The sequence below is a fragment of the Camelus dromedarius genome, chromosome X (genome assembly GCF_036321535.1).
Source record: "Camelus dromedarius isolate mCamDro1 chromosome X, mCamDro1.pat, whole genome shotgun sequence".
NCBI lineage: Eukaryota > Metazoa > Chordata > Mammalia > Artiodactyla > Camelidae > Camelus > Camelus dromedarius.
Window position 1 is genome coordinate 28,717,789 of NC_087472.1, and position 288,358 is coordinate 29,006,146.

A 288,358-nucleotide genomic window follows, 5' to 3' on the forward strand; every position below is an offset into this window, starting at 1 on the left:
TTACTGTGATCTGGAACCAACAGCATCTCAGAGATATGCCTGTAGTACATTTATGCATATTTTGAATTCTTAGAAATCATAACAGAAGAATAATTTTATGGAGGAGCAGGCAACTTTCCAGAGAAGATTTCTTTATTAACACAAATGTAATATGTCAAAGTGATATATTTTGGGGTACCAAATCCTGAACTCCATCAACTTTTTCACTGTGTATTTTTGGCTGCATATATTTCATAACCTCTTCATATGTCAATAGTTTAATAGGATTTTGCTATAGAATCTTTTGGACGATAAGCTAGTCTGCTTCTATTATGATTGATGAAAAAGTTACATTCCCATGACTTCTTTATTTTATAACTTTCACACTATCTGTTTTGCTATGCCCAAAACACATCAGACCCCTTCCTATTTTAGGACCCTTGCTTTTGTTCTTTCTTCTGCTTTATAATGCTCTTCCCCAGGGTATCCTCAGGGATCACTCCCTCATCTCCATCAGGTCTTTGCTCAAATATTACTTTTTCAGTGAGGCCTTCACTGACCTTATAGCTTAACCCCATTTAAAATTGCACCCCTTTGCCATAACCCTCTATATTCCTCTTTATTTTTTCTTCATAGTGCTCACACTTTACATCATATAACATACTTATAACTTAGATAAATATATGTCTCCCCTGAATAGAATTTAAGCTGTATGAGTACAGAGATTTTTTTTTTGGCCTGTTTTGTTCACACTTCATCCCCAGTACCTAAAGAAATGCCTGGCAAATAGTAGTTGTTCAGCAAATATTAGTTGAATAAAATAATAAATGAATGAATGACTAGTGAGTGAAGGACAAATGTGAAGTTTTTTTTAAGCTGATTGCATTCAGATGTGTCCTGAAAAGTGGAAAATAACCACTTTCCCTCAAGTACCAGAAGTTCATAGAGGAAACTGATGGACAGAGAAAGCGAGGTGGTAGGGCAGCTCACACCTGAAGCACTTGGGCTCCTCAGCGGCGGGTCTGTCCGTCTCAGCGGAACCGCGAGTCCTCAGGCCAGCTGTGCCAAAAACACTGTTTAAATGCAGTCTTACTGTTGTGTATGAAGTCAGGTAACTTATGTAAACTCTGTCGAGTATGAAGTTGTGTTACTTCATAAAACACAAAACTGCAATGTTTGTGAGAACTTAATTGTTAACATACAAATCCCACACACTGTTTCAGGCCCATTACAAGGTGGATTTGATTATATAAAAAAAGGGCTTATAATATTAAATTTGAATTATTCCTTGTTACTTCCAGTTTTTCCTATGGTCTCATATGGAAGATGCTGGAACAATTACACAGTCTGTTGTAAACAACTCTTATTTACCAGGGAAAGCCTTAAAGTCGTTTGAAGATAATTCAGACAAACTCTTCCAATACCCTTAGTTCAGTTAATAAAGGGAATAGCAAACATGTTGTTAATCATGTTAAATATATTTTAATAATACTATTTTGAACTGGCAACTTTGCCAGTTCAAGAGGTTGATAAAAATTTATGACTGCTATTTTAAAAAATTATTTGTGTTCAAAATTTATGACTGTGCAGTCCTGCGCTTATCTCCTTTGTTTATTTCATTTTTCCAGCAGTACTCAAAGTGGGTTGTGTTTATTGTGTTTATGTAAAGAGACATCAATATATTTCCCATAACTGCTCTCATTTTATTTATAATAATACAAAATATGATAAAATATATAATGTTTTTCCCCCAATGGTATTAAAACTTGACTGGCATGAATATATTTGTGATATAATTCATTTGCAAACTGTGCTATTTAATAACTTATAATTTTAATCATTTCAACTTCCGTAGCTTATTTCTAATAGACTATTTGTACAGTTTTAATAAAAACTACCTTGGACTTCTTGTTCAGAATTGCAATTATATCCCACATCTTTAACACTCCTTCTTTCCCAGTTTTTGTTAAGGTAATTCAAGGAATACAATAATTTAAGTAAACTCTGGATCAGTGCTAGAAGTAGGGAAGTTGCCAGCAACTAGAGCAACTAGCTCAAATTTCTAAAGGATATATAAAAGATGCGACCAAAATATAGGGATTTTGCCATTACTTTGATATCCAAAGTATGCAAAGAAAAAAATCTCCAAAGGAGGTAATTCCAGGGCTAAGAAAAGAACTATACGAGCTAACTGGTTGGGGAGGGTAGATAGCAAACCTGCCAGCATCAGCGTCACAAGGAATTGACCACATTCTTTAAGACTTAACCTTTCAGAAGACAGTCTTGCTTGCAGTCTAAGGGGTTTTAAGAAGTTGGTCATGTAAGTCATTCCTCCTAGAAAGAAATGAGACTGACGCACTGTCACTAGTGTTCCTAGAGCATAATACTAGACGTCTCTGTCCATTCAATCCCAAGAGATGATTCATACAGGTTGTAAACAAGGGCAGGAAATGGACACATATATTTATCTACAAAATTCTTACATATTTCATTTTTCGGAAAGTGTATATACATACAGCTGTTAAATGTTTCTGTTATAGAGTAGGAGAAAGAAATCTGTCTTTCAGTGCCTTGAATGGAGATGAAATGTAAAATGTAAAGCTTGAATTTCATTATTGTTAATTAATATTACTCAGGAAAGGTTATAAAAGTAGAGATCCAGACACTTTTCCCCTTCTAAGCAGTTACCAGTATATGACTATGAAGATTGACTTTGGGCTTGGCTTTCTCTTTCTCCATTTCTTCAATTTGGAACAGATAAAAAATTACTATGACTCTCTGAAGAAAAGAAAGAAAGAAAAAAGGAAAAAAAGGAAGGAAGGAAGGAAGGAAGAAACCTCACTAACAGCTAAAAAGCACTGAAAGTAATATCTGACCATTAATATTATGTTAGGTAAAAAAATAAAGGTGATATATAAAAATACTGATACTTCTCTGTTTCTTGCTGTTTTGAGATTTTTATCTCATTCATTTTATAAATAGTCAATGAATTAGATGGAGGGAAACACAGAGAAAGAGGCACTACAGATTTTGACAAGACACTAAACTACAGGAATGCATAATAACTAAAGCAGGATCCTTAATTACAGTGGGTTCCTAAATGAGACCCAGCATGACAGTTAAATAGGAAGTGTAGTGCTATGGTCATCATATATGGCTGGGCAGATTTCGTGAGGTGCTATACACTTACACTGCCACAGTCATGCAACTCCTTGGCTTTGGCTGATGTCCCAAGTAATTTAGGGCTCTCCCAGCTAATCCAGTCAAATTAAATTACAGAATCTTTATTTTGTTATAATATGTTATATGCATTCTAGAAAAATAAATCTCACATACTACACAATATTTCACTAAAAATAACAAGACTTATTGGAAAATAAGTTTGAAGTGGCTGCTTTGAAACATATGCAACTTTGTAACTAGTGCACTAACAAAACCAGTAACAATTGTAACCAAAATAGCGGTCCAGTTAAAGTGTTCAGGAGGATATTTCATCCATAAAATGAAAACAATTTGAGATCAGAAATATTAATATTCAGATTAAAAAAATTAAAATATGTACTCAGTTAATAAAATATTGGGTATCTTAGAACATGAAATCAGTAAATCAAAGTCCAGTTTAAGAAATTATGCTAGCATTTAGAAAAAAGGGGTGTATAAGTGAATATCATAAATAGAAGAATGAGACATGAAAAAATGATACAAAATATCTAACGTGTATATCATAGGATCCATAAAACATAAAGCATAAACAGAGTACATGGCTCAGAAGGAACAATAAGAAATAATAGAAAAAATTTTCCTATAGCTATAGAAAGGGTTTGCAAACTGGAAAAGCCTATGAAATACCAGACGAAATTAATGAAAAGAGATCTGCATGTATATACAGTATCGAATTTTAAGAATGAAGTGAAATTCTATAAACATTAAGAAAATAACATTTCAGGAAATTTGGGTAGCAGATATGTGGCTTTGAGGGGAGAATATTTTTACCCAAGAATTCTATGACCAACTAAGCTATCATTTTTTTGCAAGTGTAACAAAGAGATATTCTCAGATTTACAAAAACTCAGAAAGTATACTGATAACTACTCTTCCTGGAAAAATATTGTATAAAAAATTTTTGAAAATTGAAAATGGAAATTAATCAAGAACTTAAGAAATAGGGACAAGCTATTAGAGCAATGGCACTGATCACTGAAACCAGTAAGCTTTGAAATTAATGGATAGTATATAAAGGTTATGAAATTGATTTTAAAAACTCTTCAACATAGAATCTAAATAATGTACAAAATAAATCAATAATGTGAATATCAAGTCTCTAAGATTGTTAACAAAAGCTAGGCAGAAGGAAAATATAAATGAAGACCTAAAAATATAGCCCATATCTCATGTTACATGTGGGAAGGGAATAAATATTTTTATATTTGTGTTGGTTGGTAGGGAAATCTAAATTCAAAATGTTTTTTATAAAATTAAAATAACTACTAGGACATTAAATCAATTCATGTAAATACTGGAAAAGAGCTGGTGAAATGTAGTCAATATAACAAAGAAATATAATTTGTCAAATATGGAAGTAGCAAGTTGCCTAAAATGATAAAAAAGTTACTTAGAAAATAAAAACAAAACAAAAACAAATTTTTAAAAAAGGGGAGGATGGGGGTATAGCTCAGTGGTAGAATATGTACTTGGTGTGCAGAAGGACCTAGGTTCAATCCTCAGTGCCTCTGTTAGGGGAAAAAAATTTAAAAAAAGAAAGAAAGAAAGAAAATTACTTAAAAAGCATAAATATACTTAATTAGAGCTAAGAATAGGGACACAATCACTGATAAAAATTAAAAGTAAGATGAAATTAATTATTTGAAATCAAAATTGCTTGGAGAAGAGATAGAGAATAAGAAGAGATAAATCAGTATGGAAGAAATTGAGAAAGTTGTCAATGAGATTTTCCTTTAACTCCAAAGAAAATCCCTAGGGCAAGGTTTTGTAGCACCAGGGCCCAGGGTTCATAGGCGGAGTCTTCCTGAGGTTCAAGGAAAGCTCAAACTTTGTTATTCAGATTCAAACTATCTTAGAGATATGGTTCAGGAAAAAGACTTCCAAACTCATTTTATGAAATACTGTTAATCAACATTGAAAAGGTTGATAAAAATGTAAAAAGCTAACTATATCATTTCTTTGTCTCTGACCCCTCTGACATGGCTAAATCACCCACTTTAATAGTCTCACGACAACACATACGCACACGCACACACACACTATATACATGTATATATGTATATGTATGCATGTATATGTTATATAAATATATATATAAACAGCTCTGTTGAATTTTCATTATATACCCTAAAATTCATCATTCACCTGTTTTAAGTGTGCAATTTAATTTTAGGATGTTTCATTTGCCCCAGTAAGATCTCCCCTACCTATTTATAGTTAGTCCACATTCCCACCCTCAGCCCCAGACAAACGCTAATATACTTTCTATGGATTTGCCAATTCTAGACATTTCATATAAACATAATCACATTTATGAAATGTGTAAAGTGAAAATATTGACTTCTTCCATTCCACATAATGTTTTCAAGGTTCATTCATTTGTGGTATCTATAAGTACTTCATTTTTTTAATTGCCAAATCATATTCTATTTTATGAATCTACCACAATTTCTGTATTCATCAGTTGATGGACATCTGGTTTGTTTCTACTTTTTGGTTATTATGAATAATGTTGCTATGTACAAGTTTTTGTGTAGATGCATGTTTTCAATTCTCTTGAGTATATACCTATGGATAGAATTGTTGGATCATATGGTAACTCCATATTTAATCTTTTGAGGACCTGTCAAACTGCCCTTGGCAAAGTTTCATTTCAATTATTGCACTTTTTACAACTATTGAATTTCTATTTTGTTCTTGTTTATAATTTCTATCTCTTTATTGATATTCTCTCTTTAGTAAGATATTGTTGCCATACTTTCTTTAATTCTTACACATAGTTTAATAGCAGCTTTGAAGTCTGTCTCTGCTGAGTTTAACACCTGGACCCCATCAGAATCAAATCCTATAGCCTGCCTATTTTTCCTGAAGATAGGTCATACTGTTTTGTTCCTTTGCGTGTCTAACTTTTTTTACTGGAAAGCTGAATATTTTAGATCATACGTGGTAGCAAGTCTGAATTATGATTACCCACTAGGGCTTTTTTTTTTTTTTTTTTTTTTTGTCTTTGTTTCTTTCTTAATGGCTTGTTGAAACTAGTTCTGCAAAATCTATTTCCCCCACAGTGTGCGGACCTCTGATGATACAACTTTATTTTTTCTCCTTGTCTTTATTTTTAAGTCTGGCTTCTTAGAAGTAACCCTAAGGTTAACACTGCTTAATGTTCTGCTAGGGATTTGTCATAATTGGTCCTTAAGTCCCATTAGACAGTAGAACTTCCATCCTTTGCAGACAGATCTGTGTGTGGCTTGGGGAAGCTTTTCAGTTCTGTCCCATCTTGAGTCAGAGACCAGTAGCACTCAAATGCCTGCTGTCTTCCCTCCTGCGTGGGTACGGCCTAGCTCATGCACACAGCCTCTGGACCTCCAGCAATGAGTATAATGTTAACAAGGCCCTTTTTGGTTGTCTCTTTTTCTGATTCTGTCTGTTAAACTTCCCTCTGGTTTTGTTGCTACTAGATTCTTTTTTTGCTACTAGTTTCATTGAGCTATCAGCCTTCTCTGGACTGCTGATCACAAACAAAGGAAAGACTTATGTGTAAACCCAGTGACTTGAACTAGTAAGTAATAAGTAATATGCTATTTTCTATTCCTCTTCACTCACTTACGGGAAAATAGTATTTATTTGTGGGGCAGAAGATCTGTTAATTGAATTGTAACAGAGAAATGAGCCAAGATCTTCCAAAATTGAACCCAGAGGTGTTTTCTATAACAGAATGAAGGACCCAGTATTTTTCCCTTAAGGCAATATCTCTTTAGAACAGCTTCTGGCCTATGGTACCATTTTTGGAAGACCAGGAGGAGGGACCGAGAAGGTACATAGATTAATGTGTGTGCTCCTCAGCTATTTTTAGTAGAGGTACTTTCAAGGCCCTTGGCTCCCACTCTACTTGTTACAGATGATATACTCCTGAGGTGCCACTTCTGAATTAGGGCACCAGGACCAGGCAGCATCTGGGTGGTTTAGATTATTCCAAAACTCCAGTAGGCTAGAGCACAGCAATGGTAGTGTAAAAAAGTCACAGTGTTCTGGAGAAAATGTTTCAGTTTTAGAACATTTCTGTCATTCTATCATCCCCCAACTTCCCTCCTGCCTGTTTGCAGTAAATCTCTATTCCTACGATCAGTCCCAGACATGTAGATCATACCTCAATAAAACTGTGTGAAAAATGATCCCCCCAAAATCATATCATGTATTGCTTCTTGCAATGTTAATTGTATTATTTTGTTAAAAAATAAAATATTTATAAAACTGAAAAATCATGATACAGATACAAAAGAGGAGAGGAGTGATTATTAGAGGAAAAGTGCTTCATGGTGAGGTCCTGAGACACTTGAAACTGGTTTACTGAGAACCCACACCCTTGACACTTAAAGACTGGCAAAACTCTCCTTAAAACCATACAGTGAAGATGTTAAATTATATTTGCACCTGGGAGCAGCTTTCACGTAAGTTATTGCCAGTTGTGTTAACAAGTACCCTAGTATGTTTTGGAATTGAGTGTCTCCCCTGCTTTTTTTTTCCTTTGAGCCTTTGTGTTGACTGCCTCTGTTAGCTTCTTGTACACAGAAAGAATACTCCAGCTGGAAGGAGTTAAGCTTGGTTTTTGCATGAAAAAACATATAAGTGATTTCTGAATTAAACATTTAAATAAGGTTTTAGCCTTTTAGCTTAGTAAAATTAAACTAATTGCTATGACCTGAATGTTTGTGTCCCCCACCCCAAATTCATACATTCAAATTCTTTTTTTTTTTTTTTTAACATTATTCATACATTCAAATTCTAATGTTTAATGTGACATATTAGGATGTGGGCCTTTGGAAAATGCTTAGGCCTGAGGGTGGAGCCCTCATGAATGGGGTTAATGGCCTTATATAAGAAGCTCCAGGAAGTTCCTTTGCCCCTTCTACCATGTGACGATATGGCAGGACATAGGCAGTCTGCAACCCAGGAGAGAGCCTTCACCAGAATGTAGCCATGTTCTTGGACTTCCCAGTCTGTGATCTTGGACTTCCCACTGTCCAGAACTGTGAGAAATACACTTCTGTTGTTTATAAGCCATGCAGTGTGTGGTATTTTGTTATAGCTGCCTGAATGGGCCAAGACATTAATCTTAGGGAAAATCCCCCGTTGAAACATTAGTTGTATTTTCTTTGATGTTAGAGTATCATCGGCAGCATGGTCTTCATCATCACCATTTTATTGTGCTTCAAGCACCCCTTTCATCTTCAGCATAAACAAATCCCTTCTGAAAGGGAGGATTTGTCACTATGAATCTCATGTTAGTTGCCGTTTGTTCAATCCTTGTCCCTCTTTCCAACCTATTCAGGGAAAGGCTCTCTCATAATAAGGATTCACAGTGGCCTATACGTGACCATCCTTATTAATTTTAGTGGCACGAGTGAATGAATTTTAAAAAGGCTGTTCCTTTCTTCCACTTATCCACCTCTTTACCCCATTTTGAAGTGGTAATACTTGGAAATACGCACTCTGATATGGGTTATGCTTTCTGCCCTGGGGAAGCCAGTTTGCCTATGGGACACTAAGGAGTCATATGGTATATTGGGAACAGCATGGGCTTAGAGACCAGATAGTTCCACCTCTGACCTTTCAGCTGTGTGATTTAGGTGAAGACCCTTTACCTCTCTGACCTCAGTTTCTGCAATAGCAAAGTGGAGATTTTTAAATGTACCAACCACCTATCTACACAAAACAAAGCATGTTTGTATTTGGCACACCATCAGTGCTCAATAAATGATAATTATAATAAAATTAATAATATCAAGATAGTGTGTGGAGAGTAGGCCAGTTGAAGCTGCTTTGGGTGTAAGATTTTAAGACAGAGAGGTAAACAAGAATCAAGCATAAATTTTCTCCTGTATCTTCCGGTCCAGCTCATCAGGGTCTTAACAGAAAGAGAATTATTCAGAATAAAATAGAAATAATTAGTGCTAGAGCTTGAGCTTAAATGTAAGGTTAGAAGTAAGTTTAGAGTTAGCCCTAAGGGAGGGTTAAAAACAGGGGAAGCTTTGGAGTTAATGATGAGGGTGAGGTTAGCAGTTTGAGTAAGGTTAGAGTTTGCAGAAAGGCAGGATCATGGTTAGAGGTAATTTAGAAACAAGAGTTAGGGTTGGAATTAATCATAAAGTTGAGGGCAGGAAAGGATTACATACAGAGATAGTTTAGAGGATAAAGTTAAGAATAATGTTATAGATAAGACATGAGGATATGGATAGAGTTAAGATTAAATAGAAAGTCAAAGGTAGGTTTAGCTTTAGTGGAAGAAATAAGTTCACAAAATTCCCTTACTTCTGCTACATGGAAGCACGGGTAGAGATGGAGCCTCTATCACCAATTTTTCCTAAAGTAACTGAGAAGAGGTTTCCTGGCAACCCACATCAGACATGGAGTGTGAGCACAAAATGTACATTTGTGTTGTTAAGCCTTTGAGACTTTAGGCTTGGTTTTTACTGCAGAATAGCCTGGACTATCCAGATGGATTCAGAAATCTAAGAATCTTAGTAAGCTGTTGAGAACACCCTTAATAACAAGAGAAACTACATATAAAAACATATTTCCTTTCACCTCAATTTGCCTTAATTTTGGCCTAAGTGATGCCAGCCAGGTTCTTTCATGTTGTTTATATAGGTGCTGAGCTAGGTGGTGAATCTTTTCTAGCCAATAAATACACCATCTGTTATAGATGCTATGCTGCCCCGACAAGACCCCACCTTCAGGGCTGAAGGGTTTATTCCCCAGGTGATGGGAGATTGTGGACTTGACAGCTTTCAGCTATAAGCTCTCTTTGCGAGTTGCCTCTGTTGAAGTGAATGATCTGGCACATGGTCATACATCTCTCCTGGGGACAGTGGAGGTATAGAGGAGTGGCCCTGTTCCTCCAACTTGGGACAAAATCTGAAGGGGTATCTTAGATTCAAAGCTTTCCAGGGGAGTCAGCTAAGTGTGATCTAACACCTCTTAGTTGTCTGTGCCCTGGTGTTGTCGTCTTTGAGGACATGCAGAATGAGTCAGGAAGGGTGATACTTTCTGGTTGCATGTGTATTTATGAACTTATTTTACAGAATTCAATTTAATTTTTAAAGAAAATGAGGTGAAGTGGTATCTCTTCCCCTCCAAAGGTGCAGGGGGAATGAGTTCTATTGTAACTACATCACAGCCCAACCTTTCCCTCTGCCCAGTCGTCCTTTCTTCCCTTTCCCTGTGCAGATGGATCCTAAGATCACTTCCTAATAGATATCCTATGCACTTATTTCCACCTCAGAATTTAGATCCTAGGGGACCCATCCTATCTCTTAGAGCTAATTATGTTTATAAGTGTGCTACAGGTCACATAATATTTGAGAAGCACTCTGATGTCACCTACTCCTGTTGGCATTGCCTATAAAAAATACCTCTTTCTAATATAGTCAGCTCCTTGGGTGATATGTTAACATACCTCTAGGAAGACTATACAAGGAGAAATAGGGCCTCGACCATGGAGATTGCATTGGCTTAAGTGGAAGCTAAGGAACCATTTAGAAACTGTGTTTCTGCATTAAGCAGACACTTACTGCTGCTTGATGGCAAGAAGCATCTTTCTCTCTTCAGACCACGAAGACCTTCCAGTGCTGTGATATGGGAGCACTCCAGTCTTCCTCTGCCCACCTTCCTTTGCACTGTAGTAACAAGTCCAGTTCTGTGCCATCAGAAACTTCAACTTCTCTCCATTGCCTTCTTGTTGGGGAAGAGTAGCCCCTAGTGTCAGTGGTACAAGATATTTCTGGCCACTGGCAGCAGTGACCCTGCTGTTTCAGTGGCAGTTCAACCTTTATCCCTTGACCCGCTCCTAGGAATCAACCTAGTCATACTTACAAAGGAATGAGGTTTTCCTGCTTTTGTCTCAGGGAACCGAACTCTTGCCAGTAGGCTCACCCAGCATCAGGAAGGGATATATGTCGAAAGAAAAGGCCAATGTTCTTTGGCTCCAGGTGAGGAGGAACAGAGAGGCATAGTATGGTGATCCTGACGATTGTACAGGTATCTAAAGCCATTTGGGATGGAGGTAAGTTAAGGTGTAAAGTCACACTGTATGACTGAAGAGTGGGGAGTTGTAAGACCCATTTTGGCAACAGGAACAGCTAATACAGTGCCCACAAATACTGAGGCTCAATACATATCTGTTGAAAGTAGAGTGGCCACTAACAACTGGGGATAAAGCTATCAACAGGATTAACACGGTCCTCCCTGTTCTTGGCTTGCTTCGAGTCTGGTGGGAATAAGATAGCAATGATAGCTATAGCAAGGGGAGCGCCTGGGCCACCCCAGGCCCCTGCTCAGGCTAAGGAAGGTAGGATAATTTGAGACTGCAGTTATTCTGCTCATGAGGAATCGGTGATGTTGCTGTTAATGTTACTTTTGTTGTTTACACCTCTTTTAAAATGTTTTTTTATTCTAATTTTTTTTTAGTGGGGGAGAGGTAATTAGGTTTACTTATTTATCTATTTTTAGAGGCAGTACTGGGGATTGAGCCTAGGACCTTGTGTATGCTAAGCATGTGCTCTGTCAGTTGAGCTATACCCTCCCCCCTACACCTCTTGTCTTTCCTCTGGTGTCATAGTCTTTGAGTACATGCAGAATTAATCAGAAGAGTGATACATTTACGGTTGTGTCTGTGAATTTATTTTACAGGTTCCAATTTAGTTCTATAAGAAAATTAACGGAAGTGATATATTTTCCTCTCAAAAAAAAATGTCAGGGGAAAAAAAGACACGTGACATATTAGGCAACATTTAATAAATTTAATAAATTAATAGGAAGTATCACAAAAATCTGGAATGGATAACATACAGGAACCGGGAATAAGACAACACTTTGCAACCGCTCACAAAAGTACCACTTGATGAAGGAAGATTTACAGGAAATAATATAAGGCAGTCTGTTGCACGTGTCTTAAACAGATATACATATATAATAGTACATCAAAATGATTTATTTGACAATAAATTCACCACATTTACACTTGTCACATGGACTTTAAAACATTTATAAAAGTTTGTAGATTTAACATTGAACTGTAAGATTGATATCCAAATGAGATACTTGTTTCATACCAAACTGCACAGAACTTACGAATAGCACACAATTTGAGGAAAATTACTGTGTTGGGTACTATTAAGTACTACTACTGATGACATAAGAATTATTAACAAATGTGCTATAAGCTATTATCATTCAACTTATTGCTAGTGCTTTTGAAAATCTGTGGTTTATATTTTATTTCTTTGTAAAACATGTGCTATGAGCTTGCCCTGATACTTCAGAAAAGAAATCAGATGTTTCCAGTTTTCTCTAATACTCACAATTCTTCAGATCTGAATGCATGGTCTTTTTAAAGACTGCTGAAGGATTTCAGTCCTTCTTAGATCACCTACTCTGCCTTACATTAATACAAATCGATGGATTTATGCAACATACATGGCATACATGCAGGATGCCATCTGTATGCGCAGAAGGCATGCTCAGTGCATGCTGTGTTTCTTCAGACATTTTCATTTCGCTAAGAATTAGATCATTTCATTCAATTTCACATAATTGTTTTAACATGCAGTTCATCTGAGCTAATAGGCAGGTAGACTTTACTTTCATGTTATATTTGGGCATGCTCAAGCAATTGACTGGCATTTGGCAGTGTTGCAAATCACGTAGGGACTGTATGAGTTTCCTCAAATACAGCAGCTCTCCCACTGCCTTTGTGGCAGACTGTTGGATTTATCTATGCTGTGTGTTGAGGACACACACCAGGGGTTTTTAGAAATTCAGATTCTGCCTCCACCAATTTCAAGATACTGAGAGGCACACTCTAAGATGCGTAAGTAACTGTCAGGTGTAAGGAACAGCATTATGCATTCTTCGGAAATTGATTCACAGTTGTGTGAAATGGACACACATGGAAATACAATTACTGGGAACACGTGTATACTCTGCACACAGCATAGACTTAATGGTCTGACTTTAGCAATGTTTGAAAACCTTTCACGGTTAACAAACTAGTAAAATGGTACTGAATTCTTAGAGAGCAGCAGGCCTACGAATGAAACGATGGCCAACACTTATTACACAACACTATATTTTAACAAAGATTGAAACTTCTGGTACATAATTGCAGTACAGTAAAGAGCTTGCCACTTTCACAAATTAGCCGCAGCCTTTCCCTGCACTAGAGAGTTTGGAAGGATCTGAAAATGAGATAAATTTTCTTTAAAATCCAAATGGAAACTCTGTATTTCTGTTTTTCCCAGAGTTCAGTAAAAGCTTCTTTTTAATTACCTTTTTTTTTTTTTTCACATTCTAAGGGCCCAGTTCTGTAGTCCTTAATCAAGTAAAACTTTCAAAGTTTTGATCATCTATACTTCCAACACAAGTTTTACTCAAAAATGGACTGCTAAATTAGGTCCTATAGATAGAGGTACCATAATTAAGAAAATAATTTCATAAGGCTCACATGCTAATTTCACTTTGTGTGTAGCACACGAATTTCCAGGATTCTGAGATCAAAACCCAATTGATGTTGACTCCTGGATTGGGAAATAACTCTGGGATCTCGTTTCCCAGGTGAATCATGGAATTAGGTATTTACTAAGGACCAGAATGAAAACACTAATTCCAGTTTGCTTGTCATTATAATCAGAATTTGAATATTGTTCTTAAGAAGTGAAAAGGTATTATTGGTGTATATATCTCGTATCAGCCTTCCACTTCTGTAGTCCTGGTTAACTAGCTGCTATGTTAGAATACCACTATGTTTGGGGACAGACATTGCAGTAAAATATCACCACAACATTGTGACAATGTCAAAATTTCCCCTACATGTGACAACAAGGCTAAGTTCCGCCTTTAACTCACTAATAGGTGTGATAGAGTATCAGCAGGCAGAACCTATCTTACTGTATTTATGTGTGTAGATGAGCAGAGCAAGATTTTAAAGTGCATATTTACTGTTAACCTGGAAAAAAGATTTCACCGAATTTGTTCAATTTTGGTGTGGTTGAAATATAACCACTGTCACGTGCATCATTCTGGTCTCCTGCAAATGCCTCCTGAGATGAACATCAACATTTCCTTATGCATAAAAGAAAAAGAGAGAGAGAGAATGAGAAAGAAAGAGAGGGAGGGAAGGTGGGAGGAAGGAAGGAAGGGGAAAAAAATCAACATTTTTGCATCAAACAATCAAAATAAGTTATTCTCAATCTCTTATAAACAGTAAATATAGAACTCTAAATCTCACCATTGTAAGCATGATTGTAAAGTACAGGATTGCAAAGCTATATATAAAAACACTTTTTTCAGACTGCAATATTTACATTAGTTATGACCGACAGAAGAATTATAGAGCAATTTCCTACATTGGTAGCTTCGCTGTAGGAAAAGACTGTGCTGCTCTTTCTTACACACTACTAATCCTTTCACTGACCACATTGGAGGGATTAACTGGGAGCTCCAAATTCTCAACTTGCATCTCTATACCGGGCTCTTTGTCATCAGCTTTCTTAATCACCGGTTCGTTGGTGTGCCGGTAAATGTTAACGTTAAGCTCCCTCCCAGACAAAGCAGTGGCAGCAACTCTCGGGATCTGTCTGACCGGAGGCTTTTTTTCTGCCTTATAATTGCAGCGCAAATAGTTGGAGAAAGCCCTTCGGTAAACTTTGTTGAAAAGAGTGTACACCAGAGGATTAATTCCTGAACAAACATAGCCAATCCAAACAAACACATTCAGAAGCTTTTCCATGAGCTTTTGATTACAAGCCTTCTCACAAAGAACCGACAGAATATTAGTAATAAAGAACGGGCACCACATGATCAGAAACACAAAGAAAACGATGCCAAGGACTTTCGAGGCTTTCCGTTCGTTGTTGATAGCCTGCATGGTGCCCCTAGGCCGTCTCTCTTTCTTCTTTCTTCGGCGTGGGTTCAAATCCTGATTAGGGTTTGCAGAGTTCTCCTCGTCTGCGGCATTCCTCTTGCAGCACTTCAGGAAATCCAGGCTTATTCCCGGCGGTTCCTCGGTGTGGCCGTGCAGTAGCATCAGAGCTTGTCGGCGAAGGACGTGGATCGTCAGACAGTACGTAATCACCATGATCGTCAGCGGTATGAAGAAAGCTACGAAGGACCCGATAAGAACGAAATTTGGGTCATTCAGCACGCAGGTGGTGTTGTTGACGAACACCTTGTCCTCATCTCTCAGTCCAATCACTGGGATAGGAACTGACACACCTACAAAAAAGAAGTTAGGACGTGGTTACAGCATATTGAAAAGTTGGACAGATTTGTGCAATGACGTACATTCTGTTGCATTTCACGGAAGAAAACTTAGATCTGATGTTTGTTGAAAGCTATTCACAGCATAAATTGACAATTACATGAAAAGTGTAGCAGTACGATATCAGAAAATGATAGCTTTTTTTCAAGTTAGGAATGCCTTCTCTCCAAACTTCTGTAGAAGTATGGAATTATCATTATTGAGATAAGCAATTGCAGATATGGTTGTTCATAAGAGTGATTTGTGTCTTTTCTATTTTATTTCCAATTCTAGAACTGTCCTGGCTCATAGAAGGCACTCAATAAACATTTGTTGAATAAATGAATAAATTTACATCTGTACTCAATGACATCAATAAATCCATTGTTCATTTTTAGCATCTTCCAAATGCAATAAAAATGATATATCATCTAAAAGAGTAATAATAGCAAATCGAGGTTGAGATGAATTTTTAGGTGAAGACATCTGTTTCCACTCCCTCCTTTCCTGAGGAAAATGGTCCAGAATCGGAACTTTTGTCTGTCAGGCTTTTGGAGACAGGATCTGAGCGCTCTGGAGTTACTGGAGATGGAGAGGATAGTATGGCCCCCAAATGTGCTACATGGTTAGGTCTGACCCCAGTGCAGACATAAACTCTATGCAGAAACTGACTCTGGGCATAAGCAAGAAAGACAGAAATACAGAGTTGGAAGATAGAGTCTCCCATTTCTGTGTGGAATTTTGAACACTTTAGTTTTTTAAGACTACTGAGAGGTGGTAATCTAGGTAAGCATCTCCAAAAATAAAGAAGCTCACAGGCAGAAAATATCAACTAGGAGTTGGGAGCAGAAGGTGATCCTGAGCATAAGTAAGAAACCTGAACATTTTTGGAAATCATGATGGTAGATCTTGAAGATGTCCTACATCAATAAGTAGGGATAACATTGTGAGTGAAAATTAAATTTTAATGTTAATTTACCCTCTTTTGTGGCACAGGAAGTTGAAGCCTGGGAAAATTCAGGCTGCACTTTAGGATTCTATCAGAGATTATCATGAGGAATCCTGGGCTGGTGGCTATCTATCTACCTTATGAACTGTGAGAGGGGATAGAAGTGCCCTCTCAATGATCACTGCTGGCTTTAGGGAACACATAGGGAACAGTAATAAAGTTGAAACTGAAAATCCCTACAAGTTGTCTTAACACCCTCTGTCCGGTATGAAGTGTCTGCCTGGATGACCAAGAGGGAAAAAATGGTCAATATTTCTTTGCTAAAAGCTCACTGAAGATGTTGATTGGTATTTAATTTCTGGGAAGACATGAGGAACCAAAAACGCCTGGAAAGTGATCTCTAAGCTTTCTTCCTCGGATCCTGAATTTCTGAAATGACGGGTCTTTTTCTAACGAAAGACGCAGAGTGATGGTACAAGAAGCAGCGACAGGTGTGACTAGACTTCTTAGGATATTGGTACATGCCTGCTACTCTGAACCTAGCTAGGCATGCCACTCAAGCGAGCGAGAAAGGCTGTGAAGATTAGGAGAAACTGCAAACAGAAAGTATCCTCAGGGGGTAGGATAAAGCTCAGCGGTAGAGCACATGCTTAGTCAAGCACAGGATCCTGGGTTCAATTCCCAGTACCTCAACTAAAAATAAATAAACCTAATTGCCTCCCCCTCCAAAAAAAAAAAAAAAAAAAAAAAAAAAAAAAGAGTATCCTCAGGTAATACAGTGCAGGATCCTGGTGAACAGACCTTTGAACCCCAGATGGGAAGAGTGGCAAGTATCAGAAGGTATTATACACCAAGTTTGATGAAACGCTTGGAGGAATGTCAACAGGCATTTGGAATACAGAGTACAGCAGAACCACACAGTTACATTTCTTAAGAGTTATAAAAAGGGAGGTAAGGATGCTGCCAGCTTGTATTGCTAGAATCTTTATTCCAAAATTCATAAATGTGAGAGAATATCTAGAAAGAGTGTAGATCAAGCTTGCCTCAAGGAAGTCAGTATTGGTTTATCCTTCATGAAACGCTTTGGTGAAGGATTAGGCTGTAGGAAGGTTTCTGAAATTAAGGCAGCTAATATGGGATTAAGAAAAGAGGGAAAGGTTTCTTAAAAACAAGTCATTTACAAGAGAAAAAATTAGAGAACCTAAGATTAAGAGAGACTTAAAAGACCTATCAAGCAATTATAATATGTGGACTTTCTTGGGATCTTGATGCTAACAAACAAATTTTTAAAAATATTCATGACACAGGTGAAAATTCTAAACAATGACTGGCCTTTTGATGATATTAAATAATTATTATTCATTAATTTTTAAAGTGATGTTGATACTGTGATTATGTACAAAAATAGTTCTTATATTTTGAGATGTACATACTGAAATATCTATGGATGAAGTATTATGATTCTTTTTCTTTTTTGTGGGGGGAGGTAATTAGATTTATTTATTTATTTGTTTATGCTTTATTTAAATGTTGGTACTGGTAATTGAACCCAGGACCTTGTGCATGTTAAGGACATACTCTACCACTGAGCTATACCCTCCCCCAAGTATTATGATTCTGAGGTTTATTTCAAAATAACATGTGAGGGAGAAGTGGATGGAAGTATGGATGAAACGAGATACTCCATAAATTGATAAATTGTGGAGCTCGATAATGAGTACATGGGTCTTTATTACATAATTCTATCTAATTTTACAATCTTTGAAAGTTTCTATAACAAGAGATTAATATTTGAAAAATTGAAGAAGTTAAAAGGAGACATAGAGGTCCTTTCTGAAACAAAGAAATGGCTTTTAGACCTAAGATTATAAAAGTCTCCAAGATTTAGTACAACTGCTAACCTTGGAGGTGATTACTTCTAGAGCAAAAGTCTTGGTCTCCTTAGTGGAAACACTCATCACTTTGGTATAAATGTTGAGAGAAAGGCCATTTTCTGACAAAATGCTGGTAGAAAACTGCTATACTTTCTTAGGCTCCTACAGCAAGATCGGAGAATGGGCGTAGGGGAACAGCTCCCCTTCCAAAATTCCCTTCTTTCCTGCCCTCCAGCAATGTGGGAACTAGAGCCTGAGGCTAGAAACATGGTCTGGGGAACGTGCAATTCATTTGCATGAATTCTGACAAGGGTAGACATATCTACACTCAAGAAACAAGTGCTGGAGAGGAGATTCAATTCCCCAAGGAAATGCTGCACAGTCTTTTAGGCATTCCTAGGATATCTGAAGTTTCCTAGGGAAGGCCTCACATGCTGATCTTTAGGTCAGTGGGAGTCAGCATTTCTCAGACCCCAACTCTGGGTTGGTATTAGCTTACTTCTGTTAAAAGATTTATTCACTTTCCTAAGGGATTCTTGAGACTAAAAGTAGGCCTTGTCAAGGGACAAAAAGAGAGGCTAGCAGAGTGATCCCAGATGAGCTGAAGGTGTTACTGGATGTGAGAGGCCAGTTTTACCCCTGGCATCTATTTATATAATTTTATGTACATTGAGGGCAGAGTGATTCTAAAGCTGCCTTTTATTGAGGCTCTCTTATGTGCCAGGCGCTGAACTGTGCATATGACCGACATTACAGATATAAAATGTATTATCTCAATTTGATTAAAAACCCTACTACAGATAATATTTGGTGAAGTAGCTTAACGACTTTACCAAATCTAGATCATCATTAGTTTTGTTTTTGTTTTTTTAGAGACCATGAATGCAGTCAACAAAACAAGAAACTCAAGCTCTGACAATATCTGAAAATTATATATAAACAATAGCAACAACTAAAGCAGCATTAATAACAATATCTATTACACAGATTATCTTATTCAATACTTCAAAAAAATTAAAAGTATATGTCAGCAGTTCTCAAAGTATGGCTCAGGGACCCTGGGGGGCCTCTGAGACTCTTTCAGCGAGGTTGCTGTTTCCCTTTTCCAACTATTTGTCTTTAAAATTGCATCTTGTTTATAAACGTCAACCCAAATGACAGACCACAAGAGGTTGAATGCAGGTATACATATGAGAATCCAACTATCTTTCCATAAAATGAAACATTAAAGAGATTTTCAAAACTGTAAAACAATGCCTGTCTTCTCTCTTAATTATTTTTGGAAAACGCAATTTTTATAAAAATATGTTACTCATGTTAATATTAAATGGGTTCATGATTGTTATTTAAAATGAACTGATTCATAAATATTTTAAACATTTCTCAGTTTTAATTTCTAATACAATAAATATCGATAGATATAATCCACATAAACAAAAGCTCTTTGAGGTCTTTAATTATTTTGAAGCGCATAATGGGGTCCTGACACAAAAGAGTTTGAGAACTGCTGTTCTATGTTAATGGATGAAGTTGTTTAAGCCCTGGAGAGGTAAATTCAGCAAATGTATGTAAAATCTTTCTCAGTATTTTAAATGTGCTAACTAGTGGAAATTCAGGCGATGTTATGTTGGGAAAACACAAACAATATCAATAATAGCAACTTAATACATGCATTATCTCACTCATTCTCATACAAATTATGAAAGGCACACGTTATTTGGTGAAGTTAACTTCAGAAGTTAAGTTAGTTTAGCAAGTATAATGGAGCAATCTTTGATACTTTTAAACCTTTTGATTTGGCCAAGGAGAGAAAGTGGAAATGAACTACCATAGAAAATACCAGGTATAAATAACAACAATTGTAATAATAATAATTACTTTTTACTGAGTGTCAAGTGTTTTATGTACTTTCATATATTATCCAATCCAGACAAAAAATACATAAAGAATTATTAACTAGAATCACTTAAGCTTTCTGAAATTAACCTCAGTAAATCTATATCATCTTCTTTAGAATTGTAGAAATAACAAAGATAAGTTATAATTCATGTTCTGCTGAAAAATATCGGATACTACTTCAACCAATAAACAGTCAAATATTTTGCATGCATTATCTCATTAAGTTCTCAAAAAGCTCTGTAAGGGTGATTATTATTTATTAAGGTTACTTAAACTCAGAGAGAAAAACTACGTTCAATAAACATAGAGAGTCTTAGCATTTTAAAAGCATTGAATTCAGTAACACCTTTTTATTAAAAATATGTGTTACTATGACTGCTACGACAGCTAACTATCATTCATTGAGTGCTTACTGACTTTGGTACTTTATCTGCAGTATGTACTTCACATGCACTATCTTATTATAACTTCATAAAAGCCATAACTCGGTGCAGCTGTTGAACTTCAGATAAGGCAAATACGTTCCGGGAATGAATAAAGATGTTCACATTATTCCTTGAAGCCTTGAATTCAAGCAACACAGATCAGTTCTCTTCAAACAATCAGATAATAATGCAATATGCCAATTATTTGTAGATGTACATTTCTTTTAGATTTTAACATCTTGGAAAGTGTGATGCATCTTAAAGCTGATAGTATCTCAACAATCAGTGTTGGTCAGACAGCAGTTATTACATAGTTGCCATTGTTAGTGCATGTGTGAACCTGGGCTGAAAAACTCCTTTTGACATCTTCTGGCAAAATCAAAATTATCAGCGGCAAAATTTGCAAAGTGGGTATCAGTAGAATGGTAATAATTCACTGTGAGCAAAAAATTACATCATAACAGGTAAAGGGGGGGAACGTTCTACAGAAGGCATCCTTAACAGCATCAAATGTCACAGAGAGGTCTAGAATTTGAAATATTTCCTCTGTCTTTGAAAATGAGGCAGTCACTGGTGATTATAAAGAACAATTATAGAGGGGGGAGGGCATAGCTCAAGTGGTAGAGCGCTCACTTAGCATACACAAGGCCCTGAGTTCAATCCCCAGTACCGCCTCTAAAAACAAATAAATAAATAAGTAACCTAATTACCTCCCCCACAAAAAAATTTAAAAAAAAAAGAAAGTAAGATGAATTAACACTTCATTAAAAAAATAAATAAAGAACAATTATAGTGGAGTAGTCAAGATAGGAAACAAATTGCTGAGAGATGAATAATAAATGACATTATGATAGAGGAGAGAGATTATAAAATACATTTCCTGGAACAAACAGATTGACCAACATCAAAATGAAAACACAGATTAAGGCAATTTTTACTGAACTGCAGGGCTATCTCAGAGGTATCAATTTCATGAGTTTTTCACGGAGAGGAATTTTTTCAAAGACACCTAGGAGGACCACATGATGTCAAGTTGACACAAGCAGTCCCTTGCCTCACAGAGTAATAAGTAAGATCTTTAAACGTGGGAATTGACAGTAGAAGATGAAGGAACTATTTTCAGAGAACATGGAAGACAAAACAAATAGAAGCAGCACCATCTCTGTTCTCAGGTGTGTAACTGAGAGGTGGAGAGAGAATCATTTTGCATCCTTTGGCAAACAAATCAGTATGGGATTGGGACAGTGAGAATTTTAAGGAATTTGGAATCAGGTTGAGAGTCAACTTTGAATTTAGAGGCCTTTTTAACTTTGGGAAGAGTAGGAACATAAGCATGCATGAATGAAGGATACAGAGTAAGGAAAAGTTCTTAAATGACTGTGAGGGAAGTTGAACTAAGAGAAGTAAGTTCTTTGTAAGCAGGAAAGCTTGAGAAGACAGTGCATGAGGTGACAAGAGGAATGCCCGGGGTTTATAAGAGAAACTTGGATAAGAATTTGTGGAGAGGTGACTGCTAAAAAGAAATAGCAAGCCCCACATGGAGTCATCTGCCCTCATGACAGCAAACCAAGACTTAACTGCTTTCCTGATAGGCAATAGTGAGGTAATCTGCATTGTAAGTCCCCTCCCATCACCTTTCCCCCAAGAGAAGATGACCTGACCTGAAACAATTAGTTATTTTCTTTTGCTGATAACTTCTTTGCACTGCTCTCTTTTCACCTATAAAAACGTTCCATTTTGTACAATCCCCTGGAGTGCCTGTCTATTTACTAGATGGGATGCTACCTAATTCATGAATCACTGAGTAAAGCCAATTAGATCTTCAAATTTACTCAGTTGAATTTTGATTTTTAACAGTGGGGGAGGTCCAATATAATATGGCTGGGAGCTTGAGAAAGTGAAATTTGAGGTAACACTGAAATATGGCAACATTACTACTGAAGGGTAGCAGAATATGTCACCCCAAATTATGCCTCTTTGGTATAAGGATTATTTTGAGTTGATTAATTTGAGAAATGGCAGACACAAGAGAAGCTCTGAGACAGAGGAAGGGAAATTTGCATTTACAAAGGAAATCTCCATTTGTAAATATCTCTCTCTCTGTAGCAGGAAGAGAAGGATGACTAATTCACAAGAGAATCATATCAATAGAGAAGGCATCCATGTAAATTTGCATAACAAATCTTAGCTTTGTTTACCTAGCTTGTCCTGGTAACCTCTCATAACTGGCTTCAGCCCACCCAGCATCTTTGTCTTTAGCTGAAGATGATATTTAAGGTGGTGGCTTGTGCCATCTGGGGGAGTTACTTAGTATTTCTGGGTATCTCCCATGTTTAGGTAATATATACATGTTAGCAAACTTGATTGTTTTCTTTTGTTAAACTGTCTTTTATTACAGGAGTCTACGCCAAGAACTCAGAAGGGTAGAGAAAAAATGATTTTTCCTTCCCTACATTACTCACAAGCCAATGAAGACTGAGGAAACTAAGATTATACTTAAGGTGTAATAATATGCTTACACATTAAAGATGAAAGCTAGTAGAGTGGAAGAGCTTAAAGATATAGAAAAGAAAGCTTAAGATGATAGATGAAGGTCCCTGTGGAGGCAAAGTTGGAAAGAATTGGAAGAATTACACCAAAACTAAAGAATAGCTGTTAACTTTAGAGTTTCAGTTGCTAATAATTGTGAATGAAAAATACTGCAAATCATATCACTAAACAAAGGATGCTGAAGCCATCAAGTCATTAGCCGCTGCCGCCACCCCCTACAGTGAAGACAAACCTGCAGCCCAGTCTCTGCAGCCACTCACAATGGTGCACCCTGAGGGGACTCAGTATAAGAAAGGACAGGATACTGGCCCTAGACAGCTAGGTGCTTGTCAAAGGAATGAATTCAATGAGATGTTTTCTCCCTCCCATACATAGAAAAGCGCTAAATTCTTTAACTTGAGATGTCTGATTTTCTTCAGTTAACAAGTAGTCTTTTATTGTTCCAACTACCTGGTCTTTGTTGTAAAGCTCCTATAAATCCTGGCTCTTCCCCTACCTCTTTGGAGCAGTCCCTCAGAGCGATCTGGGAGGCTGTCATCCTGGCTCGAGTCCTCCCGCCAAATAAAACAGCTCTCAACTTTTAGGCTGTGCATTTATTTTAGTTGACATAATTCTCATCAACCTTTGGTAATGTTAGTCTTTTCAATTTTAGGCATTCTAATGGGTGAGAAGTTGTTTCTCATAGTGATCTTAAAATTGCATGGCCCTCATGACACTGAGCATTGTTTTGTGATCTTATTGCCATTTAGGTATATTCTTTTATAAAGTGTTCAAGATTTTGCCCATTTTTAATTGAGTTGTTTGTCTAATTATTTAATTGTAAAACTTCTTTACATATTCTTGATACAAATTTTTTTGTCAAAAATATTTGCTGTGAGTCTGTGGCTTTTTTTTTTTTTTCATTTCTTAACAGTGTCATTCAAAGAGCAGTTTCTAATTATAATGAAGTTCAATTTTCAACTTTTACTTTGATTGTTAATATATTTTGTTTCTTATTTTAAAAATACTGTCCTATGCCAAGGTTATATAGATATTCTTAAATAATTTATATATAATGATTTTAGCTTTAGATTTTATATTTAGGTCTGATCTATTTAATTTAGTTTATAGTGAAAGGTAGGGGTCAAGATTAATATATGTTCATATCAATGTGTATGTAAGTCTCAAAACATTTGGTGGAAAAACTATTTTCCCCATTTAATTATCTTGGCATATTTTTAAAAACTCAACTGATTATATGTGTATGAGTGTATTTCTAAATTACTTTTTAAAAAACTGCATTGATTCATTTCTTTATTCTTTTATCAGTAACCACTCTCTTGATTACTTTAGCTTTATAATAAGTCTTGAAATCAGATAGTGTAGGTGCTTCTACTTTATTTTTCTTTTTCAAAATTATTTTGACTATCTTAGATGCTTTGCATTTCCCCATAAATTTTTGAATCAGCTTGTCAATTTGTGCAAAAAATGGATGTGATTATTTTTGAAGTTGCTATGATTCTATAGTTTAATTTGGGTAACATTTAGAACACATAATATATCTCCATTTAATTAGTTCACCTTAATTTCTCTATGCAATATTTTGAAGTTTGAAGTAGTGCAGAGGATTTTCATATGTTTTTCTTTTTTTTTTTTCTTTACGAATTTGCATGTCATCCTTGTGCAGGGGCCATGCTAATCTTTGTATCGTTCCAATTTTAGTATATGTGCTGCCAAAGTGAGCATGATTTTCACATGTTTTTAGAAGTACTATTTTTTTTATGATATTATAGATGTAAACTATAACATTTTCCAAACTTTTCTAGTATATGGAAATACAATTTATTTTTGTGTAGTATATTGATCTGGTATCTTGCTACGTTGCTACATTTACTTATTGATAGTAGTTTTCTTTTTGTAGATCCCTTAAGAGTTTCCACATAGAAAATTATCTTCAAGTAAAAAAGTTTTAACTTTTTTTTTCAATCTTTGTTATCTTTATTATTTATATTTATCTTATTTAACTGTCTGTGAACTAAAGTGAATCAAATTGAAAGAAACAGAAAATTGAAATTGTTCTTCATTTATCAAAGTAATTGAATTAATATTTAAAAATTTCTCCAAAACCAAACTGACATTCACATCGCTTCATTGGTGAATTCGGTCAAACATTTAAGAGAGAAACATCAAATTTACACAAATGGTTTCAGATAATGGAAAAGAAACACTCAACTAATTTTATGAGGCCAACATAATCCTGATATGAAAACCTGATAAAGACTTTACCAGATAGGACATTTATAGAAAAATGTCATTTATGTATATATGCAGAATTCCTCAATAATATATTAGCAATCTCTAAATCTGGATATAAACTCTGCCTCAGTTCTTGATTGATCTTTAAGCTACATAGGCGCAGAAGAAATATTGGAGGAATACACTAAAAAAGAAGCGGCTGGAAACCAAGAAAACTGAGCAGAGGCATTAGATGCTGCATAATGTGGGGGACACAGATTTTATAGTTTGAGTCCAGAAAGGTAACTGCTTACTAGAAAACAAAAATAATTATCATCATAAGAGAAAACAAACTCCAGAATATCACAAAGTATAACAATCTCCTGTTTGAAATCAAAAGTTATTAGTTATCTAAAGAAATAGAAAGGTGGCACTCATAATCAGTGAAGAGAAATCAATATAAATAAACTATATTTATTGGTCACAGATACTGGATTTAAAGGGCCAGATCTCAAATCTTAAAATTTCTTATCACAAGAAAACAAATTGTATAACTATGTATCATGACTGATGTTAACTTATTGTGCTGATAATTTGACAATATATACAAATGTCAAATCATCACGTTGTATATCTAAACTAATATAATGTTATATGCCAATTATACTCCAATTTTAAAAATTTTAAAAAGACCAGATCTCAAAGCAGGTATTTAAAATGTTCATTGATTAGAGAAAAAAATATTAAAGGTTGGAGCGATAACGACATGAATGGAGAAATGGCAACTGTAAAAAGACCAAGTGGAAATTATAATGTTTATAAAACTCAGGAACCAAAACAACAACAAAAAGTCACTGAATAGCAAAACTGCAGATTTCCAAGGCCAGAAGAATCATTGAGCAGAAAATAAAAAGATAAAAAATAATTACGAAAGTCAGAGATTTATGAGATAATATCAAGTGGTTCAACATACAAGCGCATCTCCTTTTATTGTGCTTTGCTTTATTGCACCTAGCAGATGTTTTGTTTTTTATAAATTGAAGGTTGTGGTGACCTTGTGTCAAGCAAGTCTATTGGTGCCATTTTTCCAACAGTGTTTGCTCACTTTGTGTCTCAGTGTCATATTTTGGTAATTTTCACAATATTTCAAACTTTTTGTTATATTTGTCGTAGTGATCTATAATCAATGATCTTTCATGTTACTATTGTAATTGTTTTGAGGCATCACAAACCATGCTCACATAAGAAGATAAATTTAATTGATTGTTGAAATGAACAGAGACACCACTATTGGCATATTACTGCTGAGAATACTGGGCACTAATTGCCTTTGCCCTGGCCTATAAGATTGTGGTTCCACAGCAGGAGAGGCAAGCCAAGAAGATTTGATGCTGTTGCCCATCCCTATCCAACAGCGTGGAGCTTCTAAAGTGGGAGGATTGCTCATAGAGAAGCATACACCATTGTCTCTACCTCTACACAGGTCATGGCCCAGAGATTTTGCCTGGGAGAGAGCAGAGTAACTGGAAAAGAGGCAGTCGGGAGGACCCTGCTTAGAGTCAGAACAAATCTCAAACACTGACCTCAGAACTACTACAGCAAAGGAGCCTAAACTTGATTGGATTAGTCCTTAGAGCAATTTGGGCTCCATGACCTTGTTGAAAGTAATATGGAAATCAGCAATTAGAGGAGCTTAACATCTGGATATGGCTAAAGGAAAGAGACAGTCAAAGAGATGCTTGCCAAAACCATTGTCACACAGGGTGACTTTGGACATACCAAAGGCCAAGTGTCCCTGAGAAGTAACATAAGAAGCTAAACACTGCAGGGGGAGAATAGACATCACTAAAGTAATCCAACCAATCACTACATAAATTAAAAAGTCAATAACAATACAAGCCCTGGAGGTGGGGACAGGTACTGAGAGTTACTACAATATATTATCTAAAATGTCTAGTTTCCAACAACAAAAATATCACAAGACCTGAAAAGAAACAAGAAAGCATGACCTACATACTAGAATAAAGGCAGGCTAAAGAAAGTATTTTTGAGAGCAAAAAAGATGTACAATTTAACAAAGATTTCAAAACAGCTATTATAAATAAATTTAAGGGATTAAGGAATACTTTTTAGAAAATCATGATCAAGAAAGAAAAGGGAGATACAGTAACAATGTATCATCAAGTAGAGAATACAACAGAGATAGAAAATTAGTCACAAAAAGAAGCAAGTGGAAATTCTGGATTTGAAAATTATAATAACTCAAATGTAAAAATCACTCAAAGGTCTCAACAGTAGATTTGAACTGACAGAAGAAAGAATTAGTGAACTTTGAGATATAATGATTATAATGATAAAAAGTATGCAAGGAAAAGAACCAATAGGAAACAGTGAAGAAAAATAAACTTGGTGTCAGACAATTGTGGGATATTATTAAATACTCTGAAATAAATACAGTGGAAATACCAGACTGATTGAAGAGAGAGAGAGATTTAGAGAAGTAATGGTTGACGTCTTCTGCAGGGGGAAATGATGAACAGTGAGTGAATGTACCCAGATACTGTAGTTGTGCCAGATGTGGCTGGAGAAACCTGTTTTTTTCCAGCAGCACCCACAGTGAGGCGGGGCCTCCATGACTGGTGGGAGGAAACTGGGAAAGAAGCAAATAAAAATTCCAAAGGGCATTAAAGGAATTGCACAGGACATCTACCCATAAGCCTCTGGGAGTCTACCCATAACCACACCAGGGAATCACCTACTGGGCCTGTGGGCATCCCCAATAACCTGAGTGCTAAATCCACAAGCTTACCCACTGTGGCCAACTCCTTGTGTGTGTGCCCATGTGCAGTGGTGAGGGCGAACTCTGGTAGACAGGAAACAAGCTCAGAAATCAGGTCAGGATCTGTGGGTAAGGTAGAAATCACAAACTTGAGCTATAGTGCCACCTTCTGGAAAACAAAAGAGAGGTTTCCAGTAGCAAGTCTGCTGAGTTGTAAGAACCAGGGAAGACAAAAGCTTAAGAATTCTGGCACAAGAGGGAGCAAGAAGACTGTGTCTTCATAAAAAGGCAAAGAAAACCTCAGATAATAACACCATTGAATAGAACACTCCATCTGAAGGCATCTAGCAAAGATTTAAGAAGGTGTCTGTTACCTCAAATGTGAAAACAGCAATGCAAAACTACAAGAAACAGGAAAAAAACCAAGGAAATACATCTTTACACACAAAAAAATTCCCCAATAACTGAGGTCTAAGGCAAGGAAGTTTGTTATATAGTTGATAAAAATTCAAAATAGCTGTTTTGAATAAATTCAACTAATTACAAGAAAGCTCAGAAAGACAATTCAACAAAATCTTGAAAAAATAAATGATCAAAATGAGATTTTAACAAAGAGAATTTTTTTTTTAATCTGGAATTAAAGAACCCAATGAGTGAAATGAAGAAAGCAGTAGAGAGCATCTACAGTAGAGCAGAGTGAATGGAAGACAAATACATGAATTAGAGGAGAATTTTGAAATATCCCAGTAACAGGAACAGAAAAACAAAGAAAAAAATGAAAAAGTGTGAAGAAAGATTACATGATCTATAGTATTCAATCAAAAGTACAAATATTAGAATAATCAGGGTTCCACAAGGAGAAAAGAGGGAGAAGGGAGCAGAAAATTAAAGAAATAATAACTGGGAACTTCCCAATCCTGGACATTCAAGTTCATGAAGTGAATACATCGCCTTATTTTCTCAATACAAAAGTACGTTCTTTAGGACATTACAATGAAACTGTAAAAAATCAAAGATAAAGAATTCTAAAAGCAACCAGAGAAGGAAGGATTGTAACCTACAGAAGACCCCCTCATGAGGCTATTAGCAGATTTCTCAGCAGAAACCCTGCATACCAAGAGAGAGTAGAAAGACATTTCAAAGCATTGAAAGAGAAAAATTGCCAGCCAAAGATACTCTATACAACAAACTTATTCTTCAGATATGAAGGAGAAATACTTTCTTAGATGCTGAAAGAAGTTCTTCAAATGAAAATGAAACGATGCTAATCAGTGACATGAAACTGTATGAACGTATGCAACACATTAGTAAAGATAAATATATAGGCAAAATTAGAAAACTCTAAATCTGTAATGAGACAGTGGATTAACCACTTTACTATAGTATTAAAGTCAAAGGAAAAGAGTATTAAAAATAATTACAGCCACTATAATGTGTTAACAAATACACAATATAGAAAGGTAAATAATGACATCAAAAACATAAAATGGGAGGAGTAAAAGGATGAAGCTATTGTAGATCATCAAAGTTAGATTGCTATCAGCTTCAAATGGACAGTTTTATCTATGAAACATTGTAAGTCTCATGGTAGCCACAAGACAAAAATCTAGAAAAGATGGAGAAAAATGAAGGAGAAACAGAGCATACCACTATGGAAAATGACCAATTTACAAAGACAGGCAGAAACAGAGGGAAAAAGCAACAATGGAAATGCAAAACAACCAGAAAACCACATAAGATGACATTATTAAGTCTCATATATCAATAATTAATCTATATGTAAATGGATTGAATTCATCCATCAAAAGGTACAGAATGGCTAGATGAAAATAAAACAAGACATATGTGTGTAAAGTAAGTGACTCACTTCAGCTTTAAGGACACTCATAGACTCAAAGTGAAGAAATGTAAACAGATATTCCATGCAAGTGGAAACCAAAAGAAAGTGGGGATAGCTATACTTATATCAGACAAAATAGACGTTAAGCCAAAAATGATAACAAGAGACAAAGAAGGTCATATATATACTTATAACATCAGAAGCCCTAAAGATATTAAGAAAATACTAACAGGTGTAAAGTGAGAAATAGCCAATGATACAATAAAAGTAAGATACTTCAATACCCCATTTTCAGCAATGATTAGATCATCAGAAAATCTACAAGGAAATGATACACCTGAATCATACATTAGCCAAATAAACCTAATAGACATTTACAGAACATTCTTTCCAACAGAAACAGAATACGCGTTCTCCCAAGAACACATGGAACATTCTCCAGGATATATCATATGATAGGTTACAAAATAAGTCTTAGCAAATTTAAGAAGATTAAGATCATACCAAGTATCATTTGTGACCACAATGGTATGAAACCAGAAATCAACAAAAAGAGGAAAGTTGGAAAATCTACAAATATGTGGAAATTAAACAACACATTTCAGAACAACCAATGGATTAAAGAAGAAATCAAAAGGAGTATTAAAAAAAATCTCAAAACAGATAAAAGTGGAAACATAGTATCCTAAAATTTATAAGATGCTACAAAAGTAGTTCTGAGAGGAAAATTTATAGCAATAAATTCTTAGTGGTGAAAGACCCATTCCCTTCCCCCTAAGATCAGAAATAAGACAAGGCTGTCCATTCTGGCCACTTCTATTCATTGTTGCACTAGAGTTTCTAGAGAGGGCTATTAGTCAAGAAGATAAAATAAAAGACATCTACTTTGGAAATGAAGAACTATCTTTGTGTGCAGATGGCATGATCTTATATAAAGGAAATCCCAAAGAATACACTAAAAATTAATAAGTAGAACTAATTAATGACTCAGGAAGACCACATGATACAAGATCAATATAAAAAATTTAATTATATTTCTATACACAAGCAATCAGCAATCCAATAAATGAAATTAAGAAAACGATGCAATTTATGATTGATAGCACTGAAAAGAATAAAGTACTTAGGAATAAATTTAACAAAAGGAATCCAAAACTTTTAAATTGAAGAGTACAAAAATTGTTGAAAGAAAGTAAAGAATTTAAATGAATGGAAAAAAGCTCATCTCTATGGATCAGAATATTTAAGATCGTTAAGGTGCCAATACTCCCCAAAGTGATCTAAAGAGTCAACACAAACCCTGTCCACATCCCGGCTGACTTCTTTGTGGAAATTGATAAGCCAATTATAAAATTCGCATGGACTTGCAAAGGACCAGAATAGCCAAAATAATCTTGAAACAGAAAAACGAATTATAACTTACACTTCCTGATTTTAAAACTTACTACAAAACAATGGTAATCAAGACCATGTGGTCCTGACATAAGAATAAACATATAGATCAGCAGAATAGAATTGAAAGTCCATAAGTAAACCTATGTATCTATAATCACCTAATTTTCAACCAAGGTGCCAGGACCATTGCTATGGTCTGAATGATTGTGTCCCTCTCAAAATTCATATGTTGAAATACCAAACCCCAAATCCCAACGTACTATTAGGAAGTGGCCTTTAGGAAGTTATTAAGTCATGAACGTGGAGTGCTCATGAATGGGATTACAGCTGTATAAAAGAGATTGGAGAAAGCTCCCTTGCCTTTCTTTCATGTGAGGTTATAGTGAAAAAGTGGGCATCTAGGAAGTGGGGCTCCACCAGACAGTGCCATAATCTTGGACTTCCTAACCTCCAGAATTGTGAAAAACAAACATTTGCTGTTTATAAGCCCCCCCACTTATGGTATTTTGTTATAGTAGCCTAAAAAAGACTAAGACAACCATTCAATTGGGAAAAGTATAGTCTTTTTAAATGGTGCTGGAATAACTGGATATCAAAATACAAAAGAAGGAAGTTGGACCCTTACTTTTCATCATTTACAAAAATTAACTCAAAATGGATCAAGGATCTAAATGTAAGAGCTAAAAAATATACAACTTTTAGAAGAAAACAGAGATACACCCTTATAATTCTAGATTTGACAATGTTCAATTAAATATGACACTAAGAGCAGAAGCAACAAAAGAAAAATAGATAAATTGAACTTTATCAAAATTAAAAAATTTTGTACTGCAATTGATGCCATCAAGAAAGTGAAAGGACAACTCACACAATGGTAGAAAATACTTACAAGTCATATGCCTTATATATATGTTTTTAATCCAGAATATACAAAAATGCTTACAACTCAATAGTAGTAAAATCATCTATATTTGCAATAAGTAGTTAGGGGAATACACAAAACAAAAAGATGTAAAATATGATGCCAAAAACAGTAATTGTGGAGGAGGGGCATAAAGATGCAAGGCTGTTGCATCTTTATATATATATATATATATATATATATACACAGAGAGAGAGAGAATTCCATCCAAAAGTAGCAGAATGAATATTCTTTTCAAGTGTACATGGAACATTCTCCAGGATAGATCATATGCTAGGCTACAAAGAAGTCTCAATAAACTTAAGAAAATTGAAATCATATCAAGCATCTTATCTGACCACAATGTTATGAGACTAGAAATCAACTACAAGAAATAAAACTGCAAAAAACACAAACACATGGAAGCTAAACAATGTGCTACTAAACAACCAATGAGTTACTAAAGAAATAAAAAATAAAAATAAAAAATACCTAGAGACAAATGAAAACAAAAACATAACTATCCAAAATCTATGGGATCCAGCAAAAGCAGTTCTCAGAGGGAAGTTTATAGCAATACAAACCTACCTCAGGAAATTAAAAAAAATCTCAAATAGACGAGATAATCTTACATCTAAAGCAGCGAGAAAGAGAAATACAAACAAAACCCAGTTAGTAGAGGAAAGAAATAAAGATCAGAGCAGAAATAAATGAAATAAAGACTGAAAAAAATAGAACAGATTAATCAAACTAAGTGCTGATTCCTTAAAAGGACAAACAAAAGTGATAAACCTTTAGCCAGACTCATCAAGAAAAAAAAAAAAAGCCTATATCAATAAAATCAGAAATGAAAAAGAAGTCACAGAGATACAAAGATCTTAAGAGATTACTACAAACAACTATATGCCAATAGAATGGACAATCTAGAAAAAATGGACAAATTCTTAGAAATGAACAATTTCCCAAGATTGAACCAGGAAGAAATAGAAGAGTTAACACCTATCCTTCTAAAACTATTCCAACAAATTGCAGAGGAAAGTATACTTCCAAATTCATTCTCTAAGCATCACCCAGATACAAAAACCAGACAAAGACCACAAAAAAAAAGAAAATTACAGGCCAATAGCATTGATAAACATAGATGCAAAAATCCTCAACAAAATATTAGCACATTGAATCCAACAATATTTTCAAAAGATCATGCACCATGATCAAGTGGGATTTATCCCAGGAAAGCAAGGATGGTTCCATATCCACAAATCAATCTATGTGATATGCCACATTAACAAACTGAAGAGTAAAAATCTTATGGTCCTCTAAATAGATGCAGAAAAAGTTTTTGACAAAATTCAACATCCCTTTATGATAAAAACTCTCCAGAAATTGAGTTATAGAGGAAACATAAGTCAACATACTAAGGACCATATATGATAATCCCACAGCTAAAATCATAATCAACAGTGAACAGTCAAAAGAATTTCCTTTAAAATCAGGTACAAGACAAGGATGCTCAATCTTGTCACTTTTATTCTACATAGTATTGAATGCCCTAAGCACAGCAATCAGACAAGAAAAAGAAATCAAAGATATCTAAATTAGAATGGAAAAAGTAAAACTGTCACTGTTTGAAGATGAGATGGTACTATACATAGAAAATCCTAAAGATGCCACCAATTAGTAGAGCTCATCAGTGGCAATGGTTAAGTTGCAGAATACAAAATTAATATAGAGAAATCTGTTACATTTCAGTACGCTAAGAGCAAACTGTCAGAAAGAGAAATTAAGAAAGCAATCCCATTTATAATAGCATCAAAAGAATAAAATACTTGGAAGTCTAACTAAGGATATAGAAGATTTGTATTTGGAAAACTATGAGACAGTGATTAACGAAATTGAAGAGGACAGAAACAGATGAAAAGTATACCATGTTCATGGACTGGAAGAATTAATATTGTTAAAATGACCATACTACCCAAGGCAATCTACAAATTCAATGCAATCTCTATCAAATTACCAATGGCATTTTTCACAAAACTAGAATAAATGATTTTAAAATTTCTATGGAAACACAAAAGACCCCAAATAGCCAAAACAATCTTGAAAAAGAAGAGCAAAGCTGGAAGTATCAAGCTCCCTGATTTCTAAGTGCACTACAAAGCTACAGTAATCAAAACAGTATGGTACTGACCCCAAACAGACATAGAGATCAATGGAACAGAATACAGAGCCTAATAAGAAACTATCATATTTATGGTCAGTTAATCTGTAACATATTAGGCAAGGATATGCAATGGGAAAAAGACAATCTTTTCAATAAATGGTATTAGGAAAACTAGACAGCTACATATAAGAGTGAAATTTGACATTTTCTCACACCTTGGATTAAAGTGGATTAAATACCTAAATGTAAGTTCTGAAAACATAAAACTCCTAGAGAGCATAGTTAGAATACTCTTTGACATATATTGTACCAATTTTTGGATCTGTCTCATAAGGCAAAAGAAACAAGAGCTAAAGAAACATGGCACTTAATTAAACTTAAGACCTTTTTCACAGCCCAGCACACTTTTCATTGACAAAGTGAAAGGCAACCTAATGGTAGAAAATATTTCCAAATGATATGATTGATAAGGGCTTAAGATCAAAAATATATAAACATGCATACAATTTAGTATTGAAAAGAAAACAACCCAATTAAAAAATAGAAGACTTGAGTAAACATTTTTCCAAGGAAGACTTACAGGTGGCCAACAGTCACATGAAAAGATGTTCAACATTGCTAATCATCAGGGAAATGCAAATCAAAACCACAATGTGATATTACCTCACACCTTTCCAAATGGTTATTGTCAAATAGGCCACAAATTACAAATTTTGGAGAGTATATGGAGAAACGGGAACCTATGTACATTGTTGGTGGGAATGCAAATTGGTACAGTTATTGTGGAAAACAATATGGAGGTTCCCCCCAAAACTAAAAATAGGACTACCATGTGATCAAAAATCCATTGCTGGGTACTTACCTGAAGAAAATGAAAACATAAATTTCAAAAGATAGGTGCACACCAATGTTCTTAACAGCATTATGTACAATAGCTAAGATATGGAAGCAACCTAAGTGTCCATCAACAGATGAATGGATAAAGAAGATGTCACTCACACACACACACACACACACACACACACACACATGCATACATATGCAAAAGAATATTACTCATCCATAAAAAAGAATGAATTTTTGCCATTTATAACAATATGGATGGACCTGGATGGTATTATGCTTAGGGAAGTAATTTGACAGAGAAAGAGAAATACCGTACGCTATCATCTATATGTGGTATCTAAAAAATAAAACAAACAAATGAATATAACAGAACAAAAAGAGACTCACACACAGATATAGAGAACAAACCAATGGTTACCAGTAGAGAGAGGGAAGTGGGGAGGGGCAACCCAGGGGTAGAGGACTGAGAGGTGAAATCTACTGTGTATAAAATAAATAAGCTAAAAGGATATATTTTAGAGCACAGGGAATACAGTCAATATTTTCTAATAATTTTAAATGGAGTATAATCTATAAAAAATTTGAATCACTCTGTTGTACATTTGAAACTAATATTATAAATCAACTATATCACAATAAAAATAAATACATAAATAAACACAGTATGACATAACTGCAGTTGTTGAATCTGTGGATGCAGAACCATAGGTATGGAGTGTCAATTGTAAAGTTATACATGGGTTGACTCTGCAGTGTTTGGTGCCTCTAAACCCTATGATGTTCAAAGGTCATCTATACTAACAAACTGAATTCAACTGCACATTAAAAGGAAAATCCACCATGATTAAGCGGGATGCAAAGTTGGTTGAAAATACACAAAGTAATAAGTGTGATATACCATATTAATATAATGAAAGATAATAATTATATGATCTCCATAGACATAAAAACAATCTTTTTACAAAATTCAAAATTCTTTCATGATAAAACTCTCAACAAATTGTGTATAGAAGAAATGTATCTCAACATAACAAAGTCCATATATGACAAGTCTAGAGCTAACATAATACTTAATGGTGAAAGGTTTAAATATTTTCCTGTAAGGTCAGGAATAAGTCAAAGTTGCCCACTCTCACTACTCATATTCAACATAGTGCTGGGAGCCCTAGCCAGAGCAATTAGACAAGTAAAAGAAAGAAAAGGCATCCAAATTGAAAAAGAAGAAGTAAAATTGTCTCTGTTTACAGATGCAGATTGTATACATAAAAAATTCTAAAGACTACCAAAAAACTATTAGAACAAATAAATTAATTTAATAATGTTTCAGGATACAATATCAATGTAGAGAAATCAGTTGCATTTCTCTACACTAAGAACAATCTACTTGAAAAAGAAATAAAGAAAACAATGCCATTTATAATAATATCAAAACAATAAAATACTTAAAAATACATTTAGTTAAGTTGGTGAAAGATCTGTACCCTGAAAGCTCCAAAACTTTGGTGAAAGAAATTGAAGACAGAAGTAAATGAAAAGATATCCCATGTTCATGAATCAGAAGCATTATTTTTGTTAAAATGCTCATGCTACTCTCATTCATCTATATATTCAATATAATCTCTAACAAAATTTCAATGACATTTTTCACAAAAATGGAAAAAAACAATCCTAAAATTTGTAAGGAACCACAAAAGGCCCCAAATAGCCAAAGCCATCTTGAGAAAGAAAAACAAAGTTGGAGGCATCTTGCTTACTGGTTTCAAACTGTACTACAAATCTATAATAATCAAAACAGTATGGTACTGGCTTAAAAACAGACACATATACTAATGGAACAGAATCAAGAGCTCAGAAATAAACTCATGCACATAAACAACTAATATTTGACAAGAGAGCCAACATAGTCTCTTAAAAAAGTGATGTTGGGGAAACTGGATATTCATATGCAGGAGAATAAATTTGTATCCTTGTCTTATACCACTTACACAAATTAACTTGAAATGGATTAAAGACTTAAATGTAAGACCTAAACTTGTAAGATTCACTGAGGAAAATGTTGGGAAAATACTCAACGTTGCTCTTGGCAAAGATTTTTTGGATATGACCACAAAAGCACAAACAACAAAAACAGAAATAAATAAGTAGGACTATCTACATCAAGCTAAAAAAGCTTCTGGGCAGCAAAGGAAACAATCCACAGGGTAAAAAGACAATCTATAAGGTGGGAAAAAATATTTGTAAACTGTATAGCTGATAAAGGTTAATATCCAAAATATATAAGGAATTCATACAAATCAACAGCAAAAAAACCAATAACCCTCAATAAAAAAAAATGTTAAAAAAACCCCAATAACCCAGTTAAAAAATGGGTTAAGAAAGATGTTATCATGGGGAAAACTGGGGACAGAGTAAATATGATCTCTCCATCTTGTTTCCTAGAATCCCATGTGAATCTACAATTATTTCAAAATAAAAAAACTTACTTAAAATGTTTTAAAAATGGGTAGAGGACTTGAACAGACATTTTTCCAAAGAAGACACATAAATGTACTTTTTCAGGTACATGAAGAAGTGATCAACATCACTAATCATCAGAGAAATGCAGATCAAAACTACAATGAGATATCACCTCACTCCTGTTCAAATGGCTATTGTTAAAAAAAAAAAAAAAAGAGAGAGAGAGAGAGAAATATCAAGTGTTGGTGAAGATGTTTAAAAAAAGAAACCTGGCTGCACTGTTGTGGGAATGTAAGTTGGTGCAGCCACTATGGAAAATAGTCTGGAGAGTTAAATTAAAAATGGAATAACCACATGATCCAGCAATCCCACTTTTGAGTATGTATCCAAAGGAAATCACTATTTTGAAGATACTTGCACTCTTATGATCATTGCAGTATTATTCATAGTAGCTAAGCTGTGGAAACAACCTAAGTGTTTTTTGGTGGATGAATGGATAAAGATGATGTGATATATATAATGGAATATTATTCAGCATTTAAGAAGAAGGAAATACTGTCATTTGTAACAACAGGGATGAACCTTGAGGGCATTAAACTAACTGAAATAAGTCAGATAGAGAAATACAAATACTGTATGACCTCACTTATATCTAAAAAAAGCAAAAGTCATAGAAACAAAGAATACACTGGCGGTTTCCAGAAGCCAGGGAGTGGGGAAATTGGGAGATGTTGGTCAAAGGGTATAAACTTCCAGTTATAAAGTGATAAGTTCTGAGATCTAATGCACACCATGGTGGCCATAGTTAACAATACTTACTGTATATTTGAAAGTTGCTAACAGAGTAAATCATATTCTCACTACACATACATACAAAAAGTAGCTATGTGAGGTGATGGATGAAAAAATAATAAAGATAAAGAGCACTTGAACAACACTATCAACCAACATGTACTATTGATATGTTGGGAATAATCCAAAGATTGCAGAATACATTTTTTCCAAAGTCAAACAGAACATTTAGCAATGTAAGCCATACTGTTCACTTTAACAACAATCAATTATTTTTATGAGTTAAAATAATGTAAAATATGTTTCTGATGATAATGTCATAAAATTAAAATCTGTATCAGGAATATTGTTTTTTTCCTACTAGCTTTTATGAATTATCAGTTGATTAATTTTTCTAGATTTATTGACATAATTTATATATGACACTTTGTAACTTTAAGGTGTTCAACATGATAATTGATATATGTTTATATTGTGAAATAATTACCATAATAAGGTTAGTTAACACATCCATCACTTCTTAGTAAGAAAATCAAAAAGAATTTACAATAAAGTTACCATAAACATTAAACTTTGAAATATAAAATCAATTGTATTTGTGTGCAATAGGAATGAACAATTTGATACTGAAATTTAAAAAGAAACTAAGGATAAAAATCAGGGAAATATGTTTTTTTAAATATGTGCAATGCTACATATGCTGTGTGCCACAAAACAATGCTAACAGACATTAAATATACTATGTTCAGGGATTGGATCAGATTATTCAACACTGTTAAGATGTCAACTGTCCTCACATTGATTCACAGATTTAATGCAATCTCAATGGAAACTCCACTGTATTTTTTGGTAGAAATTTACTATGTAATTCTATGATTTATATGGAAATGCTAAGGACCTACAATATCTAAAATTGTTTTGAAAAGAAGAATAAATTGAGTGAATTCATATTATATAATTTCAACACTTACTATAGCTACATTAGTTAAGACACTATGAAACTAGCATAAATATAAACATATTGATTACTTGAGCAGAATAGATAGTCCATAAATAGACTAAAACACATATAATCTAGTTGATTTTTGACACAGGTGATATAACAATTCAATAGAGGAAGAATAATCTTTTTAATAAATTGTGCTGAAAAATGAACCTCATCACTTGTCTCACACTGTATACAATTTTAAACTTTAAATGAGAATAGATGAAAAAATCCTAACTAAAATACTATCCAAAAAATTCAATAATATAGAAAAAAAGAAAGACTCCTTTACTAAGTGGGATTTATTCTAGGAATTACAATTTAAAAATTTATATAATTTACCATGGTAACAGGAAAAGGGAAAAAATAAATCCCATAATCATCCCAATGGTAGATGCATAAAAGAATTTGATAAAATTCACATCTGTTTATGATAAAAGTCTCAGCAAATTAGAATAAAAGGGAAAATAGCAATCCAAAATGACCCTGGTTAAAGGGGAAGAGTGAGGCAACATGCAAAATCAAGATGATTAGGAAATCAAACAAGTCATGAAACAAGGCACAGAGAAAATGATAGAAAAGCAATATTTGAAGAAATACTCTGAGTAATTGAACGTGGAGATTTGGAGACGAATCTTTAGTTCTTATTGTCATGTGTGAACCCACCTCACTTAGAGAAGTGAAGATGTGTCTTGGATATGGTAAGAACCATCTCTTCCACAGAGATAGGAGAGAAGGAGGTATGGATGCATGAATGATTAACAACAAAGGCTTAAACTAAGAAAGCAACTGAGGGAATGAAAAAACTAGAATGTGAGAAATATTAAGAACAGGTTGTGTTGATTGGCTATGAGGGAGAAAGAGAGACTCTAAAATGATTCTCAGGTTTTTTTGGTGGTATATGGGAGATGCTGTTGCTTTGAGAACACACTTGAGAAACAAAAATGTAGGAAGAGGGGAAAATGGAGATGGGAGAAAGATGATGAGTACAATCTTGGTGAGATGTCAGTTGAAATATAAATCCAACATTCATCTCTAGACTTCTATACAGCTTAAACTAGAGATAGACAGATAATCTAGATAGAAATAGAAATATTTATTTGAGAGTCATCAGTAGATAGATTTTAAGTTATTTCTGTGGATGAAGTAAGCTAGGAAAACTGTATAAGCAATTAGAAAGGACAGAATGCTGAGAAGAGCGAGGGTAAAGCAAAAAATGAAGAAATTGAATAAGAGCAGACAGAAAGATGGAAGAAGAGAAAACCAAATAAAAATAATGTCATAGCATGCAAAGGAAGAGACAATTATGAGGAAAACATCTTTCACTCTCAAATGCCACAGAGGGAGCTAGAGTTGGAAACATAGCTCTTAAAATTTGGTCCATGGATACCTGGGTGTCTCTAAGACAATTTCAATGGTTTCATGAGTTCAAAACTACTTCTATAATAATATTAATGTTTTATTTGCTGTTTTTACTTTACATGGTGCAAAGTAATGGTGAGTAAAACCGCGGGTTCCTTAGCATAAATCAAGCTAATGACGACAAATTGTACAAGTTGTCCTTGTACTGTTTACCGCCACACATTTTCAAGGGAAAAAAAGGTCAATTTTAATTAAGAATGTCCTTGAAGAAGCAGTTAAAAATATTAATTTAATTAAAATTTGACCCTTTCAATAATCTGTGTGATGAATGGGAGTATACATTGAGCACTTCTGACATAGGATGGTTGCTTTGCGGAAAAGCACTTATGTAATTGTTAGAGTGGGAAGATGAACTAGCCATATTTTTCATGGAATAACATTTATATTTGAAGAATGACTGTCAGACACACTAGGGTTATTCATACTTGGATAAGTGGCACATTTTTTCCCAGAGATGGATGAGTTGAATCTGTCACGTTGAGGGAAAAACAGATGGTATTTGCTGCTAATGATAAAATTTTAGCTTTCAGGTGACTATTAGAATTTTGGGAAACTTGTATCTGCCTTGGAAAGCTTGATACTTTCCCTATATTTAGAGACTTTTCTGATAAGATTGGTAAGGATTATTAGGTATTGTACTAACATTTGAAAAATTTGCACAACTCAGTGAACCAATATTTTCCAAAATACCTATGCTTGATGTTACAAAATAAAACATGGATAAAGTATAAGCAAACGTTCTTTGGAGTCTTCAATAATGTTTAAGTGTGTAAAGGGATCCTGAGACCAAATAGTTTGATAACTGACAAATTAAACAATTAAGAAGTCACTAATGGGAGTGTGTGTGGCTCAGTGGTAAAGCACATGCTTAGCATGCACAAGGTCCTGGGTTCAATCCCCACTACTGCCATTAAAAAAAAAGATAATAACAATAGTAATTAATAAATAAATCTTAATTACCCCTTCAAAAAGTTACTAACGAATTTGCAGAGAACAGTTGCAGTAGAGTGGTAAAGCTACAAAATTGATTTTTTTGAGATGAATTATAAATGGTAACAAGGAAGACATGAGTGATGATGTAATAATCTTGGCTGTAAGGTCTGGGAGACAGAGTGGCCATAATGTAATTTAATATACATATTAGGAAAAGTATTTTTTAAAAATTCAGTTGTTTATTTATTCCTATATTAATTTATAAATTTAGAGACCTCTATCAAAATATAAACAGGCTTTTTAAATGGGCATAGAAAGTTGATGTTAAAGCACAGAGGGAAAATTAAACATTCCAGAACATCTAGACAAGCTGTGAAAAATGTTATGAGTGGGGATTAACCGTATCAGGTGACAAAATTTATTATAAACCTTTCATAATTAAAACAGTGTGGAATTAGCACATAAATAGACACACTATTAGAATAGAATGTGACCTTCAGAGGTAAGCCCAGATAGATAAGAAAATTTAATATGCTATAAAGATGGCATCATATATCACAGAGTAGACTGGCTTTTCAAATAAAAAGCATGAGACAAATGAATGATTATATGGAGGAATATAAAATTAAATGCATATCTCACCACGTATAAAAAGAAATGCCAAATGGATCAGAGGCCTAAATGTAAAAACTGAGAAAAATGTGAGTGATTTATTGTCTAATCTGAGTATAGCGAGATAATTGATAACTACTACTCAACATGGAAAGGAAATTTGCGTGATAAAATGAACTGCAAAATAACAACAAAAACAACAACAAAAATAATAATTTTGTATGGCAAAAGCACCATAAGCTACAGCAAATAGCAAACACAGAAAATATTTTCATTTATAGCATGTAAAATATGTATTATCTGTGATGTATAAAGAGCTATTAAAATTGAGAAAAAAATAAAAACACAGAAAAACAAGCAAAAGACACATTCACTTTGTGAAAACCTGATTTAGCAATGGCACTTAACCACATTAAAACAAGCTCAACTTCAGTCATAACAAAGTAGATGCAAATTAAAACTACACTTAGATAACATTTCTACTTTTTGGATTGGCAAAATTTTAGTTTGAAAATACACTTCAGCAAGGTTCTGGGGAAATCAGCTCTCTTGCAGTCCTGGTGGAAATGAAAAATTGTTCAGCCCTTACCTAAATGTATCTGTATACATTTATCCCATGATAAATCAATTCTACATCTAGGAATTTTTGCTGAAATTAAACTTCCAAAAATATGAAACACACACACAGAGTGAGAGAGAAAAAATGGTATGCACATGATTGTTTCTGGTGGAATTATTGGCAATCACAAAATATTAGAAACAACTTAAATGCTCATACTACACAAGAAATTAATTAAATTATGATATATCTATAAAATGCAGTACTTGTGGTTATAAAGAAATAAAAGGAATTTGGCTTTTAAATGGAATGGTTAAATCCTTTACATGATACTTGGGTTTACATCTACTATCTTACTGTGAATTGATAGTGGTTCCCAGGACATATTACCAAGTGAAAAACAGCAAAGTGTTAACATGTATATAATAGTTTATCTTTTATCTACAAAAGGAGAAACAAGAACATATATAGTTTTTTGCAAAAATAAACTCTGAAGTATATTCTAGAAATTAGTAAATGGGTTAACCACGGGAGAGAAGAATGACCTCTCTGAGTATACTGTTTGCATACTTTTGACTTTTGCAACATCATATTGAGGTTTTACAGATTAAAAAAATAAAGGCAACAAGGTAGGGCAAATCAACACTGAATGCGTACCAAAACCAAAAAATCCCTAACTATGAAGAATTGGTAACAGAAGCACACAGAGGACAAAATTCAAACTAAATCTAATATTTTGGACAAAATGCTTTGACTATATATCCTCAGTGGGAAACACTCTAAAGACAAAAAATTTGCAGTACAATTTAAAGCACAGCATTTTATTTGTTGAATGGTATGAGGATAACAATTCTGAAATGAATTATTGTATTGTAGCCTTTAGAAAATGTAAATAATAAATAAATATATTGATGCTTTTGAGGACCAGGTGAGAAAAATGAGGAGTAACAAGGAATTGGGAAGGTGGCAGAAGAATCCTTGTTACTGGATTGGGAGTAAAGGCATAGGTCTACTGGAGTAATGATATTCTAGTAGCAATGAGTATACCAAGAGTCCATATCTTGATTTATAAAACATCTGACCACTAAAAAAAACAAGGGTTCCTCGTATGAAATAACTGATTTCAGAACTTGGACATAGAAAATAGAAGGTAAATCTGGCATAATTAATGCCAGAAAGTAAGAAAGTGCTCAAAGTACTGATGGAACATATCAAAAAAAGCTCTAATTGGACAAATCTGGGACAATTTGAGCACCAAGATGATTAACAATAGTAATGAACTACGTTACATTGATTACCAAAGTATTCAGAAGTCTTTACCAATATGAATAAATAAATAACAAAGTGAGAGGGAAAACACTTCTTTACCATATAATGCCAAATAATAAAGGAAGAAAGAATAATAAAGTGAGAAAAATTATCAGTCTACAATCACATCATAATAAATGGTTCAAAGAAGAGTCATCAGTGGGTCCTAAATCCATTCAGTCAAAGTTTGTTGAAAATAATTTCTTAATCTCCAAATGTATGTAGATTTTCTGGTTACCTTTTGGAAAACATTTCTATCTCATTTGAATTTGAATCACTTTATGATTCTAACACTTGAAATTTATTGAGATTTATGGCCAAATATATGGTCAATTTTGATAAATATTTCTTATATGCATTTTTCACTTATCAGTAAGTTCAGCTTTTTTCATTGTCCTCATATAATTACTGAAAAAGGTATGCTAAACTCTTATACCATAATTACAGATTTGTCCATCTATCCTACAATTCTATCCATTTTTGATTTAGTAATGTTGAGGTCATATTATTATATACATACACATTCATTATGCTGAATCTTCCAAATGAATTAAATCATTCATCATTATTAAAATAATCATTTTTTCTGACAAATCTATCCTGACAGATTATTAATTTAGCTACACGATCTTTCTGTTGGTTAGTGTTTGTGTGGAATACCCTTTTTTATCCCTTACTTTCCTTATGATTTATATATGTCTCTTATAAACACATAGTTGGATTATTTTTTCAAATCTTGCCTGACAGTCTTAGAATATTTAGTTCCATTTATAATTAATACAATTATGGATATATTTGGTTTTAATTCTGCCATCTTAGTGTGTGCTTCTTTATTTTCTCACCTGATTTGTGTTCCTTTTTTTTTAATCTTTCATTGCCTCCTTTTGGATTTATTACTCTGTAATATTCTTCTGCAAATTTGGAAATTAAACGTTTCTTTTCTATCAGTGATTACCATTGAATGTCCAAGTTATAATTTATTCATCAAAGCTTAATACTAGATATCATTTTTATTTTTCCCCTGGACAATGAAAAAAGTTTACTTTCAACCCTCTGTACTTACATGCTATTATTTTGTGCATTTTAGTTCCATTAAGATACCAAGCTCCACGAAACATTGTCATTGTTGTTTTACACAATGTTTATTTATATTTAACCACACATTTGCCATTTTCATTACACTTAAGTGCTTCCTGCATCTCTAACCTTCCACCTGTGGCCATTTTCTTTGAAGAACCCCCTTTAGTATTTCCTTAAGTACGGGTCTGCATTTGTCATATTCTCTTAGTTTTTCCTTGTTTGACAGTGCCTTTATTTCACTGTTATTCTTGAGGCATACTTTTGCGAAATATATGATTCTAGCTTAGCATTCACTTTTAATCAGCACATTGACACTATCATTTTAGTATCTTGTAGCTTTCATTGTTGTTGTTGAGAAGGCATTCATCCATCTTATTGTTGCTGTGCTGAAATGAACTTGATCTAGTTTTTTCTTTAAGGTTGATATATTTTTCTCTTTTTCTGCAATATCACTATGATGGATCTAAATGTTGATTGCTTTTTATTCATTCTGTTTGGGACTTCTTGAGCTCTTTAAAAGTGAGAATCAGTATCTTCCATAAATTTGAAAAGTCATTATTTCTTCAAATATTGCTCTTCTGCCGTTCTTTTCCCACCTTGTGGGACTCTTTTCACTGTACACTGTATGTCTATTGTCTTCTTGTTCTCTCTGTTCTATCCTTCCAATTTTCCTTGCTTCATTGGTCACAGTTTCTCCTAACTAACCTCCAGTAATGCTCTCTTCAGCCATGTCTAATCTGTCTTTGAGTTCTTAGGTTTCCATGTATGCTCAAGCTCCAGATTTCCTCGTTGTTTCTCATATTTTAAATATCAGCCTTTATAGTTTGCAGTTTCTTGCTGAAATATTTAAGTTCAGCTTGTAATTTTCATGTACATGCTACAAATAGTTGTTTAAAGTCTATGTCTGGTAATTCAACTATCTTGAGTGCCTATAGGTTCATCTACATTATCTTTTATTGTGTTATATCTGGTTCACATTGTCTTGTTTCTTTATGTGTCTTTTTATCATTGTATTTCAGTTACTAGAATTGAATATTATTGAAAGAAATGATTTGAAGCTTAGGATATTGATTTTTTGTTTTTGCTTATACAAAAAAATTTAGAAAAGCGAAGAATATGAAATCATCATAATCCAATTTTGAGACTTGTTTTTTTTTTTTTTTTTTGATTGCCTAGGTGACTTGAACCAGGCCTGAACTACATGTCAAGGGTGGTTTATCCTGGTCCATTCTTATTTCTAGTGTACAGGTCTTTGGGACCCAAAAATAAGTTCAAGTTGATTGACCCATGAGACTAAAGTGAGCTTCTCAGCCTGTCATCACATCTTCAGGTTTGCAAATGCATCATTAACAAATGTGACCCAAAAGTCATAATCATTTTTCCTGAATTTCTGTCTTTTTATGGACCTCTCACTATCTTATTAGCTTCTTAATGCTTATGGTATTTTTCCATATTTTTGTCATCTTTAGCATGAATCAGTGCAAGTTACTCAAATTGTCATTATTAGAAGCTGATGCCTCTAATATTCTGATTTAATTCAGCTGTGTATTTCCTTTGTAAGCACCATAAGAGCTGGCATATTTGTAGAAAAGCTCTTCAAGATTTAGGGGGTAAAAGCTGGGAGCTCTTGAGTGTGTAGGTCAAATTTTGTTTGTAGATTCAGTTTTTTTATTTGCTGGGAGAAGTATCATTGCTTTTTATCCAAAGGTTTGTTTGTGTGTATATTCACCTGCAATAAAACAATCTTAAAACTTAAATAAATAAACCCAGAGTCAAAATCTATAGATTATATCAGTAAAATTTTGAGATCTTGATCTTCAAAAATTTACCAGAATCTTTTACAGAATGTAACTTTGAAGAGAAATTATTCAATGAGACACTAAATGTAAGTTCTAACTAGAAGAGAGAGAGGAAAAAAAGGAAAAATGAATTGTAAAAGGCCTGATATTATAATTAGTTCAATTTTTTAACTTTAAATTAGCATTATTAAGGCATGAATATCTTAAATATAAGCAATAAGATGATCACTTCTCTCCTTTCAATCCTCCCCAAATCTTTAAAGAAAAAAAATTTTTTTTTCTTTTTGTATAACCAGAATCCAAGAAGATAGTTAAAAACAGAGGTGAAATCGTATATTTTAGGTTGATTAACAGCATAAATTTAGACATCTTTACTTCGTAAGGATTTGTATGGCACTATTAATTTTTCCACTGAAGAAGACATAGAATTAGAATTAAAAAGATTAATATTCTGGAATAGATTGATATTTTCTAAGATTTAAATATTATTGTTTAAAAAGTTAGATATCAACATATATCTTTGTCATCTTCAAATTGTTTTAAATATCTCAAAAGTTATGTGTCTGTGTTGCAGAATTCATTGGCATTTTGATGCATAAAATAATTTAGCAGCATAAATGGAAACTTTATATTTGCATATTTATATACATTACGTTTCTTTCATTATTGTTAACCTAAATATCAGATAAATAGGTTAAGAATAATTATTAACTAGAAGAATCCCGATTAAACGCAAATGTTACCAGTCGACGTCTGTACGTTGTTCACAGTACATAATCCGAAAGTATTGAGCATAGCCGCTGCAATTCTAATGGCCAAGAAAGTTAATTACCTAAAGAAATTGCCCAAACAATAGCAATCTTCATGATGGCCTTAGTCCGTGAATTGAAACGGCTATGCTCAATAGGATTACGTATTGCTACATACCGATCCAGCGAGATAGCGCAGAGGTGCATGATGGACGCTGTAGAAAATAAAACATCTAAAGAAATCCAGACGGGGCACAAATATCTAGGTAGTGGCCAGACATAATCTGAAAGAGAACAGAGAGAAGACAAGAGCATGTTATGCAAATTATACTGACTAGTTTTAAATTTAATTTACTTGTTTGTTCGTCTCATAATCCAAGCTTTTAAATTAAAGAAAGTGAAATTTGGTAAACATTGTTTTCCATAGTAATGATGACAATGATGCATTCAGTGTTACATATACTACATTTTATTGAAGTAAAATTTACATATCATAAAATTAATCACTTTAAAGGGTACAATCCAGAGGCATTTAGTACATTCACAGTATTATGAAATCACCTCTTTCTAGTTCCAAAACATTTCCTCATTGCAAAAGGAAACTGCTACATATTAAGCATTCACTCTCCATGTGCCCCCATCCTCCCACCCCCCAACTCCATCCCCCAGCCCCTGGCACCAGACAATTTCTAATCTGCTTTTTGTCTCGATGAATTTAGCTAATCTGGATATTTCACATAAGTGGAATTGTCCAATAAGTATGTCTGGCTTCTTTCACTTAGCATAGCATTTTGACGTTCATCTATTTTGTAGCTTCTATCAGTACTTCATTTTTTTTTTTTAATGATGCTCTTATAAGTTGAGATTTTTTTTTGATGCTCTTGTAAATGGAGTCGTTTTCTTTATTTCCTTTATGGATTGCTCATTACTCATGTATAGAACTGTAATTTTCATGTATTAATCTTATATCCTGCAACTTTGCTGAATTCATTTATTAGATCTATTTGTTTTCCTGTGTGTGTAAGTTCTTCAGGATATTCCATATGTAAGATCATGTCATCTGCGAAGAGAGGTAATTTTACTTTTTCTGTTCCAATTTTCTTCTGCCTTTTATTTTCTTTCTTGCTTAATTGCTTTAGATAAAATTTCCAGTGCAATGTTGAATGGAAGTAGTAAAAGTAGACATCCTATCTTCTTCCTGATCTTGAAGAGATATCTTTCTTTCATTATCGAGTAGCCCAATATTTCTTTAAGTGTTCTTTCTTCCCTCTTTTTCCTTCTCTTCTCCTTATGGCACTCCCATTATGCATGTGTTAATAAACCTGAGAGTGTCTTATGTATCTCTCAGGTGTGTTCATTTTTCTTCATGTTTTTCTCTTTCTGCTCCTCATACTAGATAATCTCAAATGACCTATCTTCAAGTTCTCTAATTATTCCTTCTTTCTCCTCAGTTCTGCAGTGGAATAGTCTAGCAAATTTTTCATTTCAATTTTTGTACTTTTCAGTCTCTGAATTTCTATTTGATTTATTTTTATGATTTATATTCCTTTTTGCTATTCTTTATTTGTTGAGACTGTGTTCATCTGGTTTCTTTTCGTTCTTTGTCCATGGTTTCCTTTGGCTATTTGAGCATACATGAGAGAATTGATTTAAAGTCTTTGTCTAATAAGTCTAGTGTCTAAGCTTCCTCAGGATCATTTTCTATTACTTTATTTTTTTCCTGTGAATGGGCCATGTTTTCTAGTTTCTTTACATTCCTCTTACTTTTGATGATAATTAAATATTTTGAATATTATAATGTGGCAATTCAGGAAATTAGATTTTGCTCCTTTCTGGGGTTAGCTGTTACTACTTTTTGTGAGTTAATTTTGTTTGCTTGTTTACTAAACTACTTTTGTAAATTCTATTTTCTTTGTCCCATGTGGCCACTGATATCAGTGTTCTCTCAGCTTAGTGGTATCTAGTGTTTTGATGGAGGTTTCTTAAACGTCTATAGGCAAGGGAAAAAAAATACTCCTTTAGTCTACAGATTGGCTCTGTTTGGGAGCCCTCCTTCAGTGATTAGTGAGGCTGTTTATAACTTGGTGTTAGCCTTCAATTTAGGCATGCACTGAGACTCAGAGGCTGAAGGTCAGCTCACAGATAAAAAAATAATGTCTTTTCATGCTTTTTATAAGCAAGCCTTAAAAATAAAGGCTTATTTCCCAACATATCTCCTTTCCCAGCCTCTTCCTTCCCAGATCATTCAGCCTGTCTCTTGCTTGTCTAGTTTGTTTTTTCTTGTCCTAGTCTGCTCAAGATCATCCTTACACTCTTAAATTTTTCTAGCAAACCCCACCCAGAACATCACTCCAGCTCTAGGGATGCTTTAGTCAGCCAAAACAAAGGTAAGTCCTTGTGCCTGTACTTCAGGGATTCACCAAATAAGTCTAAAATGATAAGCACAATTCTTTGAGAATGAGATCTATACTATTCCCTTCTGGCACTAACAACCTATACTAGGAGTACAGGCTGTCATACTATAATCAATTGCTGATCTGGAGGTGAGGATATGGTAGGCAGACACCTTAAAACTTTCTTACTGCAAAGCATCTGCTGCTTCCTTCACCAAGCCTTCCCTTATTTGTTTTAGATTTTTTGCCTAGACTTCAGAGTTCTGTAAAAGTTGAGTGTGGACATTTGTTGCTCTTGTGGAAGGACAGAGCACTAGTGCTCTCTCTCACATAAATTATTTATTCCTTAATTTACCTTATGTTATTAATTTCCTTACTATGTGCTAAACATTTTGTTAGGTTCCAGAAGAAAGAGTAGTAAGTGGCAAAAACTCTGTTGTTCCTACGCTTCTAGCTACCAGCCAAATTCCTGCTTTCATTTTGATGATGATCTTTGGTGTGGCATTATGTCTGACTCTGGTTTGGTGTAAGGATTGACAGAATACTCTAATGAAGTTCTTTTTAGTATTGGTGTTCTTAATAAAAGAGTTGAGATCCAAATGGTGTTCCATAGTGCAAAGTTTTCACTTTGGAGACTCATTACAGGTGCAAAGTTCCTGTCATGACATTGGCATCCAGGATCTAGCAACTGAATTCAAAAAGTAACCCTTTTTAATCTCCTCTTTGCTGAATTGTTTTATGATGTGTTGTATACTAGTCTGTTGGAGTGGTTAGTGAGAACTATTTTAGATACTGGGCTCTGCTCCTATGTAACCTTGGTAGGTATTACTTCTTTATAGAATAACCAATGTAGAATACTATTTTCTTGGAGAAGTTAGAGAAAACAAGTAGATATATGACTGTGGAAATATTTGGGATGATGATCAGCACCCTTCCTTTTAACAGTTTTGATTTTTTTAGGAAAAAGCTGAAGGATACGTGAATATTTAGACTGATGAACTGGGGCTTCACGATCTAAAAGGCTTTCTTGATAATGAGGCAGTACTGATCAAAACACGCTTCTTTTAAGGTGAACATTATTGCTAATTAGTAAGAGATCTTGTACAATTTATTATTCTTTCATTTTTGGGTCCTATCCCTTCAGTAACACTCTTGTTTTGGTTGCCTGGATCCTCAACATTTATCAGGACATAATGTATCCTTAGATGTCTATCCCAAGGCAGTCAAATTTTCATTTTTTCATTTTTATAGCTCGTTCTGCTTTAATCTATATTACTTATTTATGCATGTTTGGATGATGGAATTTTCTTAGACAAACAATTAGAATTTATATTTATACTGCTTGTTATTTATTGAGTTTCATGAATCCATAAATATATGACTTTCACTAAATTTGAGGAATTTTCAGCCCTTTTCTTTTTTTTCAAATAGTTTTGGCTCCATTCTTCCTTTTTTACCCTCTGGATTTCCAGCTGGATGTGTGTTAGAATGTTTGATATTGTTTTCATAGATTCCTGAGAATGAATTCCTTTTCTTCTAAATATATTTTTCTCTTTGATCTTGATTTTGGATGATTTCTATTCATCTATCTTCTAGTGCACTGGCTATTTTCTCCGTTATCTTCATTATACTGTTTAATCTATCCAGATAGTTTTTAAAATTTCATGTATTGTTTTTCAGCTCTCAAATTTCCATTCAGTTATTTTTGTTGTTTTTATTTATCTTCTGAGGTTTCCTATTTTCAATCATTTTGAGCATATTTTCCTTTATGTCACTGAAGATAAATATAATAGCAGCAATAAACTCTTTGTGAATTTCAGTATCTGGGTGTTCTCTGTTGGGATAGGTCTCTGTTGAAAGGTTTGTGTGTGTGTGTGTGTGTGCACGCACACATGTATGTGAATGGATTATGTCTTTCTGTTTCTTCTTATACTGAGAAATTTTACATTATAACCTAAATATTGTGAATGTTATATTGTTGAAATGTTGGGTTCTGTAATATTTCTCTGAAGAGTGTCGGTGTTTTTGTTTTTCCTGGTCATTAGCTTGTTTGGACTCAAACTACAATCTCTGTCTCTTGGGCTACCCCTCAAAAATCAATTCAGGTCATTTATCTTTTCTTGGGTTGCTTGAAGTATGCCCTAGACATTCCGGGTTCAGAGGTCAGCTAGAGATTTAAGCAGAGTTTATCATTCCTCAGAGAAGAATTTGTGATTCCTTCTAACTCTCCCATTTTCTAGATGCTCCCTCAACTTCCAGTTTTGAGATTTCCTCAAACTCTGTATTCAGTTTCTTTGGGCTATAAAAACTGCAGATTTTTTTTTTTTTGGAGGTTTAGCCACTTCATCTGGCAGATAGACTGCATCTTCCTCTTAGGATACAAGTCATGAAATTTGGAAACTCAACCAGTGTTACTCCCTTCTCCCAAGTCTTGAGACTTTCTGGAATCTTTCTGTTTTAGGTTTTTCTCCAGTACATTCAGATAGTTGTTCTTGTATTCTGTTTAGAGTTAATAGTTTTTATCTGCAGGAAAGTCAGTTCAGCAGAAGCTTACTTGGCAATACCAGAGGTGTAACTAGCAACCACTAGAGTTCAAAGAGTGCAACAAAGAAATTAAAGACATGATTAAAAATTCTTTTAAACAAAAATGTTTATGATTGTTCATTTCTGTTCATTGTTTTCTTGTAATCTTCTCAGATTGGATCCACCATGGAAGTTGATTGTGTTGGGGTTTGGGGTATTCTTGACCCGTTTCACATGCTGAAATTACTTTTCCAGTTGTGTTTCAAATGTACAAGTATCACTATGCCATTATGTGGTGAATTTTGTTGCCATAACAACTGGAATATAAGATTCATTGGGTCAGTAATTGTTATTTGTTTTATTTTTCTAGTATTTCATCCATAATGCTTAGATCAATGTGTGGCACAAAGTAGGCACTGATAAATATTTGTTAAATGTATAAAAGAATATTCCCCTTACCTCAACAGATCATAACCTCACCCATCCTAGACTCAGCTTCACCATATGCCAATACATATTCTCATTAAGGTACATATCCACTCTGCAAAGTCACTGCACTATCTGGTCAGTTCTCAGCAGTCATATGCTTAATAATAATAAAAATGGCAAAAGCTATTCTGCAGTACCTTTCATGTACCAAGCGCAGTGTAAAGCACTTCTTTTTTAGTTTTATTCCATGCAAAAAATTTTCTGCAATGTCACTTCTATTATGCTACAGTGTGAGGAAAATGTGTCTCAAAGTTTCAGCCTTATTCAAGTCTACAGTGTGAGTAAAGAAATTTGTTCCAAGCCTGACATTTTTTCTGAACACTAAGGTACCTCGTATCACCATACACTATTTCTTATTAAATAATAAATACAATTGCTTCTGCAATAGAGGACAATATTCCTTGTACAGGTTTTTCAAGAAGTCTACTTCTAAACATTCAAGACCACAAAATCCAAAGTCAATGAACAAGCACCTAAAGTAAAAACTATCCCAAAGATAGCAATATCGGAATGAATGAGATCATTAATTTCTAGATTAACTTCATAATAATTCAAAATTCTCCAAATTTTGTAAGCTAAGTTTTCTCAAACTTGGCCGATCATAATTATCCACTGAGATTCCTATTAAAAATATTCTCTCCTGGGTTTCACCACAGATCTATTAATTAAAAATATTTAGGATTTCAGCGAAATTTTAATGTATTCATATTTTTATTTTAAAGAAGGCAAATGGATTTTTCAAGTTATCTGAATGGAAATAAAGTATATTTTCTTCAGATAAATTTATGTGATCAGGCACATTTCATACAGGAATTATGTAAAAAGTTTAGTGTAAATTGCACAGCAAAGAGGCCAAATAGCATAATTGCCATGAGGGAGGTCACCTAGTTGAATGAGATTAAATCTTATTTTCAGAGGCAAAAGTTGTATAGTGTTTCATAAGACATTTTCCTGCATTCATTCATTCAAAGGTTACATAAGTCGCAGTAACTCCAAAAAACACAGGCATTCCCACTAATATTGCAATAATGACAAATATTTAATAACAGACATTGTAAAATTTCAGTTCATTTGTGCAAATGAAAAATAAAAGGGCTTTATTTCTAAGAAATAATGGAGACAACCTTTGCCTGGTAGATACTCAATAAGTATTTGTTAAATGTGGAAAGGAATATCTCCACCCTGCAGATCATAACCCTATCACAGAGAAAGAATAATTTTCCAGTATTCTGATAATATAACTAAGAGATGTGGAAATGTTGGATTGTGAAGTAATCCAAAAGCTGGAATGGAAATAAGAAGTTATCATTGATGTCTTTAAGTTAAAATATCTGAAAAGATAAACAATAATAAAAAATTTAAGTTTCCCCAATTCATTTCATAAAATAATACACCATCAATATCAAAATCTACAAAATACTGAAAAAAATGATACTAGAGACAAATAGCATTCATTGATATAGGTACAAAATTACAAAACAAAATATTAACAAATAGAATTCAGTAAAGCATAAAATAAATAATACATCAAGGGAAAACTAAAATTATTCCAGGAATGCAAGGGTAATTCAGCATTATAAAAAAATCTGCCAATATAATCCCTTATATTAACATTTGCAAATAAGTTTTATGACATTTAATAGATTTTAAAGAATAACTTGATACAATGCAGAAGCCATTTCTAACTAAAACTGTAATTAATTATATAAAGATAAAAGGAATCCCCTTAAATTTGATAACTTACAAAAAACAACAGCAGGTATAAACAGTAATGCATCAAATACATTTAAATTACATTAAATTAAAAAATTGGACAAGACAGAAATGTACAAAGACTTCAAAGCAGCTACTATAAAGATACTTAAGGAAGGAAAGGTGGACTTTCTTGAAATTTACAGAAAGGGGACTTCTCAAATAAGTAAAACTTATAAAAAGAATCAAATGAAGAGTTTAAAGCTGAAAAAAAAAATCTGAAAACAAATCACTGACTGGGCTCAATTGAAGAATGGATATGACAGATGAAGAGTCATTAAAATTGAATGGAGATCAATAGAAACTATCCAAACTGAGTAAGAATGAGAAAAAAATTAAAAATGAAAAAATATTGTGGAGACCTATGGGACAATATGTGTATGTCTAACATTTGTGCCATTGGAATCTGAGGAGAGGAGAGGTTGACACAGAAAAAAAATATTTGAAGAAACAATAGACTAAAATATCCCATAGTTGATGAAAAAAAATTACAGATTTAAGAAGTTCTGCAAAACCTAAACGGTTAAACTCAGGAAAAAGAAAATCATGCCTAGATACACATAATCTGGTGAAATCAAAAGAAAAAGAAAAAAATCTTGAAGCAGCCGAGAAAAATGACCCTTTCATCAAAGGCCAGAAAGTATAATCACAATCCAGAATTCTATATCCAAAGAAAATACCTTAAGAAAATGAATGTGAAATAAAGAGATTTTCATATGAGGGGAAATTAAAAAACCGATTGCCAGGAGACTTACTCTAAAATTTCTAAAGGATGTTCTTCAGAAAGAAATAAATTATACTAGAATAAAACATGTAAACTTCAGGAATGAGTGAGGAACAACAGAAATGATACACAATCTGAGAAAATATAATAGATTATTTTTTCTTTTCCTAAGTCTTTAAAATACATGTGACTGTCAAAACAAAAATTTTGACATTATCTGAGTTGGTTCTCAATGTACATAAATGTACTCTATATTACATTTAAAACAAAAGAGGGAAGGGGAAAGGGACATATATGGTTGTAAGGTTTTTATATTCACTTGAAGTGATAAAACAATTATAAGGAAATTGTGACAGACTGGGTATGTATATTTTCATCTAAGAAGCAATCACTAAAAAAACTGTACAAAGAAATACATTAAAATTCAATAGGTCAATAAAAATGGAATACTAAAATAAAACACAGAAAACCCCAAATAATTCAAAAATAGGGGAAAAAAAGAATGAAAAAGAGAAGGGAAAAATAGAAAACAAAATAATAGACATAATTCCAAAAAAATCAATAATTGCATTAAATGTAAATAGTATGAAGTGTAATTTGTACAATTTAAAGAAATAGCCATGTTGGATTAAAAAGAAAAACAAAAATAAGCAAGAATCAATTATATAGTGTCCTACAAGTTTAAATATAATGTAAATAGATATGTAGTAAAAGAATGGAAAAAGATTAACTGTGCAAACACTAATCAAAAGAATGCTGGAGTTGCTATGTTAATATTAGACAAAGTAAATTTCAGATCAAAGACTATTACTAAGGATAACATAGATAACACAGGCCATTATATATATATATATATATATATATATATATATATATATATATATATAAAATGATAAAGGTGTCAATTCCTCAAGAGACTATGACAATACTAAACATTTATGCACCTAATAAGAACTTCAAATTTCATGAAGCAAAAAAAGGGACAGAAAAGAAATAATTCAAAGGTATAATCATTACATACACATACACACACACAAACACATATATATACACAATGGACTATTTCATCTTTAAAAGAATGAAATTATGATACATGCTACAACATGGAAACGAAGACATTAAGCTTAGTGAAATAAGCCAGACACAAAAGGATGATTCCACTTATATGAGGTTCCTAAAATAGTGAAATTCACAGAGACAGAAAGTAGAATGGTGGTTACCAGGGGCTGGGGAACGGGACCACGAGGAGTTATTGTTTAATGGGTACAGAATTTCAGTTTGGAATGATAAATTCTAGGGATGGATAGTGGTGATGACTTCACAACGGTGTGAATATACTTAATGTTACTGAACTGTATACTTAAAAATGGTTAAAATGATAAATTTTATGTTATGTATATTTTACCAAAAAAAAAGAAAAAGGAATTAGTTAGCACTTTTCCAACCTCCTTAGAAGCCTTTCCAAGTGCTCTGACCCAACTGTAAATCATTCTTTCCCTAAAATTAACCACGGTCCTGACATTCACAGAAACCAGTAATTTAACATTTCTTTATAGCTCTATCAATAAAGTGTGCATTCCCTAGGGGGAAAAAAGTACAATTTCAATTACACTTTGAGAATTCAATATCCTTTCCTCTGTAATTGACATAACAAGTAGACAGAATATTATGAATGATATGAAAGAATTGAAGAGCGCTAGCATCAAACTACATCAAATTGACATTTACAAAACACTCCACCCAACAATAGAAGTATACACATTCTTTTAAAGAGCTTATGGAAAATAGACTAGGAAGCATCATATCCTGAGCCATAAATTAACTCTTAAGAAATTAAAATGATTGATATCATACAATGTATATTCTCTGTCCATGAGAGAATTAACCTAGAAACCAATCCCAAAAAGATACCTTGAAAAAGTCAAAGTATTTGGAAATTAAACAACACAGTTGTACATAATCCATGTTTCAAAAAGGAAGACAAATTAGAAAATAAGTTGAACTAAATGGAAATTAAAATAAAACATCAAAATTTGTGTGATGACATTAAAGCAGTACTCAGATGGAAATTTCTAAAATTAATGCTTTATTTTAGAAAAGAAAAAAATCTCAAATCAAATTCAGTGAAGTGAAATGTTGGTTATTTGAAAATATTGATAAAGTTGATAAACTTGTAGGTAGATTGAGGGAGGAATAAAAGTAGAAGACACAAATTACAGTATCAGTGATGAACAGGGAATATCTCTACAGATTCCATAGACAGTTATAACGGTATTATAATTATAAACAACAGTTTGCCCATAAATTTTTGTGGGATTTTTGGGTCCTTAGACAATAAATCACAAATTTTCTGAACCATGCACTGAGGTCAGAATTCCAGTGGAGAGTCTGTGGTGCTGAGGGAAAAAAAAGAAGAAGAAAAGATACAAGTGCTCTGAGTCCCCAAATCTGAGTCAGCCTTTTCCTCAGCCTAACATTGGCCCACTTGCTAACCACTGAAGAGTGCCAAAGCCTGGATAGTTGACTGGAAACCCAGATTTGAATGCATAGCGAATAAACCCTTTAAAGAATGACAAAGTCTTTTGCAATCACTTGGTTAACATTGTCCCTAAGTGAAAGTCAGTAGAAAACTCAATGGCATCCTAGGCTGTCACTCAAGGTGGTGCTATTGACAGAACTGATTGCCAGGAGTGTCTCCTATAGATTCCCATATACAGGTCCATAGTGAAATTTTTCAGCAGTCTATGGAGAAAACTGGGAAATTAAGTGTAACAGTATATTTTAAATAAAGCTATATTTATTCCACTTAAATGATTTATTTTTATTCTGAGATTAGCCTCCCTGTAGAATCCAGAAGTAGAAGAGTCCAGCCCATAGGATTGGCTGGATTTTACTTTCCTATTTCATTCTCGTCCCCATGTTTTTGAGGGCTCAGCCCTGTTTTGATGTTCTTATCACACTGCCTTTGACAAAGTTCCCTGGATATGACTGGATACTGCATCTTACACCAATTATATCTTTTAAATGCTTCTGGGGACATGCCACTTTCTCCCTTAGAATCACAACCACCCCCTTGTAACTTGATACTTCCCTGATACTAGATTGTGTTTCCACTCACTTGAACTTGATTTACAATTACCTGGTCTCTTCTGGGCTACTGCTGCCAAATCTCTTGCTTCTGAGTTAAGATATTTTTAAAAAAATTTACAGTTTTATGTTGACACTTAGACCTGAAATTCCAGGCTGCTTTTTAGGCTGTAACCTTTGCCTTTCTCTGAAGTAGGAATTAAATTCTCTCTCCCTATAGCTACTCTGTTTCTGACCACCCTAAATAAATATGCCCAACTACTAAACTCCCCCTACTGTGGTGCAGTGCTCAGAGTAGGAGGTGTGATGCTGGAGGCATCTCTGCAGGTCCTTTATCTGGCTAATATGGTTCAGTAATTCCCTACTGGTCCTGAGCTTAAGATCTACTTACACACTCACTTTCTCTTATGAGCCAAAGTCATATCACTTAGTACTCTATCTTCTAATAAATACATTCGTCAGAATGCCTTTCTAGCATCTGTACTTCTTTGACACATAGATTTTATGGTTCTTCAGTGAGGCAGAGTGGTGTTTCTGATGATGTGGACGGTCTGGTATATGTCTCGACGATGTGGGCAGGGAGATGGGACATCCTACATATGCAACCAGCCGGTCCCCTCTTAGTATAAAATAGGGATTTCCTGGCAGCACTACGCAGGATGTTCAACCTCCCCGCCCATGTGAAGGTTAACTGCTGCATCGTGAAATTCCAGTTTCTGTCGAAGGACCTGCTGTCGCTTGATGTGTTTCTGTGTGAACCATTTCATGAAGGCCATTTCCAAGCTGGTCTTCCGTTCCCCACAAACTGGCTGTGATTACTAATAGCCTAGATCTAGAAGCCTGGCAACTAATAACCCACATCTTACTCAAATTTAAACCTCATATCTCTAACAGTATAATTTCCCATCAACTTAAATAAAAAGAGAAAATTCTCTTGACACAGATGCCAAAATGTATCATGGGTTACAAACACTCTCTAGTTCCACTCCCAATTTTGTCAACCCTTACTAAATAATGTAAACCTCTAAATTATATAAATTTCTCTAAATAATATAAACATAGACTTCTTATATTACAGTAGAGGCAATTCTATTGCTAGAACCTTAGATGGGCTGCATACACTTATCCCAGTTATCCCAGGTCATCCCAGTTGAAATTAACTATCTTGTATGTATCACAAGTTATTTTCCTAAAACATAGATCTAGAAACATCATCCTGAGACTCGTTGCTCTGTGGCTATGCAATCTGACCACCACATTCTGAAGTAAATAAAGAAACAGCTAGAGACAGATTCTGTGAGCCTCATTCCTTCAGCTGAACAAATTTTGCATTATATACTTGCATATCTCAAGTGTCTCAGCTCTGAGACCTTTTCTACTTGTAAACATTGGTGAACTTGTAGTTCCACCAGGACCTGACACCTGAGAGGTTCCATATGATGCATAATATCTTTTGAAAAACATCCTGGATTTGCTCCCCTGAGAAAGTCCCACAACCCATCTACCCTGGAGCTTTCCATTGTGATTTGCCTTTCAAACTGACCTCAAGTCTTTCCCTAGGGGAATATGGGAAAGATTTCTATTTCTCTGTTTGTATTTTCTTCAGAAAATGGGAAGACTCAACAATTTTATGCATCTTGGGTGGGAAAGGGAGAAGGACAAGGAAGAAATCATGAGTATCTTCCTGGTGCTCCCTGCCTAACTGCAGATTAAATTTTGCTAACTCTCCTAGCTACCTGAATGATAAGTGCCATGACCACCCCATCGTTCTATAACTTACTGAGGCCAAAGTCAACTGTAAAATGTTCTTTTGAATAATGCTTTTTAATAATAATCCTTTAAATCTCTAATACCATATTCATAACCTAAAATGCACATTTTTATTAAAGATTAGTATTCCAAGTAATGCATAACTTATCCCTGGCCAAGTCATTTATCATTGGAAATTTTCAGATCAATGTTTCCAACTTCTTTGGTGGCTACTGATTAATTTACTCTTTGGTGGCATACATTTTCTACAATATATTTAAGCTAAGGATATAGGACAGAACCTATAAAATCAATTTACTTTTATTTTAAATGTATATATTAATGTTTAGTAAAAAGTCTAGTCAGGTCTAAATTAATAGCTCCTGATACTAGTTTCAACAATATGTTGTCAGGGACCAAGCAGATTTCTTAAAGCATCAAGTAGCAATCATGATTTTGGAATACGCAAAGTAGCTCCGTCAAAGTAACTTCATCCACAGCCTTAATTAGATCACTTAGTAACTGCTATTTGTGAACTTGTAATCCATAGTCACATCTGCTTTCTCTAATTAATGATCCTCTTGAGTACTAGCCATAATTACCCAAGGCTTGGAAATACATCTCAGAGTGAACTCCAGGTTTTTAAACTTGAATGCCCCCAAGACATCCCTTCTCTTATATCATAGATTGAAACCAATACTTAGTCACTGCTTTTTATATGCCTGATTTTCAAACACCTCCATATCCTAAGTTTTACTAAGGCTTTTTTTTTTTATCTATTCTCTATTCAAACAGTTCACTCTACAGAATGAGACTAGATTAAAAGTTACTGTGAAATTTTAATTAACAGAAACTCCTTCTAAAGCTTCTTAAAGAGACCAGGAAGCATTATTGATATATAATTTCATATATAAAAACAAACTATATTATATACATATATTATATATATATTATTTATAAACTTGTGGTTTACAATTAAATTATTGCCATTTAAAAATATTTCCCTAAAGCTTTCACAAATTTGCTTCAAAAAACCCACAAAACCCGTGACAACGTGTTTTAGGAGTCAAGTATTGAGGTAACTACTACATTGTATAATAGAAATGTCCTTTTCAGAGTAATACATTACTCAAATTGTTAGTATGAACTGTTAGTATGGTAGAAATATACTGAAATGAATTTTAGGAGAGCTGGTATATTTTTTTAATTTATGGGTTTATTCTCTTACTTGTTCCAAAATAAGTTTAAGATATTCTACCTATGTGGCATTGATTTATGTACTGAATAAATATTAAGTTCTTAATATATACTCGGTAGAGAGAGATAATGATTCAGAAGGCAAACATTATACTTGTTCTCATAATTTTATAGTATAGTGAGAAATATAATACAATAGAAAACTAATTAAATAAATAAATTGGACAAAAGAAAAGCACACATGGAGTAGAAGGGCATTTTTTTCACGTGCAACAATTACGAGAGAGAAGAAAGTCAAATGAAAAACAAAACCAAACCAAAAAAGCAAACAAACAAACAAAAACCTGGGATTTTCGAACTGCATCTTAGGCTGGAAAATGGCAAACATTTTCTGTAAAGGGCTAAATAATATGTATTTTGGTCTTTGCAACTACTCAACTCTACTGTTCTTGGGTTAAAAGCAAGATCCTTAAAAGAATAGGTGTGACTGATTCCAAGAAAACTTTACTTATCAATACCAGTAGCCAGCAGGATTTGGCACATAGACCGTAGCTAGCCAACTCCTGATCTCAAGGGCTAGGAAGAGGGAGATGTGGTTGAGGACTGATGGAGATGATTCAGTATGATCTTCCATGCTGTTGCTTGGCATTAACAGGAATAGAGCTAATTCTCTATATATTAGGGTCAGGTTGGAAACTGAAAAAATAATTTAGGCACATAAAAAGATTCTGCTTTAGCTGCATAAAATAACATGTTAGTAGGGATAGTCATTAGATTTCTTGAAGGACATTAGTATTCAAAAGAGAAAGGAATTTAAACTGCTTTTCACCCAAGCCACTAAGAAAATCTCATGGTGAATTTGAACATTTGGAGTTTCATTTCATCAAGTACTGAAATCTATATTCAATAAGAATCAAAGGTCTGTGATTCAAAGGAATGCAAGAAATTCACACACATGTGTCCTTCACTTTACACAAAGCTCTTGATCAGGATGAGGAAGTTTCCCCCTATTTCTAGTTTGTTGTTTTTATCACAAGAAAAAGTTGGATTTTGTCAAATGCTTTTCTTGAGTCTATTAAGGTAATCAGGTAGTTTTTTCCTCCTTTATTCTATTAATAAGGGGCATTTATATAACTTGATTTTCATATGTTGAACCAACTTTGCATTTCTGGGATAAGACCTATTTTCTTGGTGTCCAACCTTCACTGGATTCAGTTTGCTAGTATTTTGTTGAGGATATTTGTATCTATATTCATATGGAACAGTGATTTATAGGTTTTTCCCTTCTGCTATCTTTGCGGTTTTGGTATCATGATAATATCAGTCTCATAAAAAAGTTGGGAAGAATTCCTCTCTTTTTTTATTTTTTGAAAAAGCTTTTAAGAATTAGTGTTAATTCTTCCAGCCTTTAGATAATTTCTAGAGCCTTGAATTCGTTGATTCTGACAATTCTGCAAAATTCCTTGTTGTTTTAAGGAAGAGAAAATTTTAAAAGTCCACTATTTTTGTGTTATAAATACATCTTCAAATTTTATAATCTCACAGAGTTTAGAAATTGCAGAAAATTTTGTACACGGAGACCATATTACTAATATAGAGAACAGAAATGGTGATTTTGAATAAAAATATGAATGAGAACATGGAAACATCATATTCGTATCCATTTCTCAGTATCTAAGTGATACATTGTACACTGTTCTTCTAAATAAGCCTATAGGCATATTTTATAATACAGTATTTTAACATTTACTGTCTCAAATACTTTGTCAGTTATTTCTTTATCTTATAATTTTGCTTATGTTTAATTTTTGCTGTAGTTTTGTCTCAATCTACTTTACGTTAAAAAAGTTGCCAGAGTCAGAAATTTTATATTTATATGTAGCCAAACCTTTCAGTCTTCTCATTTGTGTTATCATCGTGGTTTCTTCATCTTAGATGCTAGATATTCAATAGTTGGGTAAATGAATTTTTCAATTTCTTCTGGTTTTTCCTTGGATAGGTTTTAAATAGTCAACTTTTTAATCCTTCTAGACTTTATTTTTGTGTGTGCAGTGAGGTGAAAATCTAAATTTATCTAACATGTTTTCTGGTATCATTGATTTTGATGTCTCACTTATCATAAATAGTATAACCTACTGCTGCCCTTTTAACTTCTTTTTAATATTTTTATATGTTTAATCCTACATCCACACATTATTATTATATTGACTTTTGGCTTAGAATATATTAAGAAATGGCTTTTCTATTTCCATCTTTGAAAAGTGTTTATTAGGAATATGCATTGAAGTTTATTAAATGATTTTCAGCCTCTACTAGGAGGTTGTTTATTGTGTTTAACCTACAGTGATACTATATTTATGTATTTTATAATATATTTTAAAATTCCTTAAATTCTTTAGATAAAAAGAAACTAACATTAATTAGGTATATTTTTTCCCAGAAATTTTACATAGATTATGTCATTTATGTCTCACAGTAGCCTTATAAAGTAGTTATAGATCAAAGTAAAAAAACCTTGAGGTTTGATGATGGTAAGACTCAAAGTGATGCAGTTGATAATTTGGATTTGAATATCTATATCAAAAGCTGTGTTTCCATCCTGTTAATTGAATTTGCACTGTATTCCATTAAGAATGTTTCTATATTAATAACTAGGAATTCTCTGTATAATGGAGAGACAAAGATGCAAACAAAAATTTGAAAATTTAAGTTAAGTGCCTTTTACAGAGGTTGTGCACATGATATTCTGGAAATAGTGTAATATGCTTAACTCTCCAGGTTTATGATATAGGCTTCCCAGAGAAGGCTGGAAAGGGAAGAAAGTGAAGTTTGGAGGAAGTAAAAGAGTTGGACAAAAAGTCAAGGAGATCAGTGATGATGTCACAGAACATAATATTTGTGAATGAGGGAGTTAAAGAGTCGGGAGGAAGAACTTTATATTGAGATGTAGGAAGTTGATTACAGAGTAGACTAGTTTATAATTTTTGACACCTTATAAGAGTAGCCATAAAAATCATGTGGCTCTGTGAATTACCAAGAAGACTGTGCTTTAAAAAATATTCCTACATTATTTGGTGTAACACCAATTATATAGTATCTTCTACTTTCTTTATTGCCAATTTTTTAAGGTTAACACAGATTTTCTAGTCTTCGAGCTTCCCTTGTCATATCAGGAAAGGAAAGACTGAGAGTGAGTTAAGATTTCCTTAGACCACTTCCCCATCCTAACCGAGGAGATAGAACTTAGGTTCAACTTGTGAAAGGACCAATGTCTGGAATGAGTGAGACACGCCCTGAGGACCTCCATGTTTGCCGCACATGCTGAACTTTGGCCAAACACTCTAAAATAAAACTGCTGAATAGTTTGCTGATTTGCCAAAAGTAAAGAAAAATGCTGAGGACTGAACTTTTTCTGAACTAGAGAAAACATACCTTTCCCTAGTAACGGATGAGATATGCTCAATAACCCAATTGTACTTATAGAACAAATTTATCCTCCAGTCCAAATTCTTGGGAAACAGCTTGTATCAGGTTGCATGAACTTCTCCCTTTTCCCCATAAAACCCCCTACCCATTTTCCTCTGATGGGACGCTTTTCTGGGTTCCTCTGGAATCTGTGATCCTAGACTTGCAATTCTAAGACCCCAAATAAACTGCCTTTTTGCCTTTTTATAGTTTGTGGTCCTTTTGGTTGCCGAACTTTAGTATTGTTTCTCATTCTAGTCACGTCATTGTAGTCTTTATAAACATTTAAAAGTTCTATTATGCATCCAATGCTCCTAATTAATTTCTTGTAGGGCTTTAGATTTCTTTTTTATTTAATTCTACAGGACTTGTATGAAATGCTAAGAGTAGTCTTCAGCAGTTTTACATATTCTGCTAATTTAAGGTACTTTAAGGTAAAAGGTATTCTTTTGGTTTTAGCTTGGGGTTGAGGAAAAGTATCAAGGAGTAAGGTGAGTCTAATTGCCTGAAGTAGAAAATCTTTTTCAAGTCATCATCCAAATATCTCTTTAGCCCTTCTAAACATAACAAATTGATTTTGAAAGGAAACAGAAAATTTATGATCAAACAGCCCCAAATAGGGCAGTGCTCTCAAGTAGAAGTAGATAAAAAATGAAAGACTCACTAGGTTTTTTTTTGGGGGGGGGGCTCGGATTGGTTTCAGGATGTTGGGCAGATGCTCAAGTCCCTTACATGAAATGGTGTAGTAGTGGCATATAATCCTCCCATATACTTAAATCATCTCTAGATTACTTACAATACCTACTACAATGTAAATGCTCTGTAAATAATTATAAATACAATGTAGATGCTATGTAACTAGTTACTGTTGTGTGGCAAATTCAAGTTTTGCTTTTTGGAATTTTCTGGAATTTTTAAACAAATATTTTTGGTCCATGGTTGGTTGAATCCATGGAGGAAGAACCTGCAGATACAAAGGGGCTGACTGTATTCTCTGAAAAACCTGCCAAAGATAAGTAAAACTCTATTTCAGTTATGGAAAGAACTATTTACAAAATAGAATACTATTTATTATACAATTTTCTTTGTGGAACTTGATGAACACAGGATTTCTTTCAGCCAATAATTTGAACAATGTATGGCTCTAGTTTGGATGAGTTGAAATTAAGTTTTGCTATTATACTGTCATGGTATTAATACTGCTTAACATTGTAGATGTTTATTACCTAATAAAGCTGTATATTCATAGTAGTACTCAAGTCACATTTTACCTGTCTGCTAATTAATCATATAAAATGATCTGTTGTCCTACAAATTTTTAACACTGACTAGGTACTCACTAGGTATAGTTTCAGGTTCCATGATTTCACAGGAAAGTCACTAAGCTTATTACAAGCGTTAGAAAAATAAATCTATAGGATTTCATTAAATAGTTAATTTTGCTTAGCTTTCAGAGAAATATTATTAATCAATTAATTATGGCTAACAAATATTCTTACACAGATATTTCCTTATCCCATCAAGTATAAAACTTGAGTGAAGAGGTCAGACTTAAGTCATGAAGAATTAGGTTTCTCTGAAATCTAATAGCTTTCAACTTCAATCCTATCTCTAACCATTTCCCCCCTTTCATTTTCTTATACCTTTCTACATTTTGACTTTCTTTAGAATGACATCTGTAATTCAAACACCCCTTCTTCAGATCTCTTTCCCGGTGCACTAGACGAACTCCTACACATCATTAAAGACCAGCTGAGACACTACTTCATTTGGGAAGCCCTTTCTAAAACTAAACATACAGAGTTAATTACTCCTTTCTATATCTTCCCCTGGTACCCTGAACATATCTGTGTCTTAGTATCTATATGTTACTGTATTTTTCTTTTTATCTCTTTTGGTATATTGTAAACTTCTTGAGGTGACAGCCTGCTTTAGTAACTCTGTAATGTTTCACATGGCTCAGTTAATAGCATAGATGTCAGTCTTTACATGTTAAATGGCGTCACAATTCCCCTGACTATTGACATAATCAGCCCCACCCAAAATCTGGACCAATCAGAGACAGACCTAGTAGTATAAGAGGGGCGCCTAATAACCAGCTCTTGCCCTCAGTGGCCAGGCTGCTTAGCAGCTGGTCTCACTGCATGGGTTCCTGGTACCTAAGTTTCCCAGCATTCTTGCTACAGAAGAAGATCCCTGGCAGCCTAGAGACATAACGTATCATTCTAGAATGGCATAACTTGTCTGGAAGCAGAAGATCTACTTTTGGTTTTCCACATCTCATCTCACGTCCAGATCCCTCTGCATTAAAATCTCCTGTGCTGCATCTTCTCTTAAGACTGAATATCAAGACCATCAAAAACATCTGAAGTTATATCACAACCAGCAAAAAAGCCTCCTCGAACTGTTTAGATACTCCATGTATGAACTGTAATTTAGACTTGTGACTTGTGAATTTGGATTCCATCTGCTGAACCAGTCTTCAGGATGGGGATAGCATTTTCCACTCCGCTAGTTTATCCTACCCTGGAAGAAATTTATGAAGGTGTTAATGGGCCTCCTCCATCAGTTCGTCATCAAGAGTTTCCAAATCCTTATTTCTTAAGTCTGTTTCTGACATTATTTAATCATCGAGGGTGTAGTTTTAAATGTTTGTATGCCTTAATAAAGGAGATTGTGAAATATATTTTGGATGTATATGACAGTTTTTGGGTAGATTTTCATCTGCAGGGTGGCATGACTATGTTTATGAGCACAAAGAATTTAATTAGATGAAACTATAAAGACCTTTTCGACTTCACGTCTATAGTATATTTAAAAATTAATCATAAACTTAAATATCAAAGGTAAAAAAACATATTCAAATTCTCATACTATTTGATATTTTTTACTTTTATTGAACAAAATATCCACTACTGACCACAATAATTCAATTTACAAACTGGTATTATTCAGAAAGATTGGAAATTAGTATCAGCTACTTCATTTCACTAACGGGTTATTTGGGCTTAACAAGATGACATTTTCATCATTCTCTTTAAACATATTCTGAGTATGTCTTAGCTACTGCATAATGTCATCATAGAATATGGCCTGCTCTTCATATTGTAGGTTTGTTAAGTGTATAACCCATACAAGAGATGAGGAACAAACTTGGGGTAACCGACGAAAGAGTCACAGCATTTTGGGATGGCTACCACCCTCGATAATGCTTTCTATGGAAAATCAATTTAGATAAGTAAATAACCATTCACATAATAGTAAAGGACATAGGAGAAGGTAGTGAGATTAAAAATATCTCAAAAATCATGGCTTGGTATAAACAGTAGGAAAAAAGTGACAGTTGGAAAAAATGGTCATTTTACCATGAGAAACTTTGAACGTTTGGAGCATGAACTGATGGTTGTTAGTAAATAACAAATGAAGGCATATGATAGGAACAAGTAATAGTTTGCCAGAAAGCAAAAATGTTCCTATGAGGAAGCTACCTGCAGTGACTCCTCTTAGCTTCAATTCAAACTATATATTTAGAAATACACTGACACAAAATCTTTAGCCTTGATAGGCAAAGTGCAGATTTAATATGCTAATATAGTAATCAGTGAATTAAATTTTTGTAATGAGTGCCTGCGATTGGAATATTATCATGACTGTTATCTAGCCCATAAGGCAGATATTGCCATGATTAAAGTGATGAGAAATGTCATGTAAAAGTAAAGAGGAAATATATAAGGGTTTCCCCAATGTGAGTATTCCATATGCATATGTGACATCTATATGTTCTTCGATTATTTCACTCTATTACTGTTGTTATTATACTACTTAGGTATCTTTTGTTATACAAAGACTTTAAAGGAGTCTATAAACATTAGTATGTTAATCTTCTAAAAAACATGTAGAGTGGGGGTCTCAGAAAGAAGTATGAAAAGATGGAATTGGTCTTCTGGCACTTTTTAGCTTTCAAATCTCTTTTTCCCGTTAATAGTATCTATATTTTACTTAGGCATGTTGAATTAAAATCAAATCTCTGTGATTGGAAGGCAGGTGACAGGGAATTATTTTGGCTGGTGTAGCAATAAAACGAACTTTAGCAGGATCCCTCAAATCCCAATTGATAAGGGGCTTACTCTGAGGTTCCAAGAATTCGAAGGCTTCCAAGTACATATTTAGCCATTCTATCTATGACATAAGCAGTTTATTGATCTTACTATGCCACATGTTGTCCATTTTATTGATTAATATTCAATATAATATACTCTAAAACATTTATATAAATTGGTTTTAAAAATCAGGAACTGTAAATTTTAGCTGGGCTATCATCATATAATCACTTTGGGGTGAAGTGTAGGGATTTTTCAAGTGTTTTGCTTTTTTTTTTTTTAAAAAGTAGCTAATGAGGGAGGGGGAAGAGTTTCAGGAATGGCTTCATGGAGGTGGTAACACCTAAGCTAGTGATACTGTATCTCAAACTCAGGTTTGTGTAGTTTCAAAGGCCATGTTCATTCCATGGTAGTGTAAGAGTAGAGATATTTTAGTGCTGAACTAGCAGTTATATGTTACTGAACAATAAGGTTCTCAATCTAAGAATAATATGTTTCTATTTTAGATAAAGTTGTTGAGATAAGAATAAAAATCAATCAGAAATAATTGTTTCCAAAATGACATAATGTTAAAGTATATAACTACTTTCTGTTTTTGCAAAATTTTGCAAAGGTCCAGAGACATTAATCAAAAGGACTAAAATAAAAATTGAGAGCCTTCAGCTTTAGTATATGCATTCTGGAGTAAGCTTTTGTAATCTGTTTTTTTAGAAGGAGAAAATCAGCTTTCAACTAGTATTTCTAGGGACTTGTTGCAGTAACATAAATTTCAGGTAGAAAGGAATTTAAAAAGCTATCAAAGTCCTTGGTCTGAGGTCTGCTTCCCCTACATTCTTTCCCTAGGCAGCGTCTCCACTTTCATATTCTCAGCTACTATCTGCTGATGGGAACCCAAATCCAAAATCCGGGCCATGGGCTTTTCCTGGACTCTGAACCCTTTATCTTCAGATCTTACAAATATTTGTACACCAAGGGGAAAGCTTATCTGTTTGTGAAAAAGCCATGCCAAAGAAAAAGGAAGCTGATCAGCATCCAGGGAACAAAATACAAAGGTTGAAATTTAGGAATGCAGCCAAACAGTGCATTTAATCTGGAAGAAACAGGCAGTACAGGAACTGGGATTCACCAGAGGTACCAATGGGATAAAGGAGGCTTTTTCCTGTTATATTTTTCCTGGCGTGTCCCATGTTGCAACACAATTGCTCCATTTTACTTTCCAGTCATTTGTTCTTGCTTTTTGTTGTTGTTGTTGTTGTTGTTGTTGTTCCCTGCTTATCTAATTCTCAAACCTTAGCATTTGATCCATCTGATCCTCAAAGTAGACATACAGCTTCATTCTCCGGTTAACCTTTCTTGCCTCTGTAACCAGGGCTCAGGGCTTTCTCTTGTGATAGATTCACCACCCATCCGCCTACTATTGCAACCTGGTCAGGACTTGTCTCATCACTTTTTCTTTTGCCATCACATGTCTATAATTTTAATTTGGAAGCAAGATTTTGTGTTCACAATAAACTCTGACATAGCTCTAATTTGGCAACTATGCTACAGTGTATTAAAATTATTAGCTACTGTGTCAGTTTCCCCCATTACAATTCCTACAGGCAAAAGAATATGTTGATTCAACACAGAGCTCAGCACATCATAGGTGCTCTTTTTAATGTTTGAAAAGACAGATGAATAGATGCTGCTCAAGTGGCTTTATTTATCTTTTTCTTACAGGAAGAATGAAAAGAGAAGGATGGTAACATTTTTTTTTCTGCATATGTGGATAAAAAGAACCTAAGCATAGTGTATCAGTTAAAAAAATACCAGAAAATGAAGAGCTAAAGGCAAAACTCGAAACAAAACTCCTGAGCAAAACTTGATGTAGGGACCCTCATGTTGAAATGCTCTGATTGTCATCACGGGCTACATAATAGCTTTGGGTTTAGTTAAGGACACAGAGAAGTTTCTAGCAATTAATTTGGCTCTTTGGAAATACTGAGGCATATTTCTGAGAAAAAGGTGAATTGTGAAACTCTTTGGCACATTCTAAGATGATGGCCCTTTTGTTGTTTTTAATTAGCTCATATTCTTAATGGAAGTGTCAGGAAACAGCACAGAAACTCTGCAAAAGCTCTTGACCTCACTCTACGATCTCCCATCTCTGTGTCTAATAGTATCACTAGACCAGACTTTGAAGCTAGCTGCCATAGAGACTCCTATTTGCTCAAGTTTTTACTATCTTTTTAAAGATAGATGAGAAAGCTCATTATCTTGTATTTGGAATTTCATGCAGCTAAATTCATATATGAATACATCATAGCCAGTGCTAAATATTCACTAGATATCTCCCATAAATCCCATGTTGCAAAATCCTTGGTTGCTGATTCTAAAATTACAATGCCTCAATTTAAAATTACTTATTAGGCAGCTCTCTTGGGAATCAGGTATAAGAAGTTTCATAAATGGATTTTTTTTGGAATAGGGGGAATTCTTTGTTGTCCCTATACCTCATTGTGCTACTCCTTTCATCAAAGACTCTTTGTGACTTAGAAAATGTATCCAAATTTAGGGAAAGTAAGAACTAGAGGAAGCTAGGAAAGGTAGGTAGATGTCAAACTATAATGTACCTTGAATTTTAAAATTTAAGTAAATTTGAAGTTACTGTTTGGACCACAGACTATTATACTTTTCCCATTAAAACTTTTTGATGTTCACATTCCCATTTAATAAAATTTTAATATACAGCTGAAGATTTTAGTCCTTGAAAGCCCATGGTGAAATACACAAATACTAGGAAAAGTAAAGAGTTAAGTCATTTCCTGACATCAAAACCCCAAGCACTGTGACTTGGTCAGATTAATCAGATCCTGGCAGAATCAAGGCCAGGTATGCTTGAGAAGCCCTAAATGCCTTCTGCTTTCTGGATTCTAAAGAACTGCAGTCTAGTTCAACGGACAGACCCTGGATATAGACGCCACCCATGGCTCTCAAACTACTTACCTTTGTGTCCATAGAGTAATCAGTTAACCACACTGAACCTCAGTTTCCAAGTCTGTAAAATGAGGGAAGCTGAGTGATTTGAACTTTAAGATTTTTGGTTCTCAGACCCTGAGTATAAACTAGTTGTTCTCCTAATCATCTGAGGAGTAAAGAGATGTCTGAATCATTCTTCCAGGCTTAGTGAAACGATATGAACAGGACAATGTTAATACTAATATTATTAATTTACAAGATTAACACTCAGACATTTGAAATCCCATGAAAGAAACATTCTTACTGAAATTTGGCTACTTCCCGTATGTGATTTCCAAAGACCCCTATCTTAGCACATGCACACCATAACATCTAGAGTACACGACAGGTACAAAGTTAATGTTACTATTGTGTTCCAATGGGACATTGCTTGTCCCCTTTCCTAATGGATGATGGTCAGTCCCCAGATCCCAGAAATGAATCCCTTTTCTTATATGCAATTCTGTGCTACAGCCAGGTGCTCTATTTATGAGAACAGACCTCATTCCAGTCTGACTAGGGGTATTTCAGTGACACACTGTCTGCCTTGGCAAAATTTTCTTTAGCTTGATTAATACTTATTGCCAGCTTCCCAAGTGAGAACACTTACGGAACAATGTGCTCTTTCATAGCCACTAACACTATTTAACCCTGATAGCACAACACCTAACTGATCCTTTAATTAATTTGAGGATAAGAAGTAAAATCTTTTGTGCCCATGGATGTTTTATTTTTATATATTGTAGCTTAGGTAAAAACTCAAAACACAGTGTTGCCTCATCACTGAAATTGAACTCTTATTAATTAGAAAATCTTATATTAAATAATCTTCACCAGAATTTACCTTAGGCCAGGTCCTGGTGGATTGGAGTTAAGAGGGTCACAATTTTGGCAGAAAGAATGGTATAGCGGAAAGGCAACTGAGTCAAATGTGACCATGATTTGTGGTTCCAGTGTTAACAATTACTAAATGAATACGTGTATATGTATGCATGACTGGGACAGTGTACTGTACACCAGAAATTGGCACACTGTAACTGACTGTACTTCAATAAAAAAAATAATAATTTAATTAATTAATTAATTAATGGTAGGGTCATTTTGGAACTAAGCTGTTTGTGGGGACAGGTGTCAACACATCCCTAACTTCTAAATTTGACTTCGTTCATTCAGCAGACATTGTTAAAGTCCCTCTGTAATAAAAAAACACTATATTAAATGCTAAAAAACAAAACAAAACAAACAACAAACAATTACTATCATGAGCATATCACCCTCTCTGGCTGTCAGCCGAATGAGGGGAAAAAAAAAAAGGAACACTAGGTTACAGACGTTGCTCTCCATTCCCCACCATATCCTGATACGTGAGAATAATGATATTCCTTCAGCCGACGCCTCTTTGTGTCACTGTGCTTATTAAATCCTGTAAAGAGCTCAAGCTTCAGAGTCAGACAGAGCTGGGCTCTAGTCTACACTCGATCACTCCTGAAGTTGTTTACTGATTGGCCTGTGATTAGGCATTTTTCAGTAGTACAGCCAGACCTAGATCTCATGACTTTCAACCCTGTACTCTCTTTATGATACCATGGTTGAAACTGATCAATGGAAGGGAAATATAACTGTGAAAATCCATAACAATTTCCCCTTATAGAAAGGTGAGCATGGGTAAGACAGGTAATGTACATAATGAAATGATCACTTTTTGAAAGTTATTTGAAGATTATTGATTTGTATAGTAACTTTTCCTATCAAAAGTTAATTGTCCTAAGTCCAAGGGACAGTGAGAAGCCAATGATATATAGCTTCACTATTTGGAAGTATAAAGATTAGATCAGTTAAACATCATTATCTCTCTAAGAGTCTCACTGTCATTTAAGAATTTTTTTTTTAAGTTGTGCAAATTCTCAATCTCCCTCTGCACTGGCTGAGATGAATATATTACTGTGTGGGATTTTGGTCACGAAGATAATAAGGCACAAAGACCCTTAGATAATGATTGTGCCGCTGCTGTCATATGTGTAGGAATGTATACTTATGCAAAACATATGCACACGATCACATCAAGAATTGACATAGTCTACAAATATTTTCCCAGCTCCTTCTTTACCCACAGAATTAAAAGGTAGAATTACTTTAAGAAAAGCCAATCCATTGTCATATCTGGACAATAATGAGTGGAACATGGGGCTTAGCTGTAGAAACTATCTTTCTGAAATAAAGATCTTGGTATAGAACAGTGAATCTTGAATTTTAAGGTATATTATAATCACCCAAGGAGCTAGTTAAATTGCTGATTGAAATAACAGGTAATTCTGAGGCAGAAGGTCACATTGCCATCTGGTGGCTATAATGAGTGAGAATTACCTTCGAAAAATCACAGGTCCAGTTTAGACGTGGGAAATGTGAACTGGTAAATTCAAATCTCCAAAATTCCTTAACCACTTCCTAATTATTTGCTCAAACTCACTCTCTGAATTTGTTTGCTTCTGTGTCTATTGTCTGGGGTTCTCTACAAGGTTATAAGCTCCTTAATGGTAAGGCTGATGCTCTTTTTATTTACCACTGTAAACCCCACACCTATTGTAGATACTCAGGCAGTATTTGAATGAATGAATGAGTGAGTTCACTACCTTATCTCTAGGTGGCAAATACTGGAGAGAATTTGGCTCAAGAGATCTCATTTTCCTACTTATTATTTGGACATAAAATTGTTATCAACTTAGAAGTGGAAGGGAAGATTTCCAATGTTTTCTGAGAAAATTGGAAAAATTCATTTGTTTTTTCTACCCCACACTCTCCTTCCCTTATGTCAATTGATTGGGTTTCCTTAAAGTAATCCTATTTTTTAATTCTGTGGGTAAAGAAGGAGCTGGAAAAATGTTTGTAGACTGTCAATTCTTGATGCGTTCATTTGTATATGTTGTGTGTAAGTATACATTCCTATGCTCATGCATATACCTACCCATTTATAAATATTCATGAGCATGTTCAAATTAATATGCTAGAACATGACAAACGTGTTTGGCTACAATATTTCTGCCAATCATATGATCCCATCTGCAATGTGATTGAATATTATATAACATGCAATCCCATTTATGGGTCTGGTTGATGTGCTCATGGCACTGTTTATTGTCATGGTGAGAAAAGCCACATTTGTTCAGAATTTTTGAAGATTTTGGTAATTTTTCTTTACTGCTACTGCTAGAAAATGATATTAAACATTTAGTTTGCTTACTTTAAAGTTTTCAAGCATCTCAGTGATAAACTGAATAATCTTGATCAAGAATATTTATATTATGTTGTTTCCATAATGAAACTTGTGATTAAGAAGGTGTGTGCAAAATACTTTTTGCGATTAAAGCTTCAAGTAATTCATTCAAATGCAGACCAAACAAAGGTCATAGTCTATAGTCTACTCAATTTGTTTGTGGGAAGGTAAGCAGTGCTGTATTGTCAATTAGAGGAGAAAATGGTTATCATTTTCTAGTCTGTATCTCTAATATATATGTATATTGGTTTGAGAGTTTACTTTTCAACTTAATTTCTAAAATAAAATTTTATAAGTACAGTGGAATATCTATCTATCTATCTATCTATCACAATGAGTTCCCATTAAATAGAAAATTATTTTTTCTATATAGACCTGGACCAACTCAGATATTGCCTAACCTAAGTGGTTCATTGGCTGGGATTCGGAAATCTTTTTGTTTTTGTAAAACATTTCAACGTAATGGTCCTTTTGGACTTTATTTTCCTGAAACATTTAATTCAATACTTATGCAGATGAGTGTCACTAAACATATTCATTTGATAGGAAAGCAATTGCATTTCCAATGGATTATTAATACAATAGAACAGGTAGAAGGAATAAGGCTTTGGAAAGACACAGAAGTAAATATTCACATTTACACCTACTGTGGAATTTTTTTTGAATACCACAAGGTCTTTGAGTATCCTGAAAAAGAACAGTACGGAATTTGTCCCTACATATCTTGAAGAATGGGACAAACATCTAATGACATGTACTATATAGATGTTTTTAGGTTCTAACATGACTGAAGATCAAAAAAATGAAGTAATGTCCTACAGAGGCCGATCAATCCCTCATTGTCTATGAAGAATAAGCAAAGCAATTTATTTTTTGCGAAGTGTAGCCAAAATATAAGTACTTAGATGCACAAATAGAACTCAGCATTGTTCAAAAGACATGCTAAGGGCCTGCAGATAAATATAAAAACTTGATAGGAAACAAAATCCTTAGAATACTAAACATAAATAGTATTTTACAACAGTAGTAAGTAGTATATGTTCCTTACTATGTGCCAGGCACTAGTCTAGAAATTTTATTTATTACTTTGCTTAGTCCTCAAATCATATGAAGTACTTACTATTATCATCCCCATTTTACAGACAAAGATTCCGGAGTATATCTGAACTATTTGCTCCTCTTCCAAACTCTTATCGAAACACAAGAGAAGATGTTCTTGATTTCTACCCTTCTTATCAATATTGTTCTCGGTTGTGGGTGTGTTAGCAGTGTTTGCCATTGGTGGCCTCCATGCCTTTGCTAAGCTCAAAGCTCACTTTTCAAGTTGTTAGAGGTCCTTGGCAGTTTTATTTTTACCTTAAGACTTAAGATACATTCTGATTAAGATTACTAGTAATTATAATTCATGGGAATTATTTTCTTTCTGAGAAAGGCCTGTAACAGGATAGCTTCCTTTCAGGAATCAACTGAGAAAGAATTAAATGACACTTTTAAAGGCCTTAATTTCCAATGAGAAGCTGCGGCACTGGGAGGATTGGACTCAACACTGTACAGCGCGAATGCCTGCAATTAAAGAGAAACACTGGGATATTCGGATCCTTGTAAGTGTGAGGTTTGATAAAGCATGAATCATAAATCCCTTGCACAGTAACAAAAATAATGACTATACTAAAATCTTTGGCATTCTGCGGCACATTTAGGATCTCAAGTAGTCTTCCATTTTAATTACCACAAAAGGGTAATTACACTGTTTCAAAATCTTTCCTACAAAACTCTCCCTGGGCCAAAAGTCTGATGCAAATAATTTTCTTCTTAAGCTGATGTCACTAAGGGGGAGGTCTTGGCTTTCTTGAAAACTGCAATTTTTCTAATAGTTCTTCTAAGAATAGACCATAGCAAGTGTACTTCGGGAAGACTGACATTAAATAAAGTCATTTTCCCCAGACATAAATAAGTAGGAAAGATGAAAATTTGAATTTGCGACATAACAAGTTTCCCAAATGTCCCTGACTTTGTCCTAATCTATACCTGATTTGGTCCAAACTGGGCAGGTTATATTGATGAAGCATAAAACCTCGTTAGAATCTGAAATTTATATAGTTAATAAACATTTACAGCTGGTCTAGAGGTGAGGGTTAGTGGATGGAGAGGAACAGATAGGGAATTCCTTAGTTTCCCCCTAGTTTTATTAATACTATTGGATGAATAATGCAGGACTAATCCCTAAAGTTTAATAGAATTTTCTCATCCTCCAAACACTTACCTAAATCCAGAATATATAGAAAAATAAATGTCCTCATTATTCTAGGGAATATTTTTGGAATTTAAAATTCAGCTTTGATGTGTTTATTTCTGCAAGGAAAGAAATCCTCAGCTTTGAACCATAAGAAAAAGGTACACCTTTTAGACTAAAATTATATAGCCATTTTATAACTGTTTTTCCAGATTATTTAATTCAATGTCTTATTCTTAAGACAAGTTTCCTAAAGCATTTGTAAACTTTTCATTCATTTCTTCATACCCAACAAATAGATATTTCTGGCCTGTGAAATCATAAAGACTTTCTTGTGACCAAATTTTTCATGCCTTGCTTGGCATCCTTCTTTATATTCTACTGCCTTCTTTAAACATTAAAATATAATTCTGAGAGCAATTTCTCTGCTTGTATAAGTGAATGAATTATGTTTTTTTGTTTGTTTCTGAAATTTTGGAAGGATCTTTCAAACATGGTAGAGTTGTGTTGTACAGAATCCTCTGGGGGACCAGGCCCAAGGATAGGTTTACCCTTATTTGGGGTGTAGGATGGCCCAGAAAAAGATTCTTATGGATTATTAAATTTGGAAAGACTCTGTTGCCCAAAAGTGGATGACTAGTACGGTGCATGCCAAAGACAGCATTTCTTGGCAGATGTCAACAGTTGTGGTTGCTTTCATCATTTCTATTCCCCATGGTTAGTCAGACTGTTTTGTCCCACAGTCACTTAATAAAATGAAAACTAGAATAAAGAATCAATCACAGCCCTTTAGCAATGATGGCTTTTAGAGGAAAAGAGCAAAGGAAACTTTTTCCACTGATGAACAACATAGAAGGTTATTTGGAGGGGAAACCTAGGGCGAAGTTGGCTGATACTCTGAGCAAGGTGATTTCAGGCCAAAAGGGCTTGGAACTTAAGAGAGCTATTAAGTTGAACCATATGAATTTGCTAATACTCAACTCTTTTGACTTACAAAAATGTCAGTTTCATATAGTTCAACCTCATATTATTCATTTCCTGCAGAACAAATTTATGAGAGGCAGCGTAGTATATTATTTAAAGAATTTAGAGTTAGATTGCGTGGAGGCAAACTCCAACTGTGTCACTTAAAATCTGTATGATTTGGGGTAAACAGTTGCACGTCTCTGTGCCTCAGCTTCCTTATCTGTATAGTATCTGGTTATAATACCAAAGGCAGCAACTTAAGTATTCATTTCACTGTTGTTTGCACAATTTAGTTGCTTTTAGTTTGGGATAGTTACAAGCAATACTGCTACAAATAATTCTTTTACACATATCTTGGTGCTCAGGAGTAAGTCTTTTGGCTATATACCCAGCAATGGAAATTCTGGATCATGGGGTACACACTTTTCTAATATTGCTATATAATGTTATATTGTTTTTCATTATAGTTGTGTCAATTTACATTCCCATCACAATTGTATGATTTCCTGTTGTTCCACGTGCTTGCCGACACAAGTATAGTCACACTTCAATTTTTGTCGACCTGGTGACTATTTACTGGCATATAATCGCATTTTTAATTTCCCTGATTACTAATAAGTTTGAGCATCTTTACATATGTTTATTGGCCATTTGGATTTCTTTCGTGAAGTACTGCCTCAGTTTTGTCTTTTTGTCCATTGCTTTGTTTGTTGTTTCCCTATTGATGCCAAGGGGCACTATATTCCAAGAATATTATCAACAAAACTTATAGTTTGAAGTTTTTGGACCACTGCAAATCATTATGCATTCTGGCTTGTGGTTGAAAATGATCAGGGACAAGTTCCCTCCACCCTTCAATTACAAGTCACTTTTCCTGGCAGACCCTAGGGTGCAGAGGGTGTGATTCAGGTTTACCCCTGCTTCATCCTTATATTAGGGTATAGCTCTTTAGGGTGCCAGCTTAAAATGGGAATGATCTGTTTGAGTTCTTGCCTGCATACTCTCAAACTCCTTTTTAAAGCAAATTTCTGCAGAGCGAAAGTTTTGAGCCTACATCTAGGTTTCACTCTTAACTAAAATTTTGCCTTGATAATTCCTTACTCTCTTGTCAGCTTTTTCAAACACACACACACACACACACACACAACTCCATATATCCTATATGCTTGTTTGGTAGTGTTGTTCCAAAAAACCTAGTCTGCCATATTTCAGAAAACAGAACTCATTCCAAAAAACCCCATCAAATCTCATCTTGTACCTAGTGCCTCCAATTCCCTTACAAATAAGTTGAGGTCCAACAAAGGGGAACCAAGCTCTGAACTGGAGAGATTTTCATAGAAGTGTAGTGCTATCATTTGACACCGCTGCTAATCTTTGACTATCACCATCCCTCCGGCAGCTTTCCAGAGTAGTGGCAGTGTGTATCTGAAAGAGCTCAGGGCCCTAGTCCATGTGAAGCAGTGTTCCTGCTTGAGCGTAAAGGATTTTTACCTAAAATAAGAAGCCACATTAGAGATTTTATTGCCAAAATATTAATACTGTTAAACAGGTGCTTAACTCTGCTTCCAACCTGCAGGGCACAGGAGAAAACATTCTATGGTTCTGAGTATAAGAAAGGGATGAAGAAGATTTGTTCTAGAATCTGCTTTGTCACATACCATCTATATGTGTGTATCTATTCTGGGTTTTAGGATTTTTATTTTCCCTTCTGAAGGCTCAAGAAAATGACCGATTTAATCTACTTTACAGAGTTGTTTGAGAACAAATTAAAATAATGTGTAAGAATGTGTTAAATATTTAAGATAGCAACCATAAGGGGGAGGTATAGCTCAGTGGTAGAGCACATGCCTAACATGCATAAGGTCATGGGTTCAATCCCCAGTCCTCCATTTAAAAAAATAAATAAATAAACCTAATTACCTCCCCCTTCCAAAAAGTAAAAAAAAAAAAAAAAAAAAAGATATTAACTATAGTCTTCCATCCAAGATAACACACCTCTGCTGCTTGTGCTTCCACTGTCCTCATAAGTTACCCAGTGCACTGGACCAGAGTCAGGTCTATGCACCCTTTCTTACTCAAAGGCCTATGTGGACAACCGGAAATTAATGCTCCAACAAGAGGCAATTTGATCTTTTGTCAAATGTCTTTGGAAATGGAATCCTGGGGAGGTTTGTCAGTTTATGATTAAGGATATAGGATTTATACACAAAAACTTCTTAATATTCTCTTTGATTATTTGGCCCTATATATTTTTTATCCTCCATTTTTTGTTGTTATTGTTTTGTTGATATGAAGTCTGCAGAGATAGTAAAGAGACTCAAGATGGGAACTGGACGACTAGCCTGGGAACTTAAAGTTTTCCATGTCTGACCTGGGAAAGCAAAGATTCCTTACCTACAACATAACTCTCCATCCACGTCCCAGAGGGCCAGTCACTGTCTCTTCTGTAGGAAGCTCCATCTAAGTGGCTTTGTTTTCTTAACGACAGATATAAACATTTTCTAAAACATGGAAATGGCAACAAAGGTACATATGAATGGGAAAATAAACTATGTATGATCATTTCTCATTCTACCAAGACTTATATATTACACACAAAAACACTAATCAAATCCTGTTCACAAGGCTATAGGGCACTTCCACTTGTAAACTGACTTACGAGATATTGTATCCTTTTTTTAAAAAAAAAATCTCATTCCACTATTTTATCATTCACCTGGGACAGATTCTTAGAAGTTTCTGTCAGGTGAACTCAAATATAATTTACCTGCTCGCTTTTATTTAGGGCTTCCAAAATAAGATTCTACTAAAATCAATTCCTTAGAGTAATTTTATTAATAATAATTAATTTATCTCATATATACCAAATACCAGATATTCTATGTACATGACGTCTAACTCTCAATGCCATGCCACCTAGATATGTATTTCTCTGTCTTATAGATGAAGAGCTTGTTATTTCAAAATAAAAGGTGACTTATCCAAGGTGAGAAGATGGTAATATATGGATTTAAACCCATGTTCATCTGACACCAAAGGCCACATTTTACTGCACTGCAACACCTCAAAAAATGCGACTGCTTATCGACAATTGTCAATGACTATTAACAGATGGATTGACAGATGGACTAACATGTCATCTCCAATATATTCTTCTTGCATTATTAAAAAATCTCTTTGGAAAAGGAACGATACTAATTCTCACATTGTCAGTAACACTCCAAAATGGTGCAGCCCTTTATTTCTTGCCAAACATTCTTTGTGACATAGACTTTGGCATTATACATCTCTACAGGGATTCATCTTATTTCCTAAGGAAAGACACAAAACCACTATTTGCCTCAAGTATTTTAATTAGAACTGGACATTTTAGCTTTCCTTTCCCTATCCTTAGTCACAGTAACTGAATTTACTCATTGCTGGTTTTGAAAATTCTCAAGAAATTATTCAAGGCTTATGGTGAAAATGAGATGTTTTTTCCAGTGATGCTAAATTAGAAAATAAAATTCTAGATGATGTAACTTGTTTAAATTATTTGAATATTTTTCTGAATGTGAATATGCTCTTTGGGAGCTAGACTCCTGTTTATTTACTCCTATTCCCAATGCTAAGCATAAAGCCTAATAGAGAAAGAATTCAATATTGGGTGATCTGAAATGCTGACACATGATCCCAGAAAGTGTCTTCAAAGGCCATTTTCCCCTCGGACTGTATGAACTGCTCAAAATGAGGCATGACTTAAACACAAGCTTAAAACTAATTGGACTAGAAGTAGATGAAGTATGAATGCAGAGACAGGTAATCAAGAAATTTTTCAGTAGAAGTATAGAGCTAGGTTAACTTTATAGTACCTCATCTCAACTCTTTTTAATTATAATTAATAAGGACTAGAGGAAGCCCTTGTAAGAGCAGTTACAGCATGTGTCACAACTAATTTTTAAACTACATCTATTTTTCCTTTACAACAATTAGATAGTAGTGTGTTAAGAATATAGCTCTAAAAGCTATGGAGATATAATCACTTGCATTGTTTTCTTAATTAAAAAATTTTTTATTGAAGAATCACTTGCATTATAAATAAACTATTAATAGAAACATGCAATACTGAAGGTATAAGTATGATTAAGTGTTATTTTCAATGGATGGCTTATTTTCCCAGCTCCCGAATTATTTAAATATATTGTTCATAAAGCCAACCCAGTTTTGAGGAGAAATAGAGAAGCTCAACTTAATCATACTCTGGGTAAAATAAAGGTTTTAATTTAATTCAGATATATTTTTTAGAAGGGATACAGAAACCAAATCTGATAGCTATAGGATTAGATGCACAAAATGAAAAGTATTTTAGCATTTATCTGATTTATTCAATCAGTTTATAAAAGAAAATGTTTAATTCCAATCACTGGATGGATTCTATGGTTTCAGTTATATCATTTGGTTGACTAAAAAGTATAAGTGAATATTGCAATTGCAATTTTTGGAATAGATCTATCATATTGTTCAACAAAAGTGATCTCTGAAATATCTAATCCATATCCCCAAAGTGCATTGACAAACATAGCTTTTATTGTTGCAAAAAAATATGACTCCCTGCTATCTGTAAAATTGTCTCAATTTTGAGATAATTTAAGAGCTTATTGTCCAATTTGACAAAGATTACTCCAAGATTTAATGTTTGGAAATTGTATATGGTTATTCTCAATCACAATATGCCATTTTGCTTCAACTCCCTCAGAGCAATTATTTTTAGGTAGTTTAACTTATGAAATTGGCTCTTATTACAAAACACAAATATAACCTGTCATAGTAATATTGTTTTGTTTTGGATTTAAATGGGAAAAAAGGTAATATTTCTTTTTTTTACTAATATAGTCTAGATCAGCCTTTAATTTTAATTTAGATTCTTTCCACAAAACAAATTATGATGGGAGAGGGAGAAAGAAAGTTCTTGTGCCCTTGATTTTCAGATAAGGAAAGCAAAAAGGGTGAGCTTAATCATTGAAGATAATCTCAGTTTATTGCATGTATATACCTAATAAATGCCTTAGAATAATCATACTTTAGAGACAAAAGCAATTTTAGAGACATCTAACCCAATCTTCTCATTTTACAAATCAAGAAAAGCAGGTTCAAAGAAGCCATGTGGCTTCACAAGATCACACAGCTATTGGCAAAACTGAAAATAGAGACTAGGCCTTCAGTGCTTTTTCTACTATTCCTTAGTATTGACCAATGGAAGGAGAATGTGAAAATTCAGAATAAAGAAATAATTTACAAATAAGAGTAATTTACCAAGAGTCTGGCATCTTAAAGTAAACCCAAGTTACATTATTGATGGTTTGCCCCAGAACTTTCATATTCCCCCTCCTCCTTTCCTTTCTGACCTGATACCTTTCTAAGTTCATTCTTCCTAGTCTCAGGTTTTGTTTCTTCTCTTGGATCCCAGGCTAAACTGGAATTAATAGCCATTGTTGCACAAGATCTTTGAACAAGGGGAGGGTTGTTTTGTAAGTCCAAAACTATAGTGATTTCCTTTGAACCTATAAACATGTGCAAGTCTCTCATCTGCAATTAAAGTACTTCCTTGACTTTGTGTCCCCTTCTAATAAATGTTTCCTCTCCTGAAAGTCAGAACCAAGCCTTTCTAAAAATGGTTTCATAAAAAACAAATGTAATGTGTGGATATTGTTTGGGTGTTAATTCAAATGAAGTAACATGTTTAGATCCTAATTTGAGTCAATTGGGAAAGCTGAATATGGATTGGGTAGGAGGTGATATTAAATAACCATTTAATTTTATTAAGCAAGACAAAGTTATGGTATTATACCTAAAATGTCATTATAATTAAAGATGTATAAAGAAGTATTCACAAAGGTAGGGATTCCATAATGTTAGAATGAGGAACTTGGGAAATCTTTTCTCATTAAGGTAATAAAAATACTTGCAAGTCCAGGACAAGATGGCTTCACTGGTGAATTCTACCAAATTCAAACAAGAGTTAATACCAATCCTTCTCAAACTCTTTCAAAAATTAGGAGAGGAGGGAATGCTTTCAAACTCATTTTAGAAGGCCAGAATTACCATAATACCAAAACCAGACAAAGACGTCACAAGAAAATAAAATTGCAGGTCCAAATCCCTGATGAATTTACATGAGAAAATCCCCCACGAAATATTAGCAAACCAAATTCAACAATACATTAAAAATATAAGGTGGGATTTATTCCACCTCAACATAATAAAGGTCATAAATGACAAGACCACAACTAACATCATATACAATAGTGAAAAGCTGAAAGCTTTTCCTCTAAGATCAGGAATAAGACAAGGATGCCCACTCATGCTACTTTTATTCAACATATTATTGGAAGTCCTAGTCAGAGCAATTAAGCAAGAAAAAGAAATAAAAGACATCCAAATTGGAAAGGAAGACGTAAAACTGTCACAATTTGCAGATGATATGATACTATACATAGAAAATTCTATAGATACCGTCAAAGAACTACTAGAGTTCATCAATGAATTCAGTAAAATTGCAAGATACAAAATTAATATACAGAAATCTGATATATTTCTATACACTTACAAAGAACCATCAGAAAGAGAAATGAAAACAATCCCATTTCCAATTGCATCAAAAAAGTAAAATAATGAGGAATGAATTTAACAAAAGAGGTGAAATATTTGTACACTGAAAACTGTAAGACTGATGAAAAAAAGTGAGGAAGACACAAGTAAATGGAAAGATATTCCATGCTTGTAGGTTGGAAGAATTCATATGGTTAAAATATTCATACTACTCAAAGCAATCTACTTATTAAATGCAATCCCTATTAAATTCCAATGGCATTTTTCACCAAAATAGAACACACAATTCTAAAATTTGTGTGGAACCCTAAAAGGTCCTGAATAGTCAAAGCACTCTTGAATAATAACACATAATTTCTGTAATTTTTTTAGGTTAACATAAGATTAGAGTAAAGTGCTTGGCATGTAGCTTAACCCCAATATACACATAGCTATCACTATTATTAGTCATATTTGTGTTATTGTTATTTTTTATAGCATATAATAATTTCCTTAGGCCATAGCTCTGCAGGAATTTAAAAAGTGCAATAGGTAAGAAACCAAGATGAATCTAGATTTAACTTTGCTGTCCTATCACTTTTACTTCCTGTATCCTTTTATTTTTCCTACTAACTATCACCTTTGTATTCTGTTAAATTGTGTTTTTTTTTTTTCAGTAATCCTAATATATATCTGAAAAACAAACTCCGAGAAAACATCAGTTAGGGCTACAAATGTCATATAATGGCATGCACAATATCTTTAGACATTTTTTGTTTGTTTCACTGTAAAAATAGAGTAATTCTTAATTACATTGTCACAATATTTTTCATCAGAATTGAATACAGTCTTAGATTCTCTCACTGTATTTCCCCTTTGTTCAGTCATTTATTTAGCTATTTTAATTAATTTACTAATTACATATAAAATAATATTGTGACTAAATGAAACTTTTAGATGAATAAACCACAGCAAAATGAATAATTTGTCATAGCGTTGCATGCTAAAAAAATTCTTTGTGAAATATTAGTCTTCAAAAATTACCTTCATATATTTTTTTAATTAAATATGTTCTGGCAAAGTGGTCCTTAAATTTTCCTACTCTGCTTAAACTACAAGAAGCTGACCTTCCTTCATTATAATTAAACTGAAAAAATTACATTATATTTAAATCAAGAAAATACGTCCAGAACATTTGTTTTGGTAGATGTTGAAATACATAGTTTATATTTTCATGTGCATACTGTATCTAAATTTAGATAGAGGCTTGATTTAATGTAATACTAAAAATAATAATATCTTAAAATCATATAAGGATTTACAATTTAATAAATAATATCACTTGCAGTCTTTAATAGTCACAAATACCTGTAAATTTTATGCTAAGTGAGATAATGTAGGTTAAAATATTTAGCATGATAGGTACACAATAAAAACTAATCATTCATAAAGGAGAATCTAATTTTTAGAGATAGCCATTGATTTACTCAACGTCAATATTAATATGGCATTATTTAAGAGTTGTTTGATCAAAAAGATACAGTTCAAACACAGCATTTCTTAGCTAGAATTGGAGCTAAGGACATGAAGCTATCAAAATTCAAATATATACATGATTGACATTAATGTTTAGCTTTTCTATAGTTTTTCTATTAAACAATTTCCTTTTTATTGCTAACTAAGTAAAATATAATTTAAAGATGTTGGAAATAGTTTGTTATCTTTATTTTTCACTCCAGTCTCCCTTTTAGAGAACACAGGAGTTGATTATAATGGTTTATATGCCACCCACTGGTGAAATTCATGTATATACAGAGCTTGTAATCCTAGGTTTTTGAGGAATTGAAAATTAGAGACTTCACTCTCTCCTATCATGAAAAATACTTCAAAGAACATAAGGAATTTACTTCTAATTATTTATCTGCTCTTTGTTTTCAATATGTTTTCCATTTGAAATTAAATACATGAAAGATAGCTTCATCTATTAATTCAATAGCACACATTTAGCTTTCTCCTCTATACTCGTTTCTAAAATAGGAAACCCAGAACATCTTTTTTCTCCCTACAAATATGTAGATTTTAAGCTGAAAGTGTCTGAGGTGGGGTTAAAGTAAAATAGGAAAATGAGTAAATGCTTAATAAATATTAAATGCCTTTCCTTTAGTACCCCTTCAAGGTTTTGCTACAAAATCTTGAGGAGAAAGTGTTTTTTCATTAGCTAGTATAATTCTTTTGAGCTCCCCAAATGGTATTGATCTAGCATAAGGAATGCTTTCACTCTACAGAAGATGGCCTCACCTAGTTATCTCGTGTGTACCTACTAATTCAAAATATTTCCTCTCCTGCTTCATTCTGAATGGAGTTAAAATCCACAGTAGCTGTGATCTTACAATTATATAGAAGACAGCAATAAAGAATCTGCAATGGTTTGGACTAATTTGAAATTAGTACACACTTCCATAAAGACCCTCAGATATCTCTTACCATGTAATTAAACAATAAAAATAGAGATAAATGGGCTGGTTGTTAAAATTCTGCTTCCTCTACCTATTTTATTAAATATTTCTGAGTGAGAAAATCCACATTGAAAAAGAAATCACATTTAACCTTGACTGTCTTGCTGATATTCATCTTAAAAAAGAAACGATGGCATCAAGTCATGGAAAAACAATTTATGAAGAATATTTTTGGAACTTAGTGTTATGTGGCTAATGGGTGAGCAGCTTGCCTTTGCTATATTTTAAATGCAGAAAAATTAGAGTGAAAAGATTTTAGATTTCTGATAGCTTTTATTTGGAACACAAAACAGATTTCAGCACTTGCAGAATATAGAAATTTGCTTGAGGAGGAAAAGACAGACAGAAACCTTTAATAATTAGTCCAAGAATCCAGATACTACAAAGCTCAAGCGCTGTGTTAGGAACACATAGAGATAAATGAGAACAATTCAGATCCATAGTTGTAAGAGACTCTATTTAGCATATGAAAGACAGCTTTCAAGATTGAATTACTGCTTTTTGAGAGAAAGGCTAAGTAGGCTATTCTTATTCATCGCATAATGTTTAAGAGTGAGGGTTTTGAATATATAGTCCGTCCGTTCTAAGCAAATTTTCTTTTATGTTCACTTAGATGGCAACAAGAGATAAAATGACTTCTGAGTTGTTAAAATAATATATAATTAATGAGTAGTTTTTTCATTCAGGGTCTCCTACCGGGACTAATCAAATTGATAATAAAGACCACAGGCACATAAAAGCACATGTGAAATGTAACCCTGTTGTATGAAACAGTAATTCTTTTCATCTGTTATTCACAAAGGCACTATCCTCTACTTCCATAAATGATAATTTCAGACTCCAAGTAACTTGTTCAAAGTCACATCAGTAGGAAACTTATAGAATCTGAGAACAGAAGAAAACACAGAAAATATTTAGTGCAACTTCCTCTTCAAAGCAGAAATTCCTTATATAAGCTCCAGTAATGGAGTGGTTCCTCTCTTTGACAGAGCTTTTCATTGATGAAGAACATGTTAATGTACCCTAATCTGCTTCTGTCTGTATCTTTAACCATTTACGTTGCTTTCATCTTTTGGAGCCATAGGAGCATGAAAATCCTTCAACTATTTGAAGATACATTATGAACCTTCCCCCTTAGTTCTATTTTCTAATCACTTGGCAACAAAGGCATTGAAACCTGGGTTTTCAAACTCTGTGTCTGAAAAGGATGTTAATGGAGTCTAAAATGTACTGAAAAGAAAATACTTTGAGCAAAGCTATGGTTCTAATAGAGTATCTTTCAGCAAGGATGATGTATAGCACTGGTACATGTGAAATACCTGTTAACTACTGTTATCACTGTAGGACTTGGACAAATTACTCCTGGATAAACAAGAGATTATTTTCTTACTTATGCTACTCTGTATCTCTAGAGCTATAGCAAGACAGGAAGCAAAAATCAGCGTTTGGTTTATGTTTTCAGGAGGATTTAGCATGTTCCACATTTCCACAGATCAGTGGCAAAAATACCAGGCAGATTAGTAGGGGGAATGGGGCCCTTAATGTCATTGATCTAAATGAAAATGGATATTAGCCTTTCGTGACACTAAAATCAGGTAAATGGTATACCTCAGTTTTCCTCATCTGTAAAGTGGGGAAAATGTAAACTTCTACCTACATGTTGGTGTGGGGATTCAATGAGATAACAGACACAGAATAAGTGCTGAAGGGGATCAGGGAACACTATCTCCCAAATATGCCACTTTGGCATAAGACTATTTTGAGCTGAAGGCAAACGAGAAACAGTAGATACAGGTAAAGCTCTCTATCCTTCCCCTTTCTGCCTAAAGGCAGAGTAGAAATTTCCTTATGTGAAGGTACCCTCATGCCTACCTGTACGAGAAAGAGGAGAATGACTCTTAATGATGGAGACACATACTTATCACCTCTGAGACTAAACAAGATTGAGTTTTCATAACAAATTTTATTAAAGTAACTCTTATTTTCCATTAGTTTCCCATATATATTTACCTTTCCACAATTTACCACCCCTAGAAGCCCAAACTGCTTTTGTTTTGTCTTGTCACTTCTCCACAATTTATTGCTCTTTGTAAAATGATACATACATGCCTAGGTCTAACTGCTTCTTTGTGTCTTCCATTTCTTTTCTATGAAGACCTCAGTATGCATAAGCAATAAACCCTTTCTCCGGTTAAACTGTCTTTTGCCAGTTTAATTTGCAGGACCCCAGACACTGAACATAAGAGGGCAGAGGAAAAAGTTTTCCTTCCCATTCAGTACTCCATTAAAGTTAGCTATTATAATTACTGTTATCATCATCTTCTTTACCATCATCATTGAACCCAGTTAAAAGGCTCTTGGATTACACATGTAGGCTTAGGGGAAAGAGTCTGGAAATAAAGGCTGGAAATTTGGTTTTCTAGGAATTGGCACATTAGCAGATGATATAAAACCACTGAAACTTTCCATGAAGAAATAAGATTTTCCATACTCAAAAATGGGGAACACCTATACCAGAAATTGTATTTGGGATTAGCCAAAAGAAGTAAAAGATATAATGAAATGAGTCTTCAGAATATCAGAAATGAACACCACACCAGGAAACTCAAATTTAACTTGAGAAGATAGAAGAGAGTTTCCTTTTGATGTAGAAAATGTAGAGGGCAGAGTTTCACCAAGTTAGCAATAGAGTATTGGCAGTACTTAAACTCTTGGTGCTTTGATTTCTCTACCTGTAAATGGAGATAGTAAATGCTCAACAGTTAGAACAGGGCCTGGCACTGAGAAAGCACTCAGTTAGGTGTCAGTTCTTATTTAGCTTAGACGGTGCTGTCTGTCTGTCTGTAGTAAAATGACCTTTGCAAGTAGAACTGGAACATTAACTAAAATTACATTCTGAATTTGTTGGAGAATTACAGACGTAATTAATCTGCAAAAGTTGTATATATTTAAGGGGGAAAGAAGAGAAAGTACAAAAACTGACTAGAGATAGCAGACTCTAGAGATGAGAACCACCACCAGGACCTCTGGACTGTGCTCTTTAATATATGTCACTGTAAGTTTCTGCAAATATACTGAGTGCTGTTCTTCTCTTTTACACCTGGAATTGAAATTTACCTGGTAAAGAAAAATTTCCCCCTAAGATAAAGAGCCTCTAGTGAAATGGCTGTGTGCTGGGAAAGGGGATATTGGGAGAAGATGTTTGAACCAAAAAGTAAAGATTCACAGGTGCAGAAATGTGGGCCTGGGGTATCCCAAGTACCTAACCTCATGAATTGATTTGCAAGAGGGAGAGGCCTTCATTTATTCATCAAAAAAAAAAAAACCAGATACAGGGGTAAATGCTAGGTATAAGACTGACAAGTTCACTGCTTAACCTTTCAGAGGGAAGTTTTTATGTGGATGCCTGAGGACAGAAATTAAGGTATCAGCAAATACATTCTAGATCAGCCCTATAGAATGTGTAAGCCCTGAGGCGACTATGGTAAGTAAAAAAGAAAAAAATAGAATTGTTTTACAGAGGGATTTTGTGAAGGGGGCAAGGACAAGCATTACTTTTTCAATTTTAGATAACAAAGTGTGCTACATATTTCTAATTTTTGCAAGGAACACTAAGTACAATAAAGACCCAAGCAAATGCAGCACCATGCGGTATCTTGAGGGTTTGTAGGTTTGGCAGGACCAGGTGACAGCACCCAAGACAGGTAAAGCAGCATTCTCATGGAAGGCACTGGTGGTGAAATGGCAGAGCATCAGCAGAGACCACAATGCCTGGTGGGAGATTGTGGATTCCCAACAGACATGGCGGTACTCAGCAGATGCCCAGCGAATGATGATGGATGCCCAATGGGAGATGATGGATGACCAGTGAGAGATGATGGATGACCAGCAGATACAGTGAATGCTGGCAGGTGATGGTGGATACATACACGCTCGATGAAAGCCTAGAACAGTTGTAGCAGTGCATGATGCAAATTGGCTTATTTATGATCACATGTGAGACAACTCCTGGGACTTCTAGAAGCATTTGGAGGGAAGGTGTGTATCTTTCCAGGGAATTGGAGTGACTTCGTTAGCACATGGGGACAACAAGCCACTGAATTTAGGGCATCGATATCAAGGTTGTTTCTTTTGTGCCAACAAGCTGTGAGGCACAAAAGCTGTGTTTTGTGTCACAACTTAAATGCCTTTAGGTACCAGGTAGGTCATGATCAGTGAGTAAGGCAGCTTTACGTAAGGCAGTGTAAGAAAACGGGGAGTGGTAGAAACACAGTGAAGTTGGAACCCACACACAATTGAATAAAATATTCAATTTACAAAGTCTAAACATCATTAGTTAGTCTAAAACAAAACTTACCTGCAGACAGAAGTCAGATAAAAAGTGGCCAGGCCATGACCTCTGGTTTTGGTGAACACTAAGTATCAATGTGCTAGAGCTTACTTTATCATTTTTTCTAGGAAAGTGTTACCACCTTTACACAAATGAGAACATTGTTTCATTTTGAGAATGAACTCTAGATTTACAAATTTTTGAGATGTGCTATATATATGAGAAAATTATCTTGTAATATTTGTTAACCATTTCAAAGAAATCAACAAGATTCTATAGATCACATATTTATTTCCATTAACTATACCTGTTGTAGAATATTTAGGACAACTTGACTCCACTGAATGACTGTTGACAAAATCCTGAAAATCCCCAGATACAACAGTGGAAAATATATGAGTAAATTTATGTGTTAGATATAGTCCCAAACCCTCTTTCCCAAATGTATTCCTGGAGCCTGGGTTGGACAATATCTATCCTTTACTAAAAGGTATAAATCTCCAGCAAAAGGGAGTTAGAGTTTAAGGAATCTTTCAAAAGAAATGAAGATGAAATTATAAAATGGAAGAAGACTTAGCTTATAAGCGTATATTCTATTTTAAACATGTATTGTAATGAATGTATATTCTATCATCTATCTATATATAACTTGCAGTAATTTTGTAGAAGGAAAAGTGGATAATTTAGTAGCTCTGTCTAATATAGTTATTCTTGGAAGGAATGTTCTAAGTGACATGTAACATGAAGCAATGATTAAGAATGAGGCTTTTGGTGCTTGGTAGGCCTGCATTTAATAGTCGGTTATTTCACTGAGAAGTTCTGAAGCTTTAGGCACATTACTTAACTTAAACATTAGTTTCTTCATCTTTAAAACATGAACAAAATAAATCATAGATATTAGTTTATAAGAATTAAATAAGTAAATATATGCAAAATTCTTTGCACAATGCCTGAAAAATAGTATTTTCTCAATTCATGGTACTTATTATGAATATGAAGATGAAACATGGTGATTGTAGTTTAGGGCCTCATAGAGTTATTAGTTGACAGTTTTAGGTCTCTCCACTTCCAGAACTCAAAGCCGTTCAAATTCCCATTAACATACTTAAACAGTTGGTTAATTTACTTTGTACACGCTCCTATGAAATATTTAGGTAACAACTAACCCATTCATAATTTCCACAGGTATTCTAGCTACCAGATGTATTTTTGATGAAGAGATTTCTTGACTCAAGTGAACAGAGACCCAAACCCAATGCACTTACCTTTTCAAAGAATCCAAACTGAGTATTTAGGTAATTATTACAACTAGCTCTACTTTAGAAAGAGAAGCAAAATACTATAAGAAATTGTAACAATCTTAAAAAGAATTTTATTGATGATTACCTGCTTTAGTCCATTAAAATGGTTGTTTATAAACTGCATAGTTTTAAATCTCTGAATATATTTCCTCTAAGTAAAAATAAAGCTACTAAAATAGATAACCATTTCCTTAAAAAAATAACCTCAAATCTCCTTCTGTACAAAAATGTTTGCACAAATTGCATACCAGTGGTGAAGGGAGAAACCTCTCTCCTCCAAATCCCCTGGGTACCTAGTTTGTCTGAGGACTTGCAAGTGAATTATAACTATGTTGTTTGAAAAGAAATCCTGGCTATCAGAAAGAGGACTTCGGTTGGTGTAGCTCCATTATGGTGAATTAAATAATGTATGTGAAAGCATTGTTAATATTCAGTGGCAGCTATTTTGTGATAATGTTTGGATAGAAAATCAGAAGTTCAAGAATGAACTCCCTGGACTTGCATAAATTAATCCAATGGCTTTGAAAGAGAAACCATGCTCATCTGGTGACTCCAAATATTGATAGGAGAAAATTATCCTAGGAAAAGGCTATAAAAACTTGGAACACTCTTCTTTGAGGGGACATCCATTACAAAACTATAGAGAAATTTAGAAGAATAAGAATAAGGAACTGCAGCTTACCCCTGCAAAGCTATATAGATTGGCATGTGTGTCATTTAAATTACTAAAATTTTCCTTTTTCCTATTGGTTTTTGCTTATTACTGGGAAGGGTATTTTCCCTAATCATTCCCCACTCCTTCTTACTTCAAAAGTATCTGTACCTTGTGAATGACTGTCAGTTTCTGAAATAAAGATGCTCTTTGCTATTGTTCTGCTCCTATCTCATCAACTAGATTATACATGCCATGAAGTTATTTGTGTTTTTTTTCCTGCTGTATCCCCAGCATCTAGCATGGCACTTAATGTTTAGGGGGTGGTCAAAACTGATGAATGAATGTTATTGAATTGATTCCCACTGGATCTGACTAAAAGGTAATAGGGTGGGTCAGGAAAGCCAAGGGTGGGAAATAAGGTGATGATTTCCAAGGTGCAGTAAAGTGCTGGGAAATTGTTATGAAGCGTGAGAAAGATGGATCAGACCTTAGAGCAAGTGAGGTGCCAGGCCGCATGGCTCTATTTCACTTAGCAGTGGGTTTGTACAAAGCACTAAAACTCCAGAAACAACAGAAGGATTTGAGATTGATAAATTAGAGGTCTGAGGGGCCCTGTGTAAATTTAAATATAACTTAGATATTTGGGAACTCAGTAAAGAGAACCAAGAGCAAGAATTACTTTAAACTTTCAAGGTTTATATTTAGATTGAGTTTTGAAACCAAATTTTCTTCATTTAATATTTTCAAGGATGTACTTTATATGCCAAAGCAGTTAAATTTTAAATGTACAATCTTACTATGCATGTATGCACACATATTTGAATTTTAAATAAATATGGAGTATATTGAGTCTGAACATTAAAATATATTACTGGCAGAGAGACCACCAGATCAGAAGGAATAAGTGAAGACCTTGCACTCTACTCTGGGCGCACCCATATGCAAGTAACATACATTCACACCTATCAAATGGAAGTTGCTGAAAAGAGGGATGGCTGCAATGGAAAATAAATTTATTTTTCAAGGGGAGAAATGGTAAATATCTAAATTTGAGCATGAGTGTTTTTAATTCCTACCATTGAAAAATGAAGGCTATAATTTTGTGAAAATAAATAATTTTTGTTTGTGCAAGAACATGAGATTAAATTGTCACTACTGTGTGAATATTAAACATGACGAATCTTGGTTCTTTATTATAGTTCTATATACCTAAGATCAAAATGTCCAAGTCAGGCAAAAGAAAAAGGAGTGTTCAAATAGAACACTCAATCATTATTTTGCAGACTTTTGCGGAATTTTTAATATGGGTGAGTAAGTCCAAATATCTATGTCTGAAGATAATATTTACCTATGTATCAATATTGATTTTTATTTGAATATGTTCTTTTTTTCTCCATTGTTAATTTACTTGTTAACTTGGTCTGGTAATGATTCAGTATTTCTTCTGTTTGTTTAAGGGTGATTGTATATGATGGAGAAAGGTTTATGTATGTGAAAATCTCAGAAAAGTCATCCATTTTGGAAAGACCTAATAGGGTCTGAAAGGCAATTTGATAACAAAACATCTTCAGGATGGACACTCATTATTATTGTTAACTTTTATTTCTTTCTGAAATTATTGGATAGTGATTTTTAAAAACTAAAATAAGCTGGCTATCATACCATCTTTATCACTGAACAGAATATGTGATAATATTCAATTTTGTACATTGATATAAATAAATTGTTACATCGATATACATGAGTTTGATCATTATTATTAAAACATTTTGTAGCAAATCTATTTGTAGGAAAGAGAGGCATAGGATCACAAATGTTGCTTGGCAAACATTTATCGTTGGGGTGTGGGTGTGTGTTTTCTAAGTTTTTATTCCTCCTAACTTTACAACATTGGGAACACACATCTACCCACTTGCAGGAATCTTGTCAGGCTGGCAGGATATACAAAGGGCAAGGGCAATTGGTTTCCTAATACATGTTAATAGAAATGTTTAGGCTGGGTATTGTTTTCTGATAAATAATAAAATTATAGTAAATTGAAATTGTAGAGTACAATATAATTCTGTTAGCAAAATTCTAACTAGACACATTTCAACTATTTGATACCAATACATTGGTGATTTTAAGCAGATGAGGAAAAAGAAATTTCTGCTGATGACTATAAATGTTGAGATATTTTACTTTTTATTACGTGGCTTTTTGAATGTCATCACCATGGAATGCCAAGTTGCATTTGTAGGCACAAGCGTCTTATCCACTTGAACAGTTTGGGTGCTTGTGCAGCAACAGGAGAATTCATCAAGGAAAGGTAAAGACTTGACTTTATTCATTTTGGAATTCTCATTTTTTTGGTTATATTTTTGAACATTTTGAAACTATGGTTAAAATGGTGGCTAGAAAAAAATTAAATTGTACTGAAAAATATCTGAGATGTGAATGAAATATAGATTCAGGGCTAGCTGTGCTGTAGGAATTGAACAATCTGCTGAATATTATTGAGAGAAAATAGGGTTTTCAGTTCATGACTTAATTGAAAACTGTGTTAATCTATAATAGAATGATGCCAAGGACAATTTAGCCTAATTGTTTTAAAATTTTTTATGACCTTAGTGGTTCTCACTGAACTATGTAATTTCTATAATAAGAGCGCTTTTGTACAGATATCTTTCTGCCGCTTACACTTATATTTTATACCTTAAATATTATACATGTATTATTATATATTTTAATATTTTACATGTACTATTCCTCAAAAGAGGGACCAAGGTCCCCTGAGGGATGGGGAGTTCCAAGTCTTAGTATGGAATGAGACTAGAATGCTTCAAAATTTATATATGTCTTACATGTACATTTTTGGGGGAGGAGTAATTAGGTTTATTTATTTTAAGGGAGGTACTGGGGTTTGAACCCAGGACCTTGTGCATGCTAAGCATGAGCTTTACCACTGAGCTCTACCCTCCCCCCATTTTTAAATTAAACTTTTTATTTTGAGATAATTGTAGATTCACATGCAGTTAGTTGTAAGAAATAATGCAGAGAGATCATTAATGCCCTTTCGTTACCCGGTTCCCACCAGTGGTAACATCTTGCAAAAGTATAGTAATATATCACAACCAGAATACTGACACTGACATAATTAAGATAACAGAACACTTCCATCACCACATGGGTTCCTCTTGTTCCCCCTTTTATAAGCACATCCACTTCCCTCCCCTATACCCCAGCAGTAAACCCTAGAAACCATTAATCTTTCTCCATTTTTATAATTTTGTCATGTAAAGAATGCTATATAAATGGAAACATACAGGGGGGAAGGGTATTGCTCAAGTGGTAGAGTGCATGCTTAACATGCACAAGTTCAATCCCCAGTACCTCCTCTAAATAAATAAATAAATGAATCTAATTACCCCCCACCCACCCCCCCAAAAAAAAGAACAAAAAAAATGGAAGCATACACCATGAGATCTTTTGGGATTGGCATTTTTTCACTCAGAATAATTTTCTGGAGAGTCATCCAGGGTGCTGCGTGAATCAAAAGTCATTCCTTTTTACTGCTGAGTAATATTCCATGGTGGGAATGTACCTCAGTTTGTTTAACCATTCACCCATTAAATAGTGTTTCCAGTTTAGAGCTATTGTGAATAAAGCTGCTATAGACATCAGCATACAGGTTTTCGTGTAAACATACGTTTTCATTTCTCTGGGGTTAATGCCCAAGAATGCAACTGCTGGATAGTATAGGGAGTTGCCTGGTCAGGTTTTCAAGAAACTGCCAACTAGTTTCCAAAAGTGTCTGTACCATGTTATATTCCCATCAGCAACGTATGAGCAATTCAGTTTCTCTGAATCCTTGGTAACATTTACTCTTGTCATTATTATTATTATTATTATTATTATTATTATTATTATTATTTATTTTAGCCATTCTGATAGGTGTGAAGTAGCATCTCATTGTGGTTTTAATTTGCACTTCCCTAATGTCTAATGATGTTGAACATCTTTTCATGTGCTTATTTGCCATCTGTATATTCTCTATGGCCAACTGTCTCTTTGTGTCTTTTACCCAATATTTAAATAGATTTTTTTTCTGTTGAGACTTGGGAGTACTTTAGATGCTCTAAATACTAGTTGTGGTAGGCTGAAAGATGACTTCTTAAAAGCGATCCCCATCCTAATCCTTGGAACCTGTGAATGTTATCTTATATGGCAATAAAAAGGAGTCATTGTAGAAGTAATGAAATTGAGGAACTTGAACAAAGAGTGGGTAGATAATCCCCCGTAGCCTCCGAGGGATCACACCTTTGCAGACACCTAGATTTTAGCCTCAAGACACTGATTGCAGACTTCCAGCCTCCAGAACTGAGAAACAATAAATTTCTGTTTTTTCAAGTGACCAAGTCTGTGGTAATTTCTTACAGCAGCTTAGGAAACTATTACAATATTATTTTTCTTTTGAGTATATGGTTTTTAAATATTTCTCCAACTCTGTAGTTTGTCTTTTTATTCTCTAAAAATCATCCTTGCGAGAACAAAGTTTTTCTTTAATTAAATTTTTAAAAAAATTTTTGAGAGAGGAGGTACTCTTTTTTAATTAATTGATTGATTAATTAATTAATTAATTAATTTTAATAAAGGTACAGGGGATTGACTCAGGACCTCGTGCAAGCTAAGCACACGTTCTCCCACTGAGCTGTACCCTCCCCTCCAAAGTTTTTAATTTTGATGAAGTCCAATTTATACATTTTTCTCGTATGGGTTTTTCTTTATGGAAGATGTGCAACTGTGATTTTGCTATGAAATCTAAGAACTCTGCCTAGGCCTAGATATAGAAGATTTTTCTATGTTATTTTTTCTAAAAGTTTTATAGTTTTACATTTTACATTTAAGTCTGTGATCTGTTTTGAGTTAATTTTTTATAAGGTGTAAAGTTTAGATCAAGGGTTTTGTTTGTTTGTTTGTTTTTTTAAGCCTATGGATGACCAGTTTCTTTGGCACCATTTGTTCTTCCATTGAATTTCTTTTGCACCTATGTCAAAAATTAATTGGGCATATTTACGTGGCTCTATTTCTGGGTTCTCTATTCTATTCCATTAGTCTATGTATCCATACCTCTGCCAAGACAACATTGTCTTGATTACTGCTGCTATAGGAAAACTTCACATAAAGTAGGATGATTCCTTCCACTTTATTCTTCTTTTTAAAGATAGTTTTAACTATTTTATAACCTGTCTGCCTTTTCATATACATTTTAGGATAAACTTGTCTATCTCTAAAAAATCTTGCTGGGATTTTGATAGAAATTGTGTTAAATCTATAAATCAATTTGAGAAATGTTATAGGCTGGATCATGTCCCCCCAAATTCGTATGTTGAAGCCCCTTGTACCTCAGAATATAACTGTATTTGGAGATATGGTCTTTAAAAAGGTAATTAAGTTACAATGAGTTCATTAGGGTAGGCTCTAATCTAATATGACTAGTGTCCTTAAGAAGAGGACATTTCAACAGAGACAGTATGAGAAAAGATCAGGTGAGGACACAGCTAGACGTCAGCCATCTGAGAGCCAAAGAAAGCGGCCTCAGAGGAAACCAACCCTGCCTCCGCTTTGAGCTCCAACTTCTAGCCTCCATAACTACGTGGAAATAGATTTCTGCTGTTTCAGTCACCCAGTCTGTGGTATTTCCTTATGGCAGCCCTGGGAAACTAATACACGTGTAATTGACATTTTTACTATGTGAGTCTTCCAGTGAATAAACAGGCTATGTCTCCTGATTTATACAGTTGTTTGATTTCATCAGCATTTTGTAATGTTAGGTGCACAAATTCAGTACATGTTTTATTACATTTAGACCTAAATATGTTATTTTTCTGAGCAACGTAAGTGATGTTGAATTTGAATTTCAGTTTCCATATGTTCATTGTCAGTCTAAAAATGTGATTGACTTTTGTGCGTTGGTCCTGTATCCTGCAATTTTGCTGAACTCACTTATTTGTTCTAAGAGGTTTTTTTTTTTTTTTTTGGTAGATTGTTTGGGATTTTCTACATAGACAATCATGTCATCTACAAATGAGAACAGATTTGGTTCTTCCTTTCCCATCTATATTCTTCTCTTTTATCATCTTATTGTAGTGGCTAGAACTTTCAGTACTATGTTGTGTAACAGTGCTGAAAGCTATAACCTTTCCTTGTTCCTAATCTTAGGAGGAAAGCATCCAGCCTTGCACCCAGATTCCACTGTTTCCACTACTGTGGGCGGGTGAGCTTGCCCTGTTACTGGGAGTGGTCTCTCTGCTAAGTCCCTGCTTTGGTTTTTTTGTTTGTTTGTTTGTCTATGACAATTGAAGATCCTGAGTTTCAAGTTTCCAGTATCCAGACTGGGATATATGACAGATAAAAAACAAACAAACAAACAGGGAGGCCACTGCAGTGTCATTCTTCAAGTACTATCCCTGGACAGTCCATTTTCTTCTTTGCACTTTCAGAGTCACTTTACGATTGTCAAATTCTTTACAGCATATTTAGTTGTACTTAGAGGAGAGCAGCAGGGAAAAGTGAGTCTATGCCTTCTTATCCCTGGACCACTTAAAAAATATTATGTTATAAAATATAATGCAAGTCTTTTTTTTAAAAAAAAACGATGAACCTAGACTTTTTTTTTACTATGGAACTTAGAGATACTTTGAAGTGATTTCTCAGGTTGGTAGAGTTGATCGTGGGTGGAGTCTAGCAGTTCAACTGCCAGTGCCCAAAGGAGGAGGTGCTAGGCTGTTAACAGAGGATACGGACACCTATTGTTGGACCCTTTTGAGTAAATAGCGTGTGAATGCTTGTGACTTCAGTGTTATCTTTTAAAACATAGCTAATGCTTCCAGGCATTTTGCTGATCCGTGTAGAGAAATAGAGCTTAACTCATATTTGTCAACAACTGTATGTTTAGAGTGTTCTTAGGTATGTTGCATTAGCCAATCAGTTCTGCATTATGAGTCTTAATATCCTGGACCAGTAGACCAGAGGGCATGATCCTTTCTTTTGTTTTGTGTTAAAGGGTACCTAAAGAATATTGCTTGGTGGCTTGGGAGGGGATAGGGAGGTAGCCAAAGAATGAAAACAAAACAAAAAAATATAATTATTCAAGTAAAAATGTAGCTTACCACATGAAAGATACTGAGATTTTCACAAATTATATAAAGAATTTTCAAATACATTTGAATATTTTTTCTCATTTATATATGGCATTGCTGTACTAAAATAAACCTGTACTGTCTAGATACTAAATCTGAAAAGTTCTGATTTAAATGTTTTATTTCATTCTAAATTATTCTTGACTTAAATATCTAAAGCCTGAGAATTTCCATATCATTGTGTTAAAAAGTGTATACTTTCTGAAATTTAATAGTGTATGCTCAATTCCATCTGAAATTTGAAAATTATTTTACATACCCATTTCTAGGTCTCCATTTGATATCTCTTACATTTAATGTTCTTAGTCCCTTTGCAAGTAGTTCTGTTTTGGTATGATGATGATGATGATGATGATGATGATGATGATGATGATGATGATGATGAAGGTAGATCCCAAGTGAGAATTGGATGAAAAAAACAGTTGGAGAGAAGTGGAAAGCTGGGAATGTGGGTATCTGAATCTCTGAGTGTGTACATGCACATTAACTACTTATACTCTATTAATTACATCTCTTTACATCTACCCGTTAAGGACAAAATCCTACCTATCACCACAGCCAATCTTGCGAGAAGTTTGGAGTGAGCAGGAGTTTTGAGGGTGGAGAACACTTATAGAAAGAACAATATTTTTAAACTGGAGACCTGAGGTCATTGTGGAATTTCACAATAAATAAAAAATTTTACATATTTGAGGGAGCAAGAATAATCATTTTGAAGCATAGTTTGAACTAAATACCTCAATGACAACCAAAAGCCTCAGACATCAAATGAATGTTTGAGGCAGTAACCAGTTCACAGACTGCTTAATTTCTGCTAATACCTTGAAACATTTTTTAAAACCAGCAGGCCAATTCTTGACATTCTTGGGAAAAATCTGACTTCCAATTTTCCTCTAATTTAGCTTACATGCTCCCTCCCCACAAAATCCTTAAACCTCTGTTTTCTCATGAAATTTAGTACTTTCTGGCTTGACTTTTTTGGGGGATATCATTTAACACTTATCTTTTGTTTATAGAAAAATCAATGAAATTATTCTACTTTCTTCTTTCTCTTTCCCTTTCTCTTTTCTTCCCAATTTTAGTTGCATTGTTTCTAATTTGCTAGAGTATATAACTATATATATATATATATATATATATATATATATATATAAAATCATATAACATATAACTGTATTCTTCTGCCCTTGTATCACCTTTATTTTTGTCTTAGCTCTAAAATGAAATATATTAAATGCTCATCATCCTTTTTTTTGAGGAAAATTTCTCAATCATCCCTTTGTCAGACAAATCTCATCCACTATTTAATTTCTTAAGATGGACTTAATGGGTTTAGAATTCTCTGAGTTTAAAAAAAATTAAGCTTTTTATAGCCTTGATGACCAACTTGTCTGGATACAAAATCTTTGTTACCAACTCTAAGTATTTTTCTACTTTCAAACTTAAGATATAATTTGCATACAGTAAAATTTACCCTTTTAAAACAGCATATTAGAACAAATCGTTTCTCAACTTTTAAGAAATATGTATATAACCACCATCACAATCAAGATATAGAATGGCTCTATAATACCAAATTTAATGCCCCTTTGGAGTCATCGTTCCACCTTCAGGTCCTGGAAACTAATGATCTGTTTTCTGTCTTTATAGATTTGCTTTTGGAAGAATGTTCTATAAGTGGTTGGCTTTTAAAAAATAATGCTTCATTTTTGCTTAGCTTTGTTTTTTTTTTTAAATTATGAGGCCAGTCTGATTCTCTTACTTTTGTAAATCATTTCTTATTTTTGCCTAAAATCTCTGAAATATAAAGATTTTTCTTTATATTTAAAATCTAATGTCTCAGATATATCTCAGAGTTGATTGTTCCAGGTCAAATTTCTGGTACTGCATTGGCCCTATCAATATGTACATTTAGGCTCTCTTTTATTTCTAGAAAACTTTCCTAAGTTATAGTTTTAAATATTATTCTCTTTCATTATTTTTTTTCCTTTTCAAAGATTCTCATTAGACACATATTGGATCTTTTTTTGCTGGTCTTCCATGTCAAACAGTTTCTTTCTGACCTCTTACCTCTTTATCATCTTACTTTCATTCTTTTCATTGTTTCCTTGTTTTTCTTTAGTGATCCTTATTAAGTTTTCATATTAATCTATTCTTCTTTAGGCACTTTTATTTTAATGGCCATTTCCAATATGATTTTGGGTTTTTTCCTTCTATTTTATTGTCCTGGGTTTAATCAACTTTTACTTTATGTTGATGAATGTTTTTTAACCACTTCTTTTCTTAGTTTTTAGATTTCTACTTCAAGATACTTTTGTATACCTTCAAATTGTTGAAATTTTGTTTCTTTTGAAGTATTCGTTATAATTTTCTTTTTTTTATTCTTTATTTATGAGATTGTTTATCAAATACTCCTTTTTTTTTACCCTGATTCTCATGTTCTGCTTTTTTTCTATAATAGCTTGGCAAAGATGAAGATTGATTCCATTTTTGGTTTTGTACAACATGGCTGGCAGTTTGTGGGTGGTTTCTAAGATAATAAGCTCAAGAATACCCTCTTCTCTTCATGTAACAAAGCATGATTTCTTTACTGAAATCATAAAAAAAAATTGGGGGTACAATGGAAGGCAGAAGTGGGAAGGGTTGATGGGTCCTACCATGTTGACATTTTTTCATTTTGTAAGATGATAAATTTTCCCCTCTTGTTTCTTCTTTCCTTCACGGTGCTTTTTTTTTTTTTTTTTTTTTTTTTCCCCAAAAGTCATCTCTCCCTTCCTTTTTTAAGCCTTTTCTTTCTCCAAAGAGTTCCTTCTCCAAAACTGCTTTCTTGAGTTTTATGCACACTTCTAAGTCACTTCTCTAAAGGCTGAGTTTCCAGAGAAGATTTTCAAAATTTTCATACTTGGGGTCGACTTTCTTTCTTCTGATGATTTTAGATCAATCTTAGGCTTCCTACTAGCTTTCCTCCTCTCTCTTTCATGCAGTATTTCCTGAACTGCCCTTCCTCTACAAGACAGTAGGTGGTGGGGGCCTGATAGATAGCTCATTGTGATTGCCTATTTATTTTTCTTACAGATAATTTGGAATTTGGATGTTCTCTAAATTTTGGTGGTGGTTTTGTGTAGTTTCATTTGTTTTTGTTGTTCTTTACTGCTTGGAAGGGGGCGATAGATGTGTTAGGAGATTTGGATTTAGGGTGATGCCCTTTTTTGACCACCCATATACTTTTAAGGGAGAAACTGTCAAAATGAGACAGATCTTAAAAGATATAGTATACCTTCTGAAGCACATTCATTCCAGTGACCTTTTCTTAAATAATTTGGAGCTATAGTGTGGTAAAATGCTCACAGAGAAAGTAAAATGCTTATGCTTTGAGGTTAATGCATCACTGAAACGCAATAAATATAAGAAAAGCATATTTCCTGAGAACACTATTTATAAAATGCCCATCGAGACAAATTATTACCACTGTGTATTTATAACAGGATAATTAATTTTTAAGTTCCATAAGAAATTATGTTCTAGATGCAGTGATCTTCTTTTAGGATTTAAGAACTAGATGCACTTTCAGTATTATTAATTCCAATCTAATTCCATTATACACTCCAGGGAACAGGGACTATTTCATTCCTTTGTGAGCTGAATATATCAGCAATAAAATTCAAACTGGATCTCCAACTTCCTAGCCAAGATACTCTGTAGTTTAGTAGAAGCAGTTTTGATTGTCCTTTATAAATATTAGCTAGAAACGAAAGTTAGGCTAAAATGAATAGGGCAAAGAGATGGCAGAAAATCAAAGAAAAATTTAAGACTTCTCTAAAATCATATATCAAAACTTTCATGCTTGAAATTTTATTGTGATAATATGACCTTGCACTTATATAACCACTGATTAATTTGTTATTCCCATTTCCTTGTGAAAACATGAATTACAGACTCCAGGAAGATGAAGAATAGCTGTTATTGAGTGCTTATTACATACTAAGAACTTCGTTTGCCAACATTTAAGAGGACTATTTAAAAATATGTTTATTAAAGATGATAAGCCTCTTTAATCTTCTTAGTGTGAAAGATGGTACTAGGTACGTGTCCTGCCCAGAACATAGGGGTAGGAGCCTGTTTCTTTCACTGTCCCATTCTGACATTGGAAGGCAACTGTCATTGTTTACAAATGACACTGAGCAAATAGAGTATCTATATGTGATTTCAATATATTATAACATGTTTGTTTTGCTTTTTGAAGACTCTGTTACTGATAGATTTAGTAAAATAAATATGATACACATATCCAATTTCTTCTGTCACACAATTTTCTTTTTTCATTTTCCAAATGATACAAGTACAGTAATTAACTTTATGAGGTTTACTCTAATACCTGACACAAATTTATGACATGATCCGAGATTGAAAAACTACTAAAATTGTACTTACCATAAAGAATTGCAAGCAGAGACAGCGGCATGACAAGTAGTCCCACCAGCATATCAGCAATGGCTAGGGACATTAAGAAGTAATTGGTGGCATTGTGCAGTTTCTTTTCCAAGCTTACTGCCATGATCACGAGAATGTTGCCACCTATAGTCAGGATTATTATTATGACGATTGAAAGTGCTGGCCAGTTTTGTACCCCGTCTGGGAATTTGAAGCGTCCACCATCGGAGGTATTGAAAATGTCAGTTACTATAGCTGCTACTGGGCTCACAGAAATATCACATTGCCAAACCAATAGGCCAATTAGGTGCACACTGAAAATTAAGAAAAAAAAATAATCAGGTACATATTGCTTATACCCAATAAACTGCTTATATAAAACAACTGCTTTTTCTTTTTCAACAATCATTATTTTCATCATCATCATTTCTACTGTCTTAATTAAATCCTGGTATTTCTTCTTTCTTCTTTCTATCCCCCAAATACTGACTTTTATTGAGTGCTTAATAAGACTCAGGCACTTAGCTTACTGAAATATATATAGATATATAATTTCATTTGATCTCATACAACATCCTCATGAGGTCCGTACTGATTTCTATCTATTATGTAGGTAAGGAGACTGAGGTTCAGAGAAGTTAAGTAACTTTCTCAAGGCAATATAGCCAGTAAGTAGCAGAGGAGAGGTTTGTACTCCAGTCCCATTGATTTCAAAGCCTGTGCTTTTTAGATGTTTACTGTATACAACCAATCTGAAACCACCTTATTGCTTGATTTGTTGCCTGACTTCATGCTGGCCCATAGTTTCTTAATATCTGTGCTATAAACTTTCTTCTACCTGACACTCTCCCCATTTTGGTTGTAGGTTTTCTGAGTCCTTTTCTAGGCTAGAAAATAGTTTGTGGTGATAATTAATTCCTATGGGTTTGCTGCTTTCCTATGCTGGAAATGCAGTCTCTCAAGTCATTAAAATGTACATTTCTCATGATGGTACTTGTGTAGATTCAGCTAGTAGAAATTGCAGGCCAAGTGGCAGACTAATGCAAGAGAGATGGATGTGGTTATGTTTTGTACATTTCAAATTAATTTCCCCTGATGGTGATATGAGATTTTTTTCAGGTTACACACATTAGTGTAAGTCCCTAAAGTGTCTAATAAACCTAACATTTATTTTCCTTAATAAAATACACAAGACAGGTGAGCATATTCAATACTTCCAGCTTAAAAGCAAGATTTATTATCTGCGAATGACTGTCTTATGTGTATTGTGTGTTTAGTAATAGCTATTTAAGAAATATTAAGCAACAACTACACTATATGTACTGATTGTTAAACCCTGATATTATTTATAGAGGAGAAAATTTCCTCTGTTGGTACTGTATGTGCTAACCAATTTTCCATGCAGGAAAATTACATGGGGAGGTGGAACACACGACATTACAAAATCCAGAGTCTATGAGTTCCACATAGATGCTTTTATTTCATTATCTCATTCACTTGCTCTTTGAAATAAAAATATTATCTTCATACAGGGAAAATATATGGGTAATTTGACTATCGCTTATTATCAATCATCAGAGAAACTTGCAGTAGTAAAACTAGATGATTATGATGATCATAATCATATCTATAAAATTGTACATGCACACACACACAAACGTGCACCATACTTTCTGAACTAAACCTGGAACAATGAGCCTGAAAAACTATTGGCATTATTTAAACTTAAGTAAAAATATTACAATAATTTTCTACCATATTTTTAAAGTATTAAAAATTATTTCTCTTAATCTTATTAATATACTTCATGTATTTTAAGGTAATAAAGAAATCATGAAAATATTTTGACTTTCTCATTCTACAAGGGATAAAAACTAGTACTTCAAACATTTAGCTTAAAACTACTTCCTCATTAGTCAAAGCTACCTGATATCCTAAGCAACGTGTTAGATGGGACATACATAGTAATTTTTATTCAAATAATGAGAAGTAATCATTAAATTCCTTCAAATGCTAGATGAATTTTTCACTGGGACATAAAAAATTGAGCTAAAATTGTATATGATTCAAAAAGTCTGTATCATAATTAATCTGTGATTAAGGTGAATAGAAGTTACTGAATAAAGGACCAAATAAACAGAAGCAAGTTATTTGCTCTCAGCTTTGATTATTCTGTCACTGCATTTGTTGCATTTGACATATGGCCAATGTCCTGGTCACACGACCTTAATGGGTTTCTTTGACCAATCACTTAACTTCTCAGAATATCAATTTCCTCATCTATACAATGAGGATGATCTTTATCACACTGTTGTGAAAATTAAATGATATATGTAAAGTTCTCAAAATAACACTTAGTCATGATAGGCCCTCAGTAACTGTTGGAGCTTAAATTCTTTTTGCCTTCAGAGTTAAAAGTTTTTTTATGATGGCTATACTCTAATTCAACGTATTTCAAAATTTGTCAAGAATTTAAGTCCTGGTTTTATTTTAAGCAGATACTTATTTATGCAGAACTGGGCTCAGTGATTTTAAATCCAAGGTCTTTTCTACCTGATGAAAAATACGTTCTTCTGAAATTAAAAAAAAACTCTGGTTTAATTAGTTGATGATCATTTCTAGTAATGCCACAAGACTTTATGCTCACAATAATATGCAGCATCTTCAATTGACAGATGCAGAGCCACAAATATGTTTACTCTTAAGCCTAGAGAATATGGTCCTAACAGAATATGTTCAAGTTCAAATTTTCTAAGTGAATTGTAAAAACATCTAAATCTTTTCATATTTCTACATAAATGGTAGAAGAATGCAAGATAAAATTGTACATAACAAAAAATACATGAAAGACTGTGTCCAATTATGAATTTTATAATTTGAGTATCTTAGAACTTTGGGGTAGAAAAACTACTTTAAACATTCATCTTGTCTACCTCCACTAGTCAAATATATTTTTATTTTTTATTAAAGAGTTTATGAGACAAATACTGAATTATTGAAGAAACTTATAGAATCTAAATATAACTATTATGAATTATTAAATAAAGTAATAGTTTTGGGGAAAATTCTAAAAGAGTTTTTACTTCAGTTTCCTGGTTTTAATTCAATTAAATTTAATCAAATCTTATTGAGTGTTATTTATGAGCAAATTATTATGATTTTTACTGGAATCATTCCTATTTTTTACAGTATTGTAATCAAGAATTGACTGCATTTTAATTAAACCTAGTTTCTAATATTTACATGCTCAGTGAAAAACACACAGTCCTTTTACAAAAAAAGGAGTAGTTTAGGTCTAGTTCCTAAAGCTTATGTTAATTGTTATTAAGCCCATAGAAGTCTCTTAAAGTATGTACACAAAATCACAATTTCTCTCTGAACAATTTAAATAATTTATTCATTGCTACTAAATTTTTAATGAAAATATAATCTGACATTCCTGGTAGATAAACAAATCATAATTTGATTTAAAAGTCTGAGTACATTTTAAATCTACTGAGTTTTTTGCATGGTATATGACAATGGGCATTATTAGAAGAGATGAATGGTCCCTTGTTTCCCTTGATAGAATGGGGAAAAGTCTATATGAGTTCTTTAATTTCACACCAGAATAATTTGGAGCCCTTTAGGGTAGCCCTGCATTTTGGTATGTGGATCAATGGCTAGATACTAAGTTGGCACAGGCACATGGAGTAGGAACATTTATTCTTTCATTTTCCCATACCCGGCTCTCCTTTTCCCTTCTTTATCACTGTCCTTCACCCTGTTTTTTATCTGTCTGCTCTAGTTTTCTTGGAAGCACGCATCCTTGAGACTATCATCACTACAATGTACAATGACGTCCAAGATGGGCTACAATGGCGCATATTGCAGAGGGGCCAGTGTTCACCTACTTTACATCTACACTGCTCTGTAAACTTTTTCCTCTGTGTGCTCTTTTGTAGGAATCATAGAGGAGACTGTGTAGGAGCAAGGTGATTCAAGGCTTTTCGATTGTACTGATTAGAGTTTAGTATTTAGTCTTGAATCCTTTTTATGATGCTGTCATTCCTCAAAGAGTAGGTTTAGAAGAAAACAACCTAACCTTTTACTAAGTTAGAAACAGGATACACCTGGATTAGATCACGTTTAGATTTGCTAAGTACTTGAGTCCACTTCTTTACTTATCCCTTTCATGTTACATTCTGTTGACTTTAACTACTCAGTCATTGTATCAAGACTTCTGAGAACAGCATTGTTTCCCTCTGCCCAGCTACATCCTCCAACCCTTACTCCCTAACTTTTGACCCATTCTTTTGCAACCACAACTATTCTTCATAAAACCGGAGGCTTATAAGACATTTTATTCTCTTGGCTGTTCAGTATATTCAGGAAGGAAAAGGAAAGAGCCTTTCTTATTTCTACATTTTAATCATAGAGAAAGCAACCACAAGCATCAGAATTATTTTTTAATAATACTACTTGTTTGAACACATGACTGATTGTGCTTATTTGGAGTTCAAATTATTGTTTTTTCCCCCAATTATTATTTTTGATTAGGAAGCACCAATAATAGTCTATTGAAATGCAAATTATTTATGCAGATTGAGGCAATAGCTGAATGATCACACAAAAACCTTTCTAACGTTTTTGAGCAAACTACTATAAAAAGGTTATTTAAAAAATAGTAAGTAATAGCATCCTTACAGGAACGAGTGCACCGCTTTCCTCAGGTTCACCATGATTGCTTTAGTCTTAAGCAACCAAAGTTTAAAATTGAGAAGAAATTAACAGATCGAATTCATTATGCCATCCTTTCTGGGGAGAGAGGAAAAGAGAAAGAAAATTAGTTAAAAGTTTAAACATTCAGTTAAATCAATGTAAATATACTTAAGTTATAAGAAACAGGCAATACTAAATATAGCAAATAGGTAAGCATGTTATATCATATAAGTGATAAAAATGGTAAAGAGAATAGATTTTCTATTTATTTACCAATATTCAGTCATCATAGTTTTTCTAAAATTTCCTGTATGTCTTTTATTTATGTGGGGCTTCTACTAAATCTCCCCCTGTTGGAGTACAAATCAATGTTTTAAGAAAGAGATTAAGAATATGCTTCTTAATTTCCAAACCATTGGGGGGAAGTTTGTGATCTAATAATTAAACAGCATGTGTAAAGTGAAAAAGGTTTCATCTTATAGAAATGTGAAAAACTAAAACAAGTTTTAAGCATTTTTATAAAGTGAACATATTCTGTACCATATTTCTAACTTTTTTCCTTCAAAGTGAAGCAATCTGCATTTTCATAAATAGCTTTACTTATACTTTTGCATAAATCAACACTATCCAGAAGGTAGCAACAGGTTTATACCAAAATAAATGAGTTGATCAAATTTACTATATTAAATATAACAACCATTCTATGTACCAGCTAGTTAGTATCCAACATAGTATGCTACAGTCAGGGCACATGGAATAATGCTGAAAATTGCAAACAGAAGGTCAGTTGCCCTAGAGGATTGAAACAAAAATCTTTATTTTCTTTTAGTTTCTTTTATTGATTAAGAACTGATAATGCATCTTCAAAGGAACTAGGAAGGAAACATGAAAACTCTACAAACATCAAAGAATTTCAGAGTGAGTACCTTTGATTTCTGTAGGCTATTTTGAAGGAGTTATTTGTTGCTTTGCAGAATCTCACCAAATATTTACATAACAGATTATTCACCACTTAGCTTTCACTGTATTCAGTGTGCTAAATTGTTGGCCAAGAGGAGACTGGATGCAAATTTGCTGAGGAGCTCTGCTGTGCTCCTTGCGGAGATAACATTTTTACACGGAGTAGAACACGTCACTATGAATCTTTATATTGATTCTAACCAGAAATAGAATGGGTAAACCTCTCTGATCTTCATCTTACCTTTTCTATATCTTCTATTTCAGGATTTCGATGATACTCTCTTCCTATACCAAACTTCTAACTGCATTCTTTTTGGGGATTGTGAACTATTATAAGAGTCAGGATTGTGATGTTAAGTTTGCATGAGGTGGGAAATGAGAAAAATTCAGTTGTGTATGTGTGTGACTGTTAATGTGCATGTGTGTGTGTGAGAGAGAATTGAATAGCTTGAGAACATAGAATAACATTGAAAGACCATCCCTTTTGTCTAATTTGTAAATATTTTCAAGGAATATGATAAAAATTTGTTGATAATCTTTTTTAGTGTTTTCAGTTCCTTTTAGAAATTTGGAAATAAAATTTTAACAGAACAAATTGCACCACCTTATTTTTCCCATCTCACTTAATAGCACTATTATTCTAGTCGCTCAAGTTACAAATTTAATTTATTCTCTCTTCTGATCCCTCTGCTCTCACTAGTGAGTTCTCTTAGTGCTACCTCCACAAAAATCTATCTCAAAAATCATCCTCTTAACTCCAGTATGAGAAATGTTCTATCAGTAATTCTACAAAAAGGGGAGGGGATGCAAAACCTCTTAAAGCCTTGAATAAGATAAATTAATAAGAGAAACAAAAAGACGTAACAACACAACTCTAATTGAACGCTCTGATCCACATACCTCTCAGACTCCACCAATCTTTCATAGTGGAATTCTTACAGTTATGTGCACACACGCATACACAAAATAATTGTGAATTCAAACATTCAAATTTGGGAGGACTTGTGTTTTATAAAGTAAAGAAAAAAATCACTTGTGGGACAACTGACAGAATGATTAATTTTTAATGAGAATTTATATGATTTTCATATAAACTATGATTATGTAATAATATAAGAATGTTATAAGAAGATATATGTACATTTATATGTGTGTAGATATATATATTTGTGTGTATACATATAATTTTGTGTACAGAAAAACATTGATTAACCTGAAACCAACTGTCTCAAGCATGAAGAGAAAATCTCAGATTAAATCACAAAAATAAGTTCAGGTTCAGTAAATACACATTCAAACCAAGCTCCTGTTTCTTTCTTCAATATAAATCACAAACCTTTTCATGTTCTCTTTAAAGCTCTGTAAGCTCTTCAGGCATCACTAACAGTAACTACATTTGTTAAGGCAAAAGAGGGGACAAATATTTGTTTTCATATAGTTCTTAATAGTATATAAGATATTACAGAATAAACTTAATGTGGAATTTTGATTAAGCAAAACTCATACCCTGAGTATTACATTTAATTGATGCCTACGAAATCTATACCCATATGGCAACATATGTCATATGTCATATATCTTACAGCATATATCATCAAAAATAGTATGAACACTTGAAAACAATTGACCCAAAATAGGATTTCCACTGTATATTCAGAAGTAAACTTCAAACTATCAGAATCAATATCACTCACACAAATACTTAAAAGCCATTATTCATAATCATCTTGGAAGTGAAAATTAAAAAAGTAAAGACTGTGGGGGAGAAAGGTTGGCATGAATTAAAAAGAGCAAAAGCTATTTTTGACTCTTCCAACATGGCCTCAGGTTAGATTTTGGAATTTGTTAATTTAATAGCTAATTGATATGATTCTTATTTGGTTCTAAATTTTAAGAATGACCATGATGGGAACTGGTTAAGGTTGCTTCTGCATACAGCTCCGATTTTGACTTCTTAGTGGACTTTAAGGGTTTTGCATGGGCATGAGTTTAGACATGCTACACTTCCTGCATTCATTGGACAATAATGTGATGATTCACTTGAAGACCAGTGCCATGCTGTCTCTAAGGAATACCCAGTTTTTCATGCCAATTTGCCATTCAAGTGGGATATATATGGCCATCCATGTGATCTGTAGAATACTGTATATTGAATTCTTTGGGAACACTACAAAGATGAGAAAAGGAAATCACTTTTGCAGATTATCTCAGTTTTACACATATTAAATGTAGCTTATGAAGAAGCATCTACATTGCCCTCTATCAGGAGAAAGAACAACAACAAGAGAAAAAAAAACCATGATTTTGGATTCCAGTAAAGTCATAATTAGGCATTAAGTTTTAAGAGTCAACTGTTAAGCTAGTGGAGAGTAGACATTAAATTAGAGGAAAAAAATAAAGAGGGAGGGCAGCAAATAAAATGGAAAGAATAGGCAAAAGGGAAAATGTCAAGGGAATTATTCTGAGAAGGAACAGAGTTTATACTATGCAGATTTGTCTGAAAGGAGATTGCTGGAGACCTTAGCAGCACTTCAGTAAAGTAGTGTGGAAAGGGAATGTAGTTGGATGAGGGGGGAGAAGAATACTGACCAGATGAGAGGAGGTGTTTGGTGAGGAAATGGACAATGTTCAAAAGGTTTTGTCCACACAGCAGAGGCAGATGCATACTAAATGTGTACTAAAGACAACTTCTTTAAAAGAAGGCATCATATAAGTGTACTTTCCAGGTAACTCTCACTCTCTGTAGCTACATGCTGGATACAAAGTTGTTGGCTGATTGAAGGAAAGGGAAAGGGAGAGAATTGAAGAGATTTAAGGTGTGAAGTCAAAAAATCCTAAGAATAAAGAAAGAGCTGAGGTTTTGCCCAAATTTTGTTTGGGGAGGATAGAAGTCTACAACTTTATTGAAAACCCTGGACATTTCCTTGCATTTTCTAAAGCTAACCATTTATAATTCATTTTTTAACCATTACCTTTTCCACCTTTGACACTGAAGAATAATTGGTCATGTTTCAATCACATTTTCTATCCTCAAATTGTTTCTTATTCTTTCTTTCCCAAACCTGGTCAAACATAATACTGATGAGACTAAAAAAAAACCGCCATTGTTTCTACCTGATGTTTTAACAAAATTTGGCGGGGGTGGTGGTGATATGGATTAACCCATAAAAAGACACAGTTTATATCAGATCTCTGGAAATTCTGTGAGCTCATCATGATGACCCAGCAGACTGTCTTCTCTCATACTGAAGAGCTTATGTCTGACACTGAATGTTTTTAAAAATTATTGAATAGACAGTCAACTGAGATCATTCTTCTCTGACTTTTTATAATAAAGCATTTAAAAACTGAATAATAAAACAAGTGGAGATTTAATTTTTGTCAGTTTTCACTGTTCAGAAATTATGGACTCATAATTCAAAAATCATCCTTCTGGTTACTATAGCCACTGAGCTTTTAGCAGATGGCTAAATCAAAAGTGAATTAGTCACAAATGTTAAAATTAGTTCTGGGAAGACTATGTTAATGTGGCACAGATTTACAACATTTTGAGGGGAAATCATTTAATTCAAAAATTGTCCTTAGGCTAATGAATATTGCAGGAATTTTTCTTTCAACTTCAAATGTACTGTAGAGATTTTCTAATAAAACATATAATTGTCATATGAAAAATCCACCTTTGCCAACTATAGTCAAATCAGATAATAACTATTTATGATTTTAATGAAAAATTGCTAAGTTCTTCAGATATAATCAGTGTAATGAAAGACTTCCACCAGTCAGCTCAGGATTTCCAAGTGTGTTAAGCTCACTTAGAAATTTATTCTACAAAGTTAAATAAATGCAAAACTTCTACCTTCAAGTGTAAGTCTTAATTTCTTCTATAGCTCTGAATTTACCGAACTCCTAGGGCTGAAAAAATTAGGAGTGACCAAATAATACAGTCCTTTGCCTTCAGACAGGTCTATATTTAAGTCACTTCAAGACATTTGGTAATTGATATTCTTTAGGACAACCTCCAGGAAAGGCAATTTCACAACCTTCGAATGAGTCTGCTTTGCCCCAAATGTTATTTTATGTTAGGCAAAAAGCCTCAAGCTATGAGTCTTCAGTGGGAATGATTAGTTCTTACTAAGTCAAGTATCTATATCACAAGATAATACAATACTAGCAACTTGCTTCCTGCGTCTTTCTTTGGCTTGCCTGAACATCAGCGCTTCAGACAAAGAACAGGATACTTCCTTATAACGTGCCGTTGAGAAATCTAATGGTTCTAAATATACAATGATATATACTGGGTGATTTTATAATTTCTTCTCTAAACTGAAACACTTTTGAAAGTGAAGGGTGGAGGCAGTGGGTATTAACTGGATGAGACTCTGGGTCTCTCTCCGATATTTCATTAGATCTGGTAATAAGATGATTATTCTATCTGAGTGCAGGTCTAGTGTCACTACTCCCTCAAGATAATGTAAGTGGTTGTTTAAACAAATTTAACTTTTCTTCCTGTACTTGGAATTAAAATGACACATGAAATATTTACTCCTTCCTTGTATTTACTAAATGCTTCTGATTGTGTTTTACCTATTTCATGAGTGATTACTATTTAATTTAGTGAGATGTAACAAGATAGTGAACTCCTAAAATCTACAGTATATAAAATCCTGTTTTTCACATCTAGACTTTACCTAAAATAAGATTTGAAAAACAAAATAGCTTCCAAATTGATAAAGTTAAAACAGCTATCAAAAATCAATCCATGGTAATAGCATTGGGGCTCGGGTCAGGCTGCCCCCAAATATGCTTCAATGGCATATTGATTATTTTCAACTAGTTACTTAAGAAATGGCCAATGCAAGAGTGAAACTCTGACTCTCCTTTCTGTCTCCCTGAAAGCAGGAAATAAATATCACATGAAAGGTATGCTACCTACATCTAGAGGTAGAGGGACATCCTTATCAACAGAGACAGGGAATTCAGGCTGAAAATCCTGTATAAACAAGCCTTGTCACTTTAATTTACTCCCTCAAGCTGAGACTGTGTTTCCATTCTTCACTATTAAGTACCCAAAGTTTAAGTGGTTTTTTTTTTATCTTGCCAATTCCTTACTAATTTATTGTTTTTTGTTTTTGTTTTGTTGCTGTTTAGAAGGCATAAAAGCTGCCTACTTTGGCCACTTCTTAGGTCTCATTTCTAAGAGACCTCAGAGCACACAAATTAAAATTTGTTTCTTTTTTTCTTGTTAATCTGTCTTGCATCAATTTTATTATTAGTCCAGCCACAAGAGCTCAAGACGGGTAGAGGGGAAAATTTCCCCCTCCCTGACAGTAGTAACAGACATTGAGAGCATCTGTCTTAGTGGGTAGAGTGCCCAGCAATTTGAAGCTGCTTGCTCCATAGATCGTAGCAGAACTATCCCTGAATTATCTCAGCATAAGTATCCACACTGCAGAGTAAATTGAAGGCTTTGACACAGGGGAGCTCACGAGCAAACCATGTGCTAAATCTCTGGGTTGGAGACCAATTCCGACTGATCTGCAAGACTGAAAACTCCGTAGAACAGTACTTTCATGAATTCAAATATTTATTGATTGTCTATTATGTGCTAGGCACCATGCCAGATGCTGGGCAGAGTAGCAAACAAGGTAGACCAGGTCCCTGCTCTCAAGGAGCCTGCATTTTAGTAGGAGATACAGACAATAAACATTTAAACAAATAAGTAAGATAATTTCAGATAGTCAGAATTGCTATGAATAAAATGACATGGCGTAATGGGATAATGAGTGATTGGGGGAAATACTGTAGATGGACCTATGTATGTAGCCATAGTTTGAGGCTAGATATTTAAAAATATTATAATATACTGTGAAGGAAAAACCAGGCTGATCTAACAAGATAACTCACAAGTCTAAGTATTGGAATACTGATCTGAGTTCTGCTAGACTAACTTGTAAATCTAGGTTAATTAGTGTTGGTTTGCTGTTTATGTTTTTTTGCTAGCCAGCTGGATTTTCGAAGATACATATCTGGCTTTGGAATGTTGGTTTGCTGCCTCCCCACCTCCACTTTTGTGATGATAATGCTGCTAAAGCTGTTCCATGCCTATTGGCCGAATACCCCAAGCTTGTACTTTACCCTATAAAACCTCATGCGCATGTCTTGGAGGTGCTCAGAGCTTCGGAGCAGAAGCCCCTCTGAGCCCGCCGGCGTAATACATCTGAGTACTCCAACCCTCCAGTGGTGCTTGTTTCTTGAATGGCCTGTCGTTTCCGTAACAATACCAATAATATTAGCCCACATTTGCTGGTTGCTCTCAATCAAAATAAAAAATGCAGCCCTTTTATACTGGTAAGTTAAGCACATAATAACATCGGTGGTGGAAACAGTTCAAAACTTTCTGTTAGTATGATTTTGATTTTGCAAACTAGGGGGGAAAAAAACTCTTCTTGATCCTTTGCTAAGATACTTGAAATTCAATTCAGCTGCAAACTAAAATGTGTTCCCACTTACATTTACATTGGTGTCTCCTCCCCCATAAGCAACTCCCACTTCCCATTCATTAGGTTCAGAGATCACAAACTCTAGTCTTTATAGCAGGCCCTTCTGGCTGTAGAGGATTCCAGCTGAGTCATGAAAAGCGAAAAGTTCAATCAGTTGCCCAGATGTATTTATTGCCAAATAACGGGGTACTTGGATACATCTGGACAGCCGAATGAGCTCTTAACTTCTCATCTTTCCAACAGCTCTTCACTTCACAGCTTCAGAATCACCTATATAAAGGGAAGAGGAACAAAGAGACGAAAAGCCACTTTGGAGTGGAAGGATCAGTCTCTTGCTGGTTCTGTGGTCCCATCTAAAGAAAAAGCAACTCCTACTATTGTTTTATAACATTATTATACAATGCATATGAATCATTAAGATTGAGCACTACCTTTAAATAACAGATTAATCATGTGAAAATAAAATATATCACAAATGCAAAAAATTGAGTCGAAATCAAAATTAATTGTATAATTAATAATTTATATAATGCATAATTCCTCCTAGTAGCATTCAATCCCCTAAATGTTAAATATGTGAGGTACAGCAAAAAGGACACTAGTCTGGGGGGTAGGAGACCTAGCTTCTAGTCCTGATTTTATCACTTAGTTGATGTGTGATGTAAGATAAATCACTGAACCAATGTGGGCCTCAGTTTTTTCATCTATGACATGAAAGGCTTGTGATAAAGGATCTCCATCCCTTCTGGCTCCAAAATGCTGTGATTCAGGTTTTCTTCATACATGTTTGACATTATTCTATGCTCTTTTACAAATAAGATGCTTCTAAATACTAAGTTTGGTTAAAATTAGATTCCACTTCTTGTTATTGCCAATTAAATGTAGGATATGACATTCATCAGAGAAAGCCTCTTGATTTGGAAGGAGTAAGAAGGTGATTTTTACCTTGAGTATTCTCATCATGCAGCCTGCCTGTCCTACAAATTAATGTGCATCTCTTCTGTCCCATCTCTTCCTTTTGCTTCCTTAAATGAATCCTAAAATACATGTCTCATCCTCAAAGAGTTGGGACACTACACAGACTGACAAAAATTTTAAAACAAAATTATTTGTGATTTTCTGATTTAAAAAAAAATCCATGCTTAGAAGACTTAACAGAAAAGTGAAGTATAAGAAGTAATGGCCACTTTTGTGGTTTTCTAAAGCTTCACCTATGCTTTAGTGGTTTAATGCTCAACTAAAACCTGTTCACTGCTTTGTGTACTCTTTTATCTTTTTATTCATTTATGGAAGAAAAATAGTACTTCAGTTTGACAACTTTGAAAATACTCTGTTTCTTGCACCAGTTCTGTGAACTTTATATCAGATGGTATCAATATTTAGAGAAACAGATCTGCCTATTTTATAACTCCTCTGGGTGAGATTAAACCTAGAAAATCAGATCACAAATGACATGTAATATCTTTTCACATTTTTTTCCTAACTAGATGCTTGAAGAATTCTGCTAAATACCCTCCCAGACTACCTCCGGTACAACTCAATTTAGAAAAATAAAATCTGTCAAGAAGTTCAAACCAACATAAATCTTCAAATCCTTTTGCTCATGATTTCAAAATGTGTGTGTGTGTGTGTGTGTGTGTGTGTGTGTGTGTATGTGTGTGAGGAGTGAAAAGAAAGGTGTTCTGCATATACAAATTTTATCGGCCTCTAAAGCATCATAATTTCACAAACTGAAATCATTTCATGATGATTCAAAGCCCCTTTGAGTGGCTAAATATTTTCATTCATATTTTTCAAGCAGGAGAAATAACCTACCTAATATTAAAAAATCTATGAAATATTGACCACTGCAAGTTTGGCAAAAAGAAGCAATTTATGAAACAACAGATGCTTCATAACAGTGGCACCTGTTTTTACATCTCACTGAAAGTTGATTCTATATATAGGCAGTCTCACTGAAAGTTGATTCTATATATAGGCAGTCACGACCGTCCCACCCACTCGTGCACAGTAGAGACATACTCAGATTCATAGTATAATGTAGACCAACTGTAGGCAATTTTGCTGAAATATCACCATATTATTCTACAGTTCCATCCAAAGTTAAAGTAAATTTAAGAAGAAAAGTATAAAAAGAGATTTCTGACACAATTGAGAAAATGTGAATATGGACTGGGATATTAATTAGATGGTACCAATGGATTATTCTTAAAATTGTTAGGTGTGGTAACTGCATCATAATTATGTAAGAATATACTCACAATTTCAGAAATGCACACTGAAGTAAAGAAAAATGACTTAAAATAATTCAACAAAGCAAGTGGGAAAGACAGAGAAAGGGATAGATGAATCAAGTACTGAAAAATCTTAACAATTATTAAATCTGGGTGATGGGTATATGCAGGGTCTTTATACTATTGTCTCTACTACTGTGTATGTTTGACAGTTTTTCCAAAAAAAAAAACATAGCTACAAATGAGATATGCTTTCAGGTTGTATAGCATGAAAATATTTAGTTTTCTCAAAGATGGCAGACCTCACTGTTTTATGCCCAGTCCAGTTTTTATTTTTATCACAGTAACGTGCCACCAGTCCAGTCATTAAAAACAAAAACAAGCAGAACACAAAACATTATTTTAACCATCTCCTAAAATGATAAAGACAATGGTTTTTTTTTCCCCTAGGAAAGAACTGATCTTTTTAGATACTGTAAAATTATATAGGCATATTTCTTCTTTGATGGCTTTCTTCCTAGTGATATGATAGTGTATTTGAGAAAAGTAGTCCTTGACTGAACCACATTTCCAATACCAATTCATTAAAGTCTTTTCATCAGTACACCCTCTCCACTTAACAACAGCTTACAACAACTTGAATTCTCTCATCTAAGCTCTCGAGGGAGACACAGTAATCGTGATTCACTAAATACAGGGCATAGCTCTAATTTGGTAAAGGTCTTAAAAATCTTGTAGGACAACAACATGATCATTTAGAGGAAGGTAACTGTAAATCAAATTTTCTGACAGTTTCAGATGCAGTATGCATATTACAATATTGAAATTTACTATGAATTTCTCTTGTAGCTGTAAATTCAAAATTAGTTCCATCATGCATGACTGGCTGTAATTTTTAATGTCAGTGACTACATATGTTGAAAATTTGCATTGACTAAATATGTTCATTTCTCATCAGAAATCTCTGTTCACTCAGCAAATTTATAAAGGAAAATATATTTGGTGCAAATCATCACTGAGGTATGGTGTGACTCCTGTGCCTCATATGTGATTTTATAGACCTTCAAATTTATGCTGGGAAATAGGTTAATGAGAGTACTTTATTTTTTTTTCTCATTTCAGGAGCTCAATATTTCATATCACAGAAATGGCATTTAAATAATGCTTTACTTTTCCAAACTGCATATGATGCTGACTAAATTATGCATTTGTTTAACAAAAATATATTATATGCATCAACATGAACATTTGTTCTTCTTTAAGTAGTAAATCATAGATGGTATTGTTACTTCTATTGCTACATTTCAAAAACTGTCACAAGGAGTCATCTTCTTACTTCACAAATAATAATTTCTAGGTTAAAGTTATAGGGCTCTATTTTGTTTTCCAAAATGCAGGTACAGTGCTAATTAAACAAAATGCACAAACATTTAATGACCACCTACTGCATGCCAGGCACTACGATAATTAGTTTCACCCAATTTAAGTTCCACAACTCATTTTACAGAAACAGAAATTGCTAGGGTCAAAGAGTTTAAGCAGTTCCTCTAGTAAATAGCAAGTCAAGATACTAAAAGAACACTTTGGGGATTTAAAAAACCAGCACATTTAGAAAGACAATGTAGGCACAGAGCTGATGTGTTCAGCAGGGCATTGTTCACTTATTCAACACGTGTATTTAATGCCTAGTATGTGCTTGGCAATATTCTAGACACTTGGGATGCAATAGTAAATAAAGCAAAGACCCCTGCGTGTGTAGAGATTACATTATTGTTCTTTCCATTGACTATCTGTTATTTTTTGGTGGAGAATATATGATAAAGTAAATTGGTATAATTTCTAAATGTTTTCAAGATTTTAATCTTCTTTTCACCTCTTCTATAGATAAAGGAATAAAAGTATGCAAGCTGCTTTTGGCAAATTACCTCCATCCTTAAGGTTACTGAAGAACATATTTGTGATTTTGTATTTACTGCTGTTCTCTATTGAAATTTAATTTTTTCCCACCATCTGTTGGTATTGGGGTTCTGAAGTAAAATCAGTTGTTACTGCATTACTTGTTATTGTAAGAAAGATTCCTTGAGTTTCAAAATCTTATTTTAAATTACTAAAATATTTTGGTCCAAATTAAAACCATCTGTATAGAAAAGCAACTTAAAAAAAAAAAATGAAAGCCAAAGATAGAAGAGTTGGCAATACAGTGCCTCCATAGCCAATCATATTACATCACATATATATACGTTTGAAAAATTTGACAGCTTCCACAGAACACCTGCTACTCAGAGAAAGCCAGGAATTATTCTAAATGGTCATTACAATTAACTTGCCAAAAACTGAGACATTACATTCATAAAACAAGTACCCAGCTCTTGCCAATGTTTGTGGAAACTTATTCATCAGCTTCCCACATAACTTTTGGCTTGATACTTTACATCTGGCAGTAGAGAAGCTCTCAGTATAGGACTCTCTAAAGTTCATGTCACTGGATCTATCATTGGGGTATACCCTGGGAAGTGTTACTATTTAAGTCACCATCTGTCACCCTAAGATATGTAGAGAGAAGAATAAAAAATTTTCTTGATGTGTAATCCCTGCAGACATTTCTCAACATGATAAAAGTATGGAAAAGGGGATGCATAATAATTGTTTCCATTTACTAATTTATTACTATAGGCCAAACACTGTGGGAAATACTTCACATACTTTTTCTCATTTAATCTTTACCATGACAACAATGCAATACCAAACTTAAAAATACCACATGTAGACAGTAAGTGGTAGAGAAGGATTCAATTTTGAAATTGTTCATGCCAAGGTCTCTGCTCTTTTGCTCTGTACCACTAGTCCTTACAGCGGTTCTTTGATTCCCAAATTGAACATTGTACCTATCAATCTCTATGTCTAATAAGTATATTCTCATATATTGAAAGGGATGTTCGAAGACCATCCAACTTCCTGTTTTGACAGTTGAAGCAACTGATCCAGAAGAGATAAATGACTTGTCCAATGTCTTTATGTTAAGTTTTCTTGGTGCCAAGATTAAAAGCAAGTCTCCTATTCTCTTTCCAGTCCTTTGATTCTGAGCCTTAACTCCAGCAAAGGGCCTCTAAGAGTCACAGATGTTTAAAGTCTTACTAGTTTATGCATAACTCTTAGTGCCAGTGTCTCATATCTCCCCTTTAAGTAAAAGAAAATGAAGGAAATGTCATAGACTACACAATTAAATGCAGTAGAAAGCTACTTCGGAATGCATTCCTGAACACCTCACTCTTCAAATATTCCAAAAAGAGGAAGTCAGGCAGAAAGGGATGTTGGAAAAAAAGAAACAAGGAAAGAGAGGAAGAAGAAGAGAAGGCAAGAAGGGAGGGAGAGAAGGGGAACAGAAGGAAGAAGGGGAAAGAAAATTGTTCTCAAATCTGTATTCCTTCCTGGATGTCTGGAAGCCCCACATGGCCGAGTTGTGCATACTGTTCCAGGGACTAACTCTGGCAGGAATAGCTGGCAGAGCTATTCTCAAACATAAGTTGTTTATGCAAAATTTTGTAAAATCTCACAGTTGCTTTCTTGAGCATTTAATTTACTCACAACAATAGCAAGGGAACAAAGTGATTTTTAGACACAATTAACACTTCCATGACTAGAATAAAAATGTAAAGAAGGCAATTTTGTTCTGTTGGAAAACACGCTAGTTTATGTATTCAAACAAGTAGTATGAAGAAAATCCCACCAACCAATAGTTGTAGAGTCTCACTTTAATACAGTTTGTGCATTTAGCATAATTGACACAATTATAGGCAAAATAGAACTCCACTAGGAGGGTTTTAAATAGCAAGGAAGATTACTTTTAGTTTTGGTTCACTAGTATTAACCCAAGTGATTCACATGGTGGCACTGCCTTTGACCTTGACAAAACTGTTTGTGCCAGTTGTTTTGAAAGCAGAGACTCCTTTAAAGCAGTAAAGTATTCAATTATAGTTTAAGAGTTGCCAAATAATGCCTTCACCCTCTAGGTCACATAGTTATGTATGCATAGAAATTCTTCTGTCCATTTCACCTGAAGCTGAGTAATTTTAACTAAAAATTTTGAGTCAGCTAACCAACTATTTGAGGACATCGTGTCTCTAAACCTTTAATATGAGATGCGTAAAATACTGGGATAAGCTGACTTAATTGTTATTAAAGGAAGGCAGAAGTATGTTGTATTTGAATGAACACTGAGTTTTGGGATCCAAAGATAGAAAGTTGAGTCCAACTTTTACTTCTGAACTTTACAACTTTGGGCAAGTCATTTAATCTTTCTGTGCCTTTTAAAATTTAATATATGGCTAAAAAGATGATAAATGTGAAATTGCTCTATAAAATGCTAAATGATTGGCAGATATTAAAATGAAGAGGTATGTTAATTTAATAAGTGCATTTTCTTTTTTGTTGTTTTTTATTTTATTTTTTTTCCTGTTTTATTGAAGTATAGCCAGTTTACAATGTGTCAATTTGTGATGTACAGTACAATGCTTCAGTCATATATGAACATACATATATTCATTTTCATATTCTTTTTCACCGTAAGTTCATTTTCTAAAATTAGTCAATAGAATCATCTAATTATTTTAAAACCATGGCCAGAGTAACATGATTAGGAACCAAACTATTTTGGTTAACATTGATTACTTTCCTCATATGCAACTCTAATAAAATGTATTCTTAATGAAACAACTCAAAATAAAAATTATTTCACCTAGATTTTTTTTCTTTAAGTTTGTCTTTAAGGACTGGGGGGCAAAAAGTTAGAAATGGTTATAATTTATGTAAACAGTCTCACCTTGAAAAAAAGGACAAAGTTGAAATCAGAAAGACTGAATTGACTGACTAGAATTGAAATCACCAGGCTCTCCATGAACCTCAAATGATGAGATACATAAGCACTCTGAGAATTTACACGTGTATGGAAAGAGACACAGTCGCGCACTTAAGGCATGAACTGAAATATGGGAATAAATGGCCTGTCAAAAGGAGAAATTATTTCTTACAGTGACAAAATAGCTCTTTAGTAGCAGGGTCAGTATAAATACATTCTCCAGTCAGCTTTATCCTCTTTATAACAGGCTGGATTGTGGTACCATTCTGAGCTGAAATCGATAGCTTTCGGCAATCCATTCAAGAAAAAAATGAACAATCATGAAGGTTTACTATAAAAGCACACACTTTCAAATTGATGGGCCTTCACTGCAGGTTTTTATAGTGATGTTTAGATCTTCAGGCTTATAGTCCCACTGAAACAATGCACTATTAGTACATCTTTATAAAAATGATAGATATGTTTTTAACCTAAATGTCCATAATAATATTTTGAGTAAGAATTCTTTTAAGAAGTTTTTTTTATCACTTCATCATTATTTAAGCAGACACGTAGTAAGCACTCAAAAATAGTTCTTGAGCTTTTTGAACTGAAGCCTTCAGGATAAAGAGTTCTTACAGGTTTTTTTCTGAGTTAGGATGGCTAGTTGGTAGTCATTGACAGTTTGTAATTGAAATATTTTTTGTTTTGTTTGTTGTTTTTAATAAGCTCTAGAAAAAACAGCCTGGACAAATCTGAAAATCTTATATTTTTTAAAAAGACTGATTGATTACATTTTAATTTATTACCATCTAATTTTTTGTTTCATAAATTATGCATGATTGTTTGGTTACTACTCTTCTCTCAATTGGATGGCCAAAAACTGTAGATTTCAGCAAAAATGGTACTATAATCAAACCTATTATAAAGAGATTGAAAAGCCAACTGGAGAGTATATTTATGCAAACCAATTTTTACAGATCATAGTTTTTTGTAGTTGTTGTTAAGTCTTGAAATGAGCATAAAAGAGTCAAACACCTGGGTTATTTTTACTTTTAAGTTCAAAAACTTCAGGACAAGCAGGTGTAGAAAAAATGAGCATGTCCAATCTATTTAAAGTCTTTATATTGATTGAAAATCCATCAGCAAAACATTCTTGAGGCTTTTATTTCAGCAGGGCATTTGTTATTCAAACAAAACAACAATAATAACATGAAGAGCTGGTGAATTAAGGAAGGTGTATTATGTCCATCAAACTTTAGCACGTGACAGAATGCATTTTTTATTGACAAAGGCAGGTAGAATCACATGCCTTCACATCTATTCATAATGATCTAGAGTAGCATGTCAAGTCCATTTACACCCAGGCATAATTCATATTCCCCTTGAAGGAATAATTCAATGCTTCATTATATTAGTTATATTATTATACAAGAAAAAGAATATGAATAAGTACAAAATCACCTGCCAGTATAAACTGCTAGAGTGAAATGAAGAGACACATTTATTATGCTCATATTATATATTCTTTCAAGTCTGTAGACTTAAGCTTTTGTTGCCAAGAAATTCATAATTGAATCATAAGAAATGCAATAGACCAATATCTGTGGCAGTAACCTCTGATGTTAATGAGGGAAATGGCAGTCATATAAAGTCAGATGGATCACAGAAAATACAGTTTCAAGGAAGTAGATATTGGCTAGAAGCTTGATATTCCTTCTCTTCCTTCATGAAAATTATATATATATGGAAGGATTTTTTTAAATCAATATTTTCATTAAAAAGTTGTACAGGAAGACTTTGAAGCTATACCTTAAAGTAGTTGCCTTCTTTTTGCAATGACTGTAAAGGTCATTCACTTTAGCCTCGATTCTGCCTGAGAAGAAGCTCACATGTACCTAAGTGTTAGCAGGGTCTCTAACAAAAAAACCACCTGATAAAGAAAAAAGAAAATAATTCATACTCATATTCATCATTAATTTATTGCATAAGCCTTAACTGAGGGCCTCCTTAATTAATTAATGATATTAATATAGTTAATATTTTTTCTACTTGTAAGGCACTGTACTTAGGTGCTGGTGACACGGTGACAGGCAAAATAGACATGATCTTTTTTTACAAAAAGACACAGAAGTCTATCGTGCGTGACAGACTTTATATGAATAATCAAACCAATTTCATATCATTGGAGATTCTGATTGGAGCTAAGAAGGGAAAGGATAGGGTGCTAGGAGAGAGTTTAATTTAAATTCGTTGGTCAAATATAGCTTTCAAAAGAAGTAACAATTAACTGGGATCTGAAGGTTTCATGCTATGCCAATTTTTCAGGAGGCTACAAGGTTATTAGAAAAAAAAAGTATATGTCAGTCTGAAGTTTAGCGGATCCAAAGCCACTTACAGTGCTGGAGTTGTATGATGAGTATATCAAAAAGTCATAGCTTCAAGTAAAAGAAAAATCTATTATAAATATTTCTCAAAGAAAACTAGAAGACATTAAATTATACCTTATTAGTGCTTGTTTCATTTACAGAAGAATCTCAAGATTCCATAGAATGTCTGAGGTAGAATTCTAGTACTTAATAAGTAGATTGCCTTCTGTGGGTACCTTTCATCTTGGGCAACATACATTTTAGAGCTGCCATCTAGTGACTACCACAATAACTGCTAAAAAAGTTCATTTATATCGGTAGGCCCTAAGGTGGTTTTTACACAGAATAAAATGCTCCTACCTAAATGCAAGTCTTTGCGAGTATGTATTGAATTCCCAATCCTCTTTCTTTACATGAAAAGTAATTCTGTGTGCACATGGCAAAGATATGAATATAAAAAGGAAAATAGGGTTACTATTAAAAATAATACATAACTCACTTCCAATGTTATCTCACCCCAATTTTGATGGATCAATTTTGCAGATCACCGAAATTACAAATGGGTTTCCAAAAGGGGAAACATAAGTGCCTATTTTTTCCCTAATCTGGTTAAAAAAATTTTGCCCTAAATTTAGTAGGTTAAAGCAGCCTTTTCTTTTAATGAAACAGAAGAGAAAATAACATCACTTATTGCACACAGTGAGAAGACTCTTTTGTGAAACTACTGGGGGGGGGCTGTATGTGTGCTCTGAGTTGCACACTACAGTGTATTTCAATACTGTGGATATCAGTCAAAATTTTTTGAAAGGCACTGGAAGGCTTTCCATGATAATGGGTTAGCACGGTAGGCAAATATTCCTGAACGACCCCAGTGGCTCTCACCCTTGAAAATCCTCTCCCTTTTAAGTGTGACTGGAACATGTAAATATGAAGTTTCACTTCCATGAGTTTGTTGCTTTATATGGCAAAAGATATTATCCAGGTGGATGTAATCTCATCCCATTAGAGCTTTATAAGCAGATAGATAATTTTGTCTGGTTTGTAAGTGAAGAGAATTGAAGCATGAAAAAGATTCTATCTGCAGTTGCTGGCTTTGAAAGACAGAGGGGGCCATGTGAAAAGGAACATGGGCTGTCTTGAGTTGCAGAGAGTGGCTTCCAGCTGGCAGCCAGCCAGAAAATAGGGACCACACTCCTACAACCCTAAGGAACTGGACTCCACCACCAACCTGAATGAACATGGAAGCAGATTCTTCTCCAGAGCCTCCAGGTAAGAGCTCAGCCCAGCAGACATAGTGACTTCAGCCTTTTAGACCTTAAGCAGAGAACCCAGGGGTGGCCCCTGGACTTCTGACCTATAGAACTATGAACTAATAAATAGATATTGTTTCAAGCCATTAGGTTTTTGGTAATTTGTTATGCAGTGATAGAAAACTAATACAGTTAATATAAAGAGTATGGGGGAAATGCTCAATTACTATAGTGGCAGAGATGTCAGCAAATAAGTGTGAGGAATAGGAGAGAGTGTGAGATATCAGGAAACTTGGAGGAGTGAGGATGATGGCATGAACAAAAAGTAGAGTCTCAGAAAAATGACTAGAAGAGAACAGAGGCGAGGAGCAGAACAACAAGGTTTAACAGGTGACGTCTTGCTCTCTTTATTAGGTGAAACTATTTCTTTCCTATCAGAGAAAATGGGTTCATGACCATTTAAAATGTTTAAATTTTAACTTATTTAATTCATATTTTTCTAGCATTCTCTATGTTAGGAATGGGAGAATCCGGCTCAAAATGTTCTAAAGATATGTTCTGAAGGATAAAGAAGTTTGAGGGAAAATGAGAAGCTGCACATTGCCACAATCCATCTTAATAGTGAAACTTTTGGATTTGGATTTGAACAAGCATGAATTAAATTTATGCCAAAAAAACCAGAAGACGCTTTATTTGGATTAATGCAGACTAATAAGTCAAGTGATCAAGTCAATACATTGTTAGATTGGTGGCACAAAAGAAAATGGAAATATTGGAACGCTTTACTTGTTTAATATACAGAATCATGTAAAAGACTGATGGGTCCAAAGCAAGTAAATGGGAAATTGATTTTATATCTCACAGACTGATATTCCTCTGAGAATATGGATAACAAATATAACCTACTTTCAGAAAGGTTTCCAGCAACTAAAACTCAGAGCTGTCAGATCATGAAAAAAATTCTGAATAGGCTGTAATTATTATTGAAACATTGAGGCAATTAAAATCTTAAATGTGAGGAAAGGCAAAGAGATGATGGCTTCCCAGGAGAATGTCATAAAACTTTAAATATCTCCTGTGTTCTAAACTGCTCAGAGAGCTAGAAGGATTATTAAGTTTTTAATTCCTTTCCCTGTAGTGAAATCTCATGAAAACCATTAATAAGCAACTACTATGAACAGGACATTATTTTCTTCTTCTTAGTGTTTACATAATAAGAGGGCAAATGCTAAGCCCACAGAGAACTCACGCTCTAAGGAAACAGAAGAAAGATGAACAAGATGTATCATTACCACTCTATAGTTATATCAGGAGTCATCAAATCCTTTTCCTCTTGTGTTGCAAATCTTTGACAGAGTCCAAAACAATGGAAATAAAACCACTTTCAACTTGAACTGAAGATAAATGAAAAAAAAAAAAACCCTGTTATGAATGTAATTTCATTAAGTTTTGCTCCTGTAACTTCTATCACAGTCCACCTTTATGGACTTTCTTGTCATTGTTTCCAGAGTTTCTAAACATAGTCTCCATACCCAAATGGTATAGGGAAATGCTACACTTCATTCTATGATTTTCAGTATTGTATGTAAGACTTCTCCTTTTTCTTCTGCAAATACTTACTGGTTTCTCAGTAAATTTGAAGCATCATTATAGTAGGTGCTATTGATTCCATACAGATTTTGTTTCCAAGGAGGGGTGAAAAGAAAAAGAGTAAGGGGGAGGGGTATAGCTCAAATGGTAGAGCCCATGCTTAGAATGCACAAGGTCCTGGGTTCAATCCCCAGTACCTCCATTAAAAAAAAAAAAGCTAATAAATAAATAGACCTTATGACCTCCCCTCACAAAAAAAAAATTTTTAAAAAGGGTATAACAGATACAAATATAGCCTATAAGTTACTATGTTGCAAGGGATGATGGGTGACCTGACTATTGTAGTTAATAAGAGGTACCAGTGAATCAAATTTTATCTCAGCCTGTAACAAAATGGATATATTTTCATTTCTTCTAGTGTGCTTAGGGCGTGGTCTTACTTGAAGTCAGAGAGAAGGACTAACTCCTATATAATCCTGTTCAACACCAATATAGAATATGCTCGATTATATGACTTTGAAGAATTGACTCATATATTGAAAACATGCTACTTGAACAAAACTGTTTCATTAGTGACATTCATTTGTTTCCTGCTATGAATATATGATTCCTGCTGTTAATGAAAAGAGGAAAGTTTGCTAAATCAACTCTTAAGATATAATTAAATGGGAAGTATAACATTAAGCTTTATTGTAACTCATCATTATTATAATTGTGGTGCATTTATATGGCATTTCCTATTTGCAACGTGCAAGACAAATGTCCTCATATTAACCCTCCTACTGAGTTTGAGGAATCAGGGTGAACACATAACTCTATTGTTTGATTAACAGAGTTTAAAAGCTTACAAAACCTTGGAGGAACTATTTGTTCATTGTAGCTACTATTTGCATAGCACTGGTCATTCCCAGCTAGTGTCTACTATTGAATGGGAAAAGACTTAATGTATATGATTCCATTAAAAATGTATAACTCTTCCAAATATTTCATTGAATAAAGATCATGGTATTGTTTTATTTCTTAAACTTCCATCTTGGCCAATTTTTATTACAAAGATGGGAGAGCATAATCTAAGAAATTGGTTATGTTGGTTTTAAACAGATTAGGGGGATGAATACAGAATCATATGATTATTACTACTACTACTAAAATGTTCTTGAATACTAGGAATACAATATATTTTCAGACAGATTTATAACCACCTCATCTTTCCTCCCATACTGAACATTAATTTTTAATTAAAAAATCATGATTATGACTTGGGAGAGAATCTGTCTGATCTCCAACATTCTCACCAAATGTATGGGCAGTCTTTTATAAAATTACTGCATTGATGACTTATTTTTAATCTATCATATTGATTTAAGAACAGATGTCCAAATATGAATAAAAATGAGTTTTGGAAGCTACATTGTTTTTATCAGAATTATTGATGATTTTACTAATTAAAAAAAAAGAATCACCCTGATAAATCAGGTGAAATTAATTGGTGACATTAAGCAATCTGAAGCACATGTGCAAGTATTTTGAATGCATTCTTATTCAAACACATAATTTAACAAACATATGTTTGGTGAAGAATATTGACATTACACTGAAGTGCCAACTTTAGGTAGACTAAAGAAATTAAGTTTGTTCTGATATTACTCTACTAGATATATAAAATAGGACTCTCAAAAGTACACAGATGACAATGTCTGGTACTTCTCATGTTTTCCAGGGGCACTTTTCAAACCCTTGTTTTCAAAGATCATAATATTATTAGAGGAAGTTTAAAAGGATACTTAGAGAACACTGTGTTAGCATTCAACACAATGAAGCTTTGCCTGACAACAAGTGTATCCTCTGACAAGTGCCTCGTTTGCCCACTATATAAAACATGGATAATACCTATTTTGGCCAAAGACAGAAAGCTGGAAAAACAATTTCATGAAGCTATTTCCAACGTTACAAATACCAATTCTTAATATTGCAGAAAATAATATAATTTGTAGGGGAAATAAATTATGCACAAGAAATGTTCATACCAATGAGCTCAATTCATTCTTCACTATGTGCTAGGCATATAATGGCAGACTTCTGGGGACCAACACACAAATAAAATACAGTCCTTATCAACAAGGGGGGTCACAATCTTGTATGAAAAATTCATAGCAAAGATCGCTTACTCACTTGCTGAGCTGAGTTATTTTCTCCACAAATTAAAGGCTTTTTGAGTGTCCTAAGAAAACACAGAGCTTAGAAGAGTAGATATTGAATGCACTTGGAGCAAATAACCTGAGGGGAAGAAGTCACTGGATCGCTGCCTAGAGGATGTGCTGGGTTCAAAATATGTTACTCATCATGGCTAAGCAAGTTAGAATTGGGCTGGAAAGTAAAGAAATGAAATAATAGACACAGCACCTGGCAGAGTCCCTAGCAGAGCTATGATTCTCAGAATACTTAGTGTAAGGAGACAATTGTAGAAGACTAAATTGTTGGTTGAAATAAAACGGGGTCAAGAACCACGTAAGATTATTCCTCAACTCTAAATCTGTGACTCATTAAGACTTTGCAAATAGTCTAAGGACTCAACGTTCAGAGATATAAACCTATTTCTTAAAAACTATTCGGTTAAAATAACTATAATTTTTTCATTTGTTCTTTCAAAAAGTTAGTCCCCCATAAAGAAAATTCTCTTAATAGATTAAAATTAAGCCTGCAGTTAGCTAAATACACCAATTTTCAGAAAATATGTAATAATGTACATAAATCACAGATGTTATCATTTTGAATGCATTATTTCCAGGGAGCTGCTCAAGGAAAAGAAAAGTAATAAATGATTATTACTGAATATTAGTTTCATAAAAGCACATAAAATTAAAAAGTATTTTTGTGTGTGAAGAAAGAAATGTTCTACTCTGATAATTTTCATGTATTTGTATGCTTACAGAAAGAATCTCCTATTAGTTAATGCTAACATCAGAGTGAACACAATACATGTGTTTGAACTCGTTTGCAAAGCAAATACATTTTTCTAGGTCATATGAGATTATGGTATCCTTGTTTGGGAAACATGGTAGAGTCAACACTGTTTTATTAGGGAGAGAATTTCTTAACCACATACTGGAGGAAAATTCAAAGTCTAGGTCCTGAGTTGTAACACTGAACATTTTATTAATATCAAGTATGCTCCTGATTTCATCATAAAACCTCTCAGCATTCTTTCCAGAATCGATCAAAAGTCCACTTGTGCAAGGAAAAACATTATCATTTGTACAAGGGACATCTCTGAAAATTGTTAATATTTTATAAATACTGAGATAATGCGAAAATCTGAAAATATACATTAGATACATATTCCTGAAGATATACTTGGATAATTGAGAGAATTTTTATTTATTCAATGTGCCAAATAAATATTCCACCTATACAGAAAGCAACTCATAACAAGAAGAAAAATCTCCCAAAGTAGCATATACAATCCAAAAAACTGAATTTATTTCATGATGAAAACTTTAGACCATCAATAAACATGGCAAGAGAGATTTATTAAATTGGATCAAAAGTGACAGAAAAAGCAAACTACATTTGTTGAGAAAATGAATTCTTTGAAGAAGTGGCAAATTATTACATCTAAAAATTAATCACCTTACTGACTACATTATTCCCAATCAGTTTATTTCTCATAAATCATTTTGAGTTGGCTATGATTTCTAAAATGACTAATTTGGGAGATGGCCTAAAAAGAATGAAAAAAGGGATGAAAATAAATTAAAAATGACTGGGCTAGAATAGGTTTATGAAAATACAGAATAGATGAGGTAGTTAAGCATGAAAAGTTGTGTTCAGTAGGCAACAATATGTCCCTCGGATCTGTCTGTATATTTTTTGTTGGGCATTTTCTACCCTGAAAGTGTCCAATGAATATTTAGTTGTGGAATAAAATGAACAGGGCTTGGAACACATATAATTAATTCATGGTTTTATAAAGCTGAAGAAGATAGAATTTACTTTAGTTTCCCACAATAATAAAGAAATTCTATGTGAAACACTGGGATTTCACCGCGTAGAAACTGCTAATAAATGGAAGCCAAAAAAAGTATAGAATAAAATGAATTCTTCCTCAAGCTTTCAAGAGTGAAGGAAAATAAACAATTTATCTTTTTTTTTTTCTCTTTAGATGAACAACATGAGCCAAGGAAAAGGTAGGTGGAGTAATTCCAAAATCTGAGACAGAGAGAAACAAAGATATTCCTTGCTAAATCTTCCAGAAAAAAAGTAGCAAAATTTGATTGCTAATTACAACTACATTTTGACACAAAATAACAGTTTCTTGTTTCCTAGAGTTTTACTTGGTCATATCATTATTTGCCTACTTTTTCATAGCTTCAGGCATAAGGAACTGCAAACTGTATAAAAGAATGATACGGTCTCAGTGTGGTTCTCTTTTCTCCTTGTTTTTATTTTTAGTAAAGGGTAACACCTTCTACCCTTATTGACAACCTGAAACATTCATCTTAGTATTTCATGGTGGGGGAAAAATAGCTAATTGCTAGCAGTGAATAAGTAAAGCATGAGGATATTTTAAATTGATAGTAATTCTTTAGCAAGAGATTGTATGTTTCTGTATTTAATTATATGTATTTCACATATATCAGCTCTTAATAATCTATTTTCCATTATCATCTTTTAAGAGGCAGGAGAGTCCTGGGACATTCCACATAGACGTCTTATACTAGTATCTGTAGCTATTTTATAATTATCAGTATAGATATGCTTCTCTTTCATGAGTCATTTTCTATACCTTGAATTATTCTTCAAATGATGCCATTTTATTCCCAAACATTCTTCATGAACACCAGATTAAATGCAACATTTTGTTAATCTGCTAATAGTTCAAAATTTGGTGGCCAATGCATTAAACTCTTGATTAACAACATTGATCTAGGAGACAATCATATACTGAAGCCTCCTCATTCGAGCAGAGTCATTTATTTTTTTAAAATCCATTATTACATTTTGAATTCAATTTTATTCATTTTATTTAGAATATAAAACAAATTTTAGCCTTTAGAGCACTGTTTCTTCAAATTTATTTTTCTAATTATTCTGCCAGTGCTGCATTAAACAATTTGAAAGCCAATTGCAAAGGGGCTGATACTTTGCTACTGTGATAATACAGTCAGTAAATCTAACTTTCTTTACCATTTAGTCCTTAGTGGAGAGAACAAAGTCCCCCTAGATATATATAATGGTCTCCAGGAATGTTAAACCGCAGTTTATCTTTGGCAACTTTGGTTCATGATTCAACATATTTTAAAAACGACTATTAGACTCACATGTTTTTTTCCCCTTGTACTCAGGTTAATTCACTGATCTTAAGTGAACATTAAATGGGTTAAATCAAAATAGGTTTTTCACAGGTATTAGCATTGGAAATCTGCAATTTCAACATTCTGTGTAGTATTATGGAAATAGAGAGTTTTGAAACTTAAGAGAGTTTCTTGTATATAGTAGGCATTCAAGAAATAGTTGTTGAATAAGTTTTCTACAAACCATTGGCTTTTGAAAAAAAGCAAGTTAGGTATTTAGAAAGCTATTTTAAATTTGAAAGAAAAGTTTCACTGAAAGTTTATAGCATATACAAAACATGCCATAGAGTAATTAGATGACAATTAGCAGAGGCAGGAAGTTTAGAGAATATATGGAGATACTAACTCAGTTCATGATGCCCAAGCCCCACACCTCTAGTTAATAAATATATACATACAAAAGACCTTTTACTGAATTCTTAAATCTTATAACTATATGTGATAAGGTCAAACTCCTTAATTTTTGAAAAGAAAAAAAGCATGGTTATCCCTTCTAGAAATGTTCATAAGAACTGGCATTTTTCTATCTAGCTGACTCCATAGAACTCACTAATTGTTTTATAAGGGACAGTTACTTACTTGAAGTCTTATGAAATGATTAGGTAGAAATAAATACTTCTAAAATGTTCTACTTTCTTTTTGGCTGAAGAATGATCGTGTTCAGAAATGATATCTGATGAATATTAAAATTATACTCTGGAAATAAACATATAACTTGTAATTTACCAAAATTTTAGAGATGAGTGAAATGCTTTTTCTGGGATTACTTAATATTCAAAGTAAATACCTCTGAAGTATAAAAAACATGATTATTTAAGATATTTTTAAAACGCATGTCCCATTATGCATTAATGACTTCACATTATTCTGTCTCAAGAAATGAAGGCTTACATACGAGTGGAATTACATATAATGCATATCACAACCTAAATCTTCAATGGATAGTTATTCAAAATACAGACTCATCCCAGAATTCAATAGGACTATTCATTAAAATCAGCTTGAGAGTAGCTGGCATAATAAAGAAATGAAATGCAGTAACTGCCGTAGAAAAGCCCTGTTATGCTATACAAGCCCTCATCAATATTAAATTTGTAAAATCTGTTGAGGTATAAACGATCACTTCCAGTATAACTAGTTGAATTAAAATCTTCATTGCTATCCCATCCCAACTATGGATCTTTACATTTCTTATCACATTTCTGTCACTCTTCCCACAGTTTGATCTGGAAAAAAAGCTTTAGGCTCCTCACCACTACTCACTTCCAGTTTAATCCTTTAGTAAAATTAGCAGTAACAACTCTACCTTTGCATTTTGGTAAGTCTTCTTTCAAAGTGTGCTGGTGGCTGTTGACTGTCTAGAATGAATGTCCTGAATGAGTGCTCTGCCTCCAAACTCAAACAACACAGAGAGCAACATACACTACTGTGCAGTTGGAAAAAGCAGTCTCCAGCAGAGCTTCCTCTATTTGCTGGGGTATCAGTATAAATGTGGATCAACATTCAGTTAATAGAAAACTTTTATCTAAGTGATCATTTCAAATTCCTCAGACAGTGTGACCAGCTGACACAGTTTACCCAGGATCTTCCCAGGTTAGCACTGAAAAGTCCCATGTCCTGGGACTCAGTCCCACGGACACCCTTCAGCCTACAGTGAATACAGATGGTTACCCTATGAAGAGCTCAGCCCATGCCTTCTCAGACACCTTCATGAAATCTTCTTTTGGTTCCATTCATACCTCTAAAAGCAAAAACTGTATAATTGGAACAATTATTGCCAATCAATTCTTTCTCCAAGAACAAATGTTTCAATATAGTAATATGGAAACAAATGTTGTTATTTTCTTTTGCTTTATGTTATAATAAAGGGAGATGCTGAAACACCAGACCAAACTATAAATTAAAAAAAAAATCACAGTCCAGTTACCTGAACTCATTCTTGTGTTTTAAAATGAGAATTGTTCACTTTTTTTAAAAAAAAAACACTTTCAGGTAAAAACTAAACATCCTGAACTCAAGAACTTTTCTACCAAAAGAGAGCTAAATGTTTGAAACTCAATGTTGCAATCATTCCCATGAGATAATTAAACAGATAGGCTTGGGAATTCAATGAAGAGATTTTTTAAATGACTGCACAAAGATCCTCCATACATTGATGGATCATTCCCGAACCCTATCCCCAGACTCCTACCACCCTAGACTCACAATTAGTGTTCACTGGCAGTCCTCCAGTTCCTTCTCTCCAGCTAATTCCTTACTACTTCATCCAAGTACCTGCAGCATCAGGGATCCCTAGGCTCAGCAGGAAAAGGGATCAGAAAGCACACCATCCGGCTCAGAGTCCTGTTTTCTTTTCTAAGGTGACATTCTGGGATTCTGAACCCTTACTTCCGCTGAATCCTGGAGTCAGATTGCTCCCATCCTATTCTACATCTATTATCAATTGGCCCAAAACCTCATTTGCTCCTGACAATGAATGCCTCAGATTCTTTAACTAGACCTAAATTTCACAGTTTTAAGACTTCTGTTCAGATTGGGACTACAGACACATTAGTTCCCTACACACACTTGGATTTCTTGGCTCTCTAAGCTTTTGACCTCTGGCACTACATGGGAAATAAAGTTCTTACTTGCCATTTGTGCCCAATTCTTTCTCTTCCACCTTCCTACTTGTCTAACTATACTGTATTACTGCCTGTAGAGCCAGCAATAGGATCCCCAGTTTCTTAATTCCTATTTCATTTCTTCTTACATGAAAGGCACAAATACTGAAAAATTGATAGTCACTTCTCCTGAAGGAGTGCTTTCAGTGAAAATAAAGGTAACTATTTTGGAGAAATGTAATATTTCTCTTTTAGGGAAGACTTAGAGTCTTCCCTTAGCAAAAAAATAAAGCCTCAACATTTTCTGATGTTGCATCTTTTCTCTTAAGGTTTCAAAAATTCCAAGCTAGCAGTGATTCTATCAACAAGATACATAGAAGTAATTTTCTTCTAACAAGCAGTAGCCATCTGGGACAAACACATTTTATGAAACAACCTATTTATTTGTACCAATATATTTGGCAGTAATTTGTTTTAAACATGTAAAAATACCAAAGTGAACCCGAACCAGGTCTCTGATTATCAATGTAGATATTTGACATTAAATTCCTTAAGACAGAACCTGGCATAGAGTAGGAGTTCAGTAACTATCTGTTCAATGAAACTTCAACTATTGAAGTTTCTCAAACTAGTTGAGATGTTGTCAGGAATTTATACAGAAATAAAGAGGCATGTAAGGAAGTGAAAATAATTTGAAAAAAAAAAGGAATTTCAAATAATTGTTCAAAACCTTGCCTTGTCAAAGTTACAGAGCTAACAAAGAAGTAAAGCGTTATATAATAAACAGGTAAGCTTTGGTTTTATACAGAAATTCTTTCTTACATTTCTCATCAGTCTGTGCCAAAGTAATGTTAGTTTCAATATTAAGTACGTTATGTCACCACTATTGTTTGGTCCCTTCTAAAGTCCAGCATCAGGCATTTGCTGGTGTGATTTCTATGTTACCACAGTCCTTTGAAGTGCATGTGCTTAGTTTTAGTTCACACATACTGGTTTGACCTTCATTTTTTCATTTTTCATTTTTTATGTAATTATAATTGATTTCCATATAATTTTCCATATAATAATTTCCAAGGAAACCAAAGAGTGAAGTGTTCTAGTATTTATTTTAAAGATAATTCCTGTATGACCTTGTTCTAAAAGGTACTTAATCAGCATCAATTTCCTCTTCTATAATATGGAGGTAATAATAGTGTCAATCTCATAGGACTGTTATGAGGGTTGAGATTGATAGAACTTAAGATTATTATTGTTATTAATATGATGGTGATGAGAAAATAAAAATAGTGATACCCATTGAAAGGATACGTGTTTAAGGAGACAACTTCTGTCTGTAAATAGGGTGCAGTGTAGTATCAAAAGGGATCTCAGTCTAGGATGTGGGCCATATGTTTTTCAAAACATAATAAACTTGTTAAATAATTTTAAACATTTTTTCCAGTATTGTGTTAAAGTATTAATGTTTTCATTACCGAGAATGAATAAGTACAATATTGCTTATAGTTTTTAATCTATATTAACTGAGTTCAATTTTTATAATGCTCATCTCAAGCTAACCATCAAATGATATACAAAAGAGCACTTGCGCTGTTATCCCAGAATCAATGATTGCCTTTTTAGGTATTAATTTGCTCAGTATGGAGTAAAGGAATCCTTTATGGTTCATTTCTTTTTGTTTGGGAGTTGTTTTCTGTAATGTAGTCTTTCAGTTAAAATTCTTTCATTATATTCTACTTTTTATATAGAATTTTATTTGTTAGATTAGAAGAAACCGATACAGAAAAAAGAAAAACATCTTGACAGGCATTGACACAGATGGAGAACAGTCAAGCAATCAAAATCGTGTCATGCTAGTTTTCATTTCTTTTTGGTGTATTCCGGGGGTGGGGGAGGGACAGTAAAAAGAAAAGGCAAACTATCATGTATTGAATCCCAGGCACTATGGTAAGAACATCCACATGTCAAGATATTTCATTCTTGCCCTCAATTGTAGCGGAGGAAATGGCTGGGTTGCAGATTAGAAATTCTTAACCAGATGTACATCTGCATCTCACAAGAGTCAAGAAGTGTCATGATCATCTTTTGTGCTCTGAGGAGAAAAGGCTGCCTTTCCAGGGTGCTGCTAAGATGTGTTGACAAAAATAATTCCTCACCCAAGAAACAGACTTTTCAAAATAGTGATAGACACAACAGATGCTGTAACTGGAAATTACGCAGAAAGTTGCAACGTTGATGTTCCTATTATTTGAATAAAAATGTGAAGCACGCCTCCAGTGCTGTCAAATTGATACCTTTTATAAATACTGATTTTTAAAAAATGAGATATGAGCTATCTTTACAAAGGACAGGAAGTGTTCCCAAAGGTAACTGTAAAACTTAATTTCACTTAAAAAAATTACTGCATCACAAACCAAACTTAATCTACCATATTGTAGTTCACTTGAACTATTAAGTTACTGACTAATGTCAGGACTAGTGTTGTACTAAAATTCCAATAAAAACTAGTTTATAGTCTAATCTTTGCATTCTTTTGGTTATAATGAATCATCTGATGTACTGCAAATCCTAAGCTGCTCCCAGTTTTCCCCTTATTGATAAGGCTCTAGCCAGCCAAACTGTACTAACAAATTCAACTGAGTCTGATTTGTCAAACAGAAAGTTTATTTTACTAATTTAAAGTAAGAAAATGTACTCAGATCTCCTTATTTCAAGGAACTGAGTCATTCTGTAAGCCAATTGATGTAACATAAACTAAAATAGAACCAGAATGACACTGGGTTAGCCTCAAAGTGAACTTTCTATCCAGATTAAGTAGACCTTTCTTGGATCGCATTCACACTCTACTGGATAAGTCTGTAAGGTAAGGTACCATTACGGAATATGACACGTCTGCTAACAAAAATCTTGCTTTTTAAAAATTGCACTCTCTCTTTTGGTTGGGGAGAAGTTTATAAAAGTGCAGTTGTCTAAATTGTTAGAGCTTTTTAGAAAGTAAGCATTTGTAGAGATTGTTTTCCTTCTAAATTCATTATTAAAAACTAATTGTCAGTAAAAGCTTATACGTTTAATTAGGTCCCATTTGTTTATTTTTGCTTTTATTTCTATTGCCTGGGTAGAGTGCCCTAGGAGGACATTGCTAAGATTTATGTCAGAGAATGTTTTACCTATGTTTTCTTCTAGGAGGTTTGTAGTGCCTTATCTTATACTTAAGTCTTAAAGCCATTTTGAGTTTATTTTTGTGTATAGTGTGATAAATTTGGGAGTTTGAGATTTGCAAAGGTTAACCAGTATATACAAAAATACATAAAATCAAATTTCTTCTGTATAACACAGGGAACAATATTCAATATCTTGTAATAACCTTTAATGAAAAAGAATATGAAAACAAATATATGTATGTATATGCATGACTGGGACATTATGCTGTACACCAGAAATTGACACATTGTAACTGACTATACTTCAATTTCAAAAAATAGTAAAAAAAAGTTGTCACAAGTACCATTTGCCTCTGGTTCAGAGAAACAACCATTTTGACGCAAAGTGGATCTGGTTCAAATAAAATGCTACCATGTTTGCTCTGATGCTAGAAGGCTGTGGTCCTTTGTTTCTTCAGTATCTAGCTTTCTTGTGAATTTTTGTCACGACATAAAACAGAAGTATCATTTTTTTTCTGCTTTCAATCACTTGAATGAAAAACCCTTTGCTTCAGAAGAAGAGCTGATAAAAGCTCAAGTGACTGATGTAATCTTTAATTGAGTTGCAATTTTCTCAAAGATTCTGCATTACCTTACGGAGAAGCATCATCCCCTTCAAATAGTAGAAACTAGGCAAGTTCAGAAACCGTGGTTTGCGAGGACGTATGGTGTCCCACAACACATTAATAAAGGCTATTATTTAAGCCCTTTATGGCTGTTTTATAGATTTGTACCAAAGTTGGTTATTGGAAATTAATAGTTATTTACCATTTTTTATAAGTGCTTACTGTTAGCATCTCCAGAAATTACTATTACTTACTAGTAACTTCTAGAGATACAAGATTCAGTGAACCTGTTTCAGAGAAACGTCCAATAGGAGAAACAGAAAAATAAATGGCAATTGCAAGTCAGTGACTTACATACTATGAAGAAGGTACCTACAACGTGTTATGAGAGCCAAGAGGAAACACATCTCATCAAGACATGGGAATTTTTAAAACTTCCTTATAGTAAGTGAGTTTTGAAAGATTAAATAAGAGTTGGCTAGAAAAAGGGACTTGGGATGGGGGAGAAGCATGTTATCTGAAGCTGTGGTCCTTCCTTTTTTTTTTTTTTTTTCCCTTCTGCTCTTTCCACATAATAAGTAGATCATCTGAAGATGAAATTCTCATCCACACTTCTATGACCAGGAATAAAAATCTGCTCAAATTAGAATTCTCCTCATCTATCTATTATTCAATTTCTTTAATTCGGTGAAGTTTTTTATCAAAGAATGAGTGATAAATAGTTTTCTATTCCCAGATAGTAACAGCTAAATTAAGTGTATTACTTATTAAAATTGACTTTTAAATTATAAAATGACTTTTTAAATTCTGTCCCAGTACGTTATGTACATTTATCATTAATTGGTGATCATAATTCATTTTCTAGCCAGCTGTGTGCACTGTAGGCCAATTACTACAGCGTTGCCACACCACTTTCTCCAGATGCCAATGGGAATTTCACTTCCAGATTTTTTTTAAACAGTACTGTGCTTTATAAAACAATTGGGGCAGAATTTAATATTTATGACTAGTTTAACATTTATTGCAATCTAACAGATAACTGTCATGAAGATAAGAAGCCTAGTGCAAAAGGAAGAGCCTAAGACATTAAAAACTGACAAAGAATGGAGTTGCTATTTATGAAGGAAAGCTAATAAAATAAACTGTATTAAAAGCCCATAAAGTTAAGAATCTCCAATGCACTTTACATTTATATATAAGTCGTCTATCCCATTATTTAGTTGACTAAAAAAATAATAGTTTTCAAAACTTAAATTACTTTGACATTATACTCCTAAACTTTATAGATCATACCAGGTTGGTCTTGAGGTTAGATGAACCTAATCTTAATTGTTAGTTATATAAAATTCATAATAAAGTAAAAACATTTTAAACATTTGTCTATTCTCTACTAAAGGAATTACAAATGCTTTTATAGAAAATATATAACAGAAGTGACATTTTGTAAGCAATGCACTACTAATTGCTAGGGTTTAGGATATCTTGAGGTGATGCTGAAAGACACTCAAATTCCCAAATCAGTGCAAGTACACAAAACATATAAAACATGGATACATTATTAAATGATGAAAAGTGCACAAAATAATGTATTGTTAAAGTACAAATATATATAATCGTGTCTATGAAACAGCACTAAACCTAGTTGCTTTCTGAGCACCTTAAGTTTTCAGAATATTGTTTTTCGACTGTATTTTCCACTTCGGTCTCTTCTAATACATAGCAAGTAACTGTTTTGCATAACATTTTAAATGTTTACTGGAAGAAAATGTAACTGGTGTCAATGACAGGAATAATCTTTTTAATTCACAAAATCTCTTCTGAACCTCAGTATAATAAAGTCAATGCCATGAATTCTACTTGGCTGTATTTTCAAGATGATATCTCAGGCACTAACTTTACATTACAAATTTTATTTATCTTAAGAAAAGCTTCAACTATATAAGATATATCAAATATTGAAATAAAGTAATTTTGAAAAGTTCTCATTCTTCTTTCAAAAAGCAAATAAAATGAAACTCATAAGATTTTTAATTTAATTTATTTTGTTCTTATTGGAAATATTATATTCTGAAGATATTGTTACTTTTATTTAAGGTAAGATTGTATCTATAATACAATTGTACAATGGCTATTTAATATTTATTTTACAGTTATGTCCCTTGATATGTATCATAAGCCTGCTTTTATAATCTTTAAGTTTTATTTTAAAAAGTTGTTTTAATAAAAATGTAATTATGCTGGATGAAAGTAATACGGGTAAACTTTTCCTTTCTTTACCTTTATCTACTTTCCAAATTAAATAAAACATTTTAAATTGTGGACATTTTAACAAACTTACATTTGAAAATAACTCCTAAGATGCTAAATTAGAAATAGCAAACTTGCTCCTCCCCCAATAGACCTACTGCTCTCTCAGAAATAAGTCCTTAAAACATTCTCACACTGAAACTTCAGCCTCAACTGAAGATGAATATTCTACCAATAAATCGTCAAGTTACCACTGGAAATAGCTTTTCAAAGTAAGAGTAGAAAGTTAGTGCTTTCTGATTGGAGAAAAACACTCCCAAAATGCGTATGTACTCAGTAGCATCAAAGTGCCTCCATCCTTGTTTCTCTTTTTATTTGCCCATGGAAGAAGGGAGGTCCTGGGAATGTGGAACCAATGGAGAATTATTTATGAAACATGCTGTAAAGTAGAGGAGCTAAAAATTCTTCCTTCTGCGAGAGGAATCTCATATCCTAATCTGGTCAAAAGTTTTAGATAATAAAGTTTTTTTTTTATGAAAGATGCATTGTAATTGTGTCTGAGGACAATAACATATTTATAGTGAATGGTGAATGCTAATGGGAGATTCTATCAGAGAACTACCAAAATGACCTTAATTTACATTGTTGATTTTAAAAAGATCTGCCTTATACGGACTGTTTTTTTCTGAAGGCTTAATATTGTTAAACTTCATTGACTTGACTAGTAACATTTTTGATGGGGAAAAAGTAGGGGCTAGGTAGAAACACATAATTGGATCTTTGTTTGTAAATGAAACAATTAGACTACATTCCTTCTTTTATAAAGTCCTAGGAATCTATGATAATCTACTGTTATAACCTGTCTCAGATAAATGTGTGGCACTGTCAGGCAATCCAGGGACTGACAATCCCCCTGGTAATGGGTTCCTCTAATTTCAGTTTTATTTGTTTCAGGAAGAGAAATCAACTCCTGAAAGCTGTGTCAGCACATGTAGTCACATATAGTAATCATCAAAATTATGTCAGTCCCAGTAGTAGATTAATACTTCATTGACAAATTCAAAATTCATGTGATCAGTGCAATGAAGTGCCACCAATACAAAGTGATAGTTTTATTGACCGAGTCTCCATGTTCTTCATGATTAAAGGATATAAAGGACTATGCTGCCTTCATCTCATGGCTTTTGAAAATACTGAAGTGTCAAAGTACCACTGGATATGTGAAACACGAATACTCTACTAATATCTTGCTTATAAATTGTATAGTCAAGATAATTAAATATTGTGAGTTGAGAAGATTTAATTAGTCCAAGGCATTTAGAAACTATTAATAAAAGTTTATGTATTCATCAGTCTTACAGCTGTTGTTAACTGGTTCACTAACACACGATCGTGGTATTTATAAGTGGCACAAATTAATAGCATTTGTAGTATAAATGGTATAAATTAAAAAAAACAATAATTTTGAAAACATCAGTATGACCTTTAGAAAAATAATACCTACCAAACTTTAGTTTACATCTCATTATTATTGAAAGATTTTAGTCTTTCAATCTATTGTATCTATTCAAGTATTTATATAAATGTCTCACCTGTCTGGACTTAGAGATAAAAGTTTTACAGGTGAGGTTTTTGATTAAAAAGAGCTATTTCAGATGAAACTTTTAAAATAGCAAATTCATTTATATCATGGTTACTTTTAAAAAGGTATCTTGTTTTAGTTCTTTTCGTATAAATACATATTTTTTAAGTACATGAGGAGAAATACGATCCTCCCACTATCATTCCCATTTTCATAAATTTCATATTTTGCAAAAAGCTGTAATACTTTATATGCCAAAAACGCTTTTGCACTTATTCTTAGTGTGTGTTTAAATAGTCTCAAGAAAGTGGAAATTATCTGCCTGTTTTTCTTTAGAAAACTATCCCCCCCTCCCACGAAATAAGCAAGAGAACCAAGGTAACAACTAAATAAAAGGAAGTTTTACAAAGCTCAAGACTGTGAAATGAGAGAGAGATTTTCTGTAATTATACACCTGCCTTCGAAAAAGAAAATGTAAGCACATTCCAAAGCATACTTTTTCTTGGTAAAGAATATTTAATTTTAGTTTACTCAACGCCTCTTTTTAAATAAGTGCAATCTTTGGACTCTTGTCTGGCTACATTTAATGCTCGGCCACAAGTTCTTAGAGCAAAAACTTTACATAAGATCAGTGATTAACGTCATCTTAATTGCAGCCTTCAGTCTTGGTAAGCAAATCATTTTACAAAATGTGAGACTCAATTATGATACAAAGCATGAAGGATTAGAATACTTCGGTGGAATTCTAAGACAAACACACTGATGCAAAAATATAAAATACTAAATTGGTAAGTAGTTAATAATAACCAAGTGGCTTATTTAATCTACTGGTATAGACTATCTCAAGAGGTTCTCAATATAAAGCTGCTGGCTTATGTTATAAAATATAATTTATATTTACGAAATATATTCACTGCTGCCAAAGGTCATTTTTTTTTTAGAGAATAGAATGTGCTTTAGCAAGTGGATGAATTTGTAAAGATAATACTGTTATTTTAAAAGATAATTCTCATAACAAATTTTTTAAGTGTCAAAAATATAATTCTCCAAAGTCAAGCATTTTGAATATAGAGTGTCTGGAATTAGTAGAAGCTTATTCTTTGCCAGTGTACAAATTTTATGAATGACGTATCCCACCTCTAACCCCACCCCACCCCATACTCCAGTGAAACTTCAGCTTACATTTACTAGGAATACTAAATTTGGATGTACAAATAGGACATTCAGGGACATTTGTGTATGAAAGTGCTTTGTATGACTAAATGACATACTAGCATAGATGAATAGCAATATAAAGATAAGTTATCTCTTTCCATCCTCAATCTATTATATTCATTATTTGTATTTCAACATGTCTTACAAAGAAAATCACAGAGAGAACATTTATATTTTGCGTACGTTCCAACCACCAATGGATTAAAAATAGTTTAAAAAAAAAGTCAACCTGTGTTTCAAACACTGAAGTGTTTCATCACATTTCCAAGAGTGATACAAAGTCATTACATCTCTGCCACACTTGCTCTGTTTATCTTATGACCATAATTACAACCTTATATTATACTTAACATCAGTGAGATAGGGAGCCAGCTCGGCTTACCTGGTGTCATGAGTATGAGTACATATTTTCCAATTTGGCAGAAAGAAGAGCTTCTATTTACATTTGAATAATGTTAAATTAATGGAAACCTTTGAATGAAGTGAATAAGGGCATATTGCTTTTTTTCATATAGTTATGTGCAATAGACTATTCCATTTCTTAAAAAAATAAAAGCTTAAGGAGAAATCTGGCTGAAGCCTATGACACACAGGTATTTTATCAGGTTTCAGAGTCACGAGGAAAAGATATTGGGAGGGTGTGAAGGAAGGGGGAGGGAGACAGGAAGACAGATATTATTTCTAAGTGAATCGAAGTGAATCGTACATTTCTATTTTTTTTCTGGATAGGCAAAAAAAAAAGGTATATTTCAATGAAGATGTCAGGAGCTCTTACTATAAAACTTAATAAGCAGCAGAAAGCTAATGAAATATTCTTTTAAGAGAATGAAAAATAAATCTCATTTCTAAGGCAGCCTCATTCCTCTGAACTTTGAAACTCTAAAATGAGCAGCATATTAAATGATATAAAAAGCACATTTACATACAGAAATGTCATCTAGAAGTTTCAATATAAATGTGTTACCACCTGATAATTATAGATACTAAGTAGTCCAGTTTTATAAAAGATTCAGTTTCTACTTAAAATAGTACTTAATCACTTAAAAAATACATCTAAAAAGTTATTGTTGAGCGAAAAATGGCCAATTTATTTTTAATCAATTGTCAATCATAGCATTTTAAAGGTATTCATTTATCTTTCTTCCATTAATGCTTTTAACATCTGCTTCTTCTTGGTTCTAAGTATTCATTTCTTGTTTTATTGAAAAATTGTGTTAGCCTGTGAAATGAATTTCCTAATCTTTAACTTCTTTCTCTGAATGCAAGGTAATTATATATCAATGGCATGTACACATTCTAAACAGTTGAAAATTTTTTATACGTGGCAAAACTTGACTAAAAATAAATCTTAGTTGAGGTTTCTCAGATACTAAAGATAGAAAAACTCCTCCTAAAAATTAAAATAAGGAGTCCATGTGTCCCCTAACCTACTTTTGTTGATTGCATTTTCTTTGTTACATTCCTAGCCATACAAATGTGTATTTGAAGCCTCGTGTTCAAAGAAAGGAGAACGTGGTTAACAGAAAGCAGACAGGTGGAGAGGAGCATGTTTTAACAGCAGAGAGCGCTACTCTATTCTAACAGGTTGCAGAAACATTAGGGGTCATCCCTTCAGCACAAGTTTCCACTACAGAAAGAAGAGGGCTGACTATCATGAATACCTCCTGGTATTAGATCACCAAAATACCTGAAACTTTGCAGAAGAGTGCTTTTCACATTAATCTGAGAGGTAAAAGACAAACCAGGGAAAGCATGATCAAAGGTAATCACTTCATTCAAAAAGTTGAATGAAACTTACTGATGGCACCATCACCTCTTCTTATTTCCTCTTCCTCACTTTGGAGCTAGAAATTAGAAAAACCAACTGCAAATCATAACTTGAGCCCCCTTTATCCTCTTGTTTCTCGCAGTCTTAGTTGATGTTAAGCTTTGATCGGCCACTTGCTGATTTAAGACAAGTCATTCTCTCAAAGCATCAGCTTCCTCCTCTTTAAAATAGAGGTAATATCTACTTCAAAGTGCTGTGGGAAGCATGGAATCCCGCAAGTACGTAGTATCTAGTAAGCATTCAATAGATGTATGTTATAATAATTATTATTAAGGCTGGCAATGACTAAGGGAGTAATTTAATAATGATATCTAAATATAAATAATGATCTCATTTAGAATAAGATGACCGACTGTCCTCAATTTCCTCAGGGGATAGAAAGTGAAGGAGGAGAACTTTTTGGCACCATACATTTAACTTTGACATAAGAAGGAAAGATACTGGAAAATAGTCAATATTGACATAGGTTTCCAGATGGAGCACAAAACTGATAATGAGACCAAATGAGATTTCCATGTGGCTATCACCAGTGTTAACCAGTACAGTATAACACTTCCTCTGCCAAGGTCTAAATTAACTAAACATTGAATATGGGCACCATGAGCTGCATGGCAATATTTTTATCAGTAGAAGGCAATGGCAGGCTTTTTCTGTGAAAAGAATTAAGTTTGAAATTGCAAAACTTTGGGACAAATAAGATACAGGGAGATACAATACTTATGTTATCACCCAAGGTTTCTTTGAACAAAGAGTCTCTGTTGGAGTCTTTTGGTATATAGTACTCACTTAATTAAATGCTTTAAATCTTCACAGAATATAATCTATCAACTAATCTTATGTATAACATTCTTCAGGAGATTTTTTTTTAGCTTTCATTCTTGGCAAGATAATTAAGAAACTTCTTGAATATTAGAAGTGGTTTCAAATCTAGTAATTAATTACTGCCTGTTCAAAGAGGACAACAATACCTTTTTTGTGATTTTGGTCACCTAGTTCTATTGTCTTTCCCATGGTCGCAAATGTAAGTAGAGAAATTGTAATCGAATATTTTCCAATTATAAACTAAGGGAAGTAGGTATAGTTTGTAATTTATTGAGTATATATAAGCATAATCAAATTTCAGAGTTATGAATTTAGTGTGTTATATATTAATAATCAAGAAAATATTCTATAACCTAAATTTTATTCATTCAAAGATGATCTCAGATCCTTAAAGAAATCCAATGTTAGAAGGCAGGCAAAGCACTGAGCTAGGAGTAAAGATCTAGATTCTAGTTTTGTGAATTTGGGCAAGACTCAATTTTTTTTTTTAAATGAAGTATAGTCAATTTACAATGCTGTGTTAATTTCTGGTGTACGGCATAGCGATTCAGTTATATATATACATATATATGTTTCTTTTCATATTCTTTTTCAATATAGGCTATTACAAGATATTGAAAATATATCTGTGCTATACAATAGGACCTTGTTGTTTATCTATTTTATATATAGTAGTTAGTATATATAGTAGACTCACCTTTTTACAACTTAATTTCCTCTTCCATAAACATCAATTAGGCATCATGTAGAAGCTATTAGTCTTAGGAATACAGCTGGAAGTATAAAATGACCTCAACTTTCATGGAGCTTACATTCCAGATGGGTGTGATTTTCTTAGTGGACAATCCCTAAATTCACATTCAGTTTTAAAAATCTGTAATAGCTATGTTCTTTCAGATTTCCAAGGATTGACCAGCACTACATGTAGGAAAAGAAAGGACATAGGGCATGTAACAACTGTACATTAAGTATGGAATGAGAAAAACAGGGAAACGATCAAGCCCATGACTACAGAAGGGGCTCAATTCAGTGTTGTTCACAGAATCATTTCACTGAGCAATCTAATGATGTGTTTCCAATTTGTGGTTTAGCAGATTTGTTTTTCTAGGATTTTATATTTCTGCCTGTTTTATTTATATTTTACTTTTATTTTTTTCTTTAGGAAACTCTTGTGGAAGTCTAAGAAGACTTTTTTTGTGGGTAAAAATAAGCCCTTCTAATTGTCAGATTACTGAGGTAGCAAGAACATTTTATTAGCTAAGTTCATAGCTCTTCTAAGTAGTTACATAATAAAAATGAAATGTCTTAAGGCTAACATTTTCAAAGTGATGCATGGGTAGCTGAGAAACTAAATCTGGGTAGGAAAGATGAAAATTCCTTCATCATACGAAACATTACCTAAACCCAAATGTATAATGTTCCTAAAATCCATGGTACTTTACAGTTGGCAGAGCACTTTCACATTCATCATCTCATTTAAACATCACAAGATCAAGATCACCAGAATGTGAAACAAGAGGGAAAGAAGCAAAGTAAATGTCATCTTTTCTTTTCAATAATTAGTGTTGAGGCTCTGTTCATCCCCTAGAATGGTCTGGCTGCTAATCCTCCACACCACTGTGACACTAGAACTTTTTCTCTTTCCTGTTCCCATCCTCAATACCAAATCAACAGCAGCATTTTCTGGTTATGTCTATCACTTTTTTTTTCTAGTTTGAGTCAGGAATATGGAAGTAAGAAAACAGTGGGAAGGTGGACAGAATTTGAGGGGGTTAGTTTGATCCTTTAAATTTAAGTCTATTTTGCATTAGTCTTTCTAAGTGTGTGCGTGTACATGTGTGTGTGTGCGTGTGTGTGTGTGTGTGTGTGTGCCCTTATATGTGTTTATGCATGGAGCCCAAATATGCAGTTTTAAAATACCTTCTCAAGCACACACTGTTGGATCAACCTTAAATATTTACTACATGTTGAGAAGAAGAATCATTCTGCTCATATTCTATTCACAGGGTCTATTTACCTTGATTTATGCTGGGGTCCAAGCATGATTCAAAGAACAGGAAAAAAGAGAGGAGAATGGCCAGACCTTCTGGTTCAAAAGTAATTTAATAAATTTTTTATTGTAAAATGGCATTGTTTCAAAGCAGTACTGAATGTCCTTCTATGTCATAAGAACTCCAGAAAACAAAAAAATAGAGTGCTTTAGGATAACTATTTTTTTTTTAGCCATTGTTTAGAGAATCATTTTGATGATTTGACAAGACATAAAAGGAAAAAGTGGTAATATTAGAAATGGGTATAGTAATATTTTTATTTTTTCCTAATCTTAGATGCAGAGTTGAGGTCACTTATGTTCTGTTTAGGAAGGCAGATGATATTGCAAAAAGTTTAGCCTGTTTGTAATTATCATTCTTTTCTCGTTTATTGACAAGTACTGAAGATTGTTTACCCATTAAAGCCCACTGTGATTTATTATTAGTGAAGGCTTATCTTCTAAGTTCTTCAATGTTTAAAATCTCCAAGTCTTTTGATGTTTTAAAATATAAGATTTTATTTTGTCATTAAGAAGCTGGTGACCAAAAATTGAATTTTTAACTCTGTCCAGTATACTGTTTTATGGTGCCATGGTTAAAGTACCAGTGAGGATTGCCCTCCAAGGGGAGGAAGAAAGCGACCTATACTTCATTGAGATATTATACACACTGGTTGTTTTCCCAGATGATTTAAGCTTAAGCATCAGCTTATCAAAATATCTTTGAATCTGTTCACTCCTTTCGTGTAGGCCCTCATCAACTTTTGTTCAGACTATTCCAATAGTCTCCACATAGTTCTCCTTGGCTCAAGACTCTAACTCGTTCCAATTCTTCTCAATATTGTCACTATAGCTTGCTTCCTATATGAGATATGATCATGTTATCCATCAGCTCAAGAAATCTATATTGACCACAGAATAAAGTTTAAACTCTTTAGCCCTTCACAAAATTCCCACAGTCCATTTTTCATTTCCCCCTTCAGTACTGGCCCTACAAAGCCACAACAAATGCACACATCTGCATACATCCAACACAAACCACAATTTATTTCTTGAAAGTGTCAGGCACTTTTACGAATCTGTGCTTTTATTATTACAGAGAGGAAATAAAATACAATTGCTTGATATTTTCGTTAAATTAAGAAGTTCAGATACTGAACTCGAGGAGGATTTCAAATCAGCAAATCTCCCTTTTCTTCTAGTCCTTGAATTTCACACTCACTCACTCAAGCCACCTGTTATCTGACTAGTTTTTAGCTCAACAGCAGCTAATTCCAGAGCAGTCTTTTGATGCATTTCTAAGGATTAAAAAAAAAAATACTTCATATGGAGCATATTTATTCTGATCTAAAAGTAAAAAAGCAATCAATCAATCAAAAAAAAAAAAAAGCCTCATTGGGCAACAATAATAAATTGCTTAAGCCTTTTTGGGGGAAAAAGTGATTTTCCACATTTCTATTTAAAAAGCCTCATGAGTAATTCTTTTAACAATTAATAAATCCTGAAGAAAGAAAAAAATCTATATTGCAATTTGAAAGTTTTCAGTCCTACAGACCACAATGAATTCTTTCTTTCCAAAAGATTTCTTAGCAATGATTTATTTCAATGTGCATAACAATGGAAATATTTTGCAGTTCCATATAAACTTTTAATTTTCCTTTTCAAAAGTGGGTCTTTTCTTCCCTCAAAAAGCAGAAGTGGAACATATTTCTATTTTCAGCATAAAAATGGCTATGGACAATCAAAGGTGATTATATTACAAGATTAAGGAGAATTCTGAATGTTAGAGAGTGAGCCTTTTTGCTTAGTCATTTTGCTCAATTAATCAATTTAATTTATGTGGGTTTTTTTCTTATATGTGTTATTTACCCACAGACAAAACTTATGATTTCAGGCAAATGATTTTCAGAGTTAATATCTACCTACTCAGTATTAGATATGGTTATCAAAACACTCCTTAAAAACTTAAAAAAAACTCTCAACATCACAATAACTCTTCATATTTTTTCACAATTGTTATTACTTTCAGTTTTTGTTCAATGAAGTGATCTAGATGTCAGGGTTTAAATTATTTCTATATCTGGTATCTTGGGAAGCTACAGAAACTATTTCAGGTCATCACATATTATTTGATGACTCATTATTTCACTGTACTGCAACAGACTCCAAGGAAATAAAAGTAATGATGTAAATGCCGAAGGTCCCTAAACTGGAATTGTCAAGGAGAGAACATAAAATACCCTTTCAACAAGTATGCGTTAGACTAAGCACAACACATAAAGAAAAAATTAGACTGTGCCATTCCACAGGTCCCTTTCTACTTGTGAGCCTATCATATAGATTAGCATACCTCATTGGTATTCCTTGGAATTCTTCCATTGATGTAAATGACAGATTAGATATTTGAATAAAAGCCAGAACAGAAGACTCATGCATTTTAGAAGGATGTACAACTATAAGTGTTTAAGTTAAAAAAAAACACAAAAAGGAATTAATTACAATTTGTATTTCTGGACTATTCCAGCTAATCAAAGTCAAATTTCTTTGAGGCTAATCTGTCTAATATTTATAAGAACGAATATGTTTGTACCTATATCACATACATACAACCTTTTAACCTGGCTAATCACAGATGTGTTAAATAATACAGAATATTTGCTGTTGAATGTGCAAGCTTTTCTCATAATGATGCCACTAGATTATTTATAATACATACTTGTTGAGGAAAATGTTACTGTAATATTGAGAAAGCCACTAGTTTGCTTGTTTTATAGACACAACATAAAAGCAAAAGGCGGCAACTGGCACAGTGCCTCCTATATTTAGCTCTCATCAGACCAACTGTAGTTCCATATTTCTTTGAAGTTTAGATAAATATGATTTTGCAGTCAGGTTTCATTGTGAACAGAGTATGAAACTATGAAATAGGATTTGAGATCTAACACCTTCTTAGACCACAATAATAAATAGAGTATTAACAAGACTGGCAGAGTTTAAAGTCAGAAAACATGGGTTCTAGAACCACCACTGCTTATAACACACATTTGACTTTAGGGAAAACGCTCCTTCATAACTTAATTACACATCTGTTAAGTGGGTATAATAACTGTCCTATATACCTGAGAGAATTATCAGGGGGCTTAAATGAAATAATAGACTTCATGATTTTTTTAAGGTTAAGACACTATGCAACATGAAGTACATTGTGACTTACGGACATTGATCAGCCTCCATGACTTATCACAAATTTTCAGATTTAGGATTTGGGATAATATGGGCAGAAACACAATGAGAAACCTGTTTTGGGTGAGAAAGCAGATAAGGAAAAGAAGTACCAGAAGACACATTTTCCCTTTTCTTCCTGCCTACTGCAGACTTAGAGAAAAATAAATTCTTGAAAACATATTGCTCTTTTTTGAAGTCATTACTATGAGTTCAGCAGCTTCCCTAAAAAAGTTTGTTGTTTAACATGAGAAATGGTAGCCCTTGGACTGTTTCAAATTCCAAATGTTGCCATAGAAACACAGCTTCAGACATTGGATAGAACAAACCATATGCCACTCTTTTTTTTTTTTTTTTTTTTGATAAAGATTTTCTTAGGAAAAATATCCTGGAAAAACTACACTATGAAATAGGTGGAAAGATATGTTATGAAGCTCTTTGGTGGGTCATAATTGCAGAGCCTGGACCTTATTTAACCAACAAACACATTTGTTCACGTGTTAAAAGGTCGCCCTGCACTGCCCTGAGGAACTACTGTCTGGAAAAACATGACTACCGAGAACAGAGAGATTCTCTCTACTGTCCATAACAAGCTGGAAGCTCAAAGACTCATCAAACATAGCCTTGAAGCAGCTAGAGGCGAATGTGTTTTCTTACTGGGATATATTATAATATATTATTAATGTAAGTACCTGGAGAGATTTAGAGACAGAAAATTTTGGTTATAGAAGTAGAATTTTTGAGATTCCTTCTGGTCTTTGTGGCAAAAAAATTACCAATGTTTTCAAATATCACAATATTTCCATTGCTTATAAACAATATACACGTATAGCATATAAAATTTGAAAAACAAAAGAGAAAGTATATAAAAGTCCCAAGTGATTTTAACACTCATATATAATGACTTTTAAACTTCTGTATATTTTCACATAGAGGAAATAGAAAATGTATAATTTTATAGCCATATTTTTCTACTTAATTTTGAGATTTTTGCATTGAAAATAAAACCTCACATTGCCATATGATGCCAGATAGTCTATAATAAGAAGAGTAGGATTCAAGAGTATCAAACGCCAAGTGATAAATGTCTGTCTTCTTTTCTGAATTTATTTGGATGCCCTCCATTAAGAATGGAGAGTCTGCAATAGCCAAGCAGCTATTTTGAGTTTATATGAAGAAAAAGCTGAGTCATAACAACCTCAGATTTCTTAACCTTATTTTTTTAAATCTTAATTTGTTTACCTTATGTCAATTTTTTTTTTTTTTTACAGTCCAGAGGTCTTGAAAACCTGGAACGCTTCATGAATTTGCACGTCATTCTTGTGCAGGGGCCATGCTAATTTTCTCTGTCTTATTCCAATTTTAGCATATGTGCTGTTGAAGCAAGCATTCATATTTGTCAAATTTATCAATCTACATCTTTTCCACCAAATCCATTAAAAATAGGCATATAAGGCCTATCCCAAACTAAAGTTAATTTCTAATTAATTCTGGTCATGAAAGTGAGATTCAGTGAGTTATTACCTTAGACAAATTATAGTTCTTTGGCAACCTTAAGAGTTAATACAGCTTTTAAGTGTACCTGCTTGACAACTGGGGAAGAGCCTTTGTCCTGAGAATATCTGGCTCACTGATGGAGAATCATAGAATTTTAAAGCCCAGTTACACATGGGGAAGCAGCACTTTAAATCCTGATGATTTTAAGGCTGCAATCAGATAAGTCTCCTGATCCATGTTAATCTTGTTACAGTTAAATGAAGACAACCTTCTTTCATAGCTATGCTGTTCATATTTAATTTAATAATGAATATTTAAGGCAGGAATCACTGACCAATCTAGTTAAGAAGAGTAAATTGTAACATAGTCTAATAATCTCAATTTCTGCATATTAACTTTAATATATATGTGTACATATGGCTGCCATTTTCCCAAAGTCATATTTGAAAAGCCACAGAATAAGTGTTTGTGCCTCAATTTGAAGTCTTGGTTGTCTGTATGCATTTGTACATGTTGCGAATATTCTTAATGTAGATATGAGCAGTAGCTATTTAAAACTATGTACATAATTACATTATATCACTTAATCTTTGTATCAGGGCTGTTATCTCCATTTTAAAGATAAGGAATATTTCATTTTATAGAAAAGCTAAGTAAATTGCCCAAGGTCATACAGCCAGCATATTCCTTTAACAATTATTTTGTATAAATAAATGCTCACATGAGAATTTATTCAATTCAGAATATAAAATGGAGGTGAAATTTTTCTGAGATTTTATCCAAGTGATATGAAATATTATGTTACAGTATATTTCACACAAACTTTAATTTTGTAGTCCAAGGTTCTCTAGTTTTCAGATTTAACACTCCTCTCTTATAAAGGTAAATGTTCCTGATGGGTTTTTATACTTACTTGTTTCTTGTTTGCCTATGTCTAACAGAATCCTGACATTTCTGGTACATATTGATATAAATCAGCAGTGGCCTTTTTCATTTCTGTAATTTAGAAAGGAAAAGATGAATGTTTGGGTACTGTCATTGCTCATTTTCTACGAACAGGCTCTATGACAAGTGCTTATTAGACTCATTCTCAAGTATATTGCAAATGAATGCAACTATCTACACAGCTCTTCCTTGACTTACAGTGGGGTTATGTCCCTAAACCTATCATGAGATGGAAATAACTTAAGTCAAAAAATGTACTTAATACACCTAACCTACTAATACACCTAACCATAGCTTAGCTTAGCCTACTCCAAACGTGCTCAGAACGTTTACATCAATCTATGGTCAGGCAAAAGCATCTAACACAAAGCCTATTTTATAATAAAGTGTGGAATATCTCATGTAATTTATTGAATACTATATTGAAAGTTAAAAACAGAATGGTTGTGTGGGTACAGAATGGTTGTAAATGCATCAGTCGTTCACCTGATGATCTCATGGCTGACCAGGAGCTATGGTGGTGGCCGCTGTCCAGCATCAAGAAAGAGTACCATACTATATGTTGCTAGCCTAGGAAGAGATTAAAATTCCAAATTCAGAGTATGGTTTCTATTGAATTCATATAACTTTTGCACAATCAGTAAAGTTAAAAAATCATTAAATTGAGCCAACATAAGTTGAGGACTGTCTGTATTTTTAAAGAGATGATAATGGTATCTGAATATTTTATTTTTACTTTCCAATGAACTGCCAGTTGTGAATAATGGTAATGCCTGAGCCCAATACTGTGCATGCCAAATTCTTAAAAAAAAAATAGTCTCCATTAATAATGTCAATGGCTACAGTTTAATAATTCTAATGATCAAAGAAATATTCTAAAAGTTTTATGGTATTTCAAAAGATCTCTGCACTAAGGAATATTACAAATTTTCTAAGCCATCATGGATCAACTTAAAACTGAAGAAATAAACACCATATTGTTGTACAATGTCAATCATGATGGAAATGCAAAAATAACTGAATTAACAGTTAAAGCAAATGTCAAATCCATAGCAGTCTAAATGCTACAAGCCTAAATCTTCTGAATTTTCAGTCTATTGATTAAAAAGTGCAAGATACCAGTAACACAGAGAAGTGCTCATTTTAATATTTGTTACTGAGATTAATAATACTTTTTATGTAATTTGGAGATCAGGCATCTGGGGTCTGAAAACAAAGCATATAACTATATTTACATATAAATTGCTTTTCTCATTTTTGTTTGATTTAGATTTAGATTTAGATATCTGAAATTGCTGAAATTTATCTATCTGTCAAGAATCATCCATAAATTTTGGTAAAGAAAGGATTCTAGGAATTTTTCCTTCTGTGTATACTAGTGGGCATACATGAAAACTTAAATGTTAATCTCAGCTTGATATCCTCCACAGTGTGTTAAGAACTGAACAGAAACAGTTTTGCAAAGTGGAAAGATATTGAATACATCCTAATTAAAATCATTGACCAAAACAGATCAAATAAATGACATAAATCTGATGATGAGGCTCGTTCACAGTTTACATGGTATGTCACCACACATATATACAAAACCAAGAATAGATACTTCACTGAACGCATCGAGGAACTTTAAATAGGAATATATTTTAAGTTCATTGTTTATTCAGGTCTGTTCTCCAGTTAAACTCCCATGTTAATTATAAAAACAGACTACTTTTGTGAAAGAGAAGAATATTTTGGTCTTGAATACATTTTATTCAGGCAAAACCCCCAAAAGCAAACACATGGCCAACTCAAAATAAAGTCTGTGAGTCTGCTTACAGGGAGTATTTATCATCGATCTGCCACAAATGTATATATTAAATGGGAAATGTAATGTATTTGAATAAATTTCAGTTTTGGTCAATATACAGTCATTATACACAGTGAACCCCCACTATTAGATTAGTAAACACCATAAGATGTATTATTGCATGCTAGGCTCAGAAGAAGAGAAATCAGTTCTCTTTTAACCGTACAACTGCTTAACTGCGTATTTCATGGTAAGTATGCACTGCTTTGGGGCAAAGGTCAGTATGATATATACATAGTTAATAAAGGCCATAAACAAAATGAATGACTTTCTGAGCATAAAAATGGAAAACTTTATGTAGGAAATTGCTAAAGGAGCTAGCTCAGCTTTGTCATGTACAAGCTGTATGATCCTGGGCCAGTTACTGGACCTCTCTTGTGATTATTTCCTTATCTTTTAAATAGGAGTACTAATGAAACTTATCATAAAAGATTGTTGGAGGAGATAGTGAAAAATGCATGTAAGTCTCTTGGAATGATGCTGAGCATACAGTAAGTGTTCAATGAATGTGAGCTGTTATCAGTGCAAAACACTCCTGGTTCATTGCACAAAAGTATTCTTTCAATTTTGTGCTTAAAAGATAGAAATGTATGTATTCATCAATATAGTAGTTAACTATATCTTTTCAAAAGTACTACTCAAAAGTAAATTTTAACTAAAAGTCTCTTTAGTTTAGCAAACAGTAAAAAGCTGTTCACATCATTTTGAGTACATAAAGAAGAGAATGAAAGTTGCATGGAAAGTTCTGCAGCTCCGAGATTCAACTGATTTGTGGTTTTTAGGTTTGGAGAGTCTTGGAAATACCCAATTATTCTTATGCCAAGGTCACCCTTTATGCTTTTTTCTGCAAAGAAAACTTTAAAGAGAAAAAATACAATTTTGTTTGGCAAGTATTGAATGGGAAGAGTTGAAATCAGTGTTTTATTTGTCAATTGAAGTCTAATTGACTTGTAATATTATATTAGTTTGAAATCGCTGTTCTTAATGGTAATAAGTTTAATTTGTTCAATGGCATATCTCACACTGGCTTATGACCATGATTATGCTCAATTAAATAACTCATAATTTATCTGATCATCACAATTCTAATTAATAGACAAAGGGGTCTTAGTAATGGTTTGGGCACTATTACATAAATCACCAGGGAATTAGGCTTTATGAAGTTTTCCTATTCCAATAAAAGAGCTCCAACCTTCTCATCAAATTAAAGTAACATTTCACATGCTGAGAGAACTCTAACTTATTACTAGCAAATTATTTATGTGTGAATATGGTTCTTATCTTAATTTGTAAGATTAAAAGTCACTGTACATTTGCTACCATTTTTATCAGTTTTTACAGTGACATCTTACTTATTAAAATGTACTTTATAATAAACCTGTTGAAAGGAAATAGAATGAAAAAGGCAAATTAGTCCTATACTCATTTAAATATCAAAAATTGACACAAATATAGAAAATATACCATAGATACTACTGCAGTAACACAAGCAGCTTTACTTTTGACCTCTGTAAGTCAGTTGGAAGAAAATATCTGCCCAAGCGCTGATTCAAACAGAAATATCTGTTCACTACCCTTCAAAAATTACTTGGTTTTAAAAATAACCTGAGCTATATCATATATATGTATATTATACATTTTAATTGAAGTAGAAGCTAATTTTAGTCTTAAGTATTTAACATTACTTGAAATAGCTAAATGATTTCAAAGAGGTATTGTGGCTATATAATCTCCCTTTTGAGTTTTAGATCCTCCCAAGCTGAAGGGTTATGTAAGAGCATCATTATGAAATACTATAGGCAAAGAAAAATCATTCCTGGTACCCATTCTAATGATTATATTACTGTTTTGGTGTTTGTGAGATCTGTAAATTGCAACTATATTGTAGAATGACACCAGATTTAGAGTATTTGCAAAAAGGAAATTTATGGAGTGGAATTTACTTATTGGGACACATACTGTAAAACCTAGTTTTATTCCTTCTAGCTATGCCTTTTCAAGTTCTGTACACACTTATCTCAAATTTAAATCTAACCATAATTATACATCTTTTAAATAATTACAGAATTTTGGTTCTTCAGAGAATGGTTTTCCCTCCAGCATCTCTGAGAGCTAAATAAAAATTTTAAAGCAAAAATGTGTGGGTGAGGTGTAAAAGTAGATCAGAGTACCTGTCATTTTGGATTAGGATGATTATTCATGAATTTCAGGTATTCTTAAGATGTGTTCGCAAAGTACCTTCAAATCTATTGTGTAAGGCTCTTGCTTAAAGAATTTATTTTAATCCAAAAAGAGCACAGTTCAGGCATCTATGTTAGGAGGCTAAGCCCATTAATAGTCTCATTTTGGAAACACAAGGCAATATCTTCTACAAAGGAAGAAATACTGAGAAGGAAAAAAATCTCAGGACTTATTATTGAGAGTCTATTATATTAAAACCCTTCCGTTATTTACTATGCCTAGTAAATCTAAGTTATGTTTGTATTCTGGATATATTCAGATATTGTTCTTCAGTATCAATAAGCAGAAGATTTAGTGTGTCCTCTCTTTTCTAAGATACGGGCAGATATAGGTGATATTTTTACCATGCTTAGAGGAAAGTAATTTTTGCCATACATAAGAAAAACTGTCTTAGATACTCAGTTTGCTTTTCGTTTCAATTTCTCTAGAAAATTATGTTAGTGACTATTACCTTTTATTATTTTTGGCAACATTCTTCACAACTATCTCTGAAAGTTAGTTAGCATGACATTCCACTTCTGCAGGGACAGCTGAAGCAAAGAGAGTGAGCTCGGAACAGAACTGAGCTCCATACTCACAACTGTAGTTTGTGTTTTCAATCTGCCGCTCAGTCACTAGGTCATTAGATCTTATTTCTACTATGTTTCCCCTGCGTTACTATATTGATACTGAACATGCTGTGTTACCTACTATCGCTGTGAACCTATTGTCAGCAGTATGAACCAGGTGAGCATATCTCCTCATAAACAGGTTTTAGTCCAAGAAATAATTAGGCTGTAAATGATAGGGATGGAAAAGTAACAAGTGTCACATCAGATAGAAAAAGAATACATTTTAAAAGAGAGGGTACAGCTCAGTGGTAGAGCACATACTGGCATGCATGAGGTCCTAGGTTCAATCCCCAGTACCTCCATTTAAAAAAAAAAATTATCTCCCCCCAAAAAATAAAAAAACGAATTTATAAAAAGAATACATTTTAAGAAGAAAATCTCACTTAAGGAAAGCAGAAAATAATGTATTATGGATACTAATAAAAGAAAGGGGCCCTTAGTTTCCTACATGGTATATGTGCCAAGAAGAAAGGCATATTGAAAACTAAATGAATATTTAAATTACACTTCAAGAAGGCTGTTTGAAAAAGTAACCAAAAATTTACATGAAAATCAGCAACAGAAATCTGAACACTTTACAGCATTGTACAGCTTTTGAAGTACTTGGGTAAAGTGAGATGACTTTCACAGCCAGCGGTAGCCACAGTGATTGTGGCTGGAGAATAAAAACTTTATTGCTGAACCAAAAGACTTCATACAGGTGTATGTCAGATGGGAAGAGAGATATCTATCTAGTCTCCACTGATAACATGATTTGCCTAATTGCTGTGATTTCTACCTGCTGCTTAGGTTTGTTCTTGACCTTCACTGCTATCAATCTCCAGAACGCGCCTAATCAGAGCTTCTCCTATTGGTTACTATGAGGACCTTAGTAAATTATCTGCCCTGTCCCCTCTTGATCTCAACTGATTCCTCTTCCTAGAGAGTCCTACTTGCCGAGACAAAGATCCAACCTATCCTGCTGATTCAATTGATAAAAATGTATACAAGGTAAGTTCATTTATTGTACTTCCTGCTTATCTTCTGGAGAAAGGCTAACCTAGTAAATAAATAATTAAAAGCAAACACAGGGTTGTTAGAAACTCTTTTCTCTCACTTGGTCGTGGTTAAATCTGGAAGATAGCCATGCTGTTTCAGAGATTTTAGCATCATATAAAACCAAACCACTAAAAACACAAGCAAAACAAAATCTTCTATAGGGAGATGGAAATAATTTTTTTAAATGTGTGTTTGGTTTTTGCTAACTTGTCTGAGAGCTTTGGATGAAAACTGCAAGCATGAATGTCAGTTGTCTTTGATCCTCTTCTTGCCATATTTTCTCTGGAAGCTTCATACGGGATGTGACTACATATCTGCCGCGGTCTGAATGTAACCCCTCGAAATTCATAGTACTTATTCACGTGATTAGCCACTCTTACTAAACTTGGGATATTTACATTCAGCATTATGATTTTCTTGTTACTTATGCAAGTACTTTACAATAAAAGGTAATACTATTATACGCATTTTATTTTAGGTTGATTTTCTCCCTTACTCCCTGTGATTCCTCACTTATTCCTAAAACAGAAAAGACGTATTATCTGATTCAGTCACAATTTCAAAAAGATTAAGAAATCATCTCCTTTCGGCAAGTTAGCATTATTTATTGGACTATGTGAATTATTACCATCGTAGATTCAAGTTATTGGTCCTTTTCATGTATAATGGATTCTGCATATGTCTGAATAGTCTTTTAGAAAAAAAATGTATTTCTTTATTCATTATAATATAAAACCCCTGGGATATATAATGTGTGCAAAGACCTATAAAGTTATTTTCAAATCATTTACTCACCTGAAGTTTTGATTTTATTTCAAGTCTTAAATCAAGGGAACAGTTTCCTTTTTTTGTATATGTGATCTACATCTTGTGTGTGTGTTAATAGGTAGATAGATAGAACATACTGTAGAACCAAGTCACCTCAAATTGATTCTAAGTTGTGAAAGCATTTGCATATGAAAGCAAATTGAACATAATTTAAGGCTTACTCAATTTTATTGTTTCCTCCAGTCAAAGAAAGATGTAATTTTATAATAGTCAAACCTATGTAATCAAAATTAAGCAAAATATTCAGTGACTCTATATACTCATCAACACGTCAACAATTCTCTATCCTGCATGTGATAAGTATGAAATTTAAGTGATATTAAGTGAGGTATTAAGATGCCTTGTTGTTTCAAAAAGGCAGTCTCTTCATCTGGTATTCCCAGAGAATGTTGAACGACTCTATTTTACTTCAGTACTTGTTTTAGACCCAAAGAGGAAGACAATTACCAATAAAGAGAAATTAATATAGAATGAAACAACATATCAACTGTACAACACACAAAAATTCACTGCATATATTGAAACACTTTGAAATGGCTAACTAGTTTGCAGTAAGAGTCTATCTGAAAGGGCTAATAAGCTAATATAGCACTGTAGATTAATTTGGAAATTAAACTTTAAAAAAGAATAAGACCTAGGAAATGTAAGACTTGATTGATGTGTGTGTTTGCATGGGAGATTTAAGTAAAAGTCAAGACTGCAGTTGAGCATTACAGTATTGGTCCCAGAACAGTTTATAGATTTGAGAGTATGGGAAGCCAAAAGGAGGGCAGAATGTGGATACATGTGTGAGAAATATTAGTTATTTATAATTAGATTTCTTGAAAAGTGTGGAATACTGATTAATATGAGAAGAATGAAAGATTAAGTAAATCTTTTCTGCTGTTGTTGCTAATTCTCATGCTGGGTCTCCTAGGAGATTATAGATGCTACGAAGTCATACTCTCATAAACCTGCTAGGTTTAAATGTATAAAATCTATTCTATGAATCTCCAATCTTGGCATTGGGTAATCAAAATATGCATAGAAAAAGTCTGTGCACTGAATACATTATTTTCACATTACTGAAACCTCTTTGGTAACCAAATAAATGAAACATTAGATTATAAAGACAGAACAATGAAAGTGCATACATATTGCCTTCTAGTATTAATATTAGGTGGAAACTTAATAGGCACAGAAGAGCAAGATACCATTCACAAAAAATTAGGCAATAAATATAATTTATAACTCTATTTCAAATAAAAACCTAACTCCAAATTTAAGAAACAAGAATATTCTGCAAGATAAAGAATGGAAGACTTCCTCCAGCATTGATTTTTTTCTTTTAAACAAAGTATTTTATGCAAGTTTTGTTTTTGGCATTACTAACTGACATTCTGGAGTAAAAATAAATTTTACTTTATAACATATATAAATTATTATTTCCCTTAAAACATATATTCTTTTATGGAATAGTTTGTTGAATAGTATAAGGCAATGTGGCAGCATTTTTTCATGTTCACTCATACTGTTCAAATTAACCAACAAAATATTTATTGTATGTTTACGAGCTGACTTTATGAAAGGTACAAATGAAATGAATGACCTGATTCTTGCCTACAAGGAATATATAATTTCATTACATATTAACAATTTAATTGTTGATAAGCTACATATGAATTAAAAAGTGCTACATTATTTTGTGAAACAATCATAAAACAAGGTATGTATTAAGGTAGTAATCAAACAGTACAAACAAGAAGTGTAGTAGGAGTTCAGAGACAGAAGACAGAATAACAGGTAATAAATGCCTGCTGAAAGGAACGAGTTAATTTAATTCATCCAATAAACATGTAATGAGAAACTACTATATACTGATCTGCATACTTGAAAAATTCAAAGATGAATAAATCAAGGGCCTTGTCAGTAGTAACCAAGAGATTATAAACTGAGGTACCTTGGTTTTTAGTCTAGATGGATTAAATCTTCCCAGCAAGATTGACTGCTTCACAAACCATCTATCAATTCATTAACAAGGGTCGATAGTTTTACAGAAGGCATCAAAAGAAAAGAACAAGCTGTTGGCTTGTTCTTCAGGAGTTCTAAGGTATAGATACCAATAAGCAGGATTTTTTTCATGCAAATTATGAACTCTAAAAATATGAAAATGAAATCAAATAAATACCTCCCCTGAAGAATTTGATTAGGTAGGTCATGATGTATAGAAACATATTCATGTCTGCTCTAGACAAATTGTATCCTAAGGGAAGTAGACTTAATGACATTCAGATTTCTTCTATTCATTAAAATTGCTTACTTGTTAATATCACTACTTTCCATATTACATGTAGATTATAAAAATGCATTTTCGGGGTGCATCGCTGAATTGGCATGACTTATTTACAAAGTAGAAAAGTTTTGCTCATATTCTTATTATCCATGGTTTTATCCATGTGATCGTTATTGATTATCAACAAATAAAGATTCAAACAATTGAAAATGAAAGGTAATTGAGGTAAATACCCTAAAACATCAATGATCCTTAGAAATATAAAATACCACATGAATGAATATTTTTTATGAGATGATTTTTTTCTGGTTCCATTCTATTCTTCTTTTGGAATGAAAGAGCAATCAGGTTATGGAAAATGTACAAAAATATTTCTATTTTGAACTAATATGTGGAAAATCAAGAAGTGTGACGAAAGACATAGAAACTAATTGAATTATCTTGAGGATATATGTCTCTAAATTTCATTGGGACAGCTCATAAGTATATACAGTAGCAGAAATCAATCAAATGGATGAAACAATGAGATAATTCATTTTCTTGTACAAAGTGACCTAAATGAAGGTAAGTTGGCTGAAATTACCATGCAAACAAAAATTAAATGCATATTTGAAATGATAATAAAGAGATGAAGAAAGCCAAGATGAGAGTAATCAAAATAAATGTGCCATGACTCAGCAAGTTATTTTTGCAACCTTAATTAACAGGTCAATTCAAATGAGTAGAGTTTTGAACAATTAAAACTTGAGAAGGTACAGTATCTTCCAAAAGAATCCAGTCAAGTCAAAGAAATTTAAGAGGTAGAAAAGAATTCTACAAAGCATAGCCTCATCGGTCCCGTAAAATGGCAGCTCTAGATAAAGCTTCTCTAGGATTTGCAGTAAGCCAAGTCATTTAACTAACATCTTTTTGGCTTGGTACATGAGGCAGTTGTAAAATTATAAAAATATAGTAAAGGAACACTTAGTTGATGATATGTACTGAAAATACATATGAATTTGAACAATGAAACAAAGTAACTGATAATTATAAAATGAGCATAGATAGCAAAAGAGTATCAACATAATTCATTAGCAATACACTAATATGGGTTGAGAGCACATTGTAGGAGTGTAATTAAGAAATTAAGAGTAACTGTTATAATACACCAACACATTTTGGCTAACAGACTGGACAAAAGTAGTGCAAAGGCAAACTGCCCTCACAGCCGTGTTCATTTCTATAAACAAATGTCGTGGAGTACATACTTCTAAGTGATAGTGTTCATCAGCATTACAAACTCAAAATTTGTTTCTTATTTATTACTTTAAAAAAATCTAAGTCCATCGACCTCTAAGAAAACTACTTAGCATTGTCACCAATCAGATTGCATTCGACCTCCTAATTCTTCATTTCCAGGAACTGTCCAAGTGAACATCTGATTCCTCATCATATCTTTTTTACTTTCTAGGTTCGTGAAAACTTCCTCTTTGTTTCTTAGGGTTGTTTTTTTTTTTTTTCTTATCTTTTCATCTCCACCTCTAGTCTCAGAAATGTGTTTTGTTAATCCATGTAGTACAAAACTTAAGGGAATCAAACAATAAATTCTTACTATATCTCTCACTTGGACATTAAGTATTTAAATAATTTACATTTCAGCCTCCCTGGGAAGGACATGAATAGGCAGGAGACCTGCAACACGGATTCCACCTCCTCTCGGAGGGCTTCCCTGACTGACTCTCCCACCTGGAGGCTGAATTGGGAGAGCTTTCATGGGCTCCCAAGACATCCTGGGCTACTCCTGCTGTAGCACTTACAACACAGTATTTTAATTGTCTGCTTACTTGCCTGCTTTGCCCAATAAAATCTGATCTCTTTGAGGAGAGAGACTGTGTCTTATTTATTGCTACATCTGTAGCTCCGAGCACAGTACCAAACATTAGGTACAACTTTATTGAATGAATAAAAAAATTAGAACAGTATGGAGTTAATTTTCAGTGCAAGTAAAAAAAAAAAAGTTCACCAATAAAAAGTATTGTACAATTACTGCAATTGAAGGGCCATTAGTAATGGTTCTTTAACTTTTAATCTTTCAAAATATATCATTAAACATCTAAGGATACAATCATGTTTGACAAAGCTTTTGATCTTCATTTGTGTTTAGAAATGTCATGGATACATAGTTCTAAATGATAGTATTAATCATCATTACTAAGTAGGTGTCATGAGTTCTGTTATTAAACATATGTAAATATAGATTGATTTATTTATATTTTTAATTTAGGATGTTTTAGAATCTCATGTGCAATTAGTTACAGGAACTTATTAGCTTTAATTAATAAGCAAAGAGCAATGCATGCATTTTTCCGCATAAAGTTTTAAAAATTATGTTCATATTTTCATCCATAGTAAGTAGGATCAATAGAGTTTCTCATTCAATCCACTGCCTTCAGACAGACAAGATGTTATTAGTCACATTTTATAATGAGAAAACCTGAAGCTCAGGAGTGTTAATTCACTGGCTCAAGTTACATAGCTAAGAAGTGTTGAAGGGGTGTGGGGCAGATATTCCTTAAGTCTTCTGTGCTCTTAAGCAGAGTTGGGTAGAGAAACAATAGTAGAAATATTTCAAAAGAGTTAATAAAATAAAAATGCATTTCCATTTTATTTTAGTATGTATTGTGTATACTCAAGAGTCAGATTGGTCTTCCTTTACTGTGTTTCTTAGATTAGATTGCTATATTTAATTGGGTTTATTTTTCCAGATCAAGTAGTTAATAATTTATTCAACATATCTTTATATGAATGCCTGTTCAAGCCCATGGATTGTGTTAGTAGTTGGATATAGAAAACTGAACAAAACCTGCATGATCCCTGTACACTTAATAAATAAAGAAGAACAAGAAGAAGAAACAAGAAGGAAAAAGAGGAAGCAGAAAATGGGTATAGCTAGACTCTGTCTGGTAAGTGGGGAAGTGGGTTAGGAGTAATATATGTGAAAGGGGTGAGAAAACCAGCTTAGAATCCAAGTGATCTTCATATCATTCACATGACAGGCATAAATATCTTGGGTGGGGCAATCAGCTTGCTTTACTCCTAACACCTCTTCCTGATGAAATCAACATTTCCTAAAACCAGGTACTTCTCACAAAGATGACCAAAGAGGAAATACAGAGAAGAGTATTGAAGTCTTTGATCGTCCCAGGAAGGAAAACGTCTACAAGTTTTTATACTAGAAACAACTAATGCTCTTTTTATTATTTAAGTTAATTTCTAATAGCCTTGTCTAGAAGTTTAACCTGAAGAACAAAATGATTGACAGGGTAATTACTGAAACATTTTGAATATGCTCCACTAGAATTGATGTATGTAACATGTTAAAGAAAAAAAAAAAAGCCAAGAGACAAAGAGGCTTGCAGGAACTTAGACTATTTCATATTATATTAATGTAAAAGGCAAATAGAATTTTAAAGAATGGGTGATTATATAAAGATTGCTTGATGATGTGATATTTGTTTTTGATTTATTAAATGTCTTGTATAATATTGATTTAGTGATCTTTATAATTTGCTTAAAATTCTACAGCAAATAATTTTGCTCACTTAATTTTCACTAATTCTGAGACTCAAGTCCTTTTTCCTCCCCTAAAACCTTCCCAGATAGGAAATGATCTGGCTCTCCTCTGACCTTGTAAGACACGTTTATTCTTATCACAAACTTTCTTATGTGGTGGTCATTTGTGCATCCGCCTTATATTTCTTCTCTCCCATATTAGATCATAAACTCTGTTTGGGTCGTAGTTTTTTATCCTCCACATAACAGGTGCTCAAATAAGACTTGTTGGTTCATTTATTCTTTCAACAAATACTTATTGAGGACCTGCTATATGCCAGGCATGAAGAAACACAATGTGTTGAATATATTCTGACATTTTCTTTAAAACTATTACATTATAATTTTGTTTGATAAATTATAGAAAATATTCCAATATTTCTAATCAGCATTTATTAAAATTCTTCTTTCCCTATAAACGCATTTTCTATCTCTATTCTACTTATAGGTTCACCCAAATTCACTTTGGTTATCTTTTTTTTCTATAACATTTTTTATTCATATTTTGAACTAGGTCTCTTAATAAGCACTTTTAATATTTATTTTGCTATTAAATGTCTAAATGCATTTGTTGCTTCTTCATATGAGCAAGAAGATACCAAAGTAAGAATAACAAAACAATATTCTATTTATCAGAATATAGTCACATATATTGGTTATAAAACATATTTTATATTTGGAATTTTCTACAAAGATCACACAGCTTTCAAATCAAACTAATTCATTCTAATATTCTAGGAGGTTTTTTTCTATTTCAACTGAAGGACATAAGATCAATTTCTAATTATTGAAGTAATAGATTCTCATTGTAAAAATACTGGAAATTATAGAAAATTTTAAACAAAGGGGTTAAAGAAACATCCATCTAGCTGGTCATAGCATGATATGTTCACCAATATTATCATGGGGTAAAATCATATAATGGAGATTTCAATTATCAACTGTAAATAGAGAGCATCTGACATATCAGCAAAATAAATTTCAATAAAATGATGAAAAATCATAATAATTATGTTCTTCCAAATGCACTTTTTATAGTTCTACTAAAAAATTTCTTCTAATTGTTACTGAATGTTAACATTGACTACCCATGTGAAATTTTAACAAACTTTTAATCTAAATAAAAGAGGAATTAAAAAATCTATTATGAAAATAGAAGCAGTATGCAGATTCCAGTTATAAGTTTGGAATCTAGGTTGTGGAACTGAGAGTTCGGAAGCAGGTTTAGTATGATGCTTAAAACGGAGAGTTAATAGCCCTACACGAAGTACAAAGTTACTCTTTGAGAATTCATGTTTAACCCTTCTGGCTGTCTTTCAATCTCTATTATGTTCACACTGCACGCTCTGGGTATTGAATAAAAATATACACAGCCCATGCAATGAGCACATCCTAGAGCCAGGTCCAGTTGTGATATAAAGCTCAAATGGTAGTATCATTTGGTCAAATTTTAAATGTTAAATAAATTTGAAATGACTTATTTTGAAAGTTGAAAATTTGGCCAAAAGACTACACTAAAATCTTAGCACTTGGAGAGACCATATTGAAGTAATCTCTTACCCTCTAGCCATACCCTTTACCTTTTTCCAAACCACAGTAGACAGATGAATATCTATTCCAGATGAATTTGGAAGATGGTATTTGGAAACAACCTGGGATAACTCTAATCAGAATTTACAAACTGTGAAAAGAAATGTCTTTGTTTATTACATCCAAATTAAATTCCTTGCTCTGCAGACTAAACCAGAGGTGGTGACATGAAAAAAATATTGGACATGAGGCTAAGAACATATGAATTATACCTTATCACTATGTGACTTTGGACAATTCAGTTAAATTCTCTGTGTCACAATTTCTATGCCTGTAAAACAGGGATAATAACAAATTTGCATATTTATTATGTAAAAAGTTAAGGGAGTTTATACAGGCAAAAGTGATCAGTAAACACAAGCAATTACGATGGATTCTTCCTCTGGAGTAGTAATATTCCAGTTCATATCGCCATTTTCTCCTCTTCATAGGTCTTGTTTTCTAATCCTTTCATCATCTTTGTATCTCTTCCCTGAAATCTTCTCAAGGGCTCTTACATCATTATCCAATTTCACCATCCTGAGCTACACCTAAGACTTAATTAATTAGTTGGCTGAGATCTATTTTTATGACTTGTCATTCTTGCCTCAATGTACACGCAAACTGGTTGCTTGAGATAAAGCTGTGATCAAGACAGTTAAGGTCCCGGCTACTGAAATAAATATGCAGCCTAAAAGTTGAGAGTTATGTTTTATTTGGCCGGATGACAGCCTCCCAGATCGCTCTGAGGGACTGCTCTGAAGAGGTAGGGGAGGAGCTAGGATATATAGGAGTTTTACAACAAAGACCAGGTAGTTGGGACAATAAACGATTACTTATTATTTAAAGAAAAACAGGCATCTCAAGTTAAGGAATTTAGCGCTTTTGTATGTATGGGAGGAAGCAAACATTTGGGCTCACTGAATTCATCCCTTTGACAAGCACCTAGCCATCTAGGGCCAGTATCCTGTCCTTTCTTATTCGGAGTCCCCTCAGGGTGCACCACTGTGAGTGGCTGCAGAGGCTGGGCTGCAGGCTTGTCCTCACTGTGGGGGGTGGCGGCAGCAGCTGATGACTTGGTTTCAGCATTCTTTGTTAACTGATATGGTTTGCAGTATTTTTTGTTCACACTACCATGGAGTTTACAGTATAGGGGCAGGGAGAGAGTGAATAAGGAAGTGAACGAATAAGATAATTTTATATAGTATTAGTGCTGTGAAAATTAAAATAAAACAGATAAACATGAGAGGTGGGGATGAGTAGTTAGGATGGGGTTGTCAGGGTAGAACGTTTTGAGGCAGTGACATATGACCTGAGACTTGAAGAATGAAGGTCAGTTGAGGATCTGGGAGAATAGCGTTCCAGAAAGAACAGCAAGTGCAAATGACTTAAGATGGGTGTGGGCCACTGTGGCTGGGGAATAGTGAATGAGTTATATAAAAAGAAGCTAGAGAGAAAAGTCTGGGACCCCTATCATTAAGGTGTTTTAAGTCATGGCAAAGAGTTGAGATAAGAAGGCATTGGATGGTTTTAAGTATGGAACGGCGTGTTACAACCAACTAAAAGAGCAACCTTCGGACTTACCGAGTGATCTCTGAATCCTCTCAATACATTTAACTGAGTATCACCTAGGTTTCTTTTACTTTGTCACGATCTGCAAATTGGACTTTAGGATTTTCTTTTCATCTCTGTTTAGTAAGCATAGTGAGTGTTAATTAGTTATTTATATGATACTTTGCAATAGAATAACAGCTGACATTAAATTTAGTGAACTTAGAGATCTAGGCCATCCATTTTGTCCCCATTCTCCAGATCTGCCAAAACAGACTGACATATCAGTCCTGTGTTATATCCATTTCATTAGAAGTCATGTAAAATTTCAGAGCCATTCTGTGTTACCTACTTCTCACTTGTCATTCAGTGAGGAAATGATTGAACGATGATATACAGATTCTTTTTAAAACCAAAGAAGAAAGACTAAAGACTACTTTTGCATTTCTCAGGTTGCTACAACTACAGCTAAAAGCCTTGCTGACATCCTCTCTCCTCCCCCACCCATGCTCCATCTATGAAAAAACAGAGCATTCTTTCAAATAAAAATGCAAGTAACAGTACAATAAATACTGTGTTTCTCTATACTAAAAAAAAAAAAAAAGACTGCTGTATTATATTGAATCGGGAATAATCAAAATAAATTAATCATCAAGAAAACAAAAACCCACAGCACAAAAAACTACTGTTTGCATTATTGGCCAATAGTCAAAAATGACAAAAGTGTGCCCCCAACAGCTAATATTTTCTGCACAATATTTAAATAGCATTGAAAAACTCTGAATTTGATAAGTGAAAACAGAGTAAGTACTCTCCCAAGTGCTTGAAAAGTGTAGTAGGCACTATGGATTTAGTACTATAATTGTCATGATCATATGTGTAAAATACCTACATGAAATAATTACCAAAAAAATGGAGAAGATAATTCCTGCATCTGAACTGATGCATTACTATTCTTTTGGAGCCAAGGACTGTTGATGTTTTAGGGGAGCAAAACTTGCTACCACAGGGAATGCAGTTTGGTGCAGCCATTGTGGAAAACAGTATGGAGATTCCTCAAAAGACTAGGAATAGACTTACCAGGTGACCCAGGAATCCCGCTCCTGGGCACATATCCAGAAGGAACCCTACTTCAAAATGACACCTGCACCCCAATGTTCATAGCAGCACTATTTACAATAGCCAAGACATGAAGACAGCCTAAATGTCCATCAACAGATGGCTGGATAAAGAAGTGGTGGTATATTTATACAATGGAATACTACTCAGCCATAAAAACCGACAACATAATGCCATTTGCAGCAACATGGATGTCCCTGAAGAATGTCATTCTAAGTGAAGTAAGCCAGAAAGAGAAAGAAAAATACCATATGAGATCACTCATATGTGGAATCCAAAACAAAACAAAACATAAATACAAAACAGAAATAGACTCATAGACATAGAATACAAACTTCTGGTTGCCAAGGGGGCAGGGGGTGGGAAGGGACAGACTGGGATTTCAAAATGTAGAATAGATAAACAAGATTATACTGTATAGCACAGGGAAATATATACAAGATCTTGTGGTAGCTCACAGCAAAAAAAAAAAAGTGACAATGAATACATATATGTTCATGTATAACTGAAAAATTGTGCTCTACACTGGAATTTGACACAACATTGTAAAATGACTGTAACTCAATAAAAAAAGTTAAAAAAAAAAAAAAAGCAACACAGCCAGAAAAAAAATAAACAAACAAACAAACAAAAAAATAAAAAATAAAACTTGCTACCACAAAATATCTCTTTGGCATGTAGATTATTTCAAGCTGAAAACAATCAAAAGACTCAGGCCCAAAAGACTCAGGAAGAAACTTTGATCTTTCCCCTAACTGCCTGAAAGAATTTAGTCCAGCATAGAGCTATCACCAGTGGTATCTGCAAAGACTATGGGTTGGGTGTGGTGGGGAAATCTAGGGGCAGGGTCTAGAGATAGGAGTCCACTCTGTGTCCCATTGTCTCTGCATGGCCTAGTAAACATTTACTTATACAAGAGGTATGCATGTTAATAAAGTTCTTAATCTGTCTCTTACTACGGAGGGTCTCAGTCAAGAACTCAGAATGGTAGAGGGAAAATTATGTTTTCCTTTTCTACAGAGATTACACTGTTTTAAGACATCCCTGTCTTGGCACATGCTATTTCTTCTGTCTGGAATGACCTTCGACCCTTTCTATACATGGCCATCTCAACACTGCTAGACACCATGTCCTCTGTGAAGCCAGCTCTGACAGTCCCAACTATTCCCTTCTCTAGATTGCTTGTGGACTTCACACTTGTTCCATCATTGCCTTCATACCATTTTATTTTAATTATTTGTCTGCACATCTGTGTTCTCTATGAGACTGGAAGCAATTAATTAAAAACAAATATAACAATCTTTTTTGGGTCCCCAACACCCGGTGCAGTGCCTGGCACACGGTAGGCATTTAGTAAACTGTTACTGAACAGGGCTAAGCAAAATATGTGTAGATACCTAAAGTTGAGGAAAAGAGAAATGCTGATTTTAAAATAGACTGTAAAGATCTTTTTTTAAACTGAAAAATGAGAATCAAAGCATGTTGCCAAAATATTATTTTTTCATATAGAGAAGAGATCTTAAGTTATAATGGACTGTCTTGAGAAGTGTGTGTACTGTAGAAAACTTGTACTTTTGCATGAAAAGACAGTTGTGTAAAGGATATTTAATGTTGTGTCTCTAAAGCAACTTTAAAGTTATGATATGTATTGAGGAAAATTTGTAAAGTCAATTTAAATTTCTTATAGCTCCCTAAGACAGAAACTAGAACCTAAACGTAAAGACAATTTACCCTTCATTAGCAAATACTTGGTATGCACTAAAAATAAAATGTTCAAACGTAGGGTCAAATCAAAGATATCACTATGAATATCAAAACAATTTAAATATTCTTTCAATGACTTTAATAACTTGGAAAATTCAAACAATTTCAATCAATATTTGTCAGTGAATAAGGTCTTAAAGTACTTGTCTGAACTGATATAAAATTTGACCTATCCAATGTTTATTTCTTTAATGATCTGACAATGAACTGCAGTGAATCTGAAAACTAAATAACATACATAAATTCTTTTATATTCTCTAGAGTATTTCTTTTAACAAGTGAAAAATCCTTGTAACTTTTGATTGTCCGTAGAAAAGATGCAATCTCACCTTTTGTGGTGCATGATATTCACAAACCTGATTTTCTGTTTGTTTTCCATCTCATCCACAGTTATCCATCATCCCTTCTAGATTTCCTACATTTTTAATAGCTCTTCTATGTTTGTTTTGTAAAAAAAAAAAAAAAAAAAAAAAATCTACTGACTGACAGTTCATTCAGAAATAATCTATATTTACCACTTTTCATAAAAATGTTTTTCTCACCACTAAATCCGATCTACTGCCCTGAAATTGCATAAATCACCACAACTTTTTGCATTTGTATAATCCTGCCTTTTGTATTCTTCTACTACACAGTGCATGCAGGTGCTTTCAGCTGTGTTACACTTGGTTGTCTGATTTTAACTAGTTCGTCAAGATTTCCCTTAAACTTTTAAAAATTGTCTTAACTTACTGTATAGCACAGGGAATTATACACAAAATCTTATGGTAGCTCACAGAGAAAAAAATGTGACAATGAGTGTGTATATGTCCATGTATGACTGAAAAATTGTGCTGAACCCTGGAATTTGACACAACATTGTAAAATGATTATAAATCAATAAAAAATGTTAAAAAAAACTTCTCTTAACTTTGTCCTTTATGCTTCCGAAGTCAGCTTCCAACTAGGGCAGCTTGTTTCCCTAATTCTTGGTCATCCATTCGTGTTTTGTTTTTTTTTTTAAGTTTTTCTTTCTCCTTCCTTCCTCAACCTCTCCTTCTGCTCCCCCAGTGGCTCCCCTGGGGAAGCTGCTGTTTTTCAGCCTTCCCATTATATTTTCTCATATTCAGTATTTTCTCCTCTATGGAGCTACGGCTGTGATGCTGTTTTCTTAAGGCACGTTTTTTTTTCTTTACATGAGCCTTATTATATCTATTTTCTTCCACATTTTCCATTTCTGTCACCACCTGATATTTACATTTCTTTTCCTCTATTTCTTCCTGAGCTCCCCCGTACTTCCTTCCCTCTCTCTTGTAACTATTAAGTGGCTTTTTAGCATTCAACAGAATGGGAACTATTGTTACCAGCTCAAAAATTCTTTTGTCCCCCCAAACAATAGAGGTATTAAATACTGTCTTTTCTTAGGCTTTTCTGTTGGTTGTTTTCATGTGTCTTTCCCCTCCAGTTACTCACAGTCCCTTCCTGGAAAATGCTCTATTCTGGTTCTCTCCACCTGAAATGTTTTTCATAGAGAATCCACATTGGGGCTTATCTGAGTGGCCATTCTCTGTTGACTTACCTTCTCACTGTATGTCTAGCCCATACCCTGAGGCCCTCAGCCACTAACATCACGACTATGGATTAAGCACAATTAAGAAACTCAGCATTGAGGACTAAAACCTTATTTAGTATGCACTCACTCTTCACTTATTTCTACAATATTTTGCCACTAATTTTCAATATTTTCAATTCTGAGAAAATAATTACCTCAAAGCCTCTAACGGTAAGGGCAAGTACCGAAATCGTCAGCTCTCATAAGTAGATGATATGCCAACTTAATAAACCACTAAACAGGAGGGACATATCTAATTTGTCAAGAATAAGATACTAATCTGATTAAAGTATGAGGGGGAAAAATTAAAAGGGAACAATGCAGTATGTTAAAAAAGAAATGACTGGCTCCAAATGGAGTCACTTGTGGTAAGCCCATGTCAGCAAACCAAGACTTAATACTTAAGCTAATTGCATACAACCACCCCCTACAAATGCAGTCTTAACCGGTCAGTTGGGACTTTTCTAGTCAGAACCAATAATCTGCCACATAGTCTCCTTCTGTTCCCCACAGGTAGGTTACCTGAGCCCGAAACAATCCACTCTTTCCCCCTTCTCTCTATAAAAGCCTTCCGTTTTGTACAGCTTCTTGGAGCTCTTTTCTATTTGCCAGATGGGATGTTGTCTGATTCATGAATCATTCAGTAAGGCCAATTAGATCTTTAAAATTTACTGAGTTGAATTTTGTTTTTTAACAAGTAGTTCAAGTAGTCCTCCTGCGTGAATCCAGGAAGCTCGTAATGTTCTATAAACACTTCCCATGTGCTTAAAATATGACTGATTTGATAAAAGTTCAGTCACATTTAACTTCTCAGAGATGTATCATTTGCCTAATATAAGGCAAACTCACACTTATCTCCCACTGGCTAAACTGATTTTTGAACAATTTAAGCTATTCGTTTAAGCAAGCACACAAGCTCCCAAATTGTTCCACTAACTATAGTTAGAGTTGTAATATATAGCAAAGAGAATAAACCTCCAAAACACTGTCCCCAAAATTTAAATCTAAAATCTGCTTTTTTTATACCTTATAGAGATCTTTCCTGGTTGGTGATTTGAGGGCTTATTTTTCTCTGCAAGACTGAAAACTAACAGAAACTTTTTTGTTTTGTTTTAGCAGCAATTGCCTGAAATCGAGCCAGCCCAACAACATGTAATTAATAACTGTCAGCCCATGCCAGTAGCTCTGTATTCTAATTAACTTGTACTTTCATAATTTCTTAGCAAAGTTCTTTCATACTGAGAGCTTTATCCTGTTAAAACAGATTAATTTTGGTTTTGCAGAGAGGACAGAAACTCAAAGCTCAAAGGTTCTTCCTCACCATGTACTATCTAAGTTAAATCATTTAATTTTTCTATGGTTCATATTTTCATTTAAAAAAACACAAGATGTTAATGAATACTATGTGAAGGCTAGCAAAGCATTACAGCAGTGAGAAGTTTGCATTAAAAAAAACCAGCACATACATTAAAGACAACAAAACAGAGAATTTAAAGTAACTAATATTTCTTCATTCATTTCTAAGACACAGATCAGTAACATAACTTCTAGGATTCTTGTGAGATATGTTTTTAGGTGCTTTGTAAGCAGCAAAAAACTAATTTATTCAGAAACCTCACTTATACAGAACAAAATTACAAGCCAGAAAAGAAGCAAAAGTAATATGATATTACGAAGGTCACATCCACTTCATTAATAATAACATTGTTTCTCCTTTTTAAAAGATCATGTTCCCTAGTAAACGTGTGTCAGCAGTAAACTGAAAATGTATGAGCAATCTAAGAAATATATATATAGATATCACATATTAAAAAACTCAGTTAAAATTTTCTGTTTTTTTCATGCAAGGTACAGTACTAAGACCAAGCTATGAAAATGTAGACTTGATATTTTCAAAGATGTGTAAAAATGAATGCAGTTTATTTCATCACTGCCTGAATGAAGTCCACATCCTGATGGAATGGTGTAATATTCTTTCTCAACCATTTTTTTTCATTATCATCTGCTGGGAAGTAGTCATACTTCTTTGTTCTTGAGAGCAATTCGACCTTTATTGAGAAAAAAAGTACAATGTTGAATAATTGTTGAAAGAAAATTATGTTTTCCTTTGTTGATGAATGTTTCCTTTGTCGTATATGAATGACCACTGGCATCTAGTCTAATTTGGAATGACAAGAATTTTTTTAAGCTAATCAATTACAGAAAAAACCCTTCAGCAGAAGAGCTAGTCAGAAAATCACTCTCAGCATTTCACAGATTCAGTTCTTCACCTTTAAATGAGAATATACTAACCAAGGTTTCTATATCAGAAGAGCCTTCAAGAGAGTACAGGGGCCCTGATTTCATGTTCTTAAATATAGGGACTCAGCAAAAGCAGAAAACAGTTTTATGTTAGGAGAAAATATCTGAGTCTATTTGTGAGTTTTATGTGCTAAAGTACTCAGGTAGCACTTAAGCAGAAAATCTACTACCCATGAACACTTAATCATTTGAGTTTAAGAAACAAAGAGAAACAAAAAGCATAATAAAATAAAAGATGGTGTAGCTCAAATACATAAGGTAGAAAAGTCCTACTTTTGAAAAGGAGGGTCAGGAGCTCTCTACCCCCAGACTGTAAACTACTTGAACACACAGAATATGCTTCTGTCTTCATTGTGTTTAGCATAGAGCCTGGTATTCACTAAGTCTTCAGAAGATGTTTGTGTGCTTGCATTGAATATCAAATTCAAATGTTTCAATAATTTCAAAAAATGTGCGTAATTTGTTACCAAAATTGCAGCTGTTAAACATTTGCTCTCAAGCTTCACTGTAACTTGGCATAGCGTGGAAACACTCTGTGACACTCACACTCTGTGCAGTATGAGACTGGAGTAATCTCAAGATGTGGATACAGTTCTACCTGTGGTCTTGCAAAAGATAAGCTGTGATTGACAGTCTTTAATGGCCCATCTACGTACTTGACTCTAGCCAGAGGTCCATGTCATGTAAGAAGCTTCCTTTGATTGTTCTTACTTAACCACTCTTAATGATATTTATGTTTTACCTTTTCATTCAAAGTGAGCGTAAAATACATTTAAGCAGAAATGTAGAGTGATGACATCCAGTCGTACGTTCTGTGGTTCAGGGATGCATTATCAACAGTCAATTGAAGATAATAGTACCTGCATTACTAAGTTGCTGAGAGGGTTATCATTAAGAATAGATTATTGATGGAAAATACCTTGTACATATTAAGCGTTATATAACTATTCGTTGAATAAAAATGAATGATAAATCTATGTTTTAATTATGATTATATTTAATTTATAATTACTATTTTACCATTATGGTGTACTATAGTCACTTCAAATTTTAGTTTTGAGAGTCATAGTGTTCTATAAAACAATCTTACTTCCTGGCTTGAGTTTAACCTGTAATACACTTCAAACTCAAAGACAGGAAGACTGCAAAATAGTTTGATCATATATGAATATTCTTACATGTCCTAATAATTCTACAAAAATTTCCCAAGTAGAATAATACATTAAGATAAAGAATCTCAGTCATTTTATCATTATTTTTGTCACTGGGTGTACATTCTATCTTTGCAACATTATAATCTGTGAACAACACATAGCTTAAACATTAATTGTGCTGTTTAGAAGAAGAGAAGACATGAGAAAAGTATCTTCAATTTCAAAATATTTCCATTTCAAAACACTACTGCTTTGTTCTATCTTTTGGAGTTTTAATATAATAGTTTCACTTTTCGGAGTGTGTTTTCAACCCATTGATTACAATCAGCTGGTCAAACTTCTATTCCAATGAAATCAATCATGGTGACAGTTGCCACTATGGCCTCCTCCCTGTATCTTCTAAGCATGGAAGAGGACAAGTGAGCACCTGCCTCCTAGATTTTAGATTGAAATATTGCTTGAGCAAATCAGGATTCTTCATGCTATGGCAGAATACAACCGTCTGATAAAGGCTGGGACACCCCTAACAGATGTGTCCATACTTTCTGATCATGTTTTCCTTAAAAGACAAATTCCTCCCAGAATTTGTAAATGGAATTAAAAATATGTACAATTTAATCATCAGTAAATAGCATTTGAGATGTTTATTTCACATTGTTTTATCACAATAGAAATCAATGAAAGTTTGATCAGAATGTTCAGAGTTACTTTTTGTAACAAGAGAAGCCATTTAGTTTTCTTTTCATAATAAAAATAATGTACCAAATGAGAATTAATTTATGGAGCTGCTCAAGTAAAAGCAAAACCCAAAATTTTAAGATCAGTAACGATATTCATTCTTCCCTTAGAATGTTACTGAATCAGTTGACATAGTATTGCATAATGTAATGAGATAGTATTACATAATGGTCAAAAATATATTACAAATGATCGCTTTTGAAGTTGTACAAGAATTCCATTCCAATTTGAGCTATATGTTTACTAACCTACAGTTCAGGTAATATAACATCTCATGCCTCTGCATTTCAAAAATGGATAGTGACTAATGCTGTTAAATCCCTATTTGAAGATGTTAAAACTGAAAGAATTTGTCCTTAAACTATGAATTTCTATATTGTATTGAACTGTCAAGCCCCGTCTTAACTTGTTCTCAATACATAGTTCGGGAAATGAGTAGGTTCATGTTAGCTCATCTGAGAAGGCACTCCCCATTTCTGAAATTCTCTAAGTAGTTTTGTTTAGAAAAATCAGCAAAACATTCTACTTAATCAGTCATTTCCTTCTACATTAAAAACACAAAGTAGTCTATACTGTGGTTATAGAGCTCAGTCAGTTGCCCTGAAACACCCTGTGCCCTGAAGCTCTTCCAACTATGCTTTCTGCCCTAGAAAAGTTTTCTAACTCATCAGGAAGAAAGGAAGTACGCATTATTCTGTTGGTCTCAACTCAGATTCCTTTCTTTTTGTCTTGACTCTTGTTCTCCCTTAGGCAGTTCTAGCCTTCTTCAACTGCAAAAAATGAAGCCTCTCTATTGTCTTTTTAAAAGCAAATTTGCCTTTCTCAGAGTCTCAGCTTTTCGGGTTATGATGGCTGGTTACCTGTCCTTCCAGATCTCAGTGTGAGCTCTCATCTCTCCTGTCTTTTGCCTGGCCTCTTTCAACAGCTCGGTAAGGTGTTACCAATCTCTAGAAGTTTGGGAATGAGGCATAGAATTTGGGTCATGCTCTTATTCTGCCAGAACAATATATATATTTTTAATTTAATTTAAATTAAATTAAATTTAATTTAATTTAATTTAATTTAATTTAATTTAATTTTGGGGGGGTAATTAGGTTTTTTTTTTTATTTTTAGTGGAGGTACTGGGAATTGAACCTGGGACCTCATGCATGCTAGACAGGCTCTATACCACTGAGCTGTACCCTTCCCCACCTTTTGCCAGAACAATGAATACACACACACACACACACACACACACACAGAAAACGAGGTTTGAATTGTGTTTGCTTCTACACCCTGAAACAATTGAGGCTATTTTCAAAAGAAATAATCTACTTTCAAATTTGGCCTTCATTTTAAACATAAACCGAGTCAGAGATGTCTGTGGATTAATATTTCAACACATTGTCAAGTGATTCTATATGCCCTTGTGCTTTTCCTCTTGTTATTTCCCACTTTTAGTCAGAAGTTTTCAAAATTTAAGTGTTTTGTAAATCGAGTGGGTAGAATAGTCTAATATGACTGGCAGAATAAAACAGATTGATTTAAAATTGACAAGCAGTATATTTGAAAAGACAGATTCCCAATGATTAACTTAACAACTCTATTTTCAGCTCCTATCAGAGTTCATCTCTCTGGTTTAACGCTTTATGTAGTTGCCTTAGCACATGTACAAATTTAAATATACAGGAGTATATATTTCTGAAAAAAAATGCACTGAAAGCTTAAAATTTGTAATGGGACTACCTGGAAAACTAGTAGAAATTTCTTAGCACTTGGAATTCACTTAGAATATTTTCCTGAAAGGCTTGAGTTTCCCCGTTCCATACCTAACCACACGAAAAGCAAGTGGAAACCCCTTATAGTAATGTTTACAACTGTCCCGTGTGTAAAGGTACCATAAGGAAAAAAATAAATACCCTCAGTTCTGAATTTCAATAATTTGCTTTCCTCGCAGCAACTATTTGTGATCAACCATCTATTATAGCTCCTATTTTCTGTTACTTCTGCATATTCAACAATTCTTTCTAAAATCTTGACCTCTCTCCCTCTCATCCCCAACCAGTATAACAATGACCACCACTAACAATCTTGAAAGCAGTCAGGCAGACTGGCAGCTGGACTTAATTTAAATATATCCTGGTGCTTCTACCAAAAAAAAAAAAAAAAAAAAAAAAAATCTGTCTCTGTTTCATGATGTGACAAAGGTAAATGACCTAAGTAGCAACTTAACTTTTAACAACTTCTGTTAATATTTAATCTTATATTTTATATCTACTATTTTAAGAAGGCTCAGATTTATTTCTGGATAAACATAACTACTTTTATCATACCATGATTTTAAAGGACAGAGTAAATATTATACCAGTAAAAATTTTCTTTTGCTCCTCAGATGCCTTTTAGACTAGATCTACCTCCAACTTCGCCAGTTAATAGAGTGGAGCACCCATGTGTATTACCAAAAGTGATGTATAATCTATTCTGATGGTTTAGGGCCACATTCTCTACTCCCTTCAGTAGGAAAAACTGCCAGCGAAGTGGGCTTACAGTCTTGAACCAGCTGGATTCACAGAGGACATCTCAGCTTCTTTGAGTTGGTAGAGTTCCTTGTTCAGTTGCTACATCTTCACTCCAGAGAGCATGAGCTCTCCTGTTAGGTGATTAGAACTGGGAACAAGAACAAGCTTCCTGAGACCAGGGTGGTACAGCAATTGAGGGGACAGGCATCAGTTGTGAGAAGTGACAAAGGAGACCAGTGCATGGTATCCATCCTTCCCAGCTGAGCTGGCTGTAGCCTCGGTCACCTGTAGCATAACGGCAGCTTTTACACTCTGAAAATACACAATGCCAACTTCTCCCGGAAGACTCCTCTACCATTCTGGGATTGCATCATTATCACAGGGAATGAAAATATGGTCTTAATCCAATTAGGAAATAAAGGACACTTGTTAGGAAAAGTTTCAAACCAACTTAACACAGCAAATATTTGCTGGTTTGGGTTCACTTGCCTGCAAGAAATACTCTTTTTTGATAGAGAAGCACATGATCCCAAACCAGTTACAACTATGTCCCTGGAACCACTGGTGATGAAAGTGATTGCCACAGAAGGTGGGGTAGGAAAGGAATTTTAAAGATCAGTTACACAGTCCTTGGCAGAGTGCCTTGCACAAAGTAGTCTCAGTGAATAACAGGTGAATGGATGACTCCAGTTCACGTCCTCTTTTCACAGGTGAAGGAACTAAAGCCAAAGGGAAGAAGTAATTTACTCAATAACATAAAGCTGACCAGTGGCAGAGCCCGGATGAGATACTAGAATTTCTAAGTCTTTAGTGATTTTTCTTTCTACAATACCCTTCTTTGTATTCAGTCATTTCTACTGTTAATTGATCAGCTGTGAACTATAATCATCTGCATCCCTAGAACTTTGCCCATGTGATCACATGCCTGCAAGGCCCTTTGGCAGAACAACTCTAGTCTCCATATCTATTTATGTCTTCTCTGAATTCCCCCAGTGCTTACTGCCTGTACCACATATTTAGAATTTTAATACAAAGAATTACAGATTATTTTGCAATGATTTCATATGTATTTATTGTATCCTTAATATATTTGCATGCTTCTCTGGTAAGGGACATTTGCTTGTAGCTCTTTCCTATTTCTCAGCATGTAATTCTTACGTTACAAGTGCAGAAGGGATAGAATAAGCATGTAATGTAGCATCCAAACTGGGACACTTTTGAGACGCAGAGAACGTATTCATATTTGCTCCATAGGTGTAAACTGTGATTATCCTGGACAATCTGGAATGTATGGGCTCTCTAACAACAGTTGACTTCCTCAACACGTGTTCAATTAGAATCATTCCACTGCTGATTGTACAATTGTCCAACTATGGGATACTGTTCACAGTTTACCTTATTACACTGAGTGGAAATCTTTCTAAAGTAGTAATCACTGAAAAATAGTAAACATTATGGAATTATATGTATCAAATACTTACATGTATATGTTATATGTTTATAAGTTATTATGAATATTTCCACAAAATATTCATTTGTTGCCTTAAAGTTGTAAGAATAAAGTTAAGTGCAAAACTTCTGTTGGTCCAGTTTTAATCATTCCAATATTGAAAATGTGGCTAAGAGTGAAAAAAATGGCATTCTCTCTCATTCTTTCCTGATGGTAAAATATGTGGGCTAGGTGAGGTGGGGTCTAAATTTGAAGTTTAAAAATAGATTTAAATTTAAGCACACTATTCAAAAAAATATCAAGACATCATAATTTTAAATTTCTTTTGGGGTAAATTATGGAGACATTGATAAAGGAGACAATTAAAGTCCATGAGAAATTCATGTACAACTAATGGCCGACTAAAATTTTATAGCATTTACCCACCATCATACTATATATTAATAAAATGAATCTTTACACTGATTTGTTAAGAAATAATCAAAGTTTTTTGGCACAGTTTTCAATATATATATTTTTTTTCTCTTCAGATATATAACAAAGTTTCAGACATCCAAGACAGAATAGTCCATAGTTTCAATTTATTAATATTGCCAAATTAGAAGTTTAATGATAAAAACTCCCTGCAGCAGAATGAATTTTAAGTACTTGAACAATGGCAGTTACACCATCTGCTCCAGATAGAAATTTGCTGTCTTGACAGTAACAAAAAACAAATAGGAAATATAGATACACTGAGCCAACAAGAGGGTAACTGCAACAAGGAAAGAAGTATTTCCTAGATAAATTGCTTTTTCTTTTGTGTACTACATTCTATACTAAATAAAACTTCATTTAACTATAAGTAGATGTTTATCAAAAAGATTCATAGTCTTTATCACAACTGTTTATATATTATAAGAGAATCTAAACAATCATAATTTTCCATCTTCAAAGTTCTAAATGAAATTGAAGTATGCCAGCAGGGGGGAAAAAAAGCAAAAATAATTACACGGGAAACAAAATAGAATGTTGCCCTTAGGAAAAATGCTGAGAACAGACATTATGTTGACAGATTCTCATCTACCAACATGGACTTCCAAGACAAGTCCCTAGACTACATTATTTTAAGAAATTAAGTTTAAAAAATCTATTTAAATAACTGTCTTCCCACATCCTGTTATCAGTGTAAAATGTGTGTATGTGGCTTCAGAAAGACAGGGGAATGTTCAAATAGCATTTATTCTGCATTAAAATAGTAAGAGGAAAAATTAAAATCTGCATCATTATAACACATTCATTTATAAGGTTGGTAGGTCACGTGAACACCATCTTGCCACAAGTGTAGGAAAGACAATATTTATTTTCATTTTCATTTTAAAAAGAGACCAATTTCTGGAACCTCAAGACAAGGCCCATTTTCTACTCTCATTTTCTATTACCCACATACCTGATGGTTAAATTTCTTTTATCCTTGGTTCAATAGTGTCAATAAAGATGATGGTTGAAACAACAATAATTTTTAAAAAATACTGTGCAAAAAAGTCCTTTCCTTGCCAATTGTCAGGAAAAAGGTGTCATATTTTTATTGGGTTTTGTATTTCAATCAACAAGGATTTATTTAGTTTGATATATATTTTTCACTGATACATTTCCTCTCAATTGTCTGAAAATAAGAAAATTATAAGCTACAAGTTGTGTACATTATTTTATAATGCTGGCCTAATTATCAGAACATAGCCATGACCTGAATTGAGACCTATGAGTCCAGAGTCCTTCCTGGCTGAGGACCCTAAAGACGTTTCCTAGGAAGTCAAGTTTACCATACATAATGTTAACACAAAAAAAGTGTGAGGTCTTCCTTTAAAGTAATTATTTTCACTTAAATAACTTATCACGAATTTATCTCTCACAAATTAATCTTTTCTGAATTTTAAATTAACTTTCCATCTGTGTTTTATTTATCACATAAAACAGTGTCACTTTTTTCTTTTCAAATGGAAGTACTGGGGATAAAACCCAAGACCTCATGCATACTAAGCATATGCTCTACCACTAAGCTATTATCCACCCCCAGTGCCATGTTTTATATGGTGCTAAAGCTATGGTATTCAATTTTCTAGAGCATTCTTCGAGTTCTTGTTATAAGAATTAATGCCTACTTCATAGGTAACTTTATCCATCAGTAATCATTTACTGAGCATCTATTTTATGCAAGGCACTGGACTAAGCATTGCAGTAACTACTAAGATGTATGAGAAGATAAAGTCTTTGCTTTCAAACTTAGCTAATAAGATAATAACATAAGTGAATACAAAAATGGGAAATTGGTCATTGCCAAACTGTGTGGTAATGGGAGAAATTCATGGAGCATTGAGTATTCAAAGGTATTACACAAGAAATAAGGGACTAGAAATAGCTCTTAAGTGTAGATCTGAATCATAAGAAATAATTGGAAAAGGAATTTTGTCAACAGTAGGTTTAAATAGACTGTTACAGTATCTACAGGGAATGAGGAGGCTGAGGAAGGCTAGTCAGTCAGAAAGCTGCCAGGAATGTGGGGCAAATAAATACACAGGAGTCAACATCTGCGGGATAATTGTAATCTCATTTTTGTCACGTCACTAGGAGAAAACAACTTATCTCTCCTGTCCCACTAACAATGAGCACTTTGCCAGGGAATTTAAATGAATTTAATCCATAATGTAATCACCACTACAATCTTAGATCATTCCACTAGTGTCAGCTTTATTTTATGGACTAGGATACCGAGTCTAAGACGGTTAATGTGAGTTGCTAAGAGTGACACACCCAGCAATAATAATGATAATAATGCAATAAGGGTTATAACATTTATTGTGTACCTGCGGTTGAGCTGATACAGACATGGGCACTTTTATCTAGTAGTAGCAGATTCTGAGCTGCTTGCTTTGTCTCTTCACCCCTTCATTTTCCTTAGGCACGGTCCCAGGACCCAGGTGCTATGTATCCCCCTGCATGCAGGAGTAGCCCACAGCATGACTCTCCCAGCTTTGTGGGGGGATTTGCTTTTGCACTGCTCGATGCCCATTTGGTCAAGGAGGAGCCCAATGGGTCACTTGCCAGTGCTGTAGACAGTGGAGCTGGAGTTGAGACACTGTGCTTTGTGCCAAAGAAATATCTTGAAGGAGAGGGTGGATAGGAGACCTAAAACATCTCAGGATCCATTGCTTCATTCACTCAGTGTGGCTACTATATACATGGGTCAACTTCAGGGGAAGGAAATGTGAATCTAGAATCAGGCAGGTCTGGGTTCAGAATCCCAGCTCTGTCACTCGCTAGCTGTGGAAACCTGGAAATTCATTTAAGCCCCTCTGATCTATGTTTCCTCATATGTTAAATGATCAATAATAACCACTTTATAGACTGTTGACTGTTGTGAGAATTAGAAATAACTTCCAGAGTCCATTCCAGTACCTGATATTAGTAGATGTTCAATAAATAATAACTATTGTCACCACTAAACATCTCCCACAGGTCAACTAATCTTCGACAAAGGAGGCAAGAATATACAATGGAATAAAGACAGTCTCTTCAGCAAATGGTGTTGGGAAAACTGGATGGCAGCATGTAAAACAATGAAGCTAGAACACTCCCTTACACCATATACAAAAATCAACTCAAAATGGATCAAAGACTTAAACATAAGACAAGATACAATAAACCTCCTAGAGGAAAACATAGGCAAAACATTATCTGACATACATCTCAAAAATTTTCCCCTAGAAGAAATAAAAGCAAGAATAAACAAATGGGACCTAATGAAACTTACAAGCTTCTGCACAGCAAAGGAAACCAGAAGTAAAACAAGAAGACAACCTACGGAATGGGAGAAAATTTTTGCAAATGAAACCGACAAAGGCTTGATCTCCAGAATATATAAGCAGCTCATACGACTCAATAAGAAAAAAACAAACAACCCAATCCAAAAATGGGCAGAAGACCTAAACAAGCAATTCTCCAAGGAAGACATACAAATGATCAAAAGGCACCTGAAAAAATGCTCAATATCACTAATTATCAGAGAAATGCAAATCAAAACTACAATGAGGTATCACCTCACACCAGTCAGAATGGCCGTCATTCAAAAATCCACAAATGACAAATGCTGGAGAGGCTGTGGAGAAAGGGGAACCCTCCTACACTGCTGGTGGGAATGCAGTTTGGTGCAGCCTCTACGGAAAACAGTGTGAAGATTCCTCAAAAGACTAGGAATAGACTTACCGTATGACCCAGGAATCCCACTCCTTGGCTTGTATCCAGAAGGAACCCTACTTCAGGATGACACCTGCACCCCAATGTTCATAGCAGCACTATTTACAATAGCCAAAACATGGAAACAGCCTAAATGTCCATCAACAGGTGGCTGGATAAAGAAGATGTGGTATATTTATACAATGGAATACTACTCAGCCATAAAAACCGACAACATAATGCCATTTGCAGCAACATGGATGCTCCTGGAGAATGTCATTCTAAGTGAAGTAAGCCAGAAAGAGAAAGAAAAATACCATATGAGATCGCTCATATGTGGAATCTAAAAAAAGAAAAAAAAAACAAACAAACAAAGCGTAAATACAGACAGAAATAGACTCATAGACAGAGAATACAGACTTGTGGTTGCCAGGGGGTTGGAGGGTGGGAAGGGATAGACTGGGATTTCAAAATTGTAGAATAGATAAACAAGATTACACTGTATAGCACAGGGAAATATACACAAAATGTTATGATAACTCACAGAGAAAAAAATGTGACAATGAGTGTGTACATGTCCATGAATGACTGAAAAATTGTGCTGAACACTGGAATTTGACACAACATTGTAAAATGATTATAAATCAATAAAAAATGTTAAAAAAAAAACATCTCCCACATCACCAAAATTAAAATTCTTGTATTTTTTAGTTAATAATTCCACATTTTTCTATTTGTCTTATACTTTTCCCTTACAAAAGCCAAGTTGCTTTATACCTAATTGTTTGTGTTGGCTTAAATGTTGACTACAATTATTTAAAATTGCCAAAAGTTTCCTGATGAGAATTTGTAGATCATGACCCTGCAAAAGACAAAGACACATTTTTCTGTGTATCTGGAAGGAACTCACATTCTCCCAAATGTACAAAACAGAAAACTATCCATTTGATGTGCTTCCCATTTCTTCTTCTGGTTGTGACTAAAAATGTGTCACTTCAAGGAACCACTGGCAAATCATCATCATTACGTATTGATAAAGGTCATTGATAAAATTCCATGAACCAACTACTACTCTAAATGTAGAGTTTTCCTATTTAAAGAAAGCCTTTCTATACCCCTTCCACTTTTGCCCTAGCCTATGATGCTGCCTTACCAAATGATACCCCCTTGGATGCTCAGCCATCCTGGAATTCTAAAAATAGTCTGACCTTAAGTGCATAGGACTGGATTAATTATAATCCTTGGTACGTGAATCACGATTATCATCTTATCAAACATGGCTCCATTGACAAAATTAATTATCAATCAAAAACAAAAACAATGCATTGATACACATTGTGAATATTCAGTTTTAGGAAATAATGCAAACATTTTTTCCCTCAAGCAGTTGCACAAATGTATACTTCTGCCGGTAATGCGTAAGAGATCTGGTTGATTCACATTCACATTCCCTCAGACTTTTAAAATTTTATCAATACAGCAGGTAGAAATGTTCCATTTTCTTCTTGCCTGCCCTCCCTAGATAAGGAAGTTTCAACCAAAGTTGAGGTTTAGAACATTTCCTAGGCACTTGAAACAGAATGGAATCAAATATGAGAACTTTCTCAGTAAAATGAGAACTACAGGTGATATACTAGGCCCTTGTTGGTTAAAGGTTTTTAGAAATGAAGAAGAAGAAAACAATTTAAAAGTAAGCAGTACCTAATTTAAGAGTAGAAAAAAGTGCACTCCCCAAATTAAACTGCGTATAGAGGCTTATCTGCAACTCATAAAAGAACATATTTTTCCTGCCTAAAATTACAGAATAATGGCAAATTGAAGAGAAAAATATGAATTCACACTTGTTTCTATTTTTCCAACAAAGGAGACATTTCCAAACTGCTGGTTAACTGGTTAGAATATAGATTTTTGAATGTGCAGACTATTTGATGGTTATAAATACAAAAAGATGGATAATAACATGCAACAAATTACTTCTTAATTTTGAGTTTTAATAGTTCACATTTCTTTTAGAAAGACCATTCGTTTATGAAGTTGTGGTTCCACTTAATTCATCATTTAGAATAATACATGGTTCTTATTCCACAATTTTGAAAAGCAGTTGCTGTTTCCCAGAGTAATTGTTTTATATGTAAGTATGGCTGCAACGGTATTAACGGAAAATCATAATATTATTCCAATATCCATACTCATCAAAACTCAATGCTGTAGTAGGGATAACTCACCTAAAAGAAATTTAGTCAAGGTTTTTACTTTATCAGTGGCAGTCATTCTATCCCTGTCTTTGGTGATGTGCCTGTTCTGTGATATTCTGTTTAACCATGGCCCAATAACATAATGTACTTGCCAAATATTAATTGCAACAATAGCATTTAACACCTCATTTTTGTGTAAGAGGGGCATGTCTAAATAAAGAAAAGTTCCTTAGTATAAAGATATGAAGATGAAAAAAATTCAGCTTTTCTTAGGCGTAAGATAGGTACTACTTAAATACTGCTCCAAAAAGGAGAGCAAACTTACACTATTTAATTATTTACATCAATTTTGGATACATGAAGCATTAGAGAAACATTTCTGCTGAAAAGTTAACTACTGGCTTTATTAAAATCTTGATATTATAAGTCATGACTAATTGATGCAGACCAGCGAACCAAAGTCTTTTGCAGAATCCAAAAAGCTTTCAAATTTTTACCTTCATTTATCAATGCTGTAAGGGTAAGTTATCAGGCACTTAAGATCTATAAGCTTTACTTTCAGATCAGCACTGTGATCTAATGATAAGATACTCCATCTGTGGTCAATGCAGATTTTTTCTCAAGATAACTATACATTGGACAAAAAACCAAAATGTCTTTCTTTTGCTTACTTTTACTAATATTCTTCTCAAAAATTTAATTGGTCAACCAGCAAATATTTATAGAGTACCTATTAAGTACAAGGTATTTATGTGAGTGCCTGGATAGGGCATAAAAAGACAAATAGATTACTTAATGAGATGAAAAAGATAAAGATGGAAAATATATATACAGTCCATTCCAATATATAAGTTCATTTCTTGAAGATTCTCCTGGGGAAATGCGGGCTTCATTGATTCCTCCCTTTTGTACCTGTATAATCTTTATTGCTTAGAGTACACTATTTGGCTCTTTGTAACATTCTGCCTTTTTTGTTTGTGTTACCATAATGCATCTTATCTCACCAATAGCATTATGAGCAACCTGAGATGTCATAGATCTTAGCCAAGAGTTACCTGCAACCTCCATCGTAATCCCTGGCATAGGGCAGAAGGCATAGTAATTCTCCATAATTGTTTTGGTTAATTAATCTAATATTCAAAGGTATATTATCCAGATAACTTAGTCTACTCATTGTTTATTCTAACCTCCAGGACTCAAATGAAAGAGAAAAAAGTAAAATTCAGTGTATCACCATCAACTACTGGTTGTGGACTCTTCTATTAGTCAAATGTGTACAGCAAGTTGTGGGAAAGCAGAATGACTTAGAGTAATAAATATCTTTTTCCTGTGAGGGGGTATTTTGATATGTTAATTGTAGTGTTTTGCTTTTTAAAAATTAGGTTACATCATTTTTAGTTCTAATGCAAACTTAATGCACTACCTATTAATATGCAGAGTCAAAAATAATGATCTTGAATTTATATATTTTTCCCAAAAAATAAACTGAGAACTTTATGTTCTCTGGGGCATGATATCATAAAGTATAATGAAGGCAGCGCTACTAAATCTGTATTCTGCCAGCTCTTACCATCCAAATTGCCACTGACCTTCCCCTGAAGGCTTTAGAGAGCCTTGCTACACTTTTCTTTTCCTCTAATTCAGTGAATATTCCTTCTCACAGCTGTAACTTTGCCATAGGGAATCTCAATCAGTCAACTGTGGGAGCGGAGGAAAACATTCTTTTCAAGTGGCAGAATTCAATGTTAGATAGCAAACGTAAAGAAAGTTGTCTGGGAACAAGTCATGGATTAATAGTGTGGGATATACAGAAATTAAAATACAGATCGAATTTGTTCCTTCTGTTTCATTTGCTTTGGTTCTTCTCTTGGGAATCTAACATACAAATCAATTCCCTAAGCTTATGAATACTGAGAAGTGATTATCTTAATTCAACTTTTCCTAAAAGGTTGTCTAGATAGTAGATGATCAGATTTTAAAAGTTGTGGCTTGAAAAAACTTTCACCACACCAGAGTCTCAAACATCTGAAAATGACCCTAGCATGACATGACTCTATATCCACCTGGTGGTTGGGGATGTTTGTTACAGGTGCAATAACTGGGGGGCACAACACCAAAGCACCAGAACTGTGAGACAAAGATGAGAGATCCAGTCTCAGATTTCTAAGTACCTACAGGAGTTTCTCTTTAGAAGAGCTGCTATAAATATTACCAAAATCTCTTATCAGCATCTTCCTCTATCTTTTCCATGTTTCTCTCACTTTTTCTGTCCCACCTTATTTTGTTACTGACTATAACCCAGTAAAGTCACGGGCCCCATTAGCTCTACCTCATTCAATGCTCATTGGTTTCCAACCTTCTCATGAAACTCCCCTTCCCCCACCACACACACATGAAGGGCTCTTCCTCCAGCCCTCTCCACACTCCAAATTCAACTCTATCTTCAATGCTGAGCTCAGAGGCCGCTTCTTATACCTTGTTACACCACAAGCAAATCTTACCCTTTCTTCACTTGCTTTCCCTCATTGGACTTATAGCTTTCTCTCCCTGAGCTGGCTTTTCAGTGATAAGCTTTCAAGTAATCATTTTCCCCCCCATTGAATCACTTTCTTTAAAAATGTACTTTCTTATATTATATGTCAATTATCTCAATTTAAAAAGAGAATATCATCAGAAAGAGAACTGAACTAGAGACAAATTTCTAGAAGAAAGAACTTGTTGTATTTGTACTGACAGGTGCATCAGAGATGAGAAAGGTGTCAGCATGGAAGATACCTAAGATGGAAGTGGAAGCCATAGAGAAACTTCCTAGCCACACGTCTACTAGATACCACCCTATGGGCATCTTAGAGGCAACTCGAATTCAACATGTCTAAACTTGTCTCTGTCCCCTCCCCTAAATGAAACTGCTCCTCCTCTTCCTGTATACCTCATCTAAGCAAAATGTATCACATATCACTAAGTGTGCAAGCCAGAGACCTGAGAGTCATCCTTGACTCTTCCTTCTCTCTTACTATTCACAACCAATCACCAAGTCCTGCTCCTCAAATAGGACAACTCCTGTCAAGTCCCATACCACCCATTCCACCATGCTGTCTGGACATGCTGTCTTCACTTCTTTACGTCCCACCCCCTCCAATCTGGCTTGTCCCCACTGCTACACAAAAACTCTTATCAAGATCAACAATGATTTTTCTGGTACCAAAACCAATGAACATTTTTCTGATCTCATAAATTACAGTTTTGGCAAGAAACAGAATTTACTTTATAAATAAATTCCTTATACACCTGAAAAAGTCAATTCCACAGAAAAGTCTAAGTCTTCTTTAACCCATGAGTTATAACCCCCTCCACCAAATTCTTTTCTAGAGCAGAAAAAAAAAAAAAAGTACTACCTAGCTCTGCCTTTATTTGACAAATTTGGAGGACACTGAAATTTTAGGTTTCTTGAGGATGCTAGAGATACGTGGTCATTTTTTTTTTTTTTTTCGTTTTAGAAGCAGAGGTTACTGTTAGCCAATAACATAAAGATCTGTTTGTAAACTGAAAATTTGGCTTACCCTTTAAAGGCACAAGGAGTGCCAAACTCATGAAAATGAATATTAAATAAAGAAAAGCACCAAGGAGCAAACAATGTAAGGAAGGTGTGCTGTACTTAAATGTTAGCACATCAAGTACCAAAGTCAATTTTAAGTATAGTTTTAAAACGCAAAGTGTAATAAAGACTAATTCATTTATGCATTTATACCCCGGGGAACATGATGTGTTTTGTTAAAATGAATTTGCAGAGATAAGTGTATATCCAACTTAAAGGAAGCTTTCTTTGCAGAAATCTAAAGATATAAAAATAATAAATAATAATAGAAATGAGTCATTCATTCACACATTCATCCAACATTTATTGAACACATTTATGGAGCACTTCCTATCATCAGTAAACATTGCTTCAACTATTAAAAGACAGTGTTTAAACTGGGGCAAAAATGAATGAATAATACTATTTTGTTAAATACACAAATACTTAGGAAATATCTGTACAAGTCCTTAGAGATACAAACAGTAGGAAGTACTGGATGGAGCAGCAAAAAAAAAAAAAAAAAAAAAAAATCTCTGAAACTTTGAAGTATATGCTAAGTATTTCCGCCATGAACTCTTAACTTCCTGATTCCAGGCACTTAAACCAGTCATTTTCTAGTCAAACATTTTCTGAAGTCAAACTGTCAAGTTCATTATCCAGGAGCATGCCACTAAATAATTAGAAGTATCAATATCTACTGTCTTAATTGGCCTCATTTAAAGATAAAAAGCATCCTTTAAGGAAAAGTTTGTACAATTTTGACATTTACTAAGTGTCTTCTATATGCTAGAAGCTTTAAGTGGGTTGTTTCATGCAATTCCTCCAGCAAATTTATATTATACTGACTTCCATGTTATTGCTGAGGCAAATAAGGCTTCAAGGAGTTAAGTAAATGGCAGTAATACTAGTGACAATGATAGCAAAAAAGCAAAAGTAGCTAATGTCTGTCTAGTATCTGGTACGTGCTGGGTACTTATTACCAGATTGATGTAATAGCACTTTTTCTTAGCTAAGTCCACAAGACTCAGGTGACTTTGGGTAGCTCACTTAAACCCTTGAGGCCTCATATATTAAGTATGAGTAATAATAACCACTTTCAATGGAATGTTGTAAAAATTAAATGGAATAATTCACATAATTTTCACACTGTCAAATTTCAGCACATTGCCTGATATTGAGTAGGTACTCAATAATTGATGCTTTGTAACTACGTATGACATCTCTTCTCATTTGATGGGAAACTTGGTCACAGGTCCTTTGAATGTTAAAAAAATAATAATGTAGTTTTCTATGTCTATGTTTGCTATTCTCCTAACTTCCATTAATAAAATCATGTTGCCTTTCCTCTCATGGTTAGTCAGTTAAAAATTACCTAAATTTCTGTTCAAAATTTGGGTTTTCCATCTATTGTATAAAAATTGAAACTCTCTGCTCTGCCTCCCATTTTTTTACCCAGTGGTTATGACTAAGCTACAGCTACTAGTAGATGCACTCCTTGTTTTGGGGGAGATCTGGGTCAATAAGTGGTAGTAAAAATTCCCCATTTATTACATTGTTTGGAGAATTAAAAAAAATTCTTGAAGTTTCTTTTGTATAATCATAAATTCTCAGCAAATCATAATTCACTTCCAGCATTCCAAGGAAACATGATTCCAAACAACTGGGCAAAGTTCTTTTGGGAGGGATGAGATGGGAAATGGAAAGAGAATTGGAGGAAGAGGAAGAATTCCAAAAAGTATTGGGATTAAGTTAATTTTGTACTTGATAATCCATCTTTCACAACTCCCAACTCCGGTGTTTTTTTGTAATATTTCATTGTCTTACTCCCCTGCCACTTCCACAGAAACAAAAGAAACATCTTCTATAAAATGTGTATGTTCATTGTGCCCCTCAGTGCGTATGCCTACTCTCTAGCTCATCAGCAAAGGCTGTCACACGCTGAGACATTTGTAGAGACCATCTTTTTAATCGTCAAGCCTCAGTTCTTAGCTTCCCTTTTTAGTCTGCCGTGTGCTTCGTAACAATCAACAAGTGGCTTGACGGCCTTGCTCTGCCTGGCTCTGTGATGCTCATTTGACTATTCATCAATGAGTTTGCAAACCCTGATCATTTATAACAATGCTTCCACAAAGCTTTCGTATGAGAACAGTGTACAGTTACCTGAAGAGGGTCCTGACCTTTCAAATGTAGTTTTTCCCCTGGTTTCCTTAATAATTTCCGTTCTCTTTCTCCCAGGGGACCAGTCCTCTCTTGACATTCCAAAATGTGGAACTTAATAGCATCCCCCGCTTCTCATTCTGCACGCTCACCTGACACCACTACTCACTAGAATTTGAAGCCATTTAAACATGCGTATAAGGAATCCCCATTTCCTTCGAGCCTTCTCAATCCAGAAGAGCTGGCTGTTCTCAGGACACACAGCTATGCTTTCAGTTTAGAGAACACTAATGCTGTTGCTTGCCTATATCTCTGTTGTTCACTGCTTCCCACTTCTCTGTCCAGAAAAGCCTTATTTCTTCAAGGCTCAGCTCAATTGTAATCTTCTCTACAGAATCTAAGCTATCCTACACCGCCAGCCTCTAGCAAAGTTACCCATTGGTACTTTATGGCCTAGCAGAATGGTCAGTGTTTACATTTATATGGCTGGGGAAAAAATTAAAAGATGAATAATATATCATACTAAGTGAAAATTGTATGAAATTCAAATTTCAGGGTTCATAAAGTTTTCTTGGAACCCAGCCACACCCATACCCATTTATGTACACGTTGCCTATGGCTGACTTCATGCTACAACAGCAGAGCTGAGAAGTTGCAGGAGACCGTGTGGTCCACAACATCAAAAATATTTACTACCTGGCCCTTTACAGAAAAAATTTGTCAACTCCTGTTCTATTCCCTTGCTACTCCAAATGCAGTCAGAGGACCAGCAGCATCCACATCACCTGGGAGCTTGTTAGAAACACAGACTCTGATTCCTTCCCAGACCTACTGAATCAGAATCTGCAGCTTAACAGGATCCCCAGATGATTCTACCCATAATTTTTGTGAAACATTGCACTAACACTCACCATGCTGTCTTAAAATTGTTTGTCAATATTTTAACAGGTGAAAAAATGGAAACATGACTAAGATATTAAAATTATGAGTGATGGTAGATATATATAATTTAAAGCAAATTTGGGTCACTGAAAAACAGCAGGGTGCAATCCAGTGGGCTAAAAATAAAGGCAGTATGAAATTACAGCAGAAATGAGAAAGCTTAGTTAGCCAGGAGGAAATATAAATAAGAATTAAACCACTTAGCAATGTAGTCATTTAGTAGCAACACATTTCAGTTCTATTCATATATTATTCAATACACATTCTATATAGTCTATATATTCAAATATTCATAATGTAAATTCGACATATATTAAATATATACATATTCTTTTTTAGTGTGAAATGTAAGCCCCATTATCCATAATCCTTAATACTTAACAGATTATGCTATAATTCATTGAATTTGCTTATTTAATAATGCACAGCAGTGATATGATTTGGTTATGTGAATTTGAAGCTCTTGGTGCATGAAACAGGGCAAGAGACACCTATTCAATATCCCTGTTGGATCGTTTAACAATTAAAATATGGTATCAGGCATTTATAAGCGTCAGCTGCTGGTATAGCTAATATTACATTTAAAGTCATGGCAATATTTTTGCCGCTGTCAAAGTTAGTTGATAGCTCACAACTGCAAGCCTATGTTAAGGTCCTTGTAACTGATGGGTCTAATTTTTCACCAGGCTGCAATACAGATAGCTACCACTGGGTGGGGAGGGAGTAGAAAAATAGCCTCTGCAATTAAACAACCACAGATTAACCATCTCATAAAGTTACACAAATAACTTTAAAATAGATAACACCTAATTGTTCATTCAGTTATTCAGTCAATGAGTGGTTACTGTGCTGGGTACTGTGCTAGACGCTAAGAATGTAATACTGAGCAAAAGCCAGTACAGCCCCTGATCTCACGGAGTTCACACCTAGCAAAGGACATAGCGATCCTCACCTAACCACAAACATAAGAGTGTAATTATGAACTGTGATAAGTGCTATGATGGGACGGTGCACAGTGTTATCTCTGAGTGTATATAACAGAGAAAGCTGACCTAGTCTTGGGAGGTGGGGTGGGCAGGAAGGCTTCTCTGTTCCCAGAAGAAATATCTTTTAGGTTATGTTTTGAAGGCTTAATAGAAGTTCACTGGTGAGGTGTTAGGAGAGGCGGGAAATGCAAGGAAGTTTTCACAAAGAACACAGAGCATGATGTGTTCAAGGAACTGAAAGTAGACCGTGTAGTTGAAACATTCATAACGGGGGTGAAGGGAAAGGGTAAAATACGATGCTAAAGAGATTGAGAAGGGCCGGATCAGCTGGTCTCTTACAAACCATGAAAAAGATAACAGTATTTATTCTAAGAGCAATAAGAATTAGGAGAATGAATCTGGGAGTGCAAATGTGCAATAGTTAGAAGGCTATTCCACTACTCAGACAAGAAATGATAGAAAGCCAATGTGGTATAATGACAGTAGAAATGGAGTGAAGATAATTAGGAGCGAAAGCTGACAGCAGTTAGTGATGCATTTGGTTATGGGACATAAGGGATAGGGAGATGTTCAAGAATGACTGACAGTTTCTTGCCTAATCCAACTATCTAAATGACAGTGTCATTAGCAATGGTGCTAAGAAACTTGCAGCACATTGAGAGTGTGTTCTCATATAATCAAAACCCTATGAAGTCAGTGGGGATACTCAATGGAATGGCAATTAATTATATACAGATTTTAGTGAACATACCACAAATATTTGATTTTCATATGTTCTTATTATCACTTTATTAGTTTGATATTAGTTTATTAGTATCTCTAAAAATACAAATAAAGATATTTAATTTTGAGAAAGCTAAATGAACAACCGTATTTAGATTTGCAAAGAGGGAATATTTCAGAAAGCAATTGTTAGCAAGTTCACATATGCAATGTACTACTTGCCTGGATCACATATTTAATTTTGGAGGAGGTAAACTAATTTTTAAATAAGAGTAAAATGCAATAGAAGCATGACTCAATACACAAATATTCATTTCACACAACAGGTGAGAACTTCTACTCCATTAAAATATCCATCTTTTATTTGAAAAATGTGTGCTATCATTTAAATTAGAGCAATATGTATTAAAGTTAAGACTAATAAATATTTTTAAAGAGTGAAATAAAAAAATCAACATTGCTTATGTCATAAACTCTTTCATCCAGATATCCTCTTATATGACATGTTAATTTACTTACTGCAGTTATTTAAGTCGTACCCATATTTTATATTTAAGGAGATAGGAATATTTTGAAAATGTATAGTTTAAAAATGTAAGCATATTTTTGAAAGGCATATGTTCAAAGACGGAAAACATATATGTGAAATTATTTTACTGTTATTATCTAGTATGAATGGACACGTAACTCTCCTTTGAAACTGGCTACTTACTTTCACTTCTTTTGAAAAGTTGAAATGGCTTACTTAGAATGTGTGCATTCTAAACTGTGTTGTCAGCTTTGATGGATTTTGGTGCAGTCTATCCAGAGTGAAAAATCTGTAGGGTATATTGTTTTTCCAGCTATGAATTGGCTCAATTAGATTATTAAAATCAATAAATATTTCTTCAAGTACTTAGTTAATGCCATGTTTTGCTGTTCAACTGATTATTACAAAGAGCCACTTAAATTTGTGGAATATGAATAAAAGTAAAAACTGTAAGGAATGTGGAATTATCTCATAAATGCTCAGGTTTTCCTGTGCTTTAAATGTATATATATATATTCATTTACTAAAAAGCATGTCTGATTGAGTACCTCTCTTCTAGAAGTGCCATCATTTTACCAGTACTAGTTCAATAGTTGTTATTGAGCTAATTATTGAATAAATTATTAAATGCATATAATGTGCAAGACACTATGTTCATTCCTGTAGGTGATATAAAAGGCATATACTCTGCACAAGACACACTATATTCTGTACCTTAACATTCAATTCTGTACACCTTTCATGAGTTTTAATTAGGTATTATTTACTTTAACCAAATGAAGTGTTGAAGAGTACTAAAATATACTTATTTTATCAAATCCAAGAAATTCAACTATTTGTGAATAAAGCAAATAACTACAATACATTGCAAAGCGAAATAGTGGAATTGTTTTTCAATCTAAGTAATATCTGGTTTTGGTTATAGTCTATTTAGATTTTAATTAAAGTAATTCAACCAAGAGGAAAGAACTCTGCAATAATATTCAGTTATATATCAGAGGACTCATATTGAAAAAATTCTAAGTGAATTTGTGTTTATTTGTAGCAACACAAGGCCACATAAATAAAAGATAAAAGATAAAATCCTTAAATTGTTAATGTGTCAACAGAATAACAAATATAAATCATACGATGACATTGTAGAGCCAATGTATGTATGCCATTTCTTCATTACATTAGCCTTTTCTGTGGAGAAAGTTTGAATGCTGATAGGGTTTTACAGAAAAAAAAAGATAATATTTACCTTTAATACTTACTGATATTACAAACCTTATCCAGCTCAGGAGGAGCACAGTTGTCCAACTGATCATTTTTCACAGGAGAGACTGAATACATTACCTAAATTATTACCTTGACTGTGACATATATATTTCACAGTAGCATAGGTAGCATAAGTAGGGCTTTAGGGAAGGTATTACTAAATTTGAATGACAGCTGAAGACAAATCAGGTCAACTGACTTATTTTTTAAGATCAGTTGAATCTTATATAGCTTAAAATAGCCACAGAAATCACCAGGTACCCAATGTTTTAAGAACTTGGAGGATATCATGTTGTGAATGTATATATATACGTTATACATTATATAACTCTTGGTACTCTTCTATATACAGTGAGAATTAATACATTTAACAACATTAAGAAAATTATTTACTGTAAATAACCAGTCGCTAACCTTTTCTATTAAGTAGGTTGTACATATATTTTTCATGTCACTAACATGCCCTGATGAGGCCAGTCTTTTGGAGAAGTGAAGTAGGCAACAACCTTACATACCCATGTGATGAGATCTTGGGCATATTTCCTTTTTTAGCCCATCAAGAAATTCAATTTTTGGAGTCACACTTTCGATGTTAAAACATGCCTCTTTGGGTGTTATAGGAGTTTTTAGGTATTGCCACCCTAGGATGAATTTGTGTATCAAATCTTCTCCAATTAACAGCTGGGTAAAAGCAAGCTGTCAACAGGTGTGTGTACAAAGAGGGGTGCACAGGCCTGGGAGAAGAGCAAGGAGCAATTATCATGGAGACAGTACGGTAAGGATGGAACAGTTCTGAAAAGGAGATACTAAAAGTGAAATTGACTTACGTCACATTCTACTAAGGCTGACCCTGGTCTTTATTACCTTGGTCTTTACTTGGTGATAAGTCAAGGTTTAGAAGGCCATTGATTTATGTGAGATAGTCTTGTGTAAGCACAATCTGAAGCTTAGAATGTAAACTTACCTGCGTGTCCATGTTAACCTATTTCACTCACACAGTGAAAACATCCACAGGCAAACTCAGATGCTGTGCACTCTCAGGACAGCTGCTAGGGCTTTTTAAAATTTTACATTTTACACTTTTTAAATTTCATTTTTTCCTCTACGGAAAGTTGGCTTTCAATAGCTTTTTCAATACATATTAAACAAAGGAAGTGAAGCCTTTGTCATCATTGTAAATGCTGAGTCATTAAATAACAAAGCAAGACAATTTGATGTTTGCCATTCTGACTACTGGTACATTTTAATGCAGCCATTTTGATGCAACTGTCTTGATGTAAAATCACCATTCTCTTCTTCCACTTTTTGATCATCAATAATGTATGCAACAGACATTCCCAACTCTATTCCATCCCTAACCTCTCTCCAATTTTGATAGAGTTCCACTCTCTACTTTATTTTTGTATTATTGAATTTCATTTAAATAATGAGTATATATTAATTTTCTAGTAAAAGAGTGTTAAAATTTTACTGTCAAAGTGAGTTAACCTCTACCATCATATCAGTTCTTCCTCCAAAATCATTATTCTAAAAACCCTTTGTGGTATTAAATATATGTATATGACTCTGAGAAAAAACAAATTTAATTGAGAATCCCCTGTGCAGTCTGGAGCTTAAAATAAGAAATCAAATATTGACCACCCTTTCTTAATTTGTAATATGTTTATCCAAATAATCAGGCTCAGGAAACCTTATAGAATGCAGAGTTGTCCATTCTCCAGAGCAGTGTTTTTTAGCATTTATAACTTGATACCCCCTTTTGATAAATAAAGTCCACAGTATTCCCTCCTACTCCTCTTCAGATTTTTAGATCGATCCATCAAAGGTATTTTTAAGAGCTTTGTTTTCTAAAATTTATAATAGGAAAATAATAGCTGGATTTCCTAAGACCCAATCTTGGCTGTAAGAGTTTGTTTCTTAAGGAGAAAATGGAACATTCATATTTTGTCTTCACTAATCTAATTGTTCTTATGCTATCTTATTTTATATGTATTTAATATAAAGTCAGGTGGTGATCAACACTTTGGCAGGTATGTCTGTTCAACACATTATTTAGTAATAAGATAGACTGAAACCTTTTCTGATTGAAGTATAGTCGATCTACAATGTTGTGTTAGTCTCTGGTGTACAGCATGGTGATTCAGTTATGCATATATGCATATATATATATTCTTTTTCACTTGAGATTTTTTTATGTTGCATTAAAATGTCATTTACCAATTAAATAATATTCTTCAGATATGGTAAGTCACTAATGGCAAATATTTTACTAGTTCAGAAGTAGGTCTAAATTAGCTAAATAATAGGAATCACATAAATATAATGGTTGAATATTATTGCAAAATAAGAGTCCTAGAGCATGTTTATGGATATACTTACAATTATTTTTGAAGGACAGTGATGGTTGGCCTACAGATGCTCATGGATATTAGCTGATAACCCTAAAAACAAACATTTAGAAAAATGCAATGAGAACTCTATAAGTAAGGAAACTATACTATTCACATATAAAGCATAACTAAAAAGTAATGAGGCTGATATCCATAAGTGCCAGAATAAAGACAGTCTTATTTAAATAAAATGAATTTTTTAGAAAAACAAACATTAGTATAGCAGGTATATCAGTGTCAGTCCTTCAGTTAAAGAAGAAATGAAAGATCAGTTAAATATTATAAATGAATCAGCAAAATTTCGAGTCAAATATTAAGTTAAAACATAATTTCACATAAAATAATTACAGACCAGGAGTAGTTAAATGCTATTTTACCCATAAAATAATACTAGAAGCTGGAAGGAGAAATAACATTTGAAAAATCACCATTTCAATATCAATTATTTTAAAAGTGTCAATTGATAGTTTATTTTGGGATGTGGAAACAAAATTAAAACAAATATTAGCTGGCTACATTTTTGCAGTAGGACAAATAAATTTGGTGTAGCAACATTAATATTTAACATGTTTTAAGCATAAAAAGTTTCCCAAAGCACAAAAAACATGACCCAAAACTTTTAAATACAGAGATTTTCTTAAAATATACAGCTGTGGGAACCCACTAAGAACCCCACAGTTGGTATAAAAATTATTTTAAGTTGAAGACATTTTGAGACTCAACAGATGTGAAAAAAATGCTACCTTGGAGCGTCCCTTATCTGACTAAAAGCAGCAACTTCTGGGAAATGAGGCCACCATAAATCCCCTCTCCAGGGAAGTTTTATGGTTCTGAAGATGGAAAGACCATTCATACCTGTATAGCAAACATTATCACAATTTTATCTCCTGTCTGTTCTCTTAAAAACCCATTTGTCTTTCCTAAAGAAACCTATTTGTTTTTCCCATAGAAGCTGTTCCTTATCCTTCCTTTTTCCCTACTAAATTAGGTACATACATATGCCTTTAACTTGAACCATTAAACAAACCAGCTGCTTTCTTTTGTTGCTCCCATTTGCATATAAAATACACATTTTACTCCTTTGAATCTCTCATTTGTCAGTTTAATTTGCAGGCCTCAGTTATTGAACCCAAGAGGGCAGAGAAAAAATATTTTATCCCCTACAAAGCTAAATTTTCCATTGAGCCAAATAAGTAAAATGGAGTAATGTAAAGACCATTGGAGTGATGAGAAATACATAATTAGCATATTATTTGAATATATTAAGATATTTATTGGCTCATAAACATCAATACTAGTTAGCATATTTGAAGCATAGCATACAATTTTAATGTGATAAATTTTAAAGCCACACTTTAAATAATTTAATGTAACTACCCCTTTAATCATCCAAGATACAATGGACTATACAACAAATTGTTATATTTTCATTCCTTATGACAGTAAGTTGAAAAACAGTTCTGAATTCAAATTAGTAAAAAACAACTTGGATGAAAGCTTTCTTATTTTTCACCTAAATTTCAGAAAATGCATTTAATGTTATAAAGTTGAATCAGCATTTTTTATCTCTTTTACAGCTCCAAATAACACAAATATTTATCGAAATAAATATATGAGAACACACGATTACATTAAACCTCTATTTAATGAAATGATAGGAACCCTATAGTTTACAAGAACAATTTCTTGGTGAGAAAGAATGTAAAACTGGTTCTCCTACCATGTTTCAAGAAGCAGAGGTACAAAGTTAATAGCAATGTTGGAGCATTGATGAGACTCAGTGATTGGTGAGGAAACTGGTCACCAAGTTATTAGTCTACACAGTAAGAATTATACATAGCACTGCAGTAAAGCATAAAACGTCTTAATAATGTTTGACCTGCTCTACCTGCTGTAGCTCCCACTTAATTTTACCTACCTTTACAAGTACCCTTGCAGGGAATAAAACGTTTGTGGTCAGACAGAGAACTGCTGCCAATGGAATTACAGCCCCCTAGTGGTTAACTGTGACTATTGCAGTCAGAGCAACGTGAGCTATGATTGTGATTATGCCGTTTATTCAAGAAGGATTTATTTATTGCAAGTTCTCGCCCCTCCTTCCCTTGGGGAAAGATTGAGATGTCTTCTAATGAAACATTTCTGCTTCTTCATTAAAAAAAAACGATCTGATAGCTAAAGAAATTCCTTCAAGAGCTATCAAATGAAAATATGTTTTTGGATGTTTCTAACGTTTTAGTGTACATTTGTAAAATTTTAATTCGTTTTGAAAAGTCTGGAATACCCCAGGTGAAATTAAATTTTTCACAATTTCTTTCTCTCTCTCTAGCCCTACTTGCTTTGCCCCTCCCCCACGACCGTGACATCCTTTATATTATTGTTTTCCATCTATCATATATTAATGTTTTCCATCTATCATACACTCTTCTTTCCTTGTCTTTTTCTCTCAGCTATTTACACATAAACTTGAAGTATATTTTACTATCAACGTTCTATCATTTCAAGTTTCAATCCATTTTACTGAATGGTTACTTTTTAAAATTCCTCCATGATATTAACAGATTTTTCTCCTTTACAGGCTAGTGATTCTAGATAGAAAAGAAAGCTGCCCCTGACCACAACTTCGCTCTACATATCAGTCCAAACACTATAAAATTCCCTCCTAGAAAAATAGTGCATAGGGTACTTTTGAATTTCATATGTTCAATCTTATTACCTCTGAGGCTGTTTATAACTGATTTATAAAGTGACATTAAGAGTAATTTTGTGATTAAGACAGATTTTATCATACTTTTCCTACAAAAAGTATTGTTATTTTGCTTTCAGCTTACCCTAAAAAGGGATATTATATAACAGTAGTTTCAATTCAAAATTGTGTTTTAAAAGTTGTAAGAACTTTGTAAAGATTTAATGGATAAGTTTGCTGATTTATTTTTCCTTAGTTGGAATGGGGAAAAAGTAGGCATTTAGAGTGGAATGTCTACCATAGAAATGCCTATCTTAATGCGGCTAAGAGTCATCATTAAAATGCCAGTACTCAATCCTGAGCAGGGTGAGTAAATGCTATCATTACAAAAGAGCTGAATGTGCTTCTTTGGAATGACATGGACAGTCCATATTTAAAAAGAAGGGGTCATCTGTCATTCAGGATTAAAACACGATCACATTCTAAACAAAAGATACTCTACTGCTCACCTTGATATTAAAAAAAAAACTACTTTAATGAAGAATAATCTACATATAATCAAATGTACATATTTAAAATGTAGAGTTTGATCAGTTTTGATAAAGATATACAGACCCGTGTAATCACCATGCCAATGAAGATATAGAATGCTTCCATCCTCCAGCTCCTTTGTGGTCACCCTCAGCCCCTAATTCCAGGCAACCACTTTCTAACTACTATCACTATAGATTATTTTTGCCAGTTCTAGAAATTTAGATAAATTGAACCATCAGTATTCTCTTCTCCTTTTCTATTTCTTCTACTTTTTGCTCAAAACATATTTTCTCTTTCACTGAGTCTTATTTATAGACTATTTAAAGGAAACATATCCTCTTGCCTTATCCTGTTGATTTATTCATTTAAATTTTCTTAACTTTCTCTTCAAACTACCATGGATTCTTTACTATCTCAGTCTTTGTCTAACACAATAAACTTACCGTGTCATGTCAAAGAGAGCAGTGAAGTGGACTGTTAGAACAATGAATCAAAAGTCCAACAGAACACGGCAAACCAAAAGGGCAATTACAAAAGGCAAACCCACTGGAGAAAACTTTCAAATACAAAGTGATGCATTTTCCATTACATCCTATATTTAGTACAATGCACATAACAAAAACAGTTATTTTCTAGTGTGTATAGAGCACACATACAGAAAAAAGATAAAACATGTATTTGGGGATGTAAATGGGATTTTTCGTACAAATTTAAATAAAATAGGCATCATGAGATTGTTTTAATGGGGGGCATATTAATAGTACGTATCGTATTTTGCCTGGAATGCCTTAGTTTTTGTATTCAGGTTTTACATACTTTAAAAAAATTTTGATGTTGGCAGCTAAAACATATGCTAATTGAAAGTTCCTACTAATGTGTTATGTTACATCACTATTGTAAAAGAATAATGCAAATCCAATAAGGAGAGGCAGTTTTTCTTTATAAAAATCTTCTGAATAGGTGTGATTTTAAGGAAATATTTTCCATATTAGAGATTTAGAAAAAAAACAGATGGCAAGCTTGAATCAACTGCTTCTTATGGCATTCAACTGCAAATAGCATATATACAAATTTTGTTCTGATGTAAAAGGTGCATTTCTGGAAAGGATAGTCATGTTTGGCAAGTGTTATTTGGATAGAATGGGAAAACCGAAAGAAATGGACTAGAAGTTTAACTTTCAAATTTGAAACTTAGGTTTCCTAATCAATTGCTTTTGAACAGGGAATTATTTTGAGGATGCCTCCTTTTTATTGATTGTGCAAGACTACAATAAAATTGAGTAACAAAAATAAGCATAAAAGAAGCTCAGATACAAAATTTTATTACATTCAGAAGTGTGAAACAATTAAAGATTTAACCAGAGAAGTCAAGACCCTATTGCCTGGTTCTAACTGCAAATTTTCTTTTATTTTATTTACCAGCTTCTCTTAGTATAAAACAACCTCTCTGACATTCCCAGTATGTACATATGTTAAAAGTTTGTAAGTTTACAGAATAAGAAAATCTATAGTGACAGAAAGGATTTCCAGTTGCCTAGAGCTGTGGGGAGAGAGGAGAATCCAGGGGAGTCGTGAGTGACTGCTATGTATAGGGTTTCTTAGGGGGATGATAAAAATATTTTACATTGTAGTGATGATTGTACAACTTTGTGAGTATCCTAAAATCCATTGAGTTGTGTACTTTAAAATGGGTGGACTGTAGAGCATGTGAATGATCTCTCAATGAATTAAAAAAAATTTGGGGGGTTAAGTTCACTACTTCAAATGAAAAAATCAGATCTTAAAATAACTTTGAAAGATATACTGAGTGTATTGCTTAAAAATCTATTGGGGAATACATTAATTTCACATAATAATAGTATAAACATTTATACATCTAAGAATCATAAAAAGGCTTTAACTTAAAAATAATTTTAATATGAGAAGCTCTCCATGTGTAAACAAAATGTGTCATTTTGTAGTGATGTAGAAGCTGGGACAGGACATTAAAAAAAAACCTAAAACTACGACAAACATGGCGAGATAACTAAGGCATTACAAAGGCTTTTATTTAATTGAATAAGATACATTCAAAGGTCAATTTTTTTCTGGCCTATTTCTTGCATCAGCAAATATTTAGTGTTTATATATAATGAGAATGATGTGAACTTTTCTATTTGAGATGACTCTTTGATCATTGATCTTAACACCAAGCTATACATTCCAGTTACTTCTCTGATGAGGAAAATGTCAAGTCTCTAAGCATTCAATAAATAGCCAAGTGGAAGAAATGCAATACATTCTTTAGTATGGCCAAAAATTGTGTTTGATTTTAGCTTCTCTAAGCACTTTGATATTCATTAAAGGTTATTTTATTAAAGGTTTATTAAAGGTTATTTATTCTCTTTTTGTTTAAATTGAACCAGCATATATACAACTGGTGATTTTAATTTAAAAAGAAATTTAAGCTAATGAATTTAGAATTGAGTTAGAAACTAGTGATAGATTCTGAATACTCTATAGGCTTTAGCTCTGAATAGTATTTGGAAACTGATTCTTAAAATATTTTTAGATAGCAGGTAGATTTATTTAGTATGCCTTATTTTTATTAAAAACCATCTAGTTATAATATTTACCCAACTTGAAGTGACAAACTTCACTGTAAAACTTACAAAACTCTATACAAAATATATAATCAATCTGAAGTTATATACCAGAAGAAAACATTTTAAAATTATAGGAAGACATAAAATGGGGCTTTAAAATTTGATGTTAATATGATTTGCATTTAAAACACAAGTGTGGGGGTGGGGTGCATAGGGTATAGTGCGTGCTTAGCATACACGAGGTCCTGGGTTCAATCTTCAGTACCACCATAAATAAATAAGTAAATAAATAAACTTAATTACCTCCCCTCTTTCCAAAAATATAAATAAAATGCAGGTGCCATGTTTAGATTAGTTTGTTAATTATGAAAATATATAACCAATTATATGAAAATAGAGTCATTTATTATGTTATGAAAGGAAGAATGGAATTTCAAGATATGTGTAGTCAAAATGTTTCTTATGTTATTATGACTGACTTTTTTCCCTAGTAAATGTGATTTTGGGTAACTTAAGGTGAATCTGTCTTGTGTATTTTTTCACTCTTTTTTGAGAGTTTATTATGTGATAGATTCTTCATATCTATTATACATTATATATCCTTGGATCAATCCTTCAAGGCACAAATTATTATCTTCATTTTTAAGATAAGAGAGCTTAGATCCTAAAACATATTTAAACTGCTCTTTAAAACTGTCCCCCAAACTACTCTTAAAGCACTTGCTTACTACATAGCAGAGTTGCAGACATAATAAACAATCTCATGGTTACCGGGGGAACGGGGATGGGAAGAGATAAATTTGGAAGTTTGAGATTTGCAGATGTTAACCACTATATATAAAAACAGATAAAGAACAAATTTCTTCTGTATAGCACAGGGAACTATATTCAATATCTTGTAATAGCCTTTAATGAAAAAGAATATGAAAACAATTACATGTATGTATATGCATGACTGGGACATAGTACTGTACACCAGAAATTGACACATTGTAACTGACTGTACTTCAATTAAAAAAAAGAAAGGAAAAAAAAAGAAAATGAATATATGTATGTATATTCATGACTAGGACATTATGCTATACACCAGAAACTGACACATTGTAACTGACTATACTTCAATTTTAAAAAAGTTTTAAAAAAGAGTATATAGATAACAATATTAACCTGTCCAAATATAACAACACTCCTCATTAATAAACACCATCTTCCACAGCTTTACATTTATGTTTTTTTCACCTTTACCTACTCCAATGCTCTTAACCACAAAGACCTCCAAATAATTTGTGTCTGGTCTTTTTAAAAAATGTTGTGATTCATTCCTTTCATTTTCTTATTTCATTACCAATTACTATTATTGAGTAACATTTTGCACACTTTTCCATCTTTATTTCTATTAGTAAATGGTTATTCCCTCATCTTTAAAAATAAATCTGAGATCTTTGAAAATTCACACATTCTTGATTTGTAGAAGCCAATATATGACTAATGTCTCCTGATTTGTCTTCCATTTAAGTTCTTTGAGAACATTGTCGGTGACTAAGTAGTTTTTATACTGAGAATGTATTTTTTTCCATGAATATTTGGGATATTTTAAAACTTCAAGGCTGTTAATCAAGGTGCCTTGGAAAAAGTATACACAACCTTTGTAGTCAGACAGACTTAGGTTTGATTCCTGGCTCTACTCATATTAGCTATGTGTTTGGAAATGTGATTTAAACTTCCTATGTCTCCATTTCCTATTTATTCTGGTGGTTGTAATAACTACATAAGATAATATATGTACTTCGCCAAATGCACTGACTAGAATATGATGGGTCGCAATACTAGTTAATTCCTTTCCCTTCCTCTACTCTTTTTTCGAGCAGTTCCCATGATTTCTTCCCTGAATAGCCTCCTACCACAAAGAGTTTTTCTTTATTTACTGTATGGAATGGTAAATATTATGTAACAATTTCAGTAATACTATAAAAGTTCTGACAAAAGTTTGAATGAATAGAAAATTGATACCACTGATCAAAACATACAATTGATGATTTTCTTGAGCTATCTAGCCATTTTCCTTTTGGTTACTATTTCTTCTAGTGCACATCTAAATGAAAGGTAACTATTTAAAATTTGCTTGCAAGATATGTCAATGTTTCAATTCGGTTTCAAGTCAATCCAATATATATAAGGCCCACAAGTGAATAATGGAAAAAATCATAGAAGTAAACAGATATCATTCTGTAAAATGTACTTTTTTTTACCTTTCAGATCATGCCATGGAACTCATGATTGTTTATGTTATGATTTCATCTTTTACTGACTCTGTTATTCACAGATTCATTGTCTTTAAAATCACATGAAGGTCACTGATTTGTTTCCTTATAAAAATGACATAATGGATTAAAGCTGAAATTCTGTAGCTACTGACTAACACTTGCATTTGTCCATTTTAAAAGATGTAATTTATAGAAAGGAAACACCCAGCCTTGAGCTGTTTCAGACTTCTGTTGCTCTAACAAATTAAGAAATAAAAGTTAACATAAATAAGTGTGCATGACCTGTCAACTGGTCAGTCATCTAATTTAAACCTAAAAACATTCTTATTTTTATTTCACATGTTTTTTTCTCTCATTGTGTATATATTTATGTAATGTATATCATATCACACACACACATGCATTTTTTACCTATATGTCAATAAGAATAAAAGTCAATGTTGAAAGTATTCACATACGTGTACTAACTTTCTAATTATTGAAGCCAAGAATATAAATGCATTTTCTGCTCATTCTGAATTTATTAAGCATGACATGCTTCTCAAGGACAATAAGATGTAGTCAAATTTTTAGAGGCTTTCATTTAATATGCCACATAGCCTTCAAGAAGCAGTGAGCCATGATGGAAAAGAAACTGATTTCAGGTTTAGGAGATTTGGGTTTTCTTTGTAAGTTTTGCCAGTAATGAGCTGTGTGACCTGGAACAATTTGGGGATGCTAAGGCCTTAATTTAGTCATCTTTAAAGCACAAACAATATTAAGGTTGTTACAAATGCTATCATTATACTTTTGTTCTATTGTTTTACTAAAATGCTTAGTACTTAATGTGTGGTTGCTTTCATAACCACATTTAGGAATCATAAAGTACTTTGCTAATATTCTTAAAATTATCAAACCCCACAAGTAAGCTAATAAATTATCAAAATTATCAAACTCCATAAATAATCTAATAAAAACTCTATTGGTGTTGGGAACTAATCATCAATTGATATTCAGACAGCTGATTTTATCTGAGAGGGTAAACTATAGCTCATCATTTACTTATTTGCAATATAAGCCAAGGTGTATTTCAGATATCTAAGGGCTTGCTAATAACAAATAATTCATGACTCCTAAAAATCTTACTATTTCCATCTGCATTGTTCAACTAACCTAACCCATTTCTGGACACAAAGGAGGTGCTGAACTCATGTTTGCTGATGGATTTTTAAGTAACTTAAGAGCAACAGGATTGAGCATGAATGACTCTAAGTTTATGGAGTTTTTCTTTTTATAAAAATATTATCCATCTGAAAATTTCAATGAGTCAGTAAAAAAGAGATTTGGTCATTATGTGTTTAGGTTATAGTGAAAAAGGCACCTGAGGGAGTTTATCCAAATTCACATTTCTTCTTTAGGCTTTGGGGCAATGGGATTTTTATATTAGTATTTTAATTCCATACAATCTCTTTTTTATCTACTCTTCTCCCTGAAATTTCTCTAAGTTCAACAGTGACCTTTTTCTGCCAAACCCCTTACGTAGAGTCCATATACTGTATCTCCAACTAGACTCCAAACTACTGGAAATAAGAACTAAGCATTGTTTCCTCTTCTGGGAGGCCCTGGAATACTCAGTCAAATGTCTTACACAGAGCAGAATCTTAACAATCATTGAACGTAATAATGTATAAAGTTGGGGGGAAAACTGAGAAAGTGTTTAATTTGGAAGATTCTATGATAAATATGATCCTTAGATATTCCCCGAGCTTTGAATAATCAATGCTTAAAGTTTGGATCTCTGTTCTTTTCTGTCTACAACCTTCTCTCCCTTGGGAAATTTTGAAATTCAGCTAAACCAGAGTAGTATGAATTGCTCCAAATTCCTTTACCTCCAGGCTTAACCTGTCTCCAGATATCAAATATCATGTTTTCAGCTATCAAAGAACATCTGCTGGTGCATGTCTCACCATTATCTTAAATATACTTAAATCCAAAGCCAGTAACTAGTCCCTAATTTATCTTTTCTCGTGCTGTGAAGCATGACTGTCCCATCCCCCTTGGAATGTTTCCCTTCCTCTGTGTCAATTCGAACCCTGGTTACCCTTGGGATCCAGTTCAGTTCCTATCTCTTACAATAAAATTCCCTTAATTGTTTCTCCCTCTTCATTTGCAAATGGCACAAAATTTAGTACTCCATTTTGTAATGTCTCAGTTTTTGTTGAATGTCTATGTATTTTATCTTATCAAATAAAATGTAAGTCCCTCCATGGTAAGAACCGTACCACACAAGAAACGTTCATTAAATACTGGCTTGGCAGTTCTGTGCTGCTAAGAATAAATACTATACTCTCTACCATGTTTTTACAATGTTATGCATAATCAAGTGTCAAAAAATATTTTTTTGTTGTTGATGATGACGATATAAATCTACATGATTACTCAGCTAGATCTAAAGTAGGCTTCAGTGTAAAAATAAAAATCTGGCTCAGTACAAAAGTTTGAATAATTCTTTTGAAATTATTTTATTCCAACACAAATATATAACTTTAGATTCACTAAAGATGGTAATAAATGAATTAGATTTTTTTTCAGGGGGATGTAATTAGAGACCAAATTAAACACAAAGAGAAGTCATGAAGAAGCCATAAATGAATTTTCCTTTTCTTCTCCCTATCATCTGAGGTCACCCTCAAAGACTGAAGAGTTCTGAATACAAATAGAGTAAATTGAATACTCCTCGTAAAAGATAGGTTGTGATACAGGGGGAAAGATTATAGGAAATGCAATTAAAGGCCTGCAGATGAATAACAGTCCATAAATTTCTTTTTCTTCTGAAGTCCTTTATAAAGTAATAGCTTACATATCCAATGAAATCTAAGAATATATTAAAGGAATAATGTCATTTCTAATTAGGAAACTCAATCATAAACTAAGCATTGACAACACTGATATTTCAGCAAGATATTAATGAAGTCCCATTTAAAATTCTCCACTGAAAGCTGAATTTGGGATAAAATAATTCAATATTTTGTCAATATTTTAATGAGAACTAATAGAACCATGCTATACTAATCAGAATTTTCTTATGAAATAAAAAGTCTTTCCTAATACTTGTATTTAATGCTATTTTGAACGTACAAGGTGTCCTCTGTTATCAGGGCTCTGGATATCACAGGAAATGTGAACTGGGTAGGGCTAATGGTTATAAACGTAAAGAAGAAGACATACGCTGAAGCACTCTTTTGAAATATTGGAAGGGGAAATCAAAGCAGGCTTGGTTGATTTTCAAGAAACCTTCCCTGACTAAAGTACAACTGGACAGTTAGCCTTACAATATATTCTGCAGAAACTGATACGGAATTTTTTGTTTTCATCAAAGTCATCTTGCTCATCAATCAGCCTATATTTATTTAAACCTTGAGCATATGCAAATGAATGTCCACTCCTCTGCAGAGAAATAAACATTTATCATGTGTTCTTTAATTAATAGGACTTTCTCTCTCTCTCTCAATTGCACCATTTATTTGTGAACACATAAAATCCTCTTGAACTAAGTGTCCATGGCATGAGGGGAAGGGGATGTACTAAAAATAGACTGAAATTTTGTATGAGAAAGCCTGGCTTTATTTAAATCCTGGCTATACAACTAACTCTGTGTGACCTTGGATGAATAATTTAACCTTTCTTACCCTTAATTTTCTCATTTGTGCAATCATTGTAATAATATTGGCCATAATTAACTCCCAGGTATGTTTAAAATCAAATGAGAAAATATATGAGAAAAATATGTGAAAACTCTGTATGTTTACAAATGTAAATTTTATTATGATATGAGAAGTAGATATATGAATAATAAGGATGTTCAGTGAATGTGTTATTAAAAACTTCCACTACATATATTGCCTTGTTAGAAAATAAATAATGAGGGGAAAAAAGAGGGAAAGGAGAATACAAGAGTAGCTTTTAGGCTGAAAAAATCAACAATAGCAAATATAGAAAATTAAAAAGACATAGCAAATATAAAAAGTAATAAAAGAGAATGTAAAACAGATACTGGGTTGAATCTCAATAAAAGTACCTATATTACCAAATGTAGTATGTGATATGTATTTATTCATCCTGGAAAATTTATAGCTCCAAGAGTTAAGATAATGGAAAGTTTTAAATTGGAAAGCATAAATATTTCTAATTTTCTTCTTTACTATGGGTAAAGGAGTTATTGATGTTCAAAGGTTGACAATATGAATCACTGGAACTGTTTGTATTTCTGCATTGCTTTCATGTTGAAAAGACTTTTGCTGAATCATTTTGATCCATTTGACCTTTACTTCTTTTTCAAATTCGTGTATCTATTAAACATTCAATTAAAAAAAAGTTTTAAAATCTTCCCTCTCTCCCTCAAAAAGTAAAATATCTATCATGTTATGATTCGTCATTCAAGATGGGGTAGAAATCTTATTGAGAAAAAAATCAATGGTTTCTGGAAAGACAGCAGGGTATTATTCATCCTATTAAATCATTAAGTAACTTGTGGAGGGTTTGTAACTACAGAGAGTTTAATTTAAACCACCAAAAAATGGCCATGTTTAATTTGTTATTGCAAGCCAATGATCTCTTAAATTAATTTTAAGTAATAAAAGACAAAAAGAAAGGATAGCTTCACTCATTCAGTAATCTTAAAAAAAAAAACATAAATCATTTCAAATGTAGGACAGTGGAGTGAATGGAAAATGAGAAGGTCAAGACCTGACGTGAGAATTGGCTTTAGCCTTTTTAAGGTTTCTTATGTAGTTGAAGAGTCATAACCATTATTTTCTGAGCTATAAAAATTAGCTACCTGAGCGTTATTGTTTGAAGTGGATTTTCAGAACTAGAAAACTTTTGGTATTTTTATAAGATTGTAGCATTTGAAATGATCTTAGTAACCATTGAGTTTGATTTACTTTTTTAACAGGTGAAAACACAGAGGCTCATAAAAGACTAGAACCCAAGTCATTTAATTCTAAATTTGCACTATAAAACCCCCTTTCCATAGTGCTTGTGTACTTTTATATATAAATTATTCAGCAAATATATATTGAAAGAACCCACAATGTGTAATGATGTATGCAGAGGGTGGTTGGGGTGGAGTATAAACATGAATAATATATAATTTTTGTCCTATGTGAATTCATAATCCAATAGGAAAGAGAAGACTGAGATTAAAAAGTGAGATGATGCTTATGAAAACTTAAACACCATGCCTGGCACATAGGAGACCCTGAAATCTAAAAAATAAATAGCAACAACAAAATGCAGTCCAGTGTGCTTAGTGGTGCAAACGAAAGTGTCTATTTTCTTTCAATATTGAAATACAAATTCTAGTATTCTTATGTATGTGGGGGAGTGGCAGTCAACCTAAATGATTTTTTATACGGCCAGTAGTCTTTTTACACTGCATGTACAAAATCATAACTCATTTTAATTTTAAGCATATCTTGGCTTTATAATAACTTCATCTCCCCCTACATTTTCTCTGCCTTAATAAGACAGTGCATCTTTCTCTGAATGAAGCATAAGACTGTCTTCAGTCACTTCCCAATGTCCCCCATTGCCTGGAGATCATCACTTAATGACCCACCTTATAGTCTGTTTATTTCATCTTGGCATTTGACAGCTACTTTGGCATCTGGTTACTATTAACCCTACATATGCTTTGCCTAGGAGTTGAACAGCATTATTTTGTGCCATTGTGGTGTGAGTGGGGAGTATGCAGACTTCAAACATAGAACTGGGGAGTTATGTGAAGTGAACTTTAAAACATTTACCCTGAGATTTTCAAATCACAATGGGAATGAAAAGGGGGACACATTTGAGCAGCATTTTGCCAAAAATCTTCAGAAGCTGTATTGATGGATTTAACTGAGAGTAGATGAAGAGAGGTGATCCAAGAATGACTCCAAGGCAGAAAGAAGGAGCATTATCTTAATTACCATGAAAGTAAAATAATTTGGGAGGAGGGGTCTTTAAAAAATATCTAACAATATGGGTGTTGCCATAAATGTATTCTATATTATGCTGCAGAAATAAATGTACTTTTATTTGATCTTATTGCTTCACTCTGAATCAAGAGACTCAGAATATCCACTATGGATATGAACAAATTTATCTGCTTTTCTGAAAATAGTACTAATATAAGGCAAAAAAAATCAAATTACTTTATAGAAATATATTATCTTCTAAGGTTTTCAGTGTTTTTAACTTCTGAATTCTGACTGTTTTTATTGCAGTGGTAAAATTTGTGGCCGTTTTCTCCATATCCTTTTTCCCATTTTATATATTCATGTAATTTGTGCCTGTAGATTTATAACCTTAGAGATGTAAGTCATTTAGCCTTAGTGTTTTCTGCATTCTTGTTTGTAACAAAGAGGTTAATTAGAAGAACACTTACAGAAAGATCATCTACTTCAACTTTTTCATTTTACGGTTGTAAAAACTATATTCCAAGTCAAGCAAGTGATTGACCCACTTTTATTTGATTCATCCTGAATGTGAGGATAGGAAAGAGAGAAGTCAGTGATGCCTGGGTCATAAATTGAAGAACTGTATTATTACATGGAGTTGCCATTTCTATATAATAGGACTGTTAGCGTCTTTAGGGAAGTATTGGGTAATGTGTGTTATCACCTATCTAACATCCAACAAAGTGTTGGACTTATAGTAGGGCTCAAACACTTACTGAAATCCATAATTTTTATAGGCTTTTAAACTCACCTTCATCTTATAATTAACTAATTTGGCAGATAAACATGGATAGTGAATTCTGTAAATTTACTCACAAAAAATTTAGATAATTGGCTGAGGTTTGGCAATAGAAGCAGGAAAAGTTGAGATAGACCATTATCCAATGGGAAGGTAATGAACCTTCAAACTAAGGAATATGCATTTGCTAGCTCAAGATTTTGGAGAATTAAGTGTCATTGTATCAGAGAGAAAGTATAATGGTGGTTTCCAGAAGCCGGGGGTAAGGGAGAATGGGGAGCTATTGTTTAATGAGTATAGAATTGGTTTTACAAGATGAAAAGTTTACAGGGATAGGTGGTGGTGAGGGGTGCACAGCAATGTGAATGTATTTAATACTCTTGAACTGTGCACTCAAAAAATGGTTAAATGGTAAATTTTATGCTATGTGTATTTCACCACAATAAAAATAATTTAAAAAAGAAATAATCATCCTAAAAAAGATAACTTCCAAAGGGGTGAAAAAAGAGTCATTGTATCAGTGAGCAGTTTGGGGGCTAATACATTTTAATAACTATAAATGTGTAGTTTTCTTAGTTTTCTCCATTAATGCTCACAATCAGAGTAGAAAATAGGACAGGTTAACTCAAAATAGTGGAGGTAAAACGTGGGTGCGGTGGGTGCAATGAAAAGGCAATGAGGAGCGTGTGTTGGGTGATGATAAGAAACACAGGCATGACTGACAGGGTCAGACTAGGAAGACAATGAAGTTAAGCAAAGAGCGGGCATTATAACTAAGGCCCTTTTGGAAGGGCCCAGCAAGACTTGATGAGGTTGAAGAGCAGATACAAGGGAAGCAAAAGTGGTGATGGAGCTGGGACTGAATGTCATAATCTGAGGGTAGTATTCCTGAGCTTAAAATTTTAGAAATCGATGCATTTCAGGTGTGGCCATGGGCCTGAAGTTGAGGACAACAGAAAATAAGAGGTCAAGGAATGATGAGGCTACACAGTTAACTGGCAACCTTCATGGATACTGAAGTCTCCAGAAAATGGAAAGATTAAAAATGAATAGTAAGAAAGAACCAGGTACCAAAGATTTCCATGAAGGTGTACATAGCAGAGACAAGAAAGAAATGTTCAAATGATGTATGTTTCAATAAAGTATTGTTTAAACAAAAGTAGAAGAGACATGTTCTAGCATTTTGGAAGTTAAAGAAATGGAACTAGGAGAGTTTCAGCTGTAGCTTTAAGCCCTTACATGTGGAGGAGTAATAAGATTCATGAAGTGGGGAGAGGTAGAGGATAAGAATTAATTCATCTTCATTTTAGAGATCTGTCAGGAAGTAGGAAAACTTCTGTAGGAGGAATCCACGTAGGAGAAATCCAGGTTTTGGTTAAGGCAAGGAGGTAGAGGAAGTGCTCAGTGAAATGGCTGAGGGTCCCTACTTTCTAGTATACTGCTGTCCAAAAGAACTGTCTGCAGTGATAGAGATGGTCTGTATCTGACTGTCCAATAAGTAAACAGTAGCCACATGTGGCTGTTGAGTAGCTGAGAGGTGTTCTTCGAGACTAAGGGACTGAATTTACAATTGTTTTCAATTTCAATTAATTTAAATTTAAATAGCCACGTGTGTCGGGTGGCTACTGTATTGGTCAATGTAGTTCTAAGTTCTTTCTGATAGCTGTCAATAAATTTATGCCTTGTTATTAATAGGTAATGATAAAATGTTATCCCTCTAAGTGTATGTTTCTATTTAAAGGAGACAAAGACTAAGATTAAAGAAATTTGGGAGCCAAAAATCCTTTCCAGTTCCTTTCAAATTTGACCATTTACATGGTCATCTATGAATAAAGTTAATCTTAATTAATGAGATTAACTTTATTAAATGCCCACTACATGTACCACGTTGTAATAAGCAAATATGAAGATATTGGGGTAAACTGCAGATGGCATAGTCTTACTACAACTGAAGGGAGGAAGGAATAGATAGGGTGAAGTAGAGATGTTGTGTACAGGGAGACAAAACATAATTCAGATTCCTGCTCATGTGCCTCTTATTTGAAATCCTGTTTTCACTAAATTATTTGTGCACTGAAATTTCAGAAGTGATTACCAAAGAGTTGTTGCATATGAGCATTAGTATTAAATCTGCTAGAAACTGGCTAAATGATGGTGGAGCTTAACCTCTTGTTTGGTTTCAAAGTTACTTGTCTAAAATGGAGATTACGAGGCTGTTTTGCAGCAATGTTCTCAGTATATGAGAAAGTTTTAATGTGTTTTTAAGAAAGGCAGAGATGGAGTGATCAGTTGATGGAACACTCATTAATCTGGTGGTTGGCAGTTTCTGTGATTCAATAGTATAAAAGTTGTAGATAATGTAAGTATCTTGGAACAGTGACAAATGAATGATAATAATAATAAAATATGGCTTTGTGTAGTAATTCAAAAAATTTTAAATGCTTGATATCCATGTGTTTCACATCAGATGAGATTAATATACTATTACATTAACATGTGACATTAATATATACTGTTATATTTAAATAACATATTATTAACCCCAACTTACGGTCAAGTTTTCTTAGTTTGCTCATGGTTATCCACGCCATTAGTAGGACATAATTTATTATTTCTTCTGTTAGGTCACTAAGCTTTATCAGATGCTCTACTAAAATAATCTCAATACAAACACTATACATTCTCATTCTGTGAGATATTCCACTGCTATAAAGGGAAGGTAGAAAGAGATTCTTTAATGATACTGGCCAAAGAGTCTGGAGTCTTTGTAAATTGAGATTTAATTGCCAGTGTGTTCAGCAAGCAGACACCTTCTTCAATCTCAGGCCTTGTACAATTTAATAAAAGTAGTCAAGGATACTTAATATTGATTACTGATAACCTCTCCTTCTAATTTTGTTTTAATTTCTGTGTTTCCTTTAGTTGGAGAGTAATACGTTTTACTTGAAGGACATAAATGGAACACTAACATAATTGGAGTTTGATGCAGACTTCAGATGATTATTTAGATTTAGGTATTTACCAGTAAATGCAGAAATATTCCTGAATAATTAAATTCCAAAGGGTAGTGATAATCTTGCAAATCTAACATGGTTTTAAAATTTATTTTCCAGACAAGAAATCTGCAATTTGTAAATCTCTGTGGGTGAGGTGTCCATGTTGTTTAAACCCTTAATGGATTAGCCCAACATTACATCATAGATGTTAGTTTTTTAGATCTTACTTTTACTGCTAAAGGAATAAGCACATACTTCCCATATAGCCTTGAAAGCACAAAGAAATATTTCTTATATTTCTTATTCCATTTTCTTAAATTAATCTACAAGAATACCTTGAGAAATGAAAGGGGAAAATCCAATGGTACCAATAAAATAGGAATATCTTCCTCTTCATAGGCTATTTATGAAGACTATGTGAAATAATGTATATATGTAATGCTCTTGGCTCCATGCCTGGCATCCAGTAGGCTTGCAAAAATATCAGTTCTCACCTCTCTTCCCATGAATTCATATTGCACCAAAGCCTGTCATCTGAAAAAGTCATCACCGTCATTCATGACAGTTCTAGATATAGACCTCTCAAGAAAGCATAGGAAAGGTTAATAACCTAGATTATGCAGACAGAAAAATACTGCCAGTATTGGCTTAAGCACCCCAGATCCTACCTTGATATTGCAATTACAAGCCTTATCCACCTTCTGAATTTCAGGACTTGTGTTGGGCTTGTTGCTATAGATGATAAAAGCTATAAGGAAAAAAAATGGTGCGGACAAAACAAATTTATCTCCTTCCAGAGGACCAGAAGAACATATTTAGGGAATGAGAAATTTAATTAAATATTCTATAACCCATCTTCCTCAAATATAGAAAAAATTACTTAATTCCCCCTACCCATGGGGGAGAGGTAAGATGACTCCCAGAGATCAAGGTATCATGGGGCAAAGAAATTATACTTTTCCAAAAAGATAGTATTCAGTATTCAGTGTGACTTAAATACTACAAAGGAAATGAAGTTATCATGGTAGAAATTATTTTTTTTTCCCTGTGGGGCATGTCAGTTGGCCTTTTTCATTGTGCCTACACATATGTAGTCAACTACAGAAACACCTGGTTTCTACCTTGTTCATATTTTGATTGTCAGAATGGCTGTTATGTAGATAAACTTAAATTCTGGAACACAAGTGTCCTTTGTAGTACTGTGTGTGTGAGGTCACAAATGTCTGCAAACGGGGGAGCTCAAGAGGTTACTTACTGCGCAGCATCTCCCCCAACCCCAATCATTTTAGCTCAGTGCTAGTTCCCCCTAGAGGGAGGTTCCCTCGGTTAGACTGCCTAAAAGGGTATGCGGTGAGGGGCGCACGCACTTAGCGGCTCTGCAGTCAGAAGATTCCTTGGATGGGTCCTGTGATGGTAAATATTAATGAAAAAGCTGCTCGGTACGGGCAATGATGCTCGAACAAATCAAATATTCTCTAAGTTCCGAATGTTGCCCGCTGGATTTGAGTGGAGGACTTTTGTCGCTTAAAAGGGGTCTCGAACACAATACAATGTTTGTCACCTCTGGTCGCATATTACCCAACATGAAGCAAAAAGCAAAGGGCATGGCGCAGAAAAGAAACACACAGACACGTTTTGCAATGACGAACTTTATGTGACATCAGGAACGGCAACCTGTTCTCACGTTTAGCAATTCCGAGGTACGCTGTTAAGGCTGCTTGTCAGGTTAAACTGAGTAAAGGAACCGGAAAAAGAGGCAGTGCTGGAGACTTCTCGGCAATCCTTTTCAAAATATAAAACTGTCACCAAGTGACTTAGGTAAGCTAATAAAAAGGCTCGCTCTATACCCTTATACTCTCCTCTTAAACTTACGTGACCATAAGCAGCGCTGTTCAAATTCAGCCAACAGCTGTTATACCAAGACAGATCTGCAGTGTTTATCTCCCCTGAGTTACCGGTGTTCACTGAAACCCTCCGAAAATTAGGGTCGCTTTTCAATGAGAACTTAATAGAGAATCCTTCGCCCTCCTCTGCTCCCATTGTCCCAAGCCTTGAGACCCCTCCCACTTGCCCACTATCTGATTTCTTAAAAACGTAGTCTGTACCCCCAATTCAATTGCACCTTCCGCAGCCCGAACCTTTGCCCAGAGATACCCACGTTCAATTTCTCTTTCTCCTTCCTCCCTCCTCACTTCCTGAGACCCCACGTCCGCCTTCTGTTTCTCTCCAGGCTTCTCGGGCGCGGTGTTCTCGAGACCCCCGCCTCCTCCCAGCTCCCTCATCTCGAGTTCCCTCCTTCCCAACGTCCTCTGAGACGTCGGTGCCCCTCCCGTGGAACCTAAGCCCTTCACTCCTCCCTGAGACCCCAGTCTCTCCGCGATGTGAGCGTTCAGAGTCCTTCCCAACCCCCCGCTCCCCCGCCCCCGCCCCCGGGCCAGTGCGGTCTTGCAAGCTGCAACCATCCGGGACCTGTCCCCGCTCCCCGCCCCATCCCCCTCCTAAACCGTTAGGGTCTTGGCTAGCAATGCCGCCTGGGGCTCTAACTTACCACAAGCGTCCGGGAGGAAGGCAAGGCAGCGGTCGCCGCGGCGGCAGCTAGACGAGAAACGGACTCGGCTGCAATCGCCCAGCGGAGCCCGCGGCAGTCAGTGCGCTGCGCTGCGCTGCGCGCCGCAATCTCGCGCCTCGGCGGAGGGAGGGACGGAGGGAGCTCGGCGCGGTAGCAAGCGCCGGCGAGTCGACCTCCTCCGGACGACCGTGCGCCCCCGGATAGGTTTGGCTTCTCTTGCTCCACTATCTTACTCTAGCATAGTAACTGACCACCTCCAGCATCTCTGCACTATTCGCATCTTCTTTCTTCTTCGGTGGCCCCTAACTAACTACACTATTCTAAACGGACGAAGGCCATCACGCGAGCACCACGACGATCTCGACGACTCCGACGACAACGGTGTGCCAGAAGAAGGAAGAAAAGTTCATGTGCAATCGCAGGTAAGAGACAGGCAGGCCGATGGAGCAGCCAAGGCTGGCAGTCTAGCTGCTCCAATGGCAGGATCGGAAAGATCAGTGCACCCGAGGAGTGGAGCGTCCTCGGCAAGCACCAGAGCGCCTACTCTGCGCGGGTGAAGCTGCACAGCGCTCTTGGGCTAAACGAGAGATGAGGGGCGGAGCCAAGAGTGGCCAATCAGCGCTCAGCATTCCACTGCCCCCGGCCTGTTTGGACCAGTCTCTTGGTGCAACTGGAGCCTACTGGCAGGGGGCGCGAGATGCGGTGGTGGTGGTGGTGGTGGTGGTGATGATGGTGGTTAACTTGATTCATAAGGTCTGGAGATTGGAGGGAACCAGGGTCAGCCAGGAGGAGAGGGTCCTCAAGAATGTACCATTAAGGAGTCAAAGAACATCCCTCCCCAAACACACACACACCACACCCTTGAACATTTCAGTTCAACAAACACTTCTCAAGTCTTGGAAGTTCCAACGAGCTTTGAAAGTCTCTCCCCGACTCCTGTCCCTTTCCCCAGTGGGACAATTGAGGCATTCACAGGGTCAAATTACATTTAGTGCACAAAGGCCCTGGCCCTGTTTTAAGGCTCGATTCCCTTCCCTTGTCCCCAGCCCCAGATGCAGAGAAGGAAGTAAAGTCTTCAGCCTTCGTACCCCAAGAGGGCACAGCTTGGTTCCCTTCTTGAACCCACAAAACCCAGCTAAGTGCTTAGAATGACACCTTGAAGGCTACTTCTCGGGTTTCTGAGGTGGGGCTGCATCTCTTTTTCCTGCACAGAGCTTGGGGCCCACAGTCAGCTGGTTGCCCGGCAGCTGCGAGGGCTGCTATGACATGGTCAAGGCAGCAGGGCAAGGGGTGAACCACAAAACTCCCTTTGGCACTAACTGGAGGCCGAGCCGCAGTCCAGAAAACAGCTCTTCTGGCCGCAGCGCAGAGGAGGGCGGTCAGGGCCACCTTGGCAGAGACGCTTAGGAGGCGCCAAGACCAAGTATAGTAGTGGAGGTGCTCCCACCGCGAAGGAGGGCAGAGCAGATTCCTTAAGTTCCGGAAGAGGATTGGTGGCACTGTACCGAGGGCCATGGGTACAAGTGGGAACTGGCTCCCAGCCAGTCCGAGGTATCTGGACCTAAGAAAGAGATCAAGACTCTGGTTCTGCTACTTGGTACCGGTCGGCAGAGCAGCGATTATATGGTAGAGGCTATAATCGCTGGAGGCTGTGCAGCAGATTGGTGGCTCGAAACCCATAGATCGCAGAAGGGAAGGGAGCTGCCCCTCTGGGGACTGTTTGTCTCAGTAGCTCCAAAAGTTAGGGATGAGGAAGGAGGTGGGAGCATTGATAAGTAATGATCAGGTTCCTTACTTATTCTATGTCACTTCTCTCTGTGCCTTGGTTTCCCGATTTGTAAACGGAACTTTTTGTTTTAGTCCGATAGGGCCATTCGGGAATCCTTCGATTCCCTCCATCCCCACTGAATTGAGACACTTTGCAGGGCTCTGAAATTTAATTTGGCAGTGAGCATACTGTCCACACCCAAGTTCTGTTTCTCAAAGCAAAATCCTTCGCAATTTTCTTGAAGCATCTGTTGAATGCTACTGTATGATGCCGCACAGGTGGCGCCGACTGCGCTGCCAAGTTCACGGACTGCTCAACGCTCGCATCTTTAGAAATGCTTTGTTAGCCAATAGTAATTTATAAATATCGAAGAGGAAAAAAAGTGTCTTCATTTTAAATAATTAAGCATTCATCTTAAAAAATTTCCCGTGTTCTCTTTTTCTATCCTCGTGAGCACGGAATGTTTCGTCCTGACTTGCCTGGCGGGACTTAACGTTTATTTTGTCGGAGGCTGAGACGTTGGTTTTACTAAAAGAAAAACCATGCTAATATTAATCCCTGTAATATATTGGCTAAGGCACAACAGATTCTGTTGAGCCGAGAGAGAGATATCATCCTCCGAAGCCGGGGACCTTTTCACTCTCACCAGCTCCCGGGGGAACCGGCTTAGAGCCACTGACCGCAATAACAATGACGAGGATAGGGTGGATGAGGATAATAATAATAATAATATTATTATTATTATTATTTTTGTTGTTATCATCGTCATCATCATCATCATCATCATCAAGATCATTACTACACAGCTCGCTCTTTAAGCTGTTCACTCTCTCCTAGAAAAACCGAAATGCCAAAGAGACCTAGGGTGAAGCCCACTCAGGGAATGGGAAGGTTCCCGGTGCCGCAGAGAGACAGTTAGCTAGCCCGGCGGCGGACTGAAGCGCGCCCGGGCTTCCGAATCGGGGTAGACACACAGCAGGCAAATTCGCCTTTGAGCGGCGCTCGCTGAGCGGCTGGGAGCCGATAAGGCTGAGCCAGAGCCGGGGACGCAGCCGGGCTCGGGGCGCGGGGTTCAGCCTGGAGCGCTGTCTCCGCTCTCCCGTCCTGGCGGCGCAGACAGCCTCTTTGGGTTCTCTAGGCGGCCGACTGGCCGAGCGCTGGCGAATCCGACGGGTTTTAGAGGTTTTGGCGACTCTAGTCCGGAGAATATAGTGTTGGGAGAAGTCTAGGGCGCACTTTAAGATCAGGCAAGTAAATTCAGAACAAGTACATGCCAGCGCTCTCTGTCGTCGCCAAAGAGGTTTTCTCGAATCCCTGCCTGAAGTGTACTGGGGAATCAGCCCAAAGACTTCATGGCTTTCCCGTCCCTTCCTTATGAAAGTTGTCCCTGGAACGAGGAGTCACTTACTGTGAAATCCTCGGGTTTGATGCAAATCCCCAGGGCACCCTCCCCACCCCCCCAACACAGTTTCCAATAACTCGCCCATTTTCTAAGAATATAGACCTGATTTTGCAACTTTCGAACCAGCGGAATTTCCCCCCACCTCAAATACATACCTTTCTAAAACTACTGATTTAAAAATTCAGGGCAAAAAGGAAGATTGTTACTAAGTAGGAAAAAATTTCTCATCATTTAGGATTTGGGGAACTTATTAATAATAGTTAACGACTGGAAAAGTTTCTCAGAAAAACCTATTTTAACAAACCTAAAAGATTATAGACTGTGATCCATTGAAAAAAAAAAATGACCAGGTCCTAGAAAAATACTCCAAGGCAGTTATTTTGCAGAGAAAAAGTATCTACACAAAAATTCTACCTGGACATCCCCACCCCTGCCCCCCAGTGTTTACCACAGGACATAAATGCAAGGCATTTTGATAATATTTTCACCCATTTTTTTTTTTCAGTTTTAAAATAAATCCTGAGAGCCAGAGGTTTTCTTTTTTTTCTTTTTTTTTTTTTTTGGTAATTATACAATTATATAAAATAATGTTTTTAGCATTTCATAATTTTCTTAACCAGAAAAACCCAGGATCATATCCATAATGTCCATCACTGAGCTATGATATACCTTCAATAAACTTTCATAATACTTTAAGCAGCAAATTTCTCTCTTACTATTTCTCAAGCAGGGTCATTGAATAGGAAAAAAAAACTTAGATACAGATGTCTCATTATACATGAAGTCTTTTCAAAGTTGATAGGATTATTTTTAATGAAAAACAAAGCAGTTGATCTCTATGTGCTGTGTAGGAAGGTAGGGGGCAGTCTGTGATCGAGTCAGCCTTTCTCTGAGTGCAACTTCTTTTTGGAAAGATCCCCTGTTTTAGCGAAAAACAACCATCAGCTCTGGTTCTCTGATACCCTCACCGATGGGAGGAGACAGAAACTGAAAACTCTTTGATAGGATTTGGATGGTCCCATCTACATATTTTTACCACTTTTTGGAATAAACGAGTATATCAAGATTAAAAACAGGTGCTTACTTTCTTTCAAAACAAATGTTACTGAATTAATTTAATTGTATCTGACATTCTTGTAGTTGTAGCTTCTAGTAATCAAATATGTATTTAAAAAACAACATTATTTACATGTAAGCTTGAGTATGGAAAGGCGTGGAATCTAGCAACCTCACCAAGGAGGAGAAAAAACTAGAAGTTACCTAGATGTCATTTCTTTAGAGAAATATGTGTTGTCATGGAGCACGTTCCTGCTATGATGACTGCATCTTATATAATGGCATGCATTTCAGTCTTCCAGCATAGAATGAGAAAGATGACACTTAGGACCTTTTCTTTAAATTAAACTGAGATTGAAAGGCCAGGGCAACGTGATTTTTTCCTTTATTCCTAGCTTAAGGCTATTAGGTCCCTGAACTAGCATTTTTGCTACTTCCATATCTTATTCTGACTCTTTTAGACCGCTTTGATTTCGACTCCACATTTCTGTAGTAATTAGGGTTTTTTACCATGCAACAAAACATCCGCTTGTTTGAGAGTCATCTCTAAAGTAATGGGCTTGGTTTTCTTGGTCTATAAAACAACCTTATTACATAATTTCAAATAAGGCACATCTACTTGCTTTGCTATCTAATTTCTTCTTTTTGTAAGAACTATCCTCAACCAAATTATAATTATTTCAGGGGCAAGGATTTAGTCATATTCTTTCCTTCATACCCTTTGTTCTCATCTAGCCTAATACTGGGCACAGTGATAACTACCAATCATTGACACAAAAGAGGTAAGGATGAAAGTCGAGAAGGACAGGGCTGCTAAAACTTGAATTTCTCAATGACCTGAATATAAATATAGAAGTTATTTTACCAAATTGGCCCATCATGCAAAGATATCATGAAAATTTGAACTGACCCAGATGAAACTTAATAGGAATAAATTTGAGATGATGAACTTTGGGTACCAAAGTTCTCTGCACAAATCTGGGTCACAGAAGAAGGAAACACTTGGTGGATTTTAGCTGGCATCAGGATAACCAAGTCCTCAGTGTGATATGATATGTTAGCCAGGAAACATTGCCTTGGGTTTTTGCAACTTTCATAGAAAGGGTCGGGATATAATTAAGCTCTTTTTGGTGCTCCCAGGTATTTATCTTAAGAATGAAATTAGTAGATTGGAGTCCATCTACAAGCACGTTCAGGTCAGTAGGGGGCTTGAATCATGTTATATGATGAACTACGGCTTTGTATCCTCTGGAACACAAGCCTCTTGGGATATATGCTAGCTGACTTGAAATATTTGAGGGTTTTTTTTTTTAATGGGAAAAGGTCAGCATTTATATGTCATTTGTATTTGTTTCCTCAGTGCCCAGCCCAGTGTCTGACACAAATTAGATGTTCAATAAATATTTGTGAACTGAAGGAAACTATAGGCACAAGAGAATGAAACTGGCATTAGTGGTGGAGCCTACAGAATCTGGCTCTATAGGAGGATTTTATAGCATTTAGAACTGGTCAAAATCGGAGTGAGCTGTTTCTGGAGGCAGTGAGTTCTTCAGCATCGGGGTATTCAACCCTATACAAGGTTAATCGCTTCACAGGGATGTTACAAAGCACAGTCATGGGTGAGGAAAGGAAAAAAATCAAGTAGCTAATGAATGACATTGAAAGCTCTTTCGAATCCTAAATCTTACAGAGTCCACAAATGCTGTCTCAATCAAGTTTTAGGGGATAGAGTATTGAATTTTCTGAAAAACAAACACTGAGGAAGTTACGTACTGCAGGCCTGCCACAGATTCAGCTTTGCTGCAGAAAAGAAGCAGCTTCTTACCGAGTCCACAAGGTGCTTTTGCTGAGCCCGGTGCACTTACTAGCTCGTGGCTTCCATGGAAAATAAGCTCTGGGAAGCTTATTATCCTGAAGCAACAGTATTATGTTGGGATACTAACATTCCTTGTAACTCTAGAATACTATACAAAACTGATCAAACTACTATCTATAAAATAGATAAGCAACAAGGATATATTGTATAGCACTGGGAATGATAGCCATTATCTTGTAATAACTTTTAATGGAATTCGTTTTTGATTAACCTGTATCATATGTGTGCATGGACTTTAGTCTTCTCTAGTAACATCTTTGCCTAAGACTCTTGAGATTTGCACAAAGAAAATTTTCACTAATAACTGGCATAGAGAACAATTTGAAACATACCTGAGAATAATGTTTTGGGAAGCTTCTTTTGTTTCCCTATTAATCATTTTATGTAACTGAACAAATTGGCAAGAATTTCAGGCACACTACCATACCAAAGATACCTTTGAACTAAGTTCTGATTATACCATTATTTTATGTCAAAAGTGATATAGTTCACTAAGATATGATAAATCGGAGTAAAGAATAAGTTACAGACTAAGCTCAGATCAAGGTTAGAACCTAAAGTTAAGGAGTTTGGAAAATATATACCTTATCATGCCATCTTTGTATAACTGAGTGACCTGCTTTTATTTGATTCTATTCTTTTATTCTTGTTCCAAGAGTTATTATTCATTATTCGTTCAGGGCTGCCAGATTTTTTTAAAGATAGAATTTAAATTAATATTCAAAATGTTTTCTGAAACTCAATAAATGATTTTATCATCACGTAAAGCTGCATTACCAGTGAGGCCGCTTGTGCAGTATGATGTAAAGTTAAGCTTAGTTCAGAGAGCTGTTGTTTCTTGATTTCCCTGAGGCTGCAATGAACACATTACACGTTAAATAGACATATACCGTAACTCCAGTATGCATGGGAGCCAAGCACATCTCAAAGGTGGAAGAGTTCTTTAAACTAGAATTTGAAATTCAAAACAGGAGGGAAAAAAGCTTGAGTTTATAAATCTTTTTGAATGTTTTTAACAGTTGCCTTACAGATGGGATAACAAAGATAAAAAGGAATTTACTTATCACTAATGTTTGAAATATGGCACTTTTTCTCTCTAAAGTTCCTTTATTGAAAACTTTCAGTATTTTTGAAAAAGATAAAATTTTCCTTTTTATGTATATTCATTAGACAAGAATATGAATAATGAAGTCTACATTTTACTATAAGATGCTCCCTAACAGAAAAACCTTGAACATAAAATTTTAAGCAATAATCAGCTTCACTACAGAACTCACACAGCTATGTAATTTTTGTTTTGCCTGATACCTGTACCATCCACAATAAACAACATAATCAACTGAGTTTAATTCATTTGGATAACGTGGCTTGTGAACTCCATATCCCATATTATAACTCATCTTTGGTATCAGATTTACCAAAGGGGGTTTGGCAAACCCTTAACGTCTGCCATCTCCTACAGATAAGGTATACTGGAAGATACCAGCTTTAGCATAGCAGAACCAGACCAACTATTAACAGCACACTGCCACCACCACTAATCTCATCAGCTTTTCCATCATCATCATTGGGAAGCTGGCTGACAAAAATTACTTGGTTGATTGATAAGCACCAATCATTTGCTTTGTTGATGGGAAGTTCTCTTTGTCCGACTTTGCCCCTCTCTCATCTCGTTGTGACATATTTAGATAGAACTAAGACATGTATCATTCCCCTATTTTAGTGATCTCCCTTCTCTCAAAAAAGCTTCACTTGTAATGGAAATAGAGGAAACTGAAGGATATTTTCTTACCCATCCTACTATGAATAACCTATTAACTATGCTTACTTAATAAAATCAGACTGTATTGGTACATATAAAGCAGTCTCTGTCATAGACTGTAACATTAAATCAAAGAAATGATTTCTCCTCACCAACTACTAAATCTTTACACATTTCAATGCCTGGAACAATACTAGTTTACTCAAGCTCATGCTTTGAAGGTGAGTGACAGCAAATGTCATCTTTTAGGACTAAAGGAAAAAAATCTTAACTAAAATATTTCCTTATCACCAAAATTTTATATACTTTTTATTTATGGACAAGTTTTAAAATCCTTCATTCTTTCAAAGTAGAGTTAAATTTGAAGCAAAAGCCAATACAGCAATGACTAGATGCCTATTGTTATGTAATGAGAGTCCTGCAGCAGAACTGCCTGAGTAGAAATTGATTTTCTGGCTTCTTGATTTTTGAAGTCACATCATTTTACTATTTGGGCATCTTCTAGTCATTAGTAGGAAAATGATAGTAAAAATCTTTACTAGATCATCTTGTAGTTGAGAGTAATTAATGAATGCTTATACTGCTGGTAGAGCAAAGCTTGGGGGCAAGATTTGTCAGAGAATTCAACTTTGTTGGCTTTCTGTTTGGTCAGCAATCTTCATCTACTAAGATATGATACAAAAATAAACCTTTATCTTTTAGAGTGTTATACACAGTAACAAAAAAAAAAAAGCTGCTGAATTGAGGATGGTTTAATCTATCATCGTTATCTTTGTCTATGCATTTCCGACTTTATGATGACTTCAATCTTTTTGTCAATATAACTTAGCTGAAGTTCAAAAGACACAAGGAAGGAAGTTAAAGATGAAGGGAAGTACTGATCATTATATTATTTCAAGGCAGATGACACAGTGGGAAGCAGCATCTTCATTGCCTGGTTTGATTACAAAATATTGTGGCTGGATTATATCAATAATCCTGATTTGCTGAGAGGTTTTTTTTTTTTTTTGTCTGTTTGTTTTTTGATTTTGTAATCAAGTAATATGGCATTTAAAAATTCCCAACAAAGTTATCTGCAATTCCACTCTTTAGAGAAAAAAAATCCCAACAGAACATATACATCTAAAAATAATTGTTTGCATTTCAAAGACTAGACACTTATTTCAATGATTCATCAAAATAATTCTTAACATCTCTTTTGAAATTGCCTTAAGAATCTATGATCCATTCTTCCGAATTTTTGGAAATATTGTAACGTCATTAACTGTTATGTCTGGCGATTAAAGTTTTATGACCCTAAATTTTATCAAGTTAAGAAAAGACACATGACCTTAAAACTCATGGGAGGAGCAAAAAAAAAAACAAAAACAAAAACAAACAAACAAAAAAAAACCTTGCTTATGTAATTTATTTATAGTGACAATTTATCCCAGAGTAGGCAAGAGTTTTCTTCTATTTGGTCTACCTCCTTATGTCTGCTCTAGTAGAAACTTAAGATGTAAGTTTTCCTGGAAGTTTGCAGTCAACAATGATAACACTCAAAAATTGAAGCAAGAAACCCATATCACTGATCTGGCTGTTAACTATATTAGTTAGTAAAACTGGAATAAGTACATCTCCTCAGATTCCCCCTTTCAGAAGAATGAATGAATTAATAACATAAATTAGAACTGCTGAGCCCTACTCAGCATTAACTTACATGCCATGTACCCTGAAATATTTATAACTTCACAGTGGAACCACGACTAGCAATCCTTTAAATTTGAGGGCTTTAAATAATTGTGAAAATGTGTCGAAGAACCTAAAGTACATATATGATCTCTCACAAAGCTAATTAATAAGGTTACTTAAGAAAGTTTTTACATTAGGAAAAAATGAGCACTAGGTAATTTAGTGACCGAATCCAAAATTAATACACAAACTGACTTACAGTTTTGATACTGACAATGCTGGCTGTCTGTTCATTGCATTTAGAATGAAAAAGAGGCTTGGAGTTAAAGAACATTATTGGCTTTATTATAGAGGCATTTTCTCTGAAAAAGTCACCTCTGTGTTATTGCAGACAGTGTACCACAATTCAATCATCTCTACTCTTAAAAAACTGTAAGTGCTTCACTTCTTACTTTGTTGCAAAGTCTCAGGTCTGACTGCTTATCTAAGGAAGCTAAAATATATACCACGTGATACAAAAATGATGATTAGAGAGAGATAGCTTGATCAGCTACCAGATTAAAATGCAAATCAAAGTAGACAGGGCCTTATTATTGATGAAATGCAATCTATTACTTTTTAAAAAAGAAATGTGAACTTCAAAAATCATTAAAATGAAGAATACTAAATTATCAAAAACCTTCTCCTTTTCTTATTCTGACATGTATACTAATGACTGCTGGTGTAGACCTTGGCTTTACTGGTTTTATAATGTGTCTTACTACACTGGGAATTGCATTATGAAATATTTTGGAAATGCAGTAATTCTTAGTAAAATTGGAAACCTTGTTGGAGTCTCCTGATCATTTGAAAAGTAGAGCTTTATGATAATTTTTCTTTTTTGAAGATAATTTAATTTTTAAGTTATGGCTGTTAGACTTGACAACATTCTCCTGAGCAGAATCCATTAATTGATATAAGTGATTTATTCGCTCTTCATTTACAGCTAGTTATAAAGTTGTGTCCCTTTCTCCCTTGAAGTCAACACTACACAAGGAGCAGCAGCAATGTTTCATTTGTGTTCTCTTTATTAGTGCATAAAATATATAATTAATTTTCCAAATTTAATATTGGAGATGATTGGAAAAATTTTTTTCGGGCATTGCAATCAACCCATATGACAACCTAACCTTCCATTAACGTTGTATTTCCATACAAAGAAGCTATAAAGTCTGATGTATTGAAAGATTTGTGTTGATGTAAAGCCTTTCTCAGAAGAATTGAACATTAAGTTTCTTATTTTCCTTAATATGGATAAGATCTATAAAATTTAGTGAAAATTCTTAGCTATAGAATATTCACCAGAAAATAATTACAGAAGAAAATGTGGCACTCTTCCCAACCAAAAGCTCTAAAATCTTGGTATCCCTAACCCCTATGATAAACTCTCTAATGATCAGGGCAAAAGTCAAATCTGTCCAAATTGGATGGTGAATCAATTGGATGTTAAATATCAGAAACTTCAGATCAATCACTCCGGTAATTTAAGAGAAGGTAAAGTTGAAATTTCCATGTCTACATACAGTGCCAATCACATTTAAACACCTCTAAAGAGGGGAAGCAAAACTTCAATACCTTTGCTATATTTTCAAGATACGAAGTGAGTGACTGTTCACGTAGTCTTATTTTGAGATTTTTTTCAGGAAGTGGAAACTCCAATTTGAACTTGAAATAGTTTCTGTTGATGTAGTCTTCCATTTATGATTCCATTCACTGTTCCCTTTTTAAAACTTTATGGCCTCTTTACTTCTACATTGCCTTTGAGGGTGATTTTTGCATTTTCTCTCTTATTTTCCCCTAGCTTCAGATTTAAACTCAGAAAGAAGAAGGTAAGTAATTGGAGCTCTAGAGACCACCTGGGGCAATGTTAATTCATTCTTATTTAATAAACGTTTGGCTCACTATTTCCTCTGTATCTGCTCTCTTCTGTACTCACTCCCCTTGCCCTCCAAATGATGACAGGGAAAGAAAATGAAGCAGCTGGCCTTTTTATTTTTATATAACTTTACAGATACTAACAATTAAACCTAGATCATTTGTAATCACCTAGATTTGACTTAGAAAAAATCCTCACATGTAAAATGTCTTTAATGTGCTTGAAAAGTTTGTTGAAATCATCTTTGTCTTTAAATTTCTAAAACATAGCTGACAATTTTAATTTCTTCTGAAACCAGAGCTCCATTGTTCCCTCTAAGGGGACTCAAATTTTTTCCTATTACTATAAAAGATGGTTTCTAATTTTTTAATAACAGCTTTAGTGAGATACAATTCACAAATAATGAAATTCACCCATTTACAGTATACCATTCAGTGTGTTTTTGTTTATATATTCACAGATTTTTGAAATCATCGTTACTATCCAATTTTGGTTTCTAAATTTTAAAATGCAACTTATAGGTCATGAGTTTTAGAACTTATAAAGATGGTAGCTTATTTTAGTAATTGTTTCTTCTTTGCTATACTGATGGTCACTGTAAAACATTGAGCTATCATTAGCAACATCGTATTTCTTAAATTATAGACTGGCCTATCAAATCTGGAGAGACAGTCTGGACTTCTAGGATATTAAAATTTAGTACAATCTTCAAGAATATTCAATTATTACAGGACTTATCCTTTGGTGTCTAGAAATATAATGTGTATTGGGTGATGAATAAGAATTTGGAGCACTCAATAATCCTAATGCTCTATCAAATATAGTATGTGGTGATTTGTTGCATCTAGTTCCACTTATGATTTGTCACCTCTACTTCCTCTAGAATGACACTGAACTAGTTTCCTCAATACCAGCATGATAGACTGAATAAAAGCAGTAGACATAAGCTGCCAATCTTTAACAAATATCACAGGTTTGTAGGGCAGTTTAGAAAGGGGCTCAAAGATGCAATTTTAATAATTATTCTTTTCATAATCGTAGGTACTGTGAGCTGTGGTAGTTTGGTCACTTCTAAACGTGATAGAGTATTCGTAAGTCTTTTTCTTAGTTTACACCCAGAAACATTCTCTACAAGGAAGAAAATTGGCAAATACATATGGGTGTGCAACTAAAACACTGTATTAGTAGCTGGGTATTTGTGTATGGGTTGATATGGGAGTGCCTCAGATGTGTGACCAGTGTACTTAAGAAAAATGCAGTCATAAAAGAACAGTGGAAAATGTAGTCCAACATAAACAACAACATTAAGCTAATCAGGGGACAGTATGATTGATAATATCACAATGAAGTCATAACAATAATTATAATAATTTAGCATTATGTGCCAGGAATTTTGCATGCATTATAACATTTTGATATCACACAGCCCTACAAGGTAGGTATTAGTATCCTCTATTTATGAATGAGGAAACCAAAGATTAGAGTTCGTGACTGGACTAAGATTACCCAGGAAGTATACTGTAGAGCCAGGATTATAAACCTAGGTCGAGGGTACCCCAGGACCTGGGTTCTCAGACACTTTTAAAAGCAATAGACTTGATAGAGGTCGTTTGGTGAGTCGTAGAAATGTGGAGTCATACAAAGGTTTAGGATACTCGCCATGATCATGTGTTTCTTTGGTTGTGTTTTCTGGTTTTGTTTATGACTCCTCTCTTTCCCCCATACACTTAGAAGATAATAAGTTCATTTAGCAAATAAGTTCATCCTACATACTTTTTATATTGGTTGTGTATGCATTTAATGTCAATGTGGACTTCTGGTTCATGGGGTATTTTCAAGAGAAATATTTTTCCTTTATTCACTGTCTGCACTAGAGTTCAGTCTATTTACAACATTTTACAACTCTGCAAAATCACCTAAATTTGAAAGTAAACAAAACTACTACCTTTGAAATAGATCATTCATAACATTTATGTTCCCTTGTACTTCATCCCTTCAGAGTTTAAGTAGGTAAGAGGTTGGAAGTGACCAACCTTAACTAACAATGATCAGCTGTATTTTCTTAGGAAAAAAATGGGTATTATGTTTACCCCTTGGAATTGCATTAAAATGATTACAATTTATTAATATTTCATTTAAGACACACATAAACCTCCAGGACAAATAATTTTTATAGTTGGATACAATATTGGAGGTTCTGAAGATTGTGGGTGGCTATCACAACTCAGAATGCAAATAGTGATTTATTTTTCTTTTTTAGGATTACCCATTTCATATGAGATCTGTATGGATAAAATATTTTCATATAGTTTATTGAAAATATTTAATCACTTTAGGATTCTAGAACATTATTTCAAGGATAGTGCTTTGAGCCTTTAATGTTGAGAACACTGTTTTATCACACTTCCCTGAAGTTGGAAAAATATCGTGATGAATCTAGTTTATATTTTCATGCTTTAAATTCATAAATATTGCCAAGTTCACAATTCAGTTAAAGTCTGAAGTGTGTATTCAACAATTTTAAATGTGCTGATTTTGCCATTAGCATTAAACAGCTGTTCTCCATTTCCACTAAGAATAAGATCAGAAAGAACAAACTACACTTGCAGAATGAAGGGTATAGACTAATGTTAGCAAAATCCTCCTATCAGCTTGGTGAGATACTAGACCATGTTATGAAGGGAGTTGTTCGTCATCTATGCTAGAGATTTGAAAGAAGTCAATGGTGTTTTTGGGAATACATTAGGTACATTAGTTTCCAATTCAAAACAAAAAGAAGAGTATAATAATTTCTGAAGTTTCTTTCAGCCCTATAATTTTATGCACATTTTATTATAATAAACAACTTGCTTAATTGCAGTATGTCATCATCAGAAGTGGGAAGTGGGAAATGTTGTATATCAGGACAGTAAATGCATTAAGCTACACAGCTATTTGAATATGCCAACACTGGGTAATTAAGAAGCCACTTTGAGGAAGGAATGTTCAACTCCAGATCTATAATCCCAACTTCCTACTGGGCACTTTTACCAAAATACATGCATGTCTTACAAGCACCTCAAAACCTCAAGAAGCCTTTCAATACCAAAATTATTTCTAATATTCTCAAATCAGTTGTTCATCCTGAGTCAATGTTTTCCCCACCAGTGCAATAAGCCTAAGAGAGTACGGTGATTCATACATGACATCATCCCATCATCTCTTCTCTTATCCTCATCCCCAATTTTTCAATTATTCTATAAACCCTACCTCAGAAATATGTCAAATCAGTCGCTTCCTCTTCATCTCCAGTGGTACTGCTTTATTTCAGCGCACATTATATTTCCCCTGGAATATTACTGCATTAGTTTCCAAGCACCTCTTCCTGCTTCCAGTCTCACCTCTTCAAGTTAATTCTCCACATTGCTTCTAAAAAATTACCTTTCAAATATATGAATTTTGTTGTCTTTTCGGTTGCTTAAAATCTGGCAGTGGCTCCTACTTGGATGTGTAGGGTAAAGGTAAAAATTCTAATTATGAGTTAAAAAAAAACAAACCCTCTCTTCTTGGTTTAGCCCTTGGCTGTATCTCTTGCCTCATCTCCCACCACTTCTCTGTATAAAGTTCACTCACTCTGTAAGAACAACTCATGTTCTTTCACGTAGTCTGTTTGTATCGTATTTCTTCTGAAGGAATGTTCTTCCTTGCCAAGTCCACCTAATCATTTTCAAATATAATCTCTATTGTAACAAATGTTCTGCACTCCTTTTTTATGCTTACATGGACCCTTGGTAACTGCCCTTATTACAGTGCATACTGCGTCATATTGCCCTTATTACTTGCCTGTCTTTCTCACAATCTGAACTGCATCGGGCATAGAGACAGTCAGTATATTGGTTGTTAGGTATCTTCAGTGTTTCGATGGGTCTAGCACATAGTTGAGGTTTAATATGTTTATTAATGTTATTATATATCAAGTAGAATTTGTCCAGGACTTGGAAGGGGTTAAACTTCTTGTACTCTCGGATTCATATAGTGCCTCAGCTTTCTTTGTTTCATGTGAATATTTGCCCTTGTGCAAATGGTCAACTGGAAGAACAAACTGACCCAATTGTAGCAAGAATTCCAAAAGTAAAGCCATAAATCAGGTTAGTTTCTCCCATGCAGTGCTTGGCTCTGGGTTTAGACATAACTAATGAAGACTTGTCTATCTGAGCACTGCAAGCTGAGCTGTGAACTTTCCTGGAAGAACTTGTCAAAAATTTTAAGTTGAAAATATTTTAGAATGTTTGGAGACAAATAGAGAATTAAAGTCTCTTAGAATACTAAGTTGAGTAAATTCTTCAGGGCTCAATTTTTAGGTATTTTAATTTTGCTTTAGATTTTTCAGCTTTATTGGGGTGTATTTGATAAATAAAACTGTAATATATGTATAATATATAGTGTACAACATGATGATTTGATATACATATACTTTCATTCCCACCATTGAATTAATAAATACATCACCTCACATAGTTACCATTTTTTGTGATGAGAAAACTTATGTTCTACTCTTTCAGCAAATTTCAATTATACAATACAGTAATGTCAACTGTAGTCACCATGTTAGGTTTTCAGACCTGTTCATCATAAAATTGAAAGTTTGTATCCTGTTACCAGCCTCTCCTTATTTCTCCCAGCCCCCAGCCCCTGGCAACTCACTAAGTTTATGAGTTTGACTTTTTTTCTTTTTTGAGATTGCACATGTAAGTGATTCTATGCACTGTTTGTATTTCTTTGTCTGTTTTTTTTCACTTAGCATAATGCCCATCAGGTTCATCCATGTCTTTGCAAATGACAGGATTTCCTTCTTTTTTTTTTAAGGCTGAATAATATTCTATTGTATATATATTTCACATTTTTTTTTATACATTCATCCACTGATGGGCACTTAGGATGCTTCCATATCTTAGCTATTGTAAATAATGCTGCGATGAACATGGGAGTGCAGATGTCTCTTTGAGATGATGGTTTTGTTTCTTTTGGATATATACTTAAAAGTGGGATTGCTAGATCCTACGATAGTTGTATTTTTAATTTTTTGAGGACCTCCATACTGTTTTCCATCGCAGCAGTATCCTTTTACATTCCCTTGATACAATAATGTACAAGCGTTCCCTTTATCCACATCCTCACCAGCATTTAGCTTGTCTTTTCAATGCTAATGGACATTAAGAGGTGTAAGGTGATATTGTGGTTTTGATTTGCATTTCCCTGATGATTAGTGATACTGAGCACCTTTTCCTGTACCTGTTGGCTAATTGTATATCTTTGGAAAAAATGTCTATTCACATCCTTTGTCTATTTTTAAATTGATCTTTTTTCCTTTTTCTATTGTTTTTCTTTCTTTCTTTTTCTTCTTTTTACTGTTGGGTTGCGTGAATACTTTGGATATTTTGGATATTAACTTCTTAGTGGATATGTGGTTTACAAATACTTTCTCCCATTCCATAGGTTGCCTTTTTATGTTGCTGATGGTTTCTTTTGCTATGCAAAAGCTTTTTTGTTTGATTAGTCTCATTTGTTTGCTTTTGCTTTTGTTACCTTTGTTTTTGGTGTCAAATCCAAAATATCATTGCCAGACTGAGATGAAGGAATTTACCTCCTATGTTTTCTTCTAGGAGTTTTATGGTTTCAGGTTGTATGTTCAAGTCTATAATCCATTTTGAGTTGATTTTTATGAGTAGTGTAAGATAGGGGTCCAGTTTCACCCTTTTGTATGTAGCTATCCAGTTTTCCCAACATCATTTGTTGAAGAGACCATCCTTTCCCCATTGTATATTCTTAATAATTAATACATTTCTTAATATAAATTAATATAATTAAATGATATAGTTAACTCCTGAACTAATGGCCCATGGCCTAAAAAAATAAACTGTCCAAAGTCAGATCTCACCAAAATAAGAACTATAAACACATTTGAAAATAGTGATTCATGGAGTAATTGTGGAAATTAATTATGGTTATTTCCAAAAAGTGCATTTTTCACTCTGATAGTGGAAAAGGATTTTGAAATTCTGATAGGTTAATAAACCATATGAGATCATTTGGACTTTTTTGTAGCAATTCTGTAGTTGTCCTATGAATTTCCCTTATTGAAAACAACGACTAAATAAACCAAAACCAAACAAACAAAACAACTAAGTGTACGTAATCTTACTGAAGCATTGCACTTCTGATAGATTATCTTTTATTAGCGTCTGTTGGCTCACGTTCAATGGTGAGCTGCTGGCTACGTCAGGAAGCAGCCTATTCCTCTTGACTTTCATAAGATGTTTCCTCACACTGAATTGTCATTTCTCTCAGATTCACTCTCTGCAGCTTCACAGAGTAAATAATTCCTTCTCTTCTATGGTAGTCAAATTATTCGAAAATGGAGATTACAGCGTCCCCTAAGTTTCTCCACTGTAAACACTGTAGGGTTTCAAACTTTCTCACAATGTTGGTTGCCTGCTTCTGGAAATACTTGTTTTTAAAGTTTTATGGTGCTAAGAATTGCATAGACTACTGCAGGTATGACCTGACTGTCTTGTGGTGGGACTGTTTGCAACTTAAGATCTGGATATTTTATATGTGACTGAAGCTTAATTTTTGAATCAATATTTGGTAATTGTGTGAAAATTTCAGAAGAAATATTTGAAATGAACTTGATTTATGTATGGAAATGTACATCAGTTTCACTCATTTAGTTCCTATTTGAAGTTCTTTCACATTCTCTTACAGAATTTGTCCTTAAATCTGAAAGTAATTACTTTCCACTGTTGCAAGTTCTGACTGTTTTAATCTGCTTCATAAGCTCACTTTAAAACTCCATACCCTTTTTTTGATGAACCTCCCCTCCCCGTTTTACCAGTGTTCAAGATATTTTTAGATAGTTTTTGAAGTTTTCCTGCTGAGTCAGCACCTTGTGAAAACTTTCCCATTATGGTATCAACAACCTGTAAAGGAGTAAATAACTAAAGAAGCTTAAGATAAGTAAAGAAGAATTTAAATGTCCAATAACAGCAAGCAAATAGCTGCTACACAAAGAAACATTACGAGAAGAGAATTTTACTTTCTTAATTGAAGAGTGAGAAGTAGCCTTGTAGGTTGAAAAAAATTGTCATGAGGCAGTTTAATTTTTAAGCAGAACCATGTACCTGATTTAATAATTAAATTTTAAAAATATAATGCCTACGCTTGCATCTGTCACAGAAAATATTCTATGAGTCTTTGTACTGCCTTTGTTATTTCAATTTTGACGATAAAGTTTCTGGCAAATTTCTATCCATCAAACACCTCCTACTTGTTCAGGGATATTGTTTTATGTGAAAATCTGAACTGACTAGAAAAAAAATAGCCCAATGTTTGATGATTTGATTTACAAAACTATTTGCTACATACTTTCATTTGCTTTTTTTAAAAGTAAGAAATAAATAAAGGAAAATTCTATGCTTCTAGTTGCACATTTGTGACACAAAAGCAAGGAGTACCTACATGAAGTCTCCATTCATCAGTATTCATACTGATTATTGTTAGCTCTATTTAGACTCTGGGTAAATTTTTCTAAATTCTAAGAATATAGCGGATAGAGAAGGCAGATTTGCTGTTAATTGAAAAGTATCTTTGTAAACATTTCAGTAATGAAAATATAAAAAGAGTAATGTCTACTTTTATTGAAGTATGTTATTAAAAACGTCTTGCCCTATTTGTAACTTGCCTTGTGCCTTCTATATTATACTTTGATTTTTTTTCAAGTTCATTAACACATCAGTGGGAAATTGAATTTAAAGATCATGTTTTTCACACAGTACTTTTCATTACTTTCCTGGCAGTTCTGAAATGAAATGTCAACTTTAGTAATGCTAAAAAAAATCAAAACATGTTACTTTTTTCTCCCAGTACATTATTGGAGGACTTTTATCTTTATTTTTCTTTAATTGACATGTGACAAATCTGTTTATCACAGGCATTTTCTATTACATGGGAAAATTGTTAACCCGTGGGAGTGACAGATGATTTTGAGAATGTAACTTTAATCATCACTTCTTTTGTCACCAGGTGTGAAGACCTCATTAGATAATGGTGGTGCTTTTTGTGACATTTCAATCTTCTGTCAACTTTTCTATGATAACTTCTTATATCAAGTAATTCAAACTTATTAACTGCATATGTTTACATAAGTAAGTAAAATCTTCTCCTAAAAGAAAGCTTTTGCAATTACATTCCAACTTTTCATTGAAACTGGGGTTTTACTGTATTGCTCTCTCTCCCAAATGTTTATGAGATTTACTTCACCTTTTCCCAGGATCAAAATCTTTTCTGGTAAATTCTTTTTGAGACAGTAAATACTGCCTTGATTTCTGTATTGTTGATTTTCACCAGCAAGTCTTACAAGTTTGTGGATACCTTGCTTACAGTTGGCCAAAGAATGGTAAATTATGACAGCATACGCAAGTCAAAAAAACAATCCTTTTGTGTGCACGGGTTGGAAATGAATTTTGGTTTTACTTTGGATTTTTAATCACTCCATTTTCACCACTTCTCTCAATTCCTTATCCTTTTCCAAAACACACACATTGAAGTATCCATGATTATGGTCTTTCTCAAATTGGAACTTGTTTACAGATTCTCCTCTTTCTAGGAATAAGTAGTTTTCATAGCACAGAGTGAATATACTGTTAGTAATTTTAAAATGTTTAAGTGGTCTGGTTAAACTTTTAAAGGAGACGGTTAAACGCAAATAATTTCTAGTACTAAATTTTTATGCAGTAGAGAAGTGAGCTCTGGATGGATAAAACAGCAATCCTTCTATTTAACCAGAATCAAAATAATGTAAATGTAAATTAACCTGAATTTTCTGTTCTCTTTCAGAAGAAGAAATTTAGGTAAAGGGAAAAATTTTGCTGAATGTTTTGGGGTCAATTAATATTCACTTCAACATTACTTAAACCTTTTACAACCCCAGAACTCTACCATCAACTGTAAATTGAGTTTTTACTTCCAAAGTGAAAGCAGAGAGCTTGATCTTGTGCTGAATGGCTGCCAAATGTTTGGGGGTACTTAATGAAATAGCTGTAGGTTGAGATTCTTTTTAAAAAATTGTTATTTTTTATTGAAGTATAGTTGATTTACAATGTTTTAGGTACACAGCAAAGTGATTCAGTTATATATATATAATTCTTTTCAGCTTCTTTTCCATTATAGGTTATTGTAAGACATTGAATATATTTCCCTGTGTTGTATAGTAGGTTCTTGTTTATTTATTTTATATATAGTAGTTTGTATCTGTTAATCCCAAATAACTAATTTATCCCTCCTCACTTCCCCTTTGGTAATCATAAGTTTGTTCTCTCTGTCTGTGAGTTAGTTTCTATTTTGTAAATAAGTTTGTGTCATTTTTTTTAGATTCCACATAAGTGATATCATATGATATTTGTCTTTGTCTGACTTACTTCACTTAGTATGATAATCTCTAAGTCCATCCATGTTGCTGCAAATAGCATTATTTCATTCTTTTATATGGCTGAGTAGTATTCCATTATGTATGTATATCACAGTTTCATCCAGTCATCTATTGATGGACATTTAGGTTGCTTCCATGTCTTGGCTATTGTAAAGAGTGCTGCTATCAACATTGGGATGCATGTGTCTTCTAATTATATTCTCTGGACATATGCCCAGAAGTGGGATTGCTGTATCATATGGTAATTCTATTTTTAGTTTTTTAAGGAAACTCCACACAGTTCTCCACAGTGGCTGAACCAATTTACACTCCCACCAACAGTTTAGGAGGGTTCCCTTTTTTCCACACTCACTTCAGCATTTATTACTTGTAGACTTCTTGATGATGGCCATTCTGACTGGTGTGAGGTGGTACTTCATTGTGGTTTTGATTTGCATTTCTCTAATAATTAGTGCTGTTGAGCATCTTCTCATGTGCCTGTTGGCCATCTGTATGCCTTTGGAAAAATTTCTATTTAGGGCTTCTGCCCATTTTTTGATTGGAGTATTTGGTTTTTCAATATTGAGTGTATGAGCTGTTTGTATATTTAGGATATTAATCCCTTGTCAGTTGCATGGATTGCAAATATCTTCTCCCATTCCATACATTGTCTTTTTGTTTTGTTTATGGTTTCCTTTGCTGTGCAAAAGCTTTTAAACTTGATTAGGTCACATTTGTTTATTTTTGCTTTTGCTTCCATTACTCTAGGAGATGGATCCAAAAAATATTTCTGCAATTTATGTCAAAGGGTGTCCTGCCTATGTTTTTCACTTAGAGTTTTGTAGTATCTGGTCTTACATTTAGGTCTTTAATCCATTTGGAATTTATTTTTGTATATGGTGTTAGAGAATGTTCTAATTTCATTCTTTTACATGTAGCTGTTCAGTTTTCCCAGGACTACTTATTAAAGAGACTGTCTTTTCTCCATTGTATATTTTTGCCTCCTTTGTTGTAGATTAATTGACCATAAGGGCCAGTACCATACCATTTACATTACTGTAGCTTTGTAGTATAGTCTGAAGTCATGGGGCATAATTCCTCCAGCTCTGTTCTTCATTCTCAAGATTGTTTTGGCTATTGGGAGTCTTTTGTGCTTCTACACAAATTTTAAAAATTTTGTTCCAGTTCTGTGAAAAATGCCATTGATAACTTGATAGAGATTGTATTGAATGTGTAGATTGTGTAGCCTGATATTATTTATGGAGATCAGGGAAGCCATAAAATGCGATCTGAAATATGGGTATTGGTTTCCAGTAGGTAGAAAGGGAAGAGGAAGGCATTCCAATTGAGTGTAATGGTACAAATGGGTTGGCTGACAAAGATACAATGATAGAATTAGGATATTGGTTTGGCTAGAACAAAGGATTGCTATATTAGAGCAAAGAACAGGTGTATAGGCATAAAATTCATGCTGTGCTCCAGAAACATTAATCTTGTAGCATTGTATGTGATGAACGAGAGGTGAAGAATGAAGACAGATGGATCATTCAATTAGAACACTCCGTGTTTGTTCTGTGAACATATGACAATATCCAGGAATTGGGTGGTAAGAAGCCGTGGCAATTTAAAGGATGATATGGAACTGATGATGACCTGAAAACTGGTTCTGAAAACCAAGGTAGACGGAAACAAAGATATGCAGCATTCCACGTCCAAGTGATTGTGTGCTATACTTTTGAGGCAGCACGATATGGTGGTTAAGAATGTGGACTCTACATTTGAAGTGCCCAAGTTCAACCTTTTCCTGTGTCAGTATCCTCAACTGTAAACTGTAGTTTATGGAAAGAACTACCTTATAAAATCCTTGTGAAGATGAAGTGAATTAATATGTATTATGTACCTAGCAGGAAATCTTAATAAAAAGGGTGATTGGCAAAATTATTGAATCATTGACAGAAATCAGGAAGTCCTACAAAACCCTTAACCATGTATCTGCTAGGTGGAAATGTGATCCAGCATATTTCAGAAAGATTTATATCTATAAGGCCCACGAGTTTTATTCAATTGTCTACTAATCAGAAATTAATTCAGAGCACCCTATTTTCTTAGCATTCCAGTAAAATTAAGGTAGCTGCCTTGATCCATAAATCATGCTTCCTGTGGCATCATAAGTGTCCCTGCACCATACTGAGGAGTAGCTGTAAATACCCGCACCTAACCTTTATGAGTGAAGGACACTTATAGACAAAAACAATTCCAAGGCAATGTGCCATGTTCTGAATCAGGGTTGGCATATATGACTCTAGGAAGGCAATTTTCTTCCGTTTATGTGAGGCCTGTTAATATTATTGCAGTTTATTTGCCTGTAGAGTAAATTTACATTGCCAAAAGATAAGTTTGACACTTTCATTTGTACCGACACAGCCAATGAATATACAATTTTTTGTTCTGCATCACCTAGTCTCCTTGATGCAAAGTCGCTTAGTAAAGGAGATATTTTTTTTTCTCAGTCAATTCTCTGTCTGCAAACAAACATCCACTAAGCCAGTGGGAGTTTTCCTGCCCTCACAAGAGATTTACACCCACCAGGCTTTTACAATGCAGCATGCTTTGCAAGGAAGTTGGTAAAAATTAAGAAGAAATTTAGGGGCTGCCTAAATACCCATATCTTCCTGTCTAGATATCAGGATGACCGCTGCTGAAGATTTTTCTCCTTTCACACATCAATAATTCATTTCACACATAAAAGCAAAACATGCATAGAAGAACTTTTTGAGAAACTTGGGTTGAGACCAGTTTTTCACAGTGGTGTTACAAATATAAATTTTTGCTTACTCCTCTCCTGCTTCTATACATTAAAACAAGATTTAGGAAATATTAGAACCAAGACTAGTTTTCAAAACCAGGATCTTTCATTTAGATAATCAGAGCTACATATGAATGTAAAATATGAAAAAGGCTATAAATAAGAGAAACCAGTAGTATGGCCTGAGTTACACAATCCTGAAGACTCTAGCTATTTTCATGTAGTGTTTTGTCCTAAATACACCTAACTCTCTTATTACATGAGGGAGTCTTCCTTGGCATTTCATGATGAATAAAATGTCTATCGAAAGTCTTAGAAAACTCACACATCCATCCAGAAGCATACATACATTACTTGACAAGTTTGAGAATTAACTAATGACAGCCATTGTGGTGAGTTAAGTTTATTCTAAGAGACTGCTACTCTGGATAGGATACGCCTTGAGAGTCTGGACCATTGTTGGTGTTTCCGTTTCAGACTACATCTGTCCTCAACTTTATCTATGAAAGTAATTATGTAAGCTAGTGCATTAAGTAAAACCCATTGTCTTCTTGTGGATATAGGGATTTTGTGGTGGTTATTTGTGGTTAACATAAGGAAATATTCTATTTACAATTTTAGATGATAAAAATTTAGAGGAAAAGGTATTCAAATAATGGAAAGGGTTTAGCAATGTTGTATTGTACCTTGCTGGTTTGCTGCCGGTTTGCTTAACACTTAACAAGAACGTCTTTTAAGGCGCTCTCAGGACTTCCATTACAGCATCTGTGCTTTGGTAGAGATGGAATGTCTGACTATGGGACATAACTCTGCAATTATTTAGGTATGCACATGGAGCTTTCCATTATTAAAAATGATAATAGTTGATCCACCAAGCCACGAAGTTAGGTATGCACACCAGTCTTCCAACATCAAGTGGAAATGAAATATGTAGTCTCTTTCAAGTTGGTCCTCAAATCACAAATAGTTTGCACAAGTAGGTTACTTTCACTCCAATAGCGCTTACTCTTCCTGGCTGCCACTTCTCCCTCAATCCATTTCTATGGCCTCATGAGGAGATCGCCATGATCATCTGGCCTAAAAGGGAAAAAACCCTCACTTTTGATTTATAGAAGGTTCTGCTGTCAGACAGTATGCTATAACAAGACAGAAGTGGATTACTGTCATGTTACAGCCCCACTCAGGGGATATCCCTAAAGGGTAATGGGAAAGGACTATTCGCCATGTAGGCAGAGCTCCAAGCTCCAGTTTTTATCTAGAGGTCAGTTTGCCTGAAGGGCAAAATGGCCTAAAGAATGGATCTACACTAATCCATGGACAATAGCTATTAGAATGACCAGACGGTCATGGGCTTAACAGGAACCAGGTTAAAGGATTGATAATAAGAGGTTTAGGAAAGAGAAATTTGGATGGACCTCTCAGAATGGTCTGAAGTGTGTGTATATTTGTGACTTGTACGAATTCTTCCTAAAAGGCACTTACTGCAGAGGTGGTCTTCAATAATCAAGCAGACAAAATAGCCCATGTAGTAGATGTCAGTCAACTTCTATCTCTAGCAATCGTGACGTTATTCAAAAGAACCCATGAAAAAATGGTTCTGGTGGTGGGGATGGAGATTATGCATGTGCTCAGCTATATAGACTTTCCCTCCCCAAGATATTTGTATCATCACTGTGTGTTCACAGTCAGTCTATAGCAGTGATCAATCCTGAGCCCCCTCTGTACCTTGGAGGATCTGTCAGCTACCCTCCATTATGGGGGGAGGGGTGTTTTCATTGAAAGATATTTTGGATATGGATTTTCCTTCAGTGTTAGCCATGCTTCTGCCAGCATCACTGTCCATGAGCTTAGTGCATACCTTAGTCACTATCATGATTTGCCATACAACATTGCTTCTGAATGAGGCATGATTTTATGGTGAAAGCATCTGTGCCAATGGGCTAACATTCCCAAGATCCCCTCCTTGTATCTTATCACTCAGATTGTTATTCTCAAATCTGTCTCTAGCTCCAGTTCTAGTTTTCACACCCACTTTCCATTTTCCTATCTTTATGTTTTGGCACCCATGTTTCCATCTGCCTTCGCTATCTTTATTCCTTATCAAATTTGCTACATCTTTTGAGACCCACCCCAAGCATCACACTTGCTTCTTTGATTCCTTGTATCCAATAGGTACTCAGTAAATATTTATTAAATTTAACTGTGTCAATAACAAAGAGCTTTGTAATAATGCATAGATCAGTAAGAAGTGAAAGAAGACAACAAAATGTCGCCTTAGTGTGAATAGTTAGTTCAACTAATATGTGTTATATGGATATATATATAAAATAATCTGGAAAAGAGATGGCCACCCTTTCTTGATTTCATTCACCAAAAATTGTAGGGAAGCATGAAGAAGTGGTAGTAGAAGCCTTTCTTTATTAAAATGACTAAGAAAATATGTGCAGAAGGCATTTGAGAACAGTTTTTTTCCAAGCTGCAGACAATGCCATGGAGTTGAAAGGATGTATTTTATTCCAAAATTTGAGTCAAAATATCTACTCCGTGAATATTCAGAAAACATATGTCTATTCCCTTGGTCATACGAGAAGTTTAATAGACAATGTGCAGGTTCTATGTTCCAGCAAAATTAGAGTTAGAAGGATTTTTGTTTCTGTTTCCATTATCTAGGGCTGGAAATCGAGGATGTGAAATAGAATAAATGAACTCTCTTACTACTTTGGCCTTTGATTTCTGATATCTTAATCATTTCTTCTGTGAATCACCAGGGTTCACAAAAACTAAAAAATAGATGTTTTTGTTCTTGAATTGAACGCAAGTAGAAAGTAGAAAGCTTTGAACATCAGAACTTAGTCAAAAATAAAAACTTAAGCTGTCTATAGAATAAAAACCATAGGCTTATGAGTAGTACACATTACGATGACAGCTTTCTTCAAATATGTCAAAACTCACTCATACTCTCTTTGCTTTATGGAGTATCTGAAAGCAACTTGATTCAGTCACATGAAATTTGCCCAACAAGTATACAGCTTCAGCTTAGCAGAAAGTGAATCCCTTCTAAATATATAAGCATGACTATTGGATATTATTTGATGAATGGGGAAATATGAATGGTGTGTAGCTCTATCATAGATGCGTTTCAGCTGAATGGCCTATGGAAAGAATATGTCTGAAGTTAGTTTCGAGGTGCTGATGAAGTATTCATTAGACTGGGTAAATGACATCCAGTTTCCATAGAATTGTAAAAAAGAAAATCATGATCCAGAGGCGATCACCCACATTTATGATTCATATCGTTTCCTAAATGTAGGATTTTGTTTAAGCAGAAGGGCAGAAAAATAATGATGTAATGTACATTTGCTACTTAGCTGCAAGGGGGATGGACATTTTCAAGACAATTCAACTTTGTTGGCCTCTCAGCCAGATTAGTTAATGATTTGTACTGTTTTTTATCTGTAAATTGACTGGCACAATTTGCACTGTTCTTATTATCCATAAATTGACTGGCACAAACACATATTGCATTAGCTGAGATTCCTCATTGACATCTATTGCATTAAATGGTAAATAATTGCTTCTGTATATAGGTTGGAGTAAAGGTGTTCTGGGGAAAATTTGTTTCTATTTGTGCTATCAGTCAGAAAGTATAACTGAATCAGATACTCATTTGAAAGGTTTTATTGAGCAAGCTGAGATTCAAATCACTGTCTTAAAAGTTATCTCAGATTTAACATTAATTTTTTAATGGTGCTTACTTTTTTGGGCATAATGCTTCATTGTTATTATATGCCTAGGATGAACTTTTCTTATGCATATGGTACAATGAGAAATGTAATGAAGATTCAGTACCATAAAATATGCTTTAAGGAAAAGTAGGGTATGCACATTTTATTAACCATATTGTTGGTCCAGATAGCCTAAATTTAGGATAGTGGGTTGGATTTTCACATGGCCAGTTGTAAGCTTATCTGTGCCTGTTTAGTTCACTATTTAGATCATAGGACTAGTGAAATATCATGGTTTTAATTTCTACCTTTCTCTTTCCTCATTCTTCATCACCATTATTAATTTGAAACTCTGGCCAGCTCCCTTAAAAGGAGGTAACAAGGACAATTGAGCAAAAAAATTTGGTAAGATAAGTACAAATCATTTACTGCTCTTGAAAATAGGTCCAAGGGCATACCCAAAATGAATGGGTCACTGGCATTTTCTTTGTGTCTTAGGTATGAGAAAGAACAGTATTAGGTGACATCATAGATGCACAACTTCTCTTTATCAGGTTTCTAGAATTTAAAAATAAATTACACTTTGCCATTTATTTTTCATTTCAATCTTTTAAAAAGTATAATCACTTCCCTTCATCTTTTTCCCCTTCGCTTATTTTTATGCTTCTGGTGCTTGATACAGTTTCTCTGATAAATCTGACACAAAGCTTCGTGATTTGCTCTCATGATTTTTCCTCATTCTCTTGCAATTGCTTAACACTTTAAATGCTGTTAGGCTGCTTCATTATATATTTTGTCATTTTCTGCTTCAAAATTTTCTGAACGTTTTAGGGATTAGAATCCATGTTCTCTGGGGGAGGATAAGAGACCTCAGTTTAAGAGCTTCCTGGGAAGGCAGAACCTGAGTCCCTCATCACAGGTTTTTCCATAAAGGGCCTACACCCCTACCTGTCTAAGGCTAGTCCAGTTCTCCCTAGCTGTCCTACCCCTTTCTCTACTTTGTCGCTTCTCTTTGCCACATCCCCAAATTTACCTCAGTCCCTGCCTGTCCCTTCCTCTGTTCAAAATTCTCAGAGACATATTTGATTTTTACTAACACCTTTGTAACTGCTTTTGTGAGAATTTAATAACTTTTCATGCCCTAACTGACTGCTAGATTATTTTTCTCTCAGGATTTGCTGTCTCTCACAAAGACATATGCCTGTGGAACAGTGAATTTCGACAAAATGTTATGGTAGTAAAATCAAAAGAAGTTAAGATTCTGAAATGACTTCTCACCCCCCAAATTAGTTGTTAGTATGACACCAAACATGGCATATTTGCTCCTAATAAGAACAAATTTGCATTCTGGGTTGTTATATTTCAACAAATGTTTGTGTGTGTCAAAAAAAGGCACTGATTTAAAAACAAAACCTATGCACTGTCAACTCACTAGATGCACAGAGCCAATTAAAATGACTTTTACAAGTGCCTGTAAAATGTGTACCTGTTATTCTTCCCATGTGCATAGAAGGATGAGAATATGGATTTTTAGCCAAATTAAAATAGGATATATGAGTGGCACAGTAGTGGTGGTTTGGGAATGAGTCGAAAAAGGAATTAACGTAGCACATGGTTATTGGATACTCAGAATTAAAACTTATCATTAAATACCAGTTGAATATATTTGAAGTGTTCCATCATCGTCTCAGATAAAAGGAGTGAAGAGTTCAATGGCTTATAAAAATTTTATTAGAATTTAGTAAATAATGATAAAATGCTAGTAGCAACAGCAGCAAGTATTTTGTGACCTGACATTCATACTGTGTGCTGAGACTCTTGTTCTAAACATTAGCTACAATTTTTGCCTAGGAGGCCCTTGATAACACTAACAAGGATGTAATTGTTTTAAAAGTAACTCAGCTCTATTTTTTCTCAAATCCTAAATGTAAAATAATTTCTAAATTTAATATTCTTAAATATTATAATAGCTATCTTTGCTAATTTGTAATGTACCAACTATGGAGGTATAAAGGCAATCATGGTGAAGTGATGAATGAAAATGCAAAGATCTAAGCAAAGATAAATAAACAACAGATTTTACAGATGCTAGAGAAGAAATGCATTGTCAATCAAATAAGTCTATACATTAGAAATTATGTTTAAAATTTTAGGGCATGTAAATAGCTCTTCAGTTATTTGTAAATCACAGAGTTCAGAAAGATTTGAATGATTTTAAGAAATCCTACATGCTACTCAGCATTTTACTTTATTTCTTGTATTCATCATTCTGTTTTACTCTTTGGTTTTTTTGTTGAAATAGATTTACAATGTGTTAATTTCTGATATACAGCATAGTGATTCAGTTATACATATACACATATATAAATTCCTTTTCATATTCTTTTTCATTATAGGTTATTACAATGTATTTAATATAGTTCCCTGTGCTATAAAGTAGGACCTTGTTGTTTATCTATTTTATATATAGTAGCGTGTATCTGCAAATCTTATACTCTCAGTTTATCCACCCGCTCCCATCCTCTTTCCCCCCTGGTAACCATAAATTTGTTTCCTATGTCTGTGAGTCCGTCTCTGTTTTGTAAGTTCATTTGCATCCTTTTTTTTTTATTGAGTTATAGTCAGTTTACAATGTTGTGTCAATTTCTGGTGTACAGCACAATTCTTCAGTCATACATGAATATACATATATTCATTTTCATATTCTTTTTCACTGTGAGCTACTATAAGATATTGAATATATTCCCCTGTGCTATACAGTATAAACTTGTTTATCTATTTTATATATACCTGTCAGAATCTGCAAATCTCAAACTCCCAGTTTATCCCTTCCCACCCCCTTCTCCCATGGCAACCACAAGTCTGTATTCTATGTCTGTGAGTCTGTTTCTGTTTTACATTTGCATCCTTTTTTCATTCTTTGAAATAGACAGTATTCTTTGCATAGTGTTTTTATTTCTCCCTTTTAAAAAACAGCTTTGCTGAGATATAATTCACATGTCATATACTGCATCCATTTAAACAGTACAAGTCAATGTTTTTTCCAGTATATTCACGAAGTCATGCAACCATTATCATAATCAATTTTAGAATCTTTTCATCACTGTAAAAAGAAACCCCATACCCTTCAGCCATCATCCTGTCATCCCATTTATAAGTCATTCTCATATCAAAGCAATGGCTAAAGTAGTGTCTATCTACGTTTACCTATTTTGGACATCTAGTCAATATATTGTTTTTTGTGACTGGCTTCTTGTACTTAGCACACTGTTTCATCAAGAGTCATCTATTTTGCAGCACATATCAGAACTGTATTTCTTTTTATGGCTGAATAATATTTGATTATGTGATTATAGCATATTTTGTTTATGCATTGATCATTTGATGGACATTTAGTATTTCACTTTTTGGCTCTTATAAATAATGTTGATATGAACGTTTGTGTACAAGTTTATGTGTGGAGGTATGTTTTCATTTCTCTTGGGTGCATACCTAGGAGTGGAATTGATGGGTTATATGATATCTCTGTTTAATCTTAAAAGAATGGCCAGACTGCTTTCCAATATGGTTGCCTCATTTTATTTCCCATCAGTATATTAGGGTTCTAATTTCCTCCATATTCTCTTCAACACTCATTATTTTTCTTTTTTTTTTTTAATTATAGACATCCTCATGTCTCTGAAGTGGTATCAATATTGTGGTTTTGATTTGCCTACCCTGATGACTAATGATGTTGAGCATCTTTTCATGTAATTATTGGTCTTTTCTATATTTTCTTTGGATAAACATCTATTCATTTCTTTTATCCATTTTTAAGCTGGTTACTTGTGTTTTTATTTTTGAGTTGAAGTAATTCTTTATATATTATGGATAGTAGACCCTTATCAGATATATGATTTGTTAAGACCCATTTCCTCCTAAACTGTTGAGAAGTACAAATGAAACTCCTTTCATAAACGTTAACCCCTCATTGCAGGTGGCACTAGCACCCAGCCTGGCATTTGGCTGCTTCCTGTGTAAGTCACAAGAAGACACTATTGACTTCTAAACATACACTAGGGAGTTTTCTTTATTATAGATTCTATTTCACTTCTAGTAATTAGTCTGTTCAAATTATCCATTTTTCTTGATTCAGTTTTGGTGGACTGTATGTTTCTAGAAACTTGTCCATTTCTTCTAGGTTGTCCAATTTGTTGGCATATAATTGTTCATAGTATCTCTTATGGTTTTTTTGTATTTCTGTGTTATCAGTTGTAATTTCTCCTCTTTCATTTCTTGTTTTGTTTATTTGTGTCCCCTCTCTTTTCTTCTTGGTGAGCCTGGCCAGAGGTTTGCCGATTTTTTTTTATTCTTTCAAAAAACCGAGCCCTTGATTTTATTGATTTTTCTCTATTGTTTTTTTCTCTATTTTATTTATTTCCTCCCTGATCTTTATTATTTCATTCCTTGTGCTGACTTTGTTTTGTTTGTTGTTCCTTTTCTAATTCTTTTAGGTGGTAGTTAGGTTGTTTATTTAAGATTTTTCTTGTTTTTTGAGGAAATCCTGTATTGCTATGACCTTCTCTCTTAGGACTGCTTTTACTGTATCCCATAGATTTTGTGTGGTTGTGTTTTCATTGTCATTTGTCTCAAGTTATATTTTAATTTTCTCTTTGGTTTAATTGTTGACCTGTTGGTTTTTAGTAGCTTACTGTTTAGTTCACATGTTCAATTTTTTCTCATTTCCCTTTCTGTGGTTGATTTCTAGTTTTATGCCTTTGTGGTCAGAAAAGATGCTTGAAATAATTTCTATACTGCTACTAGTTTTGTGTTTGAATTTGTGACTTATCCTAGAGAATGTTCCATGTGCACTTGAAAAGAATGTATATTCAGGGTTTTTTTTTTTTTGATGTAATGTCCTAAAAATATCAATTAACTCCAATTGTTCTATTGTGTCATTTAGTATCTCCATTGTCTTACTGATTTTCTGTCTGAAAGATCTGTCCATTGATGTTAGTGGGGTGTTAAAGTCTCCTACTATGATTATGGCCTTTGTTTCAAAGTCTATTTTGTCTGATATGGGTATTGCTACTCCCACTTTCTTGCTATTTCCATTTGCATGAAATATCTTAAACATATGCTAGAAAACAGAGAGTTATTCCCAGTATTGCTATCACATACAAAGGATTTCTGATCATTTTAATTTTGAAACATACTGAACTTCTTTTGAACTTTTATATTCATGAATAGCATGAAGTAATTGCAAATTGATGATTTTGAAAACTATGTGAAGGTTTTTGAAGGTTTCGGTAAGCTAGAACATAAGACTGACTGGAAACAATTTGGTAGGCTGCCAATTCATACTGAGTGATTATGGAGACAAAACAAAGCACACATACACACAAACATACACACAAATAGACCATAGACATCTAATCACAAACAGTGTCAACTGTATTAGCCTTACTAGTTCAAAAACTGTTTTAAACAGATGGAAGTAATGCTTGGGGGAAAAAAGGGATCTCTGGTTAAAATACCAGAGGCTTTTGTTTTTAATGTATCAAAATATTATACTTCTATTAGCTAATTTTTAGTAAGAATAGGAATTCCTAGATCCATATTGATTTTGTGGCTGTCTATATTAATTATTCATAAGATAGCTAGAGATAAACAGGAAAACCTGGTGTTTTATTTCGGCTTTCCATTCCACCCCACTGCCCAAAGCTCTGGCTTGAGTCCCTATGACATCTTCCTTGGGTGATTGTTTGCCTTTTCATGTGTAGCCAGCATTATTCTGTCAGAACCAAGCTAGGCATTTCAAAAAATTAATCACAAGTTCAGAGAGAAAACCCCAGGAGATTTTGTCTCCTCAAGACATCTCTTTCACCTGAATTAGTCTCTAGTGTAATCATTGCAAATAGGATTTTTAAAAATCCAAGATTTTCTAAGTCTAATTGATAATTTTTGCAACAAGAGAATCTACAGATTAAGTACTGGGATCTGAATTTATATGATTTAGTTTTTCCAAAGGAAGTCAACATATTCCAATAAAGTCATTTTGTCTGGCTAATCAAAATGTCTCTCTCATTATTGTTTCTTTACCTGGAGTAAAACCAAAATATTTCAGAATGTGAATATGACTTTGCATACTAACAACCATATCAGGTAAAATTTTTGAGACATTCCTCTCAATATAGCATAAATGTTATGAAATAATTTCCACATTTGAATTTTGATTATCAAAATCTGTTTTAAATTATTAATACCTTCCTCAAGTATTTCTTTGCCATAATGTAGTACTGATGATTTTGAAATTATACACAGGGCACGATAGAAAATAAAATAACTACAACACACTTAAAATTTAGAAACAGAACAATTTGGGTTTTCTTTGCAGTGGGAGGGGATTCAGATTATATACTATATCTAGATAAAGTAAAGCATTAGACAGTAGATTTAGGAGAATATAGTTATCCTTGTTTGTTAGAGGGGAAACTGTGACCTACCATAAATGTCCACCCATTCATTCATTTATGTGAGCCACCAAAAGTAAGCAATTCCATAGAAATCCCAAGACATTTGGACAGTATATTTTGAAAGTGTGTAGTGTAGGATACCAAAGTCCTTATAGAATGAGATTTACCTTAGTAATACAACTAAATGAAGATTAATTTTCCTATTTTGGTATATTGATATTGATATAACAATATGTACTATGTAATATGAACTATCTAATTTTCTAAACTGATTTTTAGAAACCAAAAATTTTGGCTTAGTTTTCCAGTACCAAATAAAATAGCACAATGCCATATTAATCTCCCATAAATATCAAAATGATAAAATTCATTCTTATAGATTATTGGTCCATGAGTTTGATCATGGTGATGAATGTGTGTGTGTCTGTGTGCATGTGTGAGGGCAAAGGTTGTGAGAGAGAGAGAGAAAGAGATGGGGGAAAAACACAGAGACTGGTGCTATTCTTTAACAGTGCATTTGTAAATTCTAGCTATTTTTTGCAGCCGACTTTTCCACATATATGAAAAAAAGAAAAATAAAATCTGCTCAGGTCTTGAGACCAATTATCACCAGACCTTTGATTTTTCTTTCTGACTTTTCATATGTGCTATTCTGTTGGTAACCATCTTTAAACTGGAAACAGCAATGATGTGTAAGGCCTTGCAGTTAAAAACATCTTAAGAAAGTATACCTTTGATGCAAATAATTGTTTAAAAATAATAAATTGTGACTCTGGCAGTATCCATACATTTCTGTTGCATATTCCAAAATGAGGTCCTGGGTAACTCAAATTCCTTATTCTACAAAGTATACTTCAGATCACACAACATATATAAACTTTTTGTTTTTCTGCTTTAAATTAATTTTACTTGTAGCCTGTTTTCATTTCATCTGCCAGGCTAGGAATGAATAAAGACAGAATTTGTTGTCCCACCACACAGTCTTGGACACAGTTATGTCAAAATCAATCTGATCATGTGATCTACTACATATTAGGGCTATTTTATTTGGCTTGTTAAGTGGAAGAATTAGATAAATGCCTTACTAATAATTTCCTAAAATCAATAATCTGACTTCATAGTACTATTTTACAGGAAAGCTCTCTTTGATATGAAGTTGTAGTTTACTGGGAATGAATGAACATCTCCTCATTATCTAACTGATTCTTCCAATTGCAAGGTTGCATCTATTCAATTATACTAAATCTTCTGAGAACTACTGGTCCATATAGCAGTCCCATGTACATATCAATTAGTCTTTCCTCCTTGCCCAATTAGAGTGTTCTGTCAATTAGATTATTATCAACATTATGCACAACATTGGTGGTTATGGGAACATATGTCCCCAGTAAGGAGGTCCAGAAGAAAGCTATTTCAATGTTCACTACTAGTCATAGGCTGCAATTATCAGTCCAAGGAAAATAATGTCCAATTTTAAAAGGCTGCAATTGAGAACACCATGGGAAATGCTGAATTCTCTGTACTGTTTGCCTAGCGCTACATGGTAGTGCTCTCTGCCAATTCATATAATTATTGGCATTACCTTTTTCTTCTGTAGCCAACAACCCTGTTAAATACATTCCATTTGAATAATTTTGGCTCTCTCACAGTTCATCAACCTTGCTGCCTGCATTTCCTGTGAGTGGTAATTTTAATTGACTTTCTTAGCTTTCTATTTACTCAAAATGAAATCAAGGACAGACCTGTTAACATTTCAAAACTCAGCATGTGTGGTACGTAGGCTTTCCCAGGGAAGCATTTGTGGCCTGCTGATGAGTCAACACAAATTCACAATTCAATCTCCAAAAATGTTCAAATCAGAGACAAAATGGAGTTCAATGAATTTGCACAAGCTCTCTACCATTAATTCTATGGATTACTTTTTAATCCTTCCTGATTAGTCACAATTCAAGTTTATCCAATTCAATGAGTATGCCTTGAGTTTTTGTGTTGAATGAGATATACATTCTTTCTGAAAGAAATAATTACACTCCTAGAAAATAGTTTTCTATTCTTCCATTGCTAGGCAATATACAACTATCACTAAAAGCAAGTGCTCAAGTAAATAGGCTGTATTTGAAAGTCTTTTACAACAATGCAAGGATAAAATATTTGTACGTAGAATAACGGAAAAAGTAGGAAACTAGGAATCAGGCCTAATCATCAGCCACATGATTTTCACATGTAAATTAGTGTCAGTGGGCTTCAGTTTCCCCAGATGTCTAACTCAGAGAGTGATCGTTGACAAATTTTATATGTTTACTTAAAAAAAACTCACCATGGATACAGAAGGTTACATCATAGACCACCATTTCAGAATGACTATGATTTCAGGTTTCTCTATGGGGACCGTGGTATTATATTACATATAGAAATATAAGTGAAAAAAGCCAAGCACTACCACCTTGCTTATTCATCAGTTGAGTGTGGTACTGCCTTGTGAACTGATCTTGTTTTTCCTCTCTTGCTTTTGTCTAATGCCTTCTTATATTTTAACTTACCTCATTGGAACCCGATGGGAATAATTCTTACCTCATGGGGATAATTCTTGTCTGGATGGCACATCAAATTTTAATAAATACATATGAGTTACTACTATAATCCATTCAGAACTAGAAAATGCATTAGCTGCATAAGGCATACAGATCTAAAAATTTTGAGAATCCTCCAAGGATGAATTATTTCCAATGGACCTGAAGTAGTTGCCTCAATCAAAACTCAACTCCAATTTCTTATTTACCATTTCGATACAGGCTCATCTTGTTTAGGTGTTTAGAGAATTTCCAGATAATCATTTTCGACTGGGCAGGACAATGTGATATACTGTCAAGAGCTAAGGATATTAAAGATTGGAATAAATGAACAACAAGGTCAATGAAATGCCTACTATTTCAAGCCATTATAGCCAAAATCATATGAATTCAGATTTGAGTGGAAAAGAGGGAGAAAATTCTTTAATCTTACATTCCCAGGAAATGAATTTACCAGGACTAACTGTGTTTGGGGTTTAGTGTATTAAAACCATTCTAATAAACTAGAGTTTTCAATTAAGAGTGATGGAGATTCCAAGATATAAACTCCACTTAGTGTATCCAAAAATATTTTAAGCATCTCTTGGGAAGTAATAATCCTCTTTTTGCATGTTGCAATAACAAGATGCTTTTGCAGATTATCTACTAAAATCTTGAAGGCATAAATTCAGACTCAGGTGAATTAGTTTAAAAGGGCCTATGCTTAGGAAAATGATTCCTTTTTGTCACATTTTCTATGGATGTGCCTGCTCCAATTTTCTTGTTCTCTCTTGTAGGGAGAAGTTTTAGGATTGTATCTCTTCTCTCAATCCCACAAAACCAGGCTAGGTGTTGAAAGCCTCCCATTTTTTTTTTCCCTAGGTAGTGCCCTTAAGTGTTCAAGGTTGTGTGCCTTCTTCCAATCTTGCAGAGTTGAACTGACTGCTGATATCAATGTGCTTTCTGGGGGGGTTTGTGCTCCCCCTCTGCAGAGCTTGCACTCACTCTCTGTGGAGGTTTGTGCACACTGAATGCAGAGGCTATGTGCTGTCCCAGGGCACACAGAGTGCTAGGGATACATGCCAGCCAATTATGGGGGGGGGTGGCAGGTGAGGTGTCCCATGGGGTTTATAGGAGGGTCTCTTCTTGGTGGAGTCTATCAGCCAGTTAGTAAAATTTGTGGTTGGTATTTGTCTTTAGTTTTCAGTAAATTTGCTATGATGTGTTTGGTGTGTTTTCCTTTGTGTGTTTCCTGTTTGAAATTTGCTCTGGATCTGAAATCTGCAGATTTATGTCTTTTGTTCAAGTTGAGAAGTTTTATGTCATTATTCTATTTTTTTCAGTTTCTACCCTTTATCTTATCCTTATATGACATTGAAGACATAATTTCAAATATCAGTAAGATTGCTGTATAATCTAAGCCTTTTTCTTTAGCCTCTATCTACCATACACTTAATTGCAAAATAATTTGAGGAAAAAATACACTGAGAATTCAGGGATCACCTCAATGTGTTTCTCTCTGGGATGTGATCTCTCAAGTTCTAGTTTTATTTTTCTCTGATGTCTTCATATAGCCAATTATTTATTTATTCCACCTTCATAGCGTTTCTTTGCAAAAGAGTTAATTTGACACTAGCTGTCCTAACACAGGAGAAAGCCAAACACTTCAGCTATGAATTTATAAGCTCCCAGAACCTTAATTTTTTTCAATCCTCTTTAAAAGATGGTGAGAAAAATTGAATGAAGCAGTCATTTCATTTACCATCAAAGATACACAGTATAGGGGAATATGCCTTGCTCATTTCTGTATCAGAAACTATAACTATCTCATAGATTATGGTTTAATAATTATTTGTGGCATAACTCTATGAATAAATGAGAAAACTAGCAAGTGCTTCCATTTAGTAAGTAGCCTAATGGAAGTCAGACTGAAAATTGTTAATGGAATAATATGTTTCCTGAAAATTTTGTGAGTTCTAAATTAGTTAACTGCTAAATAACATAATAAGTTGTAGACGGGGGGCCAGAAAACTCAGTTTCTCTCTCTGTAATCTTAGGAAGATCACTTGATCTTTTTTAAAGGGAATTTTTGGACAGCCAGTTCTCAAAACTAACTTTCTATAATACTATATGTTTTATCCCATTACTAAGAAGAGAATTACCATGAATTAGATACAATGGTGACAACAGCCATATAAATAAAAGGATAGGGACTTTTTCTCTCTTCTTGTTCATTCTCAGGGATGAGAAGAATAGTGATATAGTGCAAGCCTGTCTACATACATACAGACATTGGATACATGCAATTTTAACCCAATGATCACTCTTCATATCCACAGTATGTTCTTGCATTCAGAAAAGATACAGTATCTTCAGTTTAAGGATTCACCAGTTAGCTCTAAAGCTAAAAATAAAGTAAAAATGAACGTTGTATTTTAACAACCTTTCCTCTACCTTTGGGCTTTTTGCTGTACCTGGGGACTAAAAGAAAGAGTTAAAGTTTTTCTTCGTTACTTCTAAGTTTCAGCAATAGCTTTACTTTAGTGAGGCATGTATTAGGAGATAACAGAGATAAACCTTTTTCTTCTTTTAAAAGAATAACAACAGCAGCACTAGATACACTAAAAAATCTTGTTCAAGTCTCAAATTTAAATAAATAAAAGTGTCTCTAGACTGAGTGGGACACATTCTTCCAACAAGGAGGATCCTTTCTTAACACTTCTGCATTCCCAGGAACGTACTGCTTCTGAGACATACGGCATGTCTCCATGACTTTCTCCAAAAGCATATCATCAGTTTGAAGCATAATTGAATTTCTGTCATGCTGTTCTGTCTGTGAGAATCAGCTAGTCTAAAACATAAAAATCAATGTGCTCTAACTTAAGCTGGGAAAACGTGACACCATCAGCAGAGAGTAAGACACAAAAAGAAGATTCAGTAAATACCTGACTATCCTGGACTTCTCCCAAGAATGACTGAGCCTAAAGTTTGCCAAGTATACTTGAAGTTTTAATGCGATCACTTTTGCTGAAGTCACATTTTGCCAAGCAGATAGACTCTGCACTTGGGCTATGGTGCTGGCTGTGCACTAGAGGATTATCTCAAGCTGGTGAGAGAATTGAATTCTTGACTGCCTAAGAGATTTTGCTCAAAAAGTTAACTCAGCTAAGTCAGAGCTTTCTTCAAAATTTTACTCTTGTCCTGGGTTTGACTAATTCTTTTAAGAGACAGCATTGAAGGAAACATGAAGCATTGCATTTACCTCTTCATTTGTGGATAGTAGCAAAAGACAATTATCAACATGAAACAAAATGTGTTTTACCAATTTTTTTTCAGATAAAGAGAAGAAAATCCAGTTCTTCCTTAATGAACAAAAATAAACCAAGCTACTCAAAAAGAGTAAAGCATTTCTATGCCTTGTAAGCCTCCTTTATTCTGGGCTCCAGTATTTGTAAATTTGATGTCATTACTTACCTAGGTACTCACAAAATTGGGATCTATCTCTTTAAAATCATCACTTTTGAACTGCTTGAGTTGCCAATCCACTTCCTTAAATCAGTCCTTAGGACAAAGACATTTAACTCTACTTTTTATGTTGTTCTCTCATATGAATGGACTCAGTCAAAACAAACAACAATCAAGTAAAAACAAAACAAACAAACAAAAAACTGCTATCCTCACAGTGCCAAGCCTAGTCATGGAGATTATTTTTCTCTTTTTTTTTTTTTGCTTCCTTTTTTTTTTTTTAAACCTCTGAACCTTGGTTTAATCCATTGCAAACCCAACCCTATATTAATTATCTATTTCTGTGTAACATATTATTCCAAAATTTAAAGCTTAAAACAACAAATGTTAAATACCTAAGTTTGTGTCAAGAATCTGGGGGTCACTTAGCTGGATGCCTCTGGCTCAAGGTCTCTGACGAGGCTGTAAGCAAGCTATTGGCCAGATTGTGGTTGGCTCAACTGGGGGAGGATCTACTCCCAAGTTCACATATGTGGCTGTTGGCAGGTCTCAGTTACTCATTGGCTGTTGGCTGGAGGTATTAGTTCTTGCCTTGTAGACGTGAGCCTTCTCATAGCAAGAAAGATAACTTTCCACAGAACAAGTGTGGGTGTCCAAGATGGAAGACATAGTTTCATAGTAACTTAATCTTGGAAGTGTCCTGCCATCACATCTGCCGTATTATGTTCATCAGAAATGAGTCAATACGTCTAGCACACACTCAACGGGAAGGTATTACACAAGGCTGTGAATTCCAGAAGATGGGGATCATAAGGGGCCATTGTAAAGCCTGCCCATCACAATTCTCCTATCATTAGGCATCACTCATCCTTCTATGGCCTTGACAAATGCTTCAAGGCTCATCTTAGACCTCTCTTTCTCTTTGAAGCCATTCCCAGATTTATTGAATATTTTTTTTTTGCCTCCTCAGAACTCAAGCAGAACTTATAGTGGGTACTTGTCTGGATATCTAGCATGTATTACCCAAAATTATAGCTAGCCTTTCAGATCTGCTTGTCTCATTATCTCACTCAGAATGTAAGCTCCTGGAGAGCATATAGCATCTCAAGTTCATCTTATACCATTCTACCTCAACATTCAGATCAATGCTTTTCACTTAGCTCTTATTAGTAGGTACCTGTTTTTGTGGCTAAACCTTTAAAAACTGCCACAGGGACCTGAGAGGTATAATGAAGTAGAATTCAATAATTTCTAAATTGCCACTAACGTAGCACTTTGAGCTCTTCCAATAAATCCATACAGCAGTAAGCATTCATCTTACATAATACAACAATGAATACAATCTAAGTTAGAAAAGACAGTGATTTTTAAAAAGATACATGAGCTTCTCAGAAGCTGCTTCTGTAACATCTGTCACTTTAAACTCTAAGCACTTTACCAGTTTTAAGTTCTGGCAGAATAATATAAAGGAGACATACAAAAAGTATCCTCTTTCAAAAGGAGCCCCTAACCTAAATTCAGACCATGCTGGCTAGAGCTCGTGAGTTATCAAATGCTTGGAGATAGTTAAGCTTAGATCACTCATTCTTGAAAGCCTGGATTTTCACAGAAGTCAAAAATTGAAAGCCACTATAAGGCAGTTTCTTCTGGAAGACCCTGCTCTCAAAATCTCTGTGGTTTGTAGCATCAAATGACTCAGAGGTCATGTTTGGGGCACAGAAGTGATATCCATCCTTTTTCGATACCATTGCCCTTTAGCCCCTCTTGTCCATTTTTCTGCTAAATGTACTGCAGTTTCATCCAAATAAACCCATTCAGAATTTTGAAGTTGTACTGTTTGAAAACCAGACTTCAGGTTCTGGAAGTAAATGGAAGAAAGGAGGTGATCAAAGAGATCATGCACACTTACACACACACACACACACACACACACACATACACAGAGTTAAAGCTGTTAGCATTTGAGAAAATGGCATTTGTCATATTTTTCCACAAAATTCTTTGACCTAGCAACCAGAAAAAGTAAGCAATATTAACCCACTTTTAAAGAGAGTGGGATAAAAGTGTATGCGCTTTAGTATAGGCTTGTTCTTAGTCAATGTATTTGCAGAATGACAGTTCTCCAAAAGGACTCTAGAGAACAGAAGTAATGGGAAGTGAGATCTTCCTGGATTCTAGGTCCAACGGAAACCAAGACAAAACACAATTAATCATGTGGAGGATGTTGTTTAAACTTCAGTTAGATGATTGCTTTCCTCTAATATTTGGGGTGGCCTGTTTCACTTAAGCAAATAACACTTTTGTGTGTGTGCTAGGGTACAAAATGACTAGGTCTCCTAGGGTGCAAACTGCTTCAGAAAATCTGTTCCACTAAGTACTGATTAACCTAAGAGGGCTATCAAATTTTAAAATAGAAACAACAGCAAATTTTATTTTTAACCATATACTCGACTAAATAACACTCTACATGACAACATATAAAGACAACTTTTGTCATGGAAAGTGGATCATTATACCATTCCTATACAAAGCATTTCTGGTATTCAAATTGCCTTCCCATACTTATTTTAACCATATCACTTTATTGTTGAAGGACTAAATGAAAAAAGTGTTTATCTATTCAAAAATTCATATTTATTTGTATAATAATGGAGGTATGAACGTCAAGTAGAGTTTGTTTTAAATAATATAGTGTAGTATACACAAACAAAGAGAAGACTAACATAGAAATGCCCAGAATAATTGAGTATACTCTGTAGGCAATCTCTGAGTCAGAATCCACAAAGCAAAAACTGCTGCTTCCAATGAAAAATAACAATTCTCCCTGCTTCCATTTCCTCACTGCTATAACAATTTCAGCACACAAAACGAAAATCTTCACTGCACCCATGAAATCCTCATGGTTTCCTAACTCTCCTTCTCTGTTTACCCGAGCTCCCTCCTTCACTCTCTATTTTTGTCATACATAGAATCTTTCAAGACCCAGCTCAGCTACCACCTTTTTCATGAAACCCTTAATGAGCTTATTAGCTGAAAGGACTTCTTCATTTTACCCATTTCCATAGCATTTTATTTCTACTTGTCTCATGATACTTACTCTCTTTTATTGTGCATCGGAAAGTATTATAAATATATATATATATATATATATATATATATATATATATATATATATATATATATATATTCCTCTATTATATTCTAGCAAGTAAGCTTCCCTAAGGGGAGGTCCTGTGTCTCACGGACCTTTTTGTTTTCTCTCTCATGTCTATCACATAGGTAAGCATACAGTAGACTTTTAATAAGTATTTTCAAGAGAAAATGTTCAACCACATGGATGATACAACAAGCAATGGTGCCTTATGACTTTTTAAAAAATGGCGTATTTTCTATCTTAGAATGACCAGATGCGATACTATCAAAACATAATATTTCCAAACTTACAGAATTTTAGGGTTTGGAGATTCAGCTCTGTTATTTTCCAAATGCAGAACCTCAGGTCCTGAAAGGAGAGGTCATTGGCTTAGGGTCAAAAAGCTAGTTAGTAAATATCCAGTAGTAGACTTCTGAGATGCTGGTACTGGTGCTGTAATGTCAGTCTGCAATGCTTCTCTCAGGAGTTGTTCCTTTTCTTCCACACAAGACTATCATTTCATTATAGTCATTGTTTTTTTTTTTTTTTTAACACTCTTCCTTTTTATTCAGGTCTTTGACAAAGCCACAGTTAATGCAAGAAAAAAGTGGAAAAATTTATAGTGTTGATATTCACTGTTACTAAAAGCTGAACACTGGGATATCTAGGACTGGAGAAATTAATCAGAAGGGAATGGATAATGTGCTGAAGAGAGATTTGCATCTTAATCCACGGATTAACATTTGTCATGTTTATGTAGATGATTTGAAAGAAGTCTAAAAGCTACAGGATCTATTTTTTAAAAAAAACTGTTTCATACTGGAGGTAAAAAGGGATGACAGGCTCTGAAGGACAATATAGTGATTGGACATTTTTCTACTTTGATAATGTTACATGGAATGAATTGAATGTCACAAAATTTACTGCCCTATGTAGAAGAGGAGTTTTGACATAATTATGCAATCTTGACTGTAGTAAGTGGGTTGGTATTAGATACAAGGGCCCAGAGACATCTGTACTTACTGAAGAATAGTCTAATGTGCCCAGGTGCTGAGTATCCACTGAATGGAGATGTATCTCCTTAGACTGGAACCAGTACAAATTGTTGCTAAATATATTTTCAAACTTTTATTTTAAAAATCTTTTACACCACATTACACAGTTGGGGGATGGTAGGACTGCATCCAATAGAGATGACAAAGTGTATTGAAAGAATATAAACAATTAGAGATATTGTTAATTAACTGAGTTATCAAAACCAACTTCTTGAGAGTCCTAAAAGTATAATGTGTGCATAATCCTACATCATCCCTTGGGAGAAAGAGATAGATGTCCTTTACTCATCTTTGCTGATCTTTGTGATTCCTTTTCACAAACTCAGTGTCTCTTTTTTGTTTCTCCTGTAAGGAATCAGTTAGTTTTTTTAATTAGCAGTTTTTTTGGTGGTGGTTGTGTGTTTGTTTTTTGTGTGTGTGTGTGTGTTTTTTTTAGCTAGCTCCCTACAGGTTTCATCAATAACATGAATTTCTTTACCACAGTAGAGATCACTAACTATTGCTACGTCTTTTATTTGGAAATATCGAGGCCTTTTACCTCTTGTATCTTTGCTTACCCTTTTTTGGGCTTTTCTTACTTCACAGAATCTGTTTCCAAGATTTTGACTTTCTTTGGCGTCCCATTCCTAAAACTCTGGATAGGTTGGTGTTTTTCAGAATGTAAAATATTTGGAGAACTTCATTCATCATTGTAGCACAATGCAGAGAATTGCTAGAAATTAAATTCTCTATGGAAATATGACTAGAGTAACTCAACATCTTCAAAAGCTCCAATCATTTTGGAGGAATCACTAACCGTGAAAGCAGAGATCACGTTGTCTTATTCTTTAATACCCACACTAGAATTCTCACTATCTCAAGGCAGTAGAGAAGGTTTCAAATCTCGATAAATGTTCTCACCCAAACATACAAATTTCATTAGGATAAAATTGTGAATTTCTCTATACAGGATTTGAAATATGACTCAGTTGAATTTGGCTCTGTAATGAAAATGCACCAGCAGAACATTTAAGGTCTATTCTCATAGCAAATGTCAAGTATATAATACAATATTGTTAAAAAATAATCACCATGCTGTAAATTAGATTCCAGAACTTACCCATTTTAAAACAAGGAGTTTGCACCCTTGACCAACATCTCCCCATGCAGCTTCTCATTATAATTGCAGGGCTATTTGTCGTGGAGTTTACCATGGTTCTGGGAGGAGGAGGATGGGACTACAGCAAATGAAAATCCACAAAGCACTATCTTCTTGAATAAACACTCCCTTGATATTTCCAAGTTTTGGTTAACTTTCAGAGTTCTAGAAAAGTTGATTTGAAAACTTTTGCTAATATTCTAATATCTTTTACTGAGGAGAAAATTTTTTGAAAGGTTTTCCTCTGCCATTCTTGTTGACATCATTCAAAGATTCATATTTTTCACTATGGATGTAGAATTGATTTTTTTTTTTTCATTTTCACTTAGTTCAGTGTTTGTTTTTTTTTTTTTTAAATTTCTACGAGACTTTCTCTTTGACTCATACATTATTTAGAGATGTGTTGTGTAGTTTCCTAGTGTTTGGAGATTTTCCTCTTTCTGTTTTTGATATCCAGTTTGATTTCATTGTGGTTAGAGTGTACACTCTGTTTGATTTCAGCTCTTTTAAATATATTGAGGTTTGTTTTATGGCTCATTCTATCTTGTTATATGTTCTCTGGGGACCTGAAAACTTTATTTGCTCTCCCATTATTTGGTAGATTATTGGCTCATTGCTATTGGGTTTGTCACTGTTTCTTAGCCTTTACCATGGACAAAACTGGTCTACAGAATTTTTGTTTGATCCCTTTACCTTACATCTTTATTTTTCCCATGCCAAGAATCTCATTTCTCAATGATAAAGAGGATGACAGAATTAAATATCCCTCATTTGTTTTATACCACAATATCCAAACTCCAGTCTCAGAAAACAATACTAACATTATTATTTATAGTATAATTACTGAATATAATTTAAGATTTGTGTTGCAGTTATATTCTTCCTTAGGTTTTATCTCATTAGGGATATTTAATCATATTACTGTTTTAATGTCACTTCATTTAATGTTTTAATGTACTTTACTGTGTTGTTAGGGCACCAATAGGGCAAAAATATAGTTTCTTTTAAAAAATGTTTCTATGGATTTTTAAATTTTGGGGGGGGTTTATAACTATATGCAATGTTATGTGGTTCTAAAATCAAATACAGAAAACAAGATATTCTTAAGAAGACTACCTTTTATTTCTTCCCCTTTGTCTTATTTTCTCCCACCTCCTATCAGTAACCATTTAAAAGTGTATGGTATATCCTTCCATTGTATGTTTAATATGAGTATAGTATATTTTAAGTATTTAGGATTGTTTGCTTTTAATTTGTATCTTGATAGCAATATGTTTACATAATACTGTTCCATCCTATTTTGGGCTATAGAATATTAATTCCCTACTATGAACAATTTTAGAATTAGCTAATAATCTCTTCTTTCTCGTTTCTTTTCACTAGAATTTAAATTACAGTCACATCATTTTATTCATGGTCAAAACTATATGGGAACAACAAGTTTATTATAATTCTCTATTTTTTGTAAGCTCTCTCCATTGTCTCCCTCTTTCTTTACAGTTGTACTGTATCTAAATCGTTAGACCATATAGTCACTGTATACCACATTCTATACTTTCACAATTTTATTCCGTCTTAGTTAAATGGTAAAAATAAATTTAAAGCTCACCACCAGTCTGTATGTGGATGTCTATCCATTCATAAGTTACACATGATAGTTCCGCCTAGCAGTTTGTCTGTAGGCTTCATAAATTGAAAACTCAGTTTGATTAGATATCAAATCCTTGGTTTAATTTTTTTTGAGTATATTAAGTATATTACTCCTTTCTCCCTTTTGATATTTGACACTGCTCTTGAAATGGCTGATGATAACTTGATTTGACTTAGTAATTTTGCCCAGATGGATATTTTTCTTGCTTCTTTAACATAAAATATTTTTTACTAGTAAATGTCTCAAGGTTGGCTGTTTTAACTCAGTTTTCCCAGAAACATGATGTGCCCTTTCAATACATGGTTCCAAGACTCTGTTTTTATTTTTAAAGGAAAGTTTTATTGAGTTACAATTTATAGTATCTGTGATGTTCCATTCTAGTTTTTTAAAGAAGAATTTCTATTACATAAATGCTGGGTTATCTTAGTCTTTATTCTGTATCCAATGAGTCTATTATGTTATGGCATAGAGGAGTAATTACCTAACGATATCAACTAGGAGAAATCAAGCCAAAAATAAATCCATGCTCTAACACAAGTGTTTTGGATTTGCTGCTCAGAAACCTTAAAACATTTTAAGTCTTTACTTCATTTGGTTAAGTTTCCTTGTTCTTCTAGCAATAATCATCTGTAGTTTTCTTTTAACATTTTAAAAGCATAGCATAATTTGTTAGAAAGGCCATCCTCCACTTACTTTGTCTGAACCTTTTGTCCTTATCCTTACTGTCACTTTGCTTCTACTCTACAAATTATTCTTAATGTTAAGTTTTGTCTTTGAGGTTGGCATTAGCTGGTTGTTTTCTAGAGTTCATAAGATCTAGACTGTTATAGTAACTTCAGATCTCACCAAGGACCCTTTGCTTTATATGTAGATTGGAGTGTACAAAAATCCTTCCCAGTTTCCATACCTGTTCTCAAATTTGCCCATCACTCTATCCAGTGCTGGTGAGAACCTGTTAGTGATTGGAAGTTCCCCTCCTCTTGTGCCTGTCATATGCTCTGTTGCTTATCCACACTTTTATTTTACTGTATTAATACTATGTAGATCTTGTACCTATAGGTGGTCTGCCCTTCACCACTCATTTTTGGGTGTTTGTTGAATAGTTTTAAGCCTAGTTTTGTGGTAGATGGTATTCATAGGTTTAAATTTTTCCTACCCTATTTATTCTGACACCATCATTATCTTCCATACTTTTCCAGGGACAAAAGTTAGTGCCTCTACCTCTGCTTGGGGAATAGCCCCAGTGGATTATCTTTTTTCTTCTGCTAATGAAGCAGTTTTCCTTGATTCACTATTGTAAAATATTATTTTATAATTCAGTAGAAAAACTATGATTCCTTGTTTAAATCTGTCTTCAAATACTCTATGTTCTAGAATAATGAATTTCAAAATGTTTATATATATATATATATATATATATATATATATACATACATACACACACACACACACACACACAGAAACAAAAAGTTTTACTCTGGTCATGATATAACAAAAACATAATGGCTCAAGGGTAATTTGGAAATGAGCTTATATCTTGCTAAAACTGTTGGTGAAGAAACTGTTTTCCCTATGTGGATTAAATAATTAAACAGTAAACATCTAGTAGCAATACCTTGTTGGAAAAGAATAAACCCAGCCCTTTTGTTGAATAACATTTTTCCTAACTGGGGAGAAACTGGTCATCATATGCACTGTGAACCCACACCTCTCTCATCACTGGATTTTGATAAGTTATATGGAGCAAAAAGTCAATTTCTACAACAGCCAAATAAACAGAGGAGAGTTACTTAACTTACAAGGTGAAAGTCAAGGACCAGTTAAAAGGGGAGAAAAAGTCTATAGTAGTCAAAGGACTTGTGTCAGTAGCAGAAGAAATGTTGTAATACTTTCAATATCTCAATGAGATTCAATAAGAGATGCAACTCTAACTCAGGAATAGAGCTACATCCTGGAAAAGTCAATATAAAATCAGGATGATTTCTTCCCTAGTTTAGAAATAGAGCCAGTGTTACATTGAAGCAGGAATTGCCAGCCATTAAAGTTACCAACTTTTACATATATGTTTGCTTTTCTTTTAAAACACTCTAAATCTTCATCTACATTTGGGCAAATTAAGAAACATGTAAGTAACCAACAGAAGAACAATTACAATGGTTCCTTCTGGGGAGTAAGGAACTGTTACTTTTTATTATAAGCCCTTTATATGTGAGTAAACATATTAAATACTTTGAGACAACATTATAAAAATAATGTAAATCTTAAGCAAAACTGTGTGATACTCCCTAACAGATAATTATTAGTGCTTAATTTATTTTTAGGTTTGACTGAATACAGCTCTAGTTCAATAGAGAAATCATGAGTCTCTGGGAAAACGTGATATAATCTCTTTGATTTAGTTACCTAAAATTTATTTGAAATTTTCTATTTAAGCCATATGATCATTGCCACCCACATGCCATCTGGTGGCACATCTCCAGATGGCACATAGGAAGTAATAAGCCTCTAAAATTTTGCCCTATAAATCCTAACCAAGAAAGTGCTTATAAAGAGCTTCATATTACTGAATGATGAGGCAGAATTTTCTGTCTTTTAGGAAGCATTTTAATTTTAGCTAATTAAACAATAGTAACAATAAAACTTGCACTTCTACTCAGTATTATTTGACTGAAATTTTGGGTCTTCTAGGAAAACAACTAGATTCCATGTGGACAAAATTCACCTTCCCAACTTCAATTCCTGTTTTTGATCGACATCCCAAATGTAAGAGCTGGTAGGATTATATTGTTATATCATACCTTGTTAGCCATGAAAGTTGCTGCAGAAAGTTGCCTCTGTTTTATGTAAACACTTAGAGCAGTGGCTCTGAGCTTGGTTGTACATTAGAATTCCCTGAGGTGCTATGAAAAATCCAGATGCCAAACCACACACCACACAGATAATACAAGACTCTGAGAGTATGAATGAGGCACCTGAATTTGTTTAAGCTTTCCAGATATTAGCAATGTGCAGCCAAGTTTGAGAAATACTGTCTTGGACAATTATGTTTGTTTACCCTAAAACTATATACTCATGGGGGTAAGTACTTGAAGAATTTTAAAAATATAAAAAATACATTGGAAATAACTCAAGTAGCTCATATTTTGGGGATTGGAACAAAGAAAAAAATAAGAGACATATACTTTGGTGGTATATTGAGATATAAAACAAGGTAAAAAACCAAACTTTTTATGTTGGTAAGAGGTAATGTTATTTTCTAAGCAGTGTTAGACATCCAGTCCTAAAAAACAATATATAGCCAAAAGGATATGAATAATATAAGCTATGTAATACAAATGGGAGAAATGAACCTCTTTCATAGGAAGAATAAGTTTCATAAGGACCTAATAGTAGTTCTTAAATTGAGTGCAACAAGCCATTTCTAACATACAATTTAAAAAAACATAGGAAAAATATACTATTCATATGTTATGTTTTCCCCAAGCACTGCTATAGTGTTGATTTATTTATTTTTTCATAATGCATTGTTCATATATTTCTTCGTGTGTAAACTTTGGCTTAAATTTGACATAATTTCAAATAATTCTATTTGACATTTTTATGTATTATTATTATTTTTAATTCTTATTTACTTTTTAAATATATCATTTGCCAGTGAGATATAGACTTTGGTATAAAAACAACGTAGTTGTTGATTACTACAACAACTAAAAAAACACAAGATATTTTTCTTTTAAACTTACCTCGGCATGTTTTCATTACCTCTTTTTAGGACCTTACAGTCTAGGCAGAAAATAACAGCACTTATGTTTCAATTTGTGCTGCAAGTTTTGCACCTGTTATATATTTACATCATTTATATATAATTTCATTTGAAATTAAAATGTTATTCACTCAATAAAGATTAGAAGATGCTTCATATGATACCATCATCTTGGAAAGTCTTTTCTTAAGACCAACTTTAATAACATTTAGAAAATGAAACTTAATTTCCAAATATCAAAATAAGAGTCATTTTCATGTGAAACATTTTGATGGGTTTATATATTTATATATTGGTAATAGTTTGCTCTTTTAAAATCATATATATATATATATATATATATATATCCCATGCTATATAAAAAGGAAAAAGAAATTAGAAGATGGGTACATTAATTAAAAGTTTTAATTTTTTAGTCCAACATAATATTCCAATTGTACTTTTGTCACATCTTGAAAAGAACCATAAATAGTAACATCACCATTCCTGAATTTGACCTGCATTTTTCTATTTAAGTGTTTTGAAAAGATTATTTCCCTTTCACTTGATGTTCAAGAAATCACACAGACTAATTTGGAAAAATCAAAGACAAAAGAACAATCTTGATTTAAATGAAACAAAAATGTGATATATCTATACAATGGAATATTATTTGGCAATGAACAAGAATGAAGTACTGATACATGCTCCAACATGGATGAACCTTAACCATCATGCTAAGTGAAAGAAATCAGTCACAAAAGATACCGTATTATATGATCCAATTTATATGAAATGTCCAGAAGGGGCAAATCTATATATAGAGAAAGTAGATTAGTGGTTATCTAGGACTGAGGGCTTGTTGCAAGAGATGCGATGTGACTGTTTCTTTTGGGGGTGTTTAAAGTGTTCGAAAATTAGGCTGTAGTGATGGTTGCACAGCTGTGTAAATAAATATAAAAAACAGTGAATTATACACTTTAAATGGATGAATTTTATGGTATGTAAATTAAATTGTAAAGCTTTTTTTAAAAGGGTAAATTCTGGATCATGTGAAAAGGCTGGTTTGAGGTTAATTCTTCTTATGAAATAACCTACTTACATAGACTGTCAGACAGACCCATCTTCTATCAATAGTGCTGAAGTGAATAATGTGGGAAAGCAAAATACATTACAAGCATCCTACAAAAATTCTGACAAATTCAGACAAAATTCTGGCAGGGCTACTGTTGTGATGTGAGATAGAAAAGCCAAATACATGAGATACTAGATGTAAAGCATCTTGCACAGTGCCTGGTACACTAATAGTGTGCTTAATAAATGAGTTACTTCTACCATCATCATTATACTCATCACCAGCATCACAAAATTTGTAATAGGAAGCATATGGACACATAGACTTTGTTTCACATCTTGAAGTTATACTCAGTTGAGTGTAAATGTAATATTGGTGTCCTGTATCATCTGGTGTCAGCTATCACAATTACAGATAGTAGCTCTGGGAAAAGTAGTAATCTCTACTGGGCTTACCTTTAAAATTCAATCCAAATAAATGAGGGCAAATCTCATTCTATTTGCACATGGTTGAGAAAATTTACATTTCTTTTAAAAGGTAGAAATCATATTATTGATTATGGAAATCAACATTAGTGTAGCTTTCTCTTTCACAGCCAGTATTCTGGTAAAACTTCAAGAGGAATAATGACATAGAAAGAAATTTTAAATCATAGAGGTAAACTTTTTATTTTGGGAAACTGTAGTCTGGAATTTTGTGACATTATTTTAATAAATAGTCTGAATTCTATGTATTAGGTTTAGTAAGGTGAAAACACTCATTGTGTGTATGTAGAAATTATATAAAGCTAGTGCCATCCGTAGTTATCTTAGGAAATAGAAATTAATGAACCACACTATTATGGAGAATGAAAATAAGTGGCAAGATTTTTTTTTTAAGTAAAGTAATGCAGTCATAGTTTGATTTAATTCAAAAGCTTAACATTTCCCCACCAAAAGTCAGAATTTTGAAAGCATTCAATGGTACTTTTAATGGTCTACTTGTGTACTCTGGGGTTTGGGAGCAGAAAGCTCTGTAAGGAACATTAATTATGTTACTGAAAAAAGTTAATTGAAAGGTCATTTAATTTTACCTGCCTTCTGTCAATATTGAATATTCATATGAGTACTTGATATTCTGAATTTTCTGTTAATGTTGAACAACTTGTAAGAGAACTTATTCTATGGGACAATATTTTCATATGGAGAGTTCTGTATCCTCTTTCAGCAACTTTTTCCAGGATCTATCTGCCACTAGTATCACATCAAATTCTCTTGTAAACCTGCTGCACTATTTCAGATAATTGGTCCCACCATCTTTTCAGTCACCCAGTCTTGATATTTCAGTTACTTTTAACTCTTCTCACTAGCTGTCAAATTTAGCTGCGAAAGAAAGGACATAGCTTGAAGGGGTAATAGGGAAACTAGAAGAATTATTTTCTCTTATGCTTGGCGGGATTTGCATAATCAGAGATTATTTCATTTTTTTTTTTTTTACTTTTCGGAAACACCTTCTTGATAAAGGGAAGGGTATTAGTATCTATTTGTTTAAAACATGTTGGCTATTATTCTGTAGATGAGCAACATGCAGAAGTACACATCCATCCGTGACTCACTTGCTGGGGCAATAGTGTCCCCAGTCAAATATTGTCTGAAGATGCCATTTCTGGTATGAAAAGGAAGCAACAAGACAGGGTAAAAGAGCCCTGCTCCACATCCATAGTAGCCAAAATCATTTCCTAGCAGCCAATGAAACACAGTTGTGTTTTTCTCAGAAAGCCAGGAAATAATAATGTTTTTCTGACAGTTAATGTAAGGTTAATTTTGAAGTGGAGCTTCAACTATTTACTAAAAGAGACCAAACACATCAAAATGGAAGCCAGCTTCAGAAATGTTTAGATATGTGCCTGAATGGCTCATATTCTTACTTAGCTTGCATGGCTTAACATTGGGTGGCAGCCAGTAGAGAGAGGCTGCAACACTTGAGGACCTGCACAAATTGAGAGCCGTTCAAGTTTCAATGTGACTTCAAAATGAGTCATCGTTTTAACTTTCAAGTAGACACATTTATCTTTTTCAGATACAATTCTGAAAGCATGTTTAGTGAGGAAGAGAGTACATCAATATTGAGCAGATTATTCTCTGTAACTCTTTGCTCCTTTCATTATTTTTATATTCAGTCGTGTCTTAGACTTGGTCACTTAATAGTCATCATGCTGCTTGTTACATCCCCAGTACCTATTTATCTTATAACTGGATGTTTGTACCTTTTGACCACCTTCATCCAATTCCCCTACACCCTGCATCTGGTAACCACGAATTTGATCTCTTTTCCTATGAGGTTTTTTTCTTTTTTAAACATTCCACATATAAGTGAGATCATACAATCTTTGTCTTTCTCTGTCTGACTTATTTCAGTTAACATACGGCCCTCAAAGTCCATCTATGCTGTCCCAAATGGCAAAATTTCCTTCTTTTTCATGGCTGGAATAATATACGTATACATACCACGTACACACACACACACACACGCCCCACAACTTCTTTATTAATCTGTCCATGGACACTTAGGTTGTTTCCATGTCTTGGCTATTGTAAATAGTGCTGCTATGCACATGAGGGTGCTAATACCTTTTGAATACAGTGATTTATTTTTCTTCAGATATACCCAGAAGTGGGATTGCTGGATGTATGGTCGGGCCATTTAAGATGACTGTTCTCTTTCTCTTTCTACATCCCCTGCTCAACCAGTCCCCGCTTCACCTACACCCTACTTACGGGAACATGCTTGCCTCCTGCCCCAGCTAGTGATTGTTTTAGTCCTTAGGCCAAAACAGCTCCATTTGCTAGTTTACTAAAGGGAAACAACTGACCTCGTGATAGTCGTTAACCCGAAGTGCTGTGAGGCACATAGCCCAGCTGGTTTCACTGGTAAATGATGAGCCAACGTGATGTCAATTACCCCTATAAATGGTAGCCGCCTCCCCACCCCCCTTCCGCCCGAGTAGCGAAGGTTGCTGCCGTGTCCTGTCGGCTGTCTGCTGTACACAGTGGGAGCGTCACTCCAGGACCTTTTGCTTCAAACATGTAAGATCCCCTCTCCGATAAACCGTTTATGTCTCTCGCCGTCTCCGGGCTCTTTGCTGGGTTTCCAGGCTGGGCAACTACAAGGCTTGCAGGCCTGGAGGGTACAGCCCAACAGTCGGTGAGCCAGCCAAGAGGCCGAGGAAACTCCCAGAGTGCCGAGATGTTGAGAAATAAGGACGGGAAATGAAAAGTTGAAGGGGTAATCTCGAAGTGGCCACCACTAGCATGTGGCGGGGCGGCGTGAGGGGGGGGGCGGGGCGGGCTGTGGCAGCTAGCCACCGTGAGCTTTGTCTTTCTCCTTCATTATATTGCTATTCTGTTAACCGCAGAGTCTCCTTCCAGTTTCAAAGTAGCAGCCTGGCTCTAGGCGCTTTCTCTGGTCTGGAGGCTGGGTAGTTACAAGGCTCGCAGATCTTGGGGGTACAGCCCAAAGCCGGATCAAATGGTAGTTCTACTTTTAATTTTTTGAGGAAACTCTATGCTGTTTTTCATAGTGGCTGTACCAGTTGACATTCTCACCAACAGTGCACAAGGGTTCCCTTTTCTCCATCTCCTCACCGACATTTATTTGTTGTCTTTTCATGAATACCTATTCTAACAGGTGTGAGGTGATGGTCCATCATGGTTTTGATTTACATTTGCCTGATTACTGATGTTAAGCACCTTTTCATGTACTTGTTAAGTATTTGTTGTCTTTGAAGAAATATCTATTCAAGTCCTCAGACCATGTTTTAATTGAATTACTTATTATTTTGCTATTGAATTAAGAGTGCCTTATAAATTTTAGATCTGAATCCCTTATCAGATATAAGGCTTGCAAACATTTCCCCCTTTTCATTTTGTTTCTTTTGCTGTGCAGAAGCTTTTTAGTTTGATGTTGTCTCACTGATGTTTTTGCTCTTGTTGCTTGTGCTTTTCGTGTCACATAAAAAAAAAAATCATTGCCAACACCGATGTAAAGGGCCTTTTTCCTTGTTTTCTTCTAGGAGTTTATGGTTTTAGGTCTTAAGTGTAAGCCCTTAATCCATTTTGAGTTAATTTTTGAGTGGTGTAAGATAAAGGTCCAATTTTTTCTTTTGCATGTTAATATCCAGTTTTCCGAGCACCATTTATTGAAGAGATTGTCCTTTCTCCATTAAGTATTCTTCACTCACTTGTCAAATATTAACTGACCATACATGTGAGGGTTTATTTCTGGGCCCTAATTCTGTTCCATTCGTCATTGTGTCTATTTTTACGCCAGTGCATATTATTTTGATTACTATAGATTTGTACTATAGTTTGAAGTCCAGAACTGGGAGCCCTCCGGTTTTGTTCTTTGTCAAGATCGCTGTGGTTATTTGGGGTCTTCTGTAGTTCCATGCAAACTTTAGGATGGTTTTTTCTATCCATGAAAAAGGCTATTGGAATGTTGGTAGGAATTGCATTCAAGCTATAGATGGCTTTGGGTAGTATGGACATTTTAACAGTTAAGTCTTCTGATCCATGAATATAGGGTGTCTTTCCATTTACTTGTGTGTTCAATTTCTTTTATCAAAGTTGTATAGTTTTTAGTATATAGATCTTTTACTCTCTTGGTTATATATGAGGTTTATTGTGTTGCATATCTTAATTTTATATATTGCTACTTGCCTAATTTCTTTTATTGTTTATAATTTTCCATTGATTCTTTTGGAAAGATTTTCAGTTGTAGAATCATATCATCTGCAAATACAGATAGTTTTACCTCATCTAGATTTATACTTATAATTGCTTTCTTGTACCCAAGTTTACTGGCTAATATATATAATGCGATGTTAGTAGTGGAGACATGAGCATGCTTTAGAAGGTAAGTCTGTGACATTTACTAATTGAGAAATATGCTGGTTTTGGGGCTGATGTTTGTATGTATGAAAGTATCCATAGATTTCTATTTAATTTAATGTTTTAAAAAATTAATGGTTGCTGATTTTAGTGTAATGCATTTTAGGCATCTTATAAAGATGGTGAATTTTTCTTAGTTCTATTAATATGATAATTGTGTTCATTTGCTCTTTATTTTGAAACACCATTGCATACTCAAAACCTAATTAGTTATATAATCTCAAATAACTTGTCATTTTTTAATGTGCTGCTGGATTCTGTTTGCTAATGTTTTATGCACAATTTTTGCATTCAATATTTACAAGTGATACCAGTGATACAATATTTACAAGTGAAATGTAACTTTCATTTGGATGTCAATGTTATACTTGCTATATAAAAATAATTTGGACATTTTCTTTTTATATGCTTTGTAATAATTTTGGAAACACTGAGGTTAAATGATAAACAGCTCTTTAATGGTTTTTTTAGAATTCCCTTGGTAAGATTATATATATATATAGTGCTTTTTATATATATATATATAGTTTTTTATATATATATAGTGCTTTTTCACAGGTGAATTCTTTATGACTATCTCTATTTTTTTTTTCTTATGGGAAACAGCCTGTTTACCATTTTTATTCTGACTGCAGTCAAATTCTGTAAACTATACCTCCTAGGGAATGTTTCTAGATTTTAAAATTGAATTGCATACATTTGTGTGAAATAGTCTCATTTAAAACAATTGGTGGTTCTTTTCCACTTGTCATTTCTGGTTATGTGTATTTGTGGTTCCTTTCCCCCTTTTCATTAGGTTAGTAACATATCATTAAGTTTTTTTCCAATGAACCAGATTTTTTATTCATTTATGATTTCTATAGTTTTCTATTTTCTAGCTCATTAATATCTGATTTTAATTTTTCCTTAATTGTTTTTTCTTAATTTTTTAGTTGAGTAGTTCATTTATTTTGATTTTTCAGTTTTGTTGATAGAGATATTTAATTCCATATCTGCTTTTGGTAGCTGCTTTTGCTATATTCCATTATTATTTGTAAGAATTTCTCCAATTTTTGGAATTTTTTCAAAACAACCAAATATGCAGTCAGTTTTTGTAATTGTTTTATGTACACTTGAAAAAAAAGATAACATTCTTTATTATCCAGGGAACCAGAGCTATCTACCTGTACAATATTGATTACATCATTATGAATTGTCGACTTAGCATTGTGAAATATTTCTTTGTCTCTGTTAGTGCTTTTCAATCTGAATTCTACCTTGTTAGATATCAAGATCTTGCCTCTTGCTCTTTATATTCACTTGTTTGGTATGAAAGTAAGTATCTTTTTATTTTTAACCTTTTGAATCTCTTTATATTAGTTTTGTCTTTGTATAAAGTATAGATTTGTATTCCGCTTCTTCAACCTAAAAATGTTTTCCTTTTAATCTGTGAGTGATGACTGTATTATGTGTAATATATTTAGTGTCATTTCTGTTCTCTATCAAACTCTGTATCTAAAGTTTCTTTCTATGAGATCTTTCTCTTTCTCATACTAATGTTGCTGTTTAGGAAGATTTTACTTTTTGTTTGGATAATTGCTATATATTCTTACTATCCTTAATCTCTTTCTTTTAAGGTACTTTCTATTTGTTCTTACCATAAGCGTGACTAAAAATAGCGACGAATCTTTTTTTTTCCTTTCCTTTCCCCAGTTATCTAAATTGAAGCTATATTCCTGTACCCCCAATAAAAATATATTAACCAGCTTATTCTACTTACCATTGATTTCCCTCCTTCTCACTATCATTTTTGATAGTTGCAATATATTGTCATTAGAACCCATATCACTTACATGTATTCCCTCATCCTTATTCCAACTATTTATTCTTAGTGATATAGTTAAATATATTTAATGCTCACAAGCATTTCAACATTTCCTTGATAGTGTGAAGCTCATTCCTCAGTAGATTATTCAGAAAGAGCGTATATGTACTGTATTCCTGAATATTGCTAGTTTACAGCAATTTGTTTGCAGTCTGTGTTCCACATGTTCTTTGAGTTTCTTAAATGACTTTAGGAACGCCTGGCTTAAAGCATTGCAGTCAAAAACTCTGATGCTAATCTGGTGTTTACAACTGTTTTGCTTGGTGATTTTACCTGTATCCCCAAAATGTTTTTTAATATATAAAACTTTTGCTCAAATATATCTTTACATTGATCATCTGGCAGTGATTTTTCTTAGGTACAGTTAACTTTCAAATATTCTTTAATTTCAGAAAAGTATTCTTGACTATGTTTTTTAATATTTGTAGGGTTCCATTGTGGTTTTATTCTTCTAGCCCTCTTTTTGCATATCTACTTTATTTTCTTTGTTTTCATTATCTATCACTTTCTCTCATTTATTAAAGTTATATTTCTTAATATATGTTTGACTTGCCTTTGCTTTTACTTTGTTTTCTAGTTCATTTACTATATTTTAATTCTGTCTGTTCACCTTTGTGTTCTTTATACTTTTTCTCAATTTACCATTTTTTCCTATTTATAATTCTTACCTGAGCTCTGTCAGCTCAAGTTGCCAAACTCTTATTAAATTTTCTCATTCTCGTTTGTCTTGTTCTGCTATAACTAATATTATTTCATAATTGCAATTAGCTTGTTTTGAAATAATAGGATAAGTTAGATTTTTGTTGGCTTTGTGTGTGTGTGCATGTGTATATGCACATATTTTCTGATGTGCTATCATTTTCTATAGTATGATTTTGGACCATTATCTTTTTTTTTTCTTATTTCTTTGTATTGATTTCAAGCACCTTCCTTTTCTCTTTTTATTCTTCAGTGAGATGAAGTTCCCTGTACATTTTAAGCTTCAGGGACTTGGGGTGGGCTCTTCTAGCTTCATTGTCCTAGGACTTCTATTTTATTATAAAGTAATAAAAAAAATGCCCTCTCACTGCATGCACATCTTCAGTACTATACATTGCCTGTACTTTTAGTCCTTTCCCTCATTAGCATCTGAATTTTCCCTCTTCTTACTCCAAGTGTTCTTACCCCAATACATCTGTATTCTGCTCTCAGCAGTTTCTTTTTAGTATATGGTTACAGTCTTCTAGAAAAGTTCTTTCACTGGACATTTCCAAACCCTGAGGGCTCAGGTTACCCTAGCACCCTTTACGGTTTCCTTATATCCTTTGGCAAGTTGGAGACCGCAAAGGTCCTTCCCAGTTTCATCTGTTCTCAACATTGCCTTCAGAGTGTTCCACCTTGAATGGAGAAGGCTCCTTTGGAGAGTGAGCTTTTTTTTTTTTTTTTCCTGATTTCTGTGTTTCCCAGCTTTTGAAATTGCCAAGTGTCCTCTTTATTATCTCCCACGCAGCTTCTCACTCCCATACAAGTGCTAGTCCTTCATGATCTTTCTGTTCTAAATGATTTGGTCTCTAACTCATATCCTGGGCTTTGATGTGCTACCTTGTTACCTGGATTTGCTGTCTGTGAGTTACTGTTATTGTCAGCCTATTTCCTCTGTGTGTGTGTGTGTGTGTGTGTGTTGTGTATTTGTGTTTGTAAATTTAGGCAGAGTCCAAAATCATGCTGCCACCACTACCTCCAGTATCTATAGTCCTGCCTGGTCATAATATACTTGATGATTTTGAATTGTGAATTTATGATCAATGTAAATTTACCTATGGAAATCCTGGAAAGGCTGGTTTGAGGGTCTGTTTCTTTGTAAATGTGTACTAGATTCGGAGAGATACCTTAGTTTAGTGCCAACGAATGATTAAGTTAAATTAATTTCTCAGTTTATGTTTTCTTGGATCATGCAGCTATCATAAAATAAAACCAGAACAAGATACAGACATAGTCAGGTCTGTTGAGAGACCGTACTCTCAGGAAGCTTTTATCTATTCAGAAGCCACACCTATCTTCACTGTTGTTTTCCTTTGCCATCAGGTGGATTTTTTTCCCCCAGTCTACTCATTCATAGAGTATTGAGTTATGTCAGGTTTTTTGAGGGTGAGGAAGTTCTGTTGCAATGTTCTATACTGTATTGGCTCAAAGCTATGCCACCTATGGCTAGGTGGCTGATTCTTAAAATAGAAGCCTCTTATTTAAGGAGATTGGCAAATACTTCTAGGCTCTAGTAGGCTAAGCTTCAGAGTTCCATTATGTTGTCCAGCTCTCTTCAGTTTTAATCCCTGGGAATTTTCCTTACTTTCCTATGAGCTCAGCTATGTATTGATTTGAAAAGATATTTATTAGATTTGATCCATCATTTCTGCATTTTTGAGATTGTTAGGGCTGTATGTCAAAATATGTAGTTAATCATATTGCTGGAGATAGAAGTCTTGATTCATAGTTCTACCAAACTAATTTGTACCCTCATTACTCTCACCTAGGCAATTATGAGATCCTGCTTTCTCCCATTTCAGTCTCCAGTCTTTTTCACACAGCATTTCAGTCCTACAAATCAATGCATGCTTTTTATAAATCACTGCAGTAATCATGTCTTCTAAAAATTTAATTAGATGCCTATTGCTTTAGTCTGATATTCAAACTTATCTATCTGGTCCTAATCCACCTTTGCTCTCTAGTCTCTTTACTTTCTTTGTATTCTTTGCAATCCAGCCAAACTCAATTGCTTACAGTTTCTGAGGTATAACAGCTTTTATTCCAATGTTATTTAGTCCACTCTGCTTTCTCTTTATGGAAATTCCTATGTTTCTAAATCCCTTTGGAGTGCCAACGTGATATGGTCGATCAGAAGGACTGGAGTGAAACATACATGAGTTCATTTCCTAGCTCTGCTGCATCCTATCTGTGTGGTCTCAACCTCGTTTTTTAAATCTGTGGAATAGGGAAAGCATTTTTTAGTTATATGAAAGAATTGCTGGGAAGGTGAAATGAGGAAACATATGTAAACATATTCTGTAAACTGAAAATTACTATAAAATTATAAATACTTGCTTTTGTTTGCCCTTACTCATTCTGTAAGATCAAGTTCAGCTGCCACATACTTCCTGAAACCTTCCTTGAGTCCTCTCTAATACAGTCAGCACTTTATCAGTATTTAATATGTTACTTTGTATTGTCAATTGTCCCCATCTCTTATATTCCAAGTTAGAATGTGGATTTTTCAAGGACAGAGACCATGTCTGACTCCCCTTACCCATTCCTAAATATTGCAGGTGCTCAGTAAATATTATTTGAAATACTAAGTTCTCAAATACATTAATTTAGGGTAGGTATAAATGTGCCAACAAGGGACTTTAGATAAAGCATTTCTCTACTAAAATTATTTATAGGTATTGACTCCCTTCTTAAAAATAATCTGTTTCTCTATTTTTTAAAAACTAGTACTTGTGATAAGGTTTCTTCCAGATCCTTTGGTATAGCAGATGTGGTACTTTGATTTGTTCAGTATCTGTTTCAGCTCTTGGGGTATCCTTCTGAATGGCAGATGCTGGCAAGCTAAAAGCTACACTTCTAAAATCCCTTGTAGCTAAGGTTAGATTTCTACCAATCAGGCATTTAGCCAACACTTACATTCATAACTACAGTAAATGTTAGGAGAGCCGCTAATAAAAGAGACATCTATTTTGCTGGAATAGTTCTGGGGAGTACTGTGTAGTTAGTTCTGCATCCAACAGTTGTGTTAGTAGCTCTCTGATGTCCATATTGTAGCTCAGGGGGTATGGTACTTCTATGCAGCACTTTTTACAATGGCTTCTTAATTTCCCCGACTGCCGATTGTGGTGTAAATAGCAGCTCCTGAGGAGGGACAATTCTGTGTTGTACTGGGAGTCATTACTGGTTCCCAGTCCAAATCTTGCACACTTAGCCCTTCTAATGATTTTGTAAGTACACAATTTCCTGTATTAAAAATATTTCTGTTCAGAAATAGCCAGAGTGATTTGTTTCCTAGATGGATACATCTTATAACCATTTCTGAAGTTCTGCATCGTTAATTATGTCCCATAGGTAAAAACATCACAAGCATCCTAATTTCAGTATACTAAGAATTGAGTTTTTTCCGTATTTCAAGTGGCGTTTTCCAAAAACAGTGTATCTGTTATCTAGAATGGCCTCAACTGCATAGTGTGAGAACTCCTACATATAAATCTTTTTTACTTAAGCTTTATTGCCTTGCATAATCTTGATTATTCTAATATTGTTAATGTAATAAAAGCATCCAGGGGAGGATCAGGAAAAAATAAACCGTTACAAAAATATTCAAAATAACCACTATAAAATGAAGAAGATATAGATAGGAAGACAAAAATAAAGAATTTGGTGATTATCCTCATTTGATTATGGCCAGCCTGCCAGGTGACCTTCCACTTTTTTCACAAAGTGGTTCTTTTAAATGTTGAAGAGTTTGCCACAACAAGACGCATACCTAAAGCTATTTGTTTACTGTTTGGGTCGTTTATGTCAAAGATAAAAGGGGTCATGACCAGAATGTCAGTCTGTGCACAGAATCTTTTTTGAACATCTGATGCTTTGCACTTGAAACTTCATGCTCAATTAGTCATGCAACAGTATGTACAAAATCCTGTTGCAAATTGCACTCAACTGCTTTAATAGCTCTTTCGGAAACAATTTCCAATTATTTTCATGTAAGACTTCACCTTGCACTACGCCAAGAGGCATTCTTAGAAATTTTCTCTCAGCAAAATTGCCAGTAGTTTTGCAGGACAAGGGGAGCATGCATCAATTTTCTCTGAGGGGAGGACCAAACAATGCAAGTGTGCAGGCTAGGCAGAACAGAACTTAATGAG

At 34.1% G+C, this 288,358-nt stretch overlaps 1 protein-coding gene and 3 non-coding genes across 4 annotated transcripts; all 4 read right to left on the bottom strand.

Annotated features, from left to right (window-relative positions):
• Window positions 1-11,984: 11,984 nt before the first annotated feature.
• On the bottom strand, window positions 11,985-225,572 carry HTR2C (5-hydroxytryptamine receptor 2C). The gene is made up of 6 exons (XM_031446207.2): window positions 224,965-225,572; window positions 204,624-204,685; window positions 110,639-110,749; window positions 105,953-106,266; window positions 48,109-48,309; window positions 11,985-15,471 (listed from the first exon to the last, which is right to left on the bottom strand). The coding sequence occupies exons 3-6, from the start codon at window positions 110,671-110,673 to the stop codon at window positions 14,645-14,647; spliced, it is 1,377 nt and encodes a 458-aa protein (XP_031302067.1). The 5' UTR covers window positions 110,674-110,749; window positions 204,624-204,685; window positions 224,965-225,572; the 3' UTR covers window positions 11,985-14,644.
• Window positions 24,815-24,918, bottom strand: LOC116151055 (U6 spliceosomal RNA). The gene has a single exon (XR_004134849.1). It is a non-coding gene; the product is annotated as a U6 spliceosomal RNA (small nuclear RNA).
• LOC116151151 (U6 spliceosomal RNA) lies at window positions 156,339-156,445 on the bottom strand. The gene has a single exon (XR_004134927.1). It is a non-coding gene; the product is annotated as a U6 spliceosomal RNA (small nuclear RNA).
• LOC116151105 (small nucleolar RNA SNORA35) lies at window positions 188,624-188,752 on the bottom strand. The gene has a single exon (XR_004134889.1). It is a non-coding gene; the product is annotated as a small nucleolar RNA SNORA35 (small nucleolar RNA).
• Window positions 225,573-288,358: the final 62,786 nt, after the last annotated feature.

Bases quoted from the DNA above. Each gene is read 5' to 3' on its own strand.
- HTR2C (XM_031446207.2), bottom strand. From the start codon at position 110,673: ATGGTGAACCTGAGGAAAGCGGTGCACTCGTTCCT. The intron at 106,267-110,638 runs GTAAGGATGCTA...CTTAATTTTCAG, and splicing joins AAAGCGGTGCACTCGTTCCT to TGTGCACCTAATTGGCCTAT. The intron at 48,310-105,952 runs GTAAGTACAATT...GTTCTCTTTCAG, and splicing joins TCTGCTTGCAATTCTTTATG to ATTATGTCTGGCCACTACCT.